The following is a 288,358-nucleotide window of genomic DNA, read 5'->3' as shown; positions in this document are numbered from 1 at the left end:
TCGATTTTTGATTTGTAGGATGGCAATAGAAGTATCACAAATCTGTGGAATGAATCTGGGTGCCAGAATGCAAAACATGGTGGCTGTCTCAAAGACTTGCTTGTAACGACATGCTACCTTTATTGCAGCAAATCCTTCATACCTATTTGCAGTCATTAAGCTAATCTGTGGCAGGAGAGAGAAGGGAACAGAGAGAGAACGCAACGGCAGAGAGCTAAGGAAATTACGCAGACACTGTCCACCCCCAGATCTAACTTTTCCCTTCCATGTGGTTTTGGGATACATGTGGGATTTGAGTTGCACTTGGAAAGCATAATGCATGTACCAACATCTGGAAGTATCATAATGGTTGCTGTAAGAATTATTACAGTAGTTGTGGATGAAATTTAGCGCTTTGCAGCACATGCAGCCTAACAGCAGCTTGCTTTAGTTATTGAAAATATTTTAATGTCCTGAACCATATTTAAACAAAAAGGAAAAAGAAAGAAAATATAATCAAGAGAATAGACAAGCAGGATGGACACTGAGCTCTTCTGTCCAGACAGCAAGGGTTTGAGGACTGGAGCTAGGTCATGAAAAAAATTGAGAGCCAGAAATTTTAGCTCATGAATCAGTTTTATAGTTGGGTTCCCTCTTCAGGTTGAGTCAAGCTACGGAGGCTAAGCTTGTAAACTATTTCCACTAATTGGGAATGCTTTATATTTTGGGTGCCACCGTGGGAATCCACTGATTCTCCTATTGCAATGGAAATTAGGAGGGAAAAGTAGGAAAGCTTCAGTGTTTAAACCCGATGGGTGCTTTGAAATATTTCTCTTTGCCATTTTTGTGTTTTAATTAGCTGATCTGTGAAACAGATACATGATGGTACAACTCTCGCAGGGATGTCAGGCTTGTTTGCTGTTTGTACATTGATTTTAAAGGCTTGGAAAGGAACGACCTTGTGACATTGTGAAGTGAAGCCGTTACTTATTACTTGGTCTGTTTCTTGAATTCAGGGAGGGCTGAAGAGTTTCTCCTTGACTATATTCCGATCTGTGTGTTCTCTGAGTGGCCCCGCCGCTGATTGTGATTATTTTTACTACAGGATAGAGCTTAATTGCTCATGCATTGAGCCTGATGGAGTTCTTGGCATGGCTGGTGAACTGGTCTTTGGATCAAAGACACACCTTGATGACATCCATTAACACTTTTTCTGCGTAGAACTGTTGTGTATTAGGCATGAATCGCTCGATCTGCCCTCAAAGCACAAACATCTAGACTTAAGCTTTCAGAGGATGGATAGATTTTTGTAAGGATGTGATTTGTAAATAAGGAATAACAACATACTTGTTATGGATGTGACATTTAAGGATCCAGTTAGATGTCAGCCCGCCTTTGGGCTTCTCTTCACATCTGTACACTGTCCTGTGGTGCTCTGAACCTTGTGGGCATCTTATCTGCACTGAAAAACCGAGAAAGTCTGTCGGATCCCTAGTGGGGGAACTGCAGCCTCTCTCTGAAGCAAACCAAGCCCTGAATTAAAAGAACCCAAATTAAACCTGTTGACAAAGCTCATTTCTGGCCACATGCCACTTCAAACAGGCTGCAGGCTGGGGAAGGTGGGTGTTGTTTATCAGAGACACATCTCTCTACGTTTCATAATAACTGCCTTTCAGGAAGGGGTCTAGTTAAAATAATTCCTTGCTGTATCCCATAGTGCCTTCTTGCACCCTGGGCTCTTAAAACCTGATTCTGGGAAACAAAAAATAACAAACCCCCAAAAAACCCCAAAAAAACCCAAAAAACCAACCCCCAAACCTATTCACTTAGGTCAGACTGAGCCAAGAATGGAAAATTGTCCTAGAGGTGCTTTTGGTTCCAGCAATAATAAGACCTGTCATTTGTTACATGTTAATTGCACGTTATTATCTTTTGTAGGTTAAGTCAACCAAAGGTTTCTTGTATAGTTGGAAACAAAATTGTAATCTTTAATATGGTTTGCAATGTCAGGTTAGTTTGGGGGGAGTTTCCTCGTTGTCTTTTGGAATCTTGCACTTACACTGATTCTTTGCAAATATATTAGATACCTGTTTCCCCATGGAAATGTACTGCCATTTAAGCTATCTTCCATATGATAATCTCAAAGCAGAGCATTGCAAACTTGGAGTAAGTGAGCCTTAGAGTTTCCCATGGGAAAGGTATATCATAATCCTCATTTCTGAAAGAGCAGAGTAAACCAGTGATGAATCTAGGAAAGGAAACAAGATTTCCAAGTATTGAAGTTGTTCTACCACCACAGATAAAACCATATGCTCTTACCAAATACTCTGTAATAGAATTATGATAGTTTTATAAAACTTTGCTTTATTAAGCAACATTAGCGTTCCTGTTCTCTCCCCCCATCTCTGTCTCCTTGTCATTTTGTTCCTTACATGTCTCAAGCAATTCTCTTCCCCCAGTCTGAGGTCGGTATGTAACTGTCACTGCCTGCACGCTGTGATTTATCAAGATCGGGAATCCCCGGTGCTGATTGACTATTCCTTGACACTGTTGATCAATCAAATTCTGAGACAAGCAAAGGCAGATACACAGAGACAGAGGGTTTGGCCGGACTGTAACCTAATTCATTCTTGATGGGCTTCTAAATGTTTATGCCGGAATATTATTTGGCTAAAGATCTGTGTTGATAGATGGAAGAGGATACCCAGGATTTCTTGCATGCAAAGCTAGGGAAAATTGAGCCCAGAGAAACACATGAAACACATTGTGCATTTTTTTTCTTCCACTTAGGAAGATCCTGGCAAGCTACATTAGGCTAAATGCACCAGCATTTCTGCAGGTTACTATATTATGTTATGCAAAAGAAACACCACAGCAATCATCCTCCAGCCACTGCACTCTCATCCCATATTTTGGCTGTTTCCATCTTTTACTGACTTTTACTGCACAAATAATGGAGAGTCTGAGATTGCTGGCTGCAAACAGAGAGGACAGTTTTAAAAGCTGAGCAGTTTTTTTTTTCCCCATTGCCCCATGAATGTAATATAAACCTGAAATTGCAGGATTTGCCTTGTTATCACTATATTTTTTTCTCTACAGACCAGTCTGGACATGTTTTTCCAGTCAGAGCTTCCACATTCATCTGTTGATTTACTTTCTCCCAGGGAAAAAAAAAAAAAAAAAAAAAAAAAAAAGAAGAAATCCCAATCCTCTTAAAGTCTTCCCCAAGCAGTATCCTGCTACCAACCAGAAAAACAAGATACTGAGTTTGAGTGTTCCAGGGAGAGATTATCTCTAAAGAAGGGAAATGTGTAAAGAGGGTGACCAAAGTCATCTTCAGAGTTGTTTCTGGTGTATTTGCACTTTTTCTAGAGGAATGAAGGACAGGACTTGGTGCTGACTTTAACCATGTAGAGGTCTGACCTGAGCCGTTCTCCTGGGCTCTTTCTACCATCAAAGGGATGAGAGCCAGACAGTCACCAAGGAGTGATTCCTCTCAGCTTCCCTAGTGATCAGGTTTAGGTGAACTCTTTGGAAATGCTTCTTTTTCCACACTGACTTGAGAGAAAGTTGGACAAAAAATTTAAATTGGATGATGACATTTTGGAGAGCTAATGCCAGGAGAGATGAATTCCAGCTCTGGGTTCTGGTCTGCACAAGTCGGTTCTAGGTACTCTCTGCCCTTTTCTTTGAGCATCCTCTTTTTAAAGGTCACACAAGTGACAGTGTGCACAGTGGTTTTGTGATCACGTGGAGCTAAAAGCCCATCACTGTGTTACCATTCCTTCTTATCTCACACAAATCTTTTGTATATTAGAAAGCAATTTAATTAACCCACCTGTCCCCTTATCTCCGATCCTGTTTGTAGTCACCTGTTTCCCTATCTGTAGTCAATCTGTTCTCATGTGTGTCTACTTATATAATCATTAATCCAATTCCTTTAATTCCAGCTCAAAAAGGAACATAGTTTAACATGTTTCTCATCATGTGTTGTGTTCTGCACCTGGAGCAGTTTGGGGGTATTTTGGGGTTTAGTTTTGGGGGGGTTTGCTTTGTCTGCATTGCAGTTTGCCTCTAGGCATTTACAGTGTCTGATTAAAGCCTTCCCCCTCCTGAAGGACAGCAAAAGTCTTTGCAAGAAGGAACAAGTGGGATGCTTTTTCTGGTTGTGGCAGGCTGAGAACAGACCACCACACTAGAACAAAAGAAAGTAAAGCAGAACCAGCAGCTATAATTACACAGTACACAGCTGGAGGTAGGACCCAGCACATCCATGTTTGTACAGTATATGTACTTTTTTTTTTTAAACTCTTCCAGACTCTTTTGAAAAATGGAGCAATGGGTTAAATTTAGCACAGTCCTGAGGAAACTCATTTCACATCCTCCAGACTGGGTGCGAGGCCCCACCGCCAGCGTGGATGTGCAGCCACAGCTGCCTGGGCTGTCTCCTTCGAGAGAGGCCAGCCGCAGCAGGTGAAATTCATGGTCCCTGTTGTTTGGACAGTGTCCAAATGTGCGGGAGGTAATCAAAGGGCTGTAATTCAGGAGCCGCATTCAGGACAGTGACTATGTCAGAACCCTCCTTGTTCAGATAATGAGCAGTACTGGATAGTAATAACGCAATTGTATGACTCTCTTACTTTCCTTTCACATAAAAGCAAAATCCTTCCCCCATACACAGTTTACCACAGGCAGGATCATTTTCAACCCTATCATTAATGTTTCTTGTGCTTCTCATCTGGAAGAACCAACCAGTCCTAACGTGAGCTGCTGTTGCTCCTAATGGAATGTTCCATTATAGTAATATTTCCCATAAAAGAAGGAACTGTAATTAATTGTGATAAATATTTGCAGTTATTCGCTTGTTTTTCTGTTTCATTGATCAATAGGAAATGTACACAGCATCCTCATACAGCCTGTACTTCTATAATAGCATCTTATGCGTGTTTTATAAACTAGATCCATTCCCTGTCTCCTTTTTAAAGCCCGTGGCTTAAAAAACCCACTACCACTAAGAGTCCAATCTGGATAAGCCCAGAAAGGTGGCCAAAAAGAAGACACATCTTACGTTGCATTGTGGTACGTGTGGAATCAGACCTGCTTCAGCTGAAGTCTGCATGGGAAACTTCCTGAGTCTTAGTGACAAGTAAGGGACAGTTGCACAGCTCCCCTTTTATTGCCTCCTGGGAGGGAAGGAGTGTGCAAATGCCCATTGTGCTGCCCATTGTTTTCAAGCTGTCTGTATGCTATACACCTTGTCTGTTTAGCATGTTGGTGGACCACTGTGCCTTTGGAGAACCTGAAAGAGCTGCTTGAACGAAAGGTGGCAGGTCTGGCCATTGGCAGATCGGGGAGCTCAGCACGGCAGCCGGGAGCCACTGGCTTCTCACTGGGGTACTAGAAGCAAGCTGGGCATTGGCAGTGTCACACAACGTTATCTTATCCACAGCGCTCCTCTGATCGGGGGAAAAAACCATTCCAGGGAAGTCCTTCAAGCCTAATCAATGTAAATAATATTTTACTTGGGGACATCTAGTGGAAGAATAATAAACTGCAGATGCTACATAGTCCTTATCTGTGCTAGAGCTGGCTGGGAGACTCAAAGTTCTGCAAGTATGTACAGTTTGTAAAGGAGAAATTCCCACTTTCAAAATACTCCCATAAGGACAACAGAAAGAAGTGCAGTATAAATCTCCTTAATTTAATTTTAAAAGCAATTCTCAAAAATCTTTTTTTTTTTTTTTTTTTTTTTTTTTGCTATTTTCAAACTGTTAAAGATTGAAGAAAAAAGGTAAAAGTTTTGAGAAATCCATCATTTGGGGGAAAATAATTTTACAAAATTGGAAGAAACTAATTTAAAAATACAAGGTGGAGAATAATTTTTTTTTCCAGCCTCAACTTCAGTGAGATCTCATTTGCAGATTGAAGTGATAATAAAGTAAATAAGGGAAATGATGAAATTGTTTTGGAAACAAGAGCCTACTTTTTGGCTCGCATTTGTGCAGTATTACTAATAGGGGATGCCTGGCATGACTAGGTCTCCTTTGAATCACCAGTAATGATGGGAAAATATATATATTTTTAAGCTGCGTCTTGTGTTGCTGTGCCCAAGTGCTCACAATGGCTGCAAGTCCCAGAGAAACCTGAGAAACCTGAAGTTCACACTGTTCTTTAGCAGCAAATTTGTTTGATTTCCAAAGCAGCAAATACATTTCTTGCTCTTTTCCATAAAAGCAAAGTAAGGAGGAATATTTGTATCTGACTAGAGACACTTAAAAAGCAAGAGAAATGGTGGTGGAAGGCAAAGGAGTGGTGAAAGCACAGGGTCTGTCAGATGCTGCCTGACCTCCAGCCCACTCAGCCCTGACACCAACAAGGCCATATTGCAAAATTCTTTGCTTGTTTTTCTAAAATATCTGCAAACTCCAAATGTTCTATTTTACTGTGACCATCTCTGGAATGATTGTTCTTGGATAACTCTCTTGGGCAGCTTAACCATCTCTGATAAGGTTAGAGAAGCCTTCAAGGAAAAGAAATGCAATAATAGCTGAGAAGCTTTTGTTCTTCTGGTGCTCCACTGCTTTGATGTAAGCATTTGCTGGGTGCATGTACCAGGTTATCTAACACCTCCTCAGTCAGTGGGTTTGTATCTGAGGTTATCTGAAGCCTGCCAGAGAAGTTGTTTCCTTTAATAGATATATCTATTTACAACTACAGAACAGGTGAAATGGGAGCAATTCCTGTCCACATGCCTTAATGGGGCATTAGCAAATGCACTTAACTTGGGCAAAAGAATTACAAAAGCCCTCCTAGCTCCTTGGAGGTGCCTTCAGGGACAAAATGAAGCTAGAGCAGGAACTGCTGAGGAAGTTGCAGTCAGGCAGAGCTATTCTGTAACCACAGGGAGATCTCAGGACTGGTTAACCAAAGCAGAGTTTAGCAAAGGTCAGAGATCTCGACTTGTGGATTCTGGATCTGACAATTCTTTTATTGGCTCTGAGGTAGGAGTAGTTGATCATAATAATAATTATGATTTTCCATCCTGAGCTTGTAGGAGACTGACTCCTTCCAACTTTTATTTTTCTCCTTTTGGGATAATGAGGTGGATAAAAACCATGAATGTTCTGTATCAGAATCTTTTCTTGACACTCTCACATGCTCCTAAGTATGTCATCAGTTGCACTCAGATATTAAGTCCCTGCTGCCAATACACGAGCAAAGGTTTCGGAAAGAGTTGAATTGGAAAAGAGGTGGGATCAGGCTCGCCCACATAATTTTCTTTTGTGCCAGTGCTAACAGACGTTTCGAGTTAAAGTAAGAAACAGCCAGGAAAAATGTGCAGATGCTTAATTCTCTGCAGGGTTTATAATATTATACGGTAAGCGTTTGCACCCTATACAATAAAACCAAGTTGGCTTTACTACATATAAAAGAAAACAAAACAAAAAATCACAAGTTTGACAGCAATTAGGGTGAATAGACATTTATTTTATCCTTTTACTAGCAGGACCAATTGTGATTTTATGCTCTGAAAAAGCTCATTTTAAAGTTTTATGTCTGAAGTGGCCTTGCCAAATCTAGCTTAATATTGTTACATTAAATGGATGGTAAAATGTGTTCATAAAACCCTCCATCCTGTAAAGGACCTGGAACCAGGGAACTACTGCTAATGAGAGTCAGGTCCTGAAACGCAGCCCTTATGCATGTTTGCTAGCAACCCAACTGAAGGTGTTTGCCAGTCCCTCCCAGTACGTATCGTCCTCGCTTTTCAGACTACATATACCATCCAAGCTCCTGTTGATTTCCAGCCACCCAGACCATTGGCCAATCCATAGCCACAGCAGGAAACCCAAACTGCCGCGAACCGTGCTGGCACCATGAAAAAATTTAAAGAGATCTTTCACATCTTCAGAAGTGGATCTCTCCCTTCTTACACCCCCAACCCTTCTTTTTCTCAACTCCTTTGGCTGAAACCCTGAAAGAAGAAACCTTGAAACCATTGGTTAGAACCAGCTTCACAAAGGTTAGAGGAAATCTGGCAACATTTTCTTATTTTCTTTTCTTCACATACCCAAAATCTTTATCATTTTGTAAGATGTCTCTGAGTATGGAGGAACTTCGGGTGTGTGGTGCTTCGATCACTCCCTTCATTACTGGTCACATTACCCTGACAGAAGCCAATATAATCAGGTGATTCAGCTCTCACAGCACCCCTACTTTACTCATGCCTCCAGATTTTTTCTTTCTCCTCTTTTTGAATTGTGAGTTGGGCAAAACACATTAATATTGTGCACCAGCAACTGTTGTGGGTAGTCACACATGCACATGCTGTTCATTGTGCCACCAGTGCAACAATAGTACAAGAAGCCGTAGAAAGCGCTGAACTGGAAGGAAGTGTCATAATTAGCCCTGTTCTAAACACGAGGAGCTGAGAGACAGGACTGATTAAGTAATGTGGCTTACTGCAGATAAAATGCCCCTCCTTGTTCACAGGGCCCCTCAAACTGGTTAAGCAGTTCTCCAGGTTTGTGTGGAGGATGCCAATTACCAGTGCTGCCCTAATACCCTGCAAAGTTCAGCAGACTCATGAAGGGTGTGGAGAGCTTCCCATGCACACCCACCGCGTTCACTTCCCTCCCCAGATGAGACCAGGAAATAACAATGCATGAAGCTAAGAGGAGATAATTACAGGGTAAAAACTGTCCAAACTGAAGGTTAGATATTGCCCGAGGGCAACACGTGAATGCTACAGATACTGAAAGCTGCCACAGAAAAACTTCCAACTGCCACCAGGCTGTTTCCAGCAGAGCAGGTCTCCAGGCAAAGTTCACCGTGTTGTTCCTGTGCACGAAGCTGCCTCCCAGGAGAACTGGGTTTGGTTCTGGGTATTATTTGTACAAGACCACGTAACTCCTCCAAGTCTCTAGTCTTACTCAATAAAAGGCTGCGATGTCCGTGTTGTGCAAGGAGGACAAAGCCAAACAAAAGTTATGTAAAACAGGGCTGGAAATGTACTGCTTACTGTTCTGAGTTGTCCAAGATCCTGCTGCTGAGTGCTACTTTATCAAGAGTGAGCACTGGATTTGGAAAGATAGCTCACAAATTGATGTTGTGCAGTTGACTAGGCCAGGAACTGATATCAAATGATGTATTCTGTAATCTGGTTTTGCTCATAATAAAGATAGGGCTCCATGCTACAAAAAAAGCAGTATAATTTAAATTCTTTGGATTTACTCATCAAATTTTTACCAATATCCCAGCCTATATCCTTCCTTTTCATGAGGAAGTGAAAAGAAGCAAAAGCAGATGTGCATCTCACCTGCAATGGTAGGATCGATGTGGCGTTTTCCTATGGCCATCCCTCTTCCTTCTGCCCTTTGGTCCTAGAGCTGAGTTAGGCCACAGTTTGATGAACCTACCTCGGAGAGATGCTGATCCTAAAAACTGAACGTATCTTTCAAGAGATGCATGACTGACATTGTAACACACCAATATATCACTGTTTTCTAAAGCCTCTCTGCCATTTTTGCTTAGGAGACATTATTCAGCTAGACAGAAAGTTTAGTATCTAAATGTGGCTTTGCTCAGAATACAAACACTTATTTCCAACCAGTATTGACTACCCTTTTCATTCTTCAGGTTCTTGCTGAAAGCTTTTTTAGCTTTCCCAGGGTGGTGATTTCCATAGTCTTTGTTCAATGGCATTTATTAAACAATTCTTTTTGACAATTTAAATACAAACAGCAAGACTGCAGTAACTGGGAAATTAAAAATATATTGCTAATACAATGCCAAAGGCGCTTTTTTTTTCCCCATGAATGCTCTGACAGCATTTGCTTTTTAAGATGTGACTGTGCTTTAAACAAATCATGTTTAAGACTGACTTGTATCATAAACCTCTGGTCAATCCTTTAGTGAAAGGTCTTAAATGTGTATTTAAATTAATTATTTATAGCATTTTATGTTTAGAAATATTTTTAATATTCCTATTATGTTTATTGGAATTTAAAGGCAGTCATTAATGTGGATAGTACCCGCACGTTTCTTGGATGGAATTAAAGCATCCCATTAGAACATGGGACTCCTGTTTTGTTTGATGTGGTAACTCCAGGAGACAGCTGCTGATGCAGTGCACTGGGGCCTATTCACTGCGTAGATCTTTTCTTCCGTGACTGTTTTCTAGCGTATGGGGTGAGCTACATTCCCCCTCACCACTGAGCTTAAGTAGACCTGGTGCCCAGCAACTAAATAGGATAGTTAGGGATAGATTTGCTCTCAGGGCTGCTTCTGATTGATAGCTGCCTAGCCACAGGGCTTGGCTTAAAGTGGCACTCACTTGGTGAAGCTCCATGGGAGACAAAGTCGCACGCTCACCCTGAGAGTTTGAAAACTGAAAGGAACTCAAGTGGGAATGAAGTGCACTGCATGGTGTGTTTTACCGCCATGGTCAAATTGTAGATTTCCTTACACTTAATCATCTTTTCTTTAGTCCATAAGCACGTTTAGCTGTGCCTTTTACCACTGACACGTGTCTTTGTTTTTAAACATACTTTTCTATTTAAAAACTTAGCCATCACCTTTCCCAGGGGAACGCAGGATGGTTGGGCAAGAGGCGATGGCCTGGGATGGCAATGCCTTTCTGCCGGCGTAGGTGGCAACACGGGAAGCGGTGCCTTGGGAGAGTTGTGCAACGGTTGTGTTCCAGGCAGCTCGGCTGGTGCATTGTGGGCGTTGGAGCAAGGCCAGTTTTCTAGCCTGCCAACTGCAGGAATAAAATTTCTGACGTGCGAGAAGGAGAAAGCAGCCTGGATGATTCAGTGGTATTTCTAAGGCTAATGAGGGAATCCGCTTTCTGCAGGTACAATTAACTGGAAAGAAAATAAGTATTAGCCAGTCTGCACTGGAATGGCTTGCTTTCTCGCACACCTTTGTGACAATCCTTGAACTAAACACCTGCATGGTGGTTAGAAGCCAATTTTTAAAGGTCTCCACCCAGAACACTTTTTCTGGAGGGATCAAAGGGCACATTTGGGGATTACAGTTGTAAGTGGGCATTGAGTTTAGATCCAATGGCTATTTGCAGATGCTACCAGACTGTAATTTGTAAATTTTCCTTCTCTCTTAATAAATGTGTAAAATAGAGGTTGCATCTGGAAGAAATGAACAGTAATAATGCAACTACAATTTTCAGCCCATCTTTTAAAATCAAATGTGAAATCTATAGTTTGATTGGGGTGGGAGCGATGAGTTCAATGGAGTGATCTTTGTTGCCAAATCCTTTTAAAATCAGTTTCAGAAAGGTAAGACATCATTCTAGCAATACGTGGGGATACCTTCTCAGCTCATAAAAGCATGAACACGTGAAGGTAGACATGCTAGAGTGTTTCTAAGTGCAGAGATACCAACATGTGCCGACATAGAAAGATATAGCCCTAAAAAAATCTGAAAGCCTAGAGTGTGGGTGTTCATCCTCTCAGCACTGAATGCAGAGCTGAGGGTGAATGTGCTTCTAATTTAGGCCATCTCCAGTAGGCGCCTGAAGTTGAGTGGAATGAACATGTGCCAGGTATTATTCTGTGCAGACTTGGTGTCACTGGGAGGAGAAGGTACTTCAAGGAGAGCATTAATTTGGGAGGGGCGTAAAATAATTAAATAACTTACTTAATGTCACAGCATTTTAGTTTATACAGGAGGAGAAACTCTGGCAACATGAGTCAGGCCCTCTTCTAAGAATGACTAATATTATAAACAAATGTTAAGATAGTGGCATTAAACTCACTTTTCTAACTGCAGTTCTTAAAGGTCATAAAACCGATTCAGTTTTCCAGTTTCAGCTTTTCCCATCTACTTTGCTGAACAGTAATCAGGTCATTGGGCCATTTCCCTTGGAGACTGACCAATACGTCCTCAGCTTTATTCTAAATATAGCAGTCCTTTTTTTAGCATTGTTAGTTTTCCCACTTTTTTTCACTTTACTCCTTTAAAGTGAATTTAGTGCAGCAGAAAGGTGCCAGATCGACATCACTGGAAAATGACGTTCCAGGGCTGCTGTTTATCCACAGAGAGCAGCCTGTGTTTATCCACAGCATATTGGCAGTGCAAGCTAACTTTTGCACCACTCCACCAATGTGCCTTAACCTTGACCTGTGGAAATTAGGCTAGTCTTAGTCTCTGTGCCTTGCTGTCCAAAACCACCCTGCGTAGGCAGCCAAGAAGATTACCAAATCCTCTTGTCCTGGTTGCTTTGGAACTCAGACAGCGGTCGACAAAGACTGCAGATTTAATGGCATCAGTGAGATCCTTCTGCGCAGCGTTCTTACACAGAAAAACTGGGATTCGGCTTGTCCATCTACAGCTGTCTGAAGATGAGGCATCTAGTCCAAGCTGGTGTCTCTAGACACCCTCTGTAATTACCTGAAGAGGGGAAAGGACCATTGGAGGAACCCCTATGTGAGGGAGGTGGCACAACTCCATTTCTAGCAGGGCTTTTCTCTCTTCTTTTCTTTGGCTCCGAAGCAGGCTGGAGAAGTAGCTTAAACTAGACAGGTGACTTATAGTTGGGTAGAGTTTAGTGAGTTGAATCCCACCCAAAGTGATTGGAGGAAAAACGACATATTGAATAGCATCGTTCTTCTGCTATGTCAATTGCTATATATTTTCTTAGGCCCTAGTCCTACAACTAGATTCCTGGAGACTCAAGCTTCTGCTGCGGCTGATACCATTCACAGAGCAGAGCTTTATATTGCAGACCCTCCAGGGTGCTGTCTGCAGTCAGCTTCGCAGAAGTGGAGGTCTTTTGATACCTTGACATATACAGGTTTGCACAACACCCAAAACAATGGGGGAAATGTGGTCCTGTTGGGAGCCTCTGGTTATGATTGAAACATCAGTTTCTAAGTAAATAGTACTTGAATTGAATTTTAATAACTTTGCACTGCTGTTTATTGTGTCACCAAGAAGGATTATATATGATATAATCGCTACAATTTGCTACTGTAATTGCAACTTCATGTTTTGCAAAATGCACGATGCTTTTCACTTTCAATCCATGAAAAAAATTGCAGATCGACCCTGACAGCTCCCAACTTTTCCTTCTTCCCCTGTGTGCTTTCATTTCTCTTGATGATTCTTGGCTTTCTACTTTGGAAGCTGCAGGACTGTTTGCAGGCCACAGGGTGTACATATTTAAAGCCATCATAGCAAGACATCCCCAAATATGTTTCTACTCATCATGTTCTGCAAATGATCTTCCCCAATGTAGCAGCCATCCAGTCCAAGGAAATAAAACTGTCTTCATGCGCTAATGCTCTTTATGTTCTAAATTCTAGAAATGATACAGCTTAGTTTAAATGATACAGATGCTCCAGAGTACAGTGGACTTTAAGTGCATTATTATATGTTACACTTTCTCTTACAGTTTAGTCTTTGTTGTTCAATCTAATGTATGTTCTGGCAGAGAGGAGGTTTAAAGAACTGCAGTGAGTTACCTGTTCGGCACAGTTTGGTCTGCTGGCTTACTGGGAAATTCAGTGCTTCAGGAAATACTTTGTCCTCATTTTTGAAGTCAATAGAAGATGAAGGTGCTCAGCAATAAGGAAAGCTGCAAGTCTACCAACATCAGCGGTACAGCTGCAAGAAGAGTCCCTGTGCAAATACACTCACAAAAATTTTACAGTTATGACACTTAATACACTAAATTTGGCTTGAAAACAGAGACAACAGACTAGCAGAATTCTGGTTGGCAGAGGACGTTTATGGGCAATGATTAGTTCAGACTGACAGATAATTGCAACGATCAAAAAATTTGGATCCAAAGTATAATTTGCCTGCACCTCTTTTTCTTTTATCCACTGGCTACAGCTGTACTCACCTGAGCACACCCTAAGGCTGCCTAAGGCAGCAGGAACTTACGCTTCCTACAAAGCCCATCTGGAAAGGACCTACAATGTCATCAATGACATCTTGTGTCCGTGCAGCAGAGATGTGTGTCTGACAAAGATCTGGATCATGTCTTCTACTGTGCAAACACTAGAAAATACAGCCACATTGGGAAATTGGCCTTGAGGATGCTGCTGTTACATGGAGTAATACTGCCATGAGTCTACTCTCCAGGTCACTGATCAGGATCTTGACACCCACAGAAACTGTGGTTATCAGTGACTTTCCCATTCCCTTCTTGTGAGAGCAGTTTTGGGTTTTGCCAGCAAAGAACGAACTCTGTTTTATTTTAGTTTGGTTATTTTTATCGGAGACTTTTTTAGAAGTCAGCTGACCCCAGATTAAGGAGGTAGTTTTAAGAAGCCTTTGGACCTCTAAATGCTATGATGTATGACGGTTTACATTCACTTCTTTCTCTGCTAAAGGTTTTCTGTAAAGTATGGATGAATCGAATAGACGAGTCTCATCGTAGCTCATTTCTGTCATCCAGGTGGACGCCCCGGTGAGTCCCCATGGACTCCTGACATGCCACTGGGGAGAACTATGTATCTGCAGAAAGGGATTTAGTCCACCTAGTTCTTCCTCACCATCGAGGCCTGGGGTGTTTAGTTCCCATGGAGAAATAACAGTGATTTCTTCCTTCAGCCCTTGGGCCCTTGTCCATTCAGAAACCACATCAGGCTCCACATGTCTGCAGAGTGCTCAGCGTGAAGAACGTGCTAGTACGTAGCCATCCCGAGATCCCCACAAACAGTAAAAACAAAACAACACACAGAAAATGTTTTGACTCAGTTCTGTAACCTGGGAGAAGAAAGAGAAAAGACTTTTTTAAAGTATGTTTTACAATTTATTGTCTCAAAACAAACCCAGCTAGTGGGTCTGCCTTCAGATAGACAGATATTTGTCACTCTATTATTGTTTTACAGTGTCAGTTCCAGACACTTAAGTATTGTTGGAATGCAGTAGGGGGAAAAAAAATCATGTTTTAAATCTCCGATGGGGTAATAAACTGCAGCCAGGAGCTAATTGCCCTGAAACTTGATCCTTTACAATATGTTATTGCTGTAATGGGACTACCCAACTCTACTGCACTGGGGTTTGTTTCACCATTAGTTTGGTAGTACATACACATTCAAAAAAACCCCCAGATCACAGGTTTGCTCCCAGCTGTAGACTTAAGCACAATTCTCAAAGCGATCGATGCATTTTGTACATTAAGCTAGTAAGGGAGGGTATTAATCCTCATCAAGTTTAATGGCTCACTGTGGATTTGCTTCCTACCAACTTTCTTCCACCCAAGAAGTCCTGAGAATGTTGTACCCCTCCTGTCAGGAGAAAATGAATCATTACCCAGAGTCTGGAAGGCCAGAGGTGAATTGGAAGCCGCACTATGGAACACTCACACTACAGTATTATTATTTTCTTTTTACACTAGCATTAAATAATATTTGAGCTCAGGGTGGTCAGCCCAATGGGTGGTTTAACATGCTGAATGCAACCAAAGAAAGAGTACATCCATCATGTACTCATTTTAGGTTTTGTTCAACAATCTTTTTTGGTTTGTATTGTTTTTTGTCCCAAACTACATATTAGCCAACCAGATCTTAAAATGCAAAGTCCAACTTCTAAATGTTAACCCCCAGTTTGGATGGAATTTTGACTGGAAAATCTTTTGAAGATCCAAAAAAAGGGATGTTCTTTCTCAGTGTTTTTCTCATCTGTGTTCTGGGTAAGGCTGATTAATAGATGTGCCTCATTACCATTGGAAAAACTATTTTAGGGATATTTTAGGCAAGTAGAATGAGATTTATTGAAGCTGGTGCAATTTTGGGTCACATTTTAATGGAAATTCACTGAATTTTTATTTTCAGAATTTTCCAGCTGTAAAATTTAGTGTGAGAATCTGTTCACGTAAGATTTCTACCCAGTCCTGGGCTCACAGAATCAGAAAGAAAAATGGTTTGATGTCCAAACACAGAATAAACTGTGGTTCTGTCTCAGTTGCCTTCCACTTTTCCTTTCTGATAGTGTCTTTATGTATGTGAGATTTTTAAAATCACTCTTCTAATTTGAAGAGTGGTGCAGTGATTCTTGATACGCTTTTGAACCTCTTGAATCTGAATCATTATGCACTGTCCCTCATGAACACGGATCAGTTGTATGCTTCTGTAATTCACCGGCAAATCTACTTGGATTTATAACATTTGATATGCTTTTGCTATTTTCTCATACCTGTGCTTCACATGCAATAATCTCATTCTGAAAGTGGATACTAGAGATAACTTAGGTTTGGCGAGAGTATCTCTCTGTCTGTAGAAGGTGCTGCATCTGAAATGAAGCTAAAATGTTGGTACTGACAGGGGGGAAAAATATTTTTTCTCCCGAAAGCTGAGAAATTTATGATTGTTATAGATGACTCGGGTAACTGAGTAGCCCATTAGCACCATGTTGCCATACAGGTAGATAACAAAGACAGTTGCTTCTTTACACAAGTGAGGATCTGACAAGTAGACAAAATAATTGAAAAGGGAGTGATACTTAATAGGAAATATAAGAGCTTGGCACTCTCAGGAGCCAGGCGTGCAGAGAGCACATATGAAGCGAGGAAGTGTTTTACACAATCATTTGTCAGACCATAACTGCTCATTAAACAATGGTCAGTCTCTCTTTCAAAGTAAATTCACTCCCTCCTGCCTAAGGAGAGCTGAGATGTACACCCATAAACTCCTACAGTTTAGACACAGCAATTAGGAACTAATTACGCTAAAACACTTAATCCCAATACACGGGGTGGGGGGAAACCTGTTGAAATTTGGAGTTGTTAATCCACAACAAGTGCCAAAGTGAAGGAATGGAGCTGAAGCCAAACCAGCTCGAGGAGGCTTTTTCTGTTTACTCTTTCTTTAACCATGAAAGTGCATGTTTTGTCACAAGGAATCTTACTGTGATTATGTTTATGTTGAGCTTTCCAGGGGCATTTCAGAATGTAATAGTTAAATTTTATTCTCAGCCCTCTCTGTGCATCTTAATTTAGTTGAGCCAAGGCAAGAATTGAACACAGCTTTGGTGTAACTAATAAGAAAAACTCGCACTAATAAAAAAGGGAGCCTTTCACTCGCAGATACTTCCAAAAGAGATGCTGTAGTTTATTAGAGTTGATTTAATTACTGTGCACTATCCTTTAAGAGGCTCTGTGACAAACAGTACATCTCTACTTCGTTATGCAGTGCCTGATGTTGTGTGATGCTGATAACCACATACAAACTCATACAAAACATGAAGCATGCCTGAGAATTTCTCTTTGAGTGATAGCTCAACAGCAACAGTATATGACTATTAGTAAGGCCAGAAAGCAAATGTGATCGTCTCTTAACAGTCCTGCGGTGTGGGCAGCAGCAGAACGCTCTATAAAATGGGCATCCTTTATGCTATTACCCACAGAGCTGACATCTGAATTATCATACATGTATCTCAGCTCTCTGCCATGTATATAACAACTTCTGGACCAGTGATTTACCATTCAGTTTTACATCTGTATGGTTGAAGGGGATGTAAAATTGCTTCTTCATGTTGTGATACAACAGGAACTTTCTAACAAAATCAGGATTTATTTTCAGTTCTGTGTAGACCTGACCAAAATCAGGAACTTCAATTCTATGAGAAATTCCCCTTGATAAAATCTAACTTAATTTTTCCTTCTGAGATATGTCATTGTACTATACAGTAACAGCCAGGGAGGAAAAAGCAAAATGTTCTTTGTTCTCGCTTCCAGAAACCAGAAATAATGATAATTTTTGACAAAAGTCAGAAAAATTGATACGTATCTTCAAAACATTTGGATTTCACAGTAGAAGGCTGTTGCACTAGAAAAATATCGATCAGCTCTGCATGAAAGATCATGTTGCATTTGTGGAGGAAAAGTTAGGGAGAGGCCTTTGGGTGATTCACGTTCCTCCTGTTTCTCCCCTGACTTTGTGATGGGCCAAAATAAGCTTCAAGGTCACAATCACATTTTGGGCTGAGTAGTTTGGCAGGTAAAGCGTATTCCACAGACATCAGGGGTACACACAGCTGAGTCGAAGTGGAGCCCATGTTCAGCTCTGCACAAGAGAGGTTGATTGTTTTGGCCTCTTTCCTTTGCTCTAGGGTAAAATAGAGGCACCCTTCTTGGGATATTATTGGTGCGAAATCGTAAGTTACAGTTTTATTACCAGTTGCTGTGTGCGTGTGTGAGGGAGAGAGAGGAGGAGGTGGCGGGTACAGGAGAATATAACCACTCTTTTGTAACTATGAATCCATTCTTTTTTTTCTTTTTTCTTTGCAAAACACAGGTTTAATTTTAGGGAGAGAAAAATAGAATTTGCTTTTCCAAATAGTATTGAACATAGACATTTTGTGACAATCATTTTTTTGTTAAGTGTGCTTTTCTTCAAACTTGTTGAATTCTTCAGATTGCATTGCTGAAAAATTAAAAAAAAAAAAAAAGAAATAGGTCAACTATATGGACTTATTCTCTCTTCTTCTACTGCCTACATTACATGCTACAAAAAGTTTCAATCATATGTTGCAGTTTTTACATGCAGCATTTTCAAACGCTGTGTAAAACCTCATTGTCGATGAATCAGCTGAACAACATGAAGATTTTGGTAACACAAACAAAATCTGACTTACTAGCACTTACCCTGGAGCCCAATGCTATGTGGCACTTGTGTCCAGCTCAGTGAAGAAGATCACAAGCAGAAGTGGTACCCAAGGGGAGCAGGAGACTAGAGGTGATTTTCCCAAGCACAAAGAAGATGATTATGAATCGCATAAACAAGCCATGAAGAATGAACTCAATAGTAAAATACTTGGAGAAGATGACAGAATTTCGAATATGCTTCATCCACATTTGATATCATACTCAATGTAGCTTAATGATGCGATATTCAGTCACAATAGTTTTGTGACTGAAGGATCTGTGATGGGCCATCTTTACTGGTGACATATCTGCACAGTTTTGTAGACGACAAAGATATTCAGAAATCTGAAGAACGCCTCTACTTTTCGGGCAATGTTAGACCCAGAGAAGGGCAGACTGAGGATCTTTTCCATATGGTCCCTGAGAACACTGGCGAATTATTTTAGCCCACCTCACATATTGATCTAGAGCAACCATGTTTTCCATGTAAAACATCTCCCTGCATTTCATTACTTTACAGATTTCAAGGGCCCACAATCTGTGTTGAGTTGTAAAGTTCTATTCAATGGCTTGGTTTGCTTCCAAAAAACAGGCTGAGAAACTTGGAGCTGGAATCAGGGTTGTTGGGGGAAATACTTTTTCCCTCATTTAGCTCCAAGATGTTTTAATTGATTGTTTTGCATAAGGTACAGATTTATTTACTTTTCCCAACGTCAGAAGCCTCAGCTGAGATATTTGGAAGAGTCCAAAACCCATAGGTTTCAGCAACTGGATGATTTTTGTGTTCAGCTGAGCAGATTTGGGACAATGTATTCTTTGGGGCAATATCATGAGTAGTTTGTTGTCACGCCCCTCTCCTTAGCTGTGACTGCAGAAACATTTAGCCATATCCTGATACGTGCTTTCTCTACAGTTCGTACCCCAGCCATCTCTGTTTTAACAAACTATGGCTGATCTTCTGAATTTACAGTCAGTGGGAGTCAAGTCCATCAAGACATATCCTCTCCCACTGTGTTGCAAGAAGTGGCTATCCATTCATATTTTAGTTCATTTACAAAAGGGATTTAGCAACTATTTAAATCATCCTATTGTTCAAGCATGTTTGGCAAGATATGAGCTTACCTTAGGCACCATGGGGGAGTGGGGATGGTGTTCTTCCACTCTTGCATGTTCGTGGTCCTCCAGTTGTCTTGATTCTACCAGAGATGGTGTTTGGAAGCAAGAGGCAGGGATCGGTCCTTGTGATGATTTCTATCTCAGGCAGAGCACAAGGTGACTTCTTTAGTCTTTGAAGAGATTCTCTATAAAAGTTCTAAATTTAGCAAACATTAAAGTTACTTTAGTATTTTTTTTTTAAATGATTGTTACAGTATTTTGTAACTTCTGTTCCCCTCTGGCTGGGATTCGAGAAACCTCTCCCTCCCACCCCCTCCCCAACTCCTTGACAGCAATCGCTAGTTGTAAAATAATAGACCATCAGCCAGCAATAATTTGCAATCCAAACAGACTTGACGCTCTCTGACATTTATTGAAACCTCAGACCCTGTTCGCTGGTTTCAGTTTTCCTCCCTTTGCTCTGTTTTTACAGACAGACAAGTGCTTAGATTTGGGTTTAATAATGAGGAGAAATTTCGTCTTGGCCCAGCTTTGCTTGTGTTGGCTGCAGTGGGGGCTTGCAGCAGACGGGCGGTTGGAGTTAATTACGCTAAATGGTGAGAACATTATTTGACCCCACTGGTTCGGCACCAGATGTTGTACGTTGCCTCTGAGAAACCAGCACAGACGTAACGCTTTCAAGGCTGGATGGGGAAGGATAACATACTTGGAGCTTAGTCACTTTTTTTGCAGCATTAACTATCCCAGGATAAACCCGTGACAAACAAAGCACTGCACCTTATTAGGTACAGATGACAACATTCAGCTTTAGCCACTTGGGGCAAATTAGGGTATCATTGTATTTTTGGAATTGAATGCATCAAAAACCCCCAAAAAATCATTTTGCTAAATGTACAGTTAACATTCTGCCAGCACAAGGTATCGACTTTGGTAAATCCTTCCTGGAAAGTGAACTTTACATTTATGGGCCAGACATGATGGAATTTAATGTTTGAAAATGATTAAAGGATTTTGTTCTTTCCTAGTAACAACTGCATTTATCAAGGTGGCAGACATGGTGGCCTTAGAAAGAGCTGAAATGTAACTGAACTGCTGAGCTTACACTGGCTTGGGTCTGGGAATCCCTCTGGTCTTTAAGCATTAGGTTTGGGGAATTACATTCGTAGATATGGGAGGCAGGGAGTATAAAGTGTTTATTGACCCCAGTCTGTGATAATAAAGCATTAGAAGTATTACCTGCTTGGGGATTGTCAGGGCAAAGCAAAGTTGTACTGACCTTCACAGAAAACTGAAACTCCTCTTAGTCTTTGAATAAACTGTTTGGACTGTGGAAACGACAACACTTCTGCAGACTTATATATTACAGGAAAGCAAGCTAAAAAGCATTCTTACCACAAAAAATGTATTCCCATTGCTTTTATTTGCTTACATGGTAGTAATAAGGTTTTTAACATTACTCAATTTATAGACAAATTTGAGTTGTGTCTCCTTTTCCACTGGATGACATCACTCACAGTTTACTAAACAGTAGCCCTCCTTCACCCCCATTCCGTCTGTGCGGGGCTGCCCGGAATGCAGGGCTGGTCGATTCACACACCTTCCAGTATTTAATCACCTACTCTTGGGGTGACATTCTCTACTCGAGCAAAGCTATTCACCAAAGTCAGCAGAATTCAGAAGCGTTCGATAGTTTTAGTAGTTCAAGGTCTCTAGTATTATTTTAAAATCATCTCCATTTGCCTGTAGCATTAGTGCAGGAGCTTAACCACCAAAAATCTTGGTTCATTCCTCCCTCATTCCCCCACAGAGGGACTGCAAGGGCTGCACTCCTGAAGACCAGACTACATGATAAAGTGATTCAAGTCCTATATTACTACATCTAGATGAAACACTGTCAACTGGATCACTCAGAAGATTCTGTTAGAACTCTTTCATTTTCCTGTTTCACTTTGAGTTTGGCTGCCTTTCAGTGCTTTTCTCCCAACACACATGTGCAGCAGAAAGGCACTGTTGATGTAACACAAACCCCAACACAGAACGCTGCAATTTCACTATTTCTACCGTTTCCTGATACAGTGAGATATTCTCAGCCATCTTGACCTATCAAAGTCCTACAAATGTCTTTTCATTAAAAAATTAAGAACAAGTCCCCTGGAATAAGTAGAGCTATTTTGTAATTACCACAGTACAGGTCCGAACAAAACATCCTATCTCTTTTTTTGCTGTGTAAAAGCAATACCACATCCATACCACCCAGAGCTGCCTCCTGTGCCAGTGAACTTTATACAGTGCATCATCACTTTGGGATCCTTCTGCCTGTGCTGTACTTTAGGGCACGTCCCCTGTGACTGAAGGCTATAAATTTTGCTGATATGCCAAGGTGGAGGACACAGTAAGTGTGGAAGCGGCAGTGCTACAAGGCTCAGCTCTGCAGCTCTGAGCTGCAGTGAGCACCTTCCCTCCTTGTTTCACTCAACCCTCTAATGTAGGTGTAGCTGCACACAAGCATGATACCATGGCCAGACCTCCTCTTCTGAGGCTGGCATTAACTATCAGAAGTAGGATTTTGTGCCCATCTACTTGGACCAGCATTGGCAGGACAGGAGGGATGCTACTTGGGGCAATATTTGCAACATGTACACCATAAGAGTTCTTTATTAAGTGTAACAGCCACAGCAATCTTTTCTTGGATGGGGAAAGACTGCTTTTGGTGCACTGGGTTTTTCTAAGATTTAGATTCACTCGCAGACTGCAACATTGTCTATAATTTACTGTGAACCATGAGAGACATTAGCTGAAATTTTCAGGAGCAGATTAGGTTGAAAAAATTTATGACAGCATTTAGAAACATTAGACTTAAGACTGCATGCCAGACCATGACAAAATAGTGGGTAATAACAGATCTCATTAGAACTGTTTATTTAAATTGAACATTATCCTGTCAGGGATGTTTTCACTGCTGTATAGGTCTTATTTTCATCCAGATTAACTTCTACCAAAGACAAGCACTCAGAGATGTCTTCCTAGGAACTGCTTAGCGTATGCATTCATTCAAATGTGCTCACAATTTTTCATGTTTTCTTATGTTATTTTTGAATTCTAAGGAGAGTGCTACTTTCCATTCTTCTTTATTCATCGTCTCCATATTTAATTATCTTTATGTATCAAAATGCAATTAGATTTTCAATAGCATCTGAGTGACTCGGACACCAACATCCTATTTCAAAATCATAGATAAATCCAGAAACACATTAAGCACCTCAATGCCATATAAAGGGTCTTAAATAACTTTGTGGCTCTTGGCCATTACCACCTTGAAGCCTTAGTCTTCTGTGTCAGTGGATGTTACACTGCTAAGCATCTGACCTCTGACAAAGTAGGATTCAGGAAGTAGAGCTCTTCGGAGATTCAGAAAACTTTGTGCCATAGGAGAAGTCTTGGCTCATAGGGTGAACTCAGAAGGGTTCTGCAGAATACAGATAACACCCTAAACCCAGATCAGAAGGCTTAGCTCACCGTTCCTGAAAAAAAATGCTGTCTCTCTAACATTTAAGCATTTGCTTTTCTTTTTTTTTTTGGACCATAGCCCTTCTGTCTCTTAGTCTTCACTTTCTTTCTAGTACTTACTCTCTGTACTTTAAATACAAAATATATGTAGAGAAACTACCCAGACCTAATGTCCTCTCCAGATCATCTAATCTATGCTTCCTAACCTTTAAAAAAATCTTTCAGTATATGGATGTATTCTTTTAGCTTGTCAGACCTTCAATAATACAGGTATATCAGCTGTCATCCCTTCTACTGTACGTGAAGATCTTTCGTGAGTCAAACATTTAGATAACCAGTGGATTGTGGGTTGTTTTTACCACACAGAGATATCCTGGATGTGTCTGGACCTGTTGCATGGTTTATACACAATAACCAGGCCAGCTATCTCCAGACAACAGCTTTCTGCAGTATTTTCTTAAACAACAAAGACAGGTGGTAGCAGCATACTTATATGTACAAAAATTAGACACAACTATGACAAATGCAAAAAAACCAACAAAAACAAACCCCCAAACCAAAACAACTCAAACAATCAAACCTTAGAAAGATATAGTTTCACTTGGGCAATTGAGCCATGTATGACGGAAATTCTGTGCCGGCCACATCTCCAGCAGACATTAACTGTATAGCTCTTAAAAAAACGAGTGGAATGATGTCACCATTGCTCAGCTAAAGTCTGGGCAATTGTTTGGATTTTGCAACTGTGGATATGAAAAGTACTTTTCATGTATCCGGTCAAAAGAATGTTAAAATCACTTTCTATCTTTTATTTTATTTCAACAAATCAAACTGTTTCCTTATGTGTTATTTATAAGAATTTGGAAAGATTCAGTCCTACAATAGCTTCTTAAGACTTTTAAAAAGGATATTCAGGGGCACAGAAATTGGCTGTTTGGGAAGGCAACGCTGGAGGAACCAACATATTTTCCTGGAGACTGTTCAACCCTAAGTATCTCTAGGTAAAAAAAGAAAAGCTGCTATCTGGAACATGTTGATAGAGAAGGGGCTATTCCACCAACTTTAGAGAGGTTCCCTGATGTCTCACTACCTTTGATTTCCATTTGCACGCCTCTGTGACTTTGATGAAAAGCAGCAAAATGTTATTAACTTCAGTGGAGCCATTTTAATAAGGGCTTTAATATTCACTTCACATGCTGCACATCCTTACCCTCAAAGCTCCAGTAAAACATATTTTAGCCTATCAAGGTTAAAAAGCATCCTTCTGCCAGAAACCCATCAAATCCATTTAATAATGACGTATGTTCAAGACAATATAATGTTTTTGATTCATGTTTTTTGGGAAACATTTTGAGTTGACTTCCCTGTAAATCTTGCCACTTTATTAATCCCTGTTGAGTAGCTGTCTGCCAGCTCTTTGCTTTATTTGGCTGATGGCACTGGTTTTGAGATAATGCCCAGCCCTGCCATTCTCATTAGGGCAATAAGCAATTTGAAAAATGCCTTTCAACAGCAGGTGAAATGTCTGAATAGACTCATCTGTGAGGGTCCCTGGGATCAATCAACAGCAATGGCCACGGTGGCATTAATTACTGCAGTTGTGGGGATGAAGCCTACATTTCGCTTCTCACTGAAGATACCAGGCCTATTCCAGGGAAGATCTTTTAGAACAGAATTGCAAGTGTGCTTCTGCAAAAATTCTCATGCTGACAGACCTTTGTTTTCCCTGGGGCCAACTTCATGGTCATCAATACAAAAAGCATAACTTGTGTGTGGGGAGGAACTTCTCCTGAATTAAGACAACTATGCACCAAAAATACTATTAAACCCCATTCTTCTATCACTGAGCTAGCTAACTTCTAGAGTCTCCTATTACCAACCATGTTCTGGTCTCTTTGATTGTGCTGGGTGAATAACGTCTATGTTGGTCATTTTTCATTGCTTTTCTAGTTTGCCCTGGTTTATGACCTTTACAATATTTGGTTCACGGTGTTTTAATAACCCAAGATTCACATACACAGAGAAGAATCTGGATTACTAGATCTAAGTGAGCATAAAGATAACTAGATGAACTTGAAATTAAAGAAATTCAGAGGAATTTTTAAACTTTTTAACAGTAGGCAAACAGCCACCAACACAGTTTATTAACAGAAGCACGGCACTTCACTGCTAAAATCTTTAAATCATTCCTGCTTATGTTTCTAAATGATATTAACTTCAAGGCACTGAGCTCAGTTGTGTCGGTTTGAGGTAACAGAGAAGAAAATTTTCCTTGCTTCAGGAAACACAGGGTATAATTCTGTGGCTGATGTTGTGGTAGTGTTCAGACTGGTTTTTCCTTTCTGGCTAAGCTCTGTGAAATTATAGTGTATTTTAAACTGGAATTCTCAAGCACCTGAAAGAAACAAACCCGTTAGGTACTTGTGTAGACAGAGTAAGGGTAGATCTTTAGCTTCCTAGACAGAAGCAGGAAAGACTTCTCCATGTTTTCCTAACAGACATCCTTCACCCTGCTGTATGGGATTGAGTTTACTGGATCCCTTCGTTCCTGACGTCTTTGCTGAGCCAGCTAACCAGATGCCGTTAGTGCTAGTTGTTGTGGTGGGTGATCTATATTTTAAACTAAACAGAATTAATTCTGTGGTCTTGGTGGGAAGCTCACCCCCAGCATTTTTGCTAAGTTCTTGTATTGCAAACAGCAAAAAAATGCAATGGATTTCATCCCAGAACAGTAGCGGGCATCAGACTTCTCTGCCTGCCCTGCCCCCATTGAAGGCAGGGATATTGTTTTCACTGAGGACAGTGTGGTACCTCCTGACATAAAGCAAATACTTAGAGATACTGTCACTTCATAAATTTGCAGTCTTCAGAGCATATGTGCTGATTTATAATAAATGGCTTTTCCTCCCTTTTCCCCAGTGAATCCAAACCATTGCTAACTCCTCAAACGATGATGAGTTGTCTTCTCTGATGTGGTAGGCTCCAAGTGCTGGTGGAACAGACCATGGCAATCCACGGCTCTGGTTAGATCAACATAGTGCCACTGCTCATGCTTGCCAAGGTTTGAAACAGGGTATGAGAAGTGCACATGAAAAGGAAACGTTGGCTTTATGGAGCTGCTTTAGTCCAGAGCTGTGCAGTGGAAAATACCACACCAGCAAAGTCAGATTGTGGTTTTTCTTTCTGGCTAAAACAAATCTTTCTTTTTTGGTTTCTGCCGTATCTTGCCTAGAGAGAAGGGGGAAGCATCTGTGTTATTGCTTGCTAAACAACTCAAGTGTGCCCAGCCAAGCCACAGGAGCAAATTTTAAACGAGAGAAAATTCACAAAGGTATTCAGGCTCCGAGCCGGGGCTCCACTTCATGCGGCAGCATGTCTTCCTACCTCCTTTCCCCACCCCAGCTGTCCTTCACCTACAGACAAAACCACTTACTGATTTTCTGATTCCACTGCAAATTTCAAGGTGCTATTCACCTTACTGATATTTATTCGCAAAATCGCTTCATACCATCTCTTCACACCAGTCTGTGCCATGTGTTGCCTTCCCAGTATGGATAAAAAGAGAATTAATGTGTCAGTCCTGTCAGGTGAATGCTAGGACTGGCTGACTGTCCTTCATAGGACTGCAGGGGCTTGTCTGAAAAGCAGAGGCATTTATCGATTTATTGGGTTTTTATTTATCAAGTTAGCCAGGCTCCAAGCCAGAGGGTGGGAAAACTGGCATGGGAATGAATAGTGTAAAGCGGGGTGGAAAGGATTATATTTTGCCTTAAAAAGCAAAAGTCAGCTGTAAACATTTTAATAACTGGTATAACTGAAATTGAATGAATTTGCAAAACAACAGAAAAACAGCTGATAAGCAGGTTTTGCCTGCAGTCTTTCATTTTATGCTGTGCACTCTTCAGGCATCATAGTATCTAGAGCAGTTTTTTCAAGCTGCCTGTTACAAATTTAAGTGAAACTTTTGCAGAAATAACTGCAATGCAAACCATTAATAATTGTCCTCCCATAGCCTTAGCTAAAGCAATAAAGCAACTCAGTGTAGAATATGGAAGGTTCAAACCTGCTGTTGACAGAGATATCTCAGTTACATCAGCTGGCAGAAGTTGTTCTCCAAAGTGAAGATCTACGGAATTCCTTTATTGTGCAGCAATTTCTGTGCATCAAAGTGAGGAGAGGGCTCTTTGAGCATTTTCGTCAAGTAATGAGAAACTTCAGCTCAATTCTTTCTCTGTAACATTATAGTCTGATGGTCTATACAATCCTCCAAAGCAGATTGTGGTTTCATCTGGTCCTAACTACAGCTGGGGCTGGCCCCTCCCCAGTGAAGAAGCTGCCAACTGGCTCAAATTCTTTATAAGAAAATCTCAGATGCTAGCTCCTCTTTTAGTCAGCGGGCTGAAAAAGTACCTGGAATAAAATTGCCCAGTTTTCATCTGGTTTGTTTCCTTTGCTTTGCCCCAAAAGATGTCCTTTAGCCAAAACACACCACTTGGTCTTATTAATTAGTTAGAATTTCTGTGTATTTATCCAAATTTCTCAATACTGAACATCTCCTTCTACCTATTATTTTATGCTGCTGAAATTCAAGCAGAAGAAAGGGGTTAGAATTAATTATAGTCTTTGGCCAGGAGGATTAGCCACAGATGTTGGATTATTATTATTATTGTACTGTGTTTGGGAATGACAGAAGGAATGTGCGGAGACTGATGGGATCTGTGAAAAGAAACAGGAATGTTTAAATCATAAATGAAATTTTATTCTTCTTTTTTTTTTACTCTTCAGTAATAACAATGATAATGGTAAGAAATAAGCCTGTTTAGAAAATAAAGGATTAAGATGACAACCTATGCAACCTCCTACGCCCTGTGGTTGTTACAAGTCATCTTGGTTATTTAGCTGTGTGGGCCTTTGCTTGAGTGACTCATAGAGTAACACACCAACAGCACCTCACTTTCTTCTACCTGCCGAGCATCTTAGATGGCTCTTAGACCTCTTAGGTGTCTCCGAGAGTCTTCATTTCTCCCCGCCTCTTCCTTACACCCTCCTATCCCTGCCATGGGTTGTTACTCCTGCACTAGCAATCCTCAGTATCTGTGTTGGGCCAAGATCTACATATTATCATTGCCAGAGTGAACGGGAAGTGCTGTGTGTTTCCTTTCACTGTATCACACATCGAACGTATCTTTCGGGAAAGCACTTGGCACGCAACAAATGTGAAGGAGCTATTTACAAGCTACTGCAGGCAGCATTCACCCCCCTCAATTTTGCAAAGGCAGAAGGGCTCCCTTAAGCCCCCAGAACGAATCCACACACAAATGCACTGCCTCATCCTAGAATGCCTACTTATAGGTGTAAACATTAAGTACTTCCTTAGAGAGATCAGTATTGAGGCTCGCACTGTCAGCTCAGTTTTCTTTTTCTGCACACTGGAGCAAACAAAAGGTGCCTTTCCTGTTTGTAAGGATTTCCTGGGAATATGCCCATACCGGGTCTGTCTTCCACATGAATTGCACAGCTAACAGCACTCCGTATTTTCTGTATAAAAACAGTCCCCTTAAAGATTCAGTAGGTTGGACACTTACAAATCAAAACCGTGTTTTGAGAATCTCTACTCAATTAAAAAACCATCTTGCCCTGTATGTACAAACGATCTTTTCTACAAGGTAACTCCTTTGGTAGTATAAATTGGTATAATAAGCAATGAGGCTTGTCACAATTAAGGACGTGGCCTGTGTGTTATTAAATTGCTCCTCTGCCCGTTGTAATTACAGCTGGATTTGACCGTGTGCCTTGTTCAGCACCTGGGCATAGTCCATAGCACTGTGAACTCAAAGCTTATTTTTCTGTTGAATGAGTTCAATTAGCTTTGCATTTAGCTCTGGTAGTGGTTTGCCATTGTTACAACTAGTAGGGATTAAAAGAAAAGAAAAAAAATCCAACGTAGACAAGGCCAAAGTGAATAACATCAGAAGCCTGATCATTTGTCACCCGTGGTCACTCGAAACCATTATTTCTTTTACACACTGTAATTTCAGATAGACTTGTGTAAACAGTGTAAAGATTTATTTTCTCAAAATATCAGAACCACTTAGCATGAGTCACAAGCTAGATTTCAGGCAGATAATTTTCTTCTAATAGATTTTTGGGTTAACAAGATAAAAATTAACATGAAAATGATTATGTGCTGACTGAAGGAAACCTGGTTTTATTTTGTTCCCTATTTGTTTTACAAGGGAAGTCTTCAAATATCTTGCAGGGGCAAAAATATTTAAAGTGTTTGCACATGTTTCCCATTTCCATTTTATAAGATTCATTCACAGTCAGCCAAATGTATCTCTCTCTCTCTTTCTCTCATTTTTTTTTTCTTTTGATACACTTCTTAATTAGTCTTAAAGTCTCCAAAGGTGCTTTTTTCTGTCTGTCTTTTTATTCCAGACGTAGAGAGTGGCAAGCAATGCTAGCAGTTAAGTCATAGGGCTGTAAAACCAATGCTGGATGCGCCTCAAAGGATTATGGGGTGTCCTATGATTTGCTCTTTCTACTTGGTATAAAGGAGCAAAGTGGAGATCTAAGGCCCGTGCGTCATTGTGAACTGAAGTGATTGCACTTGGGTAATGTAGATTTGGCGTTTACTGCCAAAATCTAGCCCCTGTGAAGGTTTTGCCACTGGCATCAGCGTATAGCTCCATCTTCAAAGGGCTGCCGGCTGAGATGAATGCTCTCATCGCAACAGAATCCAAGTGTGCGGGCAAGCCGAGGCGGTTTCAGTTCCTCTCCTTCTCCGTGGTCAGACTGTGCGAGGTCTCTGTTACGTGATGGGCACGAGGACGGGCTCTTTCACAGACCTTGGCTGTCCCCAGAGAACCTGTGTCCAGTTCACTGTGCCACCAGAGCTAGGGGCACCATGGCGTGAGAGATGCTGTGCAAAGCCATACAGACCACACGTCTCAGCGGGGCTGTTTGCACTTAAGGGCCAGTCCTTAAAAATATTTAGGTACATGATTTTTTAGGAGGTAGTTATTTTTTTCTCTTTTTAAAATCTGATCCAAACCAGGTACAGACAAGGGTAATACAGCAGACCTGGGTGTTTGGAAGGTAGTGACCACCTCTGAACCACCCTGAGACTCCAGCTCCCACCGCCGTGCCTTAAAGCACCGGCTCATCCTTGGGCTGTCTACGCTGACTGTCCTACGTGAACTTTGTAACCACTAGTGCTCAAGATAGCAAATACAATTTAACATGGCTCAAGGTCTCTTTGCTGATGAATGTGTTGGCGGCAGAACTATCAGGGCAGAACTGAACATTTTTAAGGAGAATCTTATCACAGTGATGAAAGTTGCTTTGTATTTTGCAAAGTGATTTTTTTTGTCCTATCACCCAGTTTCAGCACCACAGTGAATTCTCTCCTCCCATTTTAGCAACAGAGAGAAAAGAAGGATTTAAAGAAGTTAGGGACTGATCAGACTATAACACCTTCTCCCCTTTGCTCAGCATTATGTTAGCCTCAGAAATCCCTCAGACCATCATGAGTCATTTTTTAATCTATTTAATCCCAAGTTAAGTCAACATCATTTAAGGCTGGTGAATAAGTGTTGACTGATGTTGATGCAAGTGAAATAGGGGTAACTAGTACTTCACCAGGACAGAGCAAATATATATTCTCACCAAAAAAAAAAAAAAAAAAAAAAGAAGACTGACTTAGTCCCAACTAGGGGGAGAAAAGAAAAAAAAAAAGAAAAAAAAAGAAGAAAGGAAAATAAAATACAGCTGTTTCCAGGAGATATCTGATGTATTAAAACTGGGACTGAAAAGTTGCCCTTCTCCTGCTGGTGTAAATCAGCAGATCTCTTTTAAAAGCGTGCAGGGTTTCAGCAATTTCTCTCCAGAACGAGGGCAGAAGCCCTATCCGCCTGAAGTCTTATCTGCCTTGAGCCTAATTCATGACTCACACAAAGTAGTTCTGCTGAAGTCCTATTTAGGTTGATTGAGAAGGGAAAACCCACTCTGTGACCCTCACCAGTGGAATGGATTTGAGCTTAGACCTATGGTTGTTTGCATTAAAGAATATGAAAGAGCACATGAGCATCCTTGTGGTTCCATGGAGCAAAACGCTTCAGTAAAAGACCAGCAAAGCCAGCAGTAATCCCTGAGGTCAGCAGCAGCCAAACCACAGCAGCCTCACCAGCCCGGCATCAGCAGAGAACCCCGATCCTCGGTTTGAACCAATTTCTCCTTGTTGGGTTTGGAGTCGGCCCTACAACTCCACAGCAACCTTCAGAGGCAACACCTGAATCTCGCTTCTCCGTCTTTCTTCTCTTGGAACATTCTCAGCAGTCACTGCAGAGGTTTTACTAAACACGTCAGATTAAAGGTATAACCAGACGAATAAATGCAGTCCATCTGAGGGCATGTTTCCTCTCACACATTCAGTGGCTGTCAGCATTTTGAATAGGATTCAGAAACATGTCCGTGAAGCTGGCTGGAATGTAGCTTAATGCATCAGAGGCAGCATTAGAGAAAGGAGAAAAAAGGATGGGGGGAAGCTTTCATGGAAATGTACACACACACACACACACACACACCCCGCCTTTCCTCTCGAATATTGCATTTTCTGCAAACCAGAAATAAACAAGCTGTATTAGCAAGGAAACGGTAACCTCCAGCCATCTCACTCTGCTGGTGAGTTCAGTGGAGCAGTTTGTGAGATAGTCTCTACATCCTGGGGTTTTTTCACACTCTCTTCAAAGCTTATTTTCTTTTTTATCAACGATTTGTTTGTAGTGAGAGGTAGTTCCTTTCAAGCACTTCTAACTGTCAGATTTCAGCACTGTACAAAGCTCGTCTTAATATTCCTGATTTAAAGGGAAACTGAGGCACGGGGTTACAAACTGGCTTCTCTATCTCATGCTCAGTTCTTCTCACTGCTGCTTTTCTTTGCACAACTCATCCCTCTGGAAATAACTCATCTTTCCCTGGTCAAGGTTTTGCCTTGATGTCAATGCGAGGAGCAGTCCCAACCCAGCCAGGCTGAACTGGCCCTTCTTGTTATGTTGGCATTAAGCTTGCAAGAAGCAAGGTTTTCTGCAAACGAGTGATGAGAGTTGGTTCCTTCTTGAGCAAACAGATGCTGTTGGCACGCAGGGAAGTCCCAGAGAGAAGGTGAACTGAGCACATGACATCAGCAGCAAAGCAGCAGCAGATGCAGGTGTCTGGGTGCTCTACCAGAAAATCCGTTCCAGAATGAGCAGCATTTAACGTACTCCAAAACTGCACGTTATCATCACTGTCGGAAATCAGCACTGTAACGAGAGGAGGAGCTTTCAAACATTGCTTTAAACATGCAAATGTTTAACTGTGCCTTTGATTGCTTTTTTTTTTCCTTACTTAAAATGTCTACTTGTTTGTTTGTTTACCCTCAAGTCTTTAAGGAAAATAATTAGTCTCAAAGTCTTTTTAAGGCCTTTTTTTATTCCAAAGCTGAACCCTTTATAGTTACATTGCACCATCCTCTGAAACCCATCTGGGGTTCAGGTGGGTAATACTAGAAGTCCACTCAGAGAAGCTTAAGTAAATGAGCTAAATCGGATACCTAATGACTTCTGCATTTATCTCTTTTCATCCACGTGCATTTGTAGGAAGACAAAGTGCAGTGTTACAGTGAAAGAAAAACCATACAGGCTCCTGTGCATTGTAGGGTACTTAAAATATCTCCTTAAAATGTAGATTTTGACTTTCTGCCCAGCGCTGCCTTGCAAGTTTTGCCATTAAAACCTAATTGCTAAGTAAATGTTCGCTCGGTATTTCTCAGTGGAGGACAGAGAGAAAGTGGTTCAGTGCTTAGTTTTAGTATCATTTTGCTCCTGGTAATCTGTTCCTTTTATTTTTTATATGACATTCTTTCGGTTGCAAGCTACTAATCTTAGATCCTAGAATGGATCGCACCTTTTTGAAACCAAGGGGGGGAGGGTAAAATGTGTTAGGTTTCCAAGAGTTATTTACTGCTTCCCAACCAAAAGATGGATTTCCCCTCTCTAGGGTCGCTGGCACCGTCATTTTTCCCTAAATATTCCTGACATGTCACAAATCACTGCTTGGTTACTGACTTGGAAATGGTCTCCTTTGTGCCGCTCCTGAACAGATTGGGAAGCTGGTGGCTCAGATCCAGAAATGAATCCAACACTGGGGTATAAGAAACACTTGGGGCTCATGGATTTTTGTTTATTTAATAAGATGCATGGAATTAATTAAGTTAAGCTTTAATACGATAGTCCTGTTCTGCGACCTCGTGGGCTCCGTACCTGGGGAGGGGTGGGGAGGAGGTTAGTGCCGCCAGGCAGAGTGCCCCGAAAAATGACGCTGGGCACTGGCTCAAGGCAAGCGGAGATGTGCACTGCTGAGAGAGAGCAGCAGCTCCCACCTCGCTTCGGGGCTGCAGAGCTTCCCTCTGTTGCGGAGACAGAAAAGCAACGGTTTTCACTTTTCTCTGAGCTACCTGTTGAGAGGTGTCTCAGGAAAATCCCCGTTTATGAAGGGGAAGACGTGCACCACTGGCATGTGCCGGCATGGGCACTTCGCTGTCTTTCTACCTGTTGCCCTGGGAACGGGTATTTGCACATATACCAGCACAAGGAGCTTTGAAATGGGGTAGAGCTTGCCGAGATGAACAAATTACACTTCTTTAGACCTTCTTGCAATTCATAGTTAGGTTGTAAGGGCTGAGAGGTGCGCTGTGCCTTTTTCCCTTCTCCTCTGTCGTGGAGCACTTGGTCAGCGTGGGGCTCTGGGCTGCAGCAGGCGTGTGGAAGTTGTACCGCCCCAAAAATATAACATTTCAGGGCATATCATTGCTTAAAGCTTGAAGTTTGCTCTTCAAGGGGAATGCTCACATGTGTTTTGTCTCTCTCCCTCATTCCAGACCCAGTGTTGAATCCTTTCCTGGTTACTCCTTGAAGACACATGAGTGAATAGAGGCTAGCCTGAGGATGCGAACTACCAAAGGTACCTGAGACCACAGAAATCCTTAAAGGGAAAAATAATGAACAAAGCTATATTGCCTTTCCTGCTGGTCCGGCAGAGCCCGGGGAGGTCACTAACATCTCCCTCCTGGGGGCTGGGGCACAGACCTTCCCCACCACACAAAGGGTTCTCCCACCTGGGAGATGAAAAGCAAAGGCAAGGTTTTCTTTGTAAAAACAAGAAATAAAGAGGCTTTAGTTTTATTTATTTATTACTGCTTTACCCGGGTAAGGAGCCTGCATCTCCTGTGTCTTGCACAGTTCAGCTCTCCATGATTTGTAAGCACCAATTCATCAGTTAAATCTAATAATAACAATGAAGCTCTATTATATTTCACAGTAGATGCTTATCTAAGTGAAATGCATAGTACTCCAAAGCTGCAAGATTTATTATTTGCTATTTATTTGATCTTATGGATAATTGTTTAATTAAAGCAATTAGTAGCTGCTTTCAAAACCCAAAATCATTACTAAGGTAACATCCAATGAGCAGTTACTCCAACCATAAAACCTTCCTTTGTTCTTTGACAGTGCCAGCCCAGTTTATAGTAGCTACACTGTCAAGTACCTGTTCACTGCAACACAAGCCATTGAGGTGTAGGACTGGATGCTGGGACATAAAGCTGAGACTGCAATGTTTGTGGCATCCACATAACTATTGTCACCACAATTACAATCTGATCTGAGTTTGGCAAGAGGTGGGAAATGGGTTTTAAAGTGGAAGACTTAAATAGTAGGACTCTTTCTGGTGCTTGGTAATAAATTCTACCTTTGAGTGATATTTTGCCTTTTTTTTTTTCTGAGAGGAATTCTTCATGGCCATAGTAAATTCAGCTGAGTTATTTCATGCTTCTCTTGAGAAAGTACTAATACACACACACACACACACATATATATATAGTTAGGCCAAAAGCAAGACATAATGCTTTGAAAGGACGTTCTGTGATGGAAACCTATGTCGAGGATCCAGTGGGGATTGCATAAAAATGGCTTAGTCAGTTGAAAAAGTTGTCAGCCAGAATGTAAATAAGCAGAGGGTCCATATCCACAGTCCTAAAGGGAGAAAAGGAAATTGAATTCATTTATGGCTTCACTCTTGAACCCTCCCACAGCACAGGAAGCAGTAGGCCATGTAAAACCTATAAATAGCTATCTGACTTCAGGTTCCCTCTCAGACAGAGAGTAAAAAAAAAAAAAAATTAAAAAATGCTCCCCAGGGAAAAACATGATCTTTTCTCCATGTTTGAGTTGTCAGTTTTGACAGAAATGATACAAGCTAATTAAATTTTTGTTAATTTATTTTGTCTGATCCAACGACTGCCTGTCACACAAATCGCTCAGTAAGGCAGACTTTTCTTTGCTATCGACTTCCCAGTTCTCTTCCCCTCTGAAGCACCATTAAGTTGATGCAGGCAAAGTGGAGCTGTTTAAGTCAAATAAACATGAAGAGCATTTAAGTTCACTTCTCCCTCAGTGTTTCAGCTTTGTATGTCTGCTCCAAAGGGAACCCAAACTTACTCCAACTTATAAATCTCTGGTATGGGAGAATGACTGCTGTCTTCTAGTCAGGTACTTATGTTGGAGATAAAATATGAAGATGCGGTGGGTAAAGGACAAAATAAAATTCCTTTCTGGAACTGTCCTGGCATTTGTGTTAGGCCTGAAATTACTGAGCAGTCATAATTTTGGCTGCATTTTTTCCCAACCCGTGAACCGTTCTGAGATCCAAGAATTGTCTCATCTCACATCAGGAAAAAAATGAGATTTGTGAAGTGGGTTATCACAAAATAACCCAAGGGAAAGAGTGCAATACCTGATAGCTTGGTAATGGTGGGGACAGCTACCTCTCGATTGCACAATACCTGCTTTTGAGTCTGCCGTGCAGAAGAGTGCGGCAGTCACTGAACTGTGATACCGGTTTATTTCTGTTTGAGTTAAATATTTATTATTTGAGCAAAGCAGAGTCTCATTTCATTTCTATTTCTATTTTAAGCTTCTCAGATGCCTTTTACAGTGCCATGCATGCTGACTAGTATATGCCTCTGAAATATTCCCAGTAAACTTCAATTTTTCTTCAAAATACAACTTCATAACTACTTTGAGAAAATATTAAAGAGTTGTTGTATTTTTTATTTCTGACATGAAACTGAGGATCCAGAGTGTGTCTTTGGACCCGACATGTTTAGCACGACTGACCCGGAACGTACCCCCCACATCAATGTTAATTAAGGAGACGAAGGTGACTAGCAAAGGGCATTTCCCTGATCAGGCAGCTCAGATATCACTTTCCTGTTCTGGCATGAGAAAACACCTAGGCTTTCTGCAGGGAGATCCATTCGGCCAAATGCTTGGCCACGAATTTATTATTCTGTAGATGCTGCCGTGCACAGGAAGGTGGGGAAATCATGCGCACAGCTCCCCAGCCATTCGGAGCAGTCACTGCCTGCTTCAACATGCTACCATTTTCGTTTTGCATTCTCCTGTAACTCTGTCAGTGCAAAGCCAGCTCCAAAGAAAGCACTGTGAAGTCTGATTGTTCTGAGATAATCAGTTGAGGAAACAGGTAAAAGACAAACCCTGGAGGTATTTATTCTTTTTTTCTTTTTACCTGTCTTCTGTAAGGGGTATGCACTTTGCAGGCCTTTCACAGTTCAAAACACTTTTAATAAACATACACAAGAGGCAAAATGTGGATGGGTTTGAAGCCGGAGATAATCAGATTAGAAAATGAGATAAGCAATTAGCAGAACTGTTCAAAGTACCAGCTGAAAGGGAAAAAGTGCGTCTCCATCACACACCCACAGACAGACCGTAACCTACAGATGTTCCCTTGCTCAGATTCAGTCTGTTTACATAAACATCCAACACTCATTCCAACAGGGCTTTGTGTTGTGTTATCGTGTTTAATGGGTAATTTCTGCATTAAGGGATCTGCAGTTTTAAATTAAAGCTCTAATTCTTTTTGGCATTAAAATCCCAATGTACGTGACTTTACACTCATAAAGCACTGGCAGTTCCAAGCCCATTTTAGTCGAACAGGAATGTACCCGCAGCACATTCTGCACTTTACATCAACTCACGGTGCTGCAGCTGAGGGCATGAACACCAGCCAGAGATGGCAGGAGTGTTGAGTCACATCAGGGATGAATGCTTTTCATAATAACTCAGCAAGCTGAATCAGGAGCGATGTTGTTAAAAACTCTCGTGTGTACACAGCAATTACCCATTGATGCAGTTTCCTCAAAGCTTTCTTGCACATTTCATAACGTTTCTATTACAGCAGCAGGAATTAAGGGACAAATTCACTGGAGTTCCTCAGGCACCTAGAGGTGAAGAGTTATTCTGAATGCATTTGCAAAACTTTCCGTGAAGATTAGCTCATAGGAGATAGGAACCTGATTCACTTTGTGGCTAAACACAAATGTGTGTTTATCTGCATTTTTAACATCTAAACATCTATCAAAACATAATCTATGTTTTCTTCCAGACCTCTCCATGTTATCTTTTTATTTATTACATTTACTGAAAGCACTTAAAGGAGAACCAAACCCAGAATTTCATTCTGCCACCTGCTGTGAAAACAGAGAGGAATGGGATCCTAAAGAGTTTATAACATAAGTAGATGAGCTTAAAGCACCCTCTTTTCAGTGGGAAACAGTGATGTACCTGGATGGCATGTTCGCAGCCCCAGGAAGAGACCTCAGCACTCTCTTTGGAGAGAGGAGCGCTGACTGTGGAGGGAAGGGAGAGATCACCAGCGACCTGTTTCTTCATACGGTATTTCTATCCTAACCAGGATGAAGAAGAACATGGGTAGATTCTATGAAACACTAAAGCAGTGCTAACCTTTTCTTTCACACATGCTGCCATGGAAAATTGCACGTCACTGAGATGTCTTCAATAAACATTTAATCATATAATCTAATATATTACTATTTTATATGCCCCAGAGAGTCAGGTATGCATTACAAACATATGTAATACACATTTTAAATCCAGCATGCTTCTAGAGTATTAAGAAATTACCAAAAATAGTAAGAGGAGGGTTTTGGTAAAATAATTGACTTCCAGCTTGAAGCAGATGCCTTCAAATTACTGGTTCCCTGTATTTTGAGATGATTGTCTCTATGCCGTGAGCAGTAAGGTTTTGATTCTGGCAGCGGCAAGGCACAGTCTCACATGTTGGTAGAAATGACACAGAAAACCCTTTGAAGTCTTTTTTCGTCATCTTTTGGACTCAGATTACTGCTTTGACCTTTTGTGTCATTCAAGTACTGTCTTTTCTCACATGTTGCAGAGACTCCCAGTGGTGGTCACACTCCCAACAGAATTAATTCAGGTAGAGGAGTGATAAGTATGCCAAGGAACTCCTGGCTGGGAAGCTATTTACAGTAAAGGGTTACTCAAACCTTCAGTGTTTGCCACATGAAAATCATGGGATGGTGGATGTTCCTCCAGGAAGATGTATCTCAAAAGAGCCTGTGACACTCTTTGCCCATCTTATCTCTGATATTTCCCCAGAGTTCTCTCTATATTCATGCTATATGATCTGTGCAAACAGCCCAAAAATGATGTGTTTGAAAATTTAGTTAGAATGTCAGCCTTTAAAATACTAGACCAGCAAGCTGAGCTTCTCCTTGTGTTCACTCAGATATGGTCCTGGTGCAGGACAAATGTGACTTCTGCTCTTTGCAAAGAGTCGGTGAAGCTGTACGAGCAATGAAGAAATAGCGAGCTGAAAATATTGTTGAACCATTGCTTTGCATCTTTCTGCCAATGTTTCAGATGTTGACAAAAGATAATGTTGAAGTTTCAAAGCTGGGGGAAAAAAAAATCACACAGCATTTTTGTGATGTCAGAGGAAGAAGGAAGCCAGCTTGAAATGAAGGTCTGCTCTCAGGCTCTAATCTTGCAGACACCTACTTAACTTTAAGCCAATTAAATCAATGGACTACTTAACCTTTGCCTACAGGAGAAAGGATTTGCCAGCACAGTTTATATTAGTGCCCCAAACAAAATAAGCAATCCTCAAAAAAGCACTCTTCTTTCAGCAAAACTGTATCTGCCCTTAGTGTCATGAGTATAAAAATATGGCCATGTACTGTTAAAGAAAATCCTTCCTTTAAGTGACACCAGTAAAACAATTGTTTCTGTCAGACTCAGCCCTATATACTCAAAAATGAGCAGCAAACAAAGCATTTGCAGGATGCAGGCTTAATTTTACAGAGCAAGCCAGCTTGCACAGAACCAGTATTTGAGCCCATTTTGCTCACGGCTCATATAAATCCACTGACATTTTTAATGAGCCAGGTTCCTGGAAGCACAGAGCAATGGGCAAGTCCAGGGCTCTAGGTCTGACCTGGACAGATTCCCCCAAGCCCCTCAAAGCTGCCAGCTTGGCCTCTAGCCTGGGGCTGGTGCTCGTTTGTGAAATGTCTCCCAGGGGTGCCTATTCCCCTGCTAACAGAAAGGCTAAAGTCCCCAGGGAGGGCACTGGAGAAAAGGACGGTATGAAAGACACTTCTGGCTATTTGTTTTTGTCAGTTTGTTAATACTTAGAAGTGACTTCACATCACTTTGTGGGTCTGGAGGTGTTGTTGTTCTGCAGAGCTAGTTAGAAAGAAATGTTGCGTGCTAACTTTAATGAAACCCAGGGCTCCACTGAAACAGCACCAATGGTCTAATAACACGTTACATCATTTGTCACTGGACACATTGAGAGTATGTCACTGGAAAACCTTTAAAAGCCAAGATGTAAGTGGTGTGGAGACAACCATGGCCTCAGCAGGGTAAAAAAGACAGTATCATTTATAAATGTTTTTATGTATAATATTTACATTTGGAACATTTAAATGTAAAAAGGAAAAAGAAAGCCTACACTTAACATCTTCCCAGATGTTAACAACATCTGTCTAGATGTCAGCCCAAGGATCTGACATTTTATGTGTAACGGGGAGCATTTCAGTATTTCTTTTTTTTGTTTTTCTTTCCCCCTCCCCAGATTAATTGTCCTGCATGTTTGTCCCATCACTCTTTGCTCTGGGCCATATGGTCGTATGTCATTAACCCTGGAGACCAACAGCCTAAGAAAGTGGAACCATATGTTCTTAGCAAAGATAAATAGTAAATATGGCTGCATGCAACGGGATCGTTGGTTTGTGAGGACGGGGCTTGTGTGTTGGCGCTTTTTGTTAAAATGATCACAAATACATTTTGGTGGCGAAGCACATGGACTAACATAGTCTGGTGTGCAAAACCTGACAGCTAGGCAAAAGCAGCTCCTGCGTCTGAAGGAGGGCTCGTGCGGTCTGCGTCCCAGCTCTGCCTCCTGCTCTGAGGAAGGGGAGGGGGAGATGCTCTTTCATTGCCATGTTGAAATGATGCTGGATACTGCAGGCAAAGTTCCCCATCTTTCATCACAGGGTCACTCTGAGCCAGCACCAGCTGCAGTGGCCTCTCTGTCCATCTCTCCCTTGTGCAGCTTGATCTGTATAAGCTAATTCTTCTAAATATCTTATTTCCTGCCAATTTAATGTGACAAAAAAGGTGTGTTTTTCCTCTGTGCCAATTCTTTTTTGGCTGTCATCATTTTGCGCCAAATGAGAGATTTCCTTTTAGTTCAAGGATACTATGGCAGCTCTTTGAGAGGAGAGTAATTCCATAGGACACAAAGGGGCAGGGAGTCAGTAGTTTGTTCATCTGTCTCTCACCCAACAAAGTCATCTTGACACCTCAGAGCATCTAAGGAAAAATGGGAAAATTTGCACAGACTCATGGCTGGCTGACGAGACAGGCTGAATTATTTCTTTCTTGCCAGGTGTTGTTCTTATTTTCTGTGTATCTGGTGGTAAAGCCTGAGCTGTCGTTTCCAGACAAGGGCAGTGTTAGTGCATACCAAAAAGCTGTTGTATTTCAACAGTAGCACAGAAAGCCAGTGAATAATAAGTGGATATATGTGCCAATGAGGTATTTTAATAACAAAACGTCCACTTGTTTGGATTATTTATCATGAAACAATAATAACAACAACACCTGTAGAGAATTATATGGTGATACAACACTGGAAAGAATTTGGGCTGAATATCATTCCTTGCAGATTTGCTCTCATCCCTTTGAACCTCATTGCAGACATGTTACTAAATTTATCTACCAAAGGAAGAAACTTTGTAGTCCCAAATGTTCACCTCCTTTCCATGCAGAAGCCCAAGATATATTTAGAGCAGGTCAGGAGGGAGAATGGGGTCGATAAGCTGATGCTTGAATAAAGGCTGTTTTGTCCTGCCCGAGACGCATTACATTCCTGAAAGCTCCGCGCAAGTATCGCATGGGCAGGCCACCACAGCAGCCAGGCTCCCAAATCCTACTTTCTGTTTGTTTGTTGTCTTTACATAAACCAGATTAGCTTAGCCCAGAACAACACACATTTGCGGTGAATATCTACAACACGGATGAACAGCCCAGTTATGAAAAAAATAGCGTGTGTAGCCACATAGAGTGCCAAGAATCTACAAAAAGGCACAGCCCATAGAGGTCCCAACCTGGAAAGCTGCTAAGGCATGACCAGTTTTATGCAGTATCTCAGTATACAACACAGTCCATCACCTTTTCTAATCCTATCTGGCACCTAGAGGTCGTCACTCTGCCTAGGCTGCTGGGTTTGACCAAATCATTGCATCCTAGGTTGCCTTGAGGCAGTCCTTGCTTGTTTTATTGCCATGAGATGTGATCACTCTACTGCATTTCTGATTCAATACAAATAAGAAAGATGTGCCAACAGATTTGCTATGGAAAAGACGAGATACATGAGACTGACTCCGATCTAGATGTAACCTCAGGCAAGGTGAAGAGTGCCTTTGTCCTGCCCCTGAAGGGCATATGAGGGCCCTGTGTCTACTCTTGTCCCGTCATCCAGGGCAACCTGGCTGGTCTGTAGATGCAGGTCTGTCTGGGATACAGCCTGAAATGTCAGTCCTTCCTCCAGCTGCTCTGCTTTCTGCGGGAAGCCAATCTACATTTGTTTCTTTTCTTTGGATGTTTTAGGTTGCAGGCAGGCCAGAGAGATCCACTCTCGTTGTGAACGTGCCTCTCACTAGCCCCAAAAGTTTCCCCACCTTTGCTGTTGTCCCCAGCGTGGCCAAGGATGTGTGCTATCATGCTTTGATAGGAATACCACATCTGGGAAGCAGTGGGGATCTGGGCTTATCAAGTTTCTCTGGGCATTCTGGGATATCCTCTGTCGACTTTGCTGGGCTGCTGGTTGCTTCTCATAACACAGCTAATTTGATCATATTTAGCATGCATTCTTCACACATGATCTTATTACAATTCCAGTACTCTTTGTTTTTGCTTATTCAGGCTGACCTTAGGCATCTCCTGCCATCCTCTGCCATGGTCAAGACCTCCCAGCTTGTTGCCTGGTGGCCCCCAAAGGAAGGTGTGAAGATTAACAGCCTAGAGGATGTATTTAATGAATGGCAACAAGGGATTAGTGACACAGTGTCACCTTTCATGGCCTCTTTAAGCAGGCGAGCTGACACCCGTTTATTTTTGTTTGCACTGTTGAGTAAACTCTGGAAACGGACTGGATTTACAGTCTTTGCTCCCCCAGCGAGGAGCCTCCTCCTGTCCACCAGCCTTTGCTTGGGGTGATGATAAAACTGGTAAGCTCTCTACCACCTTTCTCACAGGGGAATCCTGAGCCTTAAAGTTTCATGGCCTTCTCCTTACTACTAAAGATATGGGGGGAAAGGGTTGTGCTGGGGGAAAGATGTTTCAAGGCTTTGGAAGTTCTGATTGACGGCTCAGGTTTCCAGCTCTCCGTGTCCATCAAAAGCCAGCTCCATATTCCCCACTCCCGCCACCTGCGACCAGCTCTTCTGCCTGGCCAAGGCTTAGCTGCTAGGGAGTACCAGGGCAGCCTGCCTGCCGCGCTCCTGCCATACCTCACAGCCCCCGCCTCAAAATTATTTTGGAAAGGAAAATTTTGGCGATGAACTCTAAGGCTACAGGATATAAATGCAGAAGAGCTAACGGCACTGCACCGGACGGGGAGGTTGTCTGACCACAGTGAGTTATATTTATGTAGTTGCTTATCCTTGTTCCACCGATTGACATCTAAAGCCAAACAACTCCCCTAGTCAGCAGAGGGCTTCGATGAAGCTTTCAGGGACCAATCTGATGACCTTGCTCCAACAAAGTGTTCATACACCTGCTGTATTTCAAGCATTTCCACAAGCCCTATCAGCTTTGCTAGGATTCTGAATGTGCTTCAAGCTTAGTACACGTGCTGCGCTCAGTGTCAGGCTGGGTTGGGACTTGTGGTCCTCATAGCATGATGTTGGATAAGGCTATCCCACAACCGGCCTTGCAGTAAATTCTGAGTGATTTCTACTGTCTCTGCTTCCAAATTATTCTTTACACTAAGGAAATCCTAGTGCTCACAAAATCTTTTCTTAGTGGTTCCCTTAAGTTCTACTTTTCTTTATTTCATTTCATTCCTACCAATCGTCTCACCCCTTGCAGACCTCTTGAAGAAATCCACAGAGCAAATTTGACTGTGGCACCCTTAGATTACATCCCAGTGCAACTGCTAGTGACCCAGAAGAAAATCCAGAAAGCAAAGCAAAGGGGTCAGTTGAGCAGAAAACCCAGCTGCACTGCTGGTGGGGTAACGGGAAAGCCCCAGCTGGGGATGGGAGGTTAAGGCCGGAGAGAATGTTTTGGACTCCATGTACAGGGGTAATCTTTGCTGCTGACAATAAGTAAATACATTTTGTAGTGGTGGGGAAACTGTGAAGTTTATCTTTTCCAAGCAGCTTTCCGTGGCAAATGTTGCAATTGTATCTGAAATGCAATGCAGAAATTAGTGTCTCCAAATAAGAGGCCAATCAAATGGCTTTGATTTCTCTCTGGTGCGGGGAGTCTCCTGAGATCCTGTCTCCTCCCATGTCAAGGACAGAGGCTGATGTTTCCTTTGCATAGAGAAGAAAACAAACAAACTAAAATTCTGACTGAGCAGTATTTCAGAGAAATGCTGGTCTGATTCAGTAGTGCTGGCTTTGATGCATTTTTAAATGTATTTAAATTGTGCTCCTGAGCATAGCTGATTATTTGTAGACTGGAATTCATTTTAATAAATAGTTTGTGGTGCAGTGGAGACCTGAAAGAAAAACAAACAAGAAGAATGCTCTTGAAGATGTTTATTCTATTTTTATGGTTTTTATGCAAAATGCATCACAGATAGAGAGATTAAAATCCTGACTGACAGCTTCTATTCATGGAAATCACTGACAGAGGAAGTTGTGCGTGGTTCACAACTGAACCATGTTCCCAATGTCGGTCTAAAACAACAGGTCCAGACTGAAGATGCATCAGCCTGTCATCAAGTGGTCTGTAATCAGAGCAAGGGTGGGAGATGCAGGTTAGGACCGAGGTTTGTCAGCAGAACTGTGTAGGTTCAGTTGGGAGATACACATCAGGCCAAATGCAAAGCAGGGGAGGTGGAGAAAACTACTCCAGGGCTCACTTTGCCTGGCTCAAGGCAATGCAGTCTGCCCCATTGTCTTACAAATTAATTTCCCCTTCACTTCACAACTTATCTTTTTTTTTTCTTTTTTTTTTTTCCCCAATTCAAGCAATTAAAACATAGAAACAAGACCCAAGGAAACACCCACTGCATTCCTGGGATGATCTATCTGTGCTCCCTGCATTCCACCCCAGGCATAGAGGTGGGAGGCAGCTGTGTGCCAACACCACCACACTCAATTCCCACAAGGGAAAAAACCATGCATAAAGTAGGATGATACAACCCGATTGCTTCCAATGAATACAAGGTCTGGAAAGAAGTCCCCCAGGGCCTTTTTCCAAGTGCTGCTTCAACGGGAGTGCACAAAATGCCTTCCACTAACCAGGACAAACCTATCTTAAAGAAAAAAAAAAAAAAGCCAATTAACATTGCACAGTCTCCGCACCCAGATTCCTGCCGGTTGGCATTTCTGTACCTTGGATGCTGTGTGTCTTTGCAGCTGGATTCCTGAGGCTTAACACCTTAATTCCTGAAATGAGCCCCAGTCCTAATTCCTGATTTTAGGAAAACAACATTCCTCCCATTGAATGAAAACATTTGTACACAGTTCATAAACCATCTTCCTGAGGGGTGGGAGGGGAGGGGGGCTGGAGAGGAAAGCCTGCAAATGCATGGCAGTGTAGCATAGAAGTGCATTGTCTGTAAGCCTCTGACGCTGCTGGCTATAGGAGCCAGCTGCTGTTTGGGTAAGTGCTCTGTTCAAATATTCAAATCCCCCGCTGGACAGGGCTATGACCAAAACACTACGCAAATACTAATAAACACGTTGCGTAGAAGTCTCTGGATCAAGTCTTTCATTTCTCTCCATCAGTAACAGACCCAGATTCAAATTCAGCAGCCCATCTCCCCCATCAGCATCACCATCATTTGAGTGCGAGGGTGCGCCCCGGTTTTCTGACCGATCCTGTCCCAGCACAGCTGGGACAGCTCCAGATCGAGGGTCAGACCACTTTTGGGAGGAGTAGAACAAACAAACCTCATTCTCCATCTGCTGTGCCAGAAGGATATACAAGTGGGCATAGTTGCTCTATACTTGCTGTGTTGCTTATATTCTTTCTTCCATCCATGATGGGTTGTGGCTTAAAGGAGCCCATGATGGGATCCAGCACAGTCGTTCTTATATCTTGTGGTTTGTCTACTTTGTGAGACTGTATTAGCCAAGATAAAAATCAGTGTTTTCCCTCAGTGAGAACAGGGTGTCTCTCAATTACTGTTTTCATACAATCCATAGGAGCCACCACTCCTCTGAGACATCAGGTTCAAAGTGGCCAATGAGTCCAATAAGATTTTATAGAGTGATGTGGGCACTTGCACACGCATGTATACCATAGTCACGCTGAGGGATGGCAGGGCTTGACTCGGAGCTGCAGTTTGTATGGCTTTAGGGAAGGGGGTGGGAGGGAAACTGTCAAAAACGTTGAGGTAAATTATTGTATTGGCAGCCTTTGGGCACCATAGCAAAGTTACCAGTTCACTGTTACCTCCTGGCTCAGTCATGGACTCTATTATGATTTTATAAGGTGATCTTTTCATGGAGCTTCTGGATATGGTGGCTCTGAAAACCAGTTCATTCTATGTGGTAGCTTATGAAATGGCCATACAAGATGAAATGCAATTGGGGGAAAAAAGACAAAGGGGAAAATAACCCAAATAAAAGATCTGAACAGCTAATTTTGTGTCAATTCTCATCTCAAATGTCAGAGAAAACTTTTCTTGCACCTTAGGAAGCGCAGTGACATGATAGCTGAGATGGTTGATAAAATACATTGAATAAAATACCTTGAGGCTCACCCTTGCCTCAAGGTATCTCCACAGTGCACTGAGGGCTGTCATCATCTCTGCTGTATTTCTTTCTTGGTTTGTTTTATTGACTGGAGAGGAGTGGAAGAGAAGATTGCATTCAGAATTTTAACATGAAAGTGCATCATGCGTGAGAGAGAGCCACCAAAGTACTAGGACTTAGCTCCATTTCTTCCTGGCCTGGAAGTGTTGGTCAGACGGGTGCAAAGCTGGAAGCTGACTGCAGAAGGGGGAGACAAATCCCTTCCTTACTAGTTCTTGCCCACAGAAACACACAGGCATGGATTCCTCCCACCTGAGCTAGGAGCCTAGTTGCCATCAACTCCAGGAGATTCACTGGGAGCAGTCTGTCATGACACATTCATTTTGAAAGGTGAAGAGGAGTAATGTTGGCACAAATTAACTAGGAAGATGGTGGAGGCTCCAGCACATGGTGTCCTTACTGCAGGATTTGGTCTGGTTTTAAAAGATTTGCTCAAACAGAAATTCTTGGGTGAAATGCTTTGGCTCGTATTCTGCAGGAGGTTTGCCTAGAGGGTTTGGAAGGTTTATCCTGCCTCTTACATCTCTATTCTAGGAAAATGTAGGTGAGAAGCAGGAGTGATGATGTTCCTACCTGCTTATAGCTCAGCGTTGTTCTCTGCTTCCCAGCTAGAGCTCAGCACGTTAATGCACCTTGTCTCTCATGCCTGGAAGCTCATAATCCACTCAACATCCTGCCAAGAACCTCATCCCAGTCATTCTGTCATAACAAACAGACCTCTTCCCCATGGGCTGCGTAAGAGCACAAGAGTTGACGGAGAGGCTGACAAAAAGCAAGCAGAGGAGACGAAGTGAGCTCCAGTGGCTTCTAAGATAGATTTTTTTTTTCTAGCACACATTTGCCTGTCAAATTGCAGGATCTAGTCAATACAGTGAAATTACAGTCCTGGGGGGGGAACAGGAGAGAGAGGGAAAAATTTGATTCCGAATTGGAGGGATTAATGGTCAAAAAAATGTTCTTCTGGGAGTAATCTAAGTGTTATATTTACATTTGGCTTGGAATTATTTGCAGTGAGGAATTTCAAATGCAAATATTTTAAAAGCGTAACATGTAGAGAGACACTGTGGGCACTTCTGTTTTCTCTAAAAAAAAGAAGAAAAAAACGGTTTTCTTGACTATTTTTTATTGGAATCTTAATGAGACCATAATTACAGCAGGAAAAAAAGGAAAAAATGTAGCTCTTAAAGGTTTGCTGTTACTGTACATACGGGCCTTGGATTTAAAAAAAAAAAAAAAAACCCTAAATTTTTAAAAACTATTTATTTTCCAAAGTGGTGCATGGGAGGGAAAAAAATGACTTAGCTAAGTAAGTCTTGTCCATTTATGTGCTTAGTCTGTATTTTCTTTTTCTAAAAAAATATATATGAATAAATGTTGAAAGTAGGCATGTTCTGTTTGTCTTGGCTCTCTCCTTTATCTTGTTTTATTGTGTTACCCTTACAAGGGGTGCTTTAGGAACAGTAGATTTTTCTGGATTTCTTCTGAGTCAACAGCGAAGTGAGCACCCTGCACCGTCAGGTTATTCTGTGTGTCTGTAGCTGCTTGCCTGTGAAACTGGCAGTGGCTGAATGATGACAAGAGGACTTGCACTTCTTATTCTTCAATTTGCTCTCCCACTCTGGGAGCAGCCTCACACACTGACATTACACAAACTTTGTTCTTCTGGGCCTTGCATGAGTGCCCTCTCCTAGCTGAGCAGTACAATAAGACCAGACCTGAGCCTGGCAGCTGAAACCAGCAGCAGGACCACCACAGGCACCCATGTTTCACATCATGTAGATCCTTTTGAGGTCACCTCCACTCTGTATGTTCTTCTGTATTCCCTAAACTCATGTGCAGCTCACTGAGCTGAGGGGTTTCATTTCCTTCATGGGATGGTTGCAATTTTAAATCACTTCTCATCAGCAGGGTTTGATGTCTGTAGTTCTTCCATGGGATACTTCAAGATCTCCAACTATCTTCCCTCTTTTTATTCACGTTTATCCTCACAGCAACCTTCCAGTCCCTAAAGAGACCTACAGGAAAGCTGGAGAGGGACTGTTGACAAGGGCAGGGAGTGACAGGACAAGGGGGAATGGCGTTAACCCGAAGGAGGGGAGATTTAGATGAGATCTGCGGAAGAAATTCTTCCCTGTGAGGGTGGGGAGGCCCTGGCACAGGTTGCCCAGAGAAGCTGTGGCTGCCCCTGGCTCCCTGGCAGTGTTCAAGGCCAGGTTGGATGGGACTTTGGGCAACCTGGGCTAGTGGAGGGTGTCCCTGCCCGTGGCAGGGGGTTGGAACTAAATGGGCTGTGAGGTCCCTTCCCACCCAAACCAGTCTGTGATTCTATGATTTATTAATCCTTTATTCATTTTCTTTGCCTTTTAATTTTGCTCAAGTTTTCCACATCTTCCTTTCACTCCTTTCCACCTTTATTTCTCTTGCTCCCCTCTCACAGATGCCACTTTAAGTGAGGAGCAAACTTATTAAAATAAAGTCCCTTTTCTCCCAAGGAAGAAAGTGTCCATTTAATATCCCCTATGCCCATCAAAGCCAATGGAGAGGCAAAGCATGACAGGCATATTCTGCAAGTCAAACCTTCTGGGTATTGGCAGGAGAATAAATCTTGTGTCTGACATAAGAGGACATCAGGAACCAGGGAAACTAACCTGAAGCTTTTGGAAAGGATCCACTTAGCTGTCAGTCAGAAGGAGATAAACTTTACATGAAATAGGACCTTCTAAAGTCATTAGTTATCCACTTCTGCCAGAACTGCTGACGCGCAGCTCTGGAGGAAAGCAACGAGAGGCAGCCAAAGAGAACAGAAAACAAACGTGAATGGCAATATGTCTCTTAAGAAAGTGCCTAGTACAAATGTGGGAACGCTTCCTGGTCTAAGTAAAATAGGTCTCAAAAAGACTCACGTACAAATAGTATTGATCCACAGGAAAACTTTGTTGCCTGGAAGTCCTGAACACAAGGAGATTAGATCATCTCCAGGCAGATGGATGTAGCTCTAAGCAAAGGGAAAACACAGTGAGTACCAGTTGTTCAATAATCTCTTTAACCGACTCCAGGAAGATCTGTTGCTTAAGGGAAAAAGGAAAAAGAAGTGGGGGGGGACTGTGGGGAAAGGACGTGGAGTAGTGATATTGCTATGTCAGACGTACATTTGGTATATATTAAATAAGCTACTACCACCTCCCTCCTCCTGCTACTCTGCTCATACAAAATGTTCTTTAAAACCCAGTCCTTAAACCTTGCTGCCCTGGAAGATGCTCAGCTGGCTCCGCACGCTGGACACCAGACAGCAGTTTGCATGTGGAATCCGTCGTCCACAGAGCTGTCGTTCTGTCGGCAGGGAAATACACCCTCCCATGGACCCTGCTCCTCGCCTGGGCTTCGGGGAGCCGGTCCCCCGCCCAGCAGAGGATGTGAAATGCAAGGCTGACAAGACGCCGGTGCGTAAAATAACAGCCCGGGTGAGTGGAGCTGCTTGTTTAACACATGCAGATCGCAGGGGAAGGCTAGGGAAGTTACGCTGATTTACACCAGGTTCTGGCCCTAGATATTTTCCTTTGTTATAAATAACAAGCAGTGGTTAAAAGGTGACACAAAGGGCTCCTTAATCCCCACAGCATTCTTCCCATCCTGCCTGGGTTCATTTGCTCCTGCATTTCTCGTGATAACCACTCCAGGCAAAAGGCTTTATAATGCAGTCTATAAACTTCCACCCAGTGGAGCTCTGCCAGTGCCAACCAATGACCCAGCAGGCTGCAAGCATGTGTGTCTGTGCTGACTCAGTGATCCAAGTCTGCTTTTAATTTCCTTTCTCTAGTTTTCCTTCATCCTGCAAGAAATAACTGTGAAGTAAATCAAATGGCCTATCTCCGCGGGCTGCCCCTTGGCTTGGCACGGGACAAACAGGGGGAAGAGGCTGCCAACTCTGTGGCTGCCTGACAAAGTGGGTTCTGTTAGCACAGCGTAACTTACTGCAATAACAATCTGCTCCGAAAGCCAGCGGGTCTTTGCCTGCTATCATTTCCACAATGGCAGTGATCGCAGCCTCGCATTCCTGCTCCTCGGCGGAGCCAAAATCAGGAATCACTGAGGCTCGTGGAAATTTCTGGAGGGAAAAAAAAAGAGCTTGGGGTATTAGGAGAGGGATACTTCTGCGTTTAGAGAAGCTTTTTATTTTATCTTCAGCCTTGGGCTGAGAGCGCAGCCAGGGCAGGGGCAGGAGAAGGGAGCAATGCCACGGAGAAGCACTCTCAGCAGATTGCGTGTGGGCACAAGACGAGGGAGATTAGCCAGGTAGTTCTCTGAGTTAACACTCAGGTTGGGGATTAGGGCATCGTGTTGCTGGAGGTGCATGTGAAACAGGAGACGCACGCATCTGTGCTGACGGGCCTGCCGAAGAGCAGGGTAGTCTGGCTAAGTTCCAGCGTGGGCTACATTACCTAAGACTCCCCTCAACATTATGAGCTAAATCTGGTATTACCAACGTCTCCTTCCAAAACGTTATTTAATGGTCCCGTGCACTGCTGGACGGCCATCGCGCTCCATCTCAGAGGTACGTCACTGCACTAACACAGAGCTCCCTAGATATGCTGTATAGGAGACTCAGTGGGCCAAACCTGTGGTCCACATTCAGCCAAAGGCCCAGCTACTATTAATGTAACTAACACATCAGTTGATCCGTTGCTCAGAAAGGATTTGAAATTTTCCAGTGAAAGATGCTTCAAAAAATGCAAAATGTCATATAAGTGAACAGGCTCAGCAAATTCAATGGCCATGAAATAAAAGACATCTCGCTGCTGATTGATGCCGTCAGAGTAGCCTCAAATATTTGTGATTTCTTTTCCCTTTTGCTACGAATCTCTAGCTGGAATCTGTTTCCCCATCCAATTGCTACCCTAATTGTTGAAGAGACTTCAGGAAATGGCAAAGCCGGATCCTGAACTTACCCTTGTGTCTAATGTCATCAAGGGAAGTTCGATTATTACCACTAATACATCACATGTGTTTAATAGGCGCTTCAGCTGTCTATTCGTGACACGTGTCCTGGCAGAACAATACCCTGCCAGCCGTGTTGTAATACTATCCTCAATTGCAGAGCTGGAAAATCCTCTCCGGTACGACAACTGCCATTACCTCAGGTTTAGCAACTCTCTTGAGGATCCTAAGGACCCTTGGGTTGTTGCTTGTTTCAGTGTACGTTACTTAGCTGAATTACATAGTGAAATGCGGGTAAGCTATCTTGTCAAAACCAATGTGGAGCCATGGGAAGGACGGGAGTTTGTTAAAGAATTAGCTCATGCTGCTGACCGCTTCTAACCCGCTGACTTGCCGTTGGGTTGGCTTTTCCCTGTCCCTCTTATCTCAGCATTTGCAAGTAAAAATACATCAGCAGAGAGATGTATGTAGGACATCTGTGGGCACACCTGTGGCCTATGAACTCTTATCTCTACTGTTACATTTCAACAGATGTTTTATGCTTTGTTTTCAACAGCTCTTGCCCTGAATTGGTTATTGCCCCGAGTAAGTTCATTTTTAACAGCTGCCTGACAGGACAGGCTTTTCTTCTTGACTAGCTTTATTGCTTCTAATAGAAATACTCAGGAAAGCTCATCCTAAAGGGACAATAAGAGGGAAAGAGCCAGGTAGAAATGGAAAAGCTTAGTGTGTATCAAGCTTTAAGATATATTTACAGAAAGTTGAATTTGCACTAATAGCAGAGGCTAAGTTCTCGTCCTAATAGCAATCCAGCGTGTCCTGTGCCTGTGCATGTAGGCAAATAACTTATAGACAAGGTGCTCAGCATCATTCCTCGGTTTGCCAGTACTGCATTGTATGGGTACACACTGCGCCTGTAAGTCCAACTGTTCACCTAAAAGCAAACAACAGCAGCAGAAAACAGAAAGGCAGAAGTACAAATGCTGAAAATTTAAATTGGCTTTAATGATGGATCATGTTTTAGCATAAAGTGAAGTTTCCAGGAAGTCTCTGGGTCCGATGCCTCTCCCAAGCCTCCCTCTAAGAAATAAGTAAAGTTATAAAAATATGTTCCGTTTCTGTATCTGTGTCTTTCCATGTGATTTTGTTTGCTGCATCTCTTCAGACTGAAAGCTAACGTCTGTCTTTTGTGGTGTTCTCCTGTAGAGAGGATGCACTGATGATCTCAAGTGGAAGGAAGATGATGACAAATTGTTTGAATGATCCCCAGGGTTATGAGAAAGATGATTGGAGAAGGGGGCTGCTTAGCTTCTGCTCTGATTGGGTTTGCTCTGTTTACAATGTGATCCTCAGAATAAGCTCTCATGGTGTAATATCTCCCCAAGCCATAATATCATTCTAATAATTTAATTTATAGCCCTGTTTGTTTTCATTTATGGTTTAACAGACCAGCTGGCAATTAGGCCCTAATGATGCTGTTATGCAAAGTAGCTCCATTTATTTTTATAACATCGGCTGCAGCATAAGCTGTATTTGTTTTTAATTGTGAAATCAACCATGGCAACATACCGTAATGATCCATGTGTCACAGCTGGGAATGCTGCTCAGCTTGGCCGAGTAAGGTGCAAAAGAGCTGGATAGGTTACAGCACTCAGATTGCCCGTTCGCATCCCAACAGGAGAGTCTAACATGAATGATGCAGCACCAGTCTTAGTGTTGCCACTTGTCCTCCTTTTCACTTTATAATTTCTCACCAGAAGAAACCAAACTGTGACATTCCACGACAGCACAAGGCTCTACCAATTCCTTCTCGTTTCTGGCAAGCCGTGCGGCTTGCTGGACTCACAGGGGTGTGCCGCTAACAGCTTGTTGAAGTAAACATTTGGGCATGTGCATAAGGAAACCTTCAGAAGGGTTGGAGATCAGCAGACACATCCTACATGTCATCGCTGGCTTTCAGACCACCAGGTATTCAGTGCTAAACTAGCGTACTACCGGAGGAAATCAATGCAGCCATGTAGACAGCTGTGGTAATTGGGTGCTGTCCTCATACAGAAGGCTTTGCAGAGCACAGGAAAAGCTAATTGTTCCTGCAGGTGGAGAAGGATGCACAAGATCTCTCTTCTTCCTTCATCCTCCATCAGTCACATCGCCTCTTGGGATCCCACTTTTCCAGTTACCTTCAGTCCTAATTTCTCTCCTCTATCAGCTTTCGTTTTGCTCTGTTTCTTGCCACATTCATATGACTCAAAGGATTTTTCCCCTTGTTTCCAGAAACCAAGTTTGAGAATTCCCCCAGGTCTGCAGCTGTAGGTGGTTGTTGTCTTCCCAGCTCTCCGCTTGCCAAACGTGCGCACACACACACTCACATGCATGTAAGAAGACAACTTAGGCTTTGTGATCACAAATGTTTCAGAGATAGGGTGTGACTTGCATATGACTCCAAATGTTTAAATCTGTATTGGCCAGAATACATTGGGTCTGCAAAAAAGGAATCATAATAAATCACAAGACTAAGGGGGTTGCAAATAATGGGAGAAACTACAAATGCCTTGCTTTTACATAGCTGTCTTCACCCATTGGACTTTTTCACAGAACGACTTGTCTTATCTTACTAGACAGGGACCAAACGGACATGAGTTCAGCTTTTGGCATAGCCACAGACCTCTTGAATGATCTCAGACAAGTTACAGAGTGGGCTGCTCTTGAAATCTGCTCCTGCAAAGTGGGAACACAGTCTTTCATTCCCCTTTCCCATCATACAGGCTTGAATTATCCTGTCTTTGAGAAAAGGCGGTGTCTTGCAAGTGTCTGCACATCTGGTGCTTCTGAGCAGTACCTGGTTTTAGAGGGAAGTTGGTGCTTGCAGTTACCTGGGATTTTAGGCAGTGGGGTATCTTCCCTTGCTCCAAACTAGGCAGTAATTAAATCCAGTCATCTAATGTACTGGCTCAAAATGTAGCTACTGCCAAGGCCTCCGTGGTCTCTTCCCGAGGCCCATATTCCAAACAACAATACCAGGATAAATTACTCCAGGATTGTTATTTTTATCTAATGCATTGGGAAACTGATATACAAAGGTTGACTTGTTCCCTCCAACTGAGCACATCGGTTGCACAGTTCAGGATGGAAACTTGGTGTCCTGCCTCCTCCCCACCCCTCTATCTGCTGAGCGAAAAATGATAGAGGAAGAAAAAGGAGCTTCCAGCCCGAGAGTGCAGAAGCAAATGAAAATAACCATTTTATGGAAAAATGAGTAAATATTTTTTCAGAATTTGTTTTTAAAACAAACCCAAAAAGAATTCAGACCCTTTCGAGTTTAGCTTTAATGCTCCTTGCATGTCCTAGTGCTTTATTTTTGTTTGTTTGTTCAGAACCAGCCTGTCAACCCCTAATGGAAATAACTGGAGACGTGTGTGAATTAACACACACGCACACAAAAATGCAGACAGCAAGAAGAAGTCATTCCACAGTCTAGCCTTGTTAAAGAATACAGTCAGTTTCCAGCAGCAAACCTTCCCCCCTCAGTCTCTCTAGCCAGAGGAATTTCTTTCACCTCCTCAGAAGCTGCTTATTAAAGCTAGGCTGGTGCTGGTTCCCAGGTAATAGAACAGCAGCAAAGCTTAACTAATCTATATTTTTACTGCAGTAATTAAACTGTGCACTTGCTAATAAAAAGGTAACACTTTAAATTAAGGCCCCATTTCTAAATGCTATATTAATATTTATGAAATGATTACTGCATACAGCCACATTCTTTAAGGACTTATTAGAACGCATGTTATAAAACTCAATTGTAATAAACCCTTAATGGTTATGCTCTGGCGAGCTACAATTTTTTCAACCCTACAAGTGGCGTCTTCTTAAAATGGGAGGAAAATGTTCCTCCCTCCCCTAAAGCCCCCCCCCAGAAGTTTTGTCTCTCTGTGACTGTTGGTCCTGGCCCACGTACTTCTGCTCAACCATCTCTAAGATGGGGTGAGATTTCATTGCTGGGGTATCTCTCATGATCTCCAGCCACTTTGGAAAGGTCTGTGAAATCGTAGGGATGGTATGACCTCCTAAATCACATCTGCCATCCCACACACTTGTCTGGGTTACCTTAGAGCTCTCAAAGAGCACTAGACATCTATGTTTCAGCAACTGAGTCCTCCCCCTCAGCATCTAGACTAATTTGTGTGACTAAGCTCCTTCCACAGTCGATGGAAAGAAATAGGACTGATGATGATGATTTATCCCCTCTCTCCAAAGCATGTTGACATCTGTTTGGAAACTCCATGTGATCTGGACCTTCACTGAGTTTGTAGCTTCAGGGAGCACTTGCAGAGGGAACTCACAAAAACGTGCAGAGTCCCATCACCATGGTCACTTCATGGGCCAGTAGATACAGAAGGTAGAGACCAATGTCCTGTGAGCACCAGGGAAAGTACTTAAATAGATTCTTTTCTTCATAAAAGAATATATCATAGTGCCAAGGCACTCTTGATGCTTGTTTTTAGGCTTCTTTTTGATAAGCTACAGATGCAATTCTTCAACTCTTTCACCCTGAGCTATTATTTTCAACTTTTAACTTTTGCACTGGAATAAGTACTCTTTGATTATTTCATCAAAATGCATTTTGCAAGGGGCTGTACATAAGGTGATAATTTGCAGCCAGACTTATTTCTTTTGTTGCTCTTTTTTTTTTTTTTTCTACAGTTGTAGTAGTTTGTGATGCAGTTTGCCTGATCATGGTGTTCCTACCTCCTGCCTTCCCTTTTACTTCAGCTTCCTAGAAAGGCACACTTGGGGTCCCAAACTTGCAAAGACTGAATATCTATAAAATATTTTGCATCATGAATAGCTCAATGTAAGACTTCTCATGTGTAAAAATATTGCCATGCAGAAGTGTTTGACAGTTTGGAGCATAAGTGATTAACCTCTTTTAATTAAAGCTTGCAAAAACTTCCAGCACAGCTCACAGACAGCATAAAACCTGGGGTAAACTCAGAAAAGCCATTTCTGTGAAGTAGCCCCTCGAAAAAAAAGGCAACCTCCACCCCAAACATACAATATCTTTAGGGCCCAAATGCAAAGAGTTTGTGCTCAAACTGACCTAAGCTAAAGCTTAGACTTTATGGTCTGGTAACATAGCAACGTTTGTTATGTATAACAACAGCATCCAAAATGACACAATAAAAAAAGAATTATCTGTGATTAGAACTAAACTATTGAAATGTCTCCAGCTGGAGCCAAAATTTGGAAGGGGACGAGGGAGGGGGAAAGAGGAGTTTATTATTTCAGTAGCTGCAGTGAAAATCCCCTCTGGGTGCTCTGCAAACCACCCTCTGCTCTTTGAAACCATCCCCCTCATTGACATGGTAATGGTCTTTGTTGAATTCAAAGACGATTACATCAGAAATGTGTGGCCTCTTGTGGGTTTTCCAAGGCTTATAAAGCACACAAATTATATGAAAATATTGGGTTGAAAAATTAGTAAGCCATAGGAGTTTGTGTTGTTTTAGCCACGCTTTACTGCGGGGAAGGAAAACTGTGGCTCCTCCAGACCTTTGCCCAGTCTTTCAAAGCTACTTTCTTTATTATTTTTCTTTTCTGGTGGGCTCACTTCAGATATAGAGCCTATATTTTTAAAGGCCTTTCATACTGGAGCAAACTTTTCAACATGCAGTGTATAAAGACCAGAGACCGATTCTCCTCTGAATTGCTCCAGTTCAGCTTTACTGTTTCTACAGTATAACCAAGGAGAAGGTTCTGTCCCACAACATTTTGTCAAATGAACTCTCCAAAGAGATTGCTGTCTTTATGGATTCTTGCACCTGGATGACAACTGTGCATGTGAGATGGGAAATCGTGGTTGGAAATTATTTTTTAAAATATCTTTTAAGAAATACTAGGTTCATAGACTTAGTAGCACCACCTCAGGAGTACAACATGCCCAAGATGGGAAAAGCACAGGTTCCTTCCAGCCCCTATGAATCAAAATTAAATCACAACTCACCCCATGTCAGCTTAGGTGGTCAGGACATCACCTTATAAAGGCTAGAGCCCAGATTTGGTTCACTCATGTTTTATGCCTGCAACAGCTAACTGCTCATAGGGCTTGTGGTGCCCAAGACACTGAGTTCTGGCTCATGTCCGAGGAGTGATCAGTGATATGAAGTGAAGGCTCAGGCCTGCAAGCTTTGTGCAGCCCAACATCTCACCTTAGGTGCTTACATCTGCTTTGTAACACAAAGTTTTGTATCGCTGGAGCAGTGATTTCACATGGTCGTACACTGCAGTATCGTGCGGGCAGAGCAGTGGCTTCACAGCATGACTGAGCAGAGATCAGGATCGGCTGTGAAAACGGCCTTGTAGCTACTGAAGAGGGATTTTGTCTAATGGCTGGTATTGGGGATATGGATTCAGGTCTCCTGGGATCTCTTTTCCTGCTGTTAAGGCACTTAGGTACTCTCAGTAGTGTTATTAATGAGCAAGCTCACTGCTCTGAGCTTTTCTTTCTTTTTCATCTTCCTGTGACTCATAGTGAGGGGGGAAAAGCTCATTCTGCCAGACCCACGTTGTTGTCAGATTTGGATCTGCTCAGAACGCAGCTGACTACCATGTTGTGAATGGCATTTTTTTAAATTGTCATCCGAGGGCCAAATTTAAACCCCTCCAAAAGGAGTAAACAGAAGATACAGGGGGAGGTTCCCATCACCAATTATAAAATATTTGAAGATCGTACAATTAAAGAGCTATTGTAACTGCTGGGAAATGCCTTTTTCACTCACCAGTTCTCCTTCCATTGGGCTTTCTCCAGCAGAAGCTCCCCTTTCTGAGAACTCTGCCTATTGGACATTCACTGCTAATTATATAATTCTCCAAAATGCCAGAATGCTGCTCTGAAGGTCAGATTCCAGGAAGGGTTGATACAACAGTGCTGATCCTGGTTATTGACATAATTTATCAGGAGTTAATGAATGAGCTACAGCATGAGTTCTCCAGCTTTCAAAAAGGGCACCATGTAATCAGGAAAATTGTCCACACCACGGAAGCTCATAAACAAGGCTTGTGAAAAGGAAGGGCTGTGAGTAAAATGTGTTTGATCTTGTCTGTTTGGAGTTTCAAGAGAGTTCAAGTCCGTGAATGTGCTGGTTCCACTGTGAAAGCCCACAATTGTCCGCTTGGAGCAGGGAGGATTGTTGATGTCTCCAGCAAGACATAGAGATTTTGGAAGATGTGTGAAAGGGGCAGAATGTAGGAGAGAAAACACCTTCCTTTTCTGTCTAAGAGCATAAAGATCATAGACACAATGCGTGGAAATAATAATGGCATTCAAGAGACAAGAAGAGACCAAGCCCAAATACACTTCAAAATGAAGATGGTAAGATCTGGAGGACCCAAATTGCTGTCTCTGCTACAGCTTCCCACCACTCGGCCAGGGAAGAGGATGGGCTTTCAGCTGGATCAGCTCACGGACCTCGCCACGGTCCTGTGAGCAGCTGAGCTGACAGGAGGCAGCGGGACTTTGCAGCTGGAGGCAGAAGGAAGGGCAAGGTCTTCCCTTTCAGCAGCAGTAGACTTAGATCAGCTTTAAGCCCAACCATGAAATCATATCCTATGACTGAATAGATGTATTCGTGGCAAGGACGTTTTCCCAAACGGCACAAGTAACATTTCTAAAGTAGGCAAGGTGACTTAGGAGCTCAAGTTTCATCATCTTCCAGAGTAGCTGGAGTCACCAAACACCAAAATCATTTGGACCTTTGCAGTTGAGGGGGACAGATGAGCTGCAGTGAGTTCAGCTAGAGCTGCTGAGATAGGGGCTGTCCCCTGAGCAACTGCAGCTGAAGGAGTATTTGCCTTCTCATTTCCCAGTCTGGCATGTTCCAGAGGACACTGATTGTCTCTTGCAAGCCTTGGTACAAAGCAGTGACCTGCAGGCAAAACACTGTTTTGATTTTCATTCTGCTTTTGAGGTAGAGAGGGAGGCTGGACAGCACAAGGCCACTGCAAAGTCCTCGCAGGCAGAAAGGGTTCAATGGCCAGATCAGCTTGACACATCCCTGCCACCGCTGTCCAATCCTTCCTCCCCTCTCGTGTCAGCTCACTTACTTGGAGGTTGAACCATGAGTCGGATCAGGAAACAGATCCAGGATTAGGAAGAAAGACTACCAAAAACAAACAGACAAAAAGGTTGTTTGGGGTTTTTAGACAGCTCTGAGCTCCCCGTTCCAGGCCAGGGACAGCCCGTCACAGCAGGCAGCAGACGCGGCACGGGAGACCAGCCTCGCTGCTCGGCACTTTGCATCGTGAAACCACGGCCTCCGTCTCCTCGATGCTGCTCAGTTGCCAGGTTGCTGTTAAGGAAAGCAGCGGTGCCAGGAATTAGCTATTCATATATGGTTTATGTATAAACACTGCATGTTCACGAGAGCACCCGCTACCACAGACCTAATGGGACCTTTAGCTCTGCCTGCGTGTAAGGGGCAGATAAATTTAGAAGTGAGATAGTCTGTTTTGACTACCAATTAGGTGGGTCTAAAGACAGGAGGAGACATAGGGGAGATGATTTTTCCCTCAGTGGCTGCTTGGCACTGTTACGCTAGCCTACGCACACATGATTAATTGCCCCATCATTCAAGTAGCTCTTTTTATTCTGGCCACTCACAATATTATTATTATGAGCTACTGTTTTTCCAAAGCCAATTATTGTAGGATTAAAACACAGCATCTGCCCTTGTATGTGTGTAGATGCATAAATAAGGAACCAGTAATCAAATAAAAGAAATGCATGTAATTTTTCTTTCCTTTTTTTTCCCTGTCTCCTTCCAGCCTTTCACATTCATATATAAAAGCCCTTGAAGGAAAAGGCTTGGATTTGAAAAAGCAATGGGAGAAAAGTTTGTAAGGGGAAAAATCAGTGGGACCCTGTAGAACAAACATGTGTAAAGGCTTTGTTTCAAAGTGGATGAATGCAAAAGCCTATTGGGGATAATTTTTAGGCTTTGCCTATTTTTAAAGGGTTGAGGAGCAGGAGTAAAGTGAGAAAACAATTCTCCGTAGGAAGCTGTAGCAGACTAAATGGAGCTTGTTGTTATTGGCAGAGGCATTGATGCTGAGGGCAGCAGCATCGTTACTGAAGCTGGAGGCAGCGGAGGTTTAAATAAATAAGGAGCAATCCATGAACCAAGATAAAATGTGATCTAGCTGTGCAGGGTCCTCCCGTTCTCTAAAGCAAGGAGGTTTGGCAGAGTGTGAGTAAAGGGAGATGAATGAGGGTTATCAGATAGGAGACTCAGGAGAAAGTAGAGAATTATTTATCCTGGTTGGGGCATTATGAATTAGTCACAGTCTTCATGACGAATAAGGGTTTTATCTGTTCATCTCTCTCACACGGAGGCACATATACACATTGCCCCAAAGACGGAATTAGAGAATGGCAGAATCAGAAAGCCCTTGGGCTCTGCTTTCTGCCCGCATCTGCAGCTCCCCTTGCTGAGGGAAGTCTTTCCATTTGGTTTCAGTGATTTAGGCTCAGGGAGAAAACCTACAGCTTCCCACTCACTTTTCTCTGGCCTTAGTAGCAAGCTCACATAAAATTGATGGGGATTATTGCTGGCTAAGGCCAGCATTAACACAGGATTTGGCCCAACATCTCACATGCAGCTAAGTAATATTAGTAACAATAAAAAGCCCCATGAAATACTTGCAAAACCAGTAGCCTGCAAGACTGCGCACAAAGTCAAGTCTTGTCTGGCAATCTGTCCAGGAAAGATTTGAAAGAACATATTCCCTACTTCAAACCCTCACCCAAGCAGAGGCTGGAGATGTCAAGGCCAAGGTGATAAGAGCTCACGCAGCCTGCATAATGCAGCAAGATCATAACCAAACCTTGCAAAGAAACATTTTTGCAGAGCACTGCTTGCTGGACCTTCCTCCCACTCTCAGGCAAAACTCATGGCGGGTGCTATGGAGAAAATTCCCAGCATAAGGGAGAGCAAAGCAGGAAGCCAAGGGCAGGAATAATCCGCAAGGAAGGACTTCATGGATCTTACTGACTTTTTCATCTCTTTCTGTTCTGCCTCACCTTTTCTTAGCAGCATTATCTCATATTTTCTTCTGGGCTTAGTCAGCCCAGCTAAGAATCAGAAAATCTCGATGTTATTCTGATTCTAATATTCAGGCAGAGGCTGACCTTGAGCAATGCTGTTAGAGGTGCCTCTATGATAGGAGTCCCCAGCAAGGCTGAGCAGTCAGGCTTCACACCCCAACCGCAGTGTTCCCTACCCCTGCACTGGGATGAAAATGCTGCAACAGTTCAATTGAAATATGTCCAGGCAAACAGGTAGAAAATTTCCCTGTGATCAAAATTTTCCCTGTTCTTAAGGACAATACTGGCTCTTGATTAAGTGTTTGGTCTATAGGGGTTGAGGTTAAGCAGAAAAAAATGGTTTTGATGCATCAACAGTAAATTTCATTTTGATGAGGTATTTGCATTCATCTTGGGATTTAGAAATTTAAAAAGATGCCTCTATATTTGCAGATTGGGGAACATTCCCTGAATTTCTTTTTTCCTGGAGTAAAGCTGGGGAAAAAAATAGAAAGGGCTAAGAAAATAATTATTCTTATCCTAGTTTCTAGTTTCCTACACACTGAAAATACATTTTGAAACAGTAAAAAGTAAAGATAAAAAAGCAAAGAATGGCACTCTCTTCTCCTTTTTCTTTTCCACTTTGGTGAGGGGGTTTTTTTGTTTGTTTTATTTTAAGTTTTCTGGCAATATTTCAAGTGGAAACTGAAATGAAATTTTCAAGCGTTCTGTAGAAAAGTGAAAGCATCTGCTCAACTCTTCCTGAAGGGTACTTTTTGTCACGGATCTCTTTCCCAGGGCTGCCTTTGCTGCTCTACTGACAGCTTGTGACCATCCGGTCATACCAATGCTGTAGCAGAAACAAAGTACTCCCATCAGTGCACAGCCTTCTCTAGAGCCCATTAACCATTCCACTTCTCGTGTCTGCACCACACCTCTAACGAACGGCAAAGCTTGCCTTCCTTTTAATGCTGCGTTGCGACTGCAGGATTTCCAAGCTGCCGGCGAACCATTGAATACTGTCATTCAGCGCTCAGTGTAGGGGTTATACCAATGCCTAAGTTAAATAAACCAGTTACAGGTGAGATGCATCCCAAAAAATGACTTTGCCTCCCAGATCAGCCAAGAACCAAGCACAGTTCTGCGACTGAAGGCCAACAGGAACAGATCTATTTTTGGGTGCCAAAAAAAGTGAACAATGTTCGGTGTCCTGAGAGCACTACAGTAGGAGAGGGAGGAGGAGAGAGCTTTTCTCCTTCCCAAGGTTTTATGCCCAAAGAGGCGCTGCGACTGCTAAAATCAGAGCTCTTTGCACCATAATAAGGGCAAAACCCACTACCACGCACCTGATTCCTGTAGCCAGAATCAGCAGAAGCCCGAGGCTGTTTGAATACACAGGATCAAAGAATCAAGAGCCTGTTTGTAATTTCTCTATGTAAATAAGAGCAGCATTTGTGCACTCGGAGGCTGTATAAAGAAGCCTTGGTTTTAGCAGTAAAGGAGAACTATTTTTACAGAAGCCAGTGAGAGAGGCTGGAGCCACCGATTTAGGAAGATTACAATGAACAAAAAAAGTCAAGCCTGGAACTGTTTATTTTAATTTAGGGATTTGGGGGGCATGGTGAGCTGGTGGGGTGGAAAGATATAATTTTTATGGATTTAATCAGATGGACGGGATTTGTGGGCATTGCTAATTGAATGGAGAAAACTAAGCAAGCTGTCTACTTTGCCTTGAAGCTCTCCATTCTTTTCTCTTTGTGTTTGGGAGTCAGGAGAAAAGCAATTATATCACCTCACATAGGCTAGGGAGGGCTATCAGGCCTTGAGAGATGTGTACAAATAAAAAGAAAAAAAGTGCTTCATTTTGGATGGGAACCTTCAGTCTGTTTGGGATTTAGATGCCCATCGGGATCAGCTCTGCATCTGTTTACCCTGCCCCATGGGAAATAAGGGCTAGCAATGGCCTGGTGGTAGAAGATGCTCAGGACTTCCAGAAGGATGCTCTGCATATCTCAGTGCCTGGAGTAGTCCTTGAAAAGTGTGTCCTGAGAGGGGAGGAGAACCGTTGAGTAATTCCCAGGACTTGGCCTTTCCATTTGAAACTCCTTCTGAATGCCACATAATGAATCCTGTAATCCTAAACCCTATAACACAGGACACCTAATTTTTCCTATTGCACTGACAGACAACTAAGGATTACATATATGGTCCAAGACGTAGGAAAATGCAGCAGCAAAGTCACCAAAATCATACACCCAAGCTGCACACTCAGCAAGATGTAAACTTCACTTAAATACGGCCACTCCAGCTAGCCATGTATACTTTTTCCCCCGTGATTTTCACTGTTGACTACCCCACACACCAGAAAACAGAAACCAGGACAAAATAAAAACAAAAAAATGCACATGGGTGAGGTGAGGATTTTTAGGGACGTTTCTTTCCTTGGTGGTTTGGGTTTTGTTTGGGGGTTGTTTTTTTTGTGGTAGAGGGAATTCCAAACAAACTAGATGATGAAGAACAGCCCCAAAGCTGCAACTTCTGGAGTCTGCGCAATGATGTCACTGAAAAAGCCATCAGGGTGTAAATATCCCTCTCTGCACACCCCACAGTCCCCGTTAGGGCAAATGTGTCAGGCTCACGTAGGAGGCAGGACTGAACAGCACATTAGTTACGGTCCAAAAACATGATCTACAAATATTTTCTATATCATAATTATACAAAATTAGTGGAAATTTCTCCCCCCTTCCCCAAGTCCCAAAAACATAGCCCATTATGAACACAGAACCGTGCTGCCAAGTCTACAGGAACATAAATATCATTTAAGTCTTTTTGTACTGTGTAGTAGCTGGAAAGTGGAAAAATGATTGAGGGACAAGTGGTTTTTAAAATCCCCCAGAGGCTTGTAACCTACCTGTTTATTTCAAGAAGAGCTGCAACTGCCAAAAGGAAAGGAGTTACTTGAGTTGCTATCAGGTTATGTTTCCAGAGATTATTTCAAAACAAACATGGATTGAATCTCTGCTTTTCTCTTTCACTCAACGTTAAAATACACAGTGACTACATGACTAAAGGGTACTGGGGTTCTCCAGCACAGGCTCTGATCTGAATTCAGACATGGGCACAAGGAAGCTCTGGGTCACAGGCACGTCACTACCAGAGCATGCAGCAAGGTGGAGTCTTCAGAGCCGGGAACAACCAAGGTGTTTCCCTTTGGCCTCAGGAGATGCTCAAAAATAAGAGTATTTGGTGATGAGAAGAAGGCTGTGTTCAGAAATCCAGTGGGTAACAACTGCAGGATAAGTCAAGTTGTAGAAGATAGGACCAAGCAGATAACCCCACACATCAGCATGACTTCTGCTTCTAGGCGTAAATTAAAATGATCCTCTTTTTGCTACTTAAAATGCCTCCTTTGAAAGTGAAATTCTCAGGTCATTCATAATTGCCTTTCAAAAACAGAAGGGAAAACTTGTAAAGTTATCAGGGTAGATGATAACTTACCTCACCCAGATAAAAGTAAAGTGACATCGGAAAGTGAATTGTAATTCTTTGATAGTCTTTGGGCAAGAAAGAGAAGAGAAATAGCTTAATCTTCGTGTTTCATGTTAATCTTCACAGGAGTGTGAATTCATTGTTGCATGGTGAGAAATGCACACCAGGTTAAAAGAGGACAGGGCTAACAGTTATTTAACAGCCAATTCCTTTTCCTTTACTACTGCGGGTGATCCCGATGGAGTTGTGCAACAACACACAGTGACATCTATCAGAAATAGAGGTTAACGACACAGAAGGTTACGGACCAGGGATTGCGGGAAGTATGTCTGAGACCTGATACCAAACCTGGCATCAGGCCAGCTGTTACCGTTCAACTTCAAAGAAAAGATATGGATTTATCACTGATCTATACTACCTGTACCAGTTCTGTAACTCTCAGACAACTCCCTAGATACTGACTCTGCATCTTCTTTCTGTCTGTTTGCATTTAGATGCCACTCACTGCTGTGTTATTGAACTATTTTTCCATGGTGTTGCCCAACATGTGAAGGGCAGACATATAACAAGGTAATGACCCTCCTGAGTACATTGCCATAGTCTGTGACAGCCATGGAAAGTCTGAAACCACCGATAAGACGTATAACCCAGCTGTGATAAGAATTTTGTGTGGAACTTGGTACAGCGAGGTAGATGTAAAAGAATGAGGGGGAAAAAAAGAGTCGACTGATTGCACAGAACATAGTGAATTATTGTAGTGATGCTTAATCTCAAATCACAGATGGGCAAGGAATTGCCAAATTGAATACCACGTGCCTACTGTGAGGAGAAAAGGCAATGCTACAAACAGCCTTAGGGAATGGTTCCCTGAAAACTCCCTTTTCTCAGAAAATCCATGGGTAACTGAGATCCTGTTATTTATTGCAGATGCTCTGCCTCTCACGTGCAGACTTCTGCCCACACTGCTCTCCTGCCCTTGACTCCCCAGTTCTGCCACACCAGTTTGAGGACACATCTCAAAGTGTGAAGGCAGAGGGGGAATTATCTGTTGTTTTTGTTCACGGCTATGATAAAAGCATGATGGAGTTATGGTTCCTTTAAAGCAAAGGAAAAACAACTACACTGAAATATGTCTATACACACTAGAGCTGCCATAAAGGTAAAAAAATCCTGAAACTTTTGGGTACGTCTCACTCATACAACGCAACCATCTGCCATAGCCTGGCTGGACCTTATTCTCACCAGGCAGCCAGGATGCATCTCATGCAGGAGGTCTGGTGGCTGCCCACAGAAAGCTGACGATAATATAGCTAGAAAAAAGATTTTGGAATGGCAAGGAAAGAAAGGTGAACTTTTGGCACCCCTCTCCTTCCAGGAAGGGAGGTTGCTGGTGCAGGAAGGGCAGCAGCACCAGACGTGGTAGATCCGAATTCCACCCTCTGCTCAGTTACAAACTTTCCATGTGACTTGAGTAAAGTGACTAAATCTGTCTGGGTTTTAGTTCATCCTCTCTACAGTACAGGCAAAACAGTTCTCTTCTTTCCAGAGAAATGTTTTAAAAGTTGCAAGGTTTTGTCTCAACCTTTTTTCATGAAAACAAATACATATTTTAGACCAGACTTGTTTGTATGACTGGTATCAGTCACAGAATACATTTCTGTGAGTATCTGAGCAAATATAAAATGACATTTTTCAAATATAGTCCAGGTGCCAGGCACAAATTACGAAATCTAGTTAATATGGATAATGATGACTGACACCGTAATTGCAGAAGATCCTTAGTTGTGAAAGAGACATTTGAGTTTTAACAAAGAGAAAATGATACTAGGAAAAAAACCCCAGAAAAACATTAAAATTTAGTCACCTTTTTCTTCCTGAAATTACAGAATAAGGTATTCCCGATAAGTTGCCACAATATTAAGAAAGCAAAGACCAAAGTGGACGTTTGAAGTGTAATCATGTTTTCTTCTTACTTCTATTGCCATTATAAACCATCACCTGCAAATCTCTAGCACGTCCAAGTAACTTTCATCTGGCATCAACGGAAGCTGTAAAACAAGTTCATGCATAATTTGCACAGCCCAGGTGTCTGCAATTTCCATTTACTGATCCACTCAGAACCCCCAGCCAGTTTCACTGACTTGCTTCATACCTGCAGAGATGGCGGTAATGATATTCCGTTTAATAATCTCAACATCTTTGTGCCAATTGAGTTAAAGACTCACCAGATTCTCATCTAATGAACAAAACTAATGAATGATAAAAGATCATTAAGAAAACAGAGGCACCACAAAGGGAATCCAGAGCCAGCTGAAGGCTTCTCAGCAGCTCAAGGAGATTTTAATTTTGCTGCCCCAGAAACAAGCCCAGATTGTCCCAGCCTTCAAAAGGAAAAGGATAGATGGGGAAAAAGGATCAGGACAATGAACTGGGCGAGAGCTCCAAAAACTCAAACTTCTTACTGCTAAAAGAGTGAGAGAGATGAGGACAGTGATAAGTCTCTTTTCCCACTAGGGTTTCCTTCAACCCATCTGTTCGTAGCAGCTGTCTGGGCTTTCCAGGACTATCGAAAGGGTAAAACAGAGACCTGAGCCATGGATAATTTTCTTTCCAAGTAGTCTGCTGTCCTAGGCACTTGCCTGCCTCGTCTGTGCCGAGAGCTGGTGATGGAGTGTGGTGGAGCAGGAGGCGGTGCTTGCGGCCCTGGCGAAGGGACAGGAAAGCTGGTCTGGCTTGCGGCAGTCTGGGAGCAAAACACCACTGCTGATCCCATCATGGTCCTGTTTCCGCACTGACCTCAATATTCTTCAGTTTTCATGGGCAGCAACTGTCAGAAAGCAAACTTTCCCATTTGCAGAGACAAAGCTTTTCCACTTGCAGAGGACAGTTCATGTCGTGGCACTGAAAACAGACCATAGATTTAGGTAGCCTTGGGTAAATGTTGAATGAACAAAAGTTGAAATTGATAGTATTCTCAGCCAGGACAGAGGCTTCTTCCTTATATTGTAAACCTCTTCATCTCAGCAGGGATTTTGGCTTTTATTGGGCTGTGGAATCTCTTTCCAGGTGTAACTGAGATGAGTAAGTTACACAGATGTTGCTGCCAGTTGTTTCTCCAGTTCTGTTTTAATTATCCCCAGCCTCATCAGTAGAAGTTGTGACAGTATTGGTGCTTTCACACAAGTTGTAGAAGTCCTTTGTGATACTTAGCAGTTTTCTCACACCACAGCTGCTGGACTCAACTACAAAGAGAAGGGTCCAAACATTCACTGAAAATAAAAAAGGAAGTGTTTCAAAGTATTTTCAAGTTAACCTTGAAAGGCTGAAGAGAAAGAATTATCCCAGAGACAGATGAGTCAGGCACCGTATAAAAAGAACTGAAAGATTCTCATTATTTAACTCAGATCATCTCAAGTCTCTTGTAGCTAGTTTGCAACTCCTCACTGCCCAAAGTTATCAATATTGCTGAAAATTCCTCTAAAGATTACTCTGTTAGGTTCAGTCCGGTTCCTTTTGGGATTCACAGAATCATCCCTTTTATCAGCAATCCCCATCAGTCTATATTGCTGATCTCAGCAAAGATAAAAACAAGTTGCAGAAACTAGCTGCTCCTCAAGCTTCCAGGTAAAACTTATTATCGTACATGCTATGGGGAAAGCTTGCACTATCATTTAACTTTGATCCTAACACTCACTACAAAAGAGTTGAAAGGTCCACATCTGTCTAACTCCTGTATAGCCAAACAGCAGATGTTCTTGGCAGTCAACCTGGTATAGAGGTTAGATAGGTGCCATAGCCTGGTGACCTCCATCTGTCTCACCTGCATCCAAAAGACACTGGAAGCCTGAAGCCTCTTTTTTATGGATAAAAATAAAATTTTGGCCTCCAGACTTTTCTACAAGCACATCACTCTCTTAGGTTGTCCTGGATGTGCCACTGACTTGGAGCTTGCATTCCTGCTCAGCGTGGCCCTGTGTGTTTCAAAGGCAGTGGAAATTTTGTTTTGGAAACACCGCCGAGAGTGCAAACAGGAAGCAGGAAGGACTTTTTCAGAAATGCAAGAATCTGAAGGGAGTGCAGTTTCCATTTTTTTGGATCCAACCCATGAATTAGTTTTGCAACAACAGCAAGATATGAGTGGTGAGGTCAAGAGAAAAGCAAACATGTAGCAGCCACAGAGAGTGACTTTCAAAATCGCCTGTTGGAACTCTGAGTCATTTAATGTGCTACACACAGCCAGGATGCCTAGAAAAATAAAGAAAGATGCTGAACAGTCCCTGCAGTGCAGCTGTGTTATTGACAGATGGGATTAAGTGGTAGGAGTGCTCAAAGTGGGATTTTTTTTTTATAAGCACATTGGCTTTGTTTATTGTAATTTTGATTTTTAGTTGTTTCTGTTAAGGCATTTGGGGACCTCTTACCCTAGAGCATACAAATGAATGTTTGTTATTGTTTCTGTTATTGCTGTTATTTGATTTGGGCATGTTTCTGTGATTCAGCAGTACCCTTATGAGATTGCAATGTGACATGCTGCAACCCAGCGTGGCTGATCAGCAGATCACAGGGGCAAGAAGGAGCAAAAGAGAATGACTTTCGTCCCTTTGCAAGGCAACAGGTTTGCAGAAGGAACAGTAACATCAAGGCCCTCATCCTGGTAGCAATCATGATTAGGTATGGACTCAAAGGTTCCACAGCCTGCAGGATCATATCCTTCACTTAATTTCTGAAGCACCTTCTCAGGTGGATAACAGTAGTAACAGTGCACTGGAAGGGCTCAAAGGGGTTCTACCCTCCTACCCTATAGTTACCCCAGCCCACCTTTCAGTCTGCTCCCTGCCCACACTGCTGGAGGCCCTGATATGAAGTGTATTCCCCAAGAAGTGCCATAGCTTTCCTCCCGTTTCAGTAGCTCCAGATGTAGTTGGTGGTTGGGGACCAACCAGCGTGGGTGCACAGACATCCAAAGACAGAACAATGCTGGGGTGTGTTGAAATTTCCAGTGTGTTGGTGCATCTACCTGAACTTTTGGTTTCTCAGTGAAAGCCTAACTCTGCAGAGCTCTCCACTGAAAAAAAAATGACCAGCTCGCCTGTAAGTGCATGCGCATGCTCGTGCATGTCCTCTTTTATCCCTGCACTTAGTTTCAGGCTCTCTGATTTGATATTCAGCAATGCAACTGGGGGACTTTAACATACAAAAGAAATGTCTTTCTTCAGACTGGACTTGGAATCAAAGAAACCTTGAGGGGAAAAATTGATTAGAAGCTAAACAAGAAACTTCCCCATCTCTTCCAATCTTGTTTATCTTCTTACTCAACAGCTGCGCCAAAACATTCCCTTGACAAGGTTTTTATAGCCAATAGATTAGAATTATATCACACACAATTTAGTGATATTGCTTAACTTTCAGAGGTGTAGTTGAGCCTTTGGCCTGCTGATAGGCTGAGGGGCGTCTTGCCATCGCCCGCCGCCCATCAGTCATCGCCAGCCACCAGTATTTGCCTTTCAGAGATCCCAGAAGAATGGCAGAGAGATTAACAGAGGCACTCCTTGGTTTTTCAGAGTCAGTCAAATCCTTTCCCTTTCTGCCAGTCCTTTGTGATTGGCAAATTACAGTATGAGCTTATCAAACATTGATAAACAATAGAGGACTTCCGCACTCGGGAAAAAATCAAATAACAGGATTAGACAGGCCATTGCATTCCAGGGCTGGTTTTGTTCTTTATGGTGAAGGTAGGTCTATGTACCTTAAGGGATTTCTCCAGTAGAATTGAGTGAGTGAACTCGGGAGTGCGGTTGGTGGAGCAGATCTGTAAGGGAGCGTACCTAATAGGTCTGATCTGATGTCCAGGAGAGCCCACAGCCATGGTGTCCTCATGCTGTGACATGATGCAGATGACTGTGTACTGCATCACATCCAGCCACAGTGCAGGCAGGGAGGAAAGGGCTTTTTCATCCTTCCAATCCATGAACTGACAGAATCAAGATTTTTTTCCAGCACTGGCACTTTACCAAAGCTCCTGAAAAGATGCAGTAGTGGGTGTTTTTTTATCCTGTTCATAACATACCTTTTTTAATCCTGACAAGGTTTCTCTGCAGAATTCCCAGGCTCCATTTACTCTGGGGTCAGTCAAACCTTTCTTCTAGAGAAGATGAAGATTTGAGGTTGCTCCGGTGACATTAGAGCAGGCCTGTGGGTTTGTACCCTTAGAAAACCTGTCTCTTTGCACAGACAGTGAAGATTTTAATTTGCTTTGCTTTCAGTGGGATATTAAGTATGAAGAGTTTTATCTGCATGCTTGATATTCCATGACATAAATCTGTTATTGTCCAGAGTAGAAGTAGGTGAATTCTGGTTGCCTGAATGTACCCATCACTGTACCCTGCATGCCTTGGTCTGCATCGTCATTCACTTGCAGAAGTAGCGGTTCCCCTCTCAACCCCCAGCTCTTTTGCTTTCCTCCTTGGCCCGAGGCTCTGCCCTCAGACTGTGGCATGCATTCGTCTTGCTGCTGCAGCAGCGAGGGAGTTTCTTGAACATTTCTCAGGGTATTTCAAACTGTGAAGACTGTTCTTGGCTTCTGCCCTCCCTCCTAGGCCCAAACAAAATGTTTCTCAATGGTAAGCTGTCATTAGAGTTCAGAGAAGCAGAGAAAGCAGATCTGATTTCGTATCTAATTTGCTGTAAAATGAGAGGCAAGGAAGAGAGGAGTCCTTTTTAATTAGAAAAAGGATTGCAGAGATACTTTAGCCAGCACAGTGTTTCTCTCCAGTACCAGAGCTTTCATGCATATAACCCAGCCCTTGCTGTTCCAAAGAATGAAACATTATAAATATTGCTCTCTGGTCTGTCTTTATTCCTATTTCTCTTCCGAGTACTTTGGATCGCGGCCGTCCTCCTGATCGCCTGACAAGTGAAGGGAAAGAGGAAGAGAGGGCCAAAGCCTCTCCTTCTGTCAGGTGCCAGTTACTGGAGGGTGTAGACAGAGGACAGAGGGACTGTCGGTTCCCACTATCATCATCCTTTGCAGCGCGTGTTCCCATGTCATACAACAAGCCTATTAAAGCAGGGGCTCCTTTTTCCCCAAATCAGCTTGGAGCCATGTCTGCCTCTTGCAAAATTTTGATGAAAGCAAAGCAGCAGCCCATGGATATTTCTAAGCATGGAAGGGCAAAAATAAAAAAGGCCAAAAAGAGTCCGACATGGCAGAGAATGTTCTCTAGGGATTGATGCAGGCTTGCATGACTCTCTCATCGGGACAGTGAAAGCCCAGTTTAGGTATCTGAGGCACATCCTATCCCATCTATCACTGAAGAGCATTCATAGGCAGAAAAAAGCTACCAGGTTGCCAGGGCCAGAGGTCTCTGCAGGCCATTTTCCTGTGCAAACATTGAAATGTCACAGGCAGACTAACCACCCTTCTTCAGAGCGAGGACAGCCTTCGTCGGTGCCAGAGCAGGCAGACTGTGGGCACCTGGATCTTGTGTTGTGAACATCAGTGTATCTTCAACTAAGCCTGCACTTAAGAGTCTGTCCAAGTAAAAACAAACTAATAAAATGTAGATGTGCAAGAAATTATCGCTATTAAACCAGGCTACTTTTTCTTCCCACAAAACTGTGTCTCAATTAATGGAAATATTTATTTGGGTGACTTGCAGATTATGTCTCCGGCCAATTAGCTCCATCTCAATGTTCTAGTTCTTGCCTTTGAATCAATAAACAGTTCAAGATTTCCTGGAGTCAGAAAATGAACGCCAGTGCCAAGAACTGTGGGTGTATTAAAACCATACCTACAACAATAGCCTCAACAAGGGAGCTCTGCTAATCACTCCCTTGTTTGGCTGGGTGTCTGACAGAGCAGCTAGAAAGCTGAAAGTGTATAACACCCCCAATAGAGGAAACCACAGCTTACAGAACCCATGAAAAACATTTACTAACCTCCAGGTACCCTTTGTTCTCTATCCCTCCTGACAAGCACTTTTCTTCAGCACTACATACCGTAGATGCCTTTGCAATAAGATTTGATTGTGGGGCTTATAAGGTGGATCAAGATGAGTGAGTCATTATCTGCCATTTATCTTTCATTTAATGAAAGGCAAAAAAAATCACAAGAAAACAGGACATGGCATTCCTTTCTATAATTTGGCCAAATTATTCCAGGTTGCTTTCAAAACTGAACATATCGGACCAAAACTCATGTGTGTCCATGTGTGCCTGTGCACACAAGCACATGCAGGACTTTGTGTGTGTTGTGCATTGGAGGAAGGAAGTAAAATTACTCGACATCTACCAGTTTGTGCTGGGGAGCGCTACAAGGGCAGCACCTTTGCCCCATGCTAAGGAGCATGCCTAAACTGGGAGGTCTTCTGCCTCAGCTCAAACTGGATTAAAAAAATGAGGAACAGCAACAAAAAAGAGGTCTACCTCTCTCCGTGCTGACAGACCCAGGCTTCTCGGCAGACCTACCCGTGAAGCTGTTCCAATCTGGAAGCTTTATGGCCATGTTAACATGGCGCCTCTCCATGGGACTTACTAGTTTGGGCGAGGTGCCACGTTAATGCAGCTAGAAGGCAGCTAGACTGGAGCTGGCTCAGATCCGGCCAGCTTGGAGAACACGTAGGCGTGCCCATTCACTCTGACATTGTTAGACCCATTACCACTCAGACTGATAAAATCTGAGGCTTATTTACACCATAGAATGTTATACACCTAATTTAGACAGCTTGATTAGGAGACTAGTCACTGCAGGTCAGTAGGCTGTTGGGAACAAACACATTGGGGTGATCCAAAACCAAGCTGGATTTGGAGACTGCATTCTCCTTTATCTTTTTACATGGTCCTCCAAAAAGCCCTATATTCACATGCTTAGCCAAGGCATCTCATTTTTGCAGGTCTACTTAAGTGAAAGCCAGGGACAGCCAGTGGAGGGGCAGCTCAGAGAGTTGGTGCTAATGGCGTCTTGGGTTAGGATATGACGCCTGCCACAGATCAGGAGTCCAAGATTCTCAGCACAGCAGACTGAGAGTGAACAAAACCACTCTAGGGAAGATGAACATACATTAGTTGAGCTGTACAGATCTTAGCATCACAAAAAGAGGGATCTTCTGTAAGTCAGGGATAGGTGTGTTAGTGCGATCTAGTTGAGACCCAAAATATGAAATAAAGGGTTTTCTTGCAAGGTTGGACTAAGAGAAATTCAGGTGAACCCAGAAAACACAGCAGCAGGGGAACATTAGAGTTTGGCAACAAAGGAGTTAGTTAAGATGTACTACAACAAGTCTACTGTATCGCTGACTTGAGGCTGTCCTGCTTTATCATGCCTAGGAAAACAATATCCTTTAAAAAGCCCCAAAACCACACTAGAAGAGTCAGCGTTGCATGGCCTTACCATCCACAAGCATGTGCTGGCTGGCTCTTAGCCTTGTCAGAGGCATTTCCCAATGCAGTAAGGTCCACATGTGTCATTTTCTACCTACCATTGCCTCTAGCACCTCACCCCCACTCCATGGCCTGAGCTGAGCTGCGTCCGTGGCCAGTTCAAGCACTTGCTGTTGCCAGGCATGTCCAGCATCCATCTTTGCCATAATTCTGTGTTGCAGCCGTGCTGCCAGCCGCCAAGAGGAGAAACCCAAGATGGAGAAAAGGAAGGTGATAGATGTGTTGGGACTTGGCGCGTCAGTGGTATGCTGACTTGGCAGTGCTGCGATCATAGCGGTCAGGATAGCCGTGGCTCTGATTTCTGCCATGCCAGCTGCCTTTTTCAAGATGTAAATCACTACCGTGTGCCCTATAGAAACTGCTGTCAGTCACAGGAGATTTTGCAATTCTCAGAATTACTATATTTTAAATTCTTTTGGGGTTTTGTTTTTTTACTGGAAGTTGAAACTGAACTCAGTTCTGTAAACGAAGCTGGTTTTTATTTCTTCCCCTATGACAGCTATACAGCCTCAGGTCATGATCACATCAAATCATCTCAGCTAAGCAATATATGAGCTGGTCAGTGCTTGGGTGGGTGGCCTCCAGCAAGAATCCAGATGGTGGTAAGGATTAAATCATCCCCATGAAACAGCACCAAATTAGTGTCCTCTCTTGGCACGATGGGACTGAGTTACTTACAGCCTTCAGACATGATACTCCACTCGTGCTCTGATTGCTCCCAGCCCTGGGTAATCCCATTATGCGTCTCAGAAGCCCACAGGTCCCAGTGTGGGTCCAGTTCTGAGCTGAAGCATTTTGCACCCATTCAACACCAGTGTAAGGGATGTGCCCAAGTGCAGAACAATACAGGGCCAGGCCTATCGTTTTTAGTTAGGAGCTGGCAGATCAGCGGAGGAGGCTGAGTCTGGCAAACGCAATTTGGATTGCTTCTGAAATTTTTTATTCCTTTTCCTCGCATAGCCTCTGTCTCCTGTACAGAGACACACATCCTAGACCTTGTTGTCCATTAACTCCTAGCAGTTTTGTCCAAATCCCAAAAATCAGAGGGCCCCTTCACGTGGAAGTGAGAAGAGGAGCAGGGTAGGGGAGCGCTCGCACATGCATCAAAACGCAGTTTTGTCTTCTTCCCCGCTGAAGCAAATGGACAAAAACCGGGCAGGCTGGAGCAGCCCGTCCAAGTTTTGGAACATCAGCACAGAAAGCTGAGCCAAGAAAGAACACATGGTGGTTGTGTGTTGCAGTGACACTTCAAGAAAAATCGCTTTGAGTCGTGAGCCTGATCACTTAACTGCAGCGGGCACCCTCCCAGATTTCCTGAGTCAAATGTAAATTGCCTGAGGAAACGTCCCCCTCCTGCCCCTCACCCCGGCACCGATCCCCCATCGCACACACACTCCCTCTGACTGCACACCCTATGTCTCAAAGCTATTTTACTGTGTTTACAAATTATGAAAATTCTCGTCAGTTAATTATGAAAATATTGGTAAGGCTGTAAGGCTGGCTCCTGGATGGAGCCGAAGCAGAAAGCAGGCTGGAAAGCCCTTGAAAAATGAGCCGCTTTCTCTCTTCTCTTATTGCCAATGGATTTTGTTGTTCTAGGGTATGACTTTGCTAGTCTGCAAAAGCCTCTTTACAAGCTGCAGCTCCGGAGGCTGGGCCGGCAGCGTGATTTACTCTGTCGAGCTGTCCTGCGTTAGCAGGAGGGAGACGGACAAACAGAACGGTGGCGGGAAGGATGAAGTCTGCTTTCTGTTAGCCCAGTATAAATCTCCGTGCACGGGCCAAGAGCCAAATCTCTAGCTGCAGAATTCAATGGAAGTACCTCAATTCGCACCGGTTTAGTCACTGGTCCTGAATTAACTTCAGGCTCATCTAAGTCTGGAGTATTTGTATGAAATGCAGAGGGCTGACTCTGATCCCACTGAGACGGGTTTTTGCTGTGGTCCAGTTCCCTTGCCTTCGTCAGGATAAACCTTGCTGTGTGCGTTGATATGAGTGTTGGGGGAATCGAGTCCAGTTTTGTCTTTGTAGTTACTGCAGGTTTTATGTTAGTTCGAGAGGAAGAAGGGCAGGTCCTGCAGAGCCAACTTCTGAAGCCAATGAAGTTATTTCAGCAGAAAAATTGACCCATTGCTCTGAACTAATTTTCTGTATTTATCTGGTATAATTAGGAGGAAAAGATATTTTCATACTCAGCCTGTTTTCAATACAAAGCATTTTTTTTCATCAGCTGAGTAGCCAGCCATTAATTTCAAAAGAATTGCATCAGGGGACAAAACTTAGAGAAAGGATAATTTTTCTGCTTTACCTCTTTCCTTATCTCCTCTAAAGAAAACATGGGGTTTTTTTTCAATATTATTAGATGGGAAAGAATCTGTGTGAATCTTTTATACCATTTCTTTGCACATACAAGTAAATAAAAGAGGATAATATATGTAAAGTGCAGCATATTCACAGTATGACAAAAGTGATCAATTTTCATTGCATTTGAATTATATGTTATGATGATGCCTTCAAATATAATGTGTAGTGCCATGTCTCTTGAATAGTATGAAAATTGATCAATTTTCTAATATGTAACACATGGTTTAGACACTTTTGAATATGTTAGAAATACACACGCTGTGCTCTTTGCTAAGAGAAGAAAAAAATTGACCTCAAATTTAGAATGTATGTTACATTTTGTTGGAACTATAGGTATTGTAGTTGATTTTATCACTATTTCACTAAGATTGTCTTTACGTGTTAAATAAATACCAGTTCATTAATATTATTTGGATTTAGCAACGATAAATATGTATATCTCAGCTCATCTGACATTCAGTATTACTCTTTAGGAAAGGCAGGAGTTGTGCACGTGCCCACTGAAATCCTACTGAATGCAGCTCACTGCCGCTGGTGCTCTGAAAAGCCAGATATTTATTCTGCTTGCAGTGGCAGCTCTAATAGCAGGTTACTGTTTTAAAAAAAATATTGGAATTTAGGATCAGGTGATGCAAATACAGCTATATTTAAATTTTGAAATAAAATTGGTTTTCATCAAGTAATACAAAGGTCCATTCAAAGAGACAATAGTCCTATTAAAAGATATTTTAAGGTCCAGAGGGTTTCATAGAGAACTATATTACCTATCAAAACCAATAATCATTTAATATTATCAGAACAGCTGACATTAACCTTTTCTAGGGAGAAAAAAAGATTAAAAAGTCATCTCCCTACAATGATTTAGTTCACACAGAATTGCATCTGGAACTAGGGCTACAGTTTAGGAAACAACGTCCTTATCTAACTGAGCAGTGACTTCTGCTGGAAAGTGATACTTGGGAGCAAATCACTGTAATTCCAAGAACAGCCAGGTATATACCACCCAAGAATTCATTGTCATCAGATAACATAAGAACTTTTTCAAGTCAGTACAGACTGCAGTTAACTAAAACATTTCATTTAGATTGTTTAGAAGCATTTTGGTTTGAGTTTCACATTCTTGTTCAATAGTTTGATCTTTTTTCTAAAATGAAAAACTATTTTGGACTTTTAAAGAAATGCCAAATTGAATTTTTCAATAATTCCTCTTGTTTCACAACAAGAAATGTATTTAGCTGATGTTTCCCATGAACACTTTCAACCAATATTAGACTGAAAAGTTTCTGAACCAGTTAGTCTTTAAATAACCATGACACCATGAGTGACCGATGAACATTTCTGCCAAAGACTCATGGATCACGTTATGATAACTAAAATGTTAAACTGATGATCCTTAAGCCTAATAGGGTTAAAAGTAGAGTCCTGGCCTTCCTCTGTTCTTGTCAACAGCTCTGGAAAGCTCTTTCCGTCAGTATTTTATAGAAAGCATAAGTGGTGTCTTCCTGCAAAAATTCCTTCCTCATAATTTGTGAGGCTTTCTGGGTTGTGTATATACTATTTGCTGGCAGAATTGGTTATTAGTGGTTGCTTTTTTTTTTGGTAATATATGTTTTTGCTGTGTTTTTGTAAAAGTGTCCAGATATTTTGTGGGTTATTATTATTATTATTATAAATTATTACACTTGGGTGCATAATGTTCATTCCATTCCATGCACAGTTATCAATTTGCAATTTGCGTGGGATTAAGGGGAATTCTGCCTGCAAAGTCAGTTTAGCAGTGAATAAATCGCCCCGGTGCTGTAATTGATGGCCAAACAGTACATGCTCCTGAAACTGAATTGCCATGGAGAACACCTCTCGTGAAAGTACCATTTGGATACAGTGTCAAAAATACCAGCTTGGCCCCATTATTCTAAAGCTAAATCGATCCATATGATTGGAGTATTGCCCAGATTTATTTTTTTTTTCAAACAATCATTTTGAAATTACAATTATCAATACACTAATGCATGTTGAAGGCTTGTTGGGTCTGACATAGGAAGTGATGTAATAAGGGAACCCTTAATACTCGCGGCCCTCAAACAGGAAACATTTTCCTCGAGGAATAGTATACTTGAAAACTGCAGATTACAATTTAATATTAACCAGATTTCTACATTAAACATGATTTCCGAGAACAATTTGATTTTTCTTTTTTTTTCCCTTTTTTTCCTTGCTTCTTCTCTAAATGATCAAAACTGCATCCAACCACAAGCAGCTCCTGGAATGAGCCCATGGCTGCCTGCAATTTAAATGTCAGCCTTGGCAATTGCAGAGTTACATTGGATCGCTCTTCCAACCCTTGCCACTCACTACTTCCCTGTCAATCTCAATCTGCCTGGGATACCCACACGTGTCAGTAAGCCTCATTTTGTCTGCCTTGCCTGGTTAGGTACATTTTGCTTCAGGGGTGTATGAAGGTGTCCCCAGGGTTTTGGCGGTATTGCCAGTTCATACGTAGCCAGGACCAGCTGATGGAGAAATGATAACACAGCAGCAACAAAATCCAGTTGTATTTTTGGAGACAAATGGTGAATTGCATAATCTCCAGTGCAGTGTGAGGGACAGAAAGAGGAGAATTAACAACTGCACAAGTATTTCATTTTCTGGACTGACTGGCTACTTGATTCTTCAGCTGACCACTGCTGTTTGTATGTATTGGTTCATGGTCTAGGACTCCTGTTCATGAGCAGTCATGATGCCAGGCTGTTAACAAACACAGCAAACAAAAAAGTTGTCCCCATCTCAAAGAGCTTCCAACATGAATGCCATCCTGCACAACCCCCAATACCAACAAATGTGACTAACATCACCTTTCCTGTAGTGTCTGGGTGTCTCCATGCTCCCAGAGGAGGTATCCTTACTGCTCCCTGCAAAGGTCACTGCCAGGAAGCCCTTCAGGCTGAGCCAAACATAACTCATTTCACCATCTCCTTCAAAAGTCAAGTCAGACCGCACCACTGGTAGCAAGACATGTTTACTAGGTCTGCAAAAATGATGGGTCTAAATATAGAACCTGTTGAAATGGTCCTTACAGAGGGGAAGGAAAAGGGATGGTGTGGCTGGGAAGAAAGGCAATGCAGAAGCTCCCTGGCATAAACCTTCTGACCTAATATGATTTTTCTCTGGAATTGTCTAACTGCTTTCCAGAGGCTTGCTCCTACAAAATAAAAGACTTCAAAGAGCCAAAGAGCTCAAAACTAAGGAAACATCTTCAATACAGTCAGCTCCTGCATGTAAAGGGTATTTATGGAAGCAAAAGCAAAGAACAACAAGGAGACCATGGCTGATGCAAGCTGATGGTTTGGTTGGTGGCACCAGTTCTTCTGGGTAACTGCTTCTTAAAACTCACCTGCTGAAAAACCACTTTTTTCTAAAAAGGTCTTCAAAGGCCAGAAACCACAAGGTGGCATTCTGCACTTTGCCTATGTCATCTGCTGCTCTACAGGCTGAGGAACACGACGGTGGGGTGGGAAAGGAGAGGCACGCTTTTCTCAATGTGGACAAGAAAGGTCAATCTCAAAGGTGAACTTCCACACTTTCCATTAGGAGTGCTTGAAAAGGATTCAACAGAAGGTATATAGCAAAGAGCATTCCCTGAGCTGCTAAGGATAGAGAGGATCCACTAGAAATAGTCTCCCCCATGCCTTGAAATGCTAGTGCTTTGTTCCTTGCCTGGTTTGAAATGGTCTTCTCTGTTCTCACATGGAAGAATCAAGAATATTGTTTGCCAGCCAGAACTGAAATGTAAACCAGGATCCCCAAAGAGCAGTGTGACAATGTAACACTAATCCATCCCATTTCTGCTGATACGATGCACATGGAGAAGGAGGTTAACCACACTAGTGCCTCCTGCGGTGGGCAATCACTGTAATGTAAATTGCAACCTTCACACAATTGCTCGTTGGAAACATTTACATGGAGACTAAATCCCTCCCAGGTTGCATGATAGCACGAGCTTTGTTTTCTTAGGCTGTTGTTCCCCATTTGGCACACAGTACAAAGCCATCCAGGGGCTCTGAAATCCATGAAGCACAAGCTCGGACTACCCGCATGCTGCTAGCAGAATTGACAAGCATGCAAGAAAAAGGCTCCTTGGGCTGCCAAGTCATGTGGCTTTTGAATGAACTAGCCTCCCCATGAAAGATCCTTGCTTTCCTTGATCAGCAAAATCCTGATCTGCCATGAAATTCTCCCACCTACATTGGTCTTTGGAAAAGGAGTGCACATTGAGACTTTGGCCCAGGACAACTGTTCCATGCCAAATCAAATCCGTTCTGTAGCTCTTCTGCAGTGTATGATACTGTAGGCACAGACAGCTGGTAGAGGGCAGTGAGAAACCAGAGATGAAAAGATGTGTCCAAAAAAGGAGCCTGAATACAGGTAGTATTTGGTGCCACAGAAAGGTAGTGTCCACTCTTTGCTAGCTTCTGGCCACAAAGCATTGTCAAGGACCTTTGATGCAAGCGACTCCATCTCAAGCCACTGATGCAATGCAGTTGTCAGTCCTACTAGAAATGTACAGCAATATAGGAATAAACTAAAAAAACAAAGAAAAGGGCCACTTTGAATATTATATTTTAAATCCCAGCCCTAGTGCTCAAGAAGTTATACTGGGTTTGAGACAGAATCAGCTGAGATTCACCGATGGTTTGGGGTTTACCAATGACAGGATAAATTTGCTTCAGCCAACTACAAGTCAAGATTTATTTTTAAATTCTGGTTGAAATCTGTATTCTAATCCCAAATGATACATGGGAGTGTTCCCTGCCCACCCCTCTCCAATTTAGTCCCCATATCTGAAGGCTGAGTGCATGTTTTGATCCATCTATCCACAGATTTGATGCTCTCTTGTAGATGCAAGAATGAAACCTGAAATTCATAGTAGGAAATGAGAATTTTCATGGCTCCAAGGGACCTGCTGAGAATACCTCCCATATTTTGGGACAGACAACAGACTCCCAAGAGAGCTTGAAAAAGTGGCTGACACCCTTGGGTTTTTTCTCTAAACTGGATGCAATTTCATAATCCCAGTCTGTTCTGTTCTAGTTTTAGGTTTGTGGCTTTGGATAACCACCTATATGTGCCTATTTTCCTTCATTAGGTGACAGGTAACAAACTGTTCTGAAACAGTGTGTACCGGCATGGGAACAGCAGGGTTAGAAATCAGTGCCAAAAAAGTTAGGATGAATTTCTCTATCCTTATCCTTGCTCTGGCAACAACATATTTGTTAAATTCAGCTAATTAGAGAAGGTTGATAGAACAAGTCTGTAAGTGTTGCAGTCTGGCTCAGTGGATATCGTGCATGTGTACTTTCCAGATTCAAAAGACCTTGGGGAGTCTCTGTGTGTATGATATGAGTCTCTCTTTATATTAAGCATTTCTTGAACAAACATAAACCTCATGAGGGAAGTGCTTTTTTTATTTTTCCTGTCCCCAGAACCTCAAGGTAAAATTAAAAAAAAAAAAAAAAAAAAAAAAGTCACATTTGGCTCTATTTTACCTAGTTACCAGCAAAAATACTGGTATCAGTTCCTCAGTTGGCATGAATTGGCACCATTTCAACAACTTCCTTTGAACCATGCCAATCCACCAAATGACAATCTGGCTCCATGTGTATTTTTAGCCAAAATACTCTGTGGCATGTGTTACCGTCTTTCTGGAACCATTTATAGTTTCTGCAGTATCATTTACTACTATTTTCTCTAAACATGTTTCCAAGAGAGCAGTAAATGTACACTTTTGCTACAGGCACTGAGCATAAAATAGGAAAGAAAGAAGGAAGGAAGGTCAGACCAATAGATGAGTCACTATGCAGCAAAAAAAGTCAAATCTCTGGACAATTCCAGAGCTTTCAACATTGGTTGTATTTGGCAACGCAGAGCTTAGGCAGCCTAATTTATGTGGGGTAAGAAATTACCACGGATCAACTCATGCAGAGTGACAATCTCTAGATGGATTTGCTAACACGTGCCTTCTTCCTTTGTGGTGTCTTGTTCGTGTGTTTCACTCCTTGGAGTCATGAAGATGGGTAGAAAAGATAGATAAGGAACCTGGTATTTCCCACTGCTATGCTACAGTAACTCTGCCAAAGTCATGAAGAAGGTTAATATAAGGTAATGTAATATCATATATTATAATAATATAATAATCAAATCACCTCTCTCATGACATTTTATATTTTCTTGCGCTGCATCTTATCATCTTCCTGATTTCAAGATGGGTCTCAAAATGCTTCTAAATGAGAGCAGCACAATTTTATAACCACTCTGAACTCACTTTCTGTTGGTATAAGTAACTGTGCAGGGGAAAGAGTAATGGAGAACCAACCCCATGAACTTTTTTCAAGGTAACTTATTCTGTGGTTACTTAAATATGGATTTTAGTACACCTTTGTGAGCATATAGTTTTTCACTGGATAACATGATCACAAAAGCCCAAACAATCAGGCTTATGGTTGTAATTATGAGAAACACATTTATGTAATGCAATAGAGAAAAGTTTAATCTTATGGTCTTAAATCTATGTATGACTCTAAATTCATCAAGAAAACACACCGTAAGAGGGGGAAAAAGATATTCCCTCCTCCCTCTTTAAAGTCCCTGAAGGAAAAAGAAAGCAAATTTGTGGGGGAAACCTCAGCGCTAACACAATCTCCAAGTGATGGGAAATCCACATCTACAAAATCTGGAGAGTCGGAGGGACTTGCAGTTGTAAACTGTGCTCTGATTAGCTACTGTACTCAGAGGAAAATCACAGTTTCTCAATACCAAACTTCATTATGATGAACATAATTAGCTTATTTTCAGAAGATTAGTCAGTTATGACCATTGGAAAGTGCTGAAATACTGACACCCCCAACACTCCTGTCCTAGAATGGAGCTGCTAAATCTAATTTCTCAGTCTGACATTACCCATTTCGCAAGTGATGCCAGCAGTAATTTTTTTATCTTTCCTAGGTATAACATGCTACTTTCTGGTCATGACCAAAGATCCATGAAATTGTCATTGCTTGCAGGAGAAGAATAAAAAAATGTGAAAGAAGAGGGAAAAAAAAAAAAAAAAAAAGACTTCCTAATTCTAACAGCACTGTAGTGTCAATAGCCCAACTGGTAATGAGTGAAAGATACAGTGATTGCCAACAGCTGTATTACTCTGGGCTGGGTCCTCCTGCCAGGTGTTTGAAACTAAACAGAGTTTGCAGAAAATTAAGTGGGCCAAGGTGGGCTAAATGGTGTAGTGTTAAAAGTCAGGCTCGAAGCAATACCACCTCAGGTTTGAGTGGTAGAGGGGTGAATTTTGCCCTACAGCTCCACAGTTTGTACCATGGGCAAAAGGTAAGAGACTTGGTGTGCTGTTCTGTCTCTCCATTGCAATTCTATCTCCCTGATAAAGACTTGCTACTCTCTGTCCTGCTAGGAAATGCTATCACGGAAAAGGTATTTCGGTTTTGGGGACCATTGGCTTGCAGCTGAGGCTAGAACAGTTGCTTTGTGGTGTGAGTCTGGCTGTTCTTTCCAGCTTGCTTAGAGCACTTCTACAAACTTGTCTCAATCTGAATGAAAATAACTGCTTGGTCATTTCAGGGTAACTTGTTTGGTGTCCATGCTCATGGTGCTTTTGATGTGGCTTTAGCTCAGGAGCTTCTCGTGTGAAGACCCTCACCATCTGGATTGAATGGAAAAGTCTGTAGAAGTGTGTGTGAGGGCAGAGTGACTTTAAGTAAGAAAAGCTAAAGTTTCCCCAGCTGATTTTTCAGGATCCAGTGGGGCAAAGATGAGTTTACTGATACCTGCAGTAAATGATTTCTGAACCTGACTTCTTGGTAAAATGTTTTGAGGACATTGAGGGGAAAGTCACTGCCTCAGTATAAATATTATTTTTGTTGGAGCCAGCTGATTATTATTAATTGAGAAGTCAGGGGATGTCATCTTGAATAGCAATGTAACATTGTGACAAAATTATATGCTATCTGACATGCACTCTTTCCCATTATGGTCAGCTGTAATATTTATGTGCTTTTGTTCCTTTGCTCTCATTCTTTCCAAAGGCTAGTATCTGCATCTATGCCTGGTCTGGAAAATGCTCTCTTTTTGTTGAAAACAGCCTTGGATGGTAAAGGATAATTCAGTCATTGCTTGTTGCAGAAGGGGGGTGTTAGTCTTGGGGAGTGTAGGGTTATTGCCTTGAATTCACACTAGGGGAGAAACATGAATTTTAAGAGATTTCCCTGGGAGCTCACCCATAGGCAGTGCTGCCAATTGGACATGAAGTGGCACATTGGTGCCCTTCGGAGAAGGTTGCCTGTGCCATCTTGCATCAATGACTAGTTTTTTTACAGTTTTTATTGCACTTTCTCATTGTGCTGTTGCTTGCAAAAGCAGATGGGCGACAGCTTGGTCTAGGTGACCTTACCAAAAGGCATCATTTACTATTCCAAAACTTCATATAGTTTGCAAAAACATTTCTCAACTACCTATGACAAAGCCAAAACTCTTACACTGCTATGGCTGCTTCTCTCCTGGCTTAATACAGTAAATCCCACCTATCGCGCAGCTTGGCAAATGCTCGTTTTTTGAGACAGTCTCTAACAGGCCGTTCCCTGATGGAGAACTGTAATATAATGAATTTCAGAGATGCAGGTTACAACTTGTTCTTGCTTCTTTTGTTTACTTAAGGTATTTTTCCACTATTTCTTTATTGATACATGAATCACCTGGTATTCTATAGCATATTTTACCATTTGCCAACACTTATGAGGGAAGAAATAATTTCTTCTGAAAGTAGAATAACCAAAATTATTCGTATTGTTTTATTGGCAAATAAAAGTATAATTTATTAGCCAGTCAAGAGCAATAACCCCTAAGCTTACTACTTCAGAATAACCCATTAAAACTTGTTTTTAACTCTAATTTTGTCTGGACTTCTGTTAATTAAAAAAAAAAATTTGGACCTGGATTTTCAAAAGTATTCAGGTGTCTAACCCCAAGTTGTTTCAATAGAAATTAGGCAATTCAGTCCCTTTGAGGATCTGGGCCTCAGCCCAAATTCTCTGCTGTAAGCATGTGCAGCTGCGGTGCTCTCAGTCAAGTTTGATCCATTTACTCCAGTGTGTGACCGGGGCCCTGGGTGCAGCTGATGATTCCACTTAGAGACCTTTTTTGAAGGAAAAGGATGGGTTTGGGTTCTAATGTATCCAGATTTGCACAAGGCTGTGGAGTTCCCTCTGTATGGAAGAGTGTGTGTGCAGCGAGTGGGTGATGTGGAGGCAAGAGAGGGCAAAGGGTTTAGTGAATTGTTTGTTCATGTGGTCTAGCTAAACCTCTGGTAGTAGCTGGCAGCTGTGCAAGGGCAATTAATAAGGAATCTCCAATACATTTGATTATCAAGATAAAATATCCTTTTTTGTGTGTTTAACATGTGGACCAGTTCTCAGCAGGGTATGCACAGTTCAGTGGAATTATCTCTATTTATACCTGCTGCAAATCAAACTCTTAACTTCTAAATAAACAGGCTGCCATCACCCTTTGTCTGCATTTTTAAGGCACCCAGGCTTGTTGTACCAATAAAGTGGATTGTGAGAGTATGTTAGGTGGGAACCAACACTGGTCTGAGAGTTTGAGCCTAGGAGGAAAGCAGCTGTTTGTATGGCAAGGGCTAAAGAGAAGACTGGGCTGTAGGCAAGCTGGGACTTTGCTGGTGATACATCATGATGCATTGCGGGAGCTGAGAAATCCTGCAAAAAAAAAAAAAGGGGGGGGGGTGGAGGGGGGTTCAGCCTTTAAAGGTGTAAACACAAATAAGTGCCATTATTTAAATGAGATGTCCCATTGTGCTAGACCTCCAGACTCAATACAAAAGATTTTTCCAATTTCAGGTCTATTAGTATAAATCTGGGGAGTTGTGGGCAGGCAATGGTTCTGGCTGATTCTTTACCAGTGGAGGTCAGGCAAGCCTTCCCCTTCAGAAGGGGAGAAATGGGACAGTCAGGTGCTTTTCATCCCTATTAACTTCCAACCCCTGCATCAGTCCCAGGGGAATCTGAGCAAATACTTAATCTTGTGTTTCATCTGCTGAATAAGGGCAGTCAGCTGCACTGGGACCTGAAGGTCCATGAGCTGCAACTTTGGGGCAGGAAAAAGCTTGTGGGGCAGAATATGAGTAGGAATATGGCCCTTAGATCCAGAGTGAGAGACAGGAGATGTGAGCTATGCTGCAGAGAAAATGTAAGGACTTATCTCTCTAGCCACTGGAATAATTCCCACTGCTCCCATTTAACTCTTCCTCGGGCTGGTGTCAGCCAGTTCATCTGTTTGAATTCAACAGATTCTGGGAAAGTTGGCATTACACTTCAGCTGAGGGGCATACAGCAGTTGAACATAGGCCAGAAGGCATTTTTTTCTTTTTGCTTTCTCTCTTGGTTGCCCTAAAAGTAAGAAAACAGTGAAAATAGTAATACAAACAAGGAGAAATGATCTGCTGGGGTGGAGTTCTTCCTTTTTCCATCACACAAATTTTTTAGCAAAACACTCTGAAAATGTTTGACATCCATTTGTGGAATCTCTATAATTAGAATTAATAAAAGGACATGTCAAGTACACCTACCTTGCAAACCACAGATGCTTTTTTTTCCCTCCCCCTCTCAATGGCTTTAACTTGTTCTTCTGATTGGCATCTGCAGAGAAATTATAATTAGCCTGTGATATGCATTTGGTGTGCATAATGCCTGGGTTTTTCTATAGGTATGCATATATTCCCACACAAGTCCTAGGAGGATTCCTTTAACTAAACAGCTCAAGGTATCCAGGATAGCAAAAACATTAAAATAAAAATATCTCTGCGAATTGAGTTGGTGGTCTCCAGCATGTTCCCAGTGGATGCTTGCCCACATCAGCAAAATGCTGTCTGCTGCAACTGGTGCTAATTAGCACCCCTGTTGGCAATCTCAAATGAATGACCCAGAGCTGAATGGACTATAGAGACAGTTGGCATTAAAAGTGCTCCCAGCAGGTCTGGTTGAGGAGCAGGCAGCATGGAGGGAGCTTTATTTGCCCTGTGGAATGTTCTCCCCTCCCAAATCTGAGCCTCAGAGGAGACAGGTTCTCTCCAAAAAGTCTCATTCATGGTAATACTACTTTGCATTTTTTCTTCTCTCCCCATTTTTGAGCCTAAAATTCTCTAATTCTATCCTGAAATTGATTACTGGTCAGAAGTTTTCTTGAGTGATCCTTATGATGAAGAGGTTTGCCTAGGTCTGTGCTGGTGGTTGTTCCTCTTTAAATTGAAACTCCAGTGAGAAGGGGGGGGGGGGGGTGGATATTCTGCAATTCTTATTTTCCTTTTAATTTCTTTGTGGCTGAGTCGGAAGAGTTTACTTTCCTGGAAACTGATGGGTGTGACTTGCCATTATTTTCTGCCTTATGATCTCAAGAAGATTAAAAGGACAGCCTGCATTCCACTGGCTTTGCTTAAGCCTTAGGTGTTTAGCCTGTCTTCTGTAAACACACCTTCCTTCTCCAGCTGGAGGAGGAGAGGGAAAAGAAAGTGTGTGTGTGTGTGCGCGCAAACTTCTGTGTGTCCTTGGTGAGTCCCAGCCAAGGACTGGTGTGGTATTGTCAGCTCAGCTGTCTCCAGCCAGATGGAGGTGGGAAACGGGACACGTGTTGTCTGGCTGTGATGATACCGTATCTTGTGGTACAGGTAACGGGAATGTAATAACCCTCATGTTGCACCTTCCATCCCAAACCACGCTGCGAACTTCTTGCAGTGTTGCACGTTATCGTTTATGTGTGTGAATCGGTTCACCCACTGCTGACGTGTGTCCGGGGTGGAGGCAGGCAGGTGACAGCCACCGTGGCTGGGTGGTGTGCAGGTGGCTGTGGGAGCCTTGCCTTGATCAAGTTGGGAAGGGTTTGCGTAGGAGGTAGCGTCTTTCATGAGGTCATCGGAAAAGGGACAGGAAAAATGAAAAAGTGGGGGGTTTGTCTGTGAGCCCTTTTGCAGGTTGATGGGTGGTTGGGTGGTGGTGCTGTTTATCAATAGGCACAGAGTTCCTGGGTGGTGGGACCCCCTGTGCAGTAAGCACACTGCGTTGCTCAAGCAGATTAGATCTTTTGGGGGGGATTGTTTTTTTTCTCACCTCGGAGATAAGCAGATCTGCCCTACTATGGGATATTTATCATGTTCAAATTAAACAGGTGTTACATACTTAATCTCAACCCCATTAAAACTGAAGAGTTTTTTCAGTGATAGCCATGTGTTTAGCAAGAGCTCCTCAGATTTAAAGGGTAAGGTGTGTTGACTTTCCTATCAAAATGTCATGTCTGAAGTGGTTCATAAAAGCTTTATATTCACAGGCAGTGTAAAAGAAACATGATTAGAGGAAAAGCTGCTGTCAAAAGCAACTCGGAGCAGTTCTCCTGTAGTAAATAAAGGAGAACTCCTTATAAATAAAGGAGAGAGAAAAGGAAATGTAAATAAATAGATGAAAAAAAAACAACTCCAGATTTAAATATTTTGGTCTACAGGAACTTCACAGGATTCTTGAGTTGTGTTCTCCCTAGTGCTGTTTTCCCTTTGTGTCAACACAGGAGGCTGCCCTACCAGACTTTTGTATGGAAAAAAAACCCCTATTATTATTATAACCTAAGCTTTGCCTCCAAAATGGGCTATTCTTTATTTAGTGATTTGTGGGGAGAGGATGGCAAAGCAACACAGGGACAGATCCATCCTTTTTGTGCAGGCATGCGCGGGCAGCGCACATTCCTCTTGCTGCAACGCTGCTTGCTCAGAACAGTGAACTGGAATTCTCGCCACTTCCGAACCCAGGGATTCCTCCAGACTTTTTTTGAAACCTGACGAGCAACTGCCTCGGTACCCGGAGCACAGGTTTGCAACCCCGATGTGTGATAAATTAGACCTTTCACTTGAAGTTTTTCCTGGCAGGAGTACTAGAACAACCCTCTGAATAGCTACTACTGCTGAATTTTAAAATCTCTCTGGCTCTTTGCTCAGCCAAAACTTAAAGTTACAGTCAACCGGAGTTTGGCAAAGTGTAATGTTCTGTAACCTTATCTTCTTATAACAATCACGTTTATTAGTATTATACAGTGCATTATAGGGCCCCTCTATAGAGCCAAGGTGCTGTGTCTGTTGCAGCAGGATGTATAGTTTGGGTAATCATAACAGAGTTTTCCAACAGCTGTAAAACCAGCCCAGGCAGTGTGGTCCAGGGGCTGCAGACCCTGCGGCTCGGGGGAGCGTTGCTGCTCCCCCCAGTCTGCTGCCGAGTGGCTGCGAGCAGGTTCAGCCTGTCTGTCCCCTCTCTTGGTCACTGTAGAGATAATCACACGCTCCTTAAAGGACCTCAAAGGGGAGCCTAGATTGGTGGCTTACGCTCATTTTCTATTTTACTAAAGAAAACAAAGTCTAATATCTGCTTAACCTCTCGGATCATCCTCAGTCCATGCTTTTTTCCCCACCCAAATCCAATTCAGTTTGGTGGCTGAATTTGGCCTGTTGAATAGAATGAAAAGCATAAATGTGCTTGAAGCTGAGAGTGCTGCAAGTAGTTTTCTACTTGTTCTACCAGCAGATGCTGAGTTCAAACCTCTGAGTTGCCACTAAAATGGCTAATAAAACTCCAGATATCTAAAGGGGCTTGCAGTGATTTAAGAGTTAATAGCCCTGTTACCAGTCATTCCAGGAATAAAGCAGGGAACTGACTTTACATCCCAGCAGCAGAAGCTAGCAAAATCTTCTCCTTTACCCTCACACAAGTCTGCACGAAGGTCTGTCTTCAACCAGTTGATAGAAGACCTGCAAAGCTAATAAATTGGGGGATATTTCTCCAGGATCTTGGCATCTCCACCTTAAACACCTGCAAACACCTTTAATCTGCTAGTTGAGGATAACTTTGTAGGTGCTCCAGAGGAGGGGGATACCCATGATGACTGTGGGTCCAAAGCCTGCTGATAAGCTATGTAAGTCTGCAGGAAACCATCTGCAGTGGCTCTTTGTTAGGAAGAGGTGGTGTTTCTGCTTTGGGTTTAGGAAAGGCTTAGGAAAGCAAGCTTGGCTTGATTTTGCTGGGTAGCTGCTCGAGAGGGCTGCTGTCTGTCTTTACTATTGCGGTGGAGTAGCCAGGCTTGGCACCTGTTTTTCTTAAAATGAAAATTATTATTTTCAGCTCTAGGTTTGGACATGACAACCCTTCCTTTTTCTGGCCTTTACCTCTACTTCTTTCAACTATTTTTGCATCAAGCCACCAGTTTTGACTGAAGCCTTTCTAAATCCGAGTGTCAGCTTAAATCATGGGACTCGGTGAATTACCGTCTTCCTTACTACTAGTGTCAAATTTTCTTCACTCTAAGAGCACAAGGGCATGTATCTTCATGGGAGGAATGAGGCAGCCCTTGGGTTTTGTGGAGACTCTTGCCTTGAAAGTGCATCAAGCTGTTAGTATCTTCTGAGCCACTGAGGACAAGAAAAAGCTGATACTTTGGCTTGCCAAGTGAGTTACTTCAGTTTCTTCTTCTTAGAAACTGATACGTCATCGCTTCAATGATATTATTTATGAGGGTTTTTTCCTTATTTTTCAAGCATAGAAAAAAATATCTTGCCATGTTTTAGGAACAAAATGAGTATTTTACACACATACCAATAGCTCTCTGGAAAGCACTTAAATTTACAAGCTGTTCGTAAATATACTGACAGTTGGCAACACTGCATCCAACACACAGCAACCCTTGGAAAATAGATCTATTGTAAATAATATATATTGCAGCTTAATCTGAGCGTGCTTTAGCTCAAAGTAGTTTTAACAAATGTGTTACCTAATATATTTTTTAAAAAGCTATTTGACCTGGAAAGATGATTTCAGTATCTGAAAAGCTATATTTCAAAAAATAAAATATTAGCCACCTCCTCTGAATGTTCTTCCACAGAACTCTTTTGAGGATACCTTTTTCTGGTATAAGAACAGTTTGAATATTTTATATATCTTATGCTGTAGCAACATGTAACTCAAATAGAAAACCTAGTGCTAGTATCCCATGCAGATGGAGAATCTTGATCTTTTAAGGTCAGTGGTAGTTATTAGCATTTCAGTCAGGAGCTTGCTTGTATAAAGATAAATCATTTGTGCATGTGTGACTAGCTGTGTGTGTTATTACATGCAGTCTGGATTTGAGATCGCAGGTTTATATGCATGCTGAGGTGGCACTTTATTGAAACTTATTTCTCTTATCTGATAAAGGGTTTAATACTTAAATTGTAGTGAATCTGATACAGAAAACCTGTTGCTGTTATCCTATAGTCTGTATTTCTGTGACTGTAGTGGTATTAGTAGCTGAAAAACCAGCTTAATTGCCTAGATGTTAAGATTTTGTAGACTGTGGGGAAGGGGGACAGGATCTTTCCCTGCAAACTGCCTTTTCACTTGCATCCATCTATCTAGTGGGGATCACAAGATGCTTTTCGAAGTGCAATGAAGGTGTTTCGATCACTGCTGCCTCAGTGCTTATTGCTGTTTGTAACAGTTCCTTGTCAAGCCCTAAACACAGCATGACTTTTATTTTTTTATTGTCAGGCACATCCATGTATTTGTTGCTCTGGAAGTACTGTATTGTTCATTTTGAAGGGGAAAGAAATGGTATTTCCATAATAATCTTAAGCAAAACACGGGCAGCACAATAACAATGGTTGCTAAATAGTAAAGAAAATTACTTCAAAAATCTCTAACAGCTACAAATGTGTTTAATCTCGCCATTAGCCAAATGCCTCATGCTGCCTTAGTACCAGTACCGATTTTGGTTTGACGCTGTCGCTGCAGGGCAGTCCACAGACAAAGATCAAGCACGGGATTGCCAACCCAGCCCGACAGCTCTGCTGGGGTCAGCCCCACTGTGCTTTGCTTGCTCCTCACAAATAAACGTGATGCGATCCAGAGCCTATAGACTTCAGAAAGTTTGTGATTTATCCAATGTTGTCCAGGGCTTGAAGTCAATGGGAGACTTTCCATGGATTTCATCAGGAGCTGGATCCATCCGACAGTGAATTAAAACCAGAACCTCACGGCTCCCAGGCCTTTGCCTTGCAAACAGAAATTGCTGCTCTGGCAGGACCGGAGGTGACCTCAGCACCAGCCGTATTGCACGATGGACTGAGCGCTGGAGCAGCTGGTTACAGCAGCAGCTTTAATCCTGTTTCACTTGTGTGGTCAAAGACCACAAGCTTTGAGGCCAGCTCAGCCTCCGTTCCCCGCTCCCATGCCGCTGCCTGAACTTGTCTCCTTTGCTGGAGAAGCAGCGCAGCCGCCCTGTCCAGGGAGCAGAGTCGGGGAGACGGATGCTCTGCAAGCAAAATGCAACCCCGTGCAGCAAAGCAAAGGCCCTGCGTGGAAAGGGCTAGGAAACATTATATTGCTTTTGTCTAGCAGTAATGAAAATAAATGAGGGTTTCAATTTAAAGTAGTTACTAAAAATTTGTTCTTTCCTCTGCCCTAATTCCAAAACTGACTTGCAGCTAATTAGACTGTGTCAAGCACACTCTTGCTGTGCCATGCTAGTGTAAACAACAGCCATCTGAGTTTCATTACAATAAGGAAATAAAATAAACACAGGGCCAGAAAACAGTAGTTTGGGCATGGCTCATTACAGCACAATGCAGTTAAAATTTTTTTGTAGCAGCAGCAGGATCAGACGGGGTATGAAGGGGACTCTCTTCATGTTTCCCTCCTGAACTTTTCCTCCCCAGTGCATCACAGGGAAAAGCAAAGCCCCTGCTGCTCAGCTCATGGCTTGAAAACAGCCCTGAAGCCTGCAAACGGTGCTTCACGGCAAAGCCTTCTTTATCCCCCTGCCCCCGGGGTTCCTCGTCTTGGCCAGACAGAAGCTTGGGGGAAATGTGGCATTTACAATAGGAGGGTGAGACCTCAGGTCTAGGAGCATGTTACACGACTGCGCTCTGTGTGTTGGGCTGCTCCCGCGTGCTGTGCTCCGGATCAGCCAAGAGGGTCAAAGACAAATCACAGGGGTTTCTCCTCCCCTTTCTCTTTTAATAGTGATTTTGCATTCTGGGAAGGGCAACCCCCTACATGCTTCTTACATGAAAACTTTTGCATACAGCAGCTGCTGTCGTCTGCGTTTTGTTGCTCGGAGTCCCCGGGCATAACGGGCTGAGGAGACCTTTCCAAGGCAACATCTTCACCCCCTTCTGAAGTGCCCAGGGGCCAAAACTTCTGAGCTCCTGGAGACTGTAGGCTGTGGTCCAAGCTCCCAACTGTCCCTTCCCATCACCCTGCAGCTGGAGGGGAGGAGGAGGCAGCTCTAGGATGGAAACCTTGGTACTTTTTCTTCTGCTAGATTCCTCCCACAAGCATCTTCCTTGCAGAGGAGCTGGCAATCCTCGCTGCTCCTGTGTGCATATTGATGGAGAACTGAACTGGAAAACCACAGGCAAAAGAGCTAGCTTTATCCAAAGCATTACCCTCCCTTGCGTACCAGATCTGTAAAATATTCTCATTCTCACTGGATTCTGAGTCATGTTTCCAGAGCACAGTCTGAGCTCATCTGTGCTCAAGCTGTATCGATCTGGCTTTTCCTGGATTAGCCCATCGTTAAATACAGATTGGCACGAGACTACTAAGCCAGAACTTGAAGGCAAAAGCGCTGCTGCTGTTGGGCGAGTTAAGTCCTCTCCTTATCTGGCACCACGGCAGGATTTTCTGCTGGCGCTCTGCTCTCGCCTATCTCTTTGCAGGTGCGCTGGCTCTCGTGGACTTCTGGTTATCGCTAGGCGCAGTTCTGTAACTCATTAGAAACTTCTCTTACTGCCAAGGCTACAGACTGGGAGAAACATTCTGCTTTAAGATACTTACAGCAAAAAAAGTGAATAATTTTAGTGCAGGGGAAAGACCTGCTGTAACAGATGCAGCCTCGGACATGAAGATGAGCCAACAAGGAATTTGGGCAGGCATGGCTCGTGTTCGCTTAACAAAGGTGAAGGATGGGAGCTGTGCCCGAGATCCCACAGCCTGAAAGGCACGACTCGTCTAACTCGTACCCACGGACAACTCCTGTACATGGACCTGCATAAAACATGGGTGTTTCTTTGTCTGGCTTTTAAAATAAATGCACATGAGGAAAATGTTTTTTGACTTTTTTATTTGATCCAGTGGTATTAGATCTGCCTCAAGATCCTGGTTTATTATAACCCTATTCAGAAAAAATGGTATTCCTGATATTTTCAAAGTTCTCGTATAAGTTTTTCTTTATAATTCTTCTTTTGAGTGAAGGATTTTTCCTTAGATTCTATGTTTACTGCAAGAAAACATCGCTTGAACCTTGAATATTAGAGTGGATTTATGTGTGTAAAATGACATTAAATATTTTACAGGTTTGGGAATACAATTAGAATACATGATATCCCTTGAGTTATAAATTCAAATACCCTGCTAGGGTAACCTGTGGGATTTTTTCCTATTTGACAGAAATACAAAAAAATTGAACTCTGATTACAATGACTTGGATGTTTTCTAAATAAGCTTTAAAACAAAATTCAGCCTCTGATCCTTTGAGGGCCACGTTCTCCCAGTTTCCACTGGCTCCAAAGGGCTCTGTGTCCCACAAGATTCAGATCTTAAGTTCACGCTGTGCTCTTAAATAGCTTTATCGATAAGAGACATGATAACCTAGATGGCTGTGCAGTCAACACAGGAGGAAAAATAAAAACCTGACTGAAAACCCCTACAAGTCCAGAGGCATTATGAGACCAGCTTAAAAACTATTTTATAGCCTAAAATTCTAATTGCACCTTTGAATCAACCAATTTATTCCATAGAAATAAATAAGCCTCTCTTTTTAGAGCAGTGGGGTAAGTTATTTGAAAAGGTGTAAAAACCCATCGACTTGTGGGGCACTGCAGCAATCAGTGAGGCTGAAAAGTAATTGAGTAAAAAGCATTTGAGACAAATTTGAGATAAAACTATATGTAACATTGAAATGTGTGTCCTGGAATCAGCATTAAACTTAATCTATGGAAGCAGTGACCCATCCATAAAAGAAAAAGGCACCTTTTCTTTTTCTGCTGCGGAGGTTTATAAATGATGAGTGTGTTTTTAAACAAATGTCTGAGTGTTATGATGCTGAACGCTGCCCTCCTTGTGTGAGCAGGCCCCAGTTTATGACTTTGAAGCCTTTTTTTTTTTTTTGAAGAATGTCCTGCAAATAATGAAGAAAAACCAAAATAGCGGTGAGATCTGGGAAAGCTCTGTACTGATGTTTGTGGGAGTATTTGAAACTCAGTTTGTAAAATGGGATTAGATTTTAAAAAAAAAAAAGTGATGCCTCTATTTTCTCCTCTCTAGTTAGAGCTAGAGTCTCTCCTCAAAGTGACAACCCAATGCATTGGATGCCTTAAGTTCAAATTTTCGGTAGCAGAAAGGGATGAAAGCCCTTTAGGGCAGACAGGAGAGGATGCGCACCGGTGTCCCACAGCCCAGGAGCGAGAGGATCCTGGCTCAGCAGTGGGCTCACACTGCGTGGTGATAAACCCAAGCAGAGCCCTGGCTTCCCAACATCCGTGTGCTTTTCCTCTTCAACAAGCTTCAGGAATTTCCCAGAGCTGAATGCCACAGCAGGATGGTATTCCCAGTTGGTGTCTGGGAGACCTGTGCTGTTCACTAGCCCTCAGCCCCAGGGGAAGCAGCACCGAGTTCTTCCCGGCCGTGGCTCCATCCCGCACCCACCACGTGTGTGCACGTGCCCTGCAGGGCAGCTGCAGAAAATTGCAAACCCCGCCAGTGTGAAAATCGCCCTTTCCACAGCAATTTGCTTGCAGCTGGCGGTGCCTCCGCTGCCCTGTGCAGTGGCAGCCCCGTGCCCCCGGCTGCAGCCGTTCACCCGGCACTTTGCAACTGGCGCTGGCACGGAGACCTGGCCCCGGCTCAGGGTGACGTGTGGAGGGGCCACTTGGCAGCCGACGTGCGCCAGGAAGGTGAGAGCCAAATCTCCCTCTGATTCTCCCCTGTCTAAACCCAGAGTCACGCCGTGGCGTGGACCCCATGGTGGGGGCCCTCCAGATCGATGCCAGCCGAACTGGGGGGGCTGGCACGGCAGAAGCGGGTGGGAAGGTGCTGTGGGGTGGCAAGGAAATGTCACCCAGAAATGCATCTCTCTGGTTTCAGCCTCATCTTCCCAAAGTGAGGAGGAGATGACGGGGGAGCCCTCCAGCAGGGAACGGGATGGAGAAGCCCTTCCTGGCAGGACAGGGCCACAAAAGAGTTAAGAGCTCTCGTGAGCTGCTGTTTTGTTTTCCTGTGCGTTATATTAATAAGGAGCACCTCAAAGCAGCAGCTCCAACTTATCCTCATCTCTTTCACCCCCTTTTCCAAAAAAGAAAAAAAACTAGAGTGTATTTACCACTGTTTGCTTTTCCAGTTTCTTTACTTTGGGTAATTGCTTAGTCAATTCTCAAAAATATGTTTTCTGTCTTAAAAAAATAGCAGAAAATGACAGATCACCTTCCTTTCCATCCCAGCTTTGGCGTGCAGGTCCCAGATTGTGCATTCTCTCTGCGGCGCCACACTAGCCTCCCATACTTAATTAATTTCCCTTCGTTTGTGCAGCCTTGCACTTAAAGAGACAGTGTCCCATTTCCATGGTTTGGCTTTGGCATGATTTCAAAAGTGTCACTTCTTAAATCTTTCTTTTTCTTTTTTTTTTTTTTTAAACTTCCTAGTGTACTGTATGGCAAAGAGTTGGCATTTTTTAATTCCCACCACTCCCACTCTTTCTCCCCCCTTCCCTGTCTCCCTGGTCTCCCTAGCACTCAAGATCCAGATCAGGCTATTTAGAGAGGGATGCATGGGACCTTGTTTCTTGACTGTGCTTGTGGAAGGGCAGCATGGGTTTGGTCTAATCATACTCCCAAGTGCTTAAATGTCCAAGAGCTACAGAAGCTGACTGGAGCTGGCTCTTCATGTGACAGTTCAGCTGGTCAAAGGCTATTTTTCCTTTATGTCAGCACAGTTATACCAGCTCCTGTATTTGTGACCTCTGCCACCATCGATGATAGCAAAGGCTTTGATTCAAACACCCCAAAGCATACGCATGTATGATTCTAGGAGCAAGCCTCATGCTTGGATTGGCCGGGGTGTTCAGGTTTAAACCACGTTATTTTGGTTCTGTATGAAGGTAATGTTATTCTAGCCACATCTTTCATTCCAGATTCAGGATTAAGACATTTCCTCCCCTTTGTTTCATTTCACTCCATGCAACTGAAAGGGAAGAACATGCCAGAAGGAGCTGGTTTAAAATTATTTTTAAAAAATCAAATTTATTATACATTTCTGTTCATTGTCTCATTTTTCTTTTTCAAAAGCTCATTGGATACCCTGGGTCTTTATCAATCAAAGGCTGCTACTGTTAAGCAGCATCCCACAAAGGCACATTTCCTGTTTGTCAACAACTTGCAAGCTCAGCCCTAAATCATTCTCATTCTTTTGGTCTTCCTTCCCTGCCTCATGGACCTTGAAGTGCCTCCCAGCTCCTGCCCTGGCCCGACGTGGTTGCACAGCTCTGCCCACCTTTGCTCTCCCTCCCTTCGGCGGTGCTGCCTAATGCTGGGGGTGGGGAGAGTTTAAAACCTAAACAGGGAGCTGAATGTACTAAGATTGTAAATACCACCAGGAATTGAGAAGACTGGCTGCAAGCCTTTCCATGTGTCTTGCAAACCTTATAAAGTGGGCATCACAAGGGCTGCAAGTTGCATTTTTGCACTTCATGTGAAGCTTTGAGTAAAGGCTCCCACCAGGTTTGATGGGCTCTAAATTCATCCAGTAGTCTGCTTGTTTTGCTGCAGTTGGAAGCAAAGTGCCCAGGTATATCAGATTTTGCTGCTTCTGTGCTTTTTCTTTCTGGATGTGCTGGGGAGCCTGATCTCACAAGAGGTATGTAGTTGAGTTTTCAGATCTGAGGTTTTTACCATTTGGATAAGCATCAGACTTGTCTGAAGTGAACTGAAACTCCTTGTGGCTTGAGGACTCTGTAAGAACAAGCTGATGTTTCTTTTTTCAAGCTCAATAAAGAGAACCTGCTGAAACCAAAAATGTTTTCTACTCTCCGTGTGTGGAGCCTCAAGAATTCAGAGATGTCTTCCAGTACCACATCCAGCTGTTCCGAGCTTATAGGAAGCTCAGAGATGGAGGCTTCCCTGGACAAATGGACATTGCAGCTCCACTGCCTGGGCTCTGAGTCCCACAGAGACTGGGGAAAAGTGTCTGCCAACTCCCACATCCCATTTTCAGCAGAATAGACTGTCCACTTAAAAGAGCAAAAGTTGGCAGGGGTCAAGCCTGGTGCCCAAGGCTCACAAACCCACTAAATTCAATCAAGCAAAATAGTCTCTAGTTAGAACTTATCTCCTCCCAGAATAAAACATACAGTAGAAGAAGAAACAAATTGCTTGACACCTCATTAGCAATTGTAAGCAGACTCCATTTTCACTCCAGGGTCTCATTGGAGTGATTTGTGAGGCAGCTTTCCCCTACCTCTGCCTACCCCCTTAATGGAGAGGCATTCTGAAGGAGTTGGAGGCAACACAAGAACAACAGTGATTATTTGCGGTGTTCTGGGACACCCGTCCTGCTGTCTGCTGCTGGAGTGCCCCTCTACCTGGTGTTGTTTCTGGAACCTGAAGCCTGTTTCATGTTGCTTCTGTGCATGTGTGTGGCTGGTTAAGAGGACACAGTTGGCCTGGAGCAAGATAACCAAAGCTCGTATGTCCTCTCAGCTGAAATGTTGATTAAAGTTAACCAGCTGACTGGATGCTTGATGGAGGAGATGTACACCTAAGCACAAATGTGTGGTGGGTGTTGGGTGAATGTTGTTGCTTCAGGGCTTGAGAAATGTTATTGGTGGATTGTGTTCTCATGCTACAGAAGAGCATGGCCCAAAAAGATGAAAGAAAAGGAATAAAATCCTCTCCTATAATGGTCAATTTGTTCTTTCTTAATTAAATGTCCAGCCTCATCGCAGTTTGATCCCACCACACTTCCTCGACAGTTTTGTCTTCTCAACTTGGCTTGAAAAGCAATTTAATTTCAATTTCAAGACCTTTTTGTTCTTGTTTTTTTAATTCCAAATCCACCACCCACCCACCCACCACAGCAGGACATGTCTCTCAGGAAACCAGTTCCATGCTTAGTAATAATTTTTGAAATGTAAGCACATCAAAAAGGACTTTGACAAACACAGTAAGACTTTTGAGGGAACCAGTTGTTGTGTTGGGATTTATTTTTTTTTTGTCTGCATGCCTATTTTTCAAATCCACACACAAGCAGATAACTTATCTCAGGCAGCAGCAATGAGCCCTCAGAAAGGAGCCGAAGGGCAGCCATTTGGAAGCCCAGCCCCCAGGGAACATTCCTGCTATAAGGCAGCAGTCTAGGAGAAAGATTGCAATTCTTTCTGGGATTTAACATTTTTCTCAATTGCCAGGTAGCTGTCCTGCCAGGGAAAAGAAATATGTTACTGTGTACTTTTGTCTTGATTTGACTTGGAAGTGGAATGGAATAAACCAGGACTAAAAAAAGAGAAAAAAAAATCCCATTTGTTTTCTAGTCTTTTCTTCATTGAAGAATCATTTTAAATTTTCCATACTATCTTTCAAAACAAAAAAAACCCCTCTATTTCCTACATCAGAAAATAGAAAAGGTGTTTTTCTTATTAGAGTAGATACTGATGGTCTGTAGGTTAAACAATACTTTAGTCCTTCAAACAAAAATGTAATATTGGAATCAGTGTTTGTGATTACAGGTCATCGTTCTAATGGAGCCATCAACTTGCAATGCTCAAACCATGATCTTATTGCTCTTCAGCATCTTCTTCAGTTGTTTATAGGTTTCTTTTCCAGCAGTGCATCCCGAGATTCTTCCCTGATATTTTTTTTTTTTTCATTTTATTATACTGGATTTAATTCTTCCTCTCATCAAAATATTCAAATTTTAGGCAGTTTAACTTTGCAAATAGGAAAGAATTTTTGCTCTTAAAAAAACCCCCAACAACAGCCTAGAAAAAAACCAGATGGACACCTATCTGTTTGAATTCCTTTTCCCTCATTCCTTTCATTTCATCTTGGCTGGCTTCAGCCATTGAACACAGATGGGCTGAGCCACTCTCCCCACTGACTATGGAACAACCATAGATAACTGTTTTAGGCTAGATTCCTAACATTTAGCAAGCTAAAAATAAGATAGAGCCTGTCTCACCTGTGGAAGGGAGGCTGAAATTAAAATCATATCTGATGAAATTGTTTGAGAGAGGAAAAAATGTTGCTATCCATTTTCTCTAACATTTTTTGGATGGAACGGGAGAGTGCTATTGGTTCTGATAAAAGGGATATTGTATGCCTAACAGGCTAAGAGAATGAACAGCTACGCAAAGGCTGGTACAGTAGCAAAACCAGCAATGCCATGAATATATTATCCAGGGATCTGAGGCAAATGTGTGTTGTATTGGATACACACTGTTGAATGTAAATCCATAGTGCTGAAATACTGTATATTTATTATGCAAGCCAAAGCTGAAGACAGTTTCTGTTAGATGGACTCCCGGTGATGAATGGATTGTTTCATTCGAGTAAATGAACTGTCAGAAACAATGGCTACATAGTACAATTTCTCTCCCCGTCCCCAAAGGGCAGGAAAGCTCTGCAGCCAAAATAAAGTTGCATTTTTTTTGTTAAGTCTAGTGGGATGGCAGGCTTGGGTAGAAAATGTGAAGGAATGGATATGGATAGTTTGACCTTAAAAAAGCCCACCTCTCTTAGCTGAAAGCATCTGTGTTGTGGGCAGATTTGTTTCAAACTGAAGTGAGATAAAGGTGAGTATCTGTCTGGGCTGGATGCTGGAAGTCCTCCCTCTGGTTAGGGCCAGAAGGAGATGTCTGGGAGAGCCCCGCTGCTGCTGGAGATATGGGGAACGATGGGGTAAACTGGGTCCTTGGCACGTCCCTGTCTTCTCCTGCACGACCGGAGCTTAGGACTCAAGAGCAGGCCAGGTGAAAAAAGTCTGCTTGCTCGTCTGGCAGAAACACGTGGTGGTCCCACAGGGCTTTGATCATACCCAGTGTTTGAAGTCATGGAAGGATGAATCCCTCCGCGATCAGAAGAGGGAGCAGCTAAGCAGCGTGAGCTCCTGTCCCGGCCAGGGGAATGGTCAGTTAGAAGTCTGGAAACAGCTCCCCAGATTTGGAAGAGGCAAAGCAGCTTTCCAGCTGTGCGATCTTATCCTACAGTTTATTTCTGAGGGGTGGCAGAGATGGAGACCAGACCTACTGTACATCCCCTGCTCAGCCTTCAGACCACTCTTGTGAAGTGCCTTCACCGAGGATCTAAAGCTGCAGGGCTCCCTGGGTCCCTGTGGCTCTTTACCAGAATTGTCCTTAACTTTTCTTCCTTTGTAGCTCTGCACTTAATGGTGAGTTTATACCTAGACAAAGAAAACACTGCTCAGATGTAAATTCCTTTACATTTCAGATGCTCTTTCTTTTATTGGCTGAGTTCTCCTTTCTGGATCCCAGGGGCCATCTCAGCCAGCTTGCTTTAGGGCTAGGGAACCCTGCACTGCCCAGGCTCTCGAGAGACCCCAGCCGTCACGGCCATGAAACATCCAGTATTCGCAGGAATACTAACGAGGACACAGCAGTAATTAGCCATTGGCAATAGCAGATCTTGCTGCACCGAGTTACCCAGATCTCTGAGCAGGAAAAAGTGAGTTAGGCAAACATCATACTACATAACTGACCGTAACATTACATCAGTGACTATGATAAATGATAAGAAAATGAGAGCTGGATTTCATTTCATTCCAATTTTTTACAGATTCATAAGCGGAAACACGCTGGGAAGTCAGTCCTGAATGAAATCTTCACAGTTGAAATATTTTCAGAGGCAAAGTGCTTTCTCAAGAAATGGCGAGGCAGAGAAATCCTGAGCTGTGTGCATGTGTATATGGTGAGCGCTTGTATTAAACAAAGCCTTTGAAAGGAAATAGAAAGCATATTGCCAACTGCAGGTGGTTTGAGATAGCTGCGAAAGAGCAATGTTCTTGGAAGCAGCTTTTTGCAGCTCAGGATATAAGGGGCTGCACTGCGTAATTTCCCAAATATTTTTATTATTTAATAGTCCCTTTCTGAAATAATTTCCTGGACATATCTTTATCTAAGAGGAAAAATAAAATCTAAGAGCAATTTTGGGGTTTCCTTTCAAGGAACTACTTTCTGAATGTGGTGTACTAGGAAGACGGCTCTTTCAAACAGATTCCTTCTCTTATTAAAGAGCTGGTCTTACCTTTGCAGTAAGATAGACAGCAAACACCACTCCAGGCAGTATATTTCTGTATCTTGTTCAGAACTTCCACCAGTGCTTATGGTAACAAAGAAAAGTTTTTAATTATCCTAAAAAATTGCCAGTACATTTAGAAAATATTGTCAGATTAACTCTAGTTGTAATTTCTCAGTAAAATAGCTTGTTTACACCATTTGTCTAGAAAGCCTGGACATTTAATTTATGAGCTAGGATCCTCCCTGCATCAAGACAAAACAACACCCAGGAATGGCAGCAGGAATAATGACGGTTTTTCCTATTTCTGCCCTGTGTCCCTCAGCCAGATTTTGTCTTCTGCAAAATTAACACAAGCAAAAATCAATCTGTGAAAGTATACAGAAAAAACTCTGATTTGGGTACGCCTAGGTCAGAGAGCTTAACACGCTTTCAGTCGTCACATTCGGAGAGGTTTTACTGGCTCCGGCTGCTCCCGCACCGTCTCTGCTTCGGGCTGTCGTACACTAACAGTTATCTGGGGTCAGGGAGTTTTCTCGCTCCCCTCGCACAGTGAGCTGTGTACATCTCTTTCTGCTCAGCTTTTAGAAGGGACAATTTCTATTTGTCGCAAATTGACTCCCTAGGTGTGCTGCTGAGTAACGGGTTTCTGCACATCTGGGCAGCCCAGTCGTGTTATGTCTGTGTATCCTACAGGCTCGCTGCGATCGAGGGAAGGTGGAGGGAAGCCTTGTGTGCCCCTAAAACACGGGCTGAAAGTAAGCAGCTGATAACTAATTTTAGAGGAAAAACATGACCTCAATCTGTTACACATCTGTTCATGATGCAAGTTTCAGTGGCAACAATCAGTTTGGGGGTTAAAAAAACCCACACCTCTTGGTTCTGTATGGTTTAAAAGCAATCTAAAGACTGTATGAGTCATTGTTATTAGATGCCAATTAGCATTAACTTGATGTTACTCAATAGAGTCCATCTCTTGGTGAGTAATTTTGGCATCAACTGACAGATTCGTTTGCAAAATTGGTATCAGGCAGTGCTGTCCTGGAGCCTGGAGAACATGCCCTGCAGCGAGACTGTGTCCTCCTGGCTGCGTCATGCGAACAGGCTCACACAAATTCCCTCCAGCTCCAGGACGAGCCTAAGCATGATCCTCAGCCCTGACATCGCTGCTCCTGGACCTGCATGGGAGCTCACAGCGTCTCTGTGTTCATGCAAGAGTCTGCAAAGGGTCTGTTAGCTCGAGGGAGAGGGACCCGGGCCACCCCTTGTTTCCCAAGGTAAATTCATCGTGGAGTCTGCAGCTGTAAATCAAGGCTGCCTGACATTAAACATGGGCAGGTACGAGCAGAGAGCTCTGTCGATTGGAAAATATGCTCATCACAGGGAATGCTTTCTGCTGCCAGCAGCTTGACTTTCATATTTGTGCCAGTCAAGCATCCAGGCTGAGGTGGGACTTTTTGAGCTGCTCCTTCAAATCAAACATCGGGAAAGAGGGATCAAGAAGACAAACAAAGAAAGCAAACAAAGAAGGGCAGTTTCTAAGAAACCCTGGAGATTTATGGCCTCTCCACCTGATCCCCTGCCAAGTTTATTTGATCTTCATCCACTGCTGCCGAATTGGAGCGTCCAGGTGGACTGCGCTCCCACCTGACATCTGCCCTGCATGTTTTTTCCAAGCATGGCTGAATCAGACCAGCTTTTCAGGTCACACATGAGCTGGTGCTGCCTGTAAACAAGCTGCTTCACTAGTGATTTACTGAGCATTATGCTTCACCCTGTCTGCTGTAGGGAAAGAAAAGACAAAAAAGCTGCAATGTGTAGCAGGACATGAAGCGGATGTCTCTGGAATAGGTGTGGAGGACCAAGGTGCTTTCAGCCCATACCTTCAGAAATGGTCAGTTGTCCCAGCTGGGGATATGCCACTTAGGAGCAGAGTCCTGCGTAAGCAAACGTCACATCACTGAGCCAAGACAGACCGAGGACCTCCTGGAGACGGCTCTCCTTCGGTGGCACGCAATGCAAGAGCAGACCAAGTTGTTTCAAAACAAAGTACAGTTGTACAACTTATCATCTCCAAAGACCATCTGGGGCAGCTGAAGCTGCCTGCTACGTTTCCAGCAGCGACATGAAAACATCTGCCAGGGGTGCAGAGACCTGGCAAGGGAACAGGCTCTGTAGCACTCCCAGAGCCATTGTATTCTTGATCAGGACAAGCTGTGTATGTGTTACCAAAAACCCCAAACCTGGATGACAAACTGTTTATGTTGTTTGAGTAAAGGATAGGGGCAAGTCCTACCTCTATTTCAACTTTTTTTTTTCTTTTTTTTTTTAAGTTCTTAACTGTCTGCAGTTCTTGCCTGCTCGTTTGGCTGAAGTTAGGGCTGACTATATCAGCCAGTATTTGTATGAGTCTAAGAATGTCGCTGCTTGGCTCTCAGCAGGAATAATCCCATTTTTTCATTAGTTTTGTGCCTATAACATTTGCAGAACAAGAACTATTACAGGAGACTTTGTCTCAATTACAGTTATCACTTCAAGAAGACACTAACGTGACAGCAGGCAGCCTCTCCCGTTCAGGACCCTTCAGACTTCATAGAGTTTTTTAAAAAAATGGAGAAGAGTCTTGCTCTTAAGACTAGAAGATACAATTACAGTTTTATCGGCCCAGTTTTTGCATAAATAAAGTGGTGATCATGGGAAATTTTAGGGGAGACAGTAAATAAGGAAGCCCCAGAAGACCTACACCCAGAAGTAGGCTGGAAATATTTGCCTGATACAGCATCCGCTTTTCTTTCTGTAGCCAGAATCCAGCAGAGTCTTTTATATAATGATTCTTCAATTCAGAGCTGCTGTTTTCTGCCCAGGGCTTGATTAAATATTGTATCCCTGTGTGAAAGAGCTGAGAGAATGCCCATTTGTGTGCACTGGTGTCTAAATATTTGCCTGTGATCTGCTCGACGATCCAGTACTCCAGGGAACCAAAGGGAGCTGCCAAGTCAGCATACTCCAACCCTTTGCAAAAAGCCACACAACCGTCTGCCAGCGTGGGACAAACACGCAGCCTGCAGGGACAAGCGCTGGAGGTAAAGCTGTTCCCTCCGTAGCGGAAGTAGGGCTAAGCTGTCTTCTCGCTTCTAGAGATGGTTCCTCCTCCCGTGACTGACAACAAATCCCTTGTGCAAGCAGTGCTAAAGGTGAGGCACATCATGGAGCACCCATCTAGCTCCCTGCGGACGTGACAGCAGGAGCAGTTTTCTTCATCGCACTTCCAGAGCTTAGCGCTGGCAGTGGCATTTCACCAGTGGAAGAGCACAGCAAGGCAGAGCCTGTCCGGTTCCACACTCACCATCCTGGCGTTGCAGGACATTATGTCCCAACTCTGGAGTTCCTCACCCTCTCCTCGATAAGAAGGGCTCCTCCTTGCTGCAGACTTGAGGTTTCTGCAGCAGCGCAGCTGCATGACTTGCTGGCTCATGGGAGCGAGGAGGCAGATCCAGCCCTTGCCAGCTGCGCATGTCTGCCGTGCGTACACGTGAGTGCACTGCAGATGCTTTCTCAGGGTGTTTGTTTGTTTGTTCTCCCAGAGGAGGCTGAGCAGGGAGCTGTGCTGATGCTTTGCTTCCCAGAAAAGAAAGAGCAGAGCTCCAGCGAGCGAGGAAGAGACAGGAAGCGGCATCCTGCAACGGCTTGGAAGGCTCTGCCCTCTGCAGAGAGGCTGAAACCTCTTGCCTTGGAGACACAAAGCTGAGAGAAGTGTCTTTTTGTTGGAGGAGACATTGGAGCCCACCGATGGCACCCCCTTCTCCTCCCCTGCTGCTGCTGGTTTCCTGGCCCGAACCCGCCCTGCTTGGACCCATGGTGGGAGATGCCAGGAGAAGAGCTTTCTTGTAAGGGTTAAATCCCAGCGGACAGGGTGCGTGTCTGGCGGGGAAGCAGGCTTTCTGGCTGCTGCGTGGGTGAAAAGCCACTGCAGGGGAAGCTGCAGCGACAGCCTGAGCTGACCCAAGGTGGAAAGGCTGCTCAGCTCTTGCCTTCCGCTCCCCGCTCTCTCACACATGCACAAACACAGTATCTATCTCTATTCCTTTTCTTATTCTCGTGCTTTTTACACAGAGGTTTGCAGTCCCTCTTAATTGGGATGGTTTCCAGCCCCCATTCATCCCCTCTCTCCCCACTCTCTCAGCTCCTGGTAGCTCGAAGGCTATTGCCATCCCGGTTGCGCTCAGCTCGGCACAGAGCTGCAGAGCACCGGCGGGGTTTGGACACGCAGTGAGCCCCTCGAGGGCTGTTCCGGGTGGTGCTGAGTCCCGCGGGGCTGTAACCTGTCTCTGCAGCCAGGCGGGTGACAGCATGCCGGCAGGGCGAGCTGCCTTGGTGCCGGCACCCTGGCTGCCGGTGGGAAAGGGTGGGGGAATCGGTGGAAACTGAAGCCCTTTTAAAACCAGCCCTCCTGACATATAGCTAGTGGAAATATCCCTTCATCTGACCCTGGAGGACCACCCAGGGGTTACTTAATCCTACAGTCCATCTTCTGAAAACCCACTGTAACAAGGTGTGTTAACCTCAGAGGTAGATTCGCAATTGCGGCCAGGGCTAATGACTGCAAACTCATCTCCCTTGTGACCTTCCTCCTCACACATGGAGGCTTTCATTGGGCTCCTAATATATATATTGCAGTTAAATGTCACTGGCATAAAGAGGAGGGACACCACCTCTCTAAAACAAAATAAATAGATTGCATTGGCATCGTTTAGGTTTTTCCCTAGCCATTTTAAAATAAAATGTTTTTTTGGAAAGCCTCTACCAGGATAATTCATGTCTTCATCAACAGAGCAAATTTGTCTTTAAGAAAGAGAGCACAGTGAGCAAGAAAAATATTGTGGTCCAGCAAATGACATACGGGTTTGCAGGGTAATTACAGCACCTCTGGTCCTTTGGCTATTTGAGCGGAAAGGGGGATGCTTGTTGGAGTTCATCAGAACTTAAGGTAGTTCCACTGAAATGCTTTCCCCTCGGTCTCCTTTCCTTTCTGGGACTGCACTGTAATTTGCCTTTTCCCTTCTCCCCTCCCCTGTACTGGAAGAAGCATCCTGAAGTGAAGCAAACATCCTATCTGATCTGCTGAAATTGCAGCACTTTGATTAAGAAAGAACCAAAACCAGTACCTGGTGGTGCATCAAAAGGTCGTCTTGGCTGGATATTTCAGCCGCATTTTTACCTTCAGCTCAGACCTAGAGAGAAATCATTTCTCTGATATGAAATCAGCCAGCTCTTGTCTCCCTGGACCAAAATTTCAGCACCTTGGATGAATATTTAAGTCGGGGTAGATGTATGTCTGAAATGCTCTTGAACATTTGAACATTCTTTAAAAAAATCTTATCTCACTGCTGCTTGCAGTGTTATGCCCCATGTGAAATAGCACATACTTCCCATAAACTTTTCAAAGGTTTTTTTCAAGGCCTGTATTATTTTATCTTTATAATATCTAAAATGTGCTTGTCCTAAGCCTTTGGACACATGCACAAATATTACTTCAAAAGCAGTATATTCAGCTGTGTTCACTCGTTTACACTTTCATTGAAGTCTAAGCTCAGTAACATTAACTGTAATTGGGGAGGAATAAGAGCAACAATTTCAAGACACCAGCGAGGCCGATATAGCATGTTGTATCTCTACTTCTGCTGTGCCTCAGAGCTCTTTTGGTGCACATCAAGCCAGCAAAATACAGGTTTAAGCTACTATACAAGTGTGTGTGCACGTGTGTGTGCGCGTGTGCATCCCATAGTTAATACACAAGTTTAAAGGCATAGCTGGAGTTACGTGAATGCAACGTTGTCTGCAGAACGTGCCTAAGATTTCAGAAGCCAAACTATGTGGGATTTTATAGATCCATATAAACACCTGAACACCAACTGGAAACCCATGCAGTGCTGGGATAATAGGAAGAATATCTTCTCTGCTGTGGACAGCTTTAAAGGAATAGGTATCTTCCTCCATTAGCTGGAGGATCTCAGCAGCCTTTATAGCGAACATGTTCCAGTAATTAAACCTCAGCAGGACCAATACCTGGAGGGAGGAGGTGTTCTTTTTTATATTTCTGGCCAAATGCCAGCGGCTAAAGAGGTGTCTCTACCCATCGCCTCCAGATACAACTCCAGGATGCGCGTGTGATACAGAAGGAAACTGAGAACACCCCTTTCCTTGGTCCAACGTGCAACAAATACAAATGAATGTCCCATCCCCTGGGGTGATGCATCTCTTACGTAGGTGGAACACGTTTTCTCGAGCATCTTATAAATGAGGAAAGTGGTGCAGAAAAGGCATCTGCCTCCTGCCTCAGCCAGTGGCAGACCCTAAATGTTTATGACCCTAATTAGCTCACATAAACCTCCCAAGGAGGAGACCTTGCTGCTGCAACACACAGCCCATTATTTTGGAGCTAAAAATCCTCATACACAACCTGCATCTCCTCCGCTGTAGCAGAGGCTGACACCCTGCCCTTCCTACAGCGGCTGGGGATAACCGCTGAGCACTCGCCCTTTCCCACTGCCTTAGATGACAACTCAGAAGCTAGAAACACCCATTTGCAAGAAGCAGACTTGATCACACTTTCTTTCTATTTTATTTTGGCACATCACCACTCCCTATGAGGTGACCTTCAGGCACTCTCCTTCACACCAAAGCCTTGAGCCAACCTCTCCACCACCTGGTATCCGCTGCCGTCATTTACAATAATGTCAGTGATCTTTGATACACAGCCATTCTCATCTGGAAATATTTTGCACAGGTATCTATGACAGAGGTTTGATGGCAGAGGTGGATCAGACCCATTCTCTTTACCAGTAGTATGAGATTTTTAAGAACTGACCTGCTGCTAAATCTCGTGGAAGGAATGCAGTGGAGGTAGGTTACCACAAACTGTAGAGTCATCCTCTACTTATGCACAGTATGTGTCCAAGTATGAAAGGCGTTTCTAAGCCTGCTGCCAGCGGTGGCCCTTTGCTAAATATCCAACCACATTTATGACACCTCTGGCCTGTGGGAATTGCCTGTCTGAGACCTTAAAGTCAATTTTCATCCAACTATGATGCAAGTTTAGTGCCTGCCAGAAGAAGAAATAATATTTGGAAATTAAGGATCGAGGGAGGGAATCTTCAGCTGATATAAACCTTATTGACTTCAAGAGAACCACACTGGTCTACACCAGCTCTGCTGGTGGCCCAAGGTTTAAATAAACTGCACAGGGTAGCTTAAATTCATTTTTAAGGAGGAAAGGGCTGTTGGGAATGTTGTGCTCTTCTTTACACCAATTTTACACTGCTTTGGGGGTTCTGTCCCATCATTTTGCTTCAAAAACTGAGGACCAGCAATGTTGTGTTTTGGGGAATAGAAACCCCCAAGTGTTTTGTGCAATCCCAAAAAAATGATGATACTCACTGCCTTTCCGCACCCTCACCAAGTGGAGTCAGCCTCTTGTGGTTACCACCACTTTCCCTGAGCTTTATTCCCATTCTCTTCTGTAATACGAGGTCAGACCACAAGAAGTCATCGTGCTGGAAGACAGAATAATCAGGGTGAGGAGAACTTCTCTGCATTCTGTAATGTGGTCTCAGGGTTTGCGGTGGACCATCATGCATGGTCACCCATGCTTGCTTAGTCAACCCTTGCAGAAGTTTGTGAGCAACTTTGAGAAATATGTGTTGAGTTGCCAGCGAACGCACTGGATGGCTGACGAACCTGTGCTTGATGCTGATGTGAAGCTCTCTGCTTTGTTGTCTGATTTTCACTAATGGCGAGGACCAGCAGATCCTATGGACTTCAAGTCAGCAGCTGATCTGGAAAGAAGAATGCAAATGTTGAGGTTTCAAGTTGCTTACTTTAATCTGCTTATTCCTGAAACTTATGTCGAACCTTCCTGGAGCAAAATGGAAGGGCAGATTTACACAAAACTCCTGCAAAGCAATTGCAAAGAGGTCCCCAGCAGTAGCTGCCTGCTCCCTTCCCCTAAAGAAAAAATGTTTTACTCTGGAGTATGCTAAAGACACACAAAAATGCAGATGTCAAACCTCCTTAACTTTCACTGGCTCCAAAGAAGGGTTTAATCAGTGAAATAAAGTGAGGAGTTGTGAGTTCCTTGCAGTAAACAAGTTAAACGTTATTAAACACACACGTGTCTCTTTAAGGAGATGAATTGATTGTGTGTGTTTATTTTTACAGCATTATTTAACTGAGTAAGAAAAAAAGACTCAGAGTTGATGCCAAGATGATATAGCTGAAACAAAGCCCAAGAAAAGATTTTTCCACTGTGCTCATTTTTTTTCCTAATAACTGTCTCCCATATCTGCCAATCTTAGGTCAACAAACACAGGTTGATTGACAAGTTAAAATGTTTAGCTTAGCCTGCAACTCATATAAACCAATTTAAAATTTCTAGTGCAGGAGGGAGATGTAAGAGAAACAAACAATATCCCTTCCTTCCTAGCCTCTCCCTTGAGTGTAATCTAGAAATGTTTTTGTCGTGGGCATTGGCGGATGGCAGGGGACATCCCCTTGTTCACAGTTCAGCAGGTGGGAGCTCCTCATCCCCCCTTGCTCCACGGGGCAAAACAACGCAGACCCTGGTGGGACTGCAAAGGGCTCACAGCCACGGGAGCTCAGGATGGAGCAGGATTGTCTGAATATGATGTGTTTCTGTCCTCACTAGGAGTTGTGCTTCTAAAAAAAGCATTGCCTGCTATAACACGATCAGATAACAACAGCTTCGGCAATCCTATCCTTAAATAAGAGAACTGACGTAATTTTGCACTAACTCCTTCCACCCTAATGGTCTTGATACTTTCATAGCGTGATTAAATCTTCAAATAGTATTTTACAAGTGAGGAAATTCCAACAGGAGAAAATGGTGTTGATCAAAAGCAAAAGTGTTTGGAAGAACTCTTGATCTCCTGTTATGAAGTAACGGGAAGAAAGTATGAACTGAAGCCAACTACTAGAAACTACTGCATTTTAGACATTCCTCTAAAATGAAGAACCAAACTTTCCTGAAGAAATTATTTCTTCAATCTCAAATGTAACCAAAGTGAAAGGAAAACTTCCTCACCCTGCCCTTTACCCAAAGTTACATGGATCTTGGTGGCTGAGGAGATGACCTGGGACATGGGACGTGGCCTCCAGCAGGTCTCTGAATCACCTCCCCGCTATCAGAAGATGGCTGCATGTCCTCAATCTCTCATTTTCAGTTTTTACCTCAGGGAATCATAAATAAATCTAAGAAAATTGGATCTGGCCCAACAGTGGTGAGAAACAGGGAACCCAGCACGGACAGGGAAATAGTGCTGGGGTTTGGGGGTTCCCCCCCACTGAGCACTCAATAAAGCTGCTTTCCCATCTTTCAGCATCTCCTCCAGCCTGTGGCCTGTTGGCTGCTCAGTGTAAAAGAGCTTACTTTCTCTGTCCTCATTTTATTCTCCAAGGCCACGGATTTGGAATCCCTTGGCAGCATTTAAGCAAACAGCACCGCAGACAAAACGTCTTTACAAGCCTTGGCACGACCTGCAGTGGAAGCAACCCCCAGATCTGAGCCCCTGGAGAAAGTGTTCTTGCAGAGCAGATACCATCTCATTCAAGAGACAGATATCAGGAGTTCAGCACGCTGATTTTAAAATGGATATCTTAAAGGTGTCTTACTGTCTTACAGCGGTCACTTCAGCTGTCTGCTAGCGGTGTGGCCACAGCTCCCTCTTGAGCCCCCGCTGCGGTGGGCTGCTCTGCTCAGGTAGCATGCCCCCGGGTCCAGCTGCTCCATCAGCCTGTCCGAACCGATCCTCTGAGCTTTTCTGACCACCTGGATGGCAAAAGCAACAGCCTCGTGTTTTGAAATAGCAGAGCGGTGAATTCTCACTGCCACCTCCGCGTCTCAGCCCGCCCGTGAGGACCGTGCTTGAGTTTAGCTTCTTTCCCTGCGACAGCAGCGCTTGAAAAGGATTCTCATCTCTGAATCAGCTTCATTACTGGAGAGCTATTCCTCCAGAATCTGAGCATCTCCCCGTGCAGCTGCAATTTTGGAGGGACACGTCTCTTCTTTTTTTAAACTTATGTATACACCTGCAAGTTTCTTGTGCTCCCACACAGAGACGTTAACCAGCTCCACCTCCCTCACCAGAAGCGGTCGCATATTCTGTGCCTGGTTTCTTATCTTCTGTAAATATTTAGTAGCAAAGTTGTGGGATTCTCAAGATGTTTAAAAGATAAATCTACGTCATAGTAGCCCTGTCTCACAACTACATTTGCTTAAATTATATAGTAAAACAAATAACCCTTCCAACTAAGCTGGATGGAAAACAATTGCTTGGCTTTGATGGTGGGAGTACAAATGCCTCGGCAGTTGACACCTTTGGTGATTGATGTTTTTTGATGCTATAGGTTTGTTTTGCTCCCTCACTGTTTGTTTTCCCACTGGGCTGACTTGGACGGGGAATGCCCTTCGTCCGCATGGAAGTGCATATTTGGGCAGCCATGGACTTTGGGATCAAAGAAGCAAAACGTGCAAACACAGCAGTTCGTCTGAGAGGTCGAGTGCCCTAGAACTGGCCAGGGAAGGCAGATGGAGGTCTCTCCTCCTTACAAATGTTGGTAAGGACGTCTCAGAGTTGAAAAAGTAATGCATTTTGTATCAAAGAAGAACTTTGATGAGAAAACTAATTAGTTAAATTGGGTTGGGTTTGTTTTTTTTTTTATTTTTATCTATTAGCAAACCTTGGTGCTGCCTAATGATTGGCACAGTCAGAGCTGGAGATGCCAAGTGAAGCCAGAGACACTTTTTCTGTCAGACCTCCACACTGCTCTTGCCAATATGAAAGGTGCAAATTGTGGGACTCTGTCTGCAGTAACTGTCTTCTCTGAGATGTTCTTGCAGTAACCCATTGTTAATCTCATGTTACCTGTCCTTCAGCTGGAGAAAAGTGGTTACATATCTTTATGTGTTCAGGTCTTTCATTCTTTACCTCATCAGAACCTTTTATTATGGGTCTGGGTTAGGTGTGCAAGTGTGTCCGGACAGATGCTTTGCTTTGCTCCGTGCTGCCATCGAACTTCTGAGCTCCCCATAATGGAAGCTGTTCTGACAGCCTGGATCTTGGATTGCTTTGAAGCAAGGGAATAGGGAACTAGAGAACTGGAATTAACCGGCTGATACTCAGCCAACCATCGAAGGAACTGGTCACATCTCTGGTGCTCGTGTCAGTAAAGTTTCCAGACCTGATGTAGATTTTTCCTATCATTTTTTTCTGAAAGAATATTGTTCATTTGCTCTAGAGGAGTCTGCCCTGATACAGGAGCCTCTAAAAAAGGTCCAAATGGGGGGAAGATCTGGGGGTATATGTGGGAAGAAGGATTTACCGAGCTTTTTGCCTCTCCTGTAGGCGTATTGGGTAAGGCAGGCATTGTGGTTTCTTCAGCCAAGCCAATGCAAGCAAGCGGTATACCATGGGTCACTTCATGGTATGCAATGAATCAGGCTTGCAGTGGACTGAGGCATGGCTTGGACAGGTCAGAGCCTACACGTACTGCCCGCTCCGGTCTCCGGCACTTTGGAGACCTCCACGCGCACACCCTTGCACCACACACACTGACAACCTTGTTTCTCTTGCCACAGCCTGGTCAGGCTATACAAGCAATTGTTAAGATGTCACAGAAAACTGGTTTAAACTGAGATGTAGCTGCAGCTGTGTTATAAACGCCGCTAAACAAAAGTGGACTGTCTCCTTCTGGGTGGATTTCCAGAGAAGGGCTTGCTTTTCATTTCCTTTGGATCTAACTTTTAGAGCTAACTTTTCCTTAACAAAGACCAGCTTTAAAATAAAGATGTATTGCCATAGTATGGATGTTAAAACGAGAATAAAAATTACTGAACATATTGACAGCTAGATTTTGATATTTTTATTAAGATCTGTCTCTGCAGTAAAAATGATCATTGTTGCTTGTGCCACAGTTGTAAAAAGTCTTTCAAGAACTGCCCCAGGTAGAGTCTTTTATATGAATTTTTTATGTCTATAAATCAAGTATATGATTTGAGTAAAAGCTGCATAAAACAGATCTGGCTGGTAAGGATGAAATATCTTTAATGGGGAGGATTTTCATGGGGGGGGTTAAGCATCAAGGATGAAGATGTCTGTACACCACAGTTTTTTAAGTTGTAGGACACCAAAAAGGAAATGAATTAGCAGTTGAAGAGTTATTGGTTGGCGTTCAGTGTAGTTTTAATATCCGTAAGAGTGTTGTTAAATTCTTTCACTGTGCATGACTGCTGCTGAGCTGGAAACCAGTGCTTTCCTTGCCTTTCCGTGCCCAGTTCCTCACTGTGAACAAAAGGGAACGCCTTAGCAGTGTGGCAAGAGCATTGTCATTGCTGTTTCATTCACTTGGTTTGAGGTTTACATCCTGCGTAACAAACATCTTGTTTGTGGCCTGACAACAAGAGTTGTTTAAAGCCATTTTTTTCTGCCAGCTGCTTTGTGGTCAGCTGGAGGGAACCCAGCCAGACAGCTACCCTGTAATCAGATCGTTTTCTAGTTAGGGCAACGAAGAAGATAGCAGCGGGATGATCCCTTAAGCTGGTGTGTTTCAGAAAGCTCTTTGTTAAACAACTGTCTTCTGCCTTCATTCCAAGACAGCTCCATCGCTGTTCATTTCCTCTCCCTATTAAGTGCTTATCTGCGGCTAGACACGAGCAGCTGGATAGAGACTGAGCGAAAATCGGAAAAGCTCGAGGCATTGCTCTTGTCTGAGGAAGCAGCAGCCAAGAGCCATTTGCCTGCAGAGCTGGAGAGTGGCCGGGGCGGCTCCGTGCAGGTGAGTGTTACCTTCCATGCAGCTGGGTGACGAACGGGATGGTCAAACAGACTGTTCGTCCTCTGGCACGGGAGGGACTGACTAGCACGAAAATTAACACTCAGCCTACAGCTTGCACTCACACCCCCCACTGTGGGCTGCCAGTGGGCAACCTCAGGCTTCCAGTCAAAAATGGAAGAGGAAACAGTCTCCTTTTTCTAACATTCAACATCAGCAAAAAATTAGGGGAATCACCAGCTATTGATGACTTTGCTTCATTTTGTTCCGGGTTCTTTCACTAACCTACATTATGGAAATACCCAAGCTGATTTTATCTTTACCTTGAGTGTCTTGTCTATGAATGAGAGTCTGCAAAAGGCCAACTCTCACACCATCATGCTCTTCAGGATTCACGTTGATTTTCAAGTTTTTGGCACATAGGAAACCCATGAGGTGCATGGGGAAAATTCAGCCGTTTGTTGAGCTCACCCAGGAGTTTCAAATTGGATTAATCCCCTTATCTGATCCGCACACTTTTTCTTGTGCTGGTAATGGAGCCACAGGGGTTCTTAGCTTCAGAGCTGCCAATCTTTTTTATGAAATAGAAGTGTTATTTTCAATATTTTGTTACTTTCTAAAGTGAGCTGAATGAGATTAAGCGAAATTAGCACCTTCCAGTTGTGAACTCCAATTTCACTGCAATGATTGCTATTCCCCTTCAGGATTCATTCCTTTCCCAGGTCAAGAGTGCACAGTAGCACTCTGGAAGCAATGGATTAAAGAGCTGATAGGAGATATTTCTCCTTTTATCTTCTTGAGAAACTGTCTGATGACTATTTTGGCCTGTTTAAATATTGGCTTCAATATCCTTAGCACAGAGATTGTCCTGAATTTTATACATTTATGCTGTTGAGTTTAATGGCATTAGATGCTTGAGAAGTGTTAAATACTTGCACACGGTTTTAGCTGTGTCTTCACTTCTTCTTAACTGCATTGAGGTGAATTTCTGAGAATGACAGTACTGAGTAGAAGCTATGCAATGGAAGTACTTAGGCTTATATGAACCTTTAGTCCTGAAACTACAGGATAAACAACCAGCTGTCATACTTGCTATGCAATACTGCAAGCACAAAGTGATTAAGCAGAGTTTGAAAATAACCAAGCCTCTGCAAGATAATTTCACATTGATTGAAACTTCTGTTTTCAAATATAAAATAAAAACAGAGCTTGGGAAAGTATTGGGTGATTTCCTTTCCCTGCCACCAATTGAGACTTAGAGGGGTACTTTGTTCCCATTGGGACAGAAAATAATATTCACCGGTATATTTTTTCAAAGAATGCTACTCTCAGCATTTTCAGAAATCAAATGCCATCCATCAGCTTAAGGGGAGACGGCGGCATTGTTCTGAATGTTTCATTATCAATTTGCACTGAAGGAAGTAGCCCCATGCTGTTATCTGCCCCTGTTTTCTTTTGATTCAAGGAGCCTGTTTGTGGATTATGTTGGGTTGCATTTTTGGCTTGCCAGGATACTACCATGGCTCCAGCAAAGTTTTCTTATAAAAACTGCCCAGTTTCTATTATTCGTGTTTGGTGCAAGGCCAGTGGTTGTTAGACATCTGCCTGCTTCGGCTGCTCAGGGGGACAAGGTCAGTGCCGCTCAGGGAAGCTCGAGGGTGCCCAAACAGAGCTACGGATCAGCTGGTGCCATTTGCACGGCTTGAGTACAGCTCAAGTAGCCTGCCCAGGCAGTTTAATTATCATTCAAACCGGGACAGCCGTTGTGTATAAATCATGGGAATTATAGTCCTTGCAAAGGCAGAGACAAAGCATTGACAACAGTGAGCAAAGCCAGTGTTACATCACCTAGAGCAGTGGGATCTATCCCTCCCCTCCTTCCCTAGCGTAGGCATGCCTGAAAACCAGAGACTTCTGTTCTGCAGTTATCCTGAGCAAGGACTTGTGTCCCCCTGAACGTGGACACAATCAACCCCAGGCCCTTTGCTAAAGGAACAGCACGTAGCTGGGGAGTTTTAGTTTCACTCAGTCCATCACTAGAGAAAAACAAGCCACATCATACACTAAGGTTACTGTGTTGAACATAAGGAAATTCAAACTTTTTCCAGACACTGGAAAAGATTAAGCATACATGTGGTCCAGCATTTGTCACACAGCAGTCTAAATTGAGAATATGATAGAATATTAGCCTTGTTACTGGGGCTGATCCACTGAACGCAAGAAATAACCTGGAGTAATCCAAACTTACAACCAAGCTCATTAAAAATTGGTCTTCAGAGACTACTCTTTCTGAGAGACATCATCCCTCAGTAATCACAGTAGCGTCTAAGCAAGTAGGGGCCTTTGATCTTCAATTCCAGCTTTTGTTTAATCCACCAAGGGTTTATGGCTGAGTCTGTCCACAGTCACACCACGCTGAAACCCCCCAAAGCTGATGGAGTAACTCAGGATTAGTTCCCTTCCAGCAGAGATCAGATACTGAACAAAAAATGGTGCCTACCCTCAGCTTTTGCTCTCTGCAACTCTCTTCCAAGTGGTTTCATCCACACGGTGCAGGTCTTTCCATTTTCTTCCAGTTTGCTTTACAATTTGTCATTTCACTTCACTATATTTGATTTAGCCAGGAGTTTTCCCCACTCTTCTCCCTCCTGCTGCTGCTACAAAGAGCACGACATAAAATTATTTCACTTGAGTCAATGCACTGGTTTTGGCAACAAGTGTCCAATTGGCACGTTCAATGTCAATGGAGAGAACTTGGGCAAGGAATTCTGATCAAGAGGTACTGCAAAAAAACCTAGTATGTACAAGAAGTTGTTGTATCGCTATCAGAAGTATAACGCTCATGCTGGCTGCATGATTCTCTTTCTATACACCTGGCAAGAAGCATTAAAGTTTCCCTCTAGGGCTGGCAAGGGAATCTTTTTCCATAGCATCGTTCGACCATGGAACAGCTGGCAGGGGGAATTTGAAGAGTGATGTGGCTGTATCCTCTCTTTCAGACAGTTAAACATGTCTTCTCCAGCAGCAGCTTTGGCAGTGAGTCCCTGAAGATGGGAAGCTGCATGAGTGGCCTACCACAGTGCTAAATGTCAGGCTTCTTCAGGAAAGCAGCAAATGCAGGGAATTCCTGTTTATAAACTACACACGCATACAAATTTGTTCCTTTTTGATATACGTTTCAGTTTGCAAACGTCAAGATCTTGAACAAAATCACTGCAGACTGGCATTGGCAACCTCTGCTAATGGAATTGTAAACAGTAGAGTAGAAAAAGGTCCCGTGGGCCATCCTGTCTGAGCTCTGCGCTTTCCAGAGCGACTCAGTAATGCTCTGTGTAATCACTTTTTGCTGGATCTCTGCAGCGATGAATTCTTGTGCGTACCCTGGGGGATATTATCCTGTTACCCCAAACTGCTCTTACTGTGAGCATATGTTTTGTAATTCCCAGGCTTGGCCTGACTCTCTTTTTTGCTCTTTCCTGTCTCACCATCATCTCAGATGAGAAATTATTTGCTGTAGCTATTACTATCCTGTAATTTATTTGTAGGAGTTAATGCTGTCTTCATCAGCCATCCTTTCTGAAATTATGCAAAATCACTGGCTCCAAAATCTTTGTATCCTGATATATGTTAAAATAAAACTTCAGTAAGAGTTAAAAAAATTATACTCAGATGAGAAACCAGGTGTGAATTTGGCTTCATACAACACAGTTTACATGACCAAACTAATGAAGAGAACAATGAATATGTTAACACCACAATCATCTGTTGAAAGTAATTGTTTTAATCATGAAAATATTCTGAAACTCCAAACTATAGGATTATTCAAATGCAAGAGTCAGATTTCTGTCATGCCCATTATTCAGCTGTGGTGAAATCCAGCTCCGTGCCTCACCGCTTACTGCTGATGTTGGACATTTGCACAGCGAAAACAGCCGTGTAGCCAGACGAGCGGGGAAATTCACTGTGCAAGGGGTTAACTGCAAACTGATTAATGGAAAAGGCTGAACCTAAAAGGCAAACTAAATTATACGAAGGGTGAAGTGGCAAAGTCAAGGTGAGGTGACAATACACTGAGTAACCACATTGTCTTATTTTCCTTTTCTTTCCCCTCATAGCCACGGTTTCCTTATTGTGGTAAGAATTTTTGCTTTTATTTGGGTTTTTTGTGAGGACCATAAACAGGTTTCAAAGACATATGACAACAATAATAACAAAATTTTGTTCCAAGAAGTATTAACCATCCAAACCAGAAGCAGAAATAGTGCCCTGTGAATCAGGTGATCACCACACACCGAGGATAGGAAGCAGCAAATGATCAAATCATACAGATCACATGCAATCTGGAGATGTTTCTTCCAGTTTCTCAGTCAAACATCTATTAAAAAAACTACTATTATAATAAAACCAGAGTTGGTTATGAACAATTCACAGACACTAAAAGAAAAAAAAGAGCCTGAATTGTGAACAAATATTAACGGCAACAAATAAATCAACAAGCACCTAATTATTTATGTCTTCTCACTATAACAGCACATTAATCTGCCATGAAATAGTCATGGGTGAATCACGGAATATTCAACTTTCCAAATGCATGTTGGATTCTTTAAAACTGGACCACAGATATGAAGAAAGAAAAAAAAAAGAGATTACTGGAAATGATGAAATAAATTGTCTCGTGGTAGTTTGTTTATGCAAAACATTTTCAATAGCTATAACGGGGCAGGGGAAGGGTGGGAGAGAGCTGCTCTTATGTAAACTAAGGAGCTAAAGGCAGAGTTGCGTTGGGCTCACTCAATAGCCCATAGAGGAAGACCAGCCTCTCTGGAGGGCCAAATAACAGGAGTTTGGAAACAGCAACTTCACCGTTAGCCCAAGCGTGGATGTGATTGTACCCCCTTTCCCCTCCAAATGGTCTGAACATCTTGATACCATCTTGAATTGGCAGTAGGAGGGTATTTTGGTTCGAATACAAAGCTCATTCTTAAGACTTCTGGCTCTGTCACTGATTTACTGGGTACTTGGGCAAACCACTGCATCTCTCTATGCCTCCAGTCTGGCATGACTGCAAAATGATCTGCAAAATGCAAATAATTAAGGCGCTTTCATCCCGTCCTGTGTCATCCTTACTGACAGTGTAAAACCACCGGGAAGGGGTTGAATCCATGGGGGTTAGCCCCTCTCATCAGACGGCCCCGTCAGAAACAGTTGGCACAAGTCTTACTGAAGTTAAGCAGCAATAACAGTCGTGATGTTTCCTATCCTAGAAAGCACAAGGCTAGCCCAGAGCTGTGCAAAAGGCAGGAAGTAACTGGAGATGAGGGGGAAATAAAATGGCAAAACTTTTCTAATATGATCCAGTACTTCTCAAAATCCCTAAAGATGTGGTTCAAGTTTTACACAAATGTTGTGAGACGCTTTTATTTTCTTTGAAAAGGAGTTTGCCAGCCCTCTGCAAGAACCGCTCGTGATGGAGACAATGACACATGAGGCGAAACAGAAGTGTGAATACCTCCGTCACCCTCGGGTTTGCACTTTCTCCTTCTCCCTTCTGTTCTCACCCAGGGAAAGATGAACATCTGCGTCCACAGCGATCGCAGGACGCTGCTGCTTTGCTGACTGGCAGGAAGTGCCAACGTGAAGCGGGTGTAACCTTCTTCTTCAGCTTGCCCTCAGAAAGCACATGAAACACATCGGCCCTTGTTGCTTCCATAAGCTGAAAGGAGTTTGTGATTCCAAGTCTACTCCGCTCACAGCACGACATGCCCTGGGTCAGCCCCAGCAATAATGTTTTTAAACAATATTAGGTTATTCTTGGCAATCGATGATGACATTTTCTACCAATCGGGATATGAGAAAAACTTCTAATAATAAGAAGTGATAGAATAACAGAACTGGAGACCAAAATACTCTCAAACACAGAGGCTGGTTACAGGCAGAGGGAAGCTGAGACATGTCCCGGCTATGATTTGTCTTAAGAGTTTAACCCAAACATACTGTTAATTCCACACTTGGGGAGTCCAAGTCTAATTACTCTGTACTTGAGATCCTCACAGTAGTAGGCAAGGCAAATGCTGCATTCGTATTTTTCTCTGCTCCTATGTGTGATCAAACAATTAGGTACTTAACATAGAAATTGAAATAATTTGCAAACTTGACACATGAATAACTTACCAAATTCTAAGTCTGGGTTACTTTTCTGTGTCTATACCTTCACGTGGACTAGACTCACTTTTTCCTGGTGGGCCTGACATAATTTTTGAAGTGCGTGCTAATGCAGAAATTAATTTTTCCCCCCTCCTTCCTATACTGCTGGAGGTGCTTTGTGCAGTGCATGCAACAAGCCTGGTGATGATGGCAGTTCTCTTTTATGCATAATATAACCCAAAAAATGCACTCAGCAAAAAGGAGGAGCGATTGAAAGAAGTACTACCATGGGACAATGACTGCCAAGATGTGCCAGTCCAGGGTTGATGCACGCTTGCAATGTGAGTATACCCACAGTGAGTTTACATGCTATCACACCTGAAAGCTTAAGTGAGGCACTGCAAGCTCAGTGACACTCCTGTAGAGAGGCAAACATGTGCTACTCTTTGTTTTTCTCCGCTTAAAAGAGGCACAACAGGAGAAAGTGGGTAGAGATACAGGAGGCAGGGAGGCAGAAGCAATGGAAATCAGAGGGACCATTCCAAATTTGAAGGGCATCATGCAAAGAAGTATAAAAAATACACTGGAAGATAGGACTTATAGGGAAAGAGCTTCAATAGAAGCAAAAAGGCCATGACAAAAGAAACAAGGATGGTTGTAAGTATAAAGAGCTTCCAAACTAGGTCAGCCTTTAGGTCAACCTAAGTCGAGTAACTTGGCCACAGCTCTGTGACGGTTTAAAAATACTGAGTCTGAACGAGTCTGACAGCATGAAGCACCTTGGCTTTCTCTCTCAGCCACATGTGTCTTTCAATATCAAGTTACTACTGCCATCATGTAGAGCAGTTAAAGGCAAAATGCAACAAGGCACTCTAAGCTGAAGGTCTTTCAGACACTGATGTCTTTGCTGTAATAATACAGGGCTCTTTGCACTATAGTTTCAATGGCTTTCTCTCATTCAGATTGAACAATAATAAGCTGTTCCTAAGGCACATCTTCAAAGAATAATTTCAGCAGCTCCTAGACAAATAACAAGACAAACTGGGACTGGGAAAAGGAACTATCTCAACATTTCCTGCTGTTACTGCTCCACCAGCTCACATGGTTCACTTCCACTGCAGTCCTTTCAGGGTTATTTTTTATGATGCAAACAGTACCTGATCCTCCCAACAAAAGCATCATCTGGTTCTTCAGAACCATTTCCAACAGGCTTGTTTTTCTAGAGTTTCTCTTATTTTGGTATTCATAAATATATATGATATTCCATATCTCATCCTACTTTTCTTCCCTGACTCTTCCCTGAGTGGTTTACACACTTCCAGAGGCTGTCTTCAGAGCGTGTCTTTTAGGACCCTCCAATACAGCTGGGCTGACAGCTCTTGAGCACTCAGCATTTGTAGCGTCACATTATGCTTGGTGCTACCGGAAAGGCTGAGGAAGGCGTTGGCAACCCAGGGAGTCCTGCACCTCCAGGATGCCCCAAGCAGCTCAGCACTGAGCCATGCAAACCAGCCAGGCAGTCCCCGACCTCCATATCTCACCATGGCTATGGACACAACACACCACCATTCTCTAAATTCCTTTTTCCATCTCTGTCTCTGATATGGTTTTTCCAGCCTTTTCCCCACCCCAGGACTGACTGATTGATAGTAGCAGTTGATCTTCCTGCTCTCTCTCCCCCTCAGATGGGTGAGCAGCTGTCATTTCCAGAGAGAAGGCAAATGAACTCCTCCTTTCTTTTTTTTCCTCCCCATCCGTCAGCTCAAAAGTAATGCTGAGAGCAAATGGAGTCTCCCAGCTGGTTTGATTTATTTGGTTTAATGTTCCACCATGACCCCTTGGCTTGCCCTGGCCTTTCATCCAAGCACTGTAGGGGCCTAAGGCTACTTAACTTCCGTGATTAGATGAGTTCAGTGTATTCCGGCCTGTTTGGCCAAAATCCAAGCAATTCACTTAACTACTGTCTCCATTTTGAAGAGACTGAAGTAAAGCACAGGGAGAGACATCTCAAGAAATTCTGCACAGCCAAAAAGCACACGAGGAATCTGATGGAGCCACATCATTCTGAGTTTTGAGACTTGCCCTCCATTCTCTCCCAGAAAGACAAAGCCCTTCAGCAGTGCTAGCTATCCCGAATTTGCCACCCATGGAGGATCAGAGCAGGTGGGTCGTCTTCCTCTTCCCATCTCTCATGACCTTTTCCCCATTGCATTTGCTCTCAAATGTTTATTTAAAGAAAAACTCTCTTTTTCATGATGGTTGATATGGTGATTGACATGCAACATGTCAGGCAGAGAAGAACTAGCCCCAGAAACAACAAAAAATGTTCCAAATTTTCAGATAGCTTGGTTTTCTTGCCCTGTGACGCCTCTCCCTTTCTACTCTCAACCTCTCTCTTGACCAGAGTCCTGGATCATAAATCCATCAACTGGCAAAATGAGAGGGAGATGCTTTCCTCTGACAAAGGAACTGCCCAGGGCCAACTAACCTGGCTCTGCCTTTCTATGTCAGAAATATCTGTTGACCAAGCTAAATTGGCCAGTCTTTTCCCTGCTGCTTGGGATCTGACAAGGACCTGACTGAACGAAGTGTTTTAATTTGGGTACAACAGTGGCCAAAAGTGGCATATGAAAGTATTAGGAAGTGGCACATGTAGCTCTGGTCTACACACAGTATCTTTTGTACTGCTGTAATTATGTTGGCTAAGGCTGTGATATTTTACCCATACAGTTATAGCAGCATATCCTGTAGTGTGGACAGCATAAGGGTGCCTTATACCATCTAAGCTCATTCCCTTTTCTCATACAGGAATAAGCCATATGAATATAACTGGTTTTATATTAGTAGAGCTTCACCCACATCAGGGAAATTGTACAGTTTTAGCCACCCAAATAAAAATAAACTTTTACACAGAAAATCCTTAAAGAAGTAAGTCGTGATAACCGAAATACTTCTTGACTGCCCGGGCTGACACAGCCAGATGGAGCTTAAAGACATTGAAGGAAGGGCTTTCCTAAAAAGTCCAGAAATTGTCTGTGGTTTTGGCATCCCCAAACAGTCAAGTCTGCCCTCTTTAAGTCTAGACTGGGATAAATCAAGGCCCAGATTTGATACCCCAGGATTACAATGATATGTTCTGACTGCACTGTCCAGTTCCAGTCCATCAGGTGGTCAAAAGAAGAATTATGAAAGCTTAGAAATAACCAATATGGTAGAAAGACATTGCTCTACTCTTTCTTCCCAGTAGCTCGTCATGGTAAGTGCTCTCAGAAGGACCACTAAGGCTTTGCAGAGCACACTGACCTGTTTCCATCCCTGAGCTGTCCTACAGGTATCATCTACCAGCAACAACCATTTCTAGCCCTTGTGACCCATCTCCTTTTGAAGATGTTTGCACCTTCACTAAAAAAAATTAATAAAAGGCTTTGGGAGATCATCTCTTAGACTACATAGATCATCACCTTCTTCCAGAAAAAAAGAAACAGAGTGCAGCACATTAGAATCATGACCTGATCCCATGAACATGGCACTGTGGCTTTTCCTGTGCATGGCCATATTTCTCTTGCTTCCACTTCAGTGTATTTGCATGGTCAAAGTTAAGCATGAGTGTGAGTGTTAGGATAATGAGAGCCACATGGGGTGTGATTTAAACACCAGAAAAGAACATCAATAGGCTATTCAATATTTAATTACACCTACTCCATTTCACACTCCAAAGCAGATTTTGTTGGTCTCGAAAGTAAACGATATTCTGTGTTTTAGACTTTCTGGATCCTCAAAGAATGCAGTTTGTCCTTCTAAATACTATCTGAAGCCTTTTCTGTCAATAAGCATGAGTTCTGCATGTGCTTTTAGAACACTTCCAGACCATATGTTAATGTATGATCTAGCTTGAATGGCTCCCCAAGATATTTAGCACAATCCCAATATAATTAATAAAGACAAAAAAAATAACTTACTCAAGGAAATCTAATGAAACCAATGCAGAGCTTTTCAGGGGAAAGATCACCTTCCACAAAGCAAGGCCGGGTTAAAAAAGCTCAGAAACATTGCTATGGATGTTAGGAGGGAGCTGGAAGGGCTGTTTCTCATGCATATCCTTTTTTTTTTTTTTTTTTTTTCAGGGGGGAGTTGGTGTGTTTTAAAAACACCTTCCCTGTACATAAACCCTCAACACATGTGAGTTAGTTGTTTGGTCAGTCAGAAAACCAACCATGGTGGTTGGTCGTGGTGATGTGTTTGACTAATGGAGGTTACATTTCTCTACCTCTTCACATCTTTGTCTTAGACAAGAAGGAGGAAAAAAGTTCTGACTTCCAGACAGCCATGAAAACTAAATAAACATGCATGTAAATGAGAGGTTATTTGGAAGAAGGATTGTGGATATTGGCAAGAAGAACAGCACAACTTATGACTTTTCTTTTTTTCTTCTCTTCTCCCTCTCTCAATTTTTTTCCTCTTTTTCCCCCTCTCTCTCTTTTTAAGGCCAATGGAGATATTTTTTAAGGCAAGAGTTTATTTTTAGACCACATTGTTATGGCAAAATGGGGAAATGACCTTTTCATTTAGTCAGGAGACACCATGTGATTGGCAAGTGAAAAGATATAGGCATGTGGGACCACTCATGTCTTAGGTCCCGCAGGGAAGTTTCTTGTCCCTGTTGTCTTTGGTAATATTCTAGATAGAGAACCTACATCCTCCAAGACTTGGAGGCTTGATACGTAGACAGAATTAATGTCCATTCTTGTCTTTCACCATCTGACAGCTTTTGTAGAGGAAAACTATGAGCCAAACGTTGATATCAAGGCAAAGGCTCGATCTGTAGCAATTTACAATTGAGAGTGGGACTACAGACTTCATTACCAGGGTCAGGGGCCCTTGAAATACCAGTTCCAGCTGAACTGCTTCATTTCACAGGTGAAATTAATGTTGTAGGACTTTCTCCTCAACAGGATAAAGGTGGCAGTTATTTACTTGATACCTAAGTCCAGGTAAGCCAGTGCCTTGCAGGAAATGCTGTGTGTATAAATAAAGCCATGTGTAGCAGCTGTGGGCTTACAGAGGCTTTTGGAGAGAAGTGTTGATTTGCTGTGCTCCTGAGTGACCAGGGGTATGGATGTATCCAGCTCACTTCAAATGCCTACCATGTATCTACTTGAACTAGAAGATGTCCTTAGTATTTGGCCATAGCTGGTGAGTGGGGGGGTTGTGTGTGTTTCTCTTCTTTTGCCTGTACTAATCATTTCCTCTTAATCAGGCTGTTTCATATGTAGGCTTTGAAATTGCATCTGCAAGGATTTGAAAATGGAGTTACTCTCCTGTGAGGGCTGTAGCTGCTGCTTCTAAACTGTTTGTTTTCTTTTAATTTTGTACTTTGACCAACTTTAACTGGCTTTTCTTTCTCATTTTAACATCTGTGTACTTTCTGAATGTAATCTCCAAAAGGTTTAATTCTAGCTTTTCTTATAAATATACATATTCATATACCATCTGGCTCCTGCCCTGTCCCAACTTTCATGCAATTTGAGCATGGTGGGTGCGATAGCCCACTGCCTCTGGAGCTTCTGTGGTCTGGAAGAGATTCCTGGATCCCTCTGGCAGGTGACCCATCTCACTTCATGCTGAGTGCCTCTCTTCTCCCTTGTCTATAACTCTTAACTTGCTTTTTTCCCCTGCTGTTGAGTGTGACTAGTGTTTCATCCTTGGAAAGCCTCTCAGGATGTTGAGCCAAGTTCTTTTTGAAAGTGTGTGTTTGTATGTGCATAAGTGTGTGTGCATCAGTATGTACATGTATGTGCATAAGTCCCAGAGCAGGTATACATCTATCATTTCCAAAGGCAGTAAAAAGATACTTGTCAGAGAAACTGATTTATTGCAACATTTAATTAGATTCTTGTCAGAACCTGGTTTACTGGTGTAAATGCAAATGTCAGGTCAGTATAAATCACAGGGGTAGGGGATAGAGAAAGAAATACTCCACTTCTCCCTAAGAGATAAACCAGCTCCATGGTTAAAGTGGTCTCCTCCTTGATCTGCCATTTGAGATAAGCTAATATACAGCACCATTAAGTGCCCTATCCAGCATTAATTGCCAATTAACTGGGGGGGCAGGGCCCCAGCTGTGCAGATGTGAAAGGTTCATCCCCCCCAGGATGTGACAAGGTCCGATCCCTGGACCCTCACCCTGCTGTGAACTCCCTTTATCCCACAGAGCCAATATCCCTGCTGCTCTTTCTTACTTGCAGCCTCTGAATTGAGGGTATGCCCATGTGTGGGTTTGCAGGCAGATGCAGAGGAGCTCTGAAACAAGGCTGCTGTGGGCGTTGCACAGCTCTGCAGCAAGGAAATGCCCTTGCTGGGGCTGCTGGGCTCACGTAGGCAAAGTCCTCTCTGCGAGCAGCTCAGTTTCTTAATGTGTTACGTCAAATGCAAGATTCCCTTGTGTCCAGCACGGACAGGCTGGGGCTGAAGGACTTCCCCTCTGCTCCTGGGCTGGAGTCTGCCACAGGGAAAAAGTGGGGACTGCTGGGGACACAGTGAACAGGAGTGGAGTTGCAGTTACAGATGTCAAATGTCTGTGCCCTGCTGTGCTTTTAGACTGACTGCTTGAGGTGGAAGCAGCCTTCCCACTTAGACCTTGCCTTGCTCCCTTGTGTTAAACTCCCACCTGCCTGACCAGCAGAAAAAGCACCAAATCTCAGCAGCTGCTCCCCCACCGTTCCCTCGCTTCCTGAAGAAATTGGGAGATGCACATGAACCTTGGCTCCATCCCCCTCCAGGGCTGTTCCCCAGGAGGACCCGGCAGAATGGCAACTGCTTTCCTGAGCTGCTGGAAGGAGCTTTGCCCAGAGGGTCTCAGCCCAGGCTGGCTTTCCCCATGCCCACCTTCCTGGGCTTGCTGTCTTGAAAGTGTGTGGATCCTTCCCAAACCTCGGGGCTGTCCTGGCTGCGCTGTTCAGTCACTTGTCTGCATCGCCTGCCAGGCTCCTGCTTGCTTTTCCTTTCTGGGAGGGCTGGGGAGAGGGTCAGGGAAGGCCAGATGGTACTTCTCTGCTTTTCTGCAGCTTTTTTCCAAAATCAGTAGCATAGGCAGCCAGTAAAATCTATTAAAGATGCTGTTGGATGTAAATCTGGCTTTTTTTTTTTTGTCCAGAGTCATAAAAGCTCTTAAAGAGATCCAAACCGGAAAAGACAGGCACCTAATAGTGAAAACAAGGAAGGGGGAATAAAACTGGCACAAGGGTTCTGAATTTTTCCATGACTGATTTGAGCATTGCAAGCCACTGGCACGGAAAAGCGACACCCGTGGCACCACAATAGCAATAAATAAAACAAGAGGAGGAGAGCCTGAGCTCCGCTGTGGTCCAGCAGCCCCGGTCCCGAGGCCAGCCCCGGTATCAGGCATCCTGGCACTGCCTCTTTAGCAACGAGAACAGCCAGCACAACAATCGAGCTGGGATTGGGAACGGAGAGCAGTAGTTAATTAAGCCTGCATCTTTTATTCTCTGGGGGCAATTCAGCCTGGTTTGAATAAGCTGGAGTGCCAGGACCTGGTGGGAATGTCTCTCCCAGCGCAGGAGAATCCAGTCTCATGGGCTGCTTTATTAGCATAACAATATTGCCCAGGATGCACTTGGCGTGATGTAATGCCAAGAGTGAGCGAGGGGAGATGAAAGTTTTTCCGTGCAGGAGCTGGGAGCGTTTGCCGCTGACTGGGGCTGTGTCAGTGCATGAAATTTCTTTTCTTTCTCCTTCTCTCTCCCTGTATGGGATGTCTGCTAATTGAAGCAGTTCTGGAAAACAATAAGTTGTTAGAGCCCCCTCCCCCACCATCTCTTTTAAATTCACATTGTTCTTACTGGCAAGGCAGGAGCCTTTTCTGCTCCTTAGAAAGTGGCCTCTGATTATTTGCATTTCCATGTGTAAAGTGGGACCAATGGAGAAGGGGAGCACAATTTGTTGGGATGGGCAGGTGGGAGGAGAGGGGAGCTCTGCTGCTCCATCTCCTGTAACAGATAGTTTTGACAGCCAGGATGTTTGCATGGGGAACCAAAAAATCCTGTTTCCTGATTCCTCCCCATTCCCCAGGTAGAAGCACCTGTCCTGGGATGGCTCTGCCTTCAGTACTGTTCTCTCCAACCATGAACATCAATTCTTTTTACTGTCAAAGGCCTCCAACTGGGGAAACATAAGAATCTGGGGGCCCCTATATGACCAAAGTAAGGATTTTTCTTGCCTCGTGCATTAGTAGAGAACACAAGCGATGAGTTTCCGTCAGGTTCCTGCTGATGGCGTTGCCTCTCCCAGCCCCCCCACCCCATCCTTCTTGTCCTGGTTATTTAAGCATGGCTCTACAAGGGGGGTGGCTCTGCCTGCGTGGAGCTGCTGGCCTGGTTCTTGTAGCTTCTGGACACTAGGGGCCTCTAGACACTCTGGTATGATTAGTGTTGGTTGTGGCAGTCGTGTGTAATTAACATTCACTTGGAGCAAACGAGCAGAACCGATGGCACTCAGCTGGTTTTTCTTCCCTCTCCAAATATTGTCCATTACAGCCAGTGCGATTTCCAAGATACCTGGTGAGCAGGCAGGTTACAGGAGAACGTGGGCTGGGGGAGCTGGCTTGGCAGAGATAAGGATTAATCTCTCTCGCCCATCCATGGGTGTACAAACACACGCAGGCAGCAGGCTTCATCTGGGGGGTTGCTGTGTCTTTGGACACAAATCAAAAACCTGCTTTAAGAAAAAGTTATGAAACATGAAAATGAGCATTTTATATCTGTGCTATAGCAAGAAATTAAAACCTGGACTGGCCCACCCAGTGTTGCATTTCTGTCTTCTAACTCCACGAGCCCACACATCTTGAAGGCAAAGGACTTCAAGTACAGTGCTGCCTAGAGCAGGCTGGGGTAGATCCCCCATCGTTGTTTTGCTTTCCATCCCAGCATTTCTCCTGGAGACTTCAGGCTGAACTCTTACAGGCAGGAAAAGATTTCCTTTCTTTGGACTCCCAGCTGTATTTTCTAGGAAGCCCTTCGTGCTGCTGCCTGGCTGGACTGGGGGATCTGCTCCGAAGGGAAGTTTGCTGTCCCAGTGTTGTCCGCTTCCTGGTTTTCTTCTAGATTTTCCTTATCTCTCCCCCAGCATCTGAGCAGAGGGATATGCTCGGAGCATCTGGCTGGGACACGCAGGAAGCTTGCTTATGGAGTGTTTCTCCAAGGGCTGAGGTTGCTGCTGGGAGCGATCTGTCTGTTAACCTTGATCAATCCAGATTGCCTGGCAATGATCCCTGTATTACCCAACTTGCAAGAGCCAACATGTTTTCCAAAAGTGCTGTTCTACTGAGATGCCAAACTTGTGTAGGACCTACCTGGGTAGTTTTTGTGCAGCAGTAATTCTAGACTAGATGAATCTTTAAGCTTCCATTCAACGTGCTGTCCCGGAACAATCTAGTTTTGATGTGTTAAGAGTCTCACAACTGGTGACAAAGATTGGGGTGATGTGGGAAGCCTCAGGGGACTTCAGACTGCCCTGGTTGAATGTGCCACCAGTGATACCCCAGCAAACACAGCCACTGACTTGTAGGAAGCAGCTGAGTCTAAGGGGAAAGAGCCTGGTACACTGAGGCACTGATCAAGGACAGGAATTAAATGGTGTTTAGGTGTCTGAACATGCAGCTGAAGAACATCCCTCAGCCCAGCCACTGCGAGCACCCGTGTGAGGGGTGAGCTCAAGCAGAGCCTCTGCGCAAGGTGGGAGGCGGAGGGCAGCATGGACCCCCTCCTCTGACAGCCCTGATCGAAACCACATTGCTGCTGCCTTCGGCCCCTGTGTCCAGAGAGGCTGTAAATGCTGGTTGCCGATAATCACTGCAATTAGTGTGCAACGTGCTCCTGCTAAAGAGGTGTTTCCAGTTGCTTTAATAGATGTTGGGGTGCAGTTTGGCTCCCGGCACCCTGAGGAGGATGAGGTGTAGCACCAAGGCTCTGAGCTGCTCCTAAAGATGCTGCCCTGCTCCTTTAAGTAGTAGCCAGAAGCTTTCTAAATATTATTATCTTACCAAAAGAAGAGGGGGAGGGAAAAAAGAAAGTGTTTTGGCATGAGAACAATTTCTCCATTACCTCAATTAGTTCAAATGATCTGGAAAGGTTCTCTCTGGAGAAATCAAGCTAAATCTCAGCCAGCGAAGGGGCTGGTGGCTGGTTGGTTGCTGTAGGTGTTGATATGAGCATTAGTCAGCAATGTAGATTGCAGTGAAGTCAGTCAATATTGCTGTCGCTGCTGTCTGGCTACAGTCATAAATTAATTAATTATATCACTGCAGTAATTGAAGGCCTTATTCTCTCTAGGATTCTGACTCTGGCACCTCCCTGCCTGTTTCTGAGGCTGTCCATCAATTCAGTGAGGTCTGGGTTTTACTGAGATCATTATTTCCTGAAATATGTAAAGTCTCTTCATAAAAAGGAAAGCTTTTTTTACCCATCATCTTCATCCTTTTCCCTATTGCTTGCAGAGGAGGGAGAGCAGCAAGTGCAGGAAAGAAGCAGAAGAACAAGGCTGGGATTTTCAGTTCCATCAGTTTGGGGTCATCCCTTTGCATACAGGGATCAAAAGTATCCTCAGAGTCCCTGAAACTGCAATAGGGTCCTACTGAGAGGCAGATTAATCCCTCTCAATGCCCCAAACCAGCTCTGTTCCTACAGCAGGGTTGAGACAAACCCAAACACCATGATGGAGATTGAGATAACCAAATAGGCTGAGAAAATTCATGGGCTGGCTCCTGTACTGGTGTAAATCAGTGTCCCTGCACTGGCTCTGGTGGAGCAATGCCAAATTCCACCAGCTGAGGATCTGGATTGCATATTCTACCTATAAAAATGGTGTTTAGGATATCTTGGCAAAAGTAGGTATTTTTGCAACCCACTTCTAACTGGGCAGTGCTGTGTAGGGATGAAATCCAGTTACACTGGTTAAAAAAAAAAAAGCACTAATCAGGCTAAAAAAAATTACACCATGAGCCTGTGGAGCAGAGCATTTTAGCTCTGCTCTTGTAAGACTGCTTTCTTACAAGGTACCTGCTAAAAGTTGTTAGACACACAGGGATTCACATCGAACCACAGTGAGGAGGAGGGAGGAGCACCCTTATTTCCAGCACTTGTTATTGATTGCGAGCTTCCCAGCATGCGATGTTATGATTGGAAGTCCCTGCTCTGAAGGTAAGCAATAGTGGAAAGACTTCTGGCTTTTCCCATAAAAACAAGACTTATTTCTGGTCTTCATGATTATTCATAATGGTTCCAATATCTGAATTCTGGGTCCTAGGTTCACAAAGGTGCAGACTAAGAGCAGCATCGGGTGTGCAAGTTCGGGGGACTCACTGCTGTTGTGAGAAATCACTGACGCAGCATTTGTGTTCTCCTAACAGTGGGCGTTTTTCAACTTGCCTCCAGATGTGTAGCATTGCTCGAGGTTGACACCACCAATGAATACAGCTGGTCATTTCTGAGTTAAAAAAAAAAAAAAGCAAGCCACTGTTTGCAGTCACTAGTCGTGTGTAGAGGATTATGGCACATGCACAGATGTTCAAGGGAGCATCATTTGAGGGACAGTTGGGGCTGAGCCCATCTGGGGCTGGAAGCAAAGGCTTTTATTGTGTCTGGTAGACAAGTACAAAAAAGCTTTGCAGGATCCTCTTGAGGTAAAGCCTCATTTCTTCATGGATCAAGTAGTCTGGGAAAAGAGACCTCTCCCCTCCCCTCGTTTCTATACCCCAATCCCCACTTTGCAGTGAGTCATGGCATGATTTGATGTCTTCAGAAAATAGACATTCAAGGTGTGCAACACTATAGGAAGCCCTAGGAGCTATGGAATATTTTTTGTAGGCCTATAAACCTTTCAATTAGTGCTGTAAAGGAGCAAAATGCTCTTATTCTGGACATTGCCCAAGGTGTAATGCATTTCTGCTGCTGCAGCAAGAAACACTTTTAGCATTTGACTGATTTAGGAGGCAAGGGAAGGCACAGGGTTTCGTACATGAACTCCAGTAAATTGTAACCAGCCATTTCTGTAGAAGATTTCCTACAGAAAGGAGAGGAAGAGATTTTTTTTTTTTTTACAGAATTCAGCAAAACATCACAAGACGCTTCAGGATAGCAACTGTGTGTTATTGCCCTGCAGAGAGGACAGGGAGCATAGACACAAGCTTCCACATGGTGATTTGGAAGCTGGTTTGGGGGACTGTGACTATGCAGGAGCTGGTCCCCCTGACCCCAAATGGGGACAGTGGGAATGCCACCCTCCCAGCTCCCTCCTGCACATGCAGCATCGCTCCACCTCTGCGTGCTTCTGGGACCACGGGGCTTTGGAACCCCCCGTACCCTGGCAGGCATCACAGCTCCAGCACGGATGGACCTAAGCTGGGGGAACAGCCTCATCTAGTGCCCTTATTAAACCCTGGGTGATTGAGTTGGGCTTTCGGGCTGTGCCTGGCTGGATGGTTTCAGGCACAGGGAGCAGAAGGGAAGGGAGCATCCCACTGACACCAGGCTTTTGAAGTCCTTCTTCCCCTGGGATCCCTGCTCCTCTGCCTGGCTGTGCCTCGAGGGCTTTGTCCCAGCTGTTTTTCAGCTCATTTTAACTGCTGGGTGAAGCAGGAGGGAGGCAGAGCTGGCAAGGATGACTCCAGGGTATAAGATGCATTCCTCCAGGTTAGCCTTTTTAGTACCTTTTTTTCAGACCTTTCAGTGAAAAGCCTCAATTAATCAATAATCAGCCAAGCATAGCAAACCCAGAAGCAGTAAGTGCTGCTTCTGGCTCCAGGGCCAAAGGCTAAAATCTGCTCGAGGAGCTAAATTAGTCATCTAATTGGGATTTCTGTCCATCCTTATCCTGCTCTGGATGCTCACAAGAATGAGATCAGTGACAAATTGCCAGTTCTTCCCTCCATCACCTTTCCTTAACAACCCTGTCTAATTAGCACTGTAATGCAAAAGAAGGACCAAAGTCTGACCCTGGGTGCAAGGGTGGAATCTAGGTGTGAACTGTCTTCTCATCCAAACTGCTGCAGTCCTGTGACTTTGGCCCAATCGCGCTGCTTTACACCAAGGAAAGGTTTTGCTCTTCCCACCCTATTCCAGGTAGGACATACTAAGGGCAGCCCACCACAAAATCCCACGTATTTCCCCACTTTTGGCACATGGAAAGGGAAGGTGGCACTGAGGGACTGTGCAAACTTGCTCTGGGAGATGCCTCATGGCAGAGCGTGGAACCAAGCGAATGGGGAGAGCACGTCGTGTCCCAGGAGGAAACCCTCAGTGCAGAACAGACATCTGCTCAACATGTGCGGAAAGGTTTCCGTAACCTCTGCAGTCTTGGTTGTCCTCAGCCCACCTTTCACTGTGGGAGTGCTCAACAGAAAAAGAGAAACTGCTTTCCTTGCCTTTATTTTGTTTTAAAGGCAGAAGTGGAAACAGAGTCCCAGCACCTAACCCCCTCAAAATAAAAATTAAAAATTCTGCAAATGTTGGAAAGCAGGAGTCTTCACGCTGCAGAGGATGATTTATTGTAGACTCAATGAGACTGTGTGTGTCTGGGAACAGACACATAAGCAGAACAAGATTGTATTTCCCTGCCCTGAGCAGCAGGTAGCCAGGACAGGCTGCAGAGACCAGAGCTAAAATCCTCCACCCCCTTGGAGGCATGAAAAATCCTGAACTGTAGGATGGAGAGTGACCCTCAGAGGTCATCCAGCCCATTTCCCTTTCCCTGAGGTGAAATCTGTGATAACGAAGGTATTCCTAATTAATTCTTGTCCAAAATGTCATGAATGTTACTTGTGGCACAGCTGCTGTGCTGGGGATAGGGCATCCTCCTGGGGCCAGCGTGGCCGTGCTGTTACTGGGACAGTTGGAACATCCCTTATTTTTTTTATGGTTGAAACTGCATCAAAAAGAATTGAACTTGGGCAGAGTTTTTAAAATAGCCTTTGGCATCTTTAGGTTTTAGGAGAAGTGATTGCTTTATCTCTATGTGAGCTGATTGGAAAGAATGTCATCATCTTTGCTGATTTTACTTTAAAAAAAAACTTTTGGATGTTCAGCAATCAAAATATGCTGTCCAAAAGCTGGGAGGATTGAAGAAAATTGCAAGAAAAACCCCCAACATATTGTCTAAGAAAGGAAAGATTTAATAAAAACATTAATGTGATTAAACCCCTAACTTTCTCTGTGTAGAGATTAAATTAATGGGTCAGATTGGAAATAGCAATTCCCTACTTGCTATGTAAAAATAAATAGCACACACTTTCACTCTAAAAGCATTTAAAGTTCTGCATTTAAACATATAGAAGTAAATATAAAACAGTAAAAAGTAGAGTTGCAGGGAACGGTGGAAGTGCAACGCCTTGTCTTTAAGAGACTGTAGTCATTCTGAGAGTAAAATAACAGCCAGACGCTGGAGGTGGGGGAGTTGTTCACACTTCATGCGATGTCTGCTAGAAAAGCGTTACAATTTCCCTGCTCCGTAGATCTGTGCGAGCTCAGCACAGAGGAGTGGCAGGATGGGGCCAGAAAGGGCATTGCATCCTGCCGGGATGGGGCTCTCGGTATCAGCACAGCCCTGGAGCACGGAGACAAATTCCTCACCACCGATGCTCGTTAATTCAATTACTAAAATTGTTTTCTGTACTGGGTGCTGGATTTGGGGACAGTCCCCATCTCTGTCACTTTGTGTGTGCAAAACCCCTCTGGCCATATAAGCTTTGTAACCACAGATGGTGGCTTTTACCGCACCTTGCGTGGTGGATTTTAAATACTCCTGCCAGGCCAATCGTAACAACAGAAAGAGCATTCCACTGAAGGGCAGGGGAGATGAACTAGACCTAAGGTGCTTCTCAGAGAGGTAGTCTGTGTACGATGTTAGGCTTTGAAAAACTGCAAGTTGTCCCTGATGTCAGCAGCATTCGTCTCTTCAGCCGACCCAGATGTGGCTCTCCCGTGCATCTCGCTAATCTCGGCAAAGAGCGCTTTCCTCATCCTCTGAAATCGGCCGCTTTGCGTGGAAGTCCTTCTCAAGGTGAGGTCTGTTCCTGCTCCCCCCAGGTCCCCTCTCCCCATCCAAGGACCAGTAACCCCCGGTGCTGTGGCCACCGCCGTGAGCTACCGGCCTTCCCCAGGGCAGCCTCTGCGGCAGCTCCGTGAGCACGGCTTCTGAAGGGGGCTTTCTTAGTATTATTATTTTGTGGTCAAAAGGTTGCATACGCTATTTTTTTCTGATGCAGAGGCTTAGAAAGAGTGGAAAGCAAAATATTTTGATAATTATTCAGGCCAGCGGGTTACATAAAAGGTTCCATAGCCCTTTGCATCAAACCTTAACAGTTCAAACCACAAATTCTGTTTTTGCAGCCATAAAACATTCAGGGCAAAAAAAAAAAAAAAAAAAAAGATATTATAAAAATAAAATAAAATAATAAAATCCATTTTCCATTCGCTTGAAACTTATAAAATTTTATGTGGTGAAAAATGACAGTTTACTCCCAGAAGGAAACTGCCCAGAGAGGCTTGTTTCATAGGCACAGTGGGATCAAGAAATAGGCCTGGACTTGTGTCCTTAGTCACATAAAGTAAATGTTGAAAGATGTCAGAGCAGCAGGCGAAAGCTGCAGCAGCAGCGTGGGTCGTCCCAGGCTTGCTGGGAAGAGTTGTTGCTGGTGCGGAGATGGAGGGGACAGCGCGCGGGGGTGCTGCGTGTCCCAGCGCCTGCGTGGTGCGCTCAGTTTTGATAAGATGACCCAACGGTCTGAAAACAAGGGAGGAAATCCTGGAGGGTGTTCAGGAGCTTCCTCAGCCCCTTTGATCTCACAGGCTGCAATACAGCACTTACCAGGCTGAAGATGCACACGTGAGATGCTCGGTGGGACGAGCTGTAGGCACGAGGGCATTGCCATAAGCGTCCAAGCCTGCGTGCTGGTCCAAGCAAGGGCCAGCGTCAGCGCTTAGAAAGAGCATCTCTGGCTCACAGGGTTGCCTTGAGCTCACGTTGCCACAGTTTAATATTCTCCTCGCAGCGGTGCCCAAAGCAGAAACCTCTGAGGTTTTCCTGGGCTTTGCTGGGTGAAGAGTAAGCAGAACCAGACCCCACGATCACAGCTGAGGATGAGATGCTGCAGTGTTGATGGAAAGCACCGGCACAAGAGCTCACAAGCTCTAGGAATTCGGTCTGAATTCCTGGCTGCACAAAGTCAAACCCGTGTGGTCTGGGAGTCAAGTTCTCACAGCACAGAGCAGACCTCCCTCTCCACCCCCAGCTAGCTCCAAATGTGAGAGCAGTGCAGCTCCGGGAATGATCTAATGAGCTTTTGCCCTTCAGTCACAACTGTGTGCGGCATCGCTGTATGGCACCGCCGGGCACCGAATGCCCTGAGCAGAGCAGCCGGGTGCCCGCGTGGCACTCAGCAGCATGCAGCCGTGTCTTTTGGATGCCCACCTCCTGCCGTAGTTGAAGTATATCTTCCGCACTACCAAAAAGAAGCTTCCTCAATGAGATATTCAAGCCATGAGATATTCTTAGTTCACCAGTTATTTTCCAGCTCCGTATGAAGGTGCAGGGGCCAAAATGTTCTGAGTTTCCTCTGCTGGAAAGGTTCAGCTGGGCAGTGTTGAAACATCCTCAACCTCCAGCAAAGCCAATGGTCTTCCTAAACGACTCAACGCTGCAAATGCTCCGAAAATCACAGGAAATAGCAGGTGCGGTGCATGGGACAGCCTCCAAGCCACTCTGCTGCTGCAGGGCTGCTCTGTGCCCTCGCACACCTTTGAGTCCCGGGTATTGACAACACGCCACTGAAATCTTAAGCAAAGTATACAAGTACTTTTGAATTCCATGCAAAAATTTGTATCGTTGGGTTTCTGGTTGTTAAATGAACATAAAGGCATATGTACAAACAGTCCCAATTACATAATTACTTTTGCTTTCGAAGTAAAAGATATCCCCAAAATTATCAAGAATAAGATGCACTTTCTTTATGGGTTTTCTACCCTGGAACATTAAAAAGTCATCCCATCTCCTGAAAGTACAGGATGAAGAAATATGTTAAAAATTTCCCAATAGTCAGCCACAAAAACACAGACTATTACCAGCTAAAAAACAACATTATTCCCCCTGCGTGTTAGAATTTGACACTTCTGGGTACTGGCAACATTTTTCAAAAGAAAATTAAAAAATAGCTGCCTATAAATGAAAAAGTTCTCTTTACTGTCCCTTTTCCATTTGCAAAGGGAAAAAAACAAAAACAAAAAACCCCTCACTTTATATTCTTTTTACATGGGAAACATTAAAAGGTCATCTAATCTCCTGAAACTAGCACTAATTAATGAGCAAACATGAGATCTGGGAAGAGAAGTAAAACTATAACCCGGACTTTCTGTAGTGCAATTCAAAGTTGTCACATATTTAAAGCCATAAATGCATTTTTCTTGATTCTGTAGGATTCGTAATTAGCAACTTGAGAGGAAATCTATGCAGCAGCAAAACACAGGCGACTTTTTTTTTTAAATACTTCAGCATTAGTGGTTTTCTTGGTGATGGGGATGCGTTAAACTGCCTCTGGAAGCTCAAGCCCACTGTGTAGAGCCATACCACAATCTACCTCTGTGGTCATTTCTGAAATATCCAGTCACTCCTGTACCAAAGCTTCTCAACCTTTTTTTTTTTTTTTTTTTTTTTTTTTATTTTGCAACCCAATGAGCCTTCAGCATTTTTGAATACCAACTTTGTATCTGGGACATTAACTATTGGCATGACAGCATATTTTCTGTAGACAAGCAGGCTTTAGTAAAGCCCCATCCAGCAGATAAGTAGCCAGTGGGCCAGGTTAGTCTGGTCTATTCTTATTGCCATGCATCAGAAACTTCAGACTCAGGCACACCGAGAGCTATTACCCTGCTCAGAGCTATGCCCTGCTTTACATTGAGTCTCCTGTGTAGCCTGGAGGTCTCCCAGGAACGTGCTGAGCTTTGCGACAGATATCCACCTTGTCGCTGGTGCTCCCGTCCCCCTGCCAAGGGGACCAGTGTGGTGCAGCAGAGATTTAAGCATTGAGCTCTGCAAGGTCGCTTCGGCTTGCCGGCATTTCAGACACCTTCTTACTGCGAAATGCTTTGCAGATGGGAACCAATGTCCTCAAAGAGGTTTTGCAATTCATGGGGAAGTCACAGAAGCTATGCGGTGCCTCCCGACACCTGAACTGCTGAAAAAATGCCTGTTGTGCACCAACTGGAGCTCTGTCCGTGCTAACGGCATCGTCCCCAGGCATGTTTATTGCCGTAGTCTCACAGAGCAGGCCTATAATGTGAGAAATCGCATCCACATCGTTGTCTGCCAGGATGGGATGAAGTGTCCTAGCTGAGCAAAGACAGGAAAAGTTGTTCTCGGAAAGCATCCGGTGAAAGTTTGAAGTCAGAAGGGAGTCCGGGAGAACGTCTACGCCATGGACTGAATTGACCGATTGTGGTCGTGTAGCCTCAGCTGAAGGAGTTGTTATTTTCATGTCTGGTAATAAATAGAATAATGGACAAAAAGCCTAACTCCCTGCATGAAGCCTGAGTAAATGAGCTTGGTACAGCGGTTCACTGCAGGATTTGTGGTTTGGGCCCTTCTTCCAAGCTGTGAATCAACACGCAAAGCACATCCAGGGCCACTCGTGTGGCTGCGAGGACTCCACAAAATACCCTTTGCTCTCTCCCAGATGCCCGTAGGGTGGTCGTTACCACAGGGTGGTCATCACCTCGACCTCCTCCTCCTCCATGTCCTCCATAGGTGAGAACATGCACGACACCCAAGAGCTGTGGACACCACCGCCAGCTCATCCCTCTGGATTTTATTGTCATCTGATAAAGCCTCTCTGTTCTCTGTCTGTTTTAAACCGATGTTGGAAAAAAACTCTTTAATAGTAACTCAACCTCTGACAACGAGCACTTAGAAGAGCTGTCCTCCCAGTTTAGAGCTGTCAGCCATAAGTCAGTGGCGGTGCCATTAACATAATCCAGGTGTCTTCACTCTCATTTCCAGACACTAACCGCTGGGCAGCAGTTCTCCCTGCGGACAAGCTGCAAGACAAAGTAACTGCTTAAAGCAGCATGATGCATTTGGGGGTTTTTTACAAAAAAAACACCCCACCTTCCTTTGCAACATATCAAAAGAAAAAGCATTCCTCTGTCTCTGGTAGTCCTGATCAGAGTCTTCTTCAGTGTTAGGACTATATTGGCATTCTTCTAGATGTGATATGATATAATATAAATGTTACTGATGCTCTGTAATACTACTGTTACACTGAGGGATATTAAAATAGAATTCAAACCCTTCCCCTTCATCACAGCTTCTCTGAAAATATAATGCTCTTTTTGACGGTTTTTGATTCTCTCTGCCTTCCATGTGTAGTTAGACCCTCAAGAAACCAAGGTCATCTTCTGAGCCAGCCTACATCACGCACAGCCGTCGCTTCTCCAGCACCATCGCTGGTACCGGGCAGTCTGGTTAGCGCTCAGCTCAGGGCAAGATTTTCAGAGGCACGGGCTGGATTCAGGTGGGTCAAGCTGACGTGGAGCCCAGCTCGTACCACACTGGTGGGCTCAGGCTGTCAGGGATTTACACACGCAATCGCTCAGGATCAGTGGGCGTTTTCTGGAGTCCAAGAGTGCAACGTCCCCAGGGATAACTCGGGAAGCCACATCTGGAGCAGGGGTATTACAGCATTGCTCACTTGTGCTTCTTGACTGAATTATTTTCTAGGAGTTAATGAGCGATGTCCACATGTCCCACACATGACTCAGGTACCCATTTATCTGAGTTTTCAGCATCTTTTCCTTTTTAATCCACCCATTTTTTTAATACTAAGAGCATTAGGGCTCTGGTGCTTGCCTCTTTTGACATATTTTTTTTTTTTGCCCTTGGGAAAACACGTGTTTTTTTCCTCAGAAGAGATCTGGCCTGAGCACTGCCTTCCCCAGCTACTCCTCTTCCTCCAGTCCCAGTGTCCAGCTGCTTTCAGTTGCCACAGGGAGGGAAGGAGTTCAAGGTTTGATGAGTAAGTTTCAGTGGAAAACTTTGATTTGTTTCATTTGTTTGTTTAATCATTCCCTTTCAAAGGCAGTTGGGGTTTTTTTTGGAGGGGGAGCAAGCTGCTTGCTTTGAATAATCAAGTCTATTCTATTTAGTTATTACATTTATCTCTGAATTCCCAATATATGTGGACATTAAATAAGATTGCCAGCCTAATGAGCTTCTGAAATCTAATTAAGCACTATAGATACTACTAAATCTCTCTGCAGAAATCAGACCAAACTAAGATTGAGACAGATATCATGAGATCATTCGGAAAATCTGTCCCTTCTCATTACCTGGTCTAGGGGTTTTTCCATTAGAGGTTACACGGGCTTTAAAAGCATCTGCTTCATTATTGATGAGAAAATTGAATTATTTTAATCTGTATATTATTTGAAGGCTTTGACAAGCAGTCAAACCACCATGCTAATCCCTGGGTAATCATCACCCAGAAATTTTAAAATGTGGTCTCAGAGAATTACAGGAGGAGCCAGGAATAAAGCACATCAGAGGACTTTCATTATTATTAGCACTGCTAGCATTATTATTATTATTATTATTATTATTATTAAAAGTACACCTCTGGCACATCTCACAAAAACCTCTTCCCCATCTGCTCTGCATAGAAGGTTTCAAGAAAGAGGCAAAGCCAATCACCCAAAGCAGAACACTGTTGAGGGTGAGTTTAATAAAACAAAAATAATTCTTCCTTTAAAAAAATCACATCGTTTGCCACACATTTTAAAGCACAGAAAGTATTGCATAACTCCTAACCGCCAAGCGAGCTAGGAATACTGTATCCCTTTATTCTCCGAGTTTAATAGTTATAATTAGAACCTTTCCTATACGGTTTCTATATCTACATGTAATTCTAAAAAAATCCCTCTTGTCTTTCCCAATAAACTGAAGCATTGTTACAGAGACTGAAGTGAAACAATTAAAGTGAGAAATGGAGACATTGGTTTTTGAAGAGGGGCTTTTTCTTTGGGTTTGGTTTTTTTTTTTTTTTTTCTCTTTTTTGAGGCAGAAAAACTCTCCAACTTGAAATGTTCTCACTTAGCATCAATTTTGCCTTTGCAGCATTGCTGTCCACACTTGGGCAGCCTCTGGAGGCAGAGGGTGACTACAAAGAAAGCGAGATGGAGCTAGTTATAACGAGCAGCGAACACATGGAGCACACGCTCGCACAGCAAAGCCTTGGTCAATTGTCACGCGCAATGAAAAGAGCAGAGAAATGGCCCTCATCGTGGCAAAATAAGACCTGATTTGGGGGAAAAAAAATGCCCAGCAGCCCAAGGGGAGATTCGGTCTCATGAGAGGCTGTTGGAAAAGAGCAGAAGAAAGAGACCCGTGGCCTCTCGTGGCCAGGAGACACCGTGGCAGCAGCAGACATAGGTCATGCAGCGTGATTTTACATCTCCCAACGGACTTACACTGATGGGAGATGTCTGTTTAGCTCTGCTTAAAATAGCTTTAGTAATATCAAGTCTCCCTGGGATGGGGTGTCTCACCTTTCTCTCCCTAAAAAGGAAACCTCTCTCCTTGCTTAAAATCACAGAGGATGGTAAAGGAAAAAATTATTTCTTGGACTTCTTGCTAAGGCAGAGAAACTCTCGTTATTAATGCCAATGTACAAGAGTGAGTTCTTCATTTCAGCCATAACTGCAGCATAGCCATATGGTTATACACACCCTCATGTACACATTAATATTTCAGAATTCTTTCTTTAGAATTCTTTTTCTTTTTTCTTATTGCAGCTTATTTTTCTTCCCTCCTGCTCCGCATGTCAAAAGATGATTGATACATGTAGAAGTGGGCCTTAAAAACACAAGTCATTGCCCGAGGTTCTTCCTATAATCAAAGCACATGCCCACCCATAGCTAATTAGACATTAGCCTAATGTCAGCTGATTGATTTAGAGCAGTCCTACCACCCAGCCAAAAACCAGCACGGAGCCTTGGATGGTGGGCAAGGGAGGGAAAGTGGTACCTGAAGGAGGGGATGGTTTGCCTCTAAGAGTTTATGATGTAAAACCTGTTTGGTTTTATTTATGTAAAGAAGATGCGAAGCAGTTTTTCCTCTTTAGTGTTTGTGTTAAGCGAAAGGAACTGGTTGGCAGCAAAAAAATTCTGGACAAATTTAGGAGGTTTAAACTGTTGAAGAAGTATCGTGGAGTATGTCACCACGAGAAAAGCAAAGGTCTCGCTCACCCCTAAGCCCTGAGGTGAGACCTGGCTGTTTTGCTGGGTCCAGGTTTGCTTACTTTGCAGTAAGCTAGGAAAATACATTTGGCTACAATTTAGATATAATTTTTCAAAATCCTTTGCATTTTTTTCTTTTCCTTTATTTTTTCCCCCTTCTTTTCCCTCCCCCCCCCCCCAATCCCGACCCCTCTCCCCACTCTGGATTTATGTGTCAGGAACCCTCGAAGTTGTCCTGATGGATTAAGCAGAGACAAGTTGTATCAAGTAAATTAAAAATGAAATAGTTACAGCTGTTGGAACAGTCTCAGGGCCAGAAGAGGTAAAAGAGTTTCTACTCTCAAGGGGCCTGGAAGCAATCTGTGAAGGACCAACTGCTTAAACGAAGACAGCTTGAGTGAGGCTGGCGTCCCGAAGGATGAAGAGAGCATCCAGTGCCTTCGGGCTTGAGCGTGGTTTAAGGGAAACCAAGGGAGCAGCTACCCTCCAAGCCCTGCTTGCTCCACGTGTCCCCAGCCCCCCGGGTCCCATGGCCAGGAGGGGACAGCAGGACAGTGAAGAGGGCATTTTGGGACAAGCAATCTCAGGGATTTCATTTCTGTGATCGTGAATCTCTGCCATCATCGAAGCACGAGGGTTAAAGCTAGAAGTGGTCTTGTGGTTTCCCAGGCACAAAGCGACACGGGGAGCCCTAAAGAGCTGAGGACACACAGACTAAGGAGTAAGAAACCTGCCTAACATCGCCCGGACCGACAAAATTCGGGACATTTCACAGGTGGTGATGCCGAGGCTGACTCGGGTGAAGATACCCGAGTTCTCTGTTCTGCTCAGCCACATCTTCTTCCTCTCCTTTGCCAAACTACTTTGCTCTTCGGTTGCCTTTTCCCTCCCCAGCTCTCTGGTTTTTATATTCTGTTTATGTGCTGTCTGTGCTACTGTCTTGCTCTGGTTTTTGTGGGTATTTTTTTTAGGGTAGCATCGAGCTGAGCAAGGCAATTCAATGAACCAGGGGCAGTTGCGGTAACAGACGTACCCAGCGCTAAACACCACGGCACAGGGAAGGCAGTGTCTCACCCAAGGGCCTGGTCCTGTTTGATTCAGCTACCCGCAAAAGCACAGTCTCTCCCTATTGAAAATAAATCAAAAACACAGACAAACACGTTCATAATTTACCTTTTGTGAATTTGAAAGTTGTACAGAATGGCCCTTTTTAGCCAAATAAAAGCACTCTGGAGTGCCTCACTGCGGCAGGCGCTGGTGAGCCTTCCCCCAGACACACGCATTTGTAGTGAAGATGTTTGGGCCAGTCCCAGAGTTAATGGAGCAGAGACGACAGAGAAGGCTGGGAATAACACGTGGAGGAATTTTTCATCCCAACTCATCTTCAAACAGTGCCCATGAGGCGTCTCTGCCGTGCACACAGCGATGAACCACTCTCTGCTCCCAGCACCAGCAACAAGCTCTGCCTCTGAATTACTGCCTTCAAACAATGTTTAAGGTGGAATTTGTCTCTGCGGATGAGTGGAGCAGCTGCATGTGGTCCACGATCCAATATTCCCCTTAACCCAGCAGCATCTGGGGGAGTGGAGGAGGCCGCATCTCCAACAGCAGAATCTGCGCAACTTCACATTTCTCGGCTATAAACCTTTCAATAGCTGGAAGTAAATCCTTCAGCTTTCTACTAGACCTCAGCCTCTGCAGCTGCAAATTTATTCGGCAGGCAGAGAATCGGGCCAAAAGAAGTAAATATGAGCAATGTGACTGATAGTGCTAGAACATTACACAAGCTCCCACGCGACTGCAGCGGAGGGCAATTCCCTGGCTGCTAATTCCCTACTGGAGATCTCCGACGAGAAGCTGGAGCCGTCCTGCCCGGGATGGTGGGAAGGGAGGGGGATGCGGCGGCAGGAGGGAGAAGGTGTTTCTGGAGTTGGGGGGTCTGCAGAGCTCAGCTGCTTGTGTGCGCTGGAGACCTGCAAGCAGGGACAATGCCCTCCTCTGCTTTGTTTATCATGCCACACACCCCCTCCTCTCACGTATAGACGTGCTATAAATCTGTGACTGCTGGAGTTGGGCTGGAGGTTTAGCTTTGAGTGGTGGTCAAGGACTAGCCAGCGCATGGCACCGGCAACACCTCAGAGGTCTTTTTAATTGTGAGAGTGTCAGAGCAAAGGCTTAAAAAAACGTAAAGACCTCACCGCATAGCAGATGAGCATTTTGCTGCATACGTTACGCCATAACTGTCCCCAATTAACGCACGGTGTGTTAAACAACCGCTCCAGGACGAGTCTCCCAGTTTTGCTGTGCTCAGGCAACTCTGCAGCAGCACCCAAAGCCGCGGAGGGAAGAAGACAATGGGGATGCGGCTTTGCCCGGAGGGACTTGGCAGCAGCCGCAGCTGCAAAGGGTGGGGAGCAATCCCAGGTCACACATGCCAACGTGGAAAATCACAGGGGTTGCCTGGGTTAGGAGGCAGAGCGAGTGAGAGAGAGAGCTCTTAATCTGTCCTCTCTTTGCAGAGCAGCCATTGCTCCCCCAACATGCCGAGTAGCATCATGCGCTGTACATTAAGGGGCTATATATACATTAGGAGAAGGACACCCTTGTGAACCCATCTCAAAGGCTGGATTGAAACATGCATTCGTCTTGCCTTTCCATGCAAAAGCCAGTAAGCTGATGTTTTTAATGCCACTCTCCAGGATGTCTGCTGCGGGAGGGAAGGTCCTCCAGCAGCATTTGGGGCTGCTCTCTAGCTCTGCTCACGGGCGTCTCTGCCCAGAAACCAAGTGAGCCACAACAAGGCTGTTTTTTAGGAACTGTCAGAAGTTGCTGCCACTTTTAGTACTCAACACCTCGGAGAGCAAATTCCCCCTCCTGGCCTCCTGGTTCACCTCACCGCTCCACCCCGCATTGGAGACTGGTTTCCATTAACACTGTAAAGCTAATAAGTCGCCTGAAGTCGGAGTGACCTGGATCATGCTGAGTGCGTGTGTGTGCGCGCGTGCATGCATGTGTGTGTGTTGCTTGCTAGTGAAGACAAAATGCTAACTTGCACTCTTGTGCATGCGTGCACACACACACACACACTCTTAAACAGGAGATTATTTCTTCCTTTAACCCTTAGGATGCCCAGCTCTCAAGCTTTAAAAAAAACCTGTAGCTATCTGATACCAGAAGGGGATTTTTCTGTTTAATATTCCTTATTTGTAATATTAAATTGTTGGGTTATCTTTTTATCAGTCTTCAACTCAAGAGGAAAAGGATAGACATCATACAGAGCAGCAGAGGAGAGAAGGGACTAGTTGACCATTTGCAGCATTTCAGGAAGGCAAGATTATATCTACATTTCAAACTGCCATGATGTAACCGGGGCAGGGGGATGGGTTTTTTTTCTTGTTTTGTAAAGCTCCAGCTTTTGGAGTCATGTGAAGCTCAACTTTCACTTAAACCTGAGATGCTTCTAATGCTCTTCTTACCCAGATATGAGAACCTATGATCTGAAATACCCTCTAAAGTTTTAAAAACTAAAAACCAAGCATGAAGAATCCTCCTTTTCAAATAAACCTTTATTATTTTCATTCATTTAGCCTGTCTTCTGGAAAAACAATTTCTTTAAAGACTGTGCTGGTAATATTGAAGGTGCTGGACTGGCCCTGGACCCAAAGAAATACAAGAGCTTTCTTAGGGACTGGCTGTTCCCATCCAGAGCTGTGTCAGCTCAGGCTCCAGAAAGTAAAATATAGCCGTGCCGTAATTGTGCTACTGTTGCCTTTCTGCTTTATTATAGACATCCATGCATTTGCACATTATAGCTGCCCAGGTGAAAAATAAATATAGTCTGATAGCCCAGTGATGTGTGCACCGAGCTGGGCGAGATGGATGCCAATATTTCTCCTGGTGGTGGTGGTTGTGGTGCTATTATTACAGTTGTTATTATTACCTCCATTAACAGCTAGGGCCCCTGTCATAGAGTAAGAGCCCTCAGTGCTAACACTTACAGATGGGAAATAAAATTATGGGGACTGGCCTAAAGCATCTACAATCTGACTAATACTTTTCCTCCCTGTTATAAATTGATGCTGCTTAATACTTTTGGAATCTTGCGGTATTTTAGCCACGTGTGATTGCTATATCCTTTTTTTGTACAGGGACTTTGTCAGCTTAGGGGGGTTTGTTTCATTTTATTTTGGCTTTGCTTTGATTTTGTAATTTAAAGTAATTTCTTGCCACTATATTGTAAAGGGGTCGCATCAACTTGCAAGCACGTTGCGAACACAGAGTCTGCCTTTCTCGCTTGAAAAGGACACTTCATTTAGTCGGGCTCTTTTCTGCTAATTTTCAACGCAGCAAAGCTACCTTCGGATCCAGAAACAGCTCAAACATGTGGTCACTTTTTCAGCAAAAGAATGGGAGGGGTGGGGAGTGGAATTTGTTCTGAATGCTGGGGAACCGAGATAATGCTGGGCTTCAAAACAAGCCTGCATGGGTCTGCCTTGTTGGGCAATAACAGTGTGCAGGACTTAAGTTACTTACAGAGTCTATGCCGTCGTTATCGCCGCAGGAGGCGATGCCCCTGAAATGGGACAGTCCCCATAACTGATGGAGCGCGGGGGTCCCTTGGCAAAGCACGGACTGTCCCTCTCCCAGCAAACCCCAGATTACAGCTGCAGCACAATAACTTGTTTTTGCAGTAGGACGCCCGGCGATGCCACAGACGTTACTCACGGCTGCATCCTGGAGCCCAGACGAGAACATTCATTTCACACTGCAAACTTATTTTTTTCTCCCTCCAACGCTTTCTTTTATCGAGTTTCAATATAATAAACAAAGGGGACGATATTATTTTGCTGGCAAAGACTCCAACTAATGCACAAACAGTTTTCAATACTGGCACACAGAGGGACTTTTTCACCATATAGTGGCCAGTCAGACCCATATCAGTTCTAATGGCACAGGGAAATGGAAATTCAGATCTTTCACCTTGAAGAATAGCTGCGATTCATACACTGCTCGTAGTCCCCGTCCCCCGTCGTCCCCCCTTTTTTTTAATTTAATTGCTAGCACAGCAAAACGAATCATCACAGTGGAATCAAAGGAAACTTTTCCAAGCTGTTGACATTCTGCAAAGGGACAGTCTCATATAACTCAGAATTTAATTGTCTCACACCATGCCAATGTGTGTAAGAGCAGGGCCCCGGCTTGCTTTGTGTGCACGCTTTGGTTCTCATAATGACTTTTTGGGCAAGTTTCTTCACTCCTCCGGGCTACTGCTGCCCTTTTAGATGGTCCATTTAGATACATTCTTCCAGCTGAAAATCATGAATTTAAGCCTTATTCTTAGTTTGTGTTAAAGCCAGACTACATCTAAATTGATACCTAATTAAGTGAGACAAAGGGTCAGAGGCAGCTGAGTCCAGTCCCATCACTCTTTCTGTCCTGTTTCCTTTTGCTACAGGTGCCCTTAGCTGTGCTGATGCCTGGGCTCCAACAGACCTTTGACTTGTTATGAATTCAAGCCATATTTCATCTGTTTGATAAGCTTATTCTGTAACGCTAGCTATTGTTAATCTAATGACAGAGCATCAGTAATGGTTAAAGCAGACAACCACTTTATTTTTTTCAGAATCAGCCTTTGACCGTTCCTTTCTGGAGCTGAAAAGATACTGAAGTTGTTAAAGGGACCCTCTACAAGTGTTTTACGAAAGCAGAGGTTTTGCCCGCATCCCCGCAGTATGAGATCCAGAAGTACTGGACAACTGTCATGGCAATGAGAAGCTGGAGACCCCATCCCGCCAGTACACCCGCAGGTTATCACCAGGAGAGCACGCTCACCGAGGAAAGCACATGAAGTGCTGTCACTAATAACCAAGACAACCCAGGGGAAAAGTAAACCCAGCACAATGCATCTGGGTAACTCCGCCAGGCAAATCTCTCTAGCCAGAACAAGCCAAGTTTCATTTCTGGCCAAAATTCCTGCACTAACACTAACCGCTACTTGATTGAGTGATTTTTCCTGAGATCATGATGCAAGTCATTGTCAGAGAAAGGGCTTATGCAAGGCTGCTGGAGCCCTGATTCCCTGCTGAACGCTTGAGCCATTCAATGATCCAACCCACCGCACAACCCGTCAGACCTGTCACCTGCAGTCAGCTCCCCCATTGGAAAAACATGCAATTTTCCAAAGGTAAGGGAGTCTTGGGTTACTAGGAACACAAATCATTACGAGTAAAACTGCATTCCCAATTTATTGTATTTGTTTTATTTATAATTTTATTACTTATTCCACATTTTCCATATTTTCCATGTGTTTCACATCATTCTTGTCCATTCAGGCCTTTACATGGAAACTTGGGCTCTTCTCCACTGCCTGATGTGTTGAAAGCTTTATAAACAGCCTTGTTTCACTGTTTGCTCTGCGTGTTTCCATCCCACGAGTGTGTGACTAAAGTTGTAAGTGGTACAAGTCTAAATGTTCTCTCACTGGGGAACAGGATGGGGCAAAAAGGGAAGAAAAGCAACTATTAATGTGATAAGCTGGTGAAAATAAAAATCAACAAATTGTTCAACTGGGGTTCTAACAAAGAACAGTTTGAGACTCCTCTGATTTGGGTTGGGTGGGGTTTGGGTTTTTTTTTTCATGTTAGAGCTTTAAGTTGTCAAAGATGGAGATTTTTCCATGCTCTGCAGTCAACACTGGTCAATGTGTGTTGCATGTGCACACCCAGATTTCCCACCAAACCAAAAAACACACTTCACTGAATGACAAGGAAATTCCTCCCGATGCTGCTAGGTCCCTTCCCTGCTCTGCGCTTCTGGAAGGTAACATCGTGCATCTGTGTGCACAGTTAATTCAGTATTTTCCCCTCTCCTGGATGCACAGGCAAGCATTTTCTTTCATGCTCGCATCTGACCACAGTCTGTGAGTAAATCAGGAGAGTTCAGCAATGCTGCTTTTAGCTGTGCTTTCAGGGTTTTGTGTCAACAGGAACATTAGGTCAATTTGCAAACAGCCTCGGAAAATCTGGTGCGGCATCTCTAATGCTATCGACAGGACCTGCTTAAATTCGGCATTGCCAGGCTAACAGTTGTCATTCAGCTCTTGAGCACGTTTACACCATCTCATCTATTTTTCATCAGTCTTGCACCCTTCATGACACCCTTATCAATTCACGAGCGTGTTCATTCTGGTTCAGTGCAATCCCACAAGTACCGAGTCACACATGAATCTGAATAATCTCTCGGATAGCAAAAGGATGCTCAGTCCCTGCAAAAAAAACCCCTCATCGAGTTTATTCTAGATTCTATAGTTAAGGTGACTTTTTCATATCAGGAGCTCAAAAAACAATGTAGTATTTGACGGCAGAGGAGGGGCAAGGAGATTGGATTAAAACATCTGGCGAGGTAATTAGATTCACTAAAAAGTTTACACTCCAAACTGCCCCTACATAATTGATGGGACTATTGTGATGTGTCACTTCCACTTACTGGCGTTCAGCAGCCGCTCTCGCCTTGCTGCACCCTGCGCTAACCTTCGCGGCTGACCTGCTGCGGTCCCCCTATTAAAGCTGCAATTACGGGGTGACTCTTAATAGCGAGGTCTTGCTTCAGAGTGGGGAAAAATGTTTCTGTAGCTCACATGCGACAATTAAAGATAATTTAAAATGTAAGTAATTGCACTGGGTTTCTGGAAACTACTGTAGAGGTCTTGTCCCAGGCATCTGACAGGCATGGTGGTGTATTTTGACAAGTTTTGTGCAGATTTCCATTAAATACCAACTAGCAGCTCTATTTTCTTTGGAGTCATTGGTCAGGAAACAGAGATTGTGAAAGGTCAGGCCTGGAAGATTTGGGAGGGGATGGAGGTGTTATTCATGTTCTGATCCATGGGGATCTAGTTCCAACATAAATCTTTCAGTCACTTGATTCTCACTTTCTGCATAGTCTTTGAGCAGGAGAAAGGTAAGGACTGATCCACAGAGAAGAGCTTCCATTGAGTTACGTTCACTCCTGCAGAGATGCCAGGCAAGGTGGGACCTACAAAATGTCCATCTGCCCTCTAGAAACCTATAGAAACCTGGCGAGTCTGGGTTGAGTGAGAGACCTGGCAAACACCAAACTGTTTGGCTGGATCTCCATCCCACCACAAGCATTGCATTAAATCTCTTAATGTGCAACACCAGATTCGAAACTGCAACTACTCCAAGGCTTCTGCAAGGTCAGCGAAGTGTGAACATCATGTAGAATGCACCCAGATACTTTCAGAGGTTCAGCAGTCCCTGAAAGAGTTTTGTATCACGAAAACAGACTGTCAGATGAGTTTGGATTCTGCCACATGGTCCTAGCGATAATAAGCCATCTGTGTGCATCATGCTGCACACGACCTTTCCTCTCTCGATTTTGTCTCCATCACTTTTCTTCCAAGTCCTCTCTGATTTGACCTACATTTAAGTAACCCAACAAATGCCAGCGCTGCACATAGCAGAGTTAAATACGCGCTCGTTTACCAACATGCTACCGAAGAGCAAGTCCATCTACATCAGAGTGAAAAAGAAGTATGTGAAAATAGGATGATACATAAAATGGAAAAGGACCCATCAAGAATATAATCACCTTCTGCCACATTTGACTGATTTAGGCTCCTGTCGCAGTTAGTGCGACTTTTGCTCCTAAATCATTCAGGGTAGGGTTTTAAAAGGTGTTTGGTATCGCAAGATGCAGAGAGAAAACTTGTGCAACATTTGAAAATTGCACTTTTATTTCCTTTCCTGTAGCTGGATTTCTAAATCATGTTCGAAAGCAGCTAGAGCTTATACCTCTGCATTATAGATGTATTCAGCTTGTGCTGTTGGATAATAAAATTAACTGTGTTTATAAGCAGTTGTGGGATCAGGATGTCTGAAAGCTTTACCCTTTGTCTAACATTATATAGGACATAATACATATAGGAAATAAAAGCTAGGACAGACTTGCCCTCATTATTGCTTTCAAGTGGCTGTCTTTCTGCCTGTAATATTTCAGATGCATTGGTAACACCATGGCAGCTCACCACAAAAAAACATTGAGGGACTTCATGAAAAACAGAAAATGAAATTAAATATAAAAAACCAAAGAAATTAAACATGTCTCTGAGGCAAATGTAGTGAAATGCAAACTTAAATGGCACGACCACAAAAAAAAAAATTGCATCAAACTTTAAAATCATTTTTCTTCCTTTCTAAAATGAAATGATCCCAAATAAGAGTATGCCTGATCCCCGGTCTTTATATTTATTTCAGTGTGGTGTTTTTCTTGAGGGAACCAAAGAGAAATTACCCTTGAAATGTGGAGAGAGCTGCAGTTCTTATTTTATCATGATTCAAGTATCACTTATGTGACGGCCGGATCCTTATGGAGGAGCCAGAATGGCAGGAACTGGTTTGGGGGTTGGGTTTTGTAACCCAGAATCGCTTCCTTTATTTTTTTTTTTTAATTTTTTTTTTTAATTGAAAAGTCATCGATGTTCTCAGACACAACACGGCGCATGTTACGGTGACCCAGACAGAGGGAAAAGGTCCTGCGCCCTCCGGAGAGCCGCGGCTGAGTGCGCCTGACAAATGCCACCGCGTGGCACCGAGCAGAGACAGGCGCTGCAAAAAGCATTCCTGGGGCAATTTCCTGGTGCCTCTCCAAGCTGACAGAGGAGGTTTATATTAACATCACATGGCTGTCTTCAGCTAAATTTGTTAGCACAGCCCATTTGGAGATCTTACCATGTTGGGCTGCACGGGGAAGAGGATGGGGGAGGGGGGGGAAACCCAACAAAAAAACAAACCCAAAGCAAGGAAAACGTACCCAGCTTTTTAACACCACCATCTTCATTGGTAACGCTATCAAACCCAGGCTCCTCTGCCCTTGTCCATGCAAAAACCTTGTACAACACTTGCGGGGGGCAGCTTTTATAAATGTTTTTGAACCCATAATACATAGGAAAATAACACACTGTAGAAACTTGGCAATGGGTTTGTCTCAAGTAGCCAAGTTGGGCATGGAAAAAAAAATTAGACAATAAAAGGTCATTTCTAGCCAAGTTTTAAGTGAGTATACAATACATACCTTTTTTTTCCCCTGCTCTTTGCTTCAGTTATTGGCCAACTTGGCTAGGAGCTTATGGAAAACACTGAAATGGAATTATTATAATTAGGGGTTTTTCTCTTTTTGACCAAGCAAAAGTTCTTATAAGCAATAATTTCATTATGGCAAAAGAGTAACACAGCCACGGTTTTAAGGATGCATCATCAAAAAAACCAACTCTTTTCTACACCGTACTTTAAAAGAAGGCTAGTTCATGAGCACCAGTGATCTAATACTACTGCTATTTATGATTTTTTTTTAATTATTTATTATAAAGAAGTATGGCATAAAGTGGAAAATTACCGGTGCCGATCACATTTCCAAGCGGGCTAATTTAGAACCGAGCGCCGTAAGTCAATTAGGGTAATAAACCTGCTGGAGTGAGGAGGGGGGAACTGTCTCCGAATTAACATTTTCATCCCGCTTCTGGCGCGATGTTACGCGGGGATCAAACAGGAACCGTTTAAGAAGTGGCTCCTGAAGCCACCCTTCCGGCTCGCCGTTTGTGTGGCAGCTCTCCTCTGAGATGGCTTCGGTCTGTTGCAACATGTTCCCGCAGCCTCCTTCCTTGCCCCCAGGTATTTCAGGTGGATGGTTGATTAAGAGCAAGCTCCTTGCTGACGTAGGTTGCGTATTTAACATCCTGCTCTGTTTCATACCTTCATGCGCCTTGGGTTTTATTTTATTTTCTTGGAAGGGCAGCGTTTTTAAAAAAATCAATTAAAAGGTAAATGGGATTTTTTTTTTTTTCCCCCTGAGAACTTAACTGGAGGCATCCTCTTCTTCTTTTGAAGGCTACAGGGTTTCTGTCTGGAGGATCGGAGTTCTTCTGAGATGTTTGACCTAGAAACATGGCTAATTCCAGCTCAGAGCAGCCCAGGCGCCTGTGTGGCCTGGCCCAGACACTTCAGAGAAAGATGCATCAACAGCCCATAACCGGCAGCTTCTGTGCGCTGAAATACCTCAGTGATGCTGGGATATTTTGATGCAAGGACACTAAGTCTGGATGTGAGATGATGTAAGATCAATTTTGAAAAGAGGACCTCCTAAATGAGAGAGAAAAGAAGTCAGGGATGAGAATAAAAGGGGGGGGGGGGGGGGGAATAAGATTTGAAGATGCAAAGCAAAAAGAAACAGGGATCACAAGCCTGAGATCAAGAGGAATTTTATAAGCTGCAGGTTTGGGCTGTGTTTAAATAAGAACAACAGTTTCCTCTGCCATTCGTCAATTAAAGAAGGCAGTTCCTTTTCAAATAGACCTGATCTTACATTTTCTCATATTCTCTTGGAAATGTCCTTCCAAGTTGGATGGCTTTTTTTTAATAACTGAAGGTTTTGCCAGATGCATTTACCTCTCTGCTATTTTTTTGTCTCTTCACAAAATAAGAATCTAAAGTTAAAAAAAAAAAAATTCAATTTATGCTACTGGAAAATGGGAGGAAGCTGCAGCAATGGAAAAAGCAAAATACCTTCAGTTTGGACAAACTGATTTCTTTAACAGAAAATATTCATGGCCAAACTAATTGTGCAAAGAGAAGGGTATTTTCCCCATAGTAATATTTCATAGCAGAGTGCTACAAGTTGCCTCCAAGCCCGTGTTGGTTGCAACATGTAAGCAACAAGCAAATGGGAATGGGTTGTGAGTGGAGAGCATCGCCCAGCTGGCTGTCACGACTGTTCTGTGCAAACCCACAGGCAGGCATCTCCAGCCCATGAATTTGGCACCGGGCGATGTGCCACAGCGATGGAGCAGCCAGCCCTCTGGGCAGGCTTCATTGCAAGCTGTTTATTTGTGCTACTGGTGGGGGGTTTGCAGCCCTGCAAGCCTTGTCAAGCTCAACATGTGTAAGGCGGGTGGGGTGATCTCTAATTATACCCCTTGGGAAGGACTTACATGACCTAACATATCTAGCACATAAGAAGTCCATTCCACTCTGTTTAGATGGCATTTGTTATCTGGCATGACTGGTTCTGCACTACAGAAGCAGTGAGTTGGATGGAAAGTAAACACGGTGAGTAACACCGGAGTCACGTTGGATGCGGCATGTAATAACTTGATTTGTGACAAACGCAGTGGAGAGACTGGCTAATGCGACCAGCTGCCTCAGGGAATTGTCTTGGGTGATGAACTGCTGATGCTTCACATTCATGAATTCATATGGAGAAATGTTTACAGATGAGACTATCATTCATAGCGGTTCAAGAGCACTGGATGGACCTCCTTGAAGAGACGCAGTGGGAAGGGCATGGGATTGTGTTACGCTGCTCCTCACTGCCTGCCCTGTCCCCGTCTCATCAGGCTGCCCATTTTTTGGCAGGGAGATTCTTCTTTACTCAGCATTTGTGCAGTGCCTCTCTTGCACCTTTCTCTTCGGCTCACCTGTTAGTCATGCTCCAGCAAAGCTACTGAGAGCTTAAACCACCCAACAGAGGTGTGTGCATCACTGTTCTTCTCTCATCGCTCGGGAATCTGCCTAGTACTATCCTGGTAAAAAACTGGGGATGGGACATGGCAGCCTGCCGCCCTGTCAGTGACAAGACTGTGTATTCCTGCACTGTCTCCAGAAGTCTGATAAAATGCAAATTTAAAAAAAAAAGTCTATGCAGAAATGATGAAGAGAGGAACGTGCCTTTTGCTTGCAAAATCCAGAACTCATCCCACTGCTGTATCATCAGTTCTGATCTTGGTCTCTGCTATTCCCTTGTCTCTTTTCCTCAGCCTAGCCCAGACACCACCCACTCACTCATCCTTTGGGTTGATGGGACACACAGTCTTACCCAAGTGCAAGACCCTCAGAGCATCAGCAGGACATCCCACCCGGCCAAAGAATCTGGAGGCTTCTAGCTTTTACAAGCTATTGTCATCATCTCAAGCAACATTAGAAGGAAATTGCTTTAGGGCACTGTCATTACTGTTTGAGAGTATTTGCTGAGAGCACAATGACTGTGCAGATTTTATGCACCTCAGGCTGGGTTAGATTTGAATGCAAGATCACCAGCTTTAGCACAGATATGTTGGCCAGCTGAGCTGAAAAATGAAGGTCTCAGCATCAGCAGGAACTGGCAGTTGCTTAAAAGTCACTACACACCTTTGTGCACAGTCTTTGCCAGAGACAGATGAAAAATGATGGACCTAGCTTAGCTGAGGACAAAATATAATTAAATGTCTACATACAAATGTAATTACAAAGAGGTAGGTGATTAAACACTATTACTGATCTGGAACTAAACCTGTTATCAGGAGCCAATAGATTGCAAATAGACACACACACATTTGCCAGTGAGTTACACAATCTTACACTCCTACAGCTACCAAGAACCTGCATGTTTCCAGGTCTGGCTGGTGCCCACGTGGCCTGATGGCATCACCAGGAGGGTGCTCATTTATTCCAGACAGTGAAAGTAGCATAAACTGGAAGTTTCCCATGCAGGAATGAGACTGAAGACTTGTCACTAAATTTAGTACTTGCAATGCAGACATCACAGCTTCTACTGAAAATTACATGTGCGTTAGCAAGGATGCTAATCACAGGGCCATTTTGTCCCAACTTTTCCTCCTTGACAGCTCACAAGATGCCAAGTCCCCACTTTCTTCACTCCAGAGATGAGCTTAGATTCAGTATGAGGAAAGCAAGATAAAGTGAGAAGGGAAGTTCCCTTTTCCTTCTCCTCAACAAATCCCACCTCCAGTGATTTACAGTTAGCACCCCTCACATCGAGAATGAGATGCCAGCGTGACCTTCTGCAATAGCTTTTGCCCTGAACAATGAAGTCATCTGGTATACATGAAAATGGAAAGCCTATGATACTGGGTCATCAGCACAGGGTCAGTTTTGTACAGGGGTAACTATCTGTAAGCACAGCAAAGCCTTGATGACCCCAGTCTCCAGCATCCCAGTCATTAGGCAGATGATGGCAAAGTCCACGGAGAGTCTAAAGTCTGGATGGAGGAAGGAGGCAAAGGGATAGACAGACTATCATTATCATAATGAAAGTTAGCGCTCCCATCCTTTTCCAGTTAGAGGCTCTCCCATGCTGGTGAAAGGTAGGGATGGTGGACTTTTCAAGGTCAAGCTATCATAGAGGAGCCAGGGTACTTAAAAAAGCAATGAGAACATCCCTGTGTGGAAGGTATCCTGATGGAGAAAGGTCCCCAGTGCAGGCAAGAGATGAGGTGGACAGCACAGGGCTCCCCTCCGAGGGTGTTTCCCGTTCCTTGCCTTGCAGGCAGCCCCACCAGCTTCAGACTGTTGACTCACCGTGACAGCTCAGAATGCATAACCTCATCATCATCCTCTTAGCAGAAAGCTATTTCTGTCTCCCAAACAAACACAGGAGAAGCCTTGGTGAGGCAGACTGAAAAGTGCCTGTGTGACCTCCCTAAAGGAAGCAAACGTAAGGAGGTGATCATCAGTCCTCTCTTAGCATCTGATAGGCCTTGAACCCAATTTTGTCCAAAAAATCTATGGTCAAATAGTGGTGCTATAACTACAGGATAACACGCTCAGAAAGGCTGGCTTAGCTCCTACTATAGCTGAAAGCAACTTGAGACCTGGCCAGCCCAAGCAGAGTATTTTGTTGTTGTTTTTTTAAAAATAATATTCATTAAGACCAGGAGTCAGGCAAAGTTCCCCTCTTTTTATCAGGCCAATGTGCTCATCTGCAATTGCTAATATTGAAAGAAGGAGATGGGGGGGAAAGAAACCTTGGAAAACAAAACTTATTTGGCTCTGCTGATTAAAACCAGTTTGTGTTTCATTGTGAAAGGCTGTTTGCTGAAGGTTTATTCAGTTCTGGTCTCTTCCATCCACATAAGGTTTCTTTTAATGACCGTGGAGTTATATGAATCTATTAATTTTTTTCCTGAAGGTTTCATAATAACAATGCCTGTTTTTTTCACATAGCACTTTACAGCCACGCGTCTGGAAATGCATTGCAAATGGGCAATTAGTGTCAGCCCTATTTTGAAGCTGGAGAAACTCTAGCAGAGTCCGAGCGAGACAATTCCTAAATAGCAATGCCAAACATCAGGCATTTAGCTTGATCTTGAAAAAATTGGAGCCAGAGCCTGAAAAAAAAACCCTCTCAAAGACAGCTCAGCAAGGACGAATGCAAAGCATTTCATTCAGCAAAAAGGGAATGACTGACACGGGGAATGACCGCTGATCACTTGGCAAGCCTGGCACGACTCATGTTGCAGTTAATCAGGAGGCACCAGTCATCTGCCTTCACGAGGAAGGCAACCACTGGACCAGAAGGTATAAATAGGATTATGGCCTGCAAAGTCCATAAGAGATGCACTCTCCTGCCACCAACCCTGGGATGCTGACCCAGCTCTTGGCACCCATTGCCTTGGAGGAGTGCGGTGGCCCAAGAGAGACAGATGAGGGGACAGTGGCAAGGATGGATTGACCTAGACGGGTGCTTTAACCTAAAGAAGAGGAGGAGAAAGAGGACTGTTTCAGTAACAACAGGCTTCAAAGACGCCCCTGCAACCATTTACATCCCAAATCCCACTCCAATGAAGGGCTGACGGTGACCGGTTTAGAGATTTCTGTTTCCTGACGAGATCTTGTTTCTTTTCTCCCTCCAAGTATTTTAATGGGAAAATCTGGAAAGGTTAAAGCTCAGAGTAGAAAAACAGCGAGATAATATTATTTGAGGCAAATCTCTAACCCTTTACTCAGGCTATGTGGGAGGCAACAGAAAATGTTATATGCAGAGGAATATTAAATTATTAATATTATGTCTAGGTTGAGATTAATCAGATTCCAGAGACATATAATAACCATCCGCTGCCTCCTCAGATATGGATGTGTGGAGGCATGCAATTAATGAGCAGACTTGCACGAGGAGGACCACAGCCTACAAGGAAACAGGTCCTGGGGCAGGACAGGCTGCCTTGCACCGCAGGTCTGAATCCAGCCCACCAGGGAAGAGCAGCAGTTGCTCAACAGCTGAACAGGCTGGAGCTGGGAGCTGAACAAGCATGTGCAGTCCCACCAGCAGTCACGGGGAGTGGGAGGGAGCTGAGCCAGGCTGCCCTCCCGCCCTTCTGCACGGATGGTGCAACTGCAAGCTTGTCTTCCCTTCTTTTCTCCTCCATGAGGGAAGGATGGTGGGGAGACCTGCTACCAAATCTGGGCACCACCAGAGATGCTGACACCAAACCTGCCCCTTTCCCCGATGCACTTGACTGGATGGGCTTCTGAAAAGAAGAGGTTGTGGTCGTGCCCAGCCACAGTCGCCGATTTCCTGCCAGAAATATTGTGGAAATACATTCAGCCCTTCTCAGAGCTGCTGAATGAAACTCCACAGCCTCTGCAAAAGCTCAAAACAGTCTTACCCCAGGGCGCTGCACAGACTCCCGACCTCTCTCTTGGGTCCAGCCCACACCGGGCTGCAGCATCCCGGGATGCCGGGCCCCGGATGGTGCTCCTGAGCGGCTGCTCGTGGATGGGCCACCCGAGAGGAGCACCCACGAGCCACAGAGAAGCAACTGAGGTGGTGTCGGGCATGGGCTGGGTAACGGCAGACAGCTGGGAGGAGCCGCCGGCAGGTAAGGGACATGGGAATGGGCAAGATTAGAGCTGGCCGGAGAGTTGCCATCGTATTTCACTTTTCTGCTGATCCCAAGAAACCTGCCTATAGATCATCCTGCAGGAGCAACACGTGGATCTAATTCTCTAATGCCAGGCCTCACTGTGCCGTTATCCACATAAATCCCGAAGCCCTGACACCAGCCTTTTCATCATTTAACTGGAGTCTGTGGGGAAGAGGGAGAGGAGGGAGCACAGGCTTGGAGGGAGAGATGGGTCTCGACAGCAGGCACAGCTCCTCTTTCCTCATGGCCTTTATCCTCCTCAATAATCCTCTCTCTATTTCATATATCAGCTGATAACATGTGGGTCCTATTTCCCCCCTGCCCCCCCCACCACATCTGAACTAGATGGCAGATAAAGCTGTCCTGCGCTCTGAGACATGTTTGCAACTGCTCTTGATTAAAAAAGAAAAAAAAAAAAAACCAAAACCCTTTCCATGTAATGAATGCGAGGCTCGGAAGGGCTCCCCGCTCCATCGCAAAGTGCCCTGCATGACTTCGGTTTCAGGCTTCGTGGTGCATATTCTTGGAGCTGATTCTCTCCTGCCTTGGAGGGCCAGTTTCTCACCTGGGGTTCACTGGCAGAGGGAAAACCCTGCCTTTTAATTACTCTCCCAACTCACTTTATCTACTTAAACAAATATTAAATGCATTAAATTATTTCAGCAGTATTAGGCATTTGGGGGTAGGAGATTTTCAGAAGGGAAGAGTGTTTCATCCAAAATATTTTTCTGTGTGAAAAATCAGAAGTTTTTTGTTACAAAAAGAATAGAAACTAAAGCTAGAAAAATCTGCAATTTTACAATCAGAAGGGAGGGATTAATGAAGCAAAAATTCTCCCTCTTTTCTTGTTGGGGTGGGAATCAATAGAAGTTATTTGGGGCATGGGGGTGGGATGCAGCAGAAAGAAAAATTGCCTGATCAAATGAAGTAACAGAGAAATTATCAACCAAACTGGGGACATTTTCACCATCAGACATTTCTGCCTGATATTTGTAATATGAAAATCTAAAAAGTCTGTAATGGACCCTTAAGAAGATTTCTGTTTCTTCAGAATTTCCATCCTACCCATCAGCATTGCTGGCAGGGAGTATTGTCCTTTAGAGTCACATCAAAGGAAAATGTTGAAATCCCATAATTTGAAATCAGTTGGAAATTTGGGGAGGGGGACAAAAGCAGAAGAGCAAGAGGACTCACATCATCTGAAACCTGGACAAGCATTTCATGACCAAGAGCTTCCAGCACTTCTAGATGGCTCTCAGTTGCTGCAAGTCTTTGAAGTTTCACCCTCCTAAAAAAACAGAGAAAGACGATTAATTCAGTGCAGAGCTCAGAAACATTTTTGTCCCAAAAATCACCTCCCAGCACCATCAATAGGATTTTGCATTTATCTACCAATTCACTTGAGCGCATGATGGTCAAAATTTCCAGCCTTCCTCTTGCATTACCACCCATCGGCTGTAAATCAGGTCCTCCGTAGGTTTTCTGTGGTATAAGCTGCTTTGCTGCCGTCCCCACTGTGGGTTCGTATGGAAGAGGAGGATGCTGCCACCCATCCCCATGCCAGGGCTCTGGGGGTCATCCCTGCACCTTGGGTAGGTGCCTATGCCCCACCTGGAGGAGCAGCCTTTGCTAAGCCCTACGGTTTGGAACGATCCTGCGCCAGCCTGGGAAATCTCAGTTAATTCAGTTAGAGAGCAGGTCCTGGCCTTGGAAGCTGCCACACACTGGAGCTTATGAAAAGCGAAGAGTGAAGAAAAATCTAGAAAAATACGAAAGAAGAAAAGATACTGAGAAGGAAAGAGATGGTGAATGGCAAGAAGGGAGTTAATGAGAGCCAGAAACGCAAGTTAGAAAAATGTTGATTTTATTTAGCATTAATTGCAGGAAAGAGCCTATAAAGTGTGGTAAAAAATTATTAAGTACCACTATGCAATGCCAGCTTTGTGCCAGCCATCCCTACGAAACAGGTGTATTATTCCTAGTTCCCTAGGTATAAATAAATAATTGCTTTTCCACATCTTTTTTATGATGGCATTTCATTACTTTTTACTGCCATATTGTTATGGCTCCAATTCCTCCAGAACAGATTTGGAGATCAGCTGGAGAGGGAACGCGTGTGCATGTGCGAGTACGGATGCGTACGTGGGCTGGCACGTGTGAGCCGCAGGAGGTGGGGAAGCGGTGAGGTGTCTCAGATCACAGCATCCCAAGGGAACGTGCAAAGCCTGATCCTTCCTGCCCACAGGCTGAAACAAGGTCTCACCTGTGGTCCAAGCTCTGACAACAATGTCCAGATGAATACAAAAAGGAAAATTATGGCCACAGTTACAAGACAATGTGCGTCACATCACGGAACCACTCAGCAAATCCAGAGGGAACAGCTGTAACAAACAGGTCATCCAAGTTACCTCTTCTGAGAGAGGGGTTGCCCTGGGACAGGTCGTTTTGGAGGATATCACCCTGGTTCAAGCACCGGTATCATGTCAGCCCATTTATCTTGATGTCAGGGACCCAGAGCTGGGCTTTCCCTGAGATATCCCATCCATCTATGACTCCCATTTGCATGTATTGAGATTAGAAAAGGAAAATAAAACCTGTGTTCCACTCCACTTTTAATTTTCTGCTCATGATCTGCCCATATGCTCTTCCCAGCATTGTCACATGCAGACTCTGATATCGCCTGAGTTAAGGACAACGAGGGCAGATCACATTTTTCCTGAGCAATGTTTATATCAGCATTTTTGGGCTTGTTTTATCGAGTCTCTCACTTCTCAGAGGAGACTCAGCAGGGAGATAAGCGCTGGATGCGTTTTCCTAGCAATGTCTCTTGCTTCAGATGAGGCCACCAAAGACGTTCAGGGAAGCAATGATTCCCTGGTAATGCCTCAGTCCAAGCTCTGACCTGGAACCGTGGGCTCTGCAAATACACATAAATCTTCAGCTCACGTCCAAATCACTGCAAGGTTCAGTGAAAATAGCAAAACTGCCAGTGATTCTAACCTAAGCTTTAATCCAACTCCAGCGTGATTTATGACCTCAGGTGGAAACCATGAAACACGATGGCTTCAGCCCCAAACCGGAGGATGGTTGGCTACCCCAGCCCAGAGGTGACTGTGTTCAGTGCTGAAGAATTGGGACAGCAAGAAGCACAGATTAAATTAAACAGCACAAATACATCCCAACAAAGTCTTCAAACCCTGTTCATCATGTGTTGTCTAAACATAGCTGACACACAAATCAAACCAGTGTCCTGCTCAAGTCAGAGACCGGAAATTAAGCAAATCGAAGAATAATAAGGGCGAGCAAGCAACAAAGTTATTTATTCTGATTGAAAAGTAGCCATTCACTAACTTCACCATTTGTGAACAGCGCTTGCCTAAATGCAGAATTCTGCAGTAGTGCTATGGTATTTCAGGACATTTTTAATGGCTTTTTAATATTTATTCCCCTCTCAAAATATTATCATAGACAACAGGAGACACAATATTTTTCTACAAAAAAAAAAAAAATAGGAAAGATAGCGAGCTTCAGTCTCGGTGACCCAATTTTCTGGGAAGAACGGGTGTCACATCAGTGGGGAAAGACGCTTCTGTTGTTCTCTGTTGGCAAAGTTCCCCCCAGCCAGAAGCAGGAATGATTATCTCTGCAGAGCATTAACAAGGCCATTTCCTCTCCTTTCTCTGACCCTCGTTATCTACCTACATATTACCTTAGAAAAACTAACCACGGTATTAATTAGCATAAGACCCCAGGTGACATGACCAAGATGACTTTTGACCGTCTCCGTATCAACACTGCATATCACCAATAATCTCCAAATAATCATTCTCCATCAACCAACCGGTCCTTGAATTTTGAGTCTCTCTCATAGTTTAGTTGAGAAATTGCTAGGTGGGGAGGGGAAGGATGGGCGAGGGAGGGGATTTCAGCACCGTTACCATAATGAAAGGCAGCCACGTAGAGCTGCTCGGCTCCGAGCCTGCAGTTTACAGCCCGTGTTGATGTGGGCTCACGGCGGTAACATCTGTATCCCATCCTGGTGCCAAGTTCGCCTTTTTTCCAATACTCGGCATCACCCCCCATGTGCATGTAAATCTCCAAAGGGAAACACTGCATCATGGGCTTCGACCAAAAAGGTAATCCCAGGCAGTGTGTTATAGCAACACCTGCAACGCGCTGCGGCTTTTCCAGCCCAGACTACTGTTATCATGGCACAGGGCTTCCACCACCCCCCGGGACCCGCAGATGGCCGTGAGCTAATAAGCCGCAACGCAGACGGTTTACAACACCCTGCAGGCTTCTGGGTCACGAGGCGATGAGAAATGGGCCACCCGGCCAGCGACTTCGGGGCATCGGGGAAGGCGATGCTATGCGTGCAACAGCCTCGTGCAGCGCCCGGACCAGGCTCAGCGTGGCAGGGGCTGGTGGAGAGGACACATGCCATGTCAAGACAGAGATTCTAAAGACAATCGGGGTGCCGGGGAATGGGACAAACTGAATTTCTGCTTCCTGGTTGAACAGCACCCAGCATCACAAACTCTCTCTCATTGAACTTCCAAGCAGTTCAGTTACAGTTTTCTTCCATTTCTTTATGCTGAAGGTGAGCGACTGCTGTTGCGACAGCGAAGCTGAAAAACCAGGTCCTTGCGGGTTTTCCCAATTCTCCCCCATCTCTGCTGGGTGCTGTGCAAAGGCAGCTGGAGGTGAACGGCCCTTTCTGACGGCAGCGCTGTGAACGTGGTGGTTCCCTGTTTCTGGGAGCGTTACCCACCTACCTCATCTGTTCTGCACCCCTCTGCGCTCTGCAGCCTCCAGCGTATTTACCAGGCTCCTACTACCCGTGACACAGCCGCTCCTGCCTTCAGAGGGGTTACACTAGCTGGAGATGCTCAGGAAAACGTCGCTGATGCTGAATGTGTTTAATTCACTGCAGAAGTAAGAAATTAATCACTTTACCTTTATACTACATAAATTTCTTCAGGCAGACAAAACCTAAGGGAGTCTTCTGATTTTTCATAGCTATTTCTCATCCCTGAGATAGCAAGTGTGACATGGACACTGGTGTCACAAAGAAGTCGCCTGACCCCAGCTCTCTCTGTTACAGTCTACCATGTCTGTCCTGGTCTGATCAAGCTTTTTCTTGAGGTGGATGTTGGCAAAAACATAACACGGAGGGCTCATTCGCTCCCTCTCTTTCAGTGCAAAACCAGAGTGATTCCCAGCTCTTCCCAAAGGAAAAAGTAAGCTTGCACTGAAAGGGTTTCTGCAGGACCTACCTTGTAAATGAAATGAGATTAGTAACAAAGTTTTTGCCTTTTTTTTTTTTTTATTTCAAGTGAAAGAAAGTGTGACAAGGAACCAGGAGTCTGTCTGCCATGGAATATTCCTGCAGTACTTGGGGCTGTGGTTTATTTTACTAGTGGTGACTAGTTCAAGCCACATTTAGTCAATAAATATGAGATATGAGGTCACTCCACCATTTAGCTGTTACCCTGTCTACATATTTCACAGCTGGGTAGTAACCTTTTAACTAGCGTCTACCTCGGTGGGGAGTCTCCATAAAAAAAGAGCCAGGATCCATTGGTCGTGGTGGGGGATCAAGGCATAGGAGCACCAGGGAGATTTCTGAGCAGGCTGAGTGGGAGAAAGGGAAAGCTCAGGGCTTCGCTTTTCACTTTGTTTCCCTGGTTTCCAGTGACGTAGCGCCCAGCCGAGGCGAAGGAGCCCTCTGAGCTGGCCCTGCATCTCCACGCGGGTAACGGGCGATGAAGCAGCACATCCCATATGCTGAATTTTACAGCAAGTTTCTCCATCTTTCATACAGAAATGGGCCAAAAGACAAGTTTCCTCCAGTTGCCAGCTTTACAGAACAGACTTATCCGAGGCAAACATTTCCAAGGGGTTAGTTTCTCTTTTTATCCATGTCTTACAGGATTTAACAGAAATTCAGCTCTAAAGGTTAATTCTCCTTTTTCTGAGTTCATAGCTTCTCCTCGCTGCCTTTGCTTTGCTTTGGGATGAGGATGACATTGCCCTGGTTTCTGAGCTGGTAACTCAGGGCTAAGTCGGGTTAAGATGGAGCATCCCCAAGTCCATCATTAAACCTTCACACCAGCGGAATGTTGCAAAGAGAGCAAACTTTCTGTGATGGTCCCGGGTATAACCAGGAAGAGAAGCTGCATCCTCAACCCTGCCCTGATTTGAAACCTCCAAGGTCTCAACTAAGTGGATCTTCTGCTGCTGTTCCTGTAATCCTACTTTGTGCCCATCCAGCCCCACCATTGGGATGGTCCCACCGAGGGTTCAACCCCAGAGACGGTGGCAGCAATCCACAAAAAAGCACCGAGCGTGAGAAGGGACCCTGGCCAAGTCACCTGGCCTGGCTCCAGCAAGGTATTTAGGTATCTAACAGAAATGAAATGCATGAGTGGATATGGCGAGAAGCGGGCAGGGAAGAGAAAGCAAATCCGCGAGTGAAAAGAGGCCATGATAGGGAAGCCAGCTGTGGGCCAGACCACGGAGCTGTATTGCTTTACACCGAGCTGGTGTGCGTGAGCTGGAGAGGAATGGAGACCTGGGACCTCAGCTGGCCTCATCCTTCCCTGCAAACTCCTGTACCTGCAATGCAACCGCCAACAGCAAACCCAGGGAAGGGGGGGAAGATGACGTGCCCGCCCTGCGGAGCAAGGTGCTAGAAAGTCCCTTCCAAGCATTGCACACAGTCTCCAAGAGGCGAGCCAGGAAAGCAGCAGCTCTGCGCTGCTGGCACGGCCATAGCAATGGCTGGGGTGAGTGCCCGGCTCCTGCCCTCCGGCACGCCGGGAATCCCAGCCTGGCTCTCCCTCCCCGACGTCACGGCCGAGGCTCGGCACCAGCAGACGCGGCTCCGGCGCCGGGAGACGAGGCCGGCACCTCCCAGCTCAGCTGGAGCCTCCGAAATCAGAACCTCTTCTGTCAGCTGCCTTTTATAGGGCTATAAAACCACGAGTTCATGTACGAGTCTGTCAGACGTTGGCCGGCACCAGGCTCTGGCACCTTCATCACCACCTCCCCGGCTCCCGCGTGCGCGTGGTCCCTGCTCTCTCCATCTCCATCTGCAAAACCACCACCTGAGGACCAGTACCCCTCAGATGGACAAGCGGACACGGAAACACGGACTTGCAGCAATGCCAGCTCAGATGAACATGCCCAAGCAAAACAGGGTACGAGCGAGGCAATGAAATACCTGTTATTTGGAGCCTCCCCATCCTAATAATGCTCGGTGGCATAAACAACCATAAACAATCAGCATGGGGCTGTGGCTGGACACCCACCCACCCACCCCACCCCACCAGCCACCGCCGCAGCCCCCCAGCCCCTCGCAGCAGGTTGGGACCAGGCAGTCGTGCCACACGCTATTATCAGACACCACTAATAACGTGTACACTTGTAATGCTGGGCCCAGCGACAAGAATAACATGAAATAACACTGCACCCACCCACTGAGAACACCAAGTGTGTCACACTCCTCTGTGTCATGTGTTTAAAAATATCTCTACTGACGGCCTTTTTTTTTTTTTCTTCTCCTTTTCTTTTCATATTTATTTATATTTTTTGAACGCCTAACTTGGCCAGGTGGAAAAAGTTTGCATCAGAGCCGAAGCAGAGGATGGTGACGGGTGTCTGCTTGTTTTACGTTAAATGGAAGCGGGGGGGGGAAGTTTGCAATTACATGTTCTTTGCGGAGAGGTGTGGCCACTGGCACGGAGAGAGGTTTCAGCCTAAACCGCATAGACAGATGCTCAGGGAGGTGGCTTTCGTGGCCAGTGGAAATACACAAACAGGGGCAGCCTGCAGCTGAGATTTTATGGGAGCGGAGGGATTAGAAGCTAATTGAAAGGCTGAGGAAGAATTTGGTCCTCCTGAGGGCTTCCGCTTTGTGTCGGTCGCTTTGCCCAAAGCTGCAGAAGAAGTTGGCAGCCCCGCGTGACAGTGCTCGGGTCCCATCCGGATCGGCGGGCACTCGCTCCGGCTCAGGATCCCATTGCAGTGGGGCTGGTGGCTGCAGGCATCCCGAGCAGCAGATCCCCATCGGAGGGTAAACCCACACGAACCTCGACCAGCCAAAACCAGCAGCACACCGAGGTCCATACCCTGCATAAACACTTTTCCTACCCTTTCACTGGCTGCAATATTTTTTTTCCCCAAAATCTGAGTGTTGAGGCTATATTTAAAATCATCAATATGCATAGTTAGCTTTCAATCTAAAGCATCCGCAAACGGGAGGTATCTGGGAGCAAGGCACATTTGGAGAACAGCCAAAAGTAAACAAATAATGGGTCAAATCACAGGCATAAGGGGAATTTTGCCAGCTGTGAATCAGGGCTTTAAGGCAAGGCTGAAGGTATTGGCAGGCTGGCAAACAATGGAAGTGCAGGAGAGTAAAAAAAACCCAACTTTTTGATAAAGCAAAGGCTGAATCCCTCTATGTTACCCTTGGCTGGCCTACCAGCCTTGCCAAAATGACTTTAAATTAAACCAAGGACAATTGCACTTTTAACAGGTACGTCTCTACGCTGAAGACAGGACGAGCCGGAGCAGCACGAGCAATGCAGGCACGTGCAGCCGGGGGAAGCTTTATTCTTTGTCCCCTTGAAATTCCTGGTGCCCCTCTGGGGCAAATTGTTCCTTTGTAAACCAGCACAGAGTGGCTTGTGTTTCAGATATTATATTTAATTTGTCTTTTATTTGTATAACTTGTATTTAATTGTCTTTTATAAAGCTTCCCCGAATTAGTCACCCATTTTTTGTCTTTTTCTTTTGCACAGGTTTCCAGATTCCCAGAAATTTTGGACTTTCCCCCTTCCCGACCTCCCAATCTCACGCTTCATCTGTTTGGGTTTCACCCCATCACACAATCATTCCTGTAAACACTGGTCTCCTAGGTACAAGAATGCCCTTTCTTCTGCTGATGTTGTTGATGCCCGTCACAAAAAACCCATACTTGAAATTAATGGCTGAAATAATCCCAGCTTCAGGTATTAAGTTATGCTATGTTAGGTTTCGAGGTTTGTTTGGGGTTTTTAAAAAACAAAAGCACAGCCACACAACAGCCATCTAAAAGTACCTCAGTGATGCTGAAGTACTCACGTCACGACACGGGACGTGCCAAGCCACGGGAGGTATGATATGGCCGTAGCTGCACGCCCCGTGCAAACCTGCTGGCAGAAGACTCGACCTTGAGCCCTCCGGAGCCGTGGCTGGAGCCCAGCTCCACCAGAACGCTTAAATTCACAAAGTCGACAGGACTCTGTCTTGCCCAACGAGGCGTAAGAGCATCAAGAGCCGGACAGTGCTGTTTCTGTCATCTTTTCAGCCTAATTTAATTGTGCAGAAAAATGGATTTTGAGCTATTTTTTATTCTTTTTCCAGGATGGGAAAAGGATAAAAACAATGCAATGGGAGGCCCTGAGCTTAAAAACTCTCCCTTTCATTTTTTTTTTTCCCCTTCTTGCTTTCTTCCACAATAGCAGCCTGAGACACCAAATCAAATTGCTGGCCTAACGCACGGCTGCTGCAGGGTAGGAAAAAAGCAGTTGAGTGGTGCCTACAATTGCCATGTTGTGGCTTTCAGGAGGCTCAGCTGCCGAGCTAATTCGGTGCAGTTTCCTGTTTTTCTGTAGCAGATAGAAGGAGAGAAAGGAGTTGCAGCTAATCTGAGCTGCTCAAGCTTGCAGCTCTTGCGCTCCCGGGCTGAAAAGCTCAGTGCACTCAGAGCTCCAGCTCAAGCCCGTGGTTAATACCAAGCCCAAAGCAGCTCATCCGCTCTGAGGCAACAGACGCACAAACTACCAGCTGGCTCTCGCAACTGAAAGCCAAGAGATGGGGTTTGATTCGATTGCTTGGCAGCAGTTTGGTTTTGCAGCACGAACCACAGCTGATCGGCCGGCTCGGAGCTTGCACCAGCCCCTTCCAGCTCCGCACGGTCATTGCTGACGTCCCTCAGGTCTAGAAGCCACTGAGTCTGCAATGCTTAAGCCTGATACATGAGCATTAACTTCATCATTTTTCCCCAAATACAATGACGGCATACATATCTAAGCTCCTCAAAGTCTCTGCAAAACACACACAAACCCAATAGTGCATGTAAATATGTGCGTACACACTGTATAGATATATAGGCATGCTGCGTGGAGATATATACACTCATATTAAGAATATATAACATACACGTATGTTGAATGCTTTGTAACGATAGCAATTCCCAGGGCACTACTATATTTTAAGGAGCCAACTAATTGACAGTAACGCTCGCTTGGCGCTGTGCCGCAGAGCCGTGCCCGGCTCCTCAGGCAGGCGTTACAGGCTCCTACCAGACCCAGCAATTCTCCAGCCGGTATTAAGCCAGGGCTGCTCATAGCTGCCCCCGAGATCTCTGAATCAAAGAAATGCCACTTATAAACAAGCTTCTCTTGGGGAGCTTGCCTAAAGGGGCCTCGCTCAAATATCTGCCCCACTGCCCTTCACCCAGCGCATCTGTGCAAATAAATACGAGCCACTTCAAGCAGCAGCCGTCCCTTCCGCAAGGGGCACGGGCTGGTGCCTCATCAGTAACGGTGAGAAGGCTGAGCATGCCACAGCCCCCTGTTTAAACATCTGCTGTCCCTAATAGGAGCAGCAAAGTACAGCACACGCCGATTCCTGACATGGATGGCGACGGATGGATCTTAAAAATGCATTTCATTGTCTGCAGCAGGGCAGGATTTCACGGCGGCCAGTTGGTCCCATCACTAGCACAACATCCAGCATCTCAGATTATGTGACGCTGCAGCCAGGGACTTCAAAAAAGACAGGATTATTGTCTAATTGGATTTCTGGTCTCAATTAGGGCAAGGGAAACCAAATGCAAAGCTGACATGGAAAGCTTCAAACATCTGTAACAACAAGTGGCTAATTTACAACGTACCCACCTAGGAGCATGCAAGCAGGATGCAAACCTTTCTCTCAAGGGGACCAGGGACTCACCTGCTCCTAAATGAGCCTGCAGATACCTCAGGTCAGTAAGGACCGAATACAATCAAATATTGCCTCCCTTTCCCACAGCATCCCGGTGACGGGGATGGTACCCAGAGGAGCGGGTTCACCAGGTGATCTCTGACTCCTTCCTCCTCCAAACACAGGCACGGCTGCAGGAGACAAGCGGGATTGAAGGGGGCAGCACCCCTGCAGCTCGTTTGAGAAACCTCAGGAAACTCAAATCGGTTTCACCTTGAAATCAAACAGAGATTAGGCCCTAACAAGCAGCTAAAGCAAAGTAATGGCCTGGGCCACATGTTGCAGATCAGATGCCATGTGAGGCTAATTATTGCAGCCCAAAGGTTAGAATGGCTGCTCAAGCATTTCCACATGGGCTTTGGGAGCCAGCCCTGGAAGCACTGAAAAATAAATGAGTGAGTCAGTACAGAGGTACCAACAGCTGATGGCCAGTGCTGCTGCTGTGCTGCAGGCAGGGGCAAAGCCCAGGCGGGGAGTGGGGAGCTGGGGCACCCCCTGTAACCAATGCAGCTGGTGCCATCCTGCGCCTCCCCAGCACCGTCCATCAAAGGACCCCAGAGACCTTTAGGCTAAAGCCAGGCTCATCCTGCTCCTTTGTATTGCTAAGGTAAAGCAGCGCTGGTAGCACCCCAGCTGCTGCGCACACAGGGTGCGTACCCCCATCCCTCCTCCCACCACCACCGCAGGAGACAGGAGGAGATGAGACTGGGATGTGTCCCAGATCACCCAGTTAACTGGCACTGGGCTCTACCAACCAAAATGCTGGTGATGGCATCACCACCTCTTGCACGAGACAGCATCCGCTGAGCTGAGAGGGAAAAGGGGCTTCCTTACAGTTGCTAAAATCCGACAGCAACCTACAGCTTTCAAATCCTGCGCTCCTGGGAAATAAACCCTGGGAACAGCCACGCTTCACACTCCGACTCTCCCTCTGCTGGCTGCTGGACCGCGGCCGCTCGCACCCCTCGTTCCCGGGACCCCCGCGACAGCCGAGCTGGGAGCAGAGCCGCTTTCCAGCGCACCGCGTGTGAGCTCCATCGGTCCCGCTCTGACTCTTCAAATGCAAAAGCATCCTCTGCATCCCCACAGCAAGGTTCAGCAGCTCCGCTCTCCCTGCTCTCCGAAGGGCGGCGTGCCCAGAGCCAGGGGATGAGCCCGCTTGTCCTTCCCATGGCTCCGGGAGCCTCTGCCAGCGCTGCCTTCCCCTCTGCGAGGGCAGGAGGTTTGCACAGCAGTAATGGTTTCCTTCAGGGTCCCAGATTATATTGTTTAATTGTATCTTGCCAGCTGATATAAAATGTGGATTTGCATGCATTTGCATAGCACATTTACATACCCATAGGGCGAAATTCTGCTTTGTGAATGCATCACAGATGCAATAACCCCAGTGGCTCCACATAATCCCGCTCCTACCTTGGCATCACAAGACTAAGGGCCATACTGCCAGGGAGGGAGTAGAAATCGCATCAATGTTTGGGGTGACAAACTCCTCCATCACCCTGCATGCTGTGCTGATGCGATGGAAAAATGCATGATGCGAGGGGGGGGGGGTGTCCCATTTTTTTTCTCTCTGAGCCATTCACCAGCATTTTCAGAGTTGCTGGGCTGCAGTGCTGTGGCCGAGGGGCTGCAAGCAAACCGGGGCTGCGGCCGGGGTGCACGGGCTCCGTGCCACCGCAGCAGGGGGGAGCCCGGCCACGGCACACTGTGCAACCGCATCTTATTTATGACACAGGTTCTCATGATCGGCTGCAGCCACGGAGGAACTCCCAGCAATTTCCACCCTCAGTAGACACAGGTTTTCAGCACCAGCTATTTTTGCTGCCCACAAGTATTTTCACTCAGCTGGTTCAAAATCAGGGCTGTAAATGTAGCAGGCTGGATGCTGAGTGGGTGCGAGCAGCTCTTGCTCCATCTAAGTCCAAGGGAGATGCTGCCATTCTCACCCACGCGGCATGAGATTATTGCTTGGCCCCTTTCCAGAGGGGCTTCCAAGCTGGGTTTTTTGGTTTTTTTTTTTCATTCGTTCTGCTGAGCAATCTGGAATTTGACATTCCTCCGCTGTGCGTTCTCCCCGGCGGTAGATGTGGGGACAGAGGGTTCAGCACAACGTTTTTAATGCTGCTGCTCATGAAGGGCTGGAAGCAAGCCTCGGGTTTGGAGAGCACGAGCAGCAGGATTGGGAAATGAACCCCCAGCGGTCACCAGCGTTCCCTCCTATATCAAGGCAAAAAATTAAAATGAAATCTCACGGAGATGGCACAAATAGCAAACAGAGTGGAAAGAACAAATGGTTATGAGAAAAAATAAAACAAACCACAAGAGCTGCAAGGAAAGTGGTTACAGAAAATGGATGCAGCTTAAGTGTGTGATTCAGAGAGTCTTGTCTGAGTGTCAGAGGTTCAATACTATTGCCTCCAATTTAAATCATTTTTAAAAGAAGTGCAAAAGAAAGGTGATGAAAGGGCCCTAACGTTGTTCCCTGCTCGGAAAAACACAGCCCACTTGTGCACTGTGGTAAAGTTTTGCATTTTGGCTAGACATCGCGTGCAGGGCTGTGCTGGAGCCTTTGCTTATTTTTAAAAAGTTGAAGTCACCAATGATCCATGGAGGGAGAAAATGCTTTTGCCTTTGAGGAAGATGCTGTAGGAGCAGCATCTTCCAGAGGAAGGGAGCACAGCCGCTCGGGGGGTTGGAGGGGGCCACTGCACACATGCTTGCCTCCCAGTTCAACAACACGTGGGTGAAGACCAGACTTTGGGCTGCCACCTCCTCCTGCTCGCTGGCTAAGGCCTGCCATAGATCGTGGGATGGTGTGGGTTGGAAGGGACCTTCAAAGATCTTTTGGGCAGGGACATCTTTCACTAGACCAGGTTGCTCAAAGCCCCATCCAGCCTGACCTTGAGCACTTCCAACGATGGGGCATCCATAATTTCTCTGGACAACCTGTTGCAGTGTCTCAGCACCCTCCTTGTAAAAATTGTCTTCCTTATATCCCATCTAAATCACATCATAAGCACGCTCCTCCCTCCACTCCCACTTTGGAGCAGTGATCGAGGACATCAGAACCGCTCGCACGTGGAGAGTGGCAGGCAGAAGGTTCCTCCTCCAGCACGGAGAGCCGCAGCTCAGCTCAGCCGCGCCGCTGCGGGGACCGGAGCACGTACGTGCTGGGATGGGGATGTGTGGCCGGGTGCCATAGCTCTCACAGCACCCTGAGTTTGGGTAAAAGCACTCAGCGGCAAAGCTATCCCCATCCCCGGGCGTACAGGATCTGAGCAGCCCTGTTCCTCACCCCCAGAGGCACAGGCAGCAGGTTTTGACATACCCACCCTGGCTCCCGGCCTCGCCCGGGATTCCTGGTAGGGAAGGCTGAACCCTGCGCGTTTTCCAAGATAAATACGCTGGGCTTTAGGCAGTTTACTCTATGGAGGCCCTTTGCTGCGGCCCGTCTGCTCTGACCAGACACTGGAAGTGCCACGGCACCGCGTGCCAGCAGCACATCAGCCTTGGAAGCGTGGTCGTCCCCAGGCTCCGGATCTGTGCCGGCACCAAACCTTACAGGGACAGCACCAGGAGCTTGCACCGACCCGCAGGGAGATGATGGAGAGCCAGCCCGCTGCAGGATCCGGCCCATGGTGGTGCAACCACCGGGGCGAAGCCGGGGTTCACCTCGCAGGACCTGAGGTCCCGCGTCCCGCAGCAGAGCCCGCTCTCCCGAAAGGCAGTGCCGCAGCGATGCAGAACCCCATCGCCCACCAAGAAGGATGGAACAGCCCGGCACAGGCACCCACAGACAACGGCAGAGGGCTGGAAACAGCCACTTCACTGACGGAAACTGCTTTGCACTCACGTTAAAAAGAACAAAAAGTGGGGAGAGGAACCTTTTTTTTTTTTTTTCCCCCTGCATTATTCATGCACCGCGACATTTCATGCACCAGGCTGGGCTTGATAACCTCACCTGAGAACGGATCACTCCTGTCCCTGCACTGAATCTCAGATTTTAAGCTCAGCATGAGCTATTATCATCATCCGTCTCCTTTGTAAGCCAGGCCAGCGACTCTCGCTGCTATATCAAAACAATAACTTTTGGTTAAGCCTGCCAAAACACTTCTGTGTGGATGTCCTCTCCGTATTTTAAAGGAGGAGAGAAATGCACAATAAACACCCTTTCATTACAACATCCTTGTGGATTTGGGGTGTCCATGTGTGTGTATATGCTCGTACTGAAAGATAAGTTTAACAGTTGTGTGATTTCTTCTTTTTTTTTTTTTTTTTTTTAACTCCCCTCCTGCTTATGCAGTGAGTTACTAATATCCTGATTGGAACCAGATTTGCATGAATTAGAAGTCGAAATTGGAGCAGCAACTGCTGTGCAGAGGATGTAAAGGGAATAAAATGAATGGGGTATTAACCTTCAACCACTGAATATTAATCAGTGTTTCACAAAAAAGAAAATACAGAGGCTGCCACACTAAATATTTTTAGCATTTATTGACGGGCTTGATTTCCGCTCTCTTTTAGACCTTTTGCTTCCAATCATGGACCATAAAAAAATCACACAGAAGGTGGGGAGGGCTAAAGGGGGGGAGGGGGTGAAGAAAAAAATAAAGATCATCCATTTTCTTAAGTGCTGGATGATATTTGGGAGTTATGCAACACAGAAACCCATCTAACAAACAGAGTACCTTATCCCACAACTGATCGGTTCAAAGACTCATTTCTCCAAGTCCCAAACCAAACAGAAATCTACCCTGAAGTACAGCGAAGCCTTCGGAAATGAATGCACGATAAAGAAATAAACTCCTTAAAAGCTAAACTTCCCGTGTGCTGAAAGGTAAAATACAGTTGAAAATCAGGCTAATAAAAGAATCAGCTCATTAAATGAAGGCTTTTCTTTTCTTTTCTTTTCCTTTTCTTTTCCTCTTCTTTTCTTTTTCTCTTTTCTTTTCTTTTTTTCTTTTCTTTTCTTTTCTTTTCTTTTCTTTTCTTTTCTTTTCTTTTCTTTTCTTTTCTTTTCTTTTCTTTTCTTTTCTTTTCTTTTCTTCTTTTTCTTTTTCTTTTCTTCTTTTTTATTTTTTATTTTTTATTTTCTTTCTTTTTTTTTGCCCAGTGTGCTCCAGTGCAGTTCATAAAATAGCTCCACGGAAAACAAAATATGAAAGCTTACCGAAATGCCCCTTGAAATGGTGAAATCTCCATCGCACTGGAAACGCTTTGGCCCGAGAGCAATAGCCAGAGCACGGCGGGATGCTGCACCCCCCCAGGTCCCTGCCCAGCTCAGCGCCGCAACTGCTCAGCGGACAACGGCGTAATTGGGATTTGTATTGGCATTGGCAGCAACGGCCACGTTTCTCCTCGGGGTGTTACGGGGTGCTGTGTGGGTTGGGCTGTGGGAAGGGTGGGCAGGTGGGTGCAATGGGTGGCGGGGGGTGGCTGCCGGGACCGGTGCTGGGACCGGGGGCTCCTCGGGAGGTCGGGGCTCGCCAGGCGGAAAGCGCAGCCCCTCTCGCCCCCGCAGCGCGAAACAGCTGGCAGTGAAACCACATCAAATTGTATCGACCAAACCATGTCATCCCAGAGCTTTCTCACAAACAACAGCTAAAATAATGACAAAACCGTACAAGTGGAAAACTACAGAGGCTCTTCTTTTGCCATTTCTCCCCTGCAAAATTTGGCACGGGGGCATTCTGAAGCCAGATGTCCCTTGAAATCTCTTTTCAGCAGAGACAATTCCCTCCCTTCCAAACACTGCTGCCCTTCTCCTCAATGCACCTTTGCAAAACAGAATTCATTTGTTTTCATTAACTTCTTATCAAGTTACCTGGATTTGTTTCAATACTCAGAATGTATTGGGGGGGGGGGAGAGAGAGAGAGAGAGAGAGAACAGTGGTAGGTTTTCAGGAAATAGCAAGTTCTTTTTCACTGAGATAGAAATCATTTGGCAAGCCACAGTGAAATACTTCTAGGTTCCAGAAGAAAGCAAGGGGAGAAAAAGCAAGCAAGGAAAGGGAAGATGCTAATGAACTGCAGAGGAGAGACAAATAAAGTTTAAAAGAAAATGAAAATAAAAGAAAAAAAAAAAAAGAAACTCGATGTTGGTCATACATCCGCATCCAGCTGATCCGTGGAGGGAAACTGCAGCGTGTCTCTAAGTCACCAGATAAGGACCTACCCTCCTTTCTTGGGGCACGGTTAAGGATAGGTGGCGTTAAAGTCCCAGAAATAACCACCATTTAGACCTTTTTTGCCAAAAAAACCCCAGGCACCAGGTCAGCAAAAATTTTAGGGGCATGCTTCCCTTCTGCCTTAGTAAGACAAGAGCCCAGCAGCTATTGGTGTAAAGAGCAATCAATGCGCCTAACTTTAACACACACTTAAGTGCTTTCTTCTTAAATGGCAGTAGCTGTTGAAGTTGTGCTAGACTCCTTCCCTCGGTGCTCTAAAATCTCCTAACACACCAAAACCCACTGGGTTTGCTTGAATTCCTGTCCCCCCGCAGCTGAGCATCCGACCAACACAATGCAGAATCGAGTCCGACTTGGGTGGGGATCAGCTGGCTCCAGTCCCGCGGGGCAGCTGGAACAGGGTCAACTCCAAAGCGTTTTTCCCCGGAGAGGGCCAGGACAGCCCCGCACCTCCTCAGCCGCCCCCAGCACCCCCAGGGAAGCGCTACGGAGCAACCTTGCACGTGCACGCACACCTTGGCTGATGTGGATTTTCCAGCTCTAAGCACATCTAAGTAGCAGAGCCGAGTTATTTCATATTGTCAGGCGTTAGTGCTCACTCGACTTCTTTCCTGGGGAGGAAAGGGGAATTTTTGGGGGGTTTTTTTCTTTCTTTCTTTGCATTTTCTCAGAAACAAGGCTGCATTCTAATTAGTTTGCGTTTACAGGCTGCATAATGGAAACGCGATCCCTCCTCTAACCTTTATCATCTGTTTCTTATCTTCAGAGCTGCACAGTTCCCTTAACTCTTAGTGCACAGGGAGACATTTAAAAGCCCTTCTGCTCCGAGGAGAGCCACAGTGAAGTGGGAAGGGGGAAGAGGCAGCAGTCCCAACCCACACGTGTATCGTGGGGGGAACGGGGACACGGCGCTCTCCTCCCACCCCCCTTTCTGCCGGCACACCATCCCCGGGAGATGCACGGGAAGATGCTGGCTGCTGTGTTCGCACGGGCTGCGTGGCTGTACCGCCAAAGGTGCTGACCCTCTCTCAGCATCTCCCTATACCCACCGTCGGCGGTGGCAGGACAGTCCAACGTGCCTCGGGGGCTGTTTCTGGGTGGTGGAGCAGGGAACGCAAGGTGGCTGTTGCCACCATCTCTATCAGACATGCTTTGAATTACTCTCTGTTCTGCCCAGACCTTTGCACCAGAGGCTACAGCACCATGAGAATGCAGCAGGAAGGAGCCTGCAAAGGCGCTCGGTCAACTCGCTTTGCAGTTGCTAACGCTGGTGCGGCCGAAGCCGGCGGTAGCGCTCCCAGAGCAGTTTGGCAAGTGATGAGCGTTTCTGCAGAGCTAAAAGTTTAATCGCTTGTTTAGATCTTAAATAAGCCATACGCCTGAAAAAAACATCTTTCTGCAGCAAGTGTCTTCGGTTAGACGTTTGTATATATAGCCCCTCTGAGCCACACGTTAATTGTAGGTTGCTATAAAAAAGTTTTTTCCCCTTGCACATTTTAAATCTGTCAGTTTTGATTTCCATCACATGCTACTAATGCGAAACGTCCTGGGGACTCTCTCGGCGTGGAGCTGGGCTCATCCCGAGCTGTTCCTCCTGCGCTGGGAGGGCAGGAACCTCCTTTGAAGTCCTCGCGGTGATTCATGTCCGAGTCCTTCCTGTCCCCTCCCCAGGAGAGGTTTCCCCGGGCTGACCTGACCTCCTCTCCTCTCCGCCTCCGTGGCGGACGCAGGGAAGATCAAGTGACCTTCCCAAATCCCAGGTCAAGGAGGAAAGCCTTCCTGCCCTGCTCAGCCTTTGGGAGCGACGGGGCCCAATTCTTCCCGTTTTGCACCAGAACTGGTTCGGATTTAAATGTATGGGAAGACAACCTGTTTGAGCCTTACAAGTATTCTGGGGTTTGTTTCATCTGGAGGGATCTGTTGGGATCTTTTTCAGCACTAAGTTCAGGGAGTTTCGTCAGCGATTACAGTGGTGAGACAAACAAAAGCCTTATTTGTTGGCATCCACGGATCTCAGTGCTGCATCTTGCTTTGATAATAGAAGAGTGCCAGCTGGATTTTTTTTTTTTCTACTGTTTCTCTTTCTTCTTTTTTATTTTTTTTTTTAAACAGTCTGTATTGCTTTTTAACCGTTATCCGTGCACATGGTTCAGCCTTTTACAAAAAACAAAACAAAACAAAAAATCCCTAGGTGTGAGAAGATTAAAGATTTTGAGATCTGGACATTTTCAAATCAGAAACACATGTTTAAAATAAATCGGGCTGGCGGACAGCCACCACTTTTAAAAGCCAAAGAGCCACTGCATTAAAAGGATGCCCCGAAAGCCTGAAGAGAACAAGAGCATCAGCGGTTCCCTCCACCCCACCGGCAGAGCCAGGACCAGGACAATTCCACGAGGTTTTATCATGCATCTCCATGGTCTGTGCTGTCTCCTACCCACATGAAGGTCACAACTATTTTTCAACCAGCCCTAGAGATATCTGTGTGCACACTCTGTCCATCCGTCCCTGAAACTTGAGCATGCTCAACCTTCTCTGAGAAGACCTCAAAGCCCAACCTCTTTCCTGCATGGCCCAAATCACCTCCCACCAAGATCTCCGGGGGAAATTGCGAGGACAAAAGCTACGAAAGCCCCAGTCTCACCTGAATTCATCAGGCAAAGTAGACAACCACCCTGCAAAGGACAAGGGAACAGCCAGAGCCCCCTCTGCTCCCGTGAACGAAGAACACATCCCTGCAGGGATATCAGGAAGAAGTTCCACGAAGAAGGGCAGTGCTGCATCCAAGTCTCCCAGCTCAGCAAAGGAGCTGCAAACAGTCAGGAGGAGATGGCTACAAGCTGCTGCTTCTACCCCTTCCCAGCTGCCTTCTGCCTGCACTATCCAAGTCATGCATCAGGGCTCGGACTAGCTCGTCTCCCAGCCAAGACCCAGACCATAAAAACATATATGCTAAACAAACAAGATCTCAAGTCTAGTCCTTGATTTAGGTCAAATATGCATCATCTCACTAGCAGCAACTGCTGTACAGTACCGGGGACCCTGAGCTATCTTGAATTTTGCTGGCATGAGTGCTGAGCAGAACCTAGCACAGCTGAAATGCCTGTCCAAGAGGGTCCTTCACAGCTGGGATGGAGCTGCAGACTGCCAGAACATCCAAAATAACCAAGTTTCTTCCTACATGACAAGGTAGATGCATTTCCAACCAACACGAGAACATCCCAGAAAGAGTACCAGGCACTTTGCTCACCACCACCCGATTTTCTTACTCCTGGCATTTTCCTAGTTATTAGCAGGAGAACCATCTAGAGCAGGACCCTGGGTTTTGGGGACCTAATTGGTGAGGAGAAAAAAAGAATGAACATAATTACCTCGCCATGATGTTCAGAACCTGCTTTACATGGAATAATATTCTTCGTCCTACAGTTGTTTATAGGGTCTTTAACTCTTCCCTTTTTATAGGGGGGTTTCTGAAATCTATTTTATTAGGGGAAAAAGATTTGAGTGTATTAGGCAAAGTGCCAGTAGCCATGGTAACCTTGGATTTTTCCATCTTCATTACAAGTTCAAGTAAAACCTTCATATAAAATCTAAATGAAAGGGTACATTATAAGTCCATTTTGAAATGTTTGCCTGGAAGTAAAACTTTGGACTGCATCCTTTTTTCTCCACTGAACATTCTGGTTCTATGCGGAACACATTTTTCAAGTCAGATTTTTGTTTTCTTTCAAATTTTATTCCGTTTGCTCATACAGGGTGGGTCGTCTAGTGGTTAGAGCAAGGCATCAAGGCAACTGGTTTCCAGTCTCAGTCTGTTCCTGATCGGTCAGGGAGCGTTCCCAATTTTATCCAGGTGACTTGGGCAAATCCTGTCAGCTCTAAAAACTTCTTTTTTCTTTTTTTCTTCCTTACCAATATAACAGTGATGATAATTATTGTCATGAGGTTGCATCAGGATTCACTCATTAGTGTCAACAAAGAAGTCCCCAGAAGAGCAGCTCATCCCTTCCACTGCATTTTCTCCTGGGTCTGGAAGCCAGACTGAGAGGTTAAGGAGAGGTAGCGGTTAGATGATGGCATAAATTGTTTGTTTTCTTTTCAAAGACTTGATTAGGAAATATGAAATTAGACTGCCTGGTGTAGATACTGACACAATGTTGTTCCAGGAGATACTCATCATACTTAGACAATCCTTTGGTGCTACTTGAGCGGATTAATTTATGCACTGTGTCACCTTAATGTGCTCTGGTTTCATCCGGTCTTGGGAGGAGGCAAATTCTGCAGCTGCCTTTCATTTCTGGGCACCATCTCACCTGGGGCCAGAAAGCCACGATCATTGCATGGACTTCCTTCTCAAACAGTCCCCTCCAGTGTACAGAGCTGAGCAGCTTCTCTAAGGCTCAATCAGAAGGAGAAATCTCCTGTCCAGCTTCCATCCAGTCCATGCAATGCAGCCCACCCCTGGGCACCCTGGGGAGCACCTGGTCCTTTGGTTTTCCCTGGAAAATGTCTTGAGACCTTGTCCATGGCCAGTTCTCAAGGCTACAGAAACATAGAGACTGATGCACTGTAGGTAAGGAGAATTTGTAGAAAAGCTCTGTACTAATCCCCTCGTATTTCAGCCCATAGACGGGTACCACCAATGGCCAGAGCTGGTTTGGGCTCAACCCCCGTGCAGCGGCTGCAGCGCGTTGTGTCTGTGTGTGGGCTGAGGGTGAGTCGAACTGGCATTGCAGCGCTTCGTCCTGGCTCCGGGCTAGCTGCGGACCTGGCTGCAACTGCTGGGGGCACAATTCCCACCCACCCATGCCCAAAACAGCACTTTCCTTCTCAAATGGCGTTTTATCGAAACAGCCCCCCCGGTCCATGCCTTACATTGGGTGCAGCGTCTGCTCACGGTGGGGCAACTTGGACCCTAAAGGACCACCACGTGCGGCTCAGAGGGGCTGGAACTTGCTGGCACGGCGAGGCGAGCGGAAGGCACGCGATGCTGCGTGCCAAGAGCTGCATGCAGCAGGCAGGGCAAAGGCGAGCCAGCGCAGCCATGCCTTGGGCAGGGACGGGGCACAACCCAGCCCTCGCTGCTTTTCATCCTGACTAATGATGCTGGAAAACATTTTCCACATCTGCCATTAGCCTGAAAGGAGACCCTGCTCCTGTTGAATCTGATTTCCCTTCTGCTCCGTTACAGTTCAAACTACAACCTGCTGCCTCCCGGCCCTGCACATTTCGGGAAGGGAGGAGGGGGGTTACAAACGGCGCGGGGCTTTTTCTTTTTTTCGATACATCCTTCCTTCCGCTCTTCGCAATCAATTAGTGGGCAAAGACTTCTGAAAAGCTCTTTCCTCCCTAACCTTTCGCAGCCTGTTGCGATAATGACTCTGGAGAGCTCGACCTGGGCCTTTGCGTGGGGTTCGTTACCTTCCCGGGGCAGCGGAAGGTGACCTTCATCACTCCCTCCTCTTCCTTTCCTACCCCTGCAGCTCGGATGGTCTCAGGGAGGAGGAGGAGGGGTTGAAGCTGCCTCACTCCCGGCAGATAGAGTTTCTCTCCAGTGTCATTTTTGCAATCAAAAGTCAGAGGGTGGTTCTAGAGATAACATAGACCCTGGGAGGTGGAGGGGGGCTGCCCTTAAAAATAATGATTATAATTATGCATGCCTTGAATCAAAACATCAAGAGATGGAGGGAGAAGGGGCTTTCTGGTTTTAATTTGTAATTTCTTATTCTCTCTCTCACAAGGCAAGATGCTTTCCAGTAACCAAGCTCTGAGCTGCCGCAGCTTCCCCCCAAAACACAGCTTACAACTGAAGCAACTTATTTTGCCAGCAGTAGCGAGGTTTTTTCGGTCCCTCCGTGATGCAAACACACAGGTAGGACGTACTAGCAGAAGTTTTCCCTGGCACCTGCAGCCGCTTTCACAGCCCGTCTGCCTGGGGACGGCGTATCGTGGGCTTTTCAAGCAACACCTTGTACAAAAGCATCCCGGCTTCACAGGGCAGCTTTGTGCCGGCTCCCACACAGGGGGGAAGGACGGGAAGGACCGTGGATGTGTCCTGGGACAAGAACATCCCACTCAGCTTTTACACAAGGTTTTCCCCACAGCCCGGACAGTATTCCCCAAATCTGGCAAGTGCCCCTCTCCCAGTGCACCACCAACACAACCTTCCTCTCCGCTGCTCCTTGCAATATCCCGTTTCCCGGAGCTGCGGTCCCGCCGCGCCGCAGGTGACACTACAGTGGTTTACTGACTCACATCACTGTCCCCAAAGAGGAAGCTTTCGGGCTAATTTTTCCTCCTGTCACCAGCAGGATAAATGAGGGAGCCACCTCCACCGCAGCACTGCTGCCCACGGAGCAGCTGCACGTGGGGAGATACAGAAAATGCAGAAAAATAGCTGCTAAAACCCATGATTGGGACCATGCAACCCGCTAAATGCAACACTTCAAACATCATCCTGATACAGTCACAGCTGCAGTGATGCAGTTCCTTCTTCAAGTGCAAAGCGACCCCCTTGGGGGGAAAAAAAAAAACCAAACCACACAACCAGCATTTTTTAAAGTAACTGCCAAACTCAGGTGATGTGGGCGATGTTTTTCTCCCCGACCATCACCTGTACCAGGAGGGTGCGAGCAGCCACCTCTGCTTCAGCTCCTCCACAGCTCAGCATCACCCCGTTTGCCCCCGCAGCACCCCGCGCCCGTTCGCTGCCCACTGCAACGGCGCTGCACGTAATTACGACCAGCTCTCGCCCGCTGACGGCGCGTAATCGAAACCATCCCATCCAAACCCAGCTGAGAGCGACTGGAACCACTTTGAGGCGAGAAGCCTATTACTGAGTTATAAACCTCTCCCATCCTCCACAGGAGCCTTTCATAGGGCCAGCTAGAAAAATAATAACCCAAAACTCATGTGGTGAGAGGGAGAGAATACGGTGTCTCCAGGTAACAAATATTTGCTTCTTTCGCTATTGTTCCAGCCATAAAATGGATTTATTAAAAAAAATCCAGAATTTGATTTCAGTTGAATTAAATGTGAATGCACCCCTTGCTTCCTGCTGGGTGTTACTTAATATTTTTTAGGCGACAAAGTCACAGCTGAATGCATATGACACAGAAGGCTAGGCTCTCGAAGGCTAAAATAGCCCGGCTTCGTTGGCATCAATGGATTAGCATTGATTTACATTAAGTAAAGACCGGGCATATGGTGCGTATGTGCAGGCAGAGAGTCAGCACGAATGGGTCTTGGGGCAGGCAGATTTCCTCCACCGAAACGCAGAGGTCCCGGTGTCCCTTGGTGAGTGGATTACATCCCCTCCGCTCTTTCGTGTCGGCTCTGCGCAGCAAGGGTAATAGGAAGAATCAAACTTTCGAGCCACTACCATCAAACAAAGCTTTTTTTTCCTCACCATCTCTAGTTTCAAAAAAAAAACCAAAAATCCCCAATTTTTGTTCGTATAGCTTGTCTCCAGAGGGGCTGTGGGAAGCTCTCACCCACTCTGTGACAGCGGGAGCGGAGCAGAGCCGTGCCCGTGAAGCAGCAGCGGAGCCACGCTCCCGGCAGAGGCAGGCTGATCCCCCCGGAGCACGCTGCCTGCCCTCCTTGGATTCCCAGAGAACACCTGAAATTTGCAAAATTCCACATTTTGCTTCCCCATTTACTCTGCCTGAACCAGCCCCACTCCAGCAACACCTTTTGGAGGGACGAGATTCCCTTTCCCGTAATCAAGCAGATTAAAAATCAAAATTTTTAATCACAGCTAGTCATTAATAAGCCCACGATGGATCCAAGCAGGGTTGTGGATCTGCCTGAGACTGAGGTAACAGCTGCTGCTCGGGAGAACTTCGTAACCTTAGGACAAAAAGTCCATCACTCCATGGTCTTTTAGGATCATTGCTTTTCCGCTTCTCCCATGAAATCTCATCCCTGGCCACTAGAAGCAGAAGAGAAAGTCGAAAGACAAGCAGAGGACACGGTTCCTACTGCTTTGCCCCCTCCCTCGCCTAAAATCTAATAAAGATGATTAAATTACATGTCTTTTCCTCCCATTGAAATCACCGCACACTGCTCGAATATTAGAGCTCAGGAAATAAGGCACGACAACTTCCCTCGTGAAACTTAAGAAGGCAGAGCAGGGGTCTGGAGCGACAGGCCTGCAAGACTGGGCTGCTCTAATTAAGAAATCACCCTGCTGAGCAGAACCTAATCTAAATAAAATAGAAAAAGGAACTTAGTTCAAAACGCTGCCGTGCGCTCGCCCCCCTCGCCCTTCCCGCCAGCCCACCTCCCCCCCATAAGGAACCCATCCAAGTCACAGGGAGTTTTTCTCTTCTGCTCTTTCTTGGAGGGTGAGGTAGGCTCACAGAGAGCCCTGTGTGTGCTTGGGGTGGCCACCTTCCAAAGGAAAAATACACCAGCCATGTATGGCAAAAGGCTGCTATTTTTTTTTTTTTATTGGTGATTTTTTAAAATTTTTTTTTAAATGATACTTGACCTGCTGTTTGCTAAGGAGAGGAAAAAAAACAAACCCGCTGATGATTATATTGTTGGTATGGCTGGTCAAAACTGGTTTGGGACAGAAAATTGGAGGTTAGGTTACACTTCCCCCTCCCCTGAAAAAGTTTCTGCCTTTCGTGGAAAAATGCTGAAAAAATCATTTTTTTGTTATAGAATTTAAAAACAAAATATTTGAGCCAAAAATCTCAGCTGATTTGATCGTTCATCATCTCTTTTCAGAGAATTTCCTTATGTTCCCATTCACCCTGACAGATCAGATTCCCCAGATGAAATAAATCTCCCTCCTGTGTGCCAGCGCTGGGGATCACCATCCCACCAGCCCCCCAGCCTGGACCAGAGACTCGACCATCATCTCGTCCCGGTCCCCTCCAGCCCATTCTCCTCTCTCTCCATCACGCCCGTGGTTTCTCTCCCCCTCTCCAACCTGGAGTAGGTGTCCCACCACGCGCTACGGCCACTCAGTCCATCAGCTCCTCACATTCATGAATTTCACAGGCATGAAGTTACCAGGTGAATCGCTATTTAAAAGCTCAGGCAAAGAAAGATTTATAGTGATAAACAGAGGAGCACAGACTTTCCCGTCTATGTTTTAAAAAACCACTTACCTGCTTAAAAGGGAAAGTGCTGCTACTTGAAGGTTTCCTGGCCAGACCTGAAAAGTAAATCAAACAAACACTATTTGCATTTATTCATAATTCCCAGCAGATTGTTGTTCTAGGAGTATTTGACTTCAGTGGAGTTAATCTGCCTCGTGCCAGCAGAGGACCACGCTGGCTGAAGATGTCTCCTAAAGACACCAGGGATGGGACAAGACCAGAACACCAAAACCAAACACCCCAAGTGTATATTGTGCAGGTAGGCACCAGCTGAACAGTCATGTGGATTGAGAAACCTAAACTAGAGGACATCTCCTTTCCTTCTGCACGTGACGTGATGCAGAGATGCAAGTACACACAAGGGCTGCCATTGCCAGCACGTTATTTAATCTTTGAACGAACCAGGCCTATGAAACGGAGAGCAGGTCAGAGCCCCGTGCAGCCCGCTCAAGGTGGTTCACCACCTGCAAGATCACATCTGCAGTACCATGTCCAGTCTTGGTCCTCCCGTGTACAAGACGGACGTGGACATACTGGCTTGAGTCCAGCAGAAGACACCAAGATGGTGGAGAGCTGGAGATGAGCTGAGAGAACTGGGTTGGATCAGCCTTAGAAAGGAAGGGGACGAATCTTAGTGCTGTCTTCAACTGCCTAATTTGAGGGTACAGAGAAGACAGAGCCAGGCTGCTCCTGCAGGGGCACAGGACAAGAGACAGTGGTCACAAGCGTGGACACAGGGCACTAGGACAAATTGTTTTGACCATCAGGTTGGTCAGACACTGGAACAGGGACCCAGGGAGGCTGTGGGATCTCCCCATCCTTGGAGATATTCAGACCGTGACAGGATGTGCACCAAGCAAGGCAGTGTGGGTGGCCCTGCTCTGAGTGGGGTTGGACTGGAGACCCGCAGAGGTCCTTTCCAGCTGAAATTATTCTGCAGTTCTGCATCTCTCTGTGCACACGCACCCCTCAGTGTTCCCAAGTTCCAGCCTGCACTGGCTCCCAGACCTCTGAAGGGGCACAGCCTGCTCCCAGACCCTCCCAGACGTATTACTCTCGCAATTTCTTTCCGAACAGTAAAACCATTTCTCCATAACTCCGCTAAAGCGTTAACACTCCCGTTTCAGTTTCTTTTATGATAGCCTCAGGCTACTGCCAGCCAGGTTCCCCTCGCCACCCAACCCACTCCGCAGCAGCTCCCCCAACTCTCTCACAGCACTGCCTGTTCTCCAATGGAAAAAAAAAATGTAAATAAATACACTACAGAAGAAGAACATCGGCGCTATCGGCCAACAGAAAATGGCAGTGAGCCAGCACTGCGCCCACCCCACACGCCAGACGGGGGTCCAACCTGCTCCAGCCAGCGGAGCTGCCGGGGGGTGCGACACGGCTGATGAGAGGGACAGCAGGGCTCTTGGCTGGTTATCTGCAGGGTTTGTGCCCGTTCTTCATCCCTTGGGCTGCGACGGGGAACAATAGGGACTGGAGTGGAGTCTGGTGGGTTTCGTCCCTTCCGTGGTCTCTCCCGTTTTCCACAGGGCTTCGCACAGGTCCCACGGCTGCTCCTCCGCCTCTGTTTCTTCCCTGTAAAACAGAAAAAGGTTGTTTTAACTTTACCGAGCGTTGCGAGAATGAAACCCGCTCGCAAAGTATCAGGTGAGGGATGGCCACTGTTGTATACAGGGAAAAATAAACTCCTGCCAACGTCTGCTCCCCGGTGGGGAGATGTTATCACCCCCCTCCCCGCAACCGCTCCCCCTGAGCACAAGTGGAAAGCTGCGTTACCCAGCAATACTGCTCTGAGATTGCTTTACTGGTTCTCCTAGGTGTGATACGCTACGCGGCTGTGATGCGCTGCACTCGGGAAGCAGCACCAAACAGATCACATATTCCTGTCCTGAGGAGCTTATGGCCTGCGTAGATTTTCAGTATGGGAGTGTGATGACAGAGGATTTCTCAGCTTAGTGCTGCATGCGATATTTTATCAGATACGGTGTCAGAAGTGTCCTTTGCATCTGCTTCTTTCTCTTTTTTTTAATAAAACCAACAGGAGACTTTCCCCTAACATCTACCAATGACAAACTCAAGAGAAATCGGTTTTTTTCCTCCACCTCTGATTCATTCACCACTAATTTCTGTTCACCTCAGTGCTCAGAACAGATCCTTGGTATTCAGCACAGCGCAGATCCCGCGTGATTCCCTGGGACACTTCAGGAACGGCAGTTTCATCGCTGCCACCTAAGTGAATAGGTCAACGCTCACCGCACAGACTCTGCTCTCCTTCCCTATCTCGCCATTACTGGGAGTGTTCGTAATTAGCATCATTCTAGTTGAACAGATGGGAAACTGAGGCAGAGAGAGAGACATGTTAAGTAATTTGCCCTGGCGAAAAAGCATAAGGAGAAAAGGAAAATCTTTCTTTTGAACCTCAGCCTGTGTTTAACCCCCAGACCAGGCTTTCATAGGTGCCCGTAGTCATCCCTTCATTCTGCTAATGAGGACACACGTTTCTAACCACCTTAACCTCACTCCATTTTGCAGAAACAGCACAATGAAGTGCAGCACTGAGAGGCATCACCTCTGGGTAAACACCGAGTAACACATCAGAAGAAAAGAAAAAATATTCAAACTCTACAAGAAGGCATTTAAAAATTCGTAATGTCCTACATGTTCATTGCAACTTAAAATCTTCTTAGCCACAAACATATGCACAGCCCAAAACTACAATCATCATAAATTTTCTGCTTGATAAAAGCTCTGCACTTGCACAGCGTATAGCGCGCTTTTCTGTGTAGCTGTATATGGACACCACAGATCTCTATTTTGCATTATTAATACAGTTACTATTTTACTCCTATCTTTTGTGAATGCCTGCTAAACTTCAAGAAATGAGTCAAACCCTTTAATAAAACACAGCACGCCAGAGAGGAAAGCGCAGTGAAGACAGGAAGGTGCCAGGTGACATTCAGCCACCACCATCCCTCCTCCTGGATCGCTGCAGCTCCATTCCTCAGCCCTGCTCCAGGAGAAGACACGGTCAGAGAACGGATCCTCCAGCAATGCTGCTAAAGCCCTATACAGCTATATAGTCTCCTTACCCTTGAACAAGCTAAACCCCCAGCAGCACAAAACTTGATTTACTTCCCATTTCAGGTTGGGGAAAGAAAGCGTGTCTTTGCATGGGCTGAACGTGCCCTGCAGGAACAGAGGGAGGGCACACACATATAGGCATATACATACCTACATATCTGAGGGTTTATGCAAAGCCATCCCAAAGTCACGCTCTTCATTTTCACCCTCTTCGCCTATGCCAGGGGTCCCACAGCTCCTCTGCAGACCACAGCCGTCCAGCCTCCACAGAACAACACGGTGCCATCACCCGGCCCACGTCCCTGCGGTGCTACAGAAACCCTCACGCTCACGGGTGAATTTGCAGCCCAGAGCACGTTGCAGCGAGCGGGGCAAGCGTGCCAGGCAGGCGCACAGCCGATACTTGCACGCTCCTCAGCGAGCAAGCACCCGCGCCACTCACGGGGAGCACGTGGCCCAGCTCTGGAAGGAGAAGTTGCCCCAAAGCCCCCGTTCAGGACCAGCTTCCCCCCCCACCTCTGTCCTCCACTTCGCTTTCTGCAATGCCAGGTCTTCCCGGCGAGCGGGGGACCACCGAGCCGTGGTCCCGGCATCCCACCGCGCTGCAGCGGGGACGAGCGGTGAGCCGGCTGCCGCCGCCTGCAAGGAAATGGGGCTGGAGCGCACTCCAATCTCATCTTTTATACCGCTTTGTTTGTAAGCTGTCGGCCCGTTTCGGGAGGCAGCAGCAGCGAGTGGCACATGCAGAGAATGAAGACGACGATGGGTTTTAGCAAGAGTCCAAGGACACCTTTTCTTAAGCTTCATTCATAGCAGCAGGCACAGTACAACAGCCCAGCAATTGTTCTCTCAAATGTCACCTTCCCATGGAGGCCATCGTGCTGACAAAAACCTCCCCTTACGGGCACGCGTGGGAGGGAGGACTCTGTTATTTTTCTAAGCATTATTTTTTTTAACCACACTATCCTGCAAATATCTCCAGAGAAACTCCACCACGCACAGACAAGGATTTTAAATTTTCTTTTTTTTTTTTTTTTTTCCCCTCCGAGCTCTTCCTTCTCTCCTCCCCTATGCTTTTCCTTTCTCTCCTTCTCCCTCTCTCTTCCCTTCTTCTCGCGGCTGGAACAATTTGGCTCTGTTCACCCGCATTCCTGCGGGCCCGCTCCTCGGGCTGCCCGCGCCGGGCTCGCTCCCTGCACGGGGGACGCACAAGGTTTGCATTCAGGCAGGGGAGGGCAGGAAAGCGAATCTAATGTACTCGGGGATTGTTGTGCCATCAACTTAATACCTGCGCAGGGAAAACAAAGGCGCTTTAGAGAAGCGACTTCGGTGCTGTGACCCTTCCCCCAGCTCAGAGGAACCCGAGAGATAACAAGGGCTGAAAGAAAAGGCACAAACATAATTAAAACTACCCAAGCAATTTCTGGAGGTATTATAGATGATGATAGCCCAGAGGATAATAGTATTTCTGGTATTATTAACATCCACTGGCACGAAGGGACAAAAAAAAAAGTGGTTTGTTTGGGTTTTTTAAGCTCTTTAGCGTAATTATTTCAGAGGAGGGAGGAAAAAGTTCCTTTTTGGATGGGAAACCTGGGTGCAACCGGAGCCGGGAGCAGTGCCGATCCCGGGCTCCGCAGCGTTTTCTGTGTGCAGAGCTGCTGTGATGGAACGGGCACCCCCGGGGGCACGGGGGACCCCTCCGACCCACGGGCTGGCTGTGCCTGGGAGGCATCGAGGCTCCCTCGTGCCAGCCTGGGAGTTCAAACCCATCAGGCATGGCTCAGCTCTCCGTCCCGCGAGTGCGTTGAGTGAAAAGCACGATTAATTCCTCTGCTGCGGCTGGTTTCTTCTTGCCTGCGGTGTCGTGCCTGCTGACGCAACCCCCGTCGGTGCAGAGCGAGGTTGAACAAAGCTAAAGAGGTGCAAGGGATTAACATCCCGGATGATCCTTTTGTTCACGTGAAACAATTTCAGGCTCTTGGCTAATGAAGTCCAGAATCGGACTATACATCTCTCTGCCCATCGCAACGCTCTCTTAATCAAGCCAACTTATTCCGAAACCCAGGCTTGCAACACGAGCAAGCACCCCCTCCAGCCCCGCCAGCACGTGCCGTAGGATGGGATGTCCCCGGGCACCGTGGGCAGATGCCAGCCCTCTCCTTCCCTTGCCTGCAGCCACTTTGCCAGCCCCGCTCCTGCCGGTATCGCAGGCATGTGCCGTAGGGTTTAGCTACTCACCTCAAGAAATACCATCAGTCACTTGGGGAAAGTGCCTGGCCCATTGTACGGGCTCAAGCAAGCCCGGACCACGTGCCGTGACCAGTCCTCAGCTCCCACAAGCTGGGAGTCGGACTCGATGATCCTTATGGGTCCTTTCCAACTTGAGATATTCTATGATTCTAATGTGGGGCTTTCCCCATCAGCGCTGCCGATACTCCCCATCACTTTGAGTCTGGATTTGTCGGTCTCACGGTGCAGAGCAGCAGGTTGGGGAACAGGGTGGTTCCCCCCAAGTGGAAAAGGCTCCCCGGGCTGGGCCAAACGCGTTGTTTCGCCAGGGTGGCTCGAAGCCAAACAAACCGGTCAAGGCAAGAAAATGGTGTCGGGAGCACAGAGATGTTTGCAAAGAGATTTTCACCCCGGTCTGTTGCTAGATAGAGCCAAATTCCATCCTATTCCCATTGCATAATATAATTAATAGTAATAAAAGCTCTGCCATTATGCAAGAAAACTGGGGGCACTTTCTATTCTAGTTTCATCTCACCTGCATCGCTGTTTTCTTGCATCGGAGTCAACACTGTTTCCTTGCTCTGCACTCAGTGTAACTTCATTAAGCAAAAGCATAAAGTCTGTGTTATTTATTTATTCCACATGATAAACCCAGGATATTACTCACTGTGATAACACGGGTTAATTTTCAGTGAAGCCTCTCTTGGCAAACTTTTAATACAATGAATAACACTCCTATCAGATCCAAGATAAAAGGCTGTCGTATCATAACCTCATTTCAGTCTTTGACCCAGTAACGCTACACTTCAAGATGCTGTAATTATGCTCCGCTGACTTTTTTTCTTAATTGTTACTCATAAAAACCAAAGCATAAAATTAAATTAGTTCAATGCTATTTAGCACAAGCTTTATCCAAAGCCAGAGCCCGCGTCAGGCAGGGAATGGCTGTGTTAAACTCCACTTCCAATGCACCTCTCTGCTGGTCCCTGAGTTTGAAATTAGGTCTACGGCAGTTGGGGTAAGTGGGTAAATATTGTCACCCATCCCCTTCTAAATATTGTTGCCCAGCCTGCGCGGGAGGGTGCAAGCAGAGCTGGGCGCAGCCCTTGGCCATCCGAGCCCCCAAAGCTGCACCCAGAGCAGGTACCTCCATCCTTCTACGGATGGGAGAAACGTGAGGCAACAAATCTCACAGCTGTTAATTTGAGCAATTTCTATTAAAAGCAAAAGAGGATGAAGCCGTTACAATTTTGGGGAAAAAATAGAAGATGGTCACAAATTAGAGTTACCATTTTGACCCACCCCAGCTGAAGTCTCATTGCAATGCTACACCCCAAAAACGAGCCTTTCCTCCCGCACGAGGCTGCTTGAGTCCCAGCAGAGCCCAACGCTGCTTCTGGGGCAAACACGAGCAATATGGGCAATGCGCTTCACAGTTTCTGAAAGGCTGGATCGGCTTCATCGACCTCACATCACTTCTCCCAGCTTTATATTATACCAGCGTAAGCAAGCAGAGAAACGGCCACACGATTCGAGGGCAACGGGGTTATTTTAAAATTAGAAGAGGCTTCGAATAAGCTATTCCATGAATACGTTTTGCAAGTTTACCTTTTTCTTTTTCAACATCTAGGACAGCAACGCATTAAAACCTACGCAAGAGATGGCATGAAGCATGCTATTAAACCAGGGAAGCCTTCGCGAGGTGTGAGAGCCATGATAAGTCCTGTTTAAACTTTACCCAGAGCTAAACACCAAGTGTCAACATGAGCCGCTGCCCAAACTCTCTGATCAGGCCAGGCAAACATCCAATCAGAAGTATAAATCAAAGCCGAGACACATCCAAGTGAGACTGGAGTGTTTAACTCTACAATTCCCATCTGACCAGGACTTTCCCAGCAGGTTACCCACAGCCAGGTCTCTCCCCAGACATTTATTTATATAAGAAACCCGTCTGTATGCATTATTTTTGTATTTATTTTCCCCTGGTAGGCATAGACACAAAGCAAATGCTCCGCAGGGTACATGCTGTACCAGCGCTGCAGCATCCGCGGGGACTGCTGGTAGATGTTGTATTTGCTTTTCCTCCCGCCCCGTCTCCCCACCACCAACCCCACTGGCCCCGGGAATCGGCTCCTGTTGGCCGGCCCAAAATTGCAAATAACAGGAGGGAAAAAACCCCGCTCCTGATCTCACCGGGTGGGAAAGGAGAGGGAGGGTCACGCGTTAGCCGAGGGGTCACCGGGCTCCCTCCACATCACCCGCCCACCCCTAAATCGGGGATTACGTTCCCCATGTAAGGGACACAGCAGGGGGGTGCTCTCCTTTCGGGAACTCTTTAAAAACCCCCAAATGCCACCTTCTTAAACCTCCATCACAGCCCTCCGCTACCGCCAGACCAGACACCTACTGCCAAGGACGACACGACATTTTGGCTGCCAACAACGCATGCCTTCGGGAGCTGCCGGCCGCAGCCGTCGCCAACCGTTTGCTTCCAGGAGTGGATTTTGCAGTTTTCCCTGCCTGTCCTGGTGCCGGGAGGACTGGGGGGGGACCTGCTCCCCCAGCCACCCACACTGTCACCCCACAGCCCCCGTCCCCGCCACCCTGCTCCGGCACATGCCCGTGTGTCAGCATCCATGTACCTCAACACGTGAACATATTTCGGGCTGGCAGTCTGTCCGCTGAGCTCACTAAGCTTCGGATTAGGCCTTCAAGTGATGTAACTCATAATTAAAAACGCATGTCAATATTCTGAGATTTATTTTTTTTTTTTTCAGATTGGGCAAAAGAAAGGTTAAAAAACACCATCTGTCATGGTAATTTTTTTTCATATTTCTCTGTCCTTTCCCTCGTTAAAGGGAAGCGGGGAGGGGAGAATGTTCATTTGAAGCTTACAACATGTTTTATTAATTGATGGCAAATAATCCTAAGATAAAGTGCACAATAAATTTTTTAATGAGAACATATGGTGGGGAAAATTGATAGGACTGAGCCTTTGAAGATTTCCTTGTGAGCGCAGTTACAAGAGGAGCAGCAAAGACTTGCTCTGGGGAGCCCGAACACTCCTCAAAGGGAGGCGAAGGCAAGGGGCAGGTGGGGCGATCGCTGCCAGGTACCAAGTGCTCCAGCTAGACATCATCCCCGAAGCGATGCCCCAAGACTTGATGGTTCACAGCCCGTCTAAACGCAGAAGTATTTGAGCACTCTAAACTCACTCGTGACTTTGATCCGTGCCGGATGCCCTGGTGCCACCGGCTCCGGGGATGGTCCTTGGCATCAACGGGTTAGGAGCAGGCTTAAGTGAAATAAGCTGCTCATAAAGAGTAAGTGTCTCAGGAGTTTATGCCCACGTGGCCACTTTGATTAAACCAGAGTGAGTTTCCACATGGATGCAGGCTTACTTTGGCCTGCTGTAAAGCTAAGACTCCATCCCGGAATAACTTTGGTAAAACCAGAAGGAAAAAACCCTCGTGTTTTCACGTTGTTTCCTGCTAACCCCCATAACCCTTTAGCTCCTCCATAACCTGTCCTTTGCAAAGCCTTGCTACACAGATGCAACGGGGACAAGGGACACCCAAACCGTGCCCTGCACCTGCTGCCCTGCACAGCATCCCCCGCTCCTCCTCTCTTCCCTCGCCATAAAACGGCCGTTAAAGAGCAGCCACGTCGGGTTCCATCCTAAGAAAGGCAGCAAAGCCCGAGCCACGGACAAATGCCCAAAAGCGCATCAGGAGCTATCTACCATGAAGTGGTTTTTTCGTAATAATGTAATTCATTTATTTTAGATTTATTAGCAGCGCCCAGTTGTGCTGCAGAAACATTCATAAAAACCGGGGAATGCAACAGTGCGGGGAGGGACACGTGGTATTTAAAGCAACATCTCTGAAAAAAATAAATAAATAAAAACTACCTCCCAAGAGCAACCTGGTCCCCAAGCAGCCATACCCACATGAGATACGGGATTCCTCCAGGGACGAAGTGACTTAAGAGCGCAGGCCCCCAGCTGATTTTTAGAGGACTTGTGCTCGCTTTGGCATCGCTGAATATCCCATTCTAATACACGTCCATAAACAGTTACACCCTCCAAACCAAACACACCCTGGCCCTTAATCCACCACTCCCAGAAGAGCCTGAGAAAACAGCCAAGTCTTGCAGGGTACGATGAGAATCAGCTCATGTAGCCAAGTGCTCCCCACCACCCACCAGCACGTTTTTGGAGCTCGTGAACCGATTCTGCGTCAACGAAGCCCGACCCCTGCCCCGGCCGTGTCTGTCTGCTGGGGATAATACCTTCAAAATGCATGAGACTCGCTGCACTTGTTTTGGGAAGGAACTTTGCCTTGTACCCCACAGAGAGACACGGTTCTGAGTGCATCAACATATTTAGCATCCCCTCAAGCCCCATCGCAGCGTGCGGATGCACTAACAGCCCCAGGGATTTAGGCTCAGGCTGGTGCTGTGGGGCTAAAGGCCATGCAAACTAAGTGCTACAAGCAAGAAGTGCCCCCAAACTTTATCAAACAGTCACTTTATAATTTAACTCCTCATTAAATGGAAATAAAGAAATAAAGGAATGAAAAGAACATCTGGCTTTCACACCGTTCTTGTTCACTCAGGAAAGTGGCTCTCCTCTACTGAAATTCAGTTTTCAGGTAGGAAAAGTCAGGATTCACATGATTCCGGGAGCTGGAGCTTTAAGGAAAATATCCTCAGAGTGGAGGGTCTGGTGCTTTTCCAGCCTGTCAATATTTCTTGGCCCCATTCGATTCAGTCATGAGACCCGGCCAGGGCACCTCGGGTCAGGAGCTGGAAGTGCCAATTTGCATCTGTAACCCATTAACCACAGGCAGATACGGATATTGAAAGAACTTTGATTTAAAAACATATAGCCCCAGAATAAGATGTCTTGCACCTGGACTTCACAGCTTTTTCCATTCATTTGGGACTCCTGCCTAACACTTTTAAGACCCTGATGAGATGGACAAACAGTTCTGGACCAAGAACACACCAGAGGCTTATAAATAAAGATATTTTTCAGTAGTACACGATAGAGAGTGCTTCCATTTTCAAGCAACCAGCCCTATAGCCTTTCGGGGGGGGTGGTGAAAACCAGATCTTTTGAAGATACGACCCCAAAACAGCCATCTGCCCCACTTGCACTGGGTGCTCCTGCAAGCTCCTGCCCTGGGCGGCACGGGAGGACCTCCAGCTTCCCGGCCCGGCTGATCCCGGTGGCCCAAGCCAGCAGGATTCCTCTCATTCTTCACGTGGACTTTCACCGCTCAAATCAAACACGGGAGCAGAGCTGCCGGTCGGTGCGGGCAGGCGGCGGTGGTGCCCGGGGGAGGACGGGCAGGCTCGGCCAACCCAGCTGACTTTCCCACGCTCTCCCTGATCCTTTTTTATCGGTGTTGTGACAAGAGATGTCAAGGACTTTCTAACGGTGCCAAAAGTCCCGTGGGGGTGGCACTGGAGAGATTTTGCCTTCCTACGGGGGGGACCCTCCTCAACACGGCAGCCAGATCCAGGGCAGCTCCGGGACCCAACGCGCAGGAACACCTTGGTGCCGTCCTCGGGAGCAAAATACTCCAAAAGAGCCCCAAAGCCGGCAGCACCTTGTCACCATGCTGGCACCGAATCCTGCAAAACAGCCCTGGGGCAGAGAAAAAGGTCCTGCAAAAAGGGAGGGGGTGAGCAGCGGTAAGAGGAGGGGAAACAGCCAAGAAAAGCTGGTTGGACACTAAAACGGGCTGGGACCCCGGGGACGCAGCGGTACGGCCCCAGGGAGGAGCGCCGGCAAAGCGCCCAAATACCTGCACTGGCACCTGCTTTAGGGAAAGGCTTTTGGAGAGGCTGGGGCTGCTATCAGGTTGTTTAACACAATATTCTGGGAGCAGCAGAGACACCTCCCCGAGCCACCAGCTCCAGCAACCTGCCCTTCCTCGCACCCCATCGTCCTCATCCTCCTCTGCACAAGCAGCCTCTTCCCGTGGCTGCGCTCCCTCTCCCTGCTCATTTCGAGCAACATTTATCTTACGCACTATTGCAGCCAGAGGCAGTAAGCAGCGAACAGAGATCTTGCCTATAGCTCTTGAAACCGGCCAGTTCCACTAACACAGTAAAGGCAACGTGCAAGTGTGTGTGTATATGTGTGTGTGTGTGTATATATATATATATATATAATTTTTCCCACGGAACTTTGGACTAAGTGCAAAGTTGGGCCAGGAATCCTATGAGAAGAGAACAGGATTTCCCAGGAGATTTCCATCACTTCCTCCCTACCCTCAGGCCGGAAAGCTGGTGCTGTGAGAATTGTCCTTCTCTGGGTATTTTGGCCCATCCTCTTCCAGCACCGAACAACCCAGGGCCAAACTGATGGGAAACATCAGATTATCTCTGGTTTTTTAATTTTTAAAAAAAAAATGATGTAAATATTGTTCACGATTTGGATAAAAGTTCAGACTTGAGAAGCCACTTTCAAACTGGGACTCTGTGATCAGACACAGGCAATAAAGCTATCGCAGCCTAAAATTGCTCCAAAATGACATTGCTTTGTGACGGAGGGAGAAAGAGTAGGATCAGCAGGATACAGATTTTCAAGAAAAATTCTTTCTTCACTCCCCAGGACCCGGCGGCCAGGCCATTCCACCCTCAGTGCACTCTTTGGGACAGACATACTATATATAAAGTGGAACTTCTCTACCGAGAAAAAAAAAAAATCATTGTTTTTTAAGTTGGGCTAAAGACACTTTTCTTTTTGGCTGGCATATCAAAGAAGAAATCATAAATCTTACCTAATTTTAAGGAAGTGGGGCTCTGTAAGGAAAATGGAAATGCAACATGCAGCCCTGTCATATTTGGTTACTGTCCCCATCAGTAGCCTGTCCAAAGAGAGCCCCAGGAGGCAAACAATTTGCCCTATGCCAAAGAAAAATTAATTTGTGACTTTAGAACCTCAGGCAGACTAGGAAATATGACGGATTTAATTTTTTGCAGGCGTACAAAAACGAACCACTTTCTCTCCACACTCACAGACAGAAACCTGCAGAAAACACTTTGCCCATCTGCTCCTTCCCCATAAAGCAATGCAGTATCCGTAATCCTTTTTTTTCTGTCTAGAGACGAGATGGCAGGTCCTTGGGAATCTCAGTGCATCGTTATGTGCATGCAAGTACAGGCAACAGCACCAAAAAATTCCAGCTTCTAAAGAGACAGAAAATAAGGATTCCTTGGATTTCTGAACACCCTTAATCACAGCAGCTTCGAGTCTCACAAAGAGTTGTTTTTCTCTTGTGATTTCCCAAGGCCTCTTCCAAACCGAACTGAAAAAGCAATAAACACAATGATTTTTGCAAAGAGAAGCTGCTCTCGCCCCGCCGAAGACGCACATCGGCTGTCGTCTGTCAGACCTGCTGCCTGACGGCGGGGGAGCGCAGGTTTCATCTGCATCTCCCACCGTTTCTGTCCGTGCGGGTTAGCTGCATGTTTCCATTGAGGTACCAGCCTAAAAGCAAACTGAAAACAAGACGTTTGGATGTCCCTTACCCCCAAACATCCAGCACTACTACACAAATAAAACCCACCAAAACTACCCAACCTTGCACCACGGACAAGGTTTCCCCAGCTACGGTGTTTCTACCACTGGTTTTGCCCCCATTAGCATCAAATGCCAAACTGGTTTCTTTACAGTAGCTTTTCTGGACCACACTGTTCCCAAGCGAACACCAAATTCAGCCACACGGTCCCATCACCACCCAACGCCCACCTAGGGATTTTCTCTGTACGAGTCCTTCCAATTAAGAAAACAGCAATCTTAGGGGAAAAAGCTAAGGAAGGATCTCAGGAGCTGGACTACGGCTTTTTCCGACTTAAAATCCTGGAGGTCTCGCCTTTGTGAGGAAAGAGCAATGCCCACACCCAACTCGGCACACAAAACCAGCCCTGTGCGCTCAGCGGCCGTAACTCACCCACGTTTTGGACAGCAATTAGCGCCGTGTGTTCCCCCCCCCCATCCCTGCCCACGCTCAAGGAGGTCTCAGGTCGGCGGGGAGGAGGTGGGAAGGGAAAGGAGGGGTGTTAAGAGTGAATTTCAGACTTTCGCATCCCCTCTCCAGATGTGCCGCGTAAGCGGCCGGGAGTGGAATCTGACTCCGGAGGAAGGGATTTAAGACATGATTTAGCAGTTTACCTCCAACGTTTGTCCTGAATTTTTTACGGAGCGGTTCGAAGTCAAGCTGAGAAGTTTCTCAAGCCCTTGTCCAAGCCGGCGGGGCCGCCGTGCCGGTGCCAACCCTCGCCCCGTACCTCCCCGCAGATTCTAGGAACTTCACCCGAGCAAGGGAGGAATTTTTCTGCAACCTCCCTACCTCGCCCTGTGCTTTTTGGCCGGGGCTGCGTAATACCGTTTGGCCTGTCCTGGCAGCCAAGTGCCAAGGTATATATGTACGTACCGATCAAAATGAATGGAGCTGCTGAATTAAGTGTTGGAGCAAAACCCCGCAGGACAATAAAATCCATTGATGGTGGAGAGGAGTCCAAGTCTCCGTTGCTCTGAGCCAGAGCTCCCACAGCAGAGCCCTCTTGGTCTGAGCCATCCCTGCTGTGGGATGGTCACCAGCCTCCCGGATGGATTCCTCCTAGGGAAAAGCCACTTTTCTCTGGAAACACGATGGGCAGATCTCTGCTGCCAGCTCAATGTGGGTTTAAGTCTTCTTTCGGGGCACCTACCACCTAGCTTGTAGCCCTCTCAAGGGCTGCCCAAACCCATGCTTCTTGGAAGAGGGAGTCCACACACAGACAATGTCCTCCTGGTCACTCAGTCCACATAAATTGAGACTAGGCATGGTTGAGCATGCATCAGTCTAAGCCAGGTCCAGCATATTCCCTGGAAGCCTGTCTGACTCAAAGCAGCGGTGGCTGCCTGTCCCTTTGCTTTCCAATGCCTTCCTTTCACCATGCAAAGCAGAGAGTGAAAGCAGCTTCCAGCTGCCACGCTGAATTTGGGAGGGAAAAATCTCACTGGAGCAAATTCGATATGGACAGCCATTGACAAGGAATAAATATTTTAAAAAACCTAGGATGTCAATTTTACAGTTGCTCTCTGGCTCTTTCTGACCATAACCACACTTTAAACACTAGTTTATGATGCAAACAGCCAGCAACCAACTGCTGGAAGCTTGTGGAACAAACTACCCACTTTGCAGAGATAGCAACAGCCCAGGTAGACATGGGCAAGCCAGCTCGCTTGAAGGCTGAGCCAGGACACGACGACTTGCTTGGCTCTGGGATGCAAACCACAGCTCTGAGCCATTGATGCTGGCCATCTGCATGTGAAAAAGCAAACATATAAATAAAAATTACTGTGAATGGCAGAAAATGATGCTGGAGAACATTCCCACTGGCTTGGCTTCTCCTTAGCCCTGGAAGCAGAGCTGTGCCACAGCCAACACTTGGCCAGAGCCAGCCTGCAATAGCTCGCCCACCTCCGCGCCCAGGCGTGCAGGCTGGGCTGCAAACCCTCTCCCACCCACGCTTGTTGGAACAAGGGAGAGGCTGTATGCTTGCAGCTTTGAAAAATTATTAATAAAAATGCCAATTGGTTGGTCAGAGCTTTTTTTTTTTTTTTTTTTTTTTTAAATTTGGTTTTGAATGACACAAACCCTCCAGTATTGCAAAAACTTGTCTACCACCGGTCAGCTTTGCAAACGGCAGAGTTTGATTTCCGCAGAGGACTGATCCATGGTCTGCCCGGGTTTTGGGTGAAGATGGAGGTCACAGAACTCACTGGGCTGCCTCCGGGACAGACCTGCTGCACGACCTCAAGAGCTCCTTTCAGCTCTCTCCTGTGGTAGCTTGTTCCTGCCACGGAAGGCAGGGGAGATTCACGCTCGATGGCTGCACCGTTGCCACCAAACTGGTTCCTGGGGGTTGCTGGCAGTGACACTCCAGTACGCACACGGGGTAAAGGGCACAGCAAATGGGCCGGGGTACCCCCACTCTGCTTGTTGGATCTTAAAAAATCCAAATGAGCCAAGAAGTGTGCTCGATACCCAGCCTGAAAGCTGCCACACAAAATAAAAAAAAAAAAAAAAAAAAAAAAATAAAAGGCAACCTCAGCCTCTCTTGTTTTTACTTCTTTTTCTAAAGGAGAGTTAAGTAGTTTCCCTCTGTGTGTCCATGGATCTGTCAGTCTGAAAACTTCAAATGTTGTCTAGCTACATTGACCCTTTGGCCAGCTTGAAGCCTCTTTGGGAAAGGATGGAGCTCCTAAAGGATGGCGTTCTGTGTCAGAAGATGGTCAGGGAGAGGAAGGGAAGCCTATGGATGTGGTGACTGAGAAAGGACTGCCCTATGGACGCACATCACATAGATTCACTGGACATGAGAGAATTTACCCAGAGAAAACTTTTGTGAATGCCCCAGTAATGGGAAAAGCTTTCACCCATCTGCCCTGCTAACAGAATCAGAGTTTCTCCCACCTCCACCCCACCTTTGGAACAAGATTCATAGGATGGGAGCAATCTAGTTCTAGCACTCTTGAGCCAGATGTGCAATACTGCACACCAGCACCAGAACAAGGCCTTGTGCCGCACCCAGCACTCAGCTCTTCCAAAAAGCCCAGCCATAACCTCCTACACTTACTGTTGACCACATTCCTGCAGCCTCTGCTGATGCCACTGCAAAGGCTGGGAATCTCCAGCAGGCAAAGCATGCAAAAATGGCCATCAAGACCGATGAGGTCACACCGTGCCATTCGCACGGACTCGCCAGTCCCTACGGTTTCCTCCACCGTAGCAAACGCTGCCACTGCAAGTCAACCCTACTGATCACCCCACAGTTACCAGCAGGTCTCATTAATGCAATTCACCCTCCTGAAGATCATCAGTAAAAAAAAAAAAAAAAAAAAAAAAGAAAGACACAGGTGGCACACCCTTAAATAGAGAGGTTTTCATAATGGTTAAACATTGGCCTGGAGCCAGACCGCAGCTCTGAAAGCTCAGGGGCAGGAGCAAGGGACTTAGGATCCGAACTCCAAATTTCACAACTGGTCCCATGCATACAGAGGGACCAGCCCAAACCCCCACATTCAGGAGGCTGAAGTCAGATCTCAATCTGAATTTGGTGGCTTGGGCCAGTTTCAAGAATCACAAATTACCTCTACTTATTATTATTAGTAATAATAAAGTGTTATTTTATGCAGGAGCTTTGAGGTTCATTGTGATATGCAGACAAGCGGTTAGACCAGGGGCGAAACACGCAGCTGGCAGGAGCAGGTGGGATTTGCATTGTCTCCAGCGGCTCCCAGCACCGGGACCGAACTCTGCCTGAACTCCGTGATGGGAACACGCCACGTGCAGGTCTCAGCACCACCTGAGCTCCACGCCAGCCCCCGGCCCGAGGCTGCAGGCATTCACCTCGAATCCCCCCTCCCAGCTGCACAAAAGCAGCGGCTCAGCCTCCTGCACCTTCACCGCGAGCATCACCGGCCGGGCTTGTGCCCTGCGGTGGCCACAAGCCCCAGGCTGGCTCTTGGTCGTCTGCCAGAGAAGAAATTTCGCCAGCCAGAAGCAGGGCATGGTCAGATACCAAATCAGTTCGGCACAACCCACGCTAGCTCAAGTCTGCATATGACAATTTTGTTGGGCTTTGGGGAAAAACTTTGTGAATATGGTTGTCTAGCTCTTTTTCTTGTATCGCCCTGGTTTTGGAGTTTGTTTAGTAGCAGAACCAAAATTGCAAAATGAAGATGTTGCTTCAACCTACAAAAGAAGGAGGGAGGGCTGGAGCCTGGAGAGGACACAGTGGAGCATCTCTTTCCAACCTGATTTCCAACAGATTTCCAAGAGCTGCTGAACATCTTCACACTGAGCCAGACCAAGCCAGCAAAACACTCCACGTTCCCCAGAAAAGCAACCAGACAAGCAGCATTCCTGCCGATACCAACTGCTCCACCAGCTCCCATGAGCTCACAACCTGGCCCCAACCCTGCAGCGGACAGTTTCACTTCTCCTCTGTCTTTCCTTGCGATGCAAAGCCTCCCCGTGACCTTCAGCGTGCACAGCCAGGTTGGTGTTACCAGACTGGCCGACTTCAGGCTAAGACCACTGGAAGAGCTGATCATGTTCCTCAATCATGTTTGCAAACGAGCGCTCATTTCCCGCTGGCCGGGCGAGCGGGCACCTTGTTCTTTTAAATCCTTGTCTTCGGCCAACGATACCAAACACCGAGCAGCCCTCGCCTGCAGCCGCTCAACATCATCAGATTCAAGGAGTGGGTAATTAATATTGAAAGGTGTGATTGCAGCCAAGCAGGCTGGCTAATCAGCTACTGATTTTGCTCTAATATCCTAAATCATTTAGAAATATAATCTGGAGGTGCTGGGAAGGACAGGGGAGCATTAACTGGAATTACTGTGGAAATGCAGTATCCCTTTCCACATCTAAACACTGCACAATTATGGCAGTGACTCGGTTGGCTCCTTATTCATCAGGCCACGGCCAGTTCCCAAGCTACGGAACTTGGATGTATTTTTCCCTCCAGCCCTTTTCTGCACCGGCTCCAATGTGGCTCTGCAATACCGCGATCCTTTCAGGGGGAAAAAAAAAAAAAAAAACCAACAACAAAAACCCCCAAACACCCTTCTGGGTGAGTTTGGTATCTCTGCCTCCCTTAAACCATCAACCACAAATACCCGTAAGACAGACCCATCCCACCTGCAGGAACGTAGCCACGCGGGGCTGTTCAACTGATGCAGCTCTAAGCTCAAGTCAAGAGAAGGAGGATGCACTATGGTTTGGAGATTTCCTTCTCACAGATTACTGCCTCTGTGGATTTTGTAAGGCCATTAAAGTGATGGATTGCTGTGACTACTTTATGTCCAGAGATTCCACAACAAAACAGTTTCTTTAAAATTCTGTACAAACCAAACCCCATGCTTCATGTATAGGGTATTTTATAAGTGCACAATCTTGTAGATGGGCTATATTAATAATCGGGGTCCTGTTTTGATGAGTTGGAGACCGCAAGGAACCATCTGGTTGATTTGGCCTCAGGGAACTATCAATGCCTTATTGAAACTCAGACCTCTGAGGTCACCATAGCTGGGACCTCAGCAGAGTAGGTACCTCTAAAGAGTGACTTACTACACAGCCGAAACCTACCACCGCATCCCTCCATCACTCCGGTCTTCCTTATCCCTGACAACATCCTTCCACTGAACAAGCCACCCCGTGGCACAGCAAGGGTACGGTCACTTAGCAAAGCACTGTAAATCTCCTTGGCCAAGCTCTTTGTTTGCATGCCAGAAAAATGCAGCAGAAAGCTGATACTGTGCTGAGAATTTCATCCTCTCTTTTCTGCAGACCTGCGAGCCCATCGCCAGGCATGGCGTGCCGGGACGGAAAACACTCCCCAAGCCATAGGGTGTTGTCCCACCTTGTGCAAAGGAGATTAGAAACCAGGTTCTTACACTACAAACAATGATGCTTTCCTTCTAGATTTCAGCAGATCATTGCTCTCCCTCCCCTTTTCAATTCATTGAAACAATCCCTCTGCAAAAATGTTTCTGGTTTTCCAACCTGTAAGGATTTCCACACCTTCCCCCTCCTGCTGTCGGAGGGGAGGACAGCCCTGGGATGTCAGGACAGCGAGAAAGCACACAGACCTGGGAATCATCTCCAGCACGCCCGCATACCGTGCGACAGCTGTTTGTTTTGGATGCAAAGCCTGGTGCGTTGGGTTAGATGTTAGTCAAACTGACCTTTCCTGTTTTCCGAGTCAACCGTCTTAGATCAGGCAAGTCAGGCACAAGATGTTGAAAATTAATCAGCATCTGGGGCTGACAGGGAACTGCTTGATTGGAGAAATGGCATGTGGTGGGAGCAAACAGCCCCACGTTCTCAGCTGAAGCGAGGACCCCTAATGCTCTGCTAAAAAGCCTTCCTGGGGCCATCATGAGCCGCTGCAGAAGAAAGCTTCCATAAAGCACCGAGCAGTCACAACCCCACCACAGGGTCAGCTGAAAGCACTCAGCATCCTGCAAGGTCAAACTCCAAGTGCTGATTGCCAGGACTCAGGAGGAACCGATTCCCCTGGCTGAGGGCAGCAGCACCAGGCAGGGAGGTAACGGATCAGAGCACTTCCTTAGCCCAATCCACCAGATAGCCCTAAAATTGTCCAATAATTTCTGATCTTTGCCTTAAGAGCCTTACCCAGGCAGAGAGGACTCCTCTCACACATGGACATGCTCCACAGTCACCCAGTTGTACTCCTGGCTTTTTCTTTCACGAATGCTGCCAGACCAGTAAGACTGGATTTGATTTTCTTTGGGGTTTTAGGGTTTTTTTTATCCCTATCCCAAAATATATCCCTCCTACCCCAGTAATACAGAAAAAATGTGGGCGTTATCTGTGTAGTTTCAGGTAATTTTGGAGATCTCAGATTTGTCACCTTCTCAGGAACTGTTGTTCAGACTGTCTCAGAGAAACAGACCTCTTGGATGTGATTTGGTTTGGACACCAAACCTGGACCGTTAGACCCCAAAAGATAAAGGATCTGATTCTGGACCTGAAGGTCAGTCTTTGAGCCAACTCAGGAGAAATGATAAGGTGACAGACAAGCAAATGACTAAATAAAAAGCCCATGAGGAGTTGTATGGGCAGCAGAAGATGGGAGCCTGCCTTCCTGCAGATAGTCCTCAGCATCTGTGGATTCTCTGAGGTCTAGTATAGGGGAAGCTCACCTTGCCGTTCTTTTTCTCAGTGGTTGAGTGTATCTTCACAAATTACCAGAAAACTGGTATCTTCAACGTCTTCTTTGTCAAATTTGGCTGAAATTGGAGCAGGAGGTGCAAAGGAGGACGCAGGGCACTGATGAGGGCGGAGGAGACACACATGTACACACACATACTCTGTCTGGTGTCAGTTCAGGCACACAAAAGGGATGCTAGAAGCCTCACTAACAGGAGCACAGGATAGAAAAAGATCCCAACAAACCCAACGGTGTTATAACAAGCAAACATTCCCCACGGCCAGGCCCTGGGGCTGGTGCCACAAGGACGGTCCAGTCCCAGGACTGGCAGAGCAGCGCTGTCCCGGGCATCGCTGATCCAAAATCCTCCTTTGTTTCTCAACTTGGCTCTTTGTGTTTTATTTACCTTTTTTTTTTCCCTTTTTCTTTTCTTTTTTTTTTTTTTTTTCCCCCCGTAAGGTAACAATACCTCCTTTCAGGCACTGCCAAAGTCCTACTCAAGCCCACTCAGATAAGAGCTGGCAGGAAAGGTAACTGCCATCAATATTTTGGTGAATGTTAACTACCTGAGGACAGACTGGGTGGGGGATCACAACAGTCGGTTGCGAGCACCTGGGCTATGTTTAAAAACACCACATTAAAAGTCATCTCCCTTCCCGGATCCCCCTGAATTCCCAGTAAAGTCTCTCCAGCGTAAGTGGCTGTAAAAGACAGCGCTTAGCCAGTCGGGACTAAGTCGACAGTCATGCTCCACACGAAGGTACGTTTTCATGATGCTTCTTTTGCGGCCGTTTCATTTACTCCACTAAAATATTATTCTTCAGCCAGAGTTTATTTTGGATAAGTGCGGCAAGTTGAATTTGTAGCCCAAAATTCTCAAGTGCAGGTTTCAGAATTAAATGATAAAATAAAATAAAATAAAATAAAATAAAATAAAATAAAATAAAATAAAATAAAATAAAATAAAATAAAATAAAATAAAATAAAATAAAATAAAATAAGGGATGTCTTTTTTTTTTTTCTTTTTTTTTCTTTTTTTTTTTTCTGGGGTTTCCCAGAGAGCTGCGGGCTATCGCTCCCTCGCCCTGGCTATGCGAAAGAGGCATTTTGTCTGTCTTTTCTGAAGGCAGCACCTGTTTTCATCCTTTTCTTCAAAGTCAAAAATCATTTTGTATGTTATGAGTAGGAACCCAAGATTACGATAAAGAGTGGTTTCAGACTGACAGCAAATTAAACTGCAAGCCAAGGTATATATACACCATTCGGAGACGTATTTATAATAGGTTTTTTCCTAAAACCAGAAAATATAATGATATTCTGTCATGGAGTCTGAGACTTTCTGTGTTATTATTAAGACATAGCAAACATTTCTAGGTAAAAAACTGGGAGCTGGATGGTGTTATTCTCAGAATAAGCTTTTCCCACTTAGCAGCAGGATGAATTTTTTTCTCATGTTCGTGCAAAAAAAGTATGATTTTTGCCAAGCTAAATGGCCAGCGCATATTTCTAATCTGTCACAGATAGGAGAGGCAGGTAGACAGGCAGACGCAGAAAAACCAGTACTCCCTGCCCTCCCGATTTCTGTTTTTCTATCATACTCTACTTTGCTATATTAATTTTAACGCGATGAGTGTTAAGCTATTTTTTTCTCTTAACTGTAAGCACGCTGTTCCTGCGATGGCCGTTCCTTCTTTTTTGGTACATAAATAAGGCAAATGAAAATAGAAGGAAAATGAAATAAATGATACGTCCCTGCAAAATTTCGTTGTTTAATAAAAAATAATTTTTTTTAAAAAAAGCAATTCTGTTTACAGAGTAAATAGCGATTTAGAGAGAAATTAAAACTGCCTGTTGGAGGCTCCAGGTCGGAACGGGTCCGTACGGAGACCTGGACCTCAGTCCAGCCCCAGGGCAGGTATTTAAAATCAGCCTTTAATTTCAGCACCTTTTGAACGAGGCTCACAGTCCTTACCCCGGCCCGGGAAACTCCCTTAATTATCAGCACGGGGCAAAAAAAGGGACGAAATGGCTGAAGCAACCATGAACATCTCAGGGATGCTGTCTGCTAGGAGCATCCCGCCAGTTCCCGGGTGCCCAGCAATGTCATCCAGCCACCACCATCAAAAACGGGCACCTTAAAAACACCTTGAAATGCTTTTCCCACAGGAAAAGTAGCCTGGGAGCTGCTCGGTGCCATGTCCCTTGCTTCCCCGGGACAGAGCACCCTCCGCATCCATGGGGAGCAGGAAAACAATGTCCCACACTCAGCAGCATCCTTGGGGCTAGGAAAATGCTCAGCACTCGCTCCCGGTCACATCCTGCCCATAACTGATGGAGAGACACGGTCGCAACCAACGGCAGAGAGACCTGGGCAAAAAAACGCCCAAATTTTAAGTGGAGTGAACCCAGATCGTGGCAGTTTCAGCATCCTCTGCGGTGGGTGTCCATCGGGACCGGGGAGGACAGGGTGGTCCTGAGCACACCCTGCGCCTTCCCCGCTTCCTGCAGCCCCGAGAAAGAAATACAACACAAAATGCAAAAAAAAAAAAAAAAAAAAAAATTTTATCTAAATTCTTAGACACATCTTAAGATTTATGTTATATGTAAAATAAAATATTTATATAGCGCTCGGGCACATAGCTATGCGCTTGGCATAAAAGAGGAACGGCAAGACACAGATATACATATTTTCAGTGTATATGAGTGCATGCATACGTGAGTCTGTGTTTAGATATATATATATAACTAAAACAAATCCCTGTTTATTACTCAGTAGAGAAAACTGCAGGTTTTTTACATAAATAATCCCAGTGTAAATAAACTCCCCACCCTGAGCAAACTAAAAGTGATCCCATAGCAGATTTCTCTATTTTTCAAATAAATCATCGTTCCACCCGAACATAGACCTGGCAGCTAGAATTTCGAAATCACTCAGGAGCAGCGGTGGGATGGGAGCTGGAAACAACCCAAACAAACAATTTTACAAGTTCCAGAAGTCGAACGTGTGTGTCCCCCCCCATATCCACCATCCCTCTTTTTTTTTTTTTTTTTAAATTTCTTTTTTTTTAATTTGAAGAGCGGGAGGGGTGGGCGCTGCGGCGTTCGTTGGCCCATAGGAAATCAGTGACCCAGGGACATCTGCAAGCCATTAGGACACAGACTTCAGGTAGCTCCCAGAAACACGTGCTGTCCACATTACACCCTCCAAGTATATTTCCACAACTTTACTTCTCCAAATAAACAGTCGGGCTCTCCCCGCATTAGCAAGGAGCTGCACAAACAGGTAGAGAGAATGGCAGTTTTATTCCCCCTTCCAGTTCTGATGGATTTCTTGTAAGCTGTTACTGGGCTGTGTAATCTGAACTATTGCTTGGAAAACATAATAGGGCCGGTTTAAAATTACGGCCATTTATTTATCTGTATGTGACTATGAAACATCATGTACGATTTGCACAGCGTGTTAATTCGATTCCACGCTATACCCGGACTGCCATTTATAGGAGCGCACTGACTGAACAAACGGACCAAGATAAAATTTAAAAAAAATTAATATATATTAACTAGAACCCACCAGAACTTATAATTGGGTTGAGAGATTTTTATTTTTTTTTTTTTAAATATATAAGCAGGTTTTATACCTTCCAAAGCCATCCTACTTCTCTTTAACCTCGCTAAGAGAGCGAGCGCTCGCGATGCCACGCACGTCCCTGCACGAGCGGTGGTGGCTGAAGCCACGGTGACCGCAGGCAGCGATACTGATGGCGGGGTGCTCGGTCTTTTATAAGAAAACAACGGAACAAAAATAGGTGGAAGATGAGGCCGACCACTTGTTGCCAGCATTCGCTCTAGGGCATTTTTCCTTTACTGGAGAGCTCAGAACTGTTATGAATGAAAACCACGTCTTTTGTCCTCATTACCAGAGCTTTACTTTTGGCTTTGATCAGTTCACCCTGCGTGATTCGAACCAGATTGATTTATCTTAGCATCTGATGGAGAACCGCCTCCAGCTCCGGCTGACATCCGCTCCGAGGGGACGACCGGGGGATGCTGTGGCTGGCGAACAAGGCAAATCCACGGCCAAGAGCACGGCGACAGACACTGCTGAGCTGGCCAAAAGTATTCACACTAGTTAAAGGTGCACCTTGGGGAAAAAAAAAAAAATAATAATAATAATAATACTTCTCCTCTTTTTCTCCTAGGAGAAAAACCCAGCACTTTTGGGAGGGTATTTCCATTCCACTTTCACTAAGCCTGATAAATTTTCCATTTACCCAAGTTTGCAGAGCTTCGAGCCAAGCGCTGCGAGCAAATAAATACATAAATAACCCGAAAATGTATCACTTTAATCTCCAGAAAAGAGCATTTGTGAAGTACAAGGTTGTGCGCAGGGGTTTCCAACTGTGGGAGAAAGAGCAGAAAAGAACGGCGAGGTTATGTCTATTTACTATGGCGGAGCCTGCGCGGGAGCCAGGGAGTGTTAAAACTCCTCTGGCGCTGCTCAGCTCCGAGATCTGGACTCCAAAATGTGAGTGAGAATAAATCCGTCGCTGGATTTTTCTGCAGGGGAGCAGCTCAGCAAACTGGGGAGCTGCCGATCAGCACCGGTATTTCTTATTAGCAAAGTTAAAAAACTCCGTGTTTCCTCCCCCTTTTCTCAGATTCCCATGGTTTTAGCATTTTCAAAACTTTTTTCCAGGAGGAAAAAGCCTTTCTCCGATCCGAAAGCCCACAATGCCCTTACCGCCGTCTCTGAGACTCAGCCTAATCCTGATCACCGCCGGCAGGATCTGGCCCCCGGCAGCTTCGTGTTCCCGGGATTATTTTTTAAGTGGTAAATCTCGACACTATTTAAAGTGATGCTATTTCACCAGCCACAACGAGTGTGCAGTTATTTAATAGCTAAAGCAGACAGACGTGATCAAATTAACACTGCCACCCAGCTCAGCCCTTGTAAATAATCAGAATAATTTTACTGCAGCGCTGAGATTATTCTTCCAAGACTTCTGAATTTCCTTCACTTCATTCTATAGAGCGAGTCCGGCAAGACGGTATTTTTAGGCATGAATTAAAAATGCCATAAAGGCAAATATCTTTCAAGCACTCGTCTTGGAGTCTTCGGGATCCCTGTTACCTTACGTGCCGAAAAAGGGGGGGAAAAAGTGCCCGTCCTCCAGCTTTCTGCCCCATTCCCAGGTCAGCATTTGCCAAGCTCAGATCAACACAGTGTGCTGGTGCACGGCTCAACCTGTAGCAGCTTTTGAGGGTGGTGTATTATTATCACGACAGGCCAGAGAAAGAGATTTTTAAAAATTAATGCAATGACGTAAATATACAGTATCAAGGACTTTAGCTAAATTTACAAAACGAATGACAATTCTGCCCCCAACATTTCACCACTCAGCTACCACTCTTTTTCTTTTTTTTTTTCTTTTTTTTTTTAACTGTACAACGACCTTCCGATAAGGACATGTCAGAATGTGCCTGCGAAACACTCGGGCTTTTGAAAAATAAATAGATAGAGTACAAAAGGGGACACGACCACAGCTCAAGGCAAACCCTGCCCGGGAGGCCACGGCAGACGTGTCCAGCAGCCCCGGTGCGAGGGCATCGCCGGACCGGCTCGAATCTGCCGCGGCATCAAGTGCCGCCTCGGAAAGGGCTCGACACCGACCTCGTGTCCTGGGGACCACGGCCGGTCCCACGGCGCTTGGGGAGGTCACCCCGTAACCCGAAGCAAAAACTCCATTCTGCCTCCGTAACGCCTCCGAGATGGGAAAAGAAATACGTGTCGCTTAACGCAATAACACCCAAATTGGAAAGATGTAAGATACCTGCCCTGGAGACCTGACCACGACTGAAAAAAAAGGTGATGGAGAAAAATGACCTAAAAGGCTAACATCTCGCGCCGCACGTGAAAATGTCTGGCGGTGGCCAAGGGGACGGCCGACCCTTCCCGGCTCGCAGCCCTTCGTTATTAGCGAGGAAAAACCCAGAGCGTGCAAAGCCTGTTCGGCTGCTGGAATTGTGCTTGGTGGGATGCAGCACAACTCTAATTTTTAATAAAATGTCATTGTTTAGGAAGGAATGATTTTTATAGGAGAGCATGATAATTACACTGCAATTAGCTGCTCTGCACCACCCCCAGGACCTGCCTGCCGAAAGCCGCCATCCAAAACTGCCGGAGCAGAGGGTCCCAGACAAATTCAAAAGCCTTCATGTTTTGTGCCATCGATCAACGATCAACACAGTTTTGATATCAAAATCAAGAGATCTGGTGCAGGAACGCCTTTGTTTTTAGAGAATTCCACTGTAACCCAAATCCGGCAGTTTTGCCCCCATTTCGCCCCGTGGCAAACGCGAGCAGGGGAAGCGTTTCTCAGCACCGGCTTCTCCTTGGGATTCTCATCGACCCGGGGGAAACCGATTTGTGCCGGAGCACGGAGGCGCCGCTGGCCTGGTGTGAGGTCAGAGGGGACGGGGTGACATCACAGCCTCGCTGGTGAAGCGGGCGCCCGTCCAACACCCATCCCTTGGCCGGGGGGTCGGACCGTCTGCAGCGGGGAGGAGAGGCGCACGGGCTTTAGGAAGGAGCAAACTTAATCAGGGTCTAATCAGGATCAATTCCCCCCCCCCCCCCCCCCCCCAGTTCCCACAAAACATCAGTAAAACACAACTTAGTTCAGCACAACCGAGCCGATGGGCAGCAATATTCTGTTTGTAAGGTTTGAGAGAAAAACCTCCCAAAATACCCCAGGCGGGTGCTATTCCCTTTGCGACCAAAACTCCCGTCTCCTCCACTCCCCGCTCAGAGGCTTGGAAAGATTGTTTCCTAAAAAACCGGTGATTTGATTTAGCACCAGGCAGAAAAAAAAACCCCCCATGAAACGAGGGCTATAATCCACGCGCTTCTTGCTAAAAATCTTTCCTGATATCTGAGCTTGCCACTTACGATAAAACAATGTTAATTCTTTAAAAAAGAAAAGAAAACTTCCATCCTGACGTAAAAGCAGCAACAGCTTGTCACTTTAAAGGAAACTTCTAACCTTGTAAAACGACTGTGATTAATCAACTTGTCCATATTGTCTAAATAGTCCATAGAACAGGAATTAAAAATAATAATTCAGAAATTATAAAATTACACCCGATAACATAACTGGAAAGCGCTTTTCCATTTATCTTCTGTTTATTGTTCAAACTTGTCAAACCACTTTCTTTTTTTAAAACAGATTCTTTTGTAATGAAAAGGCAGAGTCCCTTTCAGCAGATGGACTTTCAGAATGAAAAATGTTCTAATTATTACACTTTTCATTAAATCAATTATCCTCCCAAATTGTTTTTGTGTTTATCTCTGCCAATCAGCAGTAAAGCCACGGAACAATCTGTTGTCACCATATTTTTCTCCTCCAGGTACATTTGTTCAGATTTTTGCTACAGCAGCTCCAGCTGAGATAAGAAAAATCTACTGCCCGAGTTTTCTTTGATGTTCCTATAACAAATACATACGTTAAAAGAGATTTGTTGAGCTAAAATTCCACTTATGCACTAGCCCAGAGCTGAAATTGCCAAGGGAAAATATTTCAAAATTATCTCCTGTAACATTTAGTACAAGTTTACCTTTTTCACTGCAAATAACGATACACAAAATTCAGCATATCTTCTCTTGGACTACTGCATATTTAGCAAAGTAAAGACACGTAACGCTGTGAAAAACCGTATTCGGTGTTGCAGGCATAAGAAACCCCAAACGCTCGTGAAGAAAAATCACCCCCTGCTCTCAGTCCCCCTGTTCTGTCAGACAAAGGCTCTGGAAATAGGACAGACACTTACCTTTACACTCACCCAAAGAAAACTACTTTCCAAAAGTTTGCAAATGAAAAAAAAAAAATATATATATACATCAGGGAAAGATAGCAAAAGACAAGCAGGGTCTACCAGGGAGATTGCTTTCAAATGCGTTTATTCAGAGCTCCTTCCCCCGCTGCCTTTTTCTTTTTTTTTTTTTTTTTTTTTTTAACTTTCTTTCATGTGCTATTTCCAATACCTTTAAAACGCGTTTATTAACGTAACGGTGACAATGGTGATAAGGGATCCACGCCAGGGTACGGCTACCCAGCCGGCCACTGCCCCGAGGACTGTCCAACACGCCAAAGGCTGCAAATTCAAGCAGCTTCGACAAAGCACCAACTTGAACGCTCGAGTTGAACTGAAAAATTATGTACCGCGTATTTTGTAAAGGGAGAACCGGTAGAAGGTCTCTCCCCCCCCTCCCGAAACACGCTCGTGGAGCCGAGCGTGCAGGGGAGGGCCGCGGGGAAGGAGGGCAGCTCGTCTTGCACACTGGAGCTGCCTTCGCACACGGCTGCGCTGAAATTCGGTTCTCACCAAATAGCCCCTCTCCTTTAAACCTCAAAAGGTGAAATCTGCTCTGTTGTGTCTCTAGAGAATGACTTCTCCCCTGCCAGCATCAGTGAGACTTCATTCTCGGGCGCACGGAAAAGCAGTTTTCTAATAAAAACTCAGATACGGTATGATTCACTATAAAGAGAAATAGTGGCGTTTATCTCGAGATAACCCTGGAAAGCTCCCAGTGCTTGTTTGCTTTTTGTTGTTTTGATGATAAGAGTTGGTCAACTGGGCAAAACTTTTTTTTTTTTTTGGGGGGGGGGTGGGGGGGGAGGTCACCTCCTTTCCCCTTGCACAGCTCCAGCACAGGCTTCACCGAGCGGCAGAGCAGAGCCCGGTCTGTCACCCCGCAGCAGCCCAGGCCGCCGGGGAAGGACGAGACGGGGCCACCGCGCTGAAAAATAATGTTAGAAAGAGGAAAAGAAAAAAAAAAAAATCAAAACCAAAAAAACCGGGGGAATACGGGGATTTAATACAGCGGGGCGGGATGGGCGCGGGGGGGACGCGCCGGGGCGCACCCCCTCCCCCCGAAAGAGTGGCTTTGGGGTACCTTGGTGGGGGGGGTGTCCCCCGGGCCTGCCCCCACGCACGGCCCCAGCAGGGGCGGCGCCGCGGAGGGGCGCGGAGGGGCGGGGGGCGCAGCGGGCGCGGTTGTTTCCCCCCCCCGCCCCCCTCCCCGCGGGCGCGCAGCGCTCCCCGCGCGCCGCCGTTCCTGGGCCTTTGGCGCCCCCTCTGGACGGCCGCGCGCACCGCCCGCGGGTTCCGCTTCGCTCCGCGGGGCCCCGGCCGCCGCCCCCGCCGCCGCGCTCCTCCATCGCCGCTCCGCGCCCGCGGAGGGCCGCCCGTCCCGCGGCCTGCGGCAAGCCCGCAGAGGGTGTCGTTCCCCCTACCCTCCTCTCCCCCCGCGCTCGCAGCGCTGGTTCCGCGGCTCCAGGGAAACCAGAAAAACGCTGCAGCGGGCGGAGCGGCGGAATCGGCCTCCGCGCCCCGTAGCGCCGCTCCGCACCCGCGCAAGGGGCTCTCTGCCCCGCTCCGAGCTCCGCGCCCCGCCCGGGGCCGTCCCGTCCGCCCTCCCGCAGCCGCCCCCTGCGCGGCGCTGAGCGGCGCTGAGCGCCCGCCGACCCCTCCCCGCGGCGGCGGCGCAGCCAATGGCGTGAGCGCCAGCCCCCGGGGGCCGCCCGCCCATTGGCCGAGCGCTCCCGAGCCGAAATCGCCGCGGAGAGTATTTATTCCCGCGCCCCGGCGCGGGCCGCAGAGCCGCGCTGGAGACCGGCGGGGCGAGCCCGGCCCCGGCTGCCCACCGACGGCCACCCCGGCTGCCCACCGACGGCCACCCCGGCTGCCCACCGACGGCCACCCCGGCTGCCCACCGACGGCCCCCAACGGCCCCCGGCTGCCCACCGACGGCCCCCAACGGCCACCCCGGCTGCCCACCGACGGCCACCCCAGCCCCGCGCTACCCAGCCGGCCTCGGCCTCCCGCCGCCACCGCTGCTCCGGGGTTTTTTTTTCCCCCCCTCCTCCTGTCCTTTCTCTCCTGCAACTTGCAAAAGTTTCTCCCCACGCCCTTTTTTTTTTTTTTTTTTTTTTCTTTCACTTAGAGGGGTAGAGTAAAATAATAATAAACTTTTGCAAACTTTTTCCAGTTTTCTCCCTCCTCTCCCCAGCCGGGCTTCACACTGGTGAAGACTTCATCTCTCCTAGTTTTACTTTTTTTAACCCTTCCCTACCCCTTAGCCACCTGATTTTTTTTTTTTATTATTATTATTTTTTTCATCCCGTTCCCCCCTCTGCCACTTTCTCGCATGAATCTCCTAGACCCCTTCATGAAAATGACAGAAGAACAGGACAAATGTATCTCCGACGCCCCCAGCCCCACCATGTCGGATGACTCTGCCGGGTCACCCTGCCCCTCTGGATCCGGCTCGGACACGGAGAACACCAGACCCCAAGAAAACACCTTCCCCAAGGGTGACCCGGACCTGAAGAAGGAGAGCGACGAGGACAAGTTCCCGGTGTGCATCCGAGAGGCGGTGAGCCAAGTGCTCAAGGGCTACGACTGGACCCTGGTGCCCATGCCGGTCCGGGTGAACGGATCCAGCAAAAACAAGCCCCACGTGAAGAGACCCATGAACGCGTTCATGGTGTGGGCGCAGGCGGCCCGGAGGAAGCTGGCTGACCAGTACCCGCATCTGCACAACGCGGAGCTCAGCAAAACCCTGGGCAAGCTCTGGAGGTGAGTGCGGAGGCCGGGACGGGTCAGCGAGAGGGGGAACGGGGTGTGCTGCAGCCTGCAAAGTCCGCTGTAGCCCGTACCAGCAGTCCGAGGAGGTGGAAGAGGAGGGAGAGGATGGTTTCGAGCCTGGAAAACTCACTGAAAACTTTTGCATGTGCTGGCAAACTTGTTGGGCGTAGGAGAAGCCAGAATAGTAGAGGAAAAGTAGGGAAAGTAGTTCCCCGAGGCCGCCTCCTGGTCCTGCAAGTGGTTTCTCTTCCTTGAGCAATGCCCCGGGTGGAAGCTGGCCCCACCGGGCAGGAGGGGGCTGCCAGAGCCCCCACGCAGCGGGCCCCCGCGGCCGGGCGAGCAGGGCCTGCCTTGGCGTCTGTTTGTTTGTGCTCTTGTCCAGAGGAAATGATGGTTTTTCTGGATTGCATCAGCTTGGCCCGGGAGGAGAAGCGATGCGGGGCGAGGGGAGGGGGGGGGCGGCCAAAGCCGGGCACAGGGCGAGCACCGGCGATGCTGTGCCAAGCCCCGGGCGGGTGGGTGGCTGCGATGAGTGGCACATGGCTGGGTGCCCTCCGACTTCCAAAATAAGGCAGGGAGGGGAGAAAAACAGAAGGAAAGTGAGTCACCTGGCCGCCTCTTACTCTGTGACTGCCGGGGGGGGGGCGGGGGGGAAATCCTAAATTTGCAGCCACTCTTGCGGCAGGAGGAGAGGCAGTGAGCAAACCTGGCCCTGGCAGGCAGGACGGGGCCGTCACCTACAGCTCCCCGGGGACGGGACGTGCGCCCTTGCAGGGGTGGCTGGGGGGGGGACGAGGGCTGGACCCTGCCACCGAAGCAATCTGTGCGGGGCAAGAGGGGGGGTGACAACCAGCGAGTGCCCCAGACGGGGGGTTCAACGTTGCAGGGGGCTTTGCATCGCCATTCGGGGGGATCCAGGGGAGAGGTTTGGGCTGGTGTTAGTGCTGTAGTGGGGGGAGTCGCTAATGCCCCCCCATGAGCTGCAGCTGACCCCTTGCTCCCCCTGTGTCCCCCCCCAGGCTGCTAAACGAGAGCGAGAAGCGTCCCTTCGTGGAAGAGGCCGAGCGGCTGCGGGTGCAGCACAAGAAGGACCATCCCGACTACAAGTACCAGCCGCGGCGGAGAAAGTCGGTGAAGAACGGGCAGTCGGAGCAGGAGGAAGGCTCCGAGCAAACCCACATCTCCCCCAACGCCATCTTCAAGGCGCTGCAGGCGGACTCCCCGCAGTCGTCCTCCAGCATCAGCGAGGTGCACTCCCCCGGGGAGCACTCGGGTAGGTGCTCGCGGCCCCATGAGGTGTTACAGGGAGGGGGGGTTAAGTCCTGGCTACCTAAGATAAAGTCCATCCCAAACCAGGCCAAAAGTGAGAATGGGTAAGGGGAGGGGGGGGTGGCAAAGGAGATGGACATCCAGAAACGCAGTGGGAAGGGGACGGCTGCACCGGGAGAGGGGCAGAGCTGCCCACGAGCCTTGCCTGTAGCACGGGCACACAAACGCTCGCCTGTGCGTGCCAGCCCCTGCAGCCGCTTCCACCCCCTCTGCCCTGGAGAAATGTGAACCCATACTTTTCAAAAAACAAAAAAAAAAACCCCAAAAAAAAAAAACCCACCCAAAAGATGACCCTGCTCTGGCAGCTCAGGTCTGAAGGCTCGGATATTTTACCCGGTGTGATAGATGGGTGCTGATAGGGCTCACATCTGTGTTCCTTGCACCTGGAGATGTTTGTGTTACCCTGCACAACCGCTTTCAGAAGCGACGCGCTGTGATCCGGACCGTGGGTTAACTATTAACAGCGTTATCACATCTGGCAGCACCTCCCGCCTCGGGGAGCCGTGGGCACAGGGGTGCCCGGCCGTCATGGGAGCAACACCCCCTTCACGCCCGTGCCCTTTCCTTCCTTCCGCAGGGCAATCACAGGGCCCCCCCACGCCGCCCACCACCCCCAAGACGGACGCGCAGCCGGGCAAGCAGGACCTGAAGCGGGAGGGCCGCCCTCTGCAAGAAGGCGGCCGGCAGCCGCCCCACATCGACTTCCGAGACGTGGACATCGGCGAGCTCAGCAGCGACGTCATCTCCAACATCGAGACCTTCGACGTCAACGAGTTCGATCAGTACCTCCCCCCCAACGGCCACCCGGGGGTCCCGGCCACCCACGGGCAGCCCGGCCAGGTCACCTACACCGGCAGCTACGGCATCAGCAGCACGTCGGGCTCGCAGACCGGGGCCGGCCACGTCTGGATGTCCAAGCAGCAGCCGCAGCCCCCGCCGCAGCCCCAGCCGCAGCCGCAGCACGGGTTGCCGGCGCTGAGCGGCGAGCAGGGCCAGGCGCAGCAGAGGACGCACATCAAGACGGAGCAGCTCAGCCCAAGCCACTACAGCGAGCAGCAGCAGCATTCCCCGCAGCAGATCAACTACAGCTCCTTCAACCTCCAGCACTACAGCTCCTCCTACCCCACCATCACCCGCTCCCAGTACGACTACACCGACCACCAGAACTCCAGCTCCTACTACAGCCACGCCGCCGGCCAGAGCAGCAGCCTCTACTCCACCTTCACCTACATGAACCCCACGCAGCGCCCCATGTACACCCCCATTGCAGACACTTCTGGGGTCCCCTCCATCCCCCAGACTCACAGCCCGCAGCACTGGGAACAGCCCGTCTACACACAGCTCACCAGACCCTAAAGCCATTTAAAGTAAAAATAAATAAAGAAATTAAAAAAAAAAAAAAAAAGGTCAAAAAAAAAGCACGAAAGAAGCAACGAGAAGAGGAACGGAGAACTTCCTCAGACTTTTTCCTTCTTTGAAACTAAAATAATAATTAAAATAGACGCTAAAGTTAAAGCTGGTGGGGAGGAGAGAGCGCCTCGAGCCTTCTGCACTACAGCATCCTCCAGGAAGTGGCCAGGCCGCTCCAAGAACCAGCAAAACTCGGTACAGACTTTCCAAGGACTGGACTTTAACTCTGCTTCCAGGGCGCGGCGTGGAGATGAGATTTCTAACCAACCAGCTCAGCTGTCTTGTTCTCTGGACTTTTGTAATGATTTTTTTTTTTTTTAGCAGTAATTAAAAAGAAGAAAAAAAAAAATGGGGGGGAAGAGAAAACTGAGTCCTCTGTGAGGAATATTCTCTATTTTAAATATTTTTTAGTATGTACTGTGTATGATTCGTTACCAATTTGAGGGGATTTATACATATTTTTTAGAGATCTTTTTTAAATGGTCTTATTTTTCCAACAGCTAAAAAATGACACTTAGTGGAGCAGTCCTAGGTTTTCTTGCAGTCAGAGGTATTTTTGTATAGATAAGTGTCTTTTTCTCTAAAAATAAAAATTAAAAAAGCAAAACGGCGTGCTTTTAACTCAGAACAAAGCTCTGTTAAGTGGCCAGCGTCAGGCTTAGCGATGGTCAGCTCTGCAGCGTGGGAGACGCGAGCTGAGATTGTGCAGGGACGAGCATGGGAGAGGCTTTATTTTTCTAACTAATAGCAAAACCAGCCAGGAGGAAATTTTAACTTTATTTTTTAATAACCTTGAGCCTTAAGAAAGAAAAACAGAAAGATTTTTTTAAAATAAACAAACAAAAAACACAGCAAAAAGTGCTGTTGAGAAGCCTTAAAAGCAGCCCTGTGATAATCACTTGTCCCCAGCGCTGGGGCGGGGGCTGCGCTCGACCCCTCCAGCCACCCCCCGATCAACCCCCCGGCCACCCCGGGCCTGATGCAAAACCCCATCCAGGGGCTCCTCTCTGCTTGCGGGACATCACAGATACTTTAAATTATTTATTTTGTGAGAAGAGCAGTTTTTAATCACAATTTTTTTTTGGTTTTTTTTTAATCTCCCTTCTGTTTTAAGTCCTTTCAAAAGTGATTGCATTTGTCAGAGCATTATTTGGAAGGTAACCGTGCCTGTTAAATTATGGTCTAAACTGTAACCAGTCCTTTATTTATCTCTTTAATTCTTTTTTATTATTATTATTATTATTCTTTTTGGAATCTGTGTCCTGGGTTTGTACAAACTTGTGCTCTTCCTTTTTTCTTTTGTCTTAAGGATAAACTGGAAAAAAAAAAAAATTTTTTTTGTACAAACTAAAGATTGCAAATGTAGCGTATCACTGAATCATTTGCCTTGTTTTCTGCCTCAGCTCTCTGGGACACACGAGCTCGTGCGAGGACGAGACCCAACGCCCCGGCCGTGCCGTGGGGGCGGCACCGTTTTTAGCCTTTCCACCCCCAAACCTGGCTTGAGGTGGGGACACTGACTTTGGTGAAGCTGTGGCTGAACAGTTAAGGATTGCTTTTTAAAAAAGACAGCAAACTTTTTTTATTTAAAAAAAATGATATATTTGTTAACATTTTTTTTTTTTTTTAGGGATTCAGTAGAAGAAAAAAAAATCTTAAAGCACTCTTATAATATGGCATCTTTCTATTTCTGTATAAAAGCAGATCTTTTTAAAGTATTTCTGTAACTTAAAAGACCTGTCATTTAAATCATATTTTGTCTTTAGGTAAGTTGTTTTGTTTTGTTTGCAAGATCCTTCTCTTTGTGAAACTTACCTTTTTTTTTTTTTTTTGTATATTATTGTTTGCAATAAATATACATTGTATTAAAAGTTAAACACCCCACCGGTGTCTGATTTATTAACAGCCCTCGAGCAAAGCCAGGGCTGTGCCAAAAAGCCCCAGGATGGTTTTGGTTTCACTGATGGGGTTCGGGGTGTGTCGGTCCCCCCCCCCCGTTTTATCAGCGCAGGTCCTGAGCCCGGCCATCAAAGCGAAACCGAAGCGAGCGGAGCCGTGCCAGGACGCTGGGGAAGCAACGGGATTCAGAGACGGGCAAAACCAGACTCGTCCAGGGCGAAAATTGAGGATGTGAACTCCAAAGGTGACGAACGAGCTCCAGCCGTCCCCAAGCCGGCTCTGAGCTGCCCCGGTGCGGGAGGATGCTGAGCGTGGGCTGGGGTGGGGGAAGAGGAGCTGCCAAGGGGGTTTGGGCTTTCGGGTCAGTCAAAACCAGCTGAAATTCTCCCAGGAGAGCTGAAATCTCCCAGACAATCAAGCGGAACGTGTACCATCCCCAAAGAGCCATGTCACCGCTTGCCCCTGAGCCCTGTTGTTGAGACGCGGCGCGAGCACCCTGGCGAGGAAGGACCCCCGGCCCGGCCAGGCGTTGCTGTTCCCATCAAACCCATCCCAGATAAATCACTGCTCCACACTCCACGGTCCCTAAGCACGCTGCTCCGGGCAATCCAGCCCACGGCTTCGTCACCTCGCCCCGCCTCAACCTGCAGCATCGCTCGCCGTACCCCTGCCCTGGGCCACAGCTGCGCTGAGCTTTGTGAGTCCTCTGCCCCGCTGCTTTCCAACACCGAGCAGCACGCACCCGCCGCTGGCACCGCTGCAGAGGCTGCTGGTGACGGCACGAGTCTGCGTGGGTTCTCTCCTCTCCGTTCCCTCCACGTACAAAAACTTCTGCAAAAGTGTCATGACTCGACCCGGACTCTGCAAGGGCCGAGAGCATTGCGGGACACCTCGGGGTGCCCCCACAGCACAGCGCAGAGGCTGAGCTGATGAAGCATAACTTTGCCAACAGTTTATTCTCCCCAGAGTCTTTCCCTGGCTGCAAAGCCCACCTCTGACCCCAGCAGCGAGACCTGCTCCCCGCAGGCACCTCGGGGCAGGGACGCTGCTCGCTGCAGCACAAAGAGCTCACGACTGCAACGCAAAGCCTCCGCGCAGTGGTAAAATATTTACTCTCGCTACAAGTAACACTTAAGCCAATTAACTGAAAGGGATTCATTTACTTTGTGCATTAGCTAGGGTCAGTGTCACTATTTACCTGTGCAATCAGCCACCGCGGCCGGTGGGAACGCTTCGGTCCCAGCCGTTTTACTGCAGCACGTGGCGGGTTTCCCCTACCCCGACCGGACTTTGCCCGCTGCAAGTTTTGGCTTTGCCGCTCCTTTGGAAAGAAGAACAAACGCGGCTACCGGCGTTATGGCGAGGAAGCACCCGGGAGCCCCGGCGAGAGCTTGGCAAGGCCCGGCGCCGGCACGGCACGGCCGAGAGCAGCGGCCGGCTGCAGACCAACAATTCAATAAACCAGTTAATGTCTTTCTGATGCTCATGTGGGTGAGTTGGGCTGTTACCCAGCAACAAGCTGGAAAACGTCCCAAAAACAGGACAGCCTTCGCCCGCCTGCCTCTCTGGGGGTCTGGCCTGGAGGGAACCCTTCGTCGCATCCCCCCCACCCCACGGTTTGCACAGGGTGCAGCGAGAACCGGCGGGTGGGAGCGGGGCAGAGCCGGGGCGATGCCGAGCAGGCGGTGCTGCAAGGAACCCCAGCACAGCCCCAGCTGCTCGCGGGGTCTGCGGTGGCATTTCTGTCCCAGCACGGCCGTGCTCGGCTCCCCCCCTCTCTCCCTCTCCATGAGTCGGCTCCACCTTCCAGCCGGAAGAATCCCAGGGATCTCTTCCTCACGAGAAACCAAAAGAGCAAAGCTCATGACCCAACCCTGGACCTATAATTTCTGCACTGTTTACTTATGGTGTGGGCTTTAATGCTCTTGGCCTCCGTTCGGGAAAGCCAAGCTGGACACGGGTCCCCGGGCAGCTCCGAGCTTCCTGCCCACCCACCGCCGGGGCTCTGCCCCGCTCCGGGGGGCCGAGGGCGACACCGAGAGAGAGAAAAATGCTGGAAAAGCTGCAAAGCTTCAGGGCATTTTGTGCTAGAAAGCAGAGCAGGAGGGGTGGGGGGACAAAAAAAAAAAAAAAAAGAAATTAATTCAAGGGAACTCTTAAAATGCTGCAGGGCAGGTTTGAGCCGCAGCAGATAAGAGCGGCCGCAGGGACAGATGTGCGCAGGGGCTGCTGCAATGCTGCGCGGCGGGTCGGGGAGCGCCGGCAGCGCTGGGGCAGGGCAGGGTGGGGGGCACCGGCAGAGCCCCCCCAACTCCTGCAGAAAGCTGCGGGGCTGGGACGGTGGCAGGCAGAGCGAGGCCGAGGCGTGCAGTTGACTGCTTTCCTTTCCGCAGTGATGTATTTTGGCTTAGCGATGAGTTTGCTTTTTAAATCAGTTCAGAAAAAAAATAAGCAATTTAAAAAAAAAAAAAAAAAAAAAAAGAATAGGCAAACGTTTCAAAGCAGCCCTAGGGAGCCAGTGGCACACCCCCTCTCCCTGCTCGGGTCCCTGTAATGCCCCGTTGTGCCGGGCTCTACGCCCGGCCGGCTACAGCCACACACAGCTCTGCGTGCCGGCCGCCTGCAGCGGTGTCAGCTGCTCAGAAATGTAGCTTCAATTTGCATTTCCTCAGCCAGCTGTTCATGTTGACATCGTATTAAAGCCGGGGCTTTCTCCAAGAGAGAAGGCAAGATCGCAGCCAGCTGTGTGCCGGGATCCTGGGATCGGCTGCGGCTCCTGCCCAGCTGTAGCATTTGGGACATGAAACAGCAATATATCACAGCGGAGCCGGGCTCGCTGCGAGTCCAGCGAGAGTTGCTAGAGTTTCTCTTTTCCTTTTTCAGGGCCCAGTTCCAGGAGTCAGGTGGTTAAATGGGATGGAGATTTACATGTCAAAGTGAAAAGAGCAAGCTGGGGTTCCCCCATCCCAGCGTTGGCTCCCTCCCGGACCACGCTCAGCAGCTGGGACTCCCCAGACGGGAATTGCTGCCACCCCAGGAGAGGTGTCTTAGGAAAGGGGCACAAACACAACCCCCCCTTTCTCTGCTGACACCAGTAAAATTTGACTAAAACACTTGGATGCGATGCTGTAAAGATCAACCCGTCTGGAAAAGGTGGGGAGAAAGGAGAGCTTAGAGACACAAACAGGTCCAAGGAATCAGAGAGGATATTGATAAAAGCCTTAAACATCCCTCCTGCCTTTCAGGCGCTCTGCGATCAGAACGGCGGTGGCCGGGGAGGCGGTGCGGGTGGCAGCACACCTGAGACCGGAGCGGCTCGCCGCTCGGAAAGCGGGTGCTGAGGATGCGCCGCAGGCCACCACCGAGCCACTGCTGTCCCCTGCGCTGCCCCAGCCGGGCTGCTCACCCTCCCCGGGGGCTGCACCCACCCGCAGGGACCACTCCTGCACCCACACACCCTGGGTTTGCAGCACCAGCTCCAACGGCGCGAGGGCAGACGGCTGGACGCGGCCAGAGCACGCGGTTACGCAGCACCCATCGCACCCAGGACCACGCTAACAACGAAAGGAGGAAGCGGGGCGGGGGGGGGAAGGGTCCCGCAGACCCCTCCTGCTCGCCCAGCAACCTGCCTCTGTGGAGGGGAAGGCAAAGCCCCCTCCCTCGCAGAATTAACCCCTCTGGAGCAGGAACGGGGCGTTCCTGAGTGGCCGTTCACGGGTCGAGCAGCAAAGCCCGGTGTCGCCCACCCGTCCTGCAGATCCCAAAATTCCCATGAACGGGCCACAGACACCGCGGCCGCTCGCATCAGCCTGGGCACAGACATGCCGTAAGTGCTACTGTAATATAAATAATTGATCCTAAGGTGCCTCGGGGGCCGTAAAGACCTCAATTGTTAGTTCCTTGGGTCAGAGCCCACCTCTTTACTACATGTTTGTACAAGGACTACTCTAATGGGGTGCTGAGCTGCAATTGGGGTCCTGAAGTGCTATTGTAATACAAATACTAATCATGCAATAGCCATTATACAAGCAGCCCCTGCTCAGGGCTGCGCTCCGAAGGCTCGTAAAGCGGGCAAGACTCTATTGAAGTCAACAGGAGCTTGGCCCACGCGCGGGGAGCTGGATCGGAGCCGCTCAGCCAACCCTGCGGCTGGGAAATGCCGGTTTAATTCTGCATGTGTGTGTGCACGCGTGCTTCTGTGTGTGTGTACCGGCGTGCACGTAGAGGCTGAGACCGTCGGTGGCGAGTAGCTCGAGCTTTGAGACGCGTTGTTTGTAGAGCTGGGGTGGGGAGGGGAGCTATTTCTTCATTAAAACATAGTCATGTTTATAAGAGACTCAATAAAAATCGTTTGAAATAAAAAAATAACAGCAACTATACAAAGGGAAGGGAAACAAGCCTCCAAATTCACATTTCTAATTAATTACCTGCCTGGGAGCTGCTCTCAGTTTTCAGCGACTAAAACGTTTTACAGGGAGAAAGTCTGAGAGCTCGGTCTGTGCAGCTTACGAGCGCTGTAACCGCAGCGCTCCGGGAGCGCAGACGCAATAACACAGCTCTTCAGCCCGACAGAGAGAGGCGTAGCTGGGTCCAAGGGCTGCCCAAGCCAGACAGATGCAGCTATTCAGCCTGGAAATAAGTAAATTTTTAACAAGGTCGTAGCTCCGACTTGAGGAAACCCACAGGCTGAATAACGTGTGGTCGTCCCGAGACGGCCACGTGCAGAAAACACCCACGCCGAGTCAGAGCTGCAGAGGTACCGGCGGGAGCAACCGGCACGGTGGCAACCTGGCCCCGTCCCCTACCCTGCAGCAGGTCAGCTCCAACCCCTGGATCTGGAGTCACCTCCATCATCCTCCTTAAATATCCCATGGGGATCTCCACCCCACAGAGCCCAGATCCACAGTCTCATTTCCAAGCGTTTCAGGGGGCTGTTTTTGTCCCCAGCCTGGAGTTTCCTTCAATACAAAGTGAAGTTTCTCACTGCTGGAAAGGATTTAACCCTCGGTGCTCAAGGTGACCACTCGGGATGTGGTCCTCCAGCCCAGCACGGGTAGGACAGCGTTTCCGCCCAGCAGCCCTCCCAGGTCCCCTGCACACCCCGACATGTGTCGGAGGGAAAGAGGGAGGGGGGGAAAAAAAAAAGGGGGGGAAAAAAAAAAGGCACTTTACATTTGATTTTCCTTCCCACAACGTGGGGATTAATTACACATGTTGTCTGGGCACAAACCAACTATCACCAAGCAAAGTCTCACTCCATAAATTTTAAACTGCTAATAATAAGGCTGGACAGGAGTTTTAAAGCTTCAGTAGACAGTTTACAATTAACCTACTCCTGTCAGCTGGAAAATCACCTTACAATGTGATTCCAGTTCACGTCTGACTCACTTTGAGTTAGAAACTGCTTTTGAAACCCAGTAAACGCATCACGCAGAGCCAGGAGGAAGGCCCGAGGGACGGAGTTTCACAGCCCACACCTGACCTGAACTTCTCCTGATGTTGGGGCAGATTTTCGCCAGGCATCCCGCAGGGCTGCCAGCCCAGCCCTTGGGAGCTGGAAACCAGCCTCCCCAAGTTTTGAAGCTCTTCGGACTTATCTCAGTCAAGTTTTACCGTCAGCCTCAAGAGGACAAGAGCCTGGCTCAACACACTTTTGGTTTAGCATTTGCAACGCAGGTGAGGAAGAGGAAGATGTGAATTTTGAAGGTCCTAGCTATCAGAGATGCATAGGGGAAGATAACCCAATGCCACGGTGCCATGGAACATATGACGTGCCCACCACACCAGCCCTGTTGCCTCCTGACTCTCCATGGGCTTTTTGCAACAAGTCCAAACTAGGAGGTGAAATCCATGAGTTGGAGCCACCACCCCAGTGGTCACCTCCCGACTGAGCCAAGCACAGGTACACATGGACATCCCTACGGTGTGATGACGGGTTACATCCCTATAACTCAGTTGCGTCTGATGCTCTCTTCTCTCTCTATTATCAGCTCAAAACTTTTTAAAGACAAAAAAGCATGCTACGAAGAAAGTACAGAGTTTCTCTGGTGAACAGCATCTGCATTTAGGGAAGTTCTGGCATCCAAAACTGCCTACTCAGAGCCCACAGCCTCACAGACCGAGACTTTGGTCCCTTGTCTTTGGCCACAGCCGCGAGGTGAAGCTTCAAAAAGGTCCCATCTGAAATATCTTTTAAAAAAACCCGACAGTGAATTGCATTAGTGAAGAGTAAGTTGGGGGGGGGGGGTGGTGGGGAGACACCCAGTCATTTTCTGTGATTAAAAGGCAAATTTTATTCCTCTAGAAACTTGGAAGCAAATGTGGCGTTGCTATGGTTTCACACCCACTGGCTGGAAATGACAATATTAGCAGGGTGACCTGGTAATTAGAAACTGTGCCCCCAGGTCAGACTGCGGAGAAAATAAAGAGAGATTACGGAGTCCTAAAGACACAGCATAATGCTGCAGGCTCCTGGGCTCCCTACCTTTTATAACCGGCCCATTTAAATGCAGATTATGACTTTCCACCTGGGGCTGCTAATCTGTCTCACAGCCAGATCAAACAATAAGGCATCTCTCCGCAATGTGGGGCCAGGGTGCTTTGGAGCTCGGTCTGTCATCAGGTCTGTCAGTCTGTCTATTCCCCTTTTCTCAGGGTAAACCCCAGAGTTTTTCATTCGCAGATGATTATTTTTCCACCCTGGATATTTACCTCCTCCTCTCCCTCCCCCAAAACCCCAACGTTTTGGAGCAAACCAGGCTCAGATTTTCCTCTGGGTGATGCAACGTAAACCGAGGGGGAGCAATCAAGCTCATTAGCATCGGGCTGGCACGCACTGGGTTTGGAGGGGGAAGGATTGTGCAGCGGTACTGAGATAGCAGGAGGGGGATTTCAAGGAAGCAGGTGGCTCCTCTCAGCCCAGCATCCCTATGATGGCACAAGGAAGACTCGAGGGCCCGGAGTCACTCCCAACCCAGCAGATCCTACTGGTCTCAACTGGGTGAGGGTGGGCAGATGCGTGTCACTCCCGTGGGAGCTACCTGGGCAATCCCATCACTCCAGCCCTTCCCTGATGAGATGTCTCACGGGAACAAGCAGCATCAACAGTGTTTGGAGACCACGCTTCACCCTGAAGGACAGAGAAAACAAACTCTGTGTGTCTGAAACAGGGTGGGATACCTGCACGTCAAAGCAGGGGAAAACCTCCAGATCCAGCGCTTGCTCTGGTCCCCAGCTTGCCTTAGCCATTGGCACGATGAGCCCTTTTGCGTGCAGAAACACCCAAGGAGTCCCACCCCGGCAGAGTAAGCGTGGTTCGTCCCTGCCACTCTCAGCAGAGGGTTGCTTAGCCCATGATCTGATCAGGGAAAAAGCAGCCAAGGTGTTCTCAGCTGTGTTTTCTTTGGTGGCAGCTGCTGGTGGTGGCTGGGTGGGGATTGTCCTCACCCAGGACTTGCACGGTACACAAGGAGGTTAGAAAGAAACAACGCAGAAGTAATCCCTGTAAGCTGGACATTAAAAATACATCCCCTGTTTTAAACGCCGACAGAGCGGGTAATGCCAATACCATTAAAGCCAGATGACTACATCACCGCCGACAGAGAGTGAAAGGTTTAAGCTCCTTACGCTCTTGCACCTGGCTCTTTAATGCTCTTCGTTTTCACTAAGTGAGCGAGCATTTCAATGAGGGCTAATAACAGCGCTACACACTTAGCAGCCTCCACCCATGCGCCTGTCATATATTTTCTCACAACCCTGAGCAGGTGTCAGGTGTGTGGTCATCCGGCACCTTCTGCAGCTCTTCGGAAAGAGCCAGGAATTTTTGCTGCTTTTCTGAAGATGCCAAACCTAAGGCCTCAAGACCCAGTTTGTCCTACCATGAGCCCGTGACAGGCCCTGGTGTAAAATTTGGGGTTTCTAGGTCCCGCTCCCCTCCTTGGATGGGTTCACATTCTCACAGTCACCATCTCTGGCGCTTTATGGACCTGGAAACCCAAGCCCAGACAGGTCCATCCATGACCACTTTCAAACATTCCCCACTCCAGAGTCACCTCAACCTTCTCGAAGTAGGAGAGAAAAAGGCAAAACGATCCCAAAAAGACTTGGGAGGGCACAGTGCTGTCTTGCTCCCATAGCCCACTCTTAGCAAACATAGGAAGGAAAAGCCAACAGGGCATCCTGGAAAAGAACCCAACTGCCCTTGGGAAGATGAGCCTCTGAAGGCAGCTGTGAGCAAAAACCTTAATTTCCAGCTGCCTTTTCTTCAGCTGTGAAATAGCGATTGCTCCTTGTAGAGCAATAAAACAAGGACAACAAGTGAGTGCTGGACCATAAGGCACCGGGAACACACGAAAAGTGAGACTGGGTCCCCCAAGCCTTCCCATGCACACCTCTGACATCCAGGCAAACCTGAGCTCTTCCGTGCCTCAGTTTCTCCCCGCTTGCCCACCCGAGATCCAGCTGCACAGCGCTGCAAGAATGACCCTCATTTGACACTTGGAAATCAGAGCGACCCGATTTTGCACAAGATCATTGCAGATATCAGCACTGCAGAACTGATTTCAGTCACCTTGGTCCTGCGGGCAGCAGGAGCCGCTGAGGCCCAGCACAGGCGTGTCTCTTACCGCTAAGAAAAAGACCCCAAAAAAAGCCAAAAGTGAGCCTTATTAGCTTCATACTTGCCTTCCTCAACTCCTCTGCTGCCTCCCATCCCCTTTCCTCGCCCCCAGTCCTCCTCCCTTCCCAAACTGTCATGGTTTATTTTGTTTGGGTGGATTTTCTTTTTCTTTTCTCCCCCCACCCCTCGCAAACAGACAGTTTTCCCATGGAGATCCAGCCCGCTCTGTGCCTATTAGCATCCTTGCGCATAATTAGAGCCCAAGGCATTGTCATGCAAAGCACCCTCGGATGACAACACTTCAGCCTGGACGACGCAGAAATGCTGCAAGGAAGTTTCTCACACTGGTTTTAGCCAAGGCAAACCGGACTGTGCACGGGTTTGAGATTTTAATTAATTGATGGGTGCTGGGCTCCCTTCGCGGCCCCGCTGCAGCACAAGGCAAGAGCCCCCCAGCCACCCATGGGCTCCCCTGCACCCGTCCAACCATGGGCTTCACGTTTCTGTGCAATACTTTTAGCTCATTAAAATAAATTAAAAACCCCACCCCAGGCCACCACAGAATCGTTTCCCACCAACCACAAGGGACAACTGGGCTCAATCAGCGTCTCCATCGCAGCAACGCGTCTCTGATGGGCCCTGTCCTCACTGCTCTCCCCAACAGCCCACGTGCTGCCAAAAAGGCTCAAAAAGCCTTTTCAGCTCCCAGGTCAATGTCTTCAGGGGTCATCTTCTCACTCCATGGGTCTGGCTCGCTCTAGCTGGATACTGGTGGCATCCCTTGGGAGAGTTCACGCAGAGTAACGATGGTTGGGGAAAGAAGGGCGAGCTGGCCCAGGACAACTCAACAGAGAAGACAGGCTCGATGCTGAGCCCTGCTCAGCCAAACCAACCCTCTCCCAAAACCTTCCCCCATTCCTTGGGCAGCAGATGTCAGCTGGTAGGTGCGTGTAAAAGGCACAAGGACAGAGGAGCCGCATTTTCACAAGGGCCAAAAATGCTATAAAACAAGGAGGAGCAGATTTTCAAATACCTTTAGGAGAGCCAGGGCACAACATCCCTATCTACCTACCCCCCTGAGAACAGCCACATTTACCATATGGCAGAGCAAAAGATCAGCTCACAAAGGGAGAAAAAAGGTAAAATTATAAGTAGGTTCTAAGAAATACCCAAGTCCCTCTTTCAGAAGGGATTTAACTTTCTAACGGGCAAAGTCCCATTCACTTGCAGTGGGATTTGCACGCTGTGTGCAGCAGTCACTTTTGCAAAGACTTTAAGAGCCTCCAGTTGGAGGGGTTTGCTCCAAGGGAGAACATTCAGAAGCGTTTTATCACCCCCCAAACATTCACTGCAAACACACGCCACGCGTGCTCCCTCCTGCCCAGAAAGGGTTGCTTTCCGGCACTTTGTGGGCAAACCCAAGCTGCCTGCGGCTGCTGAGTTTTTAACTTTTCCCACCTCCAGGTTTGCTTTCGGCTGGAGGGGGCTTTGCCCTGCGGCTGAGCAGCATCGAGACCCCCTCGGACAGCAGAGCCAAGAGCCCTCCTGCCCTGCTCCATGCTGCCTGCAACGAGCTCTGCCCTTATCCCCTGCGCCGCTGCACCTTGTCAAGCAAAGCCGCAGGCAACCTTCCTCTGCCTGCGTCAAAAGCAGCACCTGCATCACTCCTGCCTCCCCCAGCACGGTTTTGGCAGCTACCTTGTGCACATCTGTTGCAAAAAATACAGCCACCCCTCCTCAAACAGCAGCACGGGCAGGCAGCTCGCTGCCCGGGGTCCCAAACACGCATCCCTGGGAGACTGACAGCCACCGAAGCGGCAGGGGCCAGAGGGGCTCCTCCAGACCCATCAAACAGAACAAAGCGAACCCAAAATCCTGCCTCCGCAGCTGCTCCTGAAGCACGCAGTAATTCGTCCTGGAGCACTGCCATACCTCCAGCGAGCAGTGCAGCTCGCAGCAGGGCTGGGGGGAACGGGACGGTGTTACAGCAGGGGCTAATTGGAGGCAGAGAGGCAGGTAAATACATCCCAGATTGGGTTTGCTTCTGCTGCCTTGAGATCTAATAAAGAGCCACCAAAAGGTGAAGAAGCAGCTGAGTTCAGAGCAGTTCTGGGCAGCGCAGCCGGGTAATTGAAATGTATTGAAACAATTTGGGACGCTTCTGGGAAGGTCAGAGATTAACACGCCTGGCAGGTCTAATCCTTCCTCGAAGCAGCGCCCTGCAAGTGCTTTCCTCCCCGAACACCAGCTCCTCCGCTTCTCCACCAGCTGACATGGAATTTGGCACCAAGATCTCAACCTTTTCATATCCCTTGACGTGCTTTGCCAACGTTTGCTGTAACAGTAACAAGAACCCTTTTGATACAGAAATTTCAGAGAAAACCTGTGGGAAATGGGGGCTGCATCTGCTTTGAACTGCTTCTGGTTATTTTTTCTGCCGTGCTTTGCCCTCCCTCACACTAATTCCAGCTCAGCGAAGGACAGAGTTGCAAGCATCACGCATGTACACGAGAGAAAGCTTCCCAACGCAGGGCAGAGAGGACCTCGCTCTACCTGAGCATCCCACAGCTTTCCTCGTGATGTCAATGACCCTTCACAGACCACAGGCATCGCCCTGACTCAGGATCCTGCTGCAGCAGGTTGACTCACAGCAGTTGTGGTCTCGGTATTTGGGACATTTCTGAGGTGCCCTGAGTTTAACCGTTAACCTCTGAGCTCCATTCTCTGGTTTCACCCTGGGAATTCACCCTCCTTCAAAGCAGAGCCCAAAGCAGCGGCATTTAAAACGCGGCTGCAGAAGCGGGCAAGCGGGAGTCAGCGGGAGGAGGACAGGGATGCCCCCCCCCCCCCCCCGACCACATCCCCGGAGGATGCCAACACCCCACACCTCCAGCGGGCTGACCTCGCACTCACAAAACTAGCAATTTCAGCCAAAAATACCTCTGAGGGCCACCCTGTACATCAGTGGGTCATTAAAGGATCTGGCACTCATTAACAGTCCTGCAGGACTGTGCGTGCCCACGTCACCTCTCCCCGCGTGACCCTGCCCTGAAGGGGACTAGAGGAAAAAACTGCGGTGAAGGAGCCAAGGGTGGTACAAACACCCGCGTGTCCCTCCCTGCGTCCTCTCCTGCTCCCACCCACCTTAAAAGGACGAACTTGGCCGAGGGGACGCTGTGACCCCCCCTAATACTGGTTGACCGGTGACTGTGGAGCTGCCTGGTGGGTGCACACGTTGGGCATGGTGCTAGATCAGCACTGTGGAAACCGCTTCAGCCACAACGCACCGAAAAAATGAGATGGATCTGCTCTGAAGGTGGCATCGTTTCGCTCAGCCATCTCCAGGGCTTTGTGCTCCACTCACCGCACGCAGGGAGCCACCAAAATGTCCAGCACGCCAGCGGGCCCCAGGAAACCCCCACCTCCACGGATGCTCGGGGCCGGGGGAGGTCAGGCATCGCTCCTGGCTGGAGCTCGCTGGCGTGTTTGCTTTGCCTGCCCCCAGACCCTGCCACAGCAAGGCAGGCAGAGCCAGCAGCCGGGGCTGACCCAGCCGGTGACCCATAACCAGCCCAGCCAAGTCCCTGATTGCAACCTTCTGGAGGTTCAGCAGGTTTAATGCGCTCCTCTGGGGTGGGGAGCATGGCAGGAGGAGCTGCCGGCAGCGCTTTCCCTCTGGGTTTGGACGGGTTGGTTGACAAGATCCTCCTGCAAAGCCAGGCGAGGAACGGCAGAGCGGAGGGCAGCAGGGCTGCGTCTGGGTTTTCTAGGTGTGAATTCAGCCAACGTGGCAGCTCAGCCCCTGGGGGGGCAGGATGAGGGCATTGCCGACGGCTGGGGAAGAGGCACGGAGCAACGATGGAGCAGGACAAGGCCACGTGGGGGGCTCCCCCGGCCAAGGACAGTCACTGTAGGCAAGGCGGCAGCGGAGCCGCAGAGCAAACCCGGGTTTGCTCCTGCAGATCCCCTTCACCAGACCGCTGCTGCAGGGGAGGTGGTGGCCAGGGAAGTGTCCTGGAAACGTCTCCAGTTCACCAGGATGCTTTTCCAGTTGCCTGGCAAGAGAAGAGATTGCCGACCCCTCTTGCAACTCCTGTTATTTTAGCAGCAATTTGCCAGCGAGATCTTTGGTTTTCTTCCTGCTAGGTTTCTTGCCTGGGAAATGATTTTGCAGCAGAACAAGAGCTCACTGGGGTAGATCACACATGGTCATCCCACCACAGGACAGAAGAGGTTGGAAGATAGAGTAGAACACCACAAAATCCTCATATCCCCCTAGTCAGCTGCTCTCCTCCATTCATTTTGGAAAGTGGAAAAAAAAAAAAAAAAACCCAGAGAAATTAAATATTCCCTAAAGTTAAACCTCCAGCACACTTTAACTTTCAGCAGTTCAGAAAATGACAACTTTTTGTTTAGACTTTCTCCTAATTCATATTTTACATGGGCCTCTCATAATCCATACTCAATCCATCTTCCTTCTTATTTGTTTTCTCTCTCCCCCTCCTTTTTTTCTTTTAACCTGTTTAATCCTTTTAAGTTCAAGGATTTGAAAAGTAAATACTATAAAAGATGAAAGGTGCGTTGGAGGAAATCAACTTTGATAAGAGGCTTTTATGGCTTGTAAACCTTATTCCGGCCCTTTGGCTTGAAAGGCAACACTAATTTTAAGAGCCTTATGCAAGCCTCACGTTGAGCTTAAAAAAAAAAAAAAAAATCATACCAGCCTAGAAATGATGGGCACTAGGCTAAGGGTCTTCTCATCACAGCACGCTGAAAGCTTGCCGAAAGTTGGACAACCAACAACAGGACAACTCTGGGCTTTTAACATCATTGTTTGCAAAAAACCAAACAGTCTAAGGAGTATTTTAAAGGGGGGGGGGGGGGAAAAAACAACCCCACAATAGTAAGATTAGTAGCAAAACCCTAAACAAATGCCACTGTGATACCATCCTTAACTGCAAGGCTACAGCAACAAAACGTTGCACCTCCAACCCACCCCCCCAGAGCAAGGCAGCCAGCGAGCGGCACATCTCCACGCCGTGGTCCCACGCCGCAGGACCCCTGCCCATGCGGAAGCAGCGCTGAAAGCGTTAAACAGCCCCAGCTCCACTCCACGGACACGCTTCAGCTTCCCCCATCGTCAAGACCTGGGTGCAATTAGGTCACGGCTTGGCAGAGCTGCTCCCGATCTGGGCGGAAACACGGAGAGCGCGGATTGCGTAAGACGAGTGTTTGGAGACGGAGATGTGTTGTTTGACAGGGTAAACACAGGACTGCATCAGTTGTTTGAACACAGGCCACAAGACTCAAAGGGAAACATCTGAGTGGACGGACCCGAGCTCAGGCCAACGCCTCTGGGTGGCAGATGTCCTGGTCCAGGTACCCAGCACTCAGGTTGGGACCCAAGAGCCACCACCCCCTCCCGTCCAGCAAGCCCTTGGCACTGGGTACCACCAGCAACGCCATTACCCCCCTTTATATCTGGGTGACGCAAAGTGCAGTCATTCCCAGCCCGTCTCTGGAAGTGACCAGCCGCCGGCTCAAGTCAAACGCCCAACGTCAAACCATGCTTTTCCAATTGCTCTCCCCTCCCCTTTCACAAGTGAGAAAGCTTGCTCCTGCACAAGGTCCTGGCTGCGAATCACTCCAAAATGGATTGCTGCTGGGGGCTGAATAATTACACCAGGAGAGTGAGCGGCTGCAATCATCGTTACCTATCATGCTGCTTATACGGAGACAGGCTTGGCGCTAATTAGCATCACGTGGGAGGGTCATGCAAAGCACTATTATGAGGGAAATTTGCTGCAATCCAAAAGAAGAGTATCTACCAGGAGATCGAGGCTGGTTCCTCTGGACGCTGCTCTTTCTAGAGGCGCAGGCAGGTTCAGCGGTGTCCGAGTATCACCGAGATACTGGAGAAAGACCAGCCCATTAGGTGAGGGAGAGGAACTGGCTGAACATGAGATTATCATCTTTCAGATACAGTGCTGGAGACTCTTTTTAGTGGTGTGAAGTGTTTGAATTATTTTAGTGATGTTTACACAGATCCCCAGGGTCTGCGGAGCAGGAGAACAGGAGAAGGTTATTCCCGTCACTCCGTACCACACACATGGTGGTGCGCTCTTGGCCATGTGCGGGGACAGATGGACACCTTCCCCATGCTATCTCTGTGTGTCTTGCATACTGGGTCCCATCTCAGCTCCAGGCTTTGAGGCAAGTAATCAGTATTAATACTATTCTAAAAATCCCCTCCCACAGACATACGCCGTTTCCACATATCCCCAGAGCTAGAGAGGAGTTTGTTGATCAGCTCCTCTAAAGTTTTAGCCTGAATTTGCTTCAAGAACTACCAAAAAAGAAGGGAAATAATAAAAATTCTGCTCAGCCACCATACAGATTTTCCAGCAAGCTTTGGGTCAGGTCCTGCATGTGTTTTTGGGAACGCGTGGTGCAAGAAAGCACAAAGAAAATACAAACATTTTTCAGCCAAGACCAGCGCAGAGGTAAGGTGTCAAGTCCTCGACGTGGCAGCTTGGCCACGGTGCCAAGGAAGGACAGTGCAACAAGCTCCAACACCCCAGGCAGAGGGAACAGCCTGATGGCCCCAAACCGACGGGATCTGTGGGTATTTTGCAGTAGACTCTGCCGATGATGGGTGCTGCTAAAGAGCAGCACATTCAGCATGAGCAGGCTGAAATCTGGGCTCTCCTCTGCAGGGTAGCGGAGGCACAAACGGGAAACAACAAGCAGTTTTTAACTTAGATATTTTCCAGCCTAAATGAGCAAAACGGATAAAGGGTGTGAGAAAGTCCGACAGGCGGAGAACGCAGACTTAGAGAGCTTAAGGGATTTACCCCAGCCGCTGAGTGGGGACTGAAAGCCGGATTTCTGGATCCCAGCTCAGTTTGATCCCAAACTCCTTCACGTGCCGCTTCCCCGGCCATCAGGAACCGTTCCTACAGAAGGTGAATCTGACTGCAATTTTAATGGATCCCCTTGCAAGCACCAAACCAAACATCATTACAAAACCTACGTGGGGGGACTGCAAACCCTCGGCTCGCCCCAGGGAGGAACAGGGACTTTGGCAGCTGGAGGTGTTGAGATCCTGGAATAAATGCTTCCGGGACACACGAGTCCGTTCCTGAGGAATGGACTTTTGGAGCTCAACTTTGCCCACGGGGCTCTTGCATTTATTTCCCTCATTATTTTACTTTTTTTTTTTTAACTGAAAAGGAAAAACGTAAACACTGTAATCAAGCAGTTTTCACAACTGAAAAATGCTTCCAGCAGATCTAAACAACAGAAACTGTTTTCACTACCGATCTTATATCTCCTGCAGATCTGCAGACCCATGGAGCATCTTGTTACTACCTTGGACCGAAGCAGCACAGTGGGCTAGAAATTGCAACAGTGAAATCAGGTCAGCTTTTTTCCATTATCCAGGCTGAAAAAATGCCAGTAAATAATAATAATAATGAAAATAATCAGAGGAAAATGGCTAAGGACTTATTCATAACCATATGTAGCAGACTTATCTTGGGAAAGACTTTCCATCTCAATCCAGATGTCAGGTGTTACACTAAGAATCCTTAATCAGACCCAGGCTCAGTTTTCAAGGTTTGGGGTTTTGTTGGTTTTTTGAGTGAACCAGCAAATAGAGTTATTGTTTCATGGCAGTGGTAAGCAATGCTCCATCTTTGTCTAATTTTCACCTGGGAAGCACTTTAGGGGGGTCAGTAGCTGAAGCTCAGAGCCATGCTCAGGCAGGTGAGGAGGATGAGATGAGACACAGCAGAGGCTGTCCCTCTGCCACCTCCAGCACGAGGACTGGGACGGGGTGCAGACGCTTCGCTGCCACTCGCCGTGTCCCTCTTCCAGCCAGATGCAGAAACCTCAGGAGCCATCAAGCTGCGCGAAGATGAAGTGGGAGAAAAGCAGCTTCCGGCTCATGGGACACAAAACCTCAAACCTTTAATACTGAAAGAGCACTACGGCCAATACGATGTCTTTGTACCGCAAGCGTCGTCCTACGGGGACTCCAGCCTGCTCCGCAATAGTCCCCCTCTCCCCGCTCAGCAACACCAGCTATCAACTAATGTTACACAGGAGAAGGAGAGGCAAACCTAGCAGCTGTTTTGTTAAGCAGCCCTGCACTGCAAATGCAATTTGCTAACAGTCATTACGACGCGCCTGCAACATTTGGCCACCAGACTTGCTCCTTATTTGTTTTTAGAGGACGAACGATTGCTCAACAGCTGTTGTGTAGGCCTGGTTAGCCAAAAAAGAAAATAAAAAATAATACCCTACCCTAAGCACGTCTCCAGGGAGACCAAGTGGTTTTTCCACTTATTTATACACCACCAGTAGCACCAAGGGATTCTTACCAAGATCAGGCCGCCAGCACACCAGCCCCACACGGAGGGAGAGGAGCCACCCAACCTCACGGGAATGTGGGCAGCCAGGCAAGGGGCGAGGAAGGACTGTCCTCCCCAGGCCAGGAGGTGCAGCACAGAGCAACTGCAGAAGTCACCCGGTGCCATAATGGGTGGCCATGGCTCAGCTAGACCTAAATTTCCAAGGTCTCAGTGCCCGAAGCAAGACAACACACTTCCCCAGCTCAAAGGGCTGTTTCCAATAAAAACGAGCATCCAGGAGGAGCAGCTGCCTGTGCCTCCCCAGCTGCAGTCACGCTTCCCAGACCCATCCATTCAGCGGTGCAGGAAGCCATTGAGGCCAAACCAAGGAATGAGGTAAGAAGCCCAACAGCCTGGGAATAGCAGCACAGGCACTTGGAGCACAGGCACATCCTGCACGAGTACTTGGCTGAAACCGGCCCTATAGTCCAAGAGCTGGTTTGACTCATTTGAGACCTGGAAGGGACCCAGCAGCAGGGAAACACACACAGAAATTGTATGAAGGGACAAGCAAAGCTCCTTTGAACTTCATGAGCCCTTAAAACATTCTGCTTCAAATATTGGGGGGAAGATCTGAATTATAACAATTTTTCTTACACTTGAAGCAGTTCACATGCCCTTCCTACTTAAAAATTAGGTTGGAGAAACACATCTGCCTACATAACTGTCTTCAAGGGTCTTCCTGCCCAACAGCCCCTCCAAGCCAACACTGGCGCCAGGAGCCACTTCATCCAACAGATCAAGGCATTTTGGCTAGGAAAAGAATCAGAAACGGGTCTCTGGATGTATAGTGTTCCACTGTGGCAAGAGAGGACAACGTGACAACAAGCATCCCCACTCTTCTGCAAGAGCATCACGTCACGGTAATGTCGTGGTTGTTGCCTTAGTCAATAAACCACATAATGGACTGAATACCTCCAGAATGAGTATGGTGAGCTACCAAATGGCTCTGCCCTGGGTTTGGGAAAGAGACCCGCATCCTCTGCAGATCAGACGCAGAGACACTCGAAACACAGTCTCGCAAGCGCTTCCACTAACACAGTCATGTCCGACACCTTCCTTCCTCTGCTCCTCCCCGGGTCCTCTGCCGAGAAAGGCTGGAACTGCCTCACCTGGCAGGGAATCCTGTCCGCAAGTCATTGCACGTAGCCCCTGCTCATCCTTCGGGACTTGGGCAGGTTTGCACATCTGGCCCCGTTTCTTTCCCAGAAGCCAGCGCAGTTGCACAGACACCACGCAGCAATCCAGCCCCCTGCTCCTACGCTCGCTCTGAACGTGCCAAAGTACCTTGTATCAACATCAACTCCCATGTGATGGGAAAAAAAAAAACGTACACAAAACTTCAAAGATTTTTTTGAAGGAAATAATGAGCCTTTTCTCCTAAATTAAAATCCTTTTCTTCCCTTTTCCAACACAGCAGGACTTACACTATCTCCAAGTCTGATAAATAAAAGGAGCTTTCATGTCCAAAAAGGCTATGTATTTATGCAGGTATCTCGAGCAACCTTTACAACGTTCTTTTAATTAGCAGAAGTTTCAAAGCCTGAAGTTACACCCAAACTACACTTCACGCGGGTGCACTGTTGCCAGATCAGCAGAGGTAACACCATGCCGATTTTTTACAGTACATCCTGGAGGAAGTGGGTCTCCGTAAGTCTGCGTGGGCTCCCAGCAGGACATAATGCAGACTACGGCTTCACGTGGCAAGAAAGACAGGGATAAGGAGAAAGCAAGTCCATATTGTAGCAATCTTCTCTTCCCAGTCATTAATTGTACCCTGCTGGTGCAGCCCTCTTGCAGTCTGGTCCTAAAGCATGTCAAACACACTTGCCTCCTCTGAACACTTGTTAAAGAGGCTTTAACCTCTTCACTCCTGAGTCCCAAAGAAGTCTGCTGAGTCGGAGGAAAGAAGCCGGAGAAGAGGTCCAGGGGAGCGGCGCTCAGAGGTCACCAGCCAGCCTGAACCTCAAGTGCCTAACTTCCTCCTTTTGCAAAAAAAAAAAAAAAAAAAAAAAAAATAAAACGGGGAGGGGAAGGGGGCAGATGCCTTTGCTGGGATGAACACTGGTGGGAACCCACTCCTGCTTCTCAGCTTTGGGAGGATATGGTCCCTGTTGGGGGCTGTCTAAGATGAAAGAGCGTTTGACATTTTCAGACCAAAGGGTCCTATTTTTATTTTATTTTTGAGGGCCACATGCAGTCAAATGCTTTTAATGGTGCTAGAAACAGATGGGCCACCATTTTCTTTGCTCATACAGGGCACCGGACATAAAAATACCACTGGAAAAAAAAATGAGGAGTAAAAGCTTTCCCTTTTTCATTTACCATTTCTGCTCCTTTCTTGCTCCTGGAGACCAGCACTGAACAAGGAAAGTAGCTGGAGTGGTCAGCAATCACCTAAGCCCAAGGTGTCTCCAAGGGAAGAACGATGCCATGGAGGAGTCAGGAGACTGGAAATCAAGGTGACAAACTGGGTTCAATTCCCAGTTTTAAGACTTTTGCAATGTGCAGACTCCCTGGACCAGACTTATCCCAGGCCTGCGTTGCTTCAGCCAAGCTGCACCCACTTTCCCTGAATCACCAGTGGACAGAGGTCAGCACGACTGGGGGGTGCGGGGGTCCTGATCCCACGGGTTTCTCCACATCACCTGCTTTTCTCCCCAGAGGTCTCCAGGGGAGCTCAAACAGCAGAGAGAGCCGCTTACGAGAACAGCTTTTTTTTCCAAGACTACCTCCAGCCACTCCTGTTAAAAGGGATGACTTAACCCTGCTCAGTATTCGAGACTGTTGAGCAAACCCAGAAGCAGGAACAGGTCAGTGTTGCTCTGGACAGAAATCAAACTCTGCCAGCTCCTCAAATGAAGGAATATTTCTCATTTTCAATAAGAAACCAAATGAAAATTTTTCAAACCTTTTCAGCTTCTTAATTTTTGCTTTTTCAGTTCTTGGGATTACTTTTCCCCTTTTACCTTTATTAATTTTCTCCTTTACTGAGACAACAGAAAGAAAAAAAGGAATGAAAAAGCAAAAGGGAAACCACAGGGGAGGATGGAGGAGAAACCGTTTTCACAGCTGAAGATCAGAAAATTCAAATCCAAACTTTTCTCCACAAAAATTAGTTATGTTTCGGGAAAGAAAGGATCAAGCTTTGGTTAAAAAAATTCCAACCAGGTCAATTAAAATAACCTGCGAGCCTTTTGCTCAGGGATGGTCCCCCAAGGTCCGTGTCCCACAGTCACGCACCCGAGCTGCAGCCCTGCGGGAGGGCAGCCCGAAAGCTCCGGCTCCACGCGGACGAGGCACATTATCGTGTTTGGAAATGCACGAGACCTCTCCTCTCTCTCCCCTCCTTCCTCCTGGAGCATTGTATTACCACCATTTCTGCGCAAAGCCTGCAGCCAAAGCAAACGCAGATTCCTGGAGCTGGCTCTCGGGAGAGCAGCTGCACAAAGCTGGCAGCCCACGTCCTTCGGGACCCCCTCTTTGCCGTCATCCCCGTAGGCCACGTGCACAGAAGGCTTTCCCGGCAGCGTCCGTGTGCTCCCGAGCCAGGCTCTCACTTCCACATAAACCCATCGGCTGAGCTTGCGCTCCCACAGCTGGAAATGCAAATCCAGCTCCTCAGCATCAAACCCCCACAGCCTTCCCCTGCCCCAGCTGCAACCCCCCATGGCATCCATGGAAATATTAGTACTTGTAACCTAGGGTAACTTAAGCATCAATCTGTTGTGAGCTCCCCAAACCCAAATATTACCTCCTCCTTCACGGTGTATCCAAAGGTACTCTGCAACGAGCAAAAACCATCTGCATTCTGCCCCAAAGATAAACATATTTTAGGGTAATACACTTGCGGTATAAAAGTCATCCTCAGACCTCCGGCCAAGCCAGCCATTGCCCATCATTTCTCCAGCGAGCTACGTGCACTGGAAGCCACTTGTCCAGCTCTCCCAAATAGGCAGCGCAGCCTGTTTGCCTCTACCGGACAAGTGCCCGTCCCGAGATGCTGCAGAGCTGGGACTACGGTCACATAGAGCGTCAGCTTCCCCCGCATCACTCCACGCTGAGAACCCTTTCTGTGAGCCTAAGGACATGCAGGTGACTGCCGGGACGGTGCCTGACGTCCCCCAGGAGACAATATCCTGGGGAGAACACCACCACCCCATAGGCACAGTCCCAGCGAGCCGGGCTGGGGGCTGCTGCCCCTCTGCCTGCAACGAGGGAGCTGGGGGAGGCACCCAGAGCCCGTCTGTGGGAACGCACTGCCGAGCCAGAATAAAAAAATAACCCAACCCTCAAAAGAAAAAAAGACAAAATATTAGGAAAAAACTAATTTAAAAGGGCTGGAAAGACCCCACCAAAATACATTTTTATCAACAGCTCCAGGGCTTCACACAAAGAGGCACTTTCAGTCCCCAGTTTCACAGCACCACCCCTGCGGCACAGGAAGGGCATCCTCTGCCCTGGGGCTGGGCAACCACTGCTTGGCTTGCACAGACATCCTGCGCGCACATACTATCTGCACGCTATCACCTCTATCTGCAGGATTAGGACAATTACAGATGGATGTTTTTCCATTACCTTTGCAAAAGCAATTTTGAAAACAAACCAGTTTAAGTTTTCCGCCTGGGGAGTGAGGGAGGAGGTTGGCCAGAAGCTGAGGCAGAGACTCAGCTGCATCGAGGGAGACACGTTAGTGCAGAGAAACCAGCCCCTTCTTCCCCACACTTTTTCTGCCATTGTGGGAAACCAACTGATTTTCATCTGAAAAGCCAAGGCGTAACCACGCATTTCCAGTTTCCAGCCCTGCTCTGACAGCACCTGTAGAAAACAGTCGTAACAAGCACTCCTTCCCGGGAACAGAAATAGATTTTGGTCCAAGAGCTATTTTTATTCCCTCCAAAAATATTTTGACAAAAACCATTTGCATCATCTCTGACACTTCCTCTCGCAGACAAGGTATTGCAAGAACAGATCCGCCCATGGGTTGAGGAGGAATTTGAGAAACAGCCATCTTTGGCAGAAACAGAAAGCCCAAAGGGACGGAGAACCATCATGGCAACGGGACAGGTATCACCCAGGGCTTTTCGAGATCCTGAAAAGCAGCGATGAGCCCGGGCAGCCCAAACCAGGGTTGGCAGCAGTGGGACGGGAGTAGCTTGGCTCGAGTAGAAAGCAAGTTTCCCAGTACTGCACCTGGAGGAAAACAGGGCTGAGAGAGAAGAGCTGCCTGCTATAAATTTCAGCCTGGCTTGCCAGGCTGGCACTGCTCACTATCAGCATTGTTTCCTTTATTGAAATTAAAAAACCCAGCCCATATAAATCCTATTTGCTCCCTTTTGAACTTAATCATAGCCAAACTCCATTTTCCCTTCTCCCACTGCACACTCACAGTCCTGCAGCACCCCCAAACCCCACGACCACCCTCCGAACCGACCCCAGGGTGCAGAGTGAGCCACTGGAGACCGAATAGATGCAATGGATGTGTCTCCAGTCCACAGGATCCCCAAGCTGTCCAAAACATTAAGGAAAAAGGCCCCAAGTCACATTTGTAATATGCCACAGGACAAAGCGCTGGGGAGGGAATGGTCCTTCGCTCCTGAGCAACCAGAAGACACCCTAAAGTATGTGATTAATACAACACACGTGGTGTAACTCAGCGACCTGGTTACCTTTCGGATACCCTGGAGACACCGATGCACTTCATGACAAGTCACACCTTTCAGCTCAACTTTCTACTTTCCGAACCGCTCCCATTCAGCCATGACTTAGATACCGAGGAGTGATGGAGCCCGGTTTTCTCCTGCCCGGCACCTTGCTCACCTGGGACCAAAAGGGAGATAAAACTCCCCCCCCCAGGGCAGAGCCCCTTACCTGCTCTTTCCCCTTCCACCACAGCAAGCGGCCGGGCGGAGGAAGGGAGCACAGCTCCCCGTGCCCTCCCCTGCGGGAAATAAATGCTAAAAACAACTGGCCAGAGGTGATGCACACACCAGGGTCTGCGCTTTGTGCTTTGAAAGAAAAGCCCTGCCATGCAGGGATGAGTTTTGGGGTGCAAGGATGGGGTGGGTGCATTGGCAAGAAGGATGGATGGGGGGACTCTCGCTGCAAACCAGTAGCAAGCTGATAAAGCCCCCTCGAAGGCAAGAGCCGACGTCTTGAAAAACCTCTTGCTGATTGATGGTGCAACAGCAGCTGCCTCCAGATCCTTTGCTGCAGCCGAGCAGATGCCCACCTCTGCTCCACAGCACGGTGGGGAGCAACTTCATTCCAGTTCCTCTAGGGAAAAGTCCAAGACTGAAGAAATTCAGTTGTTCGGGATCCTCTTTAACCAAGCTCCCTGCTTGGAAGTCCTTCCCTTCCTTGCTTTGCTGCATTGTGCAGTTACAACATGAAAGAGAAAATACTCATTTTCTGCAGAAGCTCCTGGACCTTTGTGCCCTTCCCCAGAACAGGGACCCCACCAGCTCTGCCGATGAGGGGCTGCCCCATGGTGCGCTCCCAAAACGCTGCCTGGTCGTCACCAGGAGGTAGGGTGGTGTTGGTGGGTGGTGAGGATAGAGGGATCACTGAAAATCTCACAAGCCTCCCCTCAGTCCTTCAGCCAACCTTACCATAGTTTCCCACTCTTTCCTGCATATCTTCTCCTCCATCAATGCCATTAGCATCGATTTTCCAGGCCAGGACCTGCTCTCCTGGCCACGTTTCAGCTGGATCCAACCACCACGAAGAGCCCATTCAAGCAGCAGCTTCCTGCCAGGCTCAGAGACGGCAAAGTCTGGGTGGGCAACAGGCACAACACCCAAAAAAACCACCAAAAAGCAACCCAGGGATCCGTGGTACCACCATACGGTCATCCCCCAAGTCTCCCCTGACCTGCGCAGCCAAGTGAGCTGAACCACGCGGTGGTTTGGAGACGTGGACTGATGAACACCAGGGAGTAAGGAAAGAAACCTGCCAAATACCGTGTGCTGGAAAAGCTCGGCGGTTTCAGTTGCCTCGACTGACTCTTTGCCAAGGACACCCTCTTTTCCCTTCCCTCCGCGGTATTTCATGCTGAGCTCCAGGTCTGGAAGCCAAACTGGAACCGTCTCAGCTTGCCTGGTTTGGGGTTGACTGCTCAAGTTTTCCCAACCTCCTATACTGAACAGCTTCCCTAAATTCCCGTAAATCTTTTGGCCAGCCTAGTCTGAATTAAGGGTTTACAGAAAAACCTGAATGTGGGTGCTGAGTCTCAGAGCTGGCTACGGCTCTACTTTGAGCTAGTCCTGGTGGCTCTTGAAGTTGGAAGACTAAAAAATAAGAAAAGGGGGCTAATGGAGCCAAGAAGGAGGGAGAGATGAATCATGCTGCTTTGGGAAAGTTGAGGATGATGGGGCAGAGAAAAAAAAAAAGTTTAGTACAAGGTCACATCTTCAGCCAAAAACTGACATACGCTAACAGAGGAGTACCAAAATCCATAATACATCAAAAGTCCCTTTCAGCAACACACTTGTAGGAAATAAGAATTGCTCAGAAGCTGGGGTCTGAACAAAGCGTTAATCCATCTTCAGCCTGAAGCCTACTGCAGTCTCACCTGGGAGGCCGGACACACACGCACCCCCCCGCGGGGGGCATTGCAGCTCCCAAACCTTACTGGTCAGGGGTACCCTGGGGTGGGCTTGTCCTGCAGGATGCCCACCTCCCTTTGGATTAGGGGAGACCCAGCGAGAATAAACCCCATCCCACTGCCACGCACAAGCACGGCAGGGAGCAAACGTAACCGTGGAAGATGCTGGGGGCATTGGACTGCCCTACCAACACTACAAGGAGAAGGAGGGCTGACACCCCCTTCCCGCCTCTGCTTTGCAGAGATACAGCCACACTGCAAAAATTCATCCTTGTCCTAAATTCTCACCTAATCGATGCAAAGATCTTTGCCTGTCCCGCAGCCGTGGCAGGAGCCATCCTGTTGGTACCTGGGATGCTCCCGGCAGGCGCAGCAGCAGCGCCTGCCTTTCCCTTTTCCCCTTCCCTCCACAAGCAGACCCTCTGCTTTTCCCCGCAGCGGGAGACCGCAGCCCATTAGACAAGGCCTGATTGCTCCTCCTCACCTCCCCCGTGACACAATCGAGTGCGCATACAAGGCAGAACAAAACAGTGACAATTGGTGACAAATGGACTGCACAGCATCCCGTGGCCCTGTCGCCAGGGAGACCCTGGCCAAGCATGGGCGGCCGTGGTTCGGGGACAGCAGAGGGGACACAGGTGCTGGGAAACCAGTATAGACCCATCTGCTAATTGCACCCGCCGGAGCTGACGAGGGCAGAGCTGCCGTGGGCTCACCCAGCCTGCGTGAGCACCAAGCCGCAGCGCAGGAGAGGACCGCAACCCATCAGGGCAAGCCAGCTCTGCCTCTCCTGGGTCTCCCACCCTTTAATAAGGGTAATTTTCCAGAAGTATTTTCCCAGGTCAGAGCAGTGGTTTGACAACAAACAGAGAGGGGAAAAGGGTTTAACTGTTGCTAGCGCTGACCCAGCAAGCAGGACCAAGCACATTTCCAATGCTAAGTAACACAGCTCTGTCCCAGACATTGTATCACGAGCCCCGCTTTGCCAGGGCAGAAACCGAGGCCAAGAGAGGGAGAATGACAATTGCTCTCCAGCTCTTTGCTGGCAGAGCCAGAAATCTCTTCCGGGAACATCTTGGAGTGACTCAATGCCTTTTACTTTCAATGCAAGTGATGTAAATGCCCCGCAGCCAGCGTGGAAGCGCTTCACGCTCACCTAGGGCTGCAGACGTTCTCTAACACTCGAAGCATCAACAAAACTGGACATACAGTTTCTGAAATTCAGCCTCCATCCTCCAAGGCAGCAGAAAACATTGCCCCGGGCTGGGCTTGTTTGAGTTGTTTGCCGATGAATACCTGCAGCAGACACTCAAAATAGCCACGCAGCAGCGACAGCCCCTAGAAAATGGCTTTGCTTCTTACCCCCACTGCCTCCAACAAAACTGTGCATCTGCAGCTTTATTCCCTCCGGTTCCCCTTTGCTGCGGTCGCTCTCAAATAGGTGCCAGAGGTAAAGCCGAGCATCCTTGCACGGGCTACGTGCATTTCGGCAACGCTTCCTCCCAGGCCCCCCCCTACCCCTGTCCCGCTGTGCCGTGCAGGTGGGCAAGAAAGAGTTAAGGCTGCAGCTGCCAGCCCCGGCGGTGTGGAGTTATGCTCAAACTGTTCCCACTGCTGCATGAAGTCAGCTGTCATTAGGGAACAAAGGCGCCCCGGAGCAGCTCGAGTTGTGTCACACTCGGGAGGCGCAGAGACTGCTCCCTGATTAGGATTTCTAAATCAGTCCCATCGAGGCCCGGAGAATAAAGCCTCGAAACAATGAGCAGGGGCACATTCACACAAGCAGCAGCCTCCTCCATCCCCCGCCGCCCCTCCCCAACCCCTCGCACACTTCTCCTCCCGCCGGGGCCCTGCAGCACTTCACCTCCACGTCCCGCTGAGGACCACAGCATCCCTGGTCCGAAGGCGGTGGGCACATCGCCTGCCGCTCCAGGGCCTGGCTCTCCATCCCTGCTCACCCTCCAGTTGGGGCATCTCTCAAATCACCAGGATTGCGCATCTCCTCGGTGGGGACCTCTTGCCCCAGGAGCTATCGGCCCTGTGCTCCGTGGTGCCCACCTCGGGGCAACGCAGCGAGGCCGCTGGAGGAGGCAATCCCAGACAGTGCTGCTTTCCAGCATCCCTCCCGCGCAGCCGCCCAGGCCGATGGCCGGAGCATCGTCCCCGCTGGCCTCCCCTCAGCCGCTGACCATGGTAGCGATGGCCATCTGCCTCCAGCCCCGCGCCCCCAGCCCGTCCCCTCCAGCTCGCTCGCTGTCCCCAGGGATGGCCAGGCACACTGTGCCCCAGCACTGCCAGCCAGGGTCGGCATGGACCGGCAGCCCGGCTGCTGCAAGCAGATCAGTTTTTCTTTGGAAATAAGGTGTTTTCCACATGTATAGCAAACTTGTGCACATATATAGCAAACCTCACCTGCAGCAAGACTGCAAGGACACGTCACCCCATTCAGCCCTGGACTGCTGTACCACTGCCCCTTCGTTACAGGGGTGCTGACACTTGTTAGACCCCCCTCCGTACTGACCCAGAGCATCACCTGCGCCCTCATTCCTGTGCGTGTCCCACAGAAGTTTTTCTTTCCTCCTAAGCAAGACTTTGTGCACATAGAAACAGTTTGGAGGCTGCAGACCCGGTTGCTAAATTCATCTCAACCGAGACAGACTTCCTCTATGAGCACACAAGTTCTCGCGCCACGGGCAGGAGGGAGATGTTGGTTTGGCCGGTGGGGTCTGTAAAAACTGTTTTCTTGGAAAAAGCAGGAATTCCAGCACAAAATGACGCAGCACGAGTCAAAAAACCTGAAGGGAAACCAAGACAGTCGTGAATTTGGGACATTAAAAACACAGAGACAGGATTCAAATGGTAGTAAATGCTATTCTTGGCTCCAAATCTGACTTCGCTCATGACATTGGCTTTGTCGATTAAGAGCTTTCTGCCTCAATTCTTCCCACGTGGAAGGAGGAGGTGACCCTGTACGTGGTTACTTCCCACAAGCAAAAATCCTTTACATCAGAGTTCCCACAAGCAACGACAAACGTGACGGGACCGTCCTTCCTCCGTGCCCGACTTGTCTGGAGCCATGACCAGCTGGGACACCCGGAGGTCTCCACCAAGGTGGGGTTGGGGGCCAGGCTGCATTCCTGGTCCCGTGGAGTCTCTGGGCAGAGCAGGGCAAGCCGGCCAGCCCAAAGCCCACGTCTGCCCGTACGTTGTGCCATCAATCCAAACCCAAGTCCATCCCCTGAGCCCATTCACATCGCCCATCCTTGGGGAGATCCCACCTCCACGCAAAGATCCTTCCATTGCACAGAGCCAAAGCGACAGCTCCTTTTTCCACCACCCCCGCTTCAGATTTGGGAAAAACACAGGGGGATGGGAGACGGGAAAAGGGTCAAGAATTTACTTTGCTCCCCTGCCCCAAGGTTGGATCTTCAAAACCGCAGCGAAAGGCCGGCGGGCAGCGGGAGGCCAGCAGCCAGCAGGTGCAATGAATAAATATCCTGGCAGAAATCAATATGGAGAGAGGGGGAAGGGAAGGAATATAGATATCGGGCATCCCGCCCCCCGCCTCCAGCCCCCAGCAGGACACGCACGCAGACACACACACACTAATCCGGTGGATTTGGCCGTCATATGACATGCCCGGTCCGTCCGAGGGAGGGGATTTAAGGCACGCCTCTCCTTTCACGCCAGGAAAGGATTTTCATCTCTCGAGAGCACAATGAGGGGGGGAAGGAAGGAGGGGAGGGGGAAAAAAAAAAAAATAGTAAAAAAAAAAAGCCAATCAAGCCGGGATCAGCTGTGGGCTGGGCTGCTGCAGGTCTGCTTGTCCCAGAGGGGGGTGCGGGGAGACATATTGGGCCGTGTGGGAAACCCACAGTCTCAGCTTCTCACACATTGTTCTCCTCCCCGGCTCCCCCCCCAGCCCCCAGCCAAAGCCGTTAATGCCACAAAAGATACTTTGCCCATTGTGCCGGGGACAGCTGAGAGGATAGAGTTAGCCTTACACAGCTTTCCTGCCTCCCTCTCCCGCTGGAGAGGGGAAGAGGGGACAGAGCAATCAAAATGGAGAGTTTGATGCTCACCATACAAAAGAATTAAATCCACTTAGGCCCCTTTCTCGCTAATCTCGGACTGTGGGGGGTTAAATATGGTTACATTTTCATTAGGTACTAATAGCAAAAGGGCAGCTAATGGTAGCACAGAACGCCGCATTGTCATGCAGATGGCTCCGAAAAGGGCTACCCAGCATCGCAGCATCGGCTGCAGCACGATGGCATGCTCAGAGTGGGAAATTGTGTCACTCGGCATTGTCGGGGCTGAATTCCATCAATGGGAAAAGTCATGTTTCCTCCGCCGAAAGGAAACAAGTTAAAACACCCGGGGAGAGGCGGAGGTGGCGGGGAGGCACCTGGGCTCCGCAGGGACCCTCCTGCAAAGCACGATCACTCCAGCACGGAGCGATGCCCGGGGCCACCAGTTTTAGGTGGTCGGTCCCCACACAATGCGCTCGGTGGCCGTAAGCCATTAGATCTGAAACGCCGGTGGCTCAACCGCCCAGCGCGGTCACTGCCGCCCGAGCGCCGGGAGGATGCCCTGTCCCTCTTCGCTGGGGACTCGGGGCACCATCATCCACCATGAACTCGTGGTGAATTTGGACAAGGCGACGGGAGACCAAAAAGCCATTTTCACCCTTTATCTTTTTAAGCGCTTTGTTTGCAGCCAGCTCAGCCTCCCTGGGGCTTTCTCCGCTCCCCACTTCCACTGAGCTGGAAACTGCAATTCAAAAAGGACCGGGGTGGGGGGAAGCACCCTGCGGGTCCGAGTCGCTGCCCGTGTGACCCGGCTGCCCACGCAGCCGCTCGGCCTGCTGTGATCACCACCGCGATGGCAACTCTCCCCTTTCATCCTCTCCAGCACCATCCCTAGTGCCTTGCCCAGCAGATAGAGCTATTCTTCTTCCTTCACCCCCCTCCTGTCACAGGTTGCGTCAAAGACCTGGGCTCGGATCGGCACTTGCGCAGGCAGGGTGCCTGCCTCTGGTCGCACGCGTGCTGGGGCTGTCTCTGGAGCAAGCAGCTTTCCCAGCAAAGGGCAGGTGCTGTGGGCAGTGCAACGGGTGTCACCCTTCGGGACCCCATACAAGCACCAGCATCCATAGGGTCACGGTCTTCCTAACCTTCGCCTTGCTAGGAGACCAACCCCTACCATCCCTCGTAGCTTCAGGCACGTAACAATGGTGTCTCAGCTGGAGGAGTGTCATCCCTCGGAGACCAGCAGCTCCAAATGGATCCCAGAACACTCAGGACTGCGCTGCCTTGGAAGTGCCCACCAGCAAAAAAGAAAACCACTCATTCGGGTGTGGCAGCTAAACGCTCACGCTAAGAAAGAGAAGTCAGGACCCATGCTGCCCTTGTACAGAATCCCAGCTTATTTAGCACTGGGTCACTAACACGACATGGACAGAAAATATCTGCCGGGGTATATTTTATAGGGTGAGAGCACTCTGGGATATTTTTTTCTCAGGGCCTTAGAAGAGAGACCCACAACCTAAACAAGTCAGTGAAGCTATGTCCTTTCCCCCAAACCAACTGGCACGAAGGTAAAAATCCATCACTCGGGAACATGCAGCAGCCGCAGTGAAAGCCAAGTTAAACAAGAACAAGGTCAACATCGAGATAGCGCAGCCAATAACTGTAAAGAGAAGGAAATTGGTAATACAGTCGAGAGTACAGGCACCTACAACCCCGGCCCCTCATCAGCCTGCACGGCATCCCAAGGAGTTCAGCAGTTGGAGCACCAGAGACCTGACTTCTCATCCCAGTTCTCCCATGGAGCAGCACCGTGGCCACAAGCATGTCCCTTCGCCTCCCTGTGCCTCCTTCCCCTCCCCACCTGCACAGACCACGTGCTCCTTGGGGCAGGCACCTTCACCTTCTCTGAGTTTGCAAAATGCATCCTGGGGAAGGGGCTGGAGGACCCTCAGCCTCTCTGCCAGGAGCTTGAAACAACCAGGAAAGGGCACATTTCAATTAACAGAGAAATTTCACCCGCCCTGCACAGCACGCTCAGATGCGACTCGCTTTGCACGGTGCCTGTCCTGTCACAAGCTTATATAGACCAACGACAGACAAATTATCCATCAGCATAACACTCAAGTGCAAATTTCCTAACAAACTCTGACACCATGTCTATCTCGCCTGACTGCCAGAGACCAAATTTGAGCCAAATTTCCTGCAAGCGTTGCTGAGTTTTGCAAGCTTCAGGTCCTCTGAGAGTCACATTTTCATGCTTCTCTCTAACTTTGAGAGTCAGAGCTTGAGTTTTTATGAAAGCTGAGATTCTCGATGCTCTGGAGCCAAAGATTTCAGGGAGAAAGCGGAAAGTGAGAGCAGGGGAAACCATGAAGATTGGCGTTCTGCGGTATGGTATATCACACTTAGATTCTCTGATGCCCAGCAGGCTTGAGCTGAAATAAGGTTGCACTCTTCCCTTCAGCAAGAGTTCAAACGGGACCTTCTCTTCTGTCTTCATCTGCCTACACACAACTTGCTGGAATGTGATGTATTTTATACCTCTGACACACCAGCAAATTTTGTTGACACTACCCAGAAAGACTTAGTTCTTGACAGTGAGACAGATGGATGGACGGACAGCGCATCTCAAACCCCACTTCCCCAGGAAAGCCCTCTACGGAATAGCGTATTGTGCAACGACCACGATAACATCTTAACAGCTTGCACCGATATTTTTCCAATTTTGGGGAGAGCTGTGGTGTTGCAATCCAGGCTCAGGGTTAAGAGCTGGAGTTCTAGAAAGCTCATCTCTACAAAGAGTGTCACGGAGACGCGTCACGTCCAACGGGCGCCCAGGCGGCCGGAGGGGCAGGAGCCTCTGCCGAGAGCAAAGCCGTGCAGCTCCGCTGGACCAGCTCCAGCGGCTTACGCAGCTGATGATCTGTTCTGGCCCAAAATGTTTATCGTTTCCCAGCAAAGTTGTACTAGAAGCACAACAACAACAAAATATAATACTACAACACTCAAAGGTTAACACGTGTTATTTTTCATGATCGCACCTCAGGACTTTCCAGCACTCACATTAGCCAGGGTGACTCGTTTGCTTCCTTCAACTTGATAGACCAAAAAAGGGAGGGGGCAGAAATCAAATCTCACCAGCAACAGGAACCACTTTCAAGGGGAAGCTGCTTTTGGAAACCCGGCCACGTCCAAAAATTACAACCGGTCTCGGCAATTACGAGAAGTAAAACATTAAAAAGCATGAGGCAAAGTGCATTTGCATGCTAAAAGCTGCCTTCAGTGGGGCTGAGAGGCTGTATCCAACAACAAAGCAGAAAACTTCCCCCTCCAAAAATCCGTTAACCCTGGTGTCACAGCCCCCTCCCGGTTTGCACCCCGAAGACCAGGGGTGCAGAGCTGGCAACGGGCACAGTCACAGCACCCTTGCACCAGATGTCTTGGATGTGGACCTGGATGGATGCCTAAACTTGCTGGACAAACAAAGCTGGAAGGGTTAATCCATGCTCAGTCATCCCCATCGCAGCACAGCCCCTGGGGCTTCCCGGGGAGGGGGGTGCTGGGAGCTTTCCTTGAAGGGGGGGGATTTGGTGGAAAGCAGTGTTCCTGCAAACCCAGCCTAGTTCCACAATTGCTGTTGCAAAAACAGGTTTGAGTTTGATTCAGAGGCCGCAGGTGGGCAAGTTACCTGAAGGCCATGAGGAGGAAACTCCTACATCCGCTCCGAAAGCGCAAACCTTCAGCTGGCAAAGGAGGGAGGGGAGCGCAAGAGCCTCCTCCGGGGTAGGGTTTCACCTGAAAACACGGCTTCATGCTCAAAACATGAGCTGACGAGAGGCTCTGAGCCAAAGCCCTGGGCTGAGCGCTGGGAGGGGCAAACTGAAAACCCCAATTAGAGCTTTTGAAACCTCTAACAAGGGGCAGCTAGAGAGCAGGGCTCTCCTCCTTGGGCTTTGTCTGCAGAAATCAGGAGTCCGTCCCACCACCATTTCCACATCCCAACCTCATCCATCAGCACGCCGTGGGTCCTTGATGCAGCAATCCTGCCCTGAGCTGCCCTGTCGGGGCTCCTCCTCTTCTTCGTTCCTCCTTCCCACAAGCAGGGTCAACCCATGGGTTTAACTGGGACGCCAGCCGGTCTCAATGGCACCATAGGGATGAGTTATCTCATCGATAAAGTCACCAGGCTGTTTCTTGCACAGGTCTTGAGTCTATACCTAGAGTTCACAGGTGGTAAAACAGCCCTCCAGAGACCTCCAAAACAGCCTGGGTTCTGGGAACATCTAGAGAAGTAACCGATTTGTAGAGAATCTAAGAGCAAAGAGGGGATATAAAAATAAGGGGCACATCCAGGGCTTGCTACACACAAATCCTACCCAATCTCTATTTAAGTCAGTGGGGAAGACTTGTAAATGACAGGCCGCAGGAGAAATGGAGCTCTTTGCACTTGAGAAGGTAGTCAGGCACAGGACAGTGACCCTGGACATCCAACCTCCCAGTTTTAGGTATTGCAGAGCAGCAAAGATTAAATTCATGAGATCACCCAGCAGCTTGTTTTGAAAAGGCATCAAATCTCAGATTTCATAGCAGAAATCGCAAAGGAATCATCTTTGAGTTAAGTCAATAGTCATGCTACCGACCTCCGCTCCAGGACACCACAGCAGTAGGACGATGCCTCCTTAGACACTCCTCTCCCTCCCAAGGCCCAGCCACAGGATGACACACACAACAACGCTCTCCAAAATGGGCAACCTCTTAAAATGACGCATGCAGAAACCTCTTAGCACGGAGGGATTCCTTCCTATTTCTATGTCTAGAACCCCAACTTCAGCTGCAAAATTATTTTCTGTTAGAGAAACGGTGGAGAGGAGCAAGCTGGGAACAAAGAGGGGAGACAACCCTCCATAGACTGGTTTGGACAAGACGCCTATGAGCTGCAAAATCTTCTGGTGTTGGAATGAGCAGGAACCACAAAGCAATATGTAACACCATTCAAACATCCACACATGTATATTTTTTATCAAGCAAGGGCAGTTGTGGATTCAATGCAAAAGAAGGACTTTCCCAGAGGAAGGCTCATTAGAAGTCCTCACCAGTACAGTACCTTTCCCCTCAATAAAAAAAAAAGCAGGGCATGTTCTTTTGAAGGTTGTTTTCTTTCATCCCTCCTCCACCCCCCGTTGATCTCCTCTTCGGCATTTTTGACTGGCCTGTTACCTCTGGCTGAGAGAGCAGGCTGCAAGCCAGGAGAGCCTGCTCCAGCAGCACTCCTGCCAGGGCCCCCCCGGACACATCCTGCGGCAGCCAGGCCCTCCTCCCGCTGCCTCCGTCCTGCCTCGCCCCAGCCCTGGTCCCTCACCTCGGGGACATCTGGAGCCCCTGCCAGGCGAGAGGGCCTGGGAAATCAAGTCCACCCCAATTACAGCTCAAGCCTACTGCATGGCAACGGGGAGCGGTGGTGCTGGGACAGCTTACCCTGGGGAAGGCTTGGTAGGGATGGAGGTTTCTGTCCAGGGAACAGAAAGGAGAAGGCTTGGAAGGGTTTAGCTGGCTTTTTGTTGTTGTTGTTGGCGTTTGGGGGGTTTGGTTTGGGTTTTTTTTCAGGCAGTAGTTTTTGGTCCCCTACAAGGCACATGATGCTCCACCACAACCTAAACTCTCTCTGACCCTCACGGATGAGAAATGAGCTGGGCTGCATGCTTAACGTGGTTATTGTTGAAAACTCTGTCAACACAGAGGTACAGAGAGTCCTTGCCTGCTTGCCAGGCTGAATTTTTGTCCAGCCAGGCTTATCTGACAGCAGGTAACATCAGAGCCACATCCTGGAGCTGGGCACCAACATGGAGATGTTGGAGGTAGATTCACCAGAGAGGTGACGGGGGTCTACAAAGCCTCTTCCACCCCACCTCCCCACTTAGCCCCGCCAGCAGTTGTGCCTTGACCCAGTTCACTTCCAGCCCTGATGCAACCATTCCCCAGCTCCAGGTGACCACATCCAGCTCCAGGTGACCACATCCAGCCCTGCCCAGCCCTGGCCATCAGGGCTGATAAGTGAAATAACGCCTTATCCTCACAAGGGCTCGCCACTTAAAAGTCCCAGCACCAGCCCAGAGAGGGCATCCTTCATTTATATCACAGCAACACTTAGCCAGGCTGGGGATCTCAAAGGAGGCTCTGAAAAACGCACAGGAATTAATTCTGCTCTGCTCGGCCTTTTCTACCTTCTCTGCACGAGAGCAGGAGCGGGCAAAGCTCATGCTCCAAACTCATCATGTCCTCCCTGTGTTTTACTGCTTTGAATGATGGAGCAAGGCGGAAAACAGCTTGGAGCTAGGACAAGAGAGAACGACAATCCCTGCCCCCAGAGCGCTTGTAAACCCAAGAGACAAGATGTAACACGAGGAGGAAACAGGCTGGAGGCCAGAGGGGATACCATAAAAATAGGATGTTTTAGAACGTCTTTGCTGTGGGCATAAATCACCACCCATCTCCCCACTGATCTTGGGAGTACAGAGCAAGTCCTCTCCCAAAACAACCCCACCTCCCCACGGCTTGTACCAGAGCAGCACAGCAAAGCCCATCCCTGGTGCAAATGAGATGGGCAAAAAGGGGTCTCTGAGCCCTGGGTACCAGGTGGGGCTGGAGGCAAAGGGACTTGACCGTGCCTGGCCAGAGGGTTCAGTGGCAGAGCCAGGGATGGACTCCTGGGTCTCCCAGGGTTTTGATGGAAAGACCCTTCCTCTCCTCTGCCCAATACTACCTGCAGAGGAGGGCAAAATCTTCCTGACACCAGCAAGGCTTAATTAAATAAACCCAACTGCTCCCCATGAAGTTCGTTCATCACCTCTCCTTCCTCGATCTTCATCCCACCTTCCCCGCTCCGCTCACAAATCTGTTATGGCAAAGACGGGATTTTCTTCCCCCCCCCCCCCCAAAGAAGGAAAGAGAGGAAGTATTAGGGGGAAGGGGCATCTTATTTCAAATAAACAAATAAAATTTATTGCCGGACACATCCCTAAACCCTCGGCCCGGGCCGGCAAACTGCAGCTGCGATGTAATAAGCACATAAATAAAGTTTACAGCTAAACTGGCCTGACCCAGTATTGCCCCGAGGTGCAGAAGCAGTATCTTGTCATTAGTATGCAGAACACATCGCCTTAATGTCTGCTCATTTGTTCTCAGCCCACTCGGCTCTATAAATCTCCACAAAAGGGCAAGGCAGGGCTGCGGGGGAGAAGGGGGAGCGGGGCCGGCAGGGCCAGGGGGATGGGAATCGCCTACTGTCCTGCTTCCAGCCGGACGGGCTCGCCGGATGAGAGCGAGAGCAAGAGCAATACAGGCTTCACGTGAATTTATTCTTTCCTTCCAAGCAGGGACCACCAGAGCCCGTCTGAGGAACGGGATGGGCAGCCGGGAACTGCCAGCACTTGCCTGCTGAAGCAGAGGGGAATGGAATATAACTGGTATTTCTGTGTCAGCAGAGGTCCAAGTGCTACCTGCACGGCAGGACGCCTTGCTGGCTGCTTCCAGCTGCAGCAGGCTGAGCACAGACTTGACACTAAGATGGACACAAACACAGCTTGTAAAAATAAAAACCAAAAATCAATAATATTTTCCACCTTTTTTTTTTTTTTTTTTCATTGCTTTAAATCATTGTCCACCCTTTCAGACCCTCCCCCTCCCTGCAATCAGTATTTGCCAACATCCCGCACAGCACAGCGTACCCTCTCCCCAAAACACACCTGGTAACCCCCATCCCTAACAGCACCTTATTGTCAGTCTACCAAAGCACTGCCCCAGCCTCTGGGCTACGCGCAGGGGAGCTGGCATGGGCAACGGGAGGGTGGCATGGTTTGGGGAGAACACCTACACCAACAGCATCTCCCTTTCCTCCAGCACCCTGCTCCAAAGGCAGAGGTGATCTCCCTCCCACGCTGCAGCCTCACAGATTGTGGCGAGATGAGAACAAGCTCTCTGATTTACTGTCCCACATCATCCCGCAAGAAAGTAGTTGCATCGGTTCCGTGCTTTGCACTGCACAAAACTGTTTTCTGTACAGGGAAATATTAGCCACCCTTCTCTGTCATCAATCTTGTCGGGATCTCCCCCACATGTCTGAAGAAAGCAAAACATGATTTATTGTCTGACACACAAAAAAAAAAAAAAAAGAAAAAAGAGAGAAAGACTGAGTCAAAGCAGCCACACAGCAGATCAAACATCTGGGGAGCAGAAAAGAAGGTACCTTGGGTGGAAGGTGCCAAGGGAGAAAAGTGTTGTCTTTGGAGGAATCTGATGGCTCAAGAATTGGACTTTAATTAGGTACAAAATTCAGGGAAATAAGGCAGCGTCCCTACATAAATCTCTGATGGAAATGGCAATTTCCCCTCCACAGCACATGGCAAAGGCATCCAACGACTGCTCAAGAGATGAGACAGCTTTGGGCTTCGAGTTGGCAGAGCTGAGCCCTACCAAACCACCAAACTCCTCAACTGCAGCAGGCTCTCTGCCCCTTCCTGCAGAAAGCACTCGTTACTGCACCCCGAGAAAACACGGTGCTCGGATCATAAGCTTCTCGGAGGACAGCTTCGTACACTTGTACGCCACAGTGCAGAGCCACAGTGCTTCAGAGATAACACAACATACATGAACATCGGCACGACTCGGTACTTGCAGCAGCTTTCAAGTGTTTTCAAACAGAAAAACCTTTGAGCGTTACCAAAGTATTTTAGAATTACACCACAAAAATCCAGAACATCCGGGACATCAGGTGCTCCCTCGTAGGCAATATCTAGGGCGAATCCCTGGAGCTTGGCAGACCAGGTAAGTGAGAAAACCAGACGCGCCACCAGTTCCTACAGACAGAGCCCCATCACACAGAGGGGCCGCGGCACAGCGCCGGGCTGCAAGCCGCCTCTCCGAGGGCATCGCCCGGCCAACTTCCCCTCAGGATCCCTGCCAGAGACAGAGAGCTCTTTCTTTTAAGTTTGGCTTACGGGAACAAGAGCGGCTTGGAGGAAAAGGGGGTTCCCAAATGTGGGATGAGGACAGGCAGGATGGATGGGCAGCAGGGAGGAGCGCTCCTCCATCGCTCAGCTCCCAGACAGCTTTCCAGGCTTGTTCTGGAAGGGTGAAACGGAAGAATCTGCGGGGCCTGAGGGCATCGGTCCTTCCCCTGCTGCAGACAATAGAAAACCTCTCGCTGACTTCCAGGAGACACTGTTGCGAAGGCTTTGTGCTCTCTCCTGCTAACGAGCAGGAAATGAAGGTGTGGGATCCACTCTCCACATGGGGACGATCCACCACAGCGCTGATTAAAAACACGCCCCGAACTGAAAACTAATTATGTGCTTAAAAGAAAGCACAGGGACTTCCCTTCCCAGCTGGCCCTTCAGCCCAGGATTGGCATCGGGGAAGCTCAGCACGATGTTGTGAAATAGAAAAGCAGCTTAAGAGACACCAGAGCAGAGGCTAGGCTGGCTCAAACATTGATCTGTCCCACCTCCGCTGGCACATCTCCTTGCCAGGTCTGTGCAATCGGGAGATTATTTGGCAGACAAGCAGACTTCCTGGTCAGAAAGGTTCAGCCAGCTGAACTTCTGATTCCCTCTAAGCTCAGTGCCGGCTCATTTCCAGTGCATCCCCGTGCAAATGTCATCTGTGAGCTAAAGCCCCTCCTAAGTAAGATAGACAAGCGTCCTGAGATCACCACATCACCAGTGAATGATTAAGCACAGCAGCCCACTATGTATTCAAAAGGCAAGATTTGAGTTCAGACCATGCACTTGGTCTCATCACACACTTTCTGTCGAGCAGCCACCGCTCGGGAACCCTGGGCTTTGCAAAGAACTGGGGGAGAAGCTGTTCCAGGCTGCAATGCTCCCTCCAGCCATCATGGTCTTCAACGACCAAAACCAACCCATCCGCATCATGTTCCTAAGCCTTCTCCCTAGCGCTCGGAGTCTTCTGCCATTTGGAGGTCTCGGAGCAAAGGTGTCACATCTCTGCCCAGATTTTGCCAGCCTGAGCAAACTCAGATGGGTTGTTACAGGCATAGAATAATGCAAAACCAAACACACGTTCCCTGGTACTTTTCTGCGCTACGGTACCTAGAAAAACCTGAACTTTAGAAATCAAAATTTTCCTGGTACACACCAAAAAAAGTCAAAGCAGTGTTCCCTTTCAGATTCCAAATACTTAATTTTCCTTTACTTTTAAAATAATGAAGTTTGCGGACAAACTAAGTTCACACGTTTTGGAATTCTTTCAGTGCTTGAACATAGATGAGATGTGGTGCTGCAGCAGCGTGCAAGCACCTCAGCTCTGTGACAGCCTCCAAGACAAGAAGGAAATAAGACGTGTCCTGGAATAGGAGATTTAGAGGCAAAGACTAAAATGAAGAATAAGGTTTGAACTGCAACTCACAGCCATAAATTATTTGCCCGGGTGTTGTAATCATTTTACCCTGCATGCATTGGGTGCCTTTAGATTTCCTCTTTCAGAAGCTGAATCAGGAAATCACATCAGTTCCCACAGCCTGCACTGCAGGTTAGCAACCAAGAGCTCAAATCCAGCGCAGCGTTTACACAGCACTGCTCGGGATCAGGGTGAAGCCTGAGAACGTTCCTGATGTCAGAAGCAATTAGCAGCTGCGAGAAGGTTCCACAGAGACACAAAAGGTTGTGATGAAACTACTAAATATTTTGCATCTTGTTACAACAGAGGACTTCACAGCCTTGCAGCCCAGCAGTGTTAGACCCATTCTTGTACACGAGCAAGGTGATATTTAAACACGGCCAGATCCATTGAATCTCCACTGGTGGCGAGGCAGGTGACCTCTCTTACCTTAGGTGGGAAACCAGCACATCCGGCCTCTGATGCATCTCTCAGATATGCCAACTTGTTAGGCGATAACTGACATGCAATAGATCTGGTTTTTAACTCAGTTAATTACCAGTATTGCGTTCATGAGTAATACGATAGCATTTAAGGTGTGGCAGATTTTCCATTACAGAGCCCTGGTTGCATGAATTCCATGAGAAGTGTTTTCTGCTGGATGCAGCTTTGACAGAAGTCAGCCACGCTCCAGCCTAAGCTTTCTAACCTCAAACCACCCCTCCAAACCATGACAGCCTTCTGCAGAGGGGCACCTTCCGCAGGATGACACCCTGAGTCGCCCCAATACACGCATGCACCGCCAGCACTGCTGTAGTTGACCTTGGACTAACTTCATATCTCTCCAAGCCTTCCCGTTCTACAACACTACGGCACTTGCATCGACAGCATTAGCAATATCAGATGGATTGGAGGGTACTATGTCTAAAAAAAAAAAATTAGGAAGGAAATAATACAACCCAGCTAAAACACCTAAGAAAAATGAAGTTCGAGGAACCGCACGCTCAGGTTCCCAGCTGGAAATTGCTCTGAAAACATGGTTTGGTTCAATTCAATGCAGCAGCAAACCAGAGCTTTTGGTAAAGGGAAAACCAGAGCCCCAACAGGAGGAAACTCTCCAGGAGAGAGGACAAAGCAGCTTATGAGAACACCTCTCTGATACAACAGCAAACTCAAAACATAACCCCTGCAATCCAGACCTCACACAGCTCACACAACATGTTGTGGTTTCAACAGAGCAGAACCCATTGAAACAAACCTGTTTTTCATCTGAAGAGGCTGCTTTTCCAAAATAACCTTTTGCAGAGGCAGGTACGTTCAGTGGAACCTGCATCAAGGCTCGGCACAGGGAAGCTTTTTCTCCACAACAAGCTAGAGGGAAAAAAAGCCCATATGGCCACAAACGTCCATGAAGGATTTTGCACAAACGTACACACACAACACAAGGAACAAGAAGAAAGCCTGACAGCCACAGCCTGGAAGCCTGGGATCAGGTCCCCGATCCAACCCAAGGTCAACACGAAGGGAACACCAGCAGACCAGCCCTGGTTCTACAAGAAGGGCAGCAGCCCGGGACTCCAGGCGTGAACCAGACAGGCTCAGAGCAAAGGTCTGATCTGCTGTCCCAGAGAAGCCTGGAAAGCTCAACCGCTCCCAGCACAGCCCAACCACGTATCAAACCCCTCATTTTCAGCCCAATCTGGAAACATTTTGGAGTTGTTGGAAGCTCTGCAGGTGGGAACACAGCATAGTCAGCAGCTCTTTACTCATCACATCTGAGCCCTTCACCTCCAGGACAGCTCAGTGCAGCCACTACCACGCAGATTTAGTCTGGGGTGCTTGAAACCGTACCCCTAACTCTCCTCTAAAGAGGGATCCAATGCATTGCTGCCCGTACACCCAGCCCTGAGCTCTCCCTTGCCACCCGTGCTTTCCAGCTGACAGCTTTCGGTCAGAAAAACGACAGAAGGTGGAGGGGGGAAAAAAAAAATAAAAATAAATCCCTGCAGATTCTCGTCGTCCTTCTCTAGTCTCCTCAAGTCATTGTTTTGCAGTACAAGTATTTCAGCTCTCACTGTACCAGGGAACAGGATTAGACAGGTCACTGCGGAATCAGATTACAGACTTTTACCTTTTTAACTTTTCTTCTCAGCACGTAGGCTGGAGAACTGACACCCGGCGAGGGAGCAGGCAAGGGACAGGCATGGGTGGAGATGGCAGCAAAACGTCAGTGATTCAGAGAGATTTGCCAAGTCATTGGAAGTTCTCATGATTCCAGGACCTAAAACAAAGAACCAGATGGGTTAAAATTAAAGGGTGCAGAAAGTAAGAATTTTACTCAACCCGTGCAACAAAGGGAGTAAAAATATCAAAAAGCGTCCTGCTAGAATTTTGTCCTAAAGGGCTTAATTTTCCCTGCAATTCAGAATCGTGTTTTCCCCTCTCAGCTCCAGGGCCATGGCTGCCTGCATGGCTCCGGCAGAGCCAGAAACCCCTCGGTACCCTGCAGCATACGGCCACTTTGTGAGGATGCAGAGCCCCCTGGTATTTGGAAAGGTCTGGGACCTTACAGCGGACTCCTCAACCAGGGACTACATCTGTCCTGTGTGAGGCTCTCTTCCAATTTCTTCATGTGTCAGCATCCCGCAATGCCTACGCCGAGCCCAACAACTAGGACTGAACAACATACACAAGACGACAGTCCCAGGCTTGATTCGGAGACATCAACAAAAGGAGGAGATGAAGAGCCCATTCCAAAGGATAATCATTCTGATAAAAGCATGCATTGAACTTGTCATGTCTGTTTATAAATTAGAGCTATTAACGCTCATTACGATCTTTCGTGATAGCACAAGATAGCTTGCGCTCAACTTTCTCTATTGCAAACTGAAAACAATGCTGCCTGTCCCCACACCGCCTGCACAGAAGCATCATACAAATTAGTTAATGTATGTTTGAAGCATATCGAAGTCTTAAGTAGTAGTATTATTATTATTCAAAACACCTATTTAAACTGAACATTTTCACTGTAGCTAGCACTACTCCTGCTATGTATTCACTATTAATACAAGCGGTATTCTGCTCTGAGTGTCACAAAATATTGTTTTGCCCCCATGAGATACAGAAGTTACTGAATTTATTAAAATTAGCCTCAAAACACAAGGAGATAAACACATAAATGACTTGCCCAAATTTATACAAGATGGCCATGGTAGGGAACACCACCACGTGCCCTAATCAATGAACCATTCTTCCTGTATTAATCCCCCAAATGACAGAGAAAAAAAATAATTAATTACCAAATAAATTATTTAATTTAAACAGCTTGGGGTTTTTTTTTCTTGTTCACCAGTTACCTATACATTTATTAACTGTGTTACCCACCACTTTGTTATTCCAAGTCACAGGAATCCCCTGGTGTTAACAAGACAGCCATTTCTACCACCGCACCGTGCACTATCCGAAGTCACCAACACTGTCAGATGACACATGGGTCATTAGCTGGACCCAAAACACAATTCTCATCTCATCCTACACCTGGAGCAGGCAGTACAACTTGTCGATGAGCCCTGCAGAGCAGTTGGTGCTGGTGGAGCACTGAGAAGTCTCCAGCCAGTCACAGACTCAAAGGCAGGCAAGGATGTGATGTGAAACAACATCCATGAAACGCCCAAGACTCATGAGTTCAAACCACAAGAACAATTTCAGAAGAAAATTAACCCCCTCAGCTGAAACCAGGACAATGACGGAGAACTACCTCTAGCAAATCCCAAGAAGCCAAGATGCAAAATTAAATAATCCCGTTTCTCTGCTGCAGGGTGTTGCTCATGGGATCACAGAATGGTTTGGGTTGGAAGGGACCTTAAAGATCAATTCGTTCTACGCTCCCCTGCCATGGGTGGGGACATCCTCCACTAGACCAGGTTGCCCAAAGCCCCATCGTGAGTAACATTACAGCATCCAGGGCGTGCCTCGCCTCCCAGCACCATGTCCATCTTGCAGGGGCTACAACCTCAAAGGGAAACACTGCTCGCTCAAATCAGAGGCTACAGAGAGCAACATCGGGGCAGATGTCCCTCAAATAATGTCCTCTAATTTCGATTCAGGGTCTAACCCCCAGGGGTACGTCGTACGATTTTATTTGTCTCAAAACTTCTGAAGAAGGCTCCGACATGTGATTTCAGCTCTGAGTCACCTCCATTTGACCAACTCAGCTAGTCTTTCCCAGTCAGAAGGATAATGAAGACAGACTGATGCGAGCTGCAAATCAAAAAAATAGAGTCACTAAGCTTCTCCCCCCCCCTCCATTGAGGGAACCATGAGCTATAAACCACATTTCTTTACAGCATTCTTACTATATGTAAAATACACACATACTAAGTTTCTGATGGTTTCATCACACTCAAACAGGAGAAGCCTTAAGTATTAATTTCCAGAGCTATACAGTCATTTCACGTCATGTGGTTACTTTATGAGTCTTTCCTACACGGCATAGCCTCCACAAGTTAACCACAGGCTTCCTCATCCCCACCCCTCCAGTGACAGCCACGAACAGACAGAAACCAGAGAAATCAACAGTGTCGAGCAAAGACCAGAAGCGTAGGCTTCTGTCGTCCCAGATGAACCTCCAAAACAGAAGACATCAGCAAACCAACGACTGGAGGCATCTGCTGCAAGTCCTGCTGCTGGGGACGCGCCGGGGCTGAACCAGAGCCCTCCAACAGCCTTTGCTGCATCCAGGGCTCTGCACAGCTCAAGCACCGCTTCAAACATTTCGGCATATCCCAAAACGGCCCAGAACATCTTAGTTAATAAAGTTCCCAAGATAAAGATTAACGCAATCCTTTTCATAGGCTTCTGCTGGGTAATTACAAGCCTATCACTTGTGAGTTAATTACATACAGTTAAAGATGTTATTACGCGTAGATGGAAAAAAAACATCGTACTGGAAACAAGTTCCTTCTGCCCTTAGCTAGCTGATAGCTAAATATTTCCAGAGAAGAGGAAAGATGAGAGGTCTCCATTTAACTGGTGAGCGTGATGTTGTGCAACGCTTTTACCTTTGGAAAAGGGAGCTGGGATCAAACACATCTCACAGGCAAAGTACCACCTGAACCAGGAGACCTTTGAGACTCCGCTGTTTGCATTTGCGCTCTTGCCGTGACGTTACAGGCAGGCAGGGCTCGGGGAAGTCACCGGAGGCTTGGAAGTAAATCTGCGGTCCTCCAGCATGCCAACCCCGAGGAGCAGAGCCGCGTCAGATCGCAGCATCGTTTTCTCTAGAGCTTCACAAATTAGGCACTGGGGTGTCCCTGAAGGCAGTCAATGGCAAAAGCTGATTTTCTCTTAATGGTAACAGGGAAGGTAGTACACACAGGGAGCTACGAAGCAGTAAGAAGCCCTGGCCTTTATTAATCTTAACTTCACTTTCAACTGATAAGCAAAGATAAAAAGACAGCATCATACGAATGCTGCATGCAGCCCACCCCTTTCCTGTTTCACACGGGGACGGGGGGGCACCGCCTGCATCCCTGCGAATTTCTGAAGGCACAAAGCTTCCAAATGACGCGTTTAGTACGTGCACCCAAGCAGCCCACACAAGGGCACGAGGAACATCACTTCCCCCCTTCCCATCGCTGCTCTGTTATTTTAAGCAGATAATTTTGGACAAGAAAACGCAAGAAGCAGAAGAAGCTCTGTCAAGCTGCAACGATTAATAAATGCCAAACAGATGCACACCATCCTCTGCGGGATGATGTATGCGACAGGCCAGGGCAAACCCCAGCGAATGCATTTCCGAGCTCAGCGCCTGAGGGCTAGAACAGGTAGCAACAGAGAGGGGGGGAAAAAAAAAAAATTCACAATTATAAAAAGCAACTGTCAGAGAAAAAACTGAAAACAAGCAGGTGAGAAAAGTGACAGTGCGGTTAAACAATGGAGGTGGTGAAAGTAGCTGGAGACGAGGAGATGCTGTCAGGAGGCTGGAAGGGCCGTGTGCCGTAACCAGCCCCATTCCTGGAGAACGGCAGCCCCAGCTAACGGTCCATCGCACGGTCACCGCAGCCCTGCCGTGGGCACGGGGGTGGTTTGGTCCCGGGGATGGACCCGCAGCCTTCCTGGGAGATGTTTTTCCAATAGCTGCCGTGGCCAGGAGGGCTCGGCTCGGCAGCAAAGGCTGGGAGCTCGCACGGTGAGGTCCTGTGCGGGGATCAGCAGCGCTGCAGCAACAGCGGGTCTTTCAGAAAGCTGCTTGATCTCATTAAAGACTGCAAGGGATGGATAATTTACTCTCCCCCTCCTCAAAGGTGATCTAGCATTTAATTAATCTCCAAATAAAAAACTCCAAACGCTTGATTTTCCAGTGTGAAATTGGCTGCTGGTTGTTTCCAGCCCTGGGTGTCTCTGTGTTTCCTGGCGTTGGGAGTGTTCGTGTATCAAACGCCTTCTTGGAAAGATGCATCACCTCATCTCTTACCACTCACCCCGTTTAGGTGCTACTTCTATACTGAGTCAATCCTTAAAATATTTGCCATCAATATGTCAGGTATGTAAATTAGTATTTAAGTTCTGATTGCTTGCACCCAATTAAAGACTTAATCTCCAGCCGCACAGCCAAGACAACGCTGCCAAGGAGGAGCCGTTCCCAGACTCCAGTTCACAGTTGGTCCCTGCTACAGAAAAAAAGTCACCTGGTTTCAACAATTCCTCCTGAAAAATCAGAGCTGCTCCCTACGTGCGGCCACAGGGAAATCCTAGCTTTCTGCATTTCGATCTGGCACCGATCTCAGCCGAGGTCCGTCCATCCCCATCGCTGCAGCGCTGAAGGTTTGGCCCAGCCGGGGCTCTCCCTCCACCAGCTCAGCTCTCCAGCCAGGGGAGAGCTCCTGCAGCACCTCAGGTACATTTTTGCCTTTGACCACCCACCTGCCAACCAGGCTGGAGGAATGCAGCGCGGTCAGTCCTGTTTGCTCATGGAAACGTCTGGCTTTGCCATCAAATGCAGAACCGAAACCGTTTTCAAGACACTTGCTGACCCTCCACCCCCACTCTGTAGTACAGGAGGCCAATAATTATTTACCCAGCAATATAATAAATAAAGAGACCAGAAAAAAAGGCTTTGGGGACAAGCAGAACTACTTATCATTTCCTTCAATCTAGGGCTGGGTGTTTGAGAGTCATTTGCCTACAGGTGATTGACAGCAGTGTTTTATGATGAAATACTGTTTGCAAAAACATCTTGCCTAAAAATGGTTCCACCAGAGCTAATAAATTCCATCAGCTAATCTGACGTTGCCACCCACAAAACATATTGCTCATGGATACAGATGTACAAGCCCCAAGATGCAGCATCACTGGGCGGGGAAGGGGAGCCAATTTAAACTGATATTCTCCAAAATTCTGCATCTTTGCAATGAGGAAAGCCAAACGCCGATTTTAATGCAATCTGCCCCTTGAGAGTCAGGGATCTTGCCATGAATTGCAAGGCACAAGCAAGCACTGTTTGGTCCGTTCTCGGTCTCGAGCACCTTCGCGTGCCCTGGCCACGAGCCCTCGGGGTGCCCGGTGGCACTGGGTACGCTCTCTTCCATGAACTGGTTGCAGCGAGCAAATGCTGTGCACGAGACAAGACCGAGCACGTTGTTTCCTCTTTGCAACGTGTCAGGACTCCAAAAAGCACTTCTTTGGAGAATGCCTTTATTGAAAGTGCCCAAGACAACAATAACGCAAATGCACAGAAGGGTTTACTCGTTTCCCAAGTGGAGGAGTAACATTAAACATATTTTGCAACTTGTGCTGGCAGGAGGGAGGCACTATTCCCATTCTTCACAAGGGGAAACAGGGATACAGAGAGAAAGAGCATTCAGCCCAGGGTATCTGAAGACCACTGGTAAAAAAAGCGAAAATCAGGAATCTCTGCATTCCAGTGCACTGCTAAAGTCTAGCACAGCCTCCTATTTTCAAGATAGAAGCCCAAGAATGCTTCAAAACTTAGGTTAGCTTCAGAAAGCAGCACACAAGGACATCCTTGAAGTTAACAGTCCCATCGGCACACTCAGATTAAAGTTTCTTAAGATTATTTGAGAAGTCTCAAAAAAGCAGGAGGTCAGTAAAACGCTCTCTCTAGCCCCACTGCAGTAGCCCATAAGCTTAGTCTTACTACACCCAGCATCTACTAGGTTTTATATAGTCCTCTGCTTTGCTTTTTAAAAGCCCCCCTCAATATTTAGAAAGCCCTCATTGAAGCACAGGAATAAATGCAACCCCTCCACCCCAGCGTCCCAGACCCCGTCAGCTCCTTGGAGAGGAGCATCTCTCCCTAAGCAGGGCAGTCACCCCCTTCAGATACTGCCTTGCTTCCCTCGGGAGCCGAAGGAGAGAGCTGGGAGCCTACATCCCATCCTAAAATAAAGGTCCGAGGCTGGTGGGTCGACTTATCCAGTTAGATCGGCCTCTTCGTTTCTAGATGACCAAATTAGTTGTGACAAGTTTGGCCCGAGTTGCGTTCAAGCAGCCTCGATGCAGAAGGTTCTCCAGATGCTGCTGCGTTAACCTCGGTGTACGCTCAGTAAACCCAAGGGCCACCCGTTCTCCTTACAAAGCCCTTGGGCTGTTTGCACCAGCCAGCCCAAGCCAAGTTCACTGTGCTCGCGCCCTGCCTCGGGGTTGGCTCACACGTGCTGCGGTCCGTCTCTGCGAGACTCTCGGCACAAATCTGCAATGGGGTTTGGAACAGACGTTAAGTCCAAAAAAAAAAAAAATCAAAAAAAGAAAAATCAAAAAAATGACACAAGGTAGAGATTTTCAAAAGCAGGAGGCAGGGAAGGTAATTAAACCAGCTCGGGTGTTCCCTGCACCTCGGGCTAGTGTCGGGAAAAAAGCCCACATGCGCACAAGCAGAAAAAGGGAATAGCCCATAATATGCACCCCAGTGTTTCTCAGAGACTTTTACCTAAACGTTGCCAGGGTGATGTGTACATAAGTCTGTCCTTGCTCTGAACCGCAATCACCAGCTTGACAGAAAACACCCAACTGGGATCCGCGGACAGGTAATTGTCGGAGGAGCGGAACGAGGCGTTTTGTTGGGGTTGTAACCTGAGAGATCCCGCCGGCTGCGGGGAGCCCTCGGAGCACCCGACGGCTCCCGCTCCCCCCGTCCCACTGGGGATGCTGAAAACCACGGGGGGAAAAATGAGCCTGTGGGACAGCCGGGCTGACACCACCCAGCTCTGCACAGACCCAAACCCATCCACGGTTGGGAGGAGGAGACCGGCACGAGGAGCCCATGGGAACGTGCAAGTACAGGGAAGAAATTTGTTTTTTTAAAAGGAGACTTTCTCAAAACATGATTCACAACGTCAAACAACAAACTCTTTTAGGAGGTGAGGAATCTCCCCAGGAGCTCCCCCCAGGGACCTTAACTGCAGCAAGGAAGAGGTGGGACTGAGCCCTCTGCAAGAAGAGAAGTTCGTGGGCTGGCATTACACCCACAAGGGAACAAGCCCCCACCAGCTGCACCCCTTTCATGTGAACGGGTTGAATTTGGGGCAATGCTCAAAAGAGAGCCTCGAGGACCGCAGCCAAGTTCAGAAGATGCTCAGGTTAACAGCATTAACCCAGCCTGTGTACTGCGCCATGCTGAGCTCCCTGGACCACTGCACAAGCCTTCTTACACCTTGGCATCTGAGTAAGGACAAGAAATCTAATGCAACGGGCTTGAAAAGCCACCAAGACCGAATCAAACCAGTACTACACTTCATGCAAAAAAAAAAAAAAGAAAAAACCCCCAAAAAAAAAAACCCACAAACCCTCCTCAATGGCTTTCTTGCAGAAACTCACTCTTCCAGGACTCAGCTCCTGTAGCCCTTTCCAGAAGGCCTACGGGTAAGCTCCTCCTCAGCACTCTGCATCCCTAGAGGAAAATCTGTAACCACGTAGAAAATCATCAAGGCCACTGGAAACTGTTCCTTGTTTTGCACGCGAGTCCCAGCAGTTGTGAACACTTGGGTCCTGCTGCTGCTTTAAGCTTAATACAGGAGAGAAAGTGCCACGCAGCCAGCGGAGGACAGGGCAGGGAGCAAGTCCTCTGCAGCCTGGGGTTTCTCCTGCTGTGCTGGTTCACCCCATCAGCTCATGAGGACGAAGCCCAGTGAACTCAAGCCTTAGCTTCCCAACGCAAAACCAGACCAAGACCCTCAAGGGATTCACATCACTTTGAGAAACCTAGGAAACACCAGAAGACATTACTAGACCAAACACAGCCTGATACATCTACTCACAATGAACCTGAGCTGCGCCCCACCACACAAGCCCTTTTAAAAAATCATCTTTGACAACCTCCCCCTGTTTTGCAGATGATACTGCTGGAGGAAGCAGATTGAGGGACCCAGCAAGGGCAGCCTCACGACTCCAGGATTTTCTGAAGCACTTTTGTTGAAACTGGCAACTTAATTAGCAAAAAAAAAAAAAAAAAAATTCCTCCGGTATAATTTAGGAAGAAACATTACTTCCAAGTTAATGAGAAAAATATTTTAATTACAGTATTTAACAAGTTATGACTATGCCAAAATGTTCTCTTGGGAAGGCTGCACATATTTTCCCTGAACTTCAAGCAAGGGAGCGGAAGAGGGAAGGGGAGAAAGCACAGGAGGAAAACCGCAGAAAGGAAGACAAGCAGCAAAGAAAGGCTTTTGTAAAAGCAACAGCAAACTTTTCAAGCCCCTGGTCAGCCATTAGCTGACGTAAAATGAAGACAGACCAGGTAACAGCATTTCAGTAGCTCTCTACCAGTACCGGCTACGGAATACAAATCCCCTCGATCTCAATAATTTGCAGAGATCCAGGGATGCTGGCGCGGGGTGGCTCTGCGTGCAATTGCTGCCTGGTTTGCACATCACCGTCCTCCTCCAGGTCCCTCCTGTGGACCTGTGCAAAGAGCACGTCTTCTCCAGGCTCTGGCCACGCCGTCGCAGCCCGCAGGCACGCGGGTGCCACGCTAACTGCTCGGCAGCTGGCGAAACCCAAGGGGTAGGCAGCTTCTCCTCTGATGGGGGTGATATTTGTTTTCTCTGCATGGCTCAACAGAAATACAAATTTCCTCATCAAAGCTGCCCGCAGCAGTAAGTGGTGGTTCCTGTCGACTCAAGATTCTTTCCTGGTGAAGTTTCTCTAGAGCATTCGGGTCTCTTTCCCTTTCAGCGACACTTTGGACTTGCTCAGTGACCAGAAGTCCCACTGCCATCAGGCAACACCATAAAAATAGCATCAGTTTCGGGTATGTAGCCTGATACGCAAAATTGCCATATCTGGCAGATGATTCATTGATCCACACGATCTTATGACAGGTTCTCAGGTCTTTATTATTCCTGAATCACATCTGCTCATAAATACCAGAGAGTTTTTCACACCTAGTATCATTACAGCGAACAGCCAAAGGAGGACTCATTTCAGCGGCCTTAGAAAAAAAAAAAAAATTCCTCCTCTTTTTGGCTTTTACAGGATTACAGGAAGGGACCGGCAGCAAAGGCTTCCCAACAAACCAACCATTACATCTGTTGGGACTTACGGTTTCAGCTACTCTTGAAGTAATTAAAAGGTTAAATAATGAATGGGAGAACAAAAAAAAAAAAAAAAAAGAGGACTAAAATAAAACCAGAGTCATTGTTTACTTCCCTGTGTTGGTTTTTAGATGATATCAAGCTCCTAACCAGGAACTCAAACAGCGGGGACTCACTTTGATAAAACATATCCTTCCTCCCTACTGCAGGCATTCGGGCAGCAGCTCCTGCGAGCTCGAGATCCCCATTCCCCTGGAATAAGAGGGACTGGGATTTTCCAGTCACGCAGAGATGCCGAACGCCCCCTCGGGCTTGCAGATCCCAGGACCCACCAACAGGACTTGGAAAATTGTTGGCTGTTGGCTCGCTGGCCGAGCTGAGACAATTGCTTTTTCTCCTCGTGAACCCCAAACCAACAGAGCTTGAATAAAACGGGAGCTGGGGTCGGAACGAGGGGGGAAGACGCAGGGCTGCCTCCAGAGGGGCACCCGGAGCCCCGAGTTTTCAATGCAATTTGATCAGAATAGTTGCAGAAAACATGAAAGTCAACTTTCCAGCAAATAAAGCATTCCCTCAGCCCTTACTTAATGGTAGAGGCCTAGTAACAGCCTATAAAAATTTCTGCCTCGATTTTTTTTTTCATGAAGCAATAGAGTGATTTCTGCTGGGCATCCACTGCCTGGCGACATAACAAGAGCGAGCCACGCTAGGAAACGCAGTACCGCGCGTCACACGGATCCGATGCAGCAAGTTCGTCCACGAGCAGGGCCGGCTGCAAGCCCGTGCTCACACAAACCTCCTCCAAGACCTGAACCCCTGACCTCCCAACCAGGAGACCCACCTTGAGCAATTTGCCACACCGCAACCCGCCAAGATGATTAATGCCATCAACACGCAGGGTTAGCGTTGGCTGCACGCTAAGCCACCTGTGTCATCTGTCAGTCCTCAAGAAGACACTGTTAACCACAGCTTCAAATTTCCTGAAACTGGAGATAATTGTTGGTTTTGGCCCGGCTCTGAAACGTGCCCAGTGCGCCAGGCTCAAAGGCTCCTTGGGAACAAGTGATTTAATAGGAGACAAAAAACCCTGACTCCAGCAAAACTCCAGGCTGGAAGGAGGCTTCAATATACTTCAACAAGCTGCATTATTGCTTTTTAATATTCCTCCTAAACCACCTCTCCCTCACGCTGCAAATGCCTACTGCCATTAGACCAAAGCACTCGTTAAGAACCGGGAGCTACGATAAAAGGCGAAGCCATTGCCGCTTCTCGCAAAGTCACGCATCGCCCTGCGTGCGCGCAGCCCTGCCTGGCTTTTGCCAGCTCTCGCCCATCCCAGGCGAGCATCGAGTTTTGGAAACCAGCACGCATATGCAGGGAAAACCTTGGGAACAGGAGCAGGGCAAAGCTTCGAGGCTGCTGAACACCCAGTTGGGAAAACCTCCTCATAAACCCCCCCCCCAGGCAGGAACCCTGTCCACTTCCACCCCTTCTCGGCAAAACAGGGACACGAAGTCTCCCTCTCGCTGCTGGCCACGCGGCCGCAGCCTGGGGGATGTTCCTTCTTTCGTTATGTGATGCATCCAAAGAAAATACATAGATGGCACTTTCCCCGGACAGGTTGCACGCACCCTGCGAGGTCCGCAGCACACCTCCACCGCGGCACTGGGGGGATGGAGGCACTGCCTATGCCACTGCTACGGACACCGTTTGCTGATCCAGCCCCCGGGAAGGCGGCACAGGGACACCTCCACGTCCCTTTGCCAGGGCCAGGCTCCAGGGACAGCTCGGAGCTCCGAGCAAAAGCCCCAGAGCATGAAGGAGTTAAAGCAGCCTCATTGCTGAGGGATTTCTCTGTAATCTGTACACATGTCATGGGGATCAGGACTGTGGGTGGTAGTGCTAGTCTGTGGCAGTCGTTCAGGCCCATGGCCCAGCACCTGACTCGTTCAGAAAGCCCTCTTATCCAAGCAGTTTTCAAATTTAATTAAGAGGGACCTATGACGGGCTTAACGCCGCCGCTGTGCCAGCCCGAAAGCTCTCTCAGGAGTTTTGCACAAAAGCAGGAGGGAGCGGTGACACAGCTGAGGGATCGCTTGGCCAGCACTGGGACCCTCAGAAGGGGTTTCTGGAGTTTCACCCAAACCACAAAGCAACAGCGGGGGGGGGGGGGGGGGGGGGGGGGGAGGAAAAAAAAAAAAAAAGAAAAAAGAGAGAAAGAAAAAAGAGGAAAAAAAGAGAGAGTGAAGGTGATGCTGAAAGCAAGGGGTCAGATTCTTTTCTGCAGAGGTAATAGAAGAACCAGAAGGAAATGCAGGTTAATAAAAAACGGGCTCTGTTAGTTAAAGTTTGCCAGCCCAAGAATGCCGAGTATCTGCTGCGCCCTGGGATGCAGCCGGAGCCCCTGCGTCAAGCCGGGTCTCGCCCCATGCGTGGCCAGCGAGGAGGGTGCTGTGGGAGGAGAGCACGGCAAAGCCGCTGGCAGGGGCGGAGAGGTTGGGCAGGGGACAGGGAGCGTACGCGCTGCTCTTCCGATGGGAAAATTGCTGGTTATCGCAGTTCAGGTGCATCAGCCTTGAAGGATTACGTTCATCCCTCCTCACCTTGGAAATGGAGTGCCATTCAGGGAGGAGGCAATCACGGGGCACATCAACAGGCGCCAATTTTAATGGGTTTTAGGACAGTTTGTCCCAGGAAAATTAGCTCCATTCAGGGCAGGGACCATTGGTTTGGCAATGCAACAGTGAGAACATCAGAGCACAGGTCCAGGAGGAAGATCCTCGGCTAATATAAACAAACTAAATAGAGACTCATTTCCTAAAATTAGTCCTAGGCCAAGATCCCAGGTGGAAGTTATGTCATTAACTGCTAACACAATTACCTGGATGACAGCAGTATATGCCCTGACTTGAAATTTGAAGTCTTGGTTTGGGTTGTCCCCCCCCTTATTTTTGGCTACTGGGCAAACTCACCGAGAGCAGGAAATTAGGAAGAGAAACAGTCTCAGTGTCAATACTTCGCTGAGTCTATTTACCATGGGCTATTTGCACTAGATAATCGCTCAGAAGTGTCTCACCTCCTCCACTCTTCAAGAGCCAAATGATGTCATGGAAGTGGCATCCAGAGCAGGAGCCAATATGAACCAACATAACCTGGGCCCAGCAGGAAATCGCTCCCGAGCACCGCATCAAATACATCTCCCCTTCTCCCCCCGGGGCCGCCCATCGCCAGCACAGGGGTGCAGAGGGGGACCCCATCCCTTCACCCACCCTGGAAAGAACCCCGGGGTGAAGTGCCACCATCCGAGTGCCTGAGCAAGCCTGGAGCTCGCAAACACGACTGCACACAGGTAACACCGTGAGTGTGATCTTTGCCTTCAAATGAGCCCAGCTACAGTCATTAAACAGCAAATTTGCCAAATTCGCAAACTAGTCATGGCTCCGGCCGAGCTCTGTCTCCCTTTCATTCCTCTCAGCCAGCGACAGCCACGGGAGCCACCAGTATCCAACAGCCTCCAGTTGCCAGATTCCTCCCGGCTGAGCCCCAGCCTTTCGCTCCGGGCGGCACTGTCAAACCCTGCCTGTCCGTAGCGACGCTTTTCTCTGCACCACACGCAACTGGAAAGGGTCATGCTGCAGCGGTGTCGAGCCCCCCAGGATGCCGTTGTGAGGCTCCTCACTCCCCATGAGGGTCACCAAGAGCATCCTCACAGCCCGAGGCACTCAGCGGCGAGCAGAGCCAAAACGCAACCCAGGCAGCAACAGGTTTCCAACGCCCACAGCCCTGTCTCGCATCTTAACCCACCCCTCCAACTTCTGAGCACGAAGCCCCAGCTAAACCCACCGATCTGAGCGCATGAACAAGCACCGCGACACGGCAGCACGCGAGCAGGGGGCAGCGGCAGGGGTCTGAGCCACGTTTGGGTGAGTAACTGCCCGGTGGCCACCTCTACACCAGGACAGAGCCATAGCATCTCGCCCAAGGCCACCCAGCTCAATTAGCGCTCGTTCCCGCAGGACGCAGCCACGGTGCTGCTGGGAGCAGCCGTGGGGATGAAGCCACGGTACCCACACGCAGAGAGCGACGTGGGTCTGCTGGGGTGGCTTCACGCCACGGCCGGTCCCACACCCACTGGGGTCACCCACGCGATGCTCCCACCCGGCCCTTCGCATTCCTGCGCCCTGGGAGCCGCGGCGATACGGCCAGACACAGACTTTGGCACCGCGCTCCCAGCAGCGAGCCCTGCCTGCGCTACAAAATCCATTAATCGGGGCGAGCAGCAGGGAACCGGGACAGAACGTAACGCTGCACGGCCACGGCTGCTGCCCACCCACGTCACGCGCAAACCCCCGGGGAGCCCCGTGGGATGCCAGCCTCGCCAGACAGCACCCCAGACCCGGCGGGGGCTCTGGATCGACACCTCCAGCCCCGTGGCAAGCGGCCACCCCCAGGATGGGGCTGGGGGGCGGCTACAGCGAGAGGAATGCTAATACACCCCGCACATGTCCCAACACGTTTCCTCCAGGCGCTTTCGGGGCCAGGGAGCTGCTGCCCAGCTGGGGGAATCTGAATGAGGATTGTTCTTGGGAAGAGCTCCCAAATCCCACACCCCACCGCGGGGCTGCAGCCACGGGGCAGGGCAGCGGGCTGAGCACAGGCACCCAGCAGCCGGGGGGGTCCAGAGCACTCCTCGGAGGGGACCCCCACGGAGAAGGGGACCCCCTTCACCCAGATGGACTTCCAGGCTCTCGCAGGGGAGGGGACCAACACGAGGACAACTCACAAGCTGGCGTTCCCTCCAGCTCCTGTCAGCTCTCCGTGGGCATGCTCCAAAATGCACGCAGGGGACCGCAGGGACAGGCCTGCCTGATCTTTCCTTGGCAAGCCTCAAAGAGAAACATCTCGCCATTTCATCCTACTATTTAAAAAAAAAATAAAAGCAAAGGGGGGGGGGGAACGGGACACATATATCAGACTATTAAATATCCACAGCAGCTGAGAGAAAGTGGAGGACAGGAACACAGGAACCAAGACCAAAAAAAAAAAAAATCTGCTTTTTATTATTAAACTATTATCTCAAATTTCTAATAAGCAGGTTGAAGTTTAAATTACAAGATCTCTAACAAAGTCAGGATCCAAACAGTTCAGAAGCCTTCAGATAACAATCGCCTTTCCCCAGATCGGTTTCAAGTCATTTCTTTGCAGAGACAAAGCTCCCATTCAGAGCGGGGCAGAGGGACCTCAGGGGTTTTATTACCCTCAGCATTGTAGCCCCGAAGACGCAGCGGCAGGGAGAGGAGCGAGTCCTGCTTTCCCGGCGATGCCGAGGGCAGCGCACCTGCGGCAGGACGGCACGGCGAGGCCACCGGGACCGCGGGAGAACGGAGGCTCGGTGGCAGCCCAACCCTGGGAAGCGCAACCTGAGCCCCTGTTCAGCGCAGCTTTGCGAGTCTCCCAAATTTGGGGCAAAAAAACCCAGGAGGGGAGCGGGGACCCCCTCAGTCATGCATGGTGCTGTCAGACGTGGTCTGCACGGGGTGGAAACTGCTGGAGAAACCAGCTCTGGTCCCCGTAGTGGTAACCACGTTTGGATGCCGTGAAGCATAATGCCGGAGGCAGATGATGTGCCACAGCTTGTTAGAGCTGGGATTAAACCTTGAAGGATACCTTCTACTGGTAATCTGGCAGGAAGGATATACCCCATCTCTGGTAAGTAAAAGCTCCACTGAAATTTAAGGGGAAGAGACATTTGATAGTCATTTGGGAAGGTGAAACTAGGCTAGGAGAGCAGACCCTTTGCCAGGTGATAAGCAGAGAGCTTCTGGAGCAAACAGCAGTGCAGTCTCCATTTCCAGCACCACAGATCATTCCTCACACAGTTCATTGGATCCAGCATCCTTGGTGCCTACTTCAAAAGTATCCCGAACTGGAAAAGCCGGTGTTAAATGAACCCTCTCTGGGCAGGGCTTCCCAAATGGGTTGAAGGACCTGCACATCACTCACTGATTTCTTCTCGTTCCCGTGTCACAGGACCTCTGAGGTCGGTATGCATGGCTCATACAGAGGTACAGCACTTGGACCAATTAGGGTTAATTAAACAGGTGCAGAAGCATATTGCACCATGCAATGACGACCAGCTTGTCAGGAGCTGGCTGGGGGTCCCTGACACCAAGACACAGGCTGAGAGCTTGCATCCCCCAGGGACCAGCTGGCCAGCAAGGCACTTGCAGGAGATGCAAGCGGAGACACGGTACCCACCTCATCCTCAGCATGGGGAGGGAGGATTTGCCTGAAGACGTCACCCCTTCAGCCCTCCCCTTGCCCCCAGCCTGCTACCCTTCCACGGCGATGCGGGGGAGGTACCTCCTCCCCACGCTGCTTTTCCCCACGGGTCTTCTCCTCTCTCCCAGCTCCCCCCTTCTTCCCCCTCACTCGGTATTGAGGCCGATAATTACCACTGAATAGCCTTCCCGATTCCCATGCTCGTCAGCCTGCCCTCCCCTCCCACCCGCCTCCGCCAGCCCCGAGCGGGGAAGGAAGGATTAGCCACAAAGCAGCCCGAGCTGGGGGCCACGGGGCAGGCAGGAGCGGGTGAGCTCCAGAGGATGAAGCGCATCCCTGGAACCAGCGCGGATGCTGCAGGCACAGCCCTGTCAAAGCCAACGGGAATTCTCCCCATCGTCCCCTCCCCGTGTGTGTTTTGGCCCACCTGCCTGGCAGCTAGCGGAGACGCCAGTGAGGCCAAGGGAAGGATTGCCCCGCACGGGGAGATTCACCCTCTTGCACCTACAGGTACCAGCCAGGGTAGAAACCAGTGCGCACGTACAGGAATTGCTGCTGCTTGTGACACCAGCGGAGGGTTGGATGAAGGAAGCCAAGCTGGGGACAATGCTGGAGACCTTTCTGCTGAGCACAGGGACCCCAAGACACAGCTCCCCCATTCCTATAGCCTCTCGTGTGCAAGTGATGATGCACTAAAGGCTCACGGCATCGCTAACCGCTCCCCCGTTTCTGAGCGGAGCTGAGGCAGCAATTCCACCCACGTTAACACAGCAAAGCCGAGAACAAACCAACATCTCCCAAACCCTCTCTCTGCTGGAGCCAGAAATTAAGACTGAATTTCCTCCTCCACATTTGGCCCCTTTGGCGAGGGGCAAATCCCGGGCAGCACCTGGAGACGGTCCCTCGCACAGCCCGGCACTGCCGGCCTCACCACGCCAGCCCCAAAGAGCTGCCTGTCCCATCCATCCCACTGCAACGCTGGTTGTGCCAGCGACACGCACCCAGAAAAAGGGGTAAATACCCGGAGTCGGCACTTGGGAGGGTTTCACCAGGGACCTGCTGCGTGCAGGACCTCACACTCTTTTGCCCACGCACCGGTCGTGGCAGAGAGGCGAGAGCAGCTCTAGCGAGCAGTCTGGGAAGGGGGAAGGTGGCGATTTAATTCCTGCTCTGCCAACAACCTACATATCACCCCGAAAAACTTCCCCCGCACCTTCCAGCCCAGCCTCCCTTCACAATTCCTCTAATTAATTCAGGAGAAAATTAATTACAGCGGGATTTTCAGAAGCACAGCATCTAATGATCGACTCCCTCTGCTCTAAACCAGATAATCTCAGGCTCCTATTTGCGCTGCCAAACCTGGCTCTCCCGCCTCCCCCTTCCCACCCCAGCACAATACCGCGCTCTAAATTAGGCAGGGAAAGAGTCGCTTGGCAAAAGCGAATCAGAGCACTAAGGTCAGGCCTTGAAAAACAACAAAACTGCCTAAAGAAACCCCAGCGTTAATCCCGTCATGCTTCCGCCAAAGATTCCCCTTTTCAAGTGTTTTCTTCCTGGTAAACAAAGTTCTCTCCATTGGGCTGTGAATTTCAGGACACGGTTGCTTAGTAATACCGGGCTGAAAACCAGGAGGTTCGTCCTCCCCCTTTGCTCTCCCCAGTCCTCAGAGGATAGCACCGGGTTTATTAAATAAATTAAAAAGGCTATTGAAATCCAAAGACAGGGCAGAGCTGATTTATACCGCAATTACTCGTGCCTCAAGTGGCGTTTTGCTCCCGATAATTTGGATTTGCGTGCAGTGGAGATGTTCTCCCCGTCCCTCCCCAGGAGCCAGCTCTGCCCATCTTCCCTTGCTCTCGGGGATGCTCCCAAAAGCTCCTGATGCTGACGGCCCAAAACTCACGCTCCACATCCCCTGCCAAAGCACAGGCTGCCGCAGGGCACCGCTCCAGACCCTGCCCACAGGTCTGCCCTCGCTCACCCAGGGCTGGTGGCAGCTTCGCCCCCGCGCCCACCTCCCTGCCCTGCCGCAGGAGCGATGCCCGCATGAAATTCCTAGGCTCTCTCTGCCCTCGCTGCCTCTATTACCACAACCTCTGCTTTCCCCGGGGTCAGTTGCACCATCTCAACACCCTCCACACCCACGCTGGCTCCCAGCAGTTACCCTTCCCCTGAAAGCCACGTGCTCTGAACCGTGCCAGCCGTGAAACAACACCAGGGCTCAACTCTTCCCCTTCCCATAAAGCAGCTCCTCCTCCTCGCATCCTCCACGTTGCGGCAGCGAGGACGAGCTGGGGCACCGGGCCAGGGTGGGAGGTGAAGGAAGAGCACAAGATGGAAGTGCTGGAGCCATCCCCCTGTGTCCCTCAGCATCCTCCACACTCCTTGCAAGAAAGCCACAAAGCACGGGTGGGAGGGTCACCAAGGGCACCGCACCGCGATACGCAGCTCCAGTGCGACCATCGGCAAACACAGGTTTGCACAAGCCTTGCTTTCCCGGTAGTACAAACAGCGAGTAAAATACTCCCTCTGCCTGCCCTACTTAAATCTCGGGGACGGTTTCAGTGGTGCTCAGAGCCCAGAAGGACACATCGACGCTCTTGGTCCGGGCACTGCAAACAAGAGGCCCCCCCGTGCCGCGGGCAACCAGCTGCACCCGCAAGGAGAAGGCTAGCGCAGGCGCCGCGTCCGAAACGGCTCCTGGCAGCGGGCTTGCAGGCAAACAATAATCCTCAGCTTGGCCTTAAACGGGTCAGGAGCCTTTCAGTCCACGGTCTGGCACAGCCTCTGCTTCTAAAGCCCAGATCCCACCGACTTCAATAGGAGTTAGGCGCCTAAGTACATCTGGCCCCAACTTCACAGCATCCTCCGAGACGCCCAGTCTGAGCGGCTCCGGTGATGCTCCCGGCCTGCCCGGAGATTGCACATCTGCTTTCACTTACGCCCGAGCCCTGCAAACAGCATCCCAGGCGCCCGCCGCCACCCACCCGCTCTCCCGAGCCCCCGCGTCGCTGCTTCTTGGCAGGGACCGGCCCAAGTTTGGCAAAGAGATGGGAAGCCGGTCAGCTGCATCGCCCTCCCTCTCGGGGAGCTTGGAGGAGCCGTTCGGTTAAAGGTTTGCTCCGGCTCCTGACTAGCTGTGTCAGTCACGCTCAGCCATTATACAATAAATGAAAAATCTATTTGCCTGGGTGGCGAGAGAGGGTGCTGCCAGCAGCCAGGGCTCGCGCGAAGCAAAGCTGCACCCTCACCTTCCCGCTCAGGGTTAAGGCCACACCAGCAGCAAAGGTACATTTTACACCCCCATCTATTAGCTAACAGGTGGCTGCCTCATAGCACAGACAAGATTTTAGGAGATCAAAGCCAGTTTTCACTTATTTCAGCCTCTTAAAACTCCATGTAAAATTTGACTGTGTGTTACTTTGCCTAGGGTAAGGAGACATCTTTCTCTCCAAACCCAGCCGGCGCTCAGCTGCTTTGCAGAGGTGTTCAAAGCATCCTCCGTACCGACCTTCCTCCCTCCGCGGGTCCCGCCAGCCCAGCGGCGACGGGAGCTGCGATACAGAGCAGAAGTCTGAGCCCACCAGGACTCGAGCGTTTCGTTGGTACTCTGACTCGAGGGGCTGCACCAGCGCTCGGCTGGAAATTAGCTGAGGAAACTGCAAACAAATTTTAGTTTGAAAAGAGACCAGCAGATGCATACAAAGCTACCGTTAAAGTCGCTTGAAATTTTCAGAGATGTTTTTTTGGGGGGTTGGGGGGGGTTCGTGGTTTTTTTTCTTTCATAAAAAAAGGACAAAGCAACCCTAACTCTTGCAAAACTCAGCTTTTCACCAAAACTGTTTCTAAATCCAGATTTGAGTACAAAAGACAGTAAGAGGACAAACCATTTTTAGATTAGGAAAAAAACCGCTCTCCCCTGAGAAAACGAGCATTAGCAGTGCTTCCACAGCGGTTCCTGCAAACGGCAGCAGGACGGGGACCCCCACCCCGCTATCCTCTGCCTGCACACATGGGAAACCTCTCGCCTGCTACAAGACACAAGCAGCAACTGCAATCAGGAGCCGGAAACACAGCCGGGGCAGGCGCAGGGAGGTGCCCCCGGATAAGCGGTCGGTGCCGAAGGTGCAGCCCTTTTCGGAGCACGCAGAGGTGCTGCCGGCACATGGGCAAAACTGGGGTTCAGTGCCACCGGCTAGCAATGCCAGCTAGCCACAGGATGCACAGCCCGCGCCAGCGATGCATCGCACCTCTGCGCTCACAAACAGCCCCTCTGCAGCCCGTGGGGCTCCCTACAACCGGCCTCTCGAGAGATGCTCCAAAACCAAGAAACAAACCCCGACTGCAAAGCGTGGAGCCACAGACGTAAGAGGGAGAAGATAAAGCCCCGATTGTGCATCCTTCCCCCGGCTGCAGCGGCGCTGGGTCGCCTGCGTCATCCTCCAGACAGCAGCATCCACAAGGCCGAGGTCTATTTTCTGTTTGTTTTCCCAATTTCTCAGCTGCAAACCAGGCCAGTTGGAAAGAAAAGGAGTAAAAAACAGAGGGGAGGAGAAGGGGGGGGGGGAGGAATTAACTCTTTGCAATCAAGTTGTCCATCTTCATGAGATTTTAATCCTGCCACAGCAAGGTCAAAGTTGAACTCTGGGGTAAAGGGCTTTGTTTTGTCCTCGGAAATAGCACGCAGCCAGCAGCGGGCCACAGGGGGACAGGGACCGTGGGCTGGAGGGGGGCAGCAGCACAGCCCCCGCGCCCAGAGCGCCGCTCCGGAGGGGCCAGCCGCTTTGAACTCACTTCTCAAACTGACATTTCCAACCACCTCACCCTTGAAACCTCTGAACTACTATTTTATTTTTTTTTCTTGTAACGTTTTAAAATTTCTTTTTAACTTTCTCCTTCCAGCGAGACAGCAGCCAGGTCTTTAATAAGTATTAGTTTGGGGCCGGTGAAAGATTAAATCTCGTTAAATGAGACAAACGCAGCTTTTTTTTTTTCCTTTTTTTTTTTTTTTTTGACTCCTTAAAGACACAGCATCGGAAAGGCTGCTCAAGGGGTCGGCTGGGAGTTTGAGTTCCCGGAGGAGCATCCCTCCTGTCCCGCCGCGGGTACCAAGGCTGCGAGCCTTTATTTCAACGAAAAGACCCCGTCTCGGGTGCCGTAACCCAGACACGAGCTATCCCACCCTGCCTTCAGCAGGGAAACAGGCCTTCAGCCTCCACCCTGCCCCGTCGTGCGTGGACGCGTGGCCGTGGGCAGGGAAGCACACATCGCGTTGCCTTGGCAACGCCACATCCCGACGGGGCGGAAAAAAAGAGTGGGCTGGGCGGTAAATAAAGCAGGGGCGGCGATGACATCACCAGCGGGGCAGCCAATAGGCAGCAGCGGCGGTGATGTCATGGCCTCGCCCCCAGTCCCCCCCCCCCCCACCTCCCCCGCAGCGGGGACCGCGGGGTGACCCCGCCGGGGAGCGACCCCCACCGCTGCCCGAGCACCGGCCACAGCCCGGGGGGGATCCGCGGGGATCCCCCCACTCGGGGCCGGGCCGTGGGGGGGCATCAGGGGTCTTTTATCGCTGCATTCACCCAGCAGACAGGGGGGGCACAGGGCAGCCCTGGGGGGGGGGGGAACCCACCCAAACTGCACGGTCACGTCCCCCTCAGCACGGTCACGTCCCCCTGCTGCGAGTCTGCGGCGAAGGAGCTTCGCCATTGTCAGACTTGGGGGGCCCTGGGGGGGGCTAAGGCCAAATTTTTTATTTTTACTGTTTGAGATTTTAGCAGGAGCTGGGATTGAGGCTTTGAGCACCCCTGGCCAGGACACCCGACACAAGGCGATACGCTCAGACACCGCAGCGAGCCGTGACTTTGTGAAAGCATCAAACAGGGCAAGGCCCAGCGACGCGGTGGAGCCGCAGGCAGGGTCTGCACCAAGGCTGCGGGGCCGGAGTTACTGCTGGCCAAGGCGCTGCGGGGAAAAGGGGGGACAAGAGCCGGGGGACAGAGATGGCGTTTCTAGTCGGCGCAGATGTCGGTGCAAGGAACGCACCAGGAAGGGGATTAGCACGAGAGCAGTGTCAGGGGAGCTCTGGACTGTGCAGCACAGTCACATTTGAGCGCAGGCAGTGTCCCCTCTCCGGTCCCCCACCTGGCATGGGAACAGCTTGACTCAACGGGTGACTCACCCACCTCAAACGAAGTCAGCGATGAAGCACTTGGTTCAATCAAGATTTAGATTAACCCAAGCTCCTCAAACCCCACGCACTGAGAGGCGCCGTACCCCGCGCTGCGCTCAGGACCCCATCACCTCCCACCAGCCCAGGAGCACCCCCCACCCCGCAGCACCGGGTGGCCCTGGCACGGTGCCGGCAGCAGCCGGGTGCATCTGAGTCACGGCCCGCGCTTGCTCAGGCTCACCTGCTCAAACACTCGGGTACGTCATTCCCCGCGAGCTGTTGCCAAAACTGCGGCTCAGCCGCTCCCAAGAGACGGGAGGAAAACCCGGCCGGGTGCAGAGGATGGGTGCAGGGGAGGCCAAGATGGCCCCGTTCACGCCACCCAGCCCCTTCACCCACCCTGGGGGCACAGAAAGGTGGCACTGGTAGCCGTCTCCCATGTGGCGTCCCGGTGGCTACGAAGGCAGATGGGGTGCGTGGCCAGAAAGCTGCCAGGGTGCTCAGAGGAGACATGCCGAGGGAAGGGAGAGACCCAGAGCCAAACCCAGCGTCATCTCACATAAAGCCGCACCGATCGGTGCACTCAAGCGGCACAGGAATTTTATCACCTTAAGACAATTCCAGGCAGGTTTCTCCTCGTTAGCCCCGCTGTTTATCAAACACCCAGGCAGGCCAGCCATGCCCGGCCAGCAAGCACAGGCGCGTCCACCCTCCTCTTGGTTCCAGGGGCCTTTGGGTGATCAAATTTTGTCCACCCCAACTGTGAGATGCCAACAGCACCAGGCTGAAACACGGCTGTCCTGCGGCCAACGCTGTCCCCTCAGCTTCTTGCCCAAGTGTTACGCATTTTCCTGAGCTCTACAATTTCCAGGCTAACGGCTACCATGGATCAATAAACACCAGATGCCCAACACTAAGAATCTGTCCCAAGTTGGACATTTATTGTAGGCAGCAACTAGAGAGAAAAAAACCCATTTAGAGCCACGACTGCAGTTTTGGGAGCCAGGCAGCCAATGCCCCAAGCTGCAGAGTCCTCAGCACCTCCCTGCTGCAGCAGCACGGGTCACGTACTGTGCTGCTTGCAACGCGGCGCTGGGCTCTCCCAGTGTGCTGAGACACAACTCATGGTAACTGCAGCTCGGCGTATTTGTTTAACAACCCGTAGCCTTGAGAAACACCAGGAGGTCTCTTCAGGGAACATCTTGCTGTCCCTGTCGTAGCCCACTGCTTTGTGTCCTAGAGATGGTTGCCCAAGGGCCGGCTCCAGCCCCTGAGGGTGGGAGCCTGGGAACTCCCCCCGCTCTCCAGAGCCAGACCTGTGCGTCTCCTCCCATGCTTCTCCCCTGCTGATCCGTCACAGATGGTTTTACCACAATTGCTAATTTAGCAAGAGACTGGGGCTTGTTAGCAAGCTAGATTACAGGGGGATTAACGATGATAACACTTTGATACCATGGCTGTTCAGCAGCCCAGGGCCACAAGGTCAGCCATAAAAAGCCAGAATATCACCACGGACTTTATGACGACCTAACATACCTGGTTCTCTGCCAAGAGGAGAGATGAGCATCTCAACAGCTAAGATGCATGGGCTGGAGCACCTCCACAACCTTCTGACTTGCTAAATAAGCTTTGCACTGTGGGAAAGAGGAAAGCTCTGCAAGCCAGTGCCTTTTGCACACAAACCCCCACACCTCTGCAAAGCACTGACAGAGCCAGCCTAGCTGCTCCTGTACAATCCAGCAACACATGCAGGCTTGCTGACCACATGGCAGGCAGGTCTGAGCTCCAGGGAAGCTACAGACCTTCCCAAAGCAAATATCAGCACAGGAAGAAATCTCAAGATGCATCTAGTCCCTCTCTCTGCTCCGAGGCTGGAGCCAGACCCTTCCCTTCTGCTCCATCCTGTACAGAGCAGCTTCTCCTACCTGTGCTTGAACAACAAGCAGCAAAAGTCATTTTCAAAACACAGTTTGTTCTGAAAACAAAGCGTTCCTCACCATTCATCAGAGCTACAGAGCACGGAGAGCCCCAGCACAAGGACTCCAGTTAAAACAAGCCGAGAGCCCGGTGCACGCCCGCTCCCGGGTGCCAGCCACCAGCAGGTCCTCCCCTTGGCTCTTGCCCTCGCCTGCCATTCAGAAGAGCCCAGGGAGGAAGAGGATTTGTTAGCTCCAGTCGGGCCGTTCCCGTCCAACAGGTTTGCTCTCCTGTCCCACATTGTTACTGTTCCCATGCAACCCCCCGTAGGCATA

The 288,358-nt window shown here is 47.0% G+C and overlaps 1 protein-coding gene and 1 long non-coding RNA gene across 2 annotated transcripts; one reads left to right on the top strand and one right to left on the bottom strand.

Moving 5' to 3' along the window:
- Positions 1 to 150,890: 150,890 nt before the first annotated feature.
- LOC142604346 (uncharacterized) lies at positions 150,891 to 287,800 on the bottom strand. The gene is made up of 7 exons (XR_012838213.1): positions 287,643 to 287,800; positions 264,229 to 264,378; positions 189,034 to 189,266; positions 187,692 to 187,738; positions 185,753 to 185,904; positions 162,542 to 162,635; positions 150,891 to 155,789 (listed from the first exon to the last, which is right to left on the bottom strand). It is a non-coding gene; the product is annotated as an uncharacterized LOC142604346 (long non-coding RNA).
- SOX9 (SRY-box transcription factor 9) lies at positions 217,394 to 221,492 on the top strand. Its single transcript, XM_075770548.1, has 4 exons — positions 217,394 to 217,516; positions 217,605 to 218,390; positions 219,419 to 219,672; positions 220,306 to 221,492. The coding sequence occupies exons 2-4, from the start codon at positions 217,960 to 217,962 to the stop codon at positions 221,082 to 221,084; spliced, it is 1,464 nt and encodes a 487-aa protein (XP_075626663.1). The 5' UTR covers positions 217,394 to 217,516; positions 217,605 to 217,959; the 3' UTR covers positions 221,085 to 221,492.
- Positions 287,801 to 288,358: the final 558 nt, after the last annotated feature.

Source organism: Balearica regulorum, chromosome 18 (assembly GCF_011004875.1).
Source record: "Balearica regulorum gibbericeps isolate bBalReg1 chromosome 18, bBalReg1.pri, whole genome shotgun sequence".
NCBI lineage: Eukaryota > Metazoa > Chordata > Aves > Gruiformes > Gruidae > Balearica > Balearica regulorum.
This window is presented reverse-complemented; position numbering and strand designations above follow the sequence as displayed.

Coding starts and splice junctions, on each gene's coding strand:
- SOX9 (XM_075770548.1), top strand. CDS start 217,960: ATGAATCTCCTAGACCCCTTCATGAAAATGACAGAAGAACAGGACAAA. Junction 218,391..219,418: donor ACCCTGGGCAAGCTCTGGAG/GTGAGTGCGGAG, acceptor GTCCCCCCCCAG/GCTGCTAAACGAGAGCGAGA. Junction 219,673..220,305: donor CTCCCCCGGGGAGCACTCGG/GTAGGTGCTCGC, acceptor TTCCTTCCGCAG/GGCAATCACAGGGCCCCCCC.